This window comes from Centroberyx affinis, unplaced genomic scaffold (genome assembly GCF_046629955.1).
Source record: "Centroberyx affinis isolate AG114_WGS23_722 - 3 ecotype Tasmania unplaced genomic scaffold, CSIRO-AGI_Caff_v1 ptg002764l_1, whole genome shotgun sequence".
NCBI lineage: Eukaryota > Metazoa > Chordata > Actinopteri > Beryciformes > Berycidae > Centroberyx > Centroberyx affinis.
The window spans coordinates 412,244-700,601 of NW_027280925.1; the positions used below are offsets into that span (position 1 = coordinate 412,244).

Below are 288,358 nucleotides of genomic sequence, written 5' to 3' on the forward strand. Positions count from 1 at the left end.
CCTGCAGTCACAAGATATATTTGACTATAGCGACAGGTTTCAAAAGATGTTCAGAAATGAATATGAAAATACCATATTTTTGGCCCAGGTTTCCCACAGCTTGTGTTTTGCTTCAAAAGTGCGTCAATATTAGATGCTGCTTATGGTAGCGGCGTATAAAGGTCATATTGGTAAAAATATGTGTTGTGAGGTTGTGACAATCATAATGACACTATAATTATGCTTGACACAGCAATAGATGAATGATAAAAACACAGCGGTGAAGGTAAAATAGTTCTGTCTGCAAGCCAGATGGCATTCAATGATGATGTCTGGCTTCCAGTCAAGGTGGACAGCGGACAAGCCAGTAGTTTGACAAGCCAATGGATTCCATAGTCGCCATTGCCCCCATCTGTCCCACCTCTATGGCCAATCAACAGAGATAATCTTTTGAATTAAGAGGAAAAAAATCCAGGGTGAGCACTTCGATGAGATAAGTACCCTTTGTCAGTCCAGGCAATGGTATTTTAATTAAATATATGAACACATGGTCCTGCCCCAGATGCTGAAGTCTAAACAAAGATAGCATCATCTAATCAAAGCCGGGCCCAGAGTGTTTCAAGGGCAGAATTATTTTCTATTAGGGCCCCTCTCCCCGGGGATCGAGCCAATTTTCTTTATTATGATAGAATCAGCATATTGTAGATTGAATCTGGCGATAGTGTCACAGCAGGGTAGGTGTGCTGGTCCCAGATGCACCACCGGCATCTTAAAACCTTCAAACACCAGTCTGTCTTTTTTTATTCCACATGTCTGACCTGCAGATATTTTCCTTTTTGATGATCGGTTTTGATCTTGGTAGGAAGGCAGTTATGTTCCTTTGAAAGAAGAAAGTATACCATTTATTGTTGTTAGCGCACAAGATCTCTGTCAGTAGTACAAATGTTTTCCCTGATCCATTAATCTCCTGACCTTGCTTGATTGTAATCGGTGTTCTTTCAAAATATGCCATTGAGAACAGAGATAAGGCCGTCCGTCGCGGTGTGCCTCTGTTTCAAAACGCTAAATGACTGAGATGTTAAGTGGAAACATTTAGAAGGTAGAACCAAAAATTAGCTTGGAAATTTGACACCCGCTAAGCCAATAAAAACATAATCTTCTGGATTCTCTGTGGATACTGTTGATTGGACACTGCTGCGATCCAGCAATTTAATGAGATCTCCTAAAGGGAGGCTCTCACTAATGTGTACACATCTGCTTTCATCACAGCGGCTGGATGTGGCTGGATGCTAAAACTAACACAGGGTTATACCATGGATGCTAGCAAGGAATGGTATACAGTTAGCTGTACACGATGAAGTCATAACGTGTCATGTTTTCTAATTGGATCGCTCAGCAGCCTGGTTAAGTCTGGATTTCATTCAGCATTTCTTGGAGGAGAGATGCCCTCTGGAAACTGGAGGCTCAAGTTGCATCGCATCTCCCGAGACAGGAACCCTGCATTTCCCACTGTCAAAACAGTTGACATCTAAATATATAAAAGGATTATTAGTTCTTGATGTGGATGGTAGCACATTTTCATACTCAAGCCGTAATTTCATTGAAGTGAAGTGAACTCAAATTGCATTTTATTAAGTTGCCGCAGTGCCAGGAGCTCAGTTTTCATATTGCTATCACAGGCACATGTGTTTTAGTTTAAATCCACATTTGCATGCTACACATTTGTGGACTATTTGACTGAGGAGACAGAGGATTTGTGGAATGATTAAGTACTTTGATTTCAGGGTTTGAACAAAGCATTCAAATCACTAATTGCCTGGCTCCCCTTGTACATCCTTAATTGGCTTAATTTCAATCAATGGCCCTTTGAAACTAGATGTTGAAGCAAATGCTGCAAACTCATTTCTGTGTATATTTATTGTGTGAATAATCCAAATGGATCATCGATACCCTTTATATGGATTTTTCATTTCAGTCTTCATATGCCTCTCATGTATTGCTGTTTAGGTTATGTTTCCATATAGTTACACGCCATAGGATAGGCTAGTGTAATTTTAGTTGTTGTGATCAAGCTTATTAATATATTATTTTGCCTTATTTATGGTTATTGATCATTCTGCATTTTGAGTATTCACCTCTCTCTCTTTCTGAGTTTTGTCACGATACATGGAGAACTGGGTCCTTGAGGGCCTTTTAAAAAAGAAAAAAAAAGATTATCCATTTTGGAAGAGGTGAGCTCTCTATTGTCATCACAAAACAGGATTATGTTACGTATTCACTTCTTGTTAACACTCAAATGTTACATGAGCACAGTCTCCTGTCATCTTCACTCGTTCTTCATCACATTGAAGACTCCACGTGTGCCAAGATGTAAAACATTCAATTGCTCCACCTGTATCTGCAATGTCAAATACTTGGGGAAATAGGCTGTGGGGGTGCTGGAACACCTTCTGCCCTGTGCCACTTTAACAAGTAGGCTAATAGAAATGCATTTTAATTCCTATAATTCCTATAATAATTTGAATATTGTCGAGGAGGATGCAAGTCTGAGTATGGATCCTCAAGGCCAACAACAAGGAGGAGGCTATGTTACTCATTGTCAGTCGAGGAAAACGACCTACAACCATCTGCCGAGGATAATAAGCAGATTTAGACAGACTACAGCGGGACCAGACATTGATAAGGAGATCACGGCAAATATGGCGCTCCTTTAATAAGCCATTCTGCTGGGAACATTCTTTGCAAATGAAATAAACTGTCAATCAACTGTTGTCAGTCTAATGACACAGGGGGTTATGACCCTAACTGTCTGCTCTGTTTACACCTGCAGAAGAAATTAACTTCAGTTTATCAGCTAAAGCTAAAGCTGATAAACTGACGGCGGAGTGAATAAGAAGAAGGAAGGATGGGGAGGAAGCACCGTTAATCACCCGAGACTGTTCTCAGTTTTAGTGTGTGGGGTTAAGCTTATGTTGTTGTTCCATTGAGCCTATAACCGCAGGGACAGTTGCAAACTGCAAATATAAGACACCCTGAATAATAAAAACTTAAAAATTAAACTTGAAATTATATTTTTAAGTTAAATTCATGTTTCTGGAGTTATTCAAATCCCTTTTACCATGTTTTCAGTGCGTAATGATGTGCACCAGTAGTTTCATGTTGGAAGACAAAGATTCACACAAGTAGGCTACATATAGAACTAACTTTGTAGTACAATAAAACGTGTTTCCATTATTTTGTGAGTTGCCTGTAGTTTGGTTTACTTAGGTGATTAAATGAGCTTGCACTCAGTTAGTCATTGACCATGTAAACATGCACACAGTAATGTCACTATTGCCAATACTGTGAGTGAGGCAGTAGTCTGATTAAGCCGTTTACATGATTGCATAAACTGGCAGCTCCCCATGATAATCCTGTTTACATGACTGTATTTATTTTGATTATCCAGAGAGAATTGTGGAAATCAGAGGTTTTTTTTGCTAAAACAAACAAAAGAAAAAAACACTCTTTTCCTAACCCGCCACTATCAAATTTAACTAAAACAATTACAGCCATGATTCTGCTCTACCACATTGTTGCAGCGGTCTATCTCTATTGCAAGGAGACGACACATGCAGTTGTTGCATTCCTGGAAACCCAGCGTTTTTGGATGAGGGTATGGAGTTAGGGTTGATGGGGACGGCTGGTCCTGAGGAAGTTCAGTGATGCAGAAGAGTGAAGAGAAATGTCCCAAAGATCTTTCATGGAGCTGTGTGAAATACTGTGTCCAGGGCGTCCCCAGGATGTCACCGTCCATCCTCCTGTACTCCTATTTCACAAGAGCCTGGTTCTGGTTGTGCAAGATTTCATCTAGGTAGCTACATTGGATGACGTCCCTCAAATTAGAGGCTGCAGATTAAACGGCTATTCAGACGGTTATATGGATTTCATCAACCTAAAGGAAAGGCCCTCATTCATCCTACATGAAGTTGTGGATGACAGATATTGATAAGAATCACTCCTTAATCTGGCCCAGTACAGACTCTGCCTTACCCGCATTATTGCCTTAATAGCTCGGCAGTCAGTTCAGTTGAGTTCTCTATAGCGTACAGGCTTTGGCATTAGTGCTTAGGGAGTGTAAGGGTTATTTTGGCTCACTTCAAATGATAATCACATATATCTTAAATACCGTTTAAGGAAACATTGTATAAAATAAATAAATAAACTTGTACTTTGTGTCTGAGTCACTTTACTGTTAGAGGGCTGAGTCCATAAGCCAGCCACAAGGCTGGCAGGCCTTTAGTCAGACAGAGACTTAGGGAAGAGGAACCCAGCGGACGACTCTGGCTCCCGACGTCCCTGACAGCGCAGCAGTGCCCTATGGGAGAAGGTAAGCCCTCCTCATGTGCCTTAAGGTGTCCTCTTTGTTGACTGCGTGTCTCACCAGGGTCAGTTACTCTTGCCTGTAGTAGTGGGCAGAAGGGAGCATGACAGTAAACAAGGAGGTGGTATAGTGCTACAACGCAATATCAAAATAAAGCATTTGCACAATTTCAGTAGGGCACCTGGAATGTTAGTGAATTATATCAATGTGAGTGATGAATATTTGGCTCTGTGTTTGACTGCAGTGCTGACAAGCCGTACAGCTCCTAATGTAATCCAACAGAGTTGAATTGATTCCTGGCAGATGTGTGCATAAACAGTCCAGGGAAGGTAGAGGTTTCTCACTTACTTTAAAACAGTTTCTGCTGTGTTTCCCATTTTGTATTTTCCCCTGTTCTTGTATTTTTCAGAACAGCTGTCATAGTAGAATAAGTGAAGAGTTTGGTTCCAAAATGAGATTTCCACCATTTGAAAAAAAAAAAAATAATTACATAGAGATTGCTGGCATGATAGCCCAGCACATTATGGGTCAAGTTATAAATCAATTTAATACATTTGAAATAATTATGATTTCAAGGCCTGAACCTCGTCTGTGTTTTTAAATTACTGACTGAATTTCAAATAACTTTTTTCCCCCCAAATGGATACCTAACTTTTTGGAATTAAACTCTGCATGCTGTTGGTGGATTATTCATCCGTTCATCCAATACAAGCAAGGGTGGACCAATGCTGTGAGCTACGTGAAAGCAATTAACAAGCTGTATAAAACCACTTAGATGTGAGTCACGAAACTGAGGTTGTTATTCAATTTGATGTGTAACCTATCGGTTATTATTACCTGATAGTGAGATGAATGTCGATGTCTATACTTCTCATTTGCTTTCAGTTACATTTTGTCTTGAAATACTGCATGGTTTGTTTGTACAATAGAACCTACCAAGTCTGTATGTTCAGGCTATCCTTTAAATAAGCGATGACAAAGAGAGAAGATGGTCTCTCTTCGACCTGCTCCATGTTGTCTTCTCTAAAATAAACCGAACCTAACCTAAACTATTAGCGGCAATCAACTGGAAACACGTAGGAGGAAATATGAAGCAACCCAAGCGGACCAATCACAGTTCTTGTAGTCTTGCGTTGCCATTCACACAGTTACATCTATCAGCTTGCATTTTTTGCCCTTTACATTTTCCACTCTATGATCGTGATATAGCTTTTAGCTGCAACCTGAAGTTCTCCTGTGACTGTTTTTGAGAGCATCTGTAGAAACTTTTCCTGGAATTGCGTTCAAAAGCATCTTTGGAGTCTCTGATTTGGCCAGCAGAGAACTTTCAAACCAAGCAAGGCGCCCTAGATGCATGTTTTCAACCCAGATCTTCACCTAAATCAGTATTGGTGGTTGTATTTCACAAGTACACAGGTTCACACTGGCAATCTAATTAGGTCCAACCTGGCCGACACCATGTTTTTAGCTTAAAAGAGATCATACCAATTTTGCAACTGTAGCAGCTAAAACCAACATTCCATACAGAAACATGGAGCGTGTTTATTGAAGATGATGATGAAGTTTTGTGTGTGTAGGCAATGTCCGTGAAGTATTTTGGCTAACTAACACTGGATGGCAGGCTGAATCAGCAGTTTCAGGATATCAAAAACAGCAGAACTGACGGTGCGGCAGTAGACGCAGGGACAAAGAACATGATGGAAGTAAAGGGGACGCTTATTAGCTCAGGAGCCACATCTGGTATGTTAGTTTCAGCCAGTTCCCTGTAGACGTGACACCCAGTGGCCTGGTAGGAGCAGACAACATAATAAATGATGTTGTAGATTTGAAAACATGAGGCTCTATACTTCATTTACAGCAGAACCAGGTCATTGAACCATGAGTTGTTTTTTTGTTTTACTTCTAGAACAGCGATAGACGATCATGTGTCATGGAGGGCAGAGAGTTTGCAGGTTTTCATTCCAAAGACTACACCAGGTGACCTGCATACTCTCAGCCCTCCATGGCACATGGTTACATACTCCTGTTTTAGAAAACAAGTTAGTTTAGAAAAGGAATTATACTGCGCATAATGTTGCCTTCAACTTCCCATTGATGACAAGACTTGACTTGCTTTTTCACTTGCATATAGTGTTATATAGATATTGTGTATATAGATTTTAGGACTTTAGTGGCTGTAGCTATTGGTTTCATTTTAGGCAAAGCATGTGCTGTATAACACAAAACAACTTCACAGAATTAGCACTAATGTATTGTACATTTACTAATGGCTTCTGTAATTTCATAGTCTTGAATAACGATATTGGCTTATAATAGGTTCCATCTCAAACAATACATATCTAGATCCAGAGAGCTAGTTTTTTTTATGTAGGTTTAAGTCAAAACCACTTACATATTTCCCTCAATGCATTGTGGTTACACTCACATAAACTATCTTCCCACATGTCATACAAGCAAATAACACTTTAAACAATGTCAGGAACAGCACATAGTTTATGTCTTTGGCTTGGCTTGTTTTTTTTGTTTTTTTATCATGTTTGAGAGTAATCTCATCAAATTGCCATCAACTATGTTAATTTGATGAGATTACTCTCAAACAATCAGGGTTTAATCTTATTCAAGAATGTTTAGTGCAACATGTTTTGTGAGGCTGAGAGGTTTATTTTACACTTTAATAATAATAATAATGATAATAACTTTATTTGTACAGCACTTTTCTAAAAGCAAAGTTTACAAAGTGCTTTACAAACAATAAAACCCCCAAAAAACAATGATGCATAATTTACCACAATCAAATAAATAAAACAGTTGAATAATAAACATAAAGAAATAAAAAATAACAAAAAAGGAATAAAAGGTAATACAGGGGATAAATGGATACAACTAGAAAACGAACAGATATGCAACTAAACACAGATGCAAACAGATAAAAGTGAACGTGAAGAAGAAACACAATTACAAATTAAACGATAAAAAGGAGATACACTGCCATTCAAAAGTTCAAAAGCTTAAAGGTTTAAAAGTTTGGAGCCCCTGAGAAAACTCCATACCCCCGAAAGGAACCAATGACTCCACCCCCCAAGGCAGCACCAAACCAATCAAAAAACCGCAGACCCCAGGCAATCCAGCCACCAAGCCCCCGAGACATCCAGGGGAAGCCCCACCCCATGTCCCCTGCAGCACCCGACACAGGCGCAACCGGCCTGCAGGGCACCCCCCACGGGCCCCACGATCAAGCCGCCCCCACAAAAGCCCGACAGGACCCAGACCAGGCAACCGTGCTGGCCAAACCACAAGAGATAGCACCCGCCCCCACAAAACCCGCCAGTCAACTGCCACCCCGAGAGGCGAAGGCCACCCCCCGCGCAACACCGCCAAGAAGCCAAAGACCCCACACAAAGACAGCAGCGCACACGCTGCAAGAAAATCCCAGCCTCCTGCCAAATCCGCACACAGAACAGCCCCCTTCCCCCAAGACAACAACCGACCGACCAGTCCGCAGAGACGAGCACTGCCTCCGACGGACAGCCCAACCGCCCGATCCACACCCCATCGAGCACCCGTGGGAACAGCCTGACTGCAAGGCCCGCGAGAAGCGCCCCACAAGCCAACCGCACCCACAGCAAGCGCTGCAGGAAGCACGGGGCAAAGTCCCACCAGAACATCCCAAGAACCCGACAGCCAGAATCCCCAAGGTCCGCAAGCCACCACCGCTGCACACGGAGGACTCCCCGATGAACAGAAAGACCGAAGAACAGAACAGCCACCCGAAACAGAGACAGCAGTCCGCAACACCATCAACGCCCCAGCTGCACCTCCCGACCAATTCAATGCCACCCCGGTGGACAAAAGCAAAAAATAAATAAATAAATAAAAAAAGCTCGGTCACCTTTCGTAATGAGGCGACACTGAGGAGGGCCATACCTGAGGATCGCAGGGTGCGTTCAGGCACATAGGGGGATAACAAGTCAGAGATGTAGCTTGTCTTTTGGAATTGGTTAAAAGTCTTGCAGCTGCATTCTGTATTAGCTGGAGGCGAGAGATGGCTTTCTGGGTAATCCCGGAGTAAAGGGCATTACAGTAGTCAAGCCGAGAAGAAATAAAAGCGTGGATGACCTTTTCAAGGTCTGAGTATAATAAATATGATCTAATTTTAGTGATGTTTCGCAGCTGAAGGAAACATGATTGCACAACTCTCGTCACTTGACCATCAAAGGAAAGGTCAGAATCCAAAAGCACTCCCAAATTACTGGCGGTATGTTTAATGTTGGAAAATAAGCTTCCAAGATGACTCTGGAAAAAAAACGGATGGAATTTGAGGGGCCGATTAAAATGATCTCAGATTTAGCATAATTTAGCTGGAGGAATGTCATCCAGCATTTAATGTCACTGAGTCAAGCCATAATTTGGGGTAAGTTACCTGCTTCACAGGGTTTAAGTGGTACATAGAGCTGGGTATCATCTGCAGAGCAATGGAACTGGATATTATGATGACGAATAATTTTACCAAGAGGGAGCATGTACATAGAAAACAATGGACGACCTAAGATTGACCCTTGAGGAACACCACAAGTGAAAGGGGCAACAGAGGAAGAGGCCTCTCCAACTACAACCGAGAAAGTTCTGTCAGAAAGGTATGAGCGAAGCCAATCCAGAGTCCCTAATGCCAACCCATTTTTCTAAACGGTTGAGTAAGATGTTATGGTCAACCATATCAAAAGCCGAGCTCAAATCAAGGAGGATTAAAACTGAACAGGTCCAGAAGGAGTCAAAGGGATTGATAAAATCATATCCAGTGGCCGTGCAGATATTATTTATTTATTATTTGTTTAAACTAAAAAGGCGACTGAAACGTTCAGAGCTTTTTAGCAGAGGCGGGATGGGGCCAGACAGCAGACAGTTTTTACCCAGGCTCTCAATGGTGTAAGCCAGACTCAAGCTGTACTGGAGTTTAATTGATGGATTGTACATTACGTCATTGGTTCCCACGTGTGCAATCACAGTGTGCACTGTGGGATGCAGATCAACGAGAGCGGGGATGATTTCGATAAGTTCCAAAACTTTGCCACCAGATAAACAGTAAGTGATAGCCCTGGTGAGCTCTACAAGTCTAACAATTGAGTCGCCAACAACCAGAATCTCCGGTTGGCCGCTGTTGCAGCCGCTGTACACGGCGAGACGATGGGGAAACAGCTGGCTAGCGGTGGCCCCGCTGGCTAAGCTAGCAGCCCTCTTACCAGCCAGGAGAGTAACGGAATTAGCCGGCAACTTTTCACCTGTGGAAGAGGTGGGCGGACTCGCTGCTGGTGAAAACGAGACGGATGCGACTGAAGTGACCACCAGATGGCCCGGAGTGCTGGACACTGTCTCGGAGGTCCGTTGAGGTTGAAGGACCAGAAACTCGGGACCGCTTCTTCACTGGGGAGCCCATCAGGGAGCTGGATCTGCTGGACGGAGGAGTTATAAGTTAACTGCCCGTTTCCTGGTTGATGCTTTTTGACGATCGGCTACATCCACGGTCTGCCATGGTGGGAAGTCATCATCGGCCAGGTCGGCGAGAGGGGCAAAGTGGTTTGACAGCTGCAGAACCATATCTTCCCGTGGGTCAGAATATGGGAGAGAGACCCTTCGGCCCTTCACTACCTCAGCCCAAGTGGCTGAACAGCCGACCTGAAATCTCAGTTGCAGTGACCATCATTTACGACGAACGCTCAGTCTCTCAAGTGGAGAACCACGACTGAGGTAAGTCTTCAAACTTGTTCTACAGCAGACCTGTCACTGTAGTTTTGTGTCGGTACTGTATCTGGTTAGCCTTCTGATGGATTAGAGCTCTGAGTTGGGAGAAAGCAGCAAATCCGTCCAGCTAAAGACTTGTAAAACCCGGACGATCGCTAAAAACAATAAAAGGATACAATCATAAAATGCTAAAATAGTGCAGAGGATTTCGGTAACCAACTCATGCGGTCGCCATCTTGCGCATGGTCATGGTCTTTATTGTAGGATGGTCAAAGAAAGGCAAAATTCTGCCCTTTTTTTCTTTCATTAAGGAGCCTCTCAGTTTGTATTTGCAGCAAGGCCACACATTCTGGTACAAAGGGACACACTTCCTCAGGCTTATTAGTAATCACATCACAGCGCCTGTAGCTGGTGCACAGAGAAGATGCTTTGACCATTCCTTACAACCGGGATCTGTTCAGTGACAAAACTAGTCTGTGTGTGTGTGAAGCAGGCCAAGAAGGTATTATTCTTCCCAATTCATAATGCAATGCATCTAAATCAGGGGGACATACAAATGAATTGATGCTGCTGGATGCTTAAATGTTGCTGCCAATGATTTTTGCAGTGCTGTATTGCAGTTTCATGCACTGTAAATCTCAGTTTTTCTACAGTTATTCAAACTCACATTTATTGGCAAAATGACATGATGATGTCAAGCAGATTTTCTGACATTTATACAGTCAGAAAAGATAAGAAAACAAATGCATACCTGGGTTATTGTTAATCATCACAAGCGAAATAAAGGATTCATAAAGATCACATATTCATAAATAATATCTGTCTATCTTAAATAAATCAATTTATGGATGCTCAGTCGCAAAACAAAAAGAGGGTAAGCCAGATAAAGACATTTTCTACAAGGCAAGGACAGCAAACACATAATCAGTTTATCTAAAATCTGTGGCACTTTGCTTTTGCATCAAAATGTCATATGGGACTGGGAGTCAATAACTCACACTGAATGACTGAGGGAGAAGTTGAGGTTTACTTTAATGAAGCAAAAAAACAGTTTATCTGGCTAGATTGACCTTAGGCAATTACCTTAAGCGCATTCTTCAATCAATAAAACACTGGTTCTGTTTAGTGTGTGTGTGTGTGTGTGTGTGCATGTGCCTTCTAACTTCTTTGCTAGATGTAACACTGTAAACTCTATTGTGCTAGATGCTTTTGCACAATGACCCACATGCCACAGCATTCCAACACTGTTGAAATATTTTAACAGAAAAAATAGATAACAGTTGAGATAAGCACTGCGAAACAGTTTGCTTAGTTGTCAATGCGCACCTCCTCTGTCGCCTTAGCTGCCAAGCGAATAAAAAGCAATCCAATCGGGACTGAAAATGTTTTAAGGAGGAGGTTCCTGGCCTTTACTGGTTTAATAACCGCTGAATAGCTTGGGGTACGCTGGTTTAAGTTAAGTGTTTTGTGTACCACACTCAGCAGCCGGTGTCAAAACTAAATGCCCATTGGCTCTTTTTAAGAGAATACAGATAGAAGTGACCCCTTGCAAATAAGCTTTGTTCTGCTCTGGGTTTGCAGTGGCACAAGGGTAAAATAAGAAATCACATTGCAGATGAATATCTGCAAGATAGCCCTTTCTTCTATATGCTGGGGTGACCTTGTAAGATCTAAATTCCAGATATATAGAGTATGCTCCAAATTAAGCTTTGCACAGGAAATTGAACTGTCAGACAGATGGAGAGGGAGAAAAAGCCAGTTTGTGATATAGCTGATTTTATGCTGAGGGTCTGCTTGTGCAAATGTCAGACTTACTGCCAATTATTCTGTGGGAAATATCGGGGAGGGGGGGCTATACATTTGACATGCTATTGACGTGATCGATCCAATTTTGAAAGCCTCAGTAAATATGAGCAGATCCTTTGCCTGACAAAGATACGCTGAAAGTACATTGACTTGCATGCTGATTTGCATAATAAAGGATTAGGAAAATGTTGTGGAAATGCACTGTAAGATGAAGAAACTCTCATCTTGTCTCCCTGCTAATTCCTTAAATGCAATCTGATACTGTACTGTACAGTTTAACCACAGCTAATAAAATCCAAAACATTTGAATTGAGCTCCTCCAGCGGACAAATTGCACAGAAGCATGTTAGGTCAGATGTCAGACTTGAAGTGCCTTCATGGAAACGATGATAATACTGTAATATGACACTTTTTTGAACTCCTCTCTTATCAGTGCTCTGCTTCACACTCATAGTTACACACGTTCATACCTAGGAGCTGCTGAACACAACCACAGTCTTCTACTGCTGGCCACTGAGAAGACTGGGGGGTGAAGTACCTCAGTCTGCTATTCATGAGGTTGTCATTCTGCAAAGTTATGTTTTCTCCGGATGAAGCAGAAATTAATCACCTTGTGCCTGGGAAGACATTGTTGCCACTCATCGCTTATGAAAATCTGTGAGTAGTAAAACTCTATTATACTTAATCTCTTGATCAGAATTTAATGTCCAGATTAGTATTTAGTGACTTTTCAGACTCCCCCGGCAACTTTATTTCTCAGAAGTGAATAGTGAGAAATGTAGCTCCTTTTTCCAACTGGTGGGAAAAATGTTAATGTGTTGACCCCTGAATTATTTGGCAACAAATTGGCATGGATAATACAGATTTGCTCTAATTGCTTATCTAATCCAAAGAGGAGAATTCTCTTCCTAAATTCCCTAGGAGAGAACTGACTTCCCAAGAACAGAGAATGCCTCTTTACAGTTTGAGATGGGCTGTGTGCTTTACAGTAGATTATAGTGCTGTTTATTTGTGCATAGGATGTGGTGTGTCATTCTTGCGGTGAATCTCGGGGCTTCCCATTGGTTCTCGTTGGCCAAGCTCCATCTGTTGCATCCTCCATATTTTGTTACTGGCAGGCAAACTTTTGGGATCTTTATCCGTCCCCCATCCTTGGCATCTGATTTTTTTGGAATTGTGCATCATCCCTTAGATATTACGGCAAACGCATCATGGAGGACAGAAAAATGCAAAGCCTTTGAGAAATGTGTCAGTCTCGCATTTCTGTCCAACTTTGTTCATTTTAGTTTTCACATGCTGGACAGCCTGTTTGTACATGAAATTCGTTTCAGCTGGAAGCATGACTGTTTTCCTCAGGCCGCCTGCCCATTCAGGCTCTCCTAACATACCGTAGTGTAGTAAATCAGTCCATGTGACAGGCTGTGCTCCTTCATGATCTTACAACACACCATACTCCCTGTGCTGTTGTGACATCTGTGTAACTGCCATGACCTGAAGTTATCACCTGAGATATGAGTCTCAGTCAAAGTCCCTTTTCTTCCCTCTAACTCGAAGTAATGACACCAAAGCTTATAGAGAACCCATTTCAAGTCAACACCGCTGCTATTCATCTGATATCCTGGACAGTTGTGGTATTCTCTTCCCAGGCAAGCCTAACCAAGACAAGTCTTCCAAGCCTTTAACAATATACCATTTTTAGTAGTTCATACATGACTGAACCAAATGGCCTTGTCATGGGAATTTAAGGCAACAAATGGCCAATGGATGGAAAGTTAACTTCTCTCTCAAAGACAACCTTTCCAGTTATTATCATATCTTTGGGGGAAATATGGCTATTGTTCTGGTGTCTCATTTGATATATAGTTTTGTTCCAAAATGAAATATAAGCCGTTTGAGGTCAAACAAAAACTGATACCTTACAAAATACTAGTTCCCATAAAAGTCCTGAGTCATTTTAAGACCTTTCCACACAAATCACTAAGTTTAAAGGATATAGTAATTGTGTGTGTGTGTGTGTGTCCATGTCCGTGTGTGCACTGTTGAAGCATTTATTTATTTATTTTTTTCTGAAATGGATATATAATGTTATGAAATGAAAATATTAATTCTATATCTTCCTAAGAAGCGCATTAGGTCCCCCATCCATTTTGAGGCAAATTGGATCTGCAACTCAGAACCTCCATAAACCTCATACACTTCATGTAATAGCAGTTCTGGCAATGTCCTTTATATGAGTGATGACTGAAATTAGTATCTAACTAAATCTGCAATAAGCTACTGTGGGATAAAACTCCCATAGGACGAATGATACGACTGCATTAAATTAAGTGAGCCCTCTGATGCCATCACATCACCCTGAGCATCTGTGTCTACGTTTCCATAATTATGCATGTCCCACTAAGAGAGCTTTAATGGCAATCTATGCCACTGCTTATTTAGTATTCTTACGCAAATAGTGTCAATTAAATGCTGTTCCCAACAGGCCACCTAGAAGGTAAGTAGACTGATTAGATTATCTATTTTAATGTAGTTTTGTTTGTTTGTTTTACTATGTACTGGCAATAAAAATATGGCTTATTTTGGTCCTTTGACATCTCCACTAGCAGATGGATGCTGTCTAAGTTGGGATAAAAAGATGCATTGTTTTTGTTTATTTATTATACGCAACATTTTCCTTTTCTATACAACTCTAATATTGCTAGTATGGCTGTATATCTATATCTTGTACAGTACTTTATTTGCCCTAATGGAGGTCTCATTTTTCACGATGACTCCATTTATATTATTATATCAATTATAACTTCCTGCTTTTGTGATATGTATTACAATATTTGAATACACAAATATTGTAATACAATATATAATTCTATATCTTGTATAGAATATTGTATTAATATTATTGCAATAATATTGTATTGTAATACAATATTTGAATACACAAACCAAGAAACAAATATTTGTACCATCCACAAATGTAGAATCATTTTCAGAAACAGATGCATATTATATCATTAAAAAGTCCAACTCCAAACTACAAAAGTTACAAATTATACCATATACCAATATTATGCAAAGAAATGTTATAGAAATTGTTGAATCTGCATTTGTGAATCTCATTAAATGTGACGTGCATTGCATTAATTTGTGGATTTTGATGACTTTGTTTCACTTTTGGTGAAACAATTCACAAAAAGGATGAATCCTGCCTAGCGTTGAAGCAGTCTGTCTCTGCTCAGAGGAAATCTTCTTTTTTTATGATAAAATATATTAATTCTGAATTATCCATCTGATTTAGAAAATTACTTTCCATTCATTTATATGATGTTTTCCAAAATATATGTTGTTTGTGGATGGTGAAAAATATTTTTGTTTCTTGGTTTGTGTATTCAAATATCATTATTGAATGTAGTCATTGATTCATTTCCATTTTTATTATTTTTTCCATTTCATCCTATACAAGATGTTCTGAATTTTGATCCAGGGCTCCCTCCATATCCCAGCCCCAAACTTTATGATTTAGAGTGAGGAATACACTTGAACTCAAATTGGAGATTAAAATTAGCTACTACCTCATTAAAATATCCAAGAAGACTTCTGAATTAGTTGCTGAACTGTTTGGAGGTTGTATGAGCTGAATAATAGAGAAAATGTGACAAATGAAAGTCTGTATCATTCATCTATTATGTCTGTATCGGTAGGTTTGAGGTTTAGATGAATTAGGCTATATTAAGTTTTATGTATTTCTTGAAACATTAAGTAGTTTTAGACAAGCGGAGAATCAAAATAAGAGCTGCCTCAGGCTGTGAATGTTCATTTTTTATGGCTGTATTCACAAAAAGTGGCTTTCAAAAGGATCCCCAATTACCTATCTGGAGGCTTACTATCCATTGTGATCATAACTGATAACAACCCAAGTAAGACCCACCTTGATTTTTTTTTTTGTCCTCCCAAGGACAGCTTGAGTATTTATCTTATCTTTTGCTTTATCTTAGTTCTTATCAGTTTGCTGGCTCTGTGTGTAGAGTGTCATGCTTTTTTTTCATGCTTTTCTTGTAAATTCAGATGCTGACAACTCCCTCCTGGCAAGTCCTTATGTCAAGTAATGCCAACAACACTGACTAGACACAGGTTAAGACATAATTTCTACACTCATATGGCCTTTACTACTTTGGATACCAGTGCCAGTAATGAGATTTTATTATTACTATACTCATAAAAAACAAGAAGTGAGACTTTAAGCATTGACATTTTCAAAATTTCACCCTTTACTGTAGAAGTTCCAACTGGAGGTGTCTGTTATCCAATATCACACAGTAAATAATTCACTGCTGCGGTGTTCTGGGTAATTTGTCTGTGAGTTCAGGGTGGCACATTGAAAGGCAAGCATCTAGCTATTATAAGTAAAACTTCATTGAGTTCTAATTTGTCATTCCTCCACCAAACGCGACCATTAGAGGAAATAGATAGCTATTTAATTGTCTTGCTGTGGCTATACTTCAGCGCTTACACTGACAGTGGTGTCAGCTTCCACTAAAACCTTGTTGAATTGCCTCCCCCGGCTTATTTTCGTTTGAGATCCACATTAAATTTCTCACCTTTTAGTACCTCTCTGTCTCTCTTTCTTCATATCTCTCTCTCTCTCCCTCTTTCTGTCTTTGTCTCTCGGGATTATGGGAAGGTGTGATTCACATGTGTGGATTAATACTCTCCTTTAGGGACACTTTTCTCTTTGGCCAGCTCAAAGGATTTAAGGCGTCCTGATGCTGCATGCATTGAAGCACATTTTCCTCCGGTATACTGATATTCAAGGGTCTGACCATCAAAGAGAACGGATATTTAAAGGGATAGTTCACCCTATTTTCTGCTGAGAGGCGGCACTCCACACGTATAATAACTTTGTCGCTTTGGGTGTCAGGTAATCTTTCAGCATTTTATTTTATATTTATTTAGCCATGCAGCTAATAATTCATTTATATGCAATATCATGTCTCTGTGGTGTCTGCTAGGAACAGTGAATGCAATGATTATAAGCCAGCATGATCTTAATTATTAAAACTCCATATTCTTTATTAGCTTAATAATTCTGGCCTAGACCCTGGAAGTCTCCAACACATGGAACCAATGAACAGTTCATCAAACTGACCGATCCGAATAAGGAAACAGCCTTTACTGGTGTGATTAATGGGGTCAATATGCTGCTAACAGGGACACTAAAACATGTCATTTTAATCATGGCAACGCTTGTGGGAGAGATGGAAGCAAATTATTTCATTACCATTTTCAAGCATCTAGCCGCACTGCGTAAAACACCTCAAGCCCTGCAGCGAGTCAGCCCTCCCTGTATAAAGATGCCAGGGACAAAGGATGTTGAGCCGTGTGCTCAGAAGGAAAAATGTCTGTCATCTCACATGGCTGTTCCCCAGAGAGTGGAGGCAAAATGGCACAAACTGTACAGTGTTTTACCCTGGAAACCGCATGCCAGCAGTGTCAAAGCTTGTGAACTTTGCATTTTTTTAGCGGGTGTCATGTTCTGTCAGCGAGTGTGGGGATGTAGCTTTGGGTGCATGTCTGTGTGGGTGTTCACACGAGTTTCTGCCCATGTGTGTGTGCACGGGATCGCTGATTAGGCGAGTTCATGGCTAATATAACCACAGTGGAAAAATGTTTTTGTTCACAGGCCGCCTGGCAGAAATGGCAGCTCGTCCAAGCACTGTTGTATTTGTCACAAGTAATTAATTTTTCTCCCATAAAAACGCTCACTGGGATGATGGAAAAGGTGGGTTCATTAACCCTCCTCACCCGCGCTTCCTATGGCACTTTGCAGTGTATTGGTCGCCGGTTGCTCAAATCGCCCATAGCAGAAAATGTTCTGGAATGAAACGCTTTTCCTCCAAGATGGCTGTTTTGCTCAGGGAATAAAAAGGATTTGGTTGATGGCTCGGTCCAATTTTTTTAGATGCTTTTACAGCACTTTCACAGTCCCTACTTTTCCCCTTGCCCAACACACATCAGAAGACATGTTGAACCCCCCCACCCCACCCTCTTTTTTTCCTCCTCCCACCCTGCATTTCCCCCATATTCCCTCCCATCTGTCTCACTCACTGCCACCACTCCTCCTTCTCTTCCCAGTGCTTGGGCTGGATTTTGTATTGCTTTTTTCACAGTTTATTTCAAATTGACATTTCATGGAATTTAATCTCCAGGGGGGAACAATGGGTACATTCCATCACACAGAGTGATATGAAAAGCCCCAGACCTTGTGAATGGAAGTGAGAGACAGAATAAAATAAATAAATGAGTATCTCAGAGTGACCCAGAATACTGATGACAGGAACCACAGTGGTGGGCAACTTTGCATTTCATCTCTAACACATTCTCTTTCTCCTCTCTGACTCTCTCTCCTCTCTCCTCTCTTCTCTCCTCTTTATGGTGTAATTGTCAGTCAAGGCACTTCCAGCCTGCTCACTCTAATGCATTAGAGCATTCTGAGATAGTATCCACAGATTGAATGAAGCTTGTTTTAAAAAAAAAAGTGGGGGGGGGGGGGGGGGTCTGCATTTGCTTCTGTGTGTGTTTGTGTGTGTGCACTTGTACACACTGGAAACAACTTGAATATTTTGACCAAGAAAAATAAGCTGCGTATAACAGTATGTTCTCAGAGTGATTTGGTACTGCCTTTGATAACGTTACATCATTTTGATGAGTGTGCATTGCTAGAATGTTCTGTAACAGTAACTGAAAATGTTATAATGTAAATTATATTTCGGAGTGCGACTGTTCTCCGTATTTTAGATATTTATTCCTGTAGTCTTTTAAATAAAAGTTGTAGAGAACTGAAGAAGCTTTGAAGGGCTGTTATCAACACTTTAAAAAATTATTCAGCCTATGAATGTGTTTTCCTATTAATTTTCCCATTGCAAAATTCATTTGTCTACTGTTTTACCATTTACACTTTCTGCTTGGGCCACACTTTATTATTAGACAACTTTGTTTATTTGTTATTTTTATTAGATGAACCAATTAAGCTCTCATTGGCCACACTGTTGCCAACTTGGTGACTTTGTTGCTAGATTTAGCGACTTTTCAGACCCCTTTGGCCACTTTATTTGTCAAATAATTATTTATTTTGTGACTGGTGGCAAATCTAGCCACTTTTTCTGACCATAGGGAACAATGTTAATATGTTGACTCCCAAAGCATTTGGAGACAATTCTGTACGGCTGATGCTGATTTCCACCGAGGTCTGATGATCACAGTGGTTCCTACACACAGTTTGGCCCCCCTCTCTCTGGTGAGAGCGGGGAGTGAACCAGATATATTGATATGCAAATTTGTGTATGACATCATCTGGCAACTTATAGCGACATTTTGAGCAGCCAACAGCTACTTTCCTTGGAAAAGAGTTGGCAACACCGATTGGCCAGCTGCTGGTCTGTGGATTCTCCCCCACACCCCGTCTGCAGTCAGTAAGCTAGCATGCTGCCAATGCTAGCAAGCCAGAACAACGTCAGGGACTGGGACACCTCAACCTTAGCCTGGTCTGGCTGACCAGATGGAGCACTAACATGACCATGTATCACAGTCCTCCTCCAACCCCCCCCAACAGTGGTGGAGTAAATCCAGGTACTCAAGGGTTAACTTAGCTAGCACCAGTGAGTAACTAGTGAGCTAGCAAGCTATACTATTTGCATAATGAGCGAGGAATCCACATCCATGAAGTTTTTGTGGTCTTTATAGAATTTTTTGTTCCATTGTCCCTTGCTCATTTTAATACTATAGATGTTCTTATTCATGAGAAGTGTTATTGAATTGCTCTGTGAGATGTGTGATAAATGGCTGCTGTTGATATGTGAAATAAGGGACAATTCAAACCCTCCAAGTCATTAAGTACATTTTAGGGAAAGTGTGAAAATATCACACCCATTATCCTATTCTTTTTTTCAACAAATTATGCTCCGAGAAGAGTCTGTTCTTCAAATGAGACAGAGTTTATCAAGCTAACAGTGATGCTAATTTTATTGTTCTACTAAATTAAATGACACAAATTAAATGAGCAAATATGCTTTTGGAACAAAGACAAAACCAACTTTGTGTTTGCTGTGATGATATGTAATACATGTTTCTAAGTTCAGTCTGAGCCTATGCTGTGTCACTTTTGCCGTTTTTCATGGCAGTAACATATCCACCTCCCACAGTAGGCTACCTCAAATACAGAATTCCACCCCGGATAAATAATTGATGTTTCAAGCATATTTATGTCCCTCTTTATTGCCCATAGAGCTACCTGTGGCTGTAATTGTCATTTTGCTTTATGAGTTGCAACATGGCCATAAATTATTCTCTGTAGTTTGACCTTTTGCTGTCATACTGCTACAAGATCCTTGCCTGGTGTGATTACATCTTGCACATTGGTGGATATTTGAATGACACTCAAAGGGAGGTTAACACTAATGTAGACTTAAAGCAATGCATCCTCATAAATCTGAGTATTAGACTGTTAACAGGCATCCCATTTCATTTTTAACAACGCGTTTGGTAGCTGGATTTGATATAATTAAGTCAGGGTAGAGCGTAAATGCGCTAATAGATTGCTTGGCCACCTCTGAAGTTCCAGTTCCAGCTGTCATAACTGTAAAGTATCTGCAGCGCTCTTAAGAGCTTCACACTTAATTCATTCTTGATTTGTTTCATCTTCTAAAAATGAAATGAATAAAAGAGCAAATGAGACCGAAAGAGAAGTTCTGTATGGGCACATAATGGTGAGTGAAGCCACATCGTATCTCTCTTGGAGCTTTAGTCAGTAGATCTTCTAATTTAAATCCAATATCTCCCTTAATTTAATTTAATTTGAATAAATCAGTTTAACTTGTGGTCGTCAGTAGTGTTCTGTGAATTTTACGGCATATCTTATGACAGCGATTTCAGGCTGTATGTCTGTTTTTATATTTTTGAATCTAGTGTCATTCACTTAACACAACTAGATATTAACATCATAAATTACAGTCAAATAAGCGGCATTAGCCCTCTGCAGAAGGCGTAGTAACAGTACTGTACCTGATGACACCATAACCGAAGAAGACGGGTTGATTTTGGCTCTTGGACTTCGAAGACATATTTGAAGATGGTGTATTAAGTCTCAGTGTGCTCCCTGCGGCTTAGGCTTGACTACGCTAACAGTCATTCATCTTCACAGTCATCATTCACATCATTCGCAGTCAGCCCACCACCCCAAAACCCCAAGGGTGCTGAGGGAGACTCTCAGAGAGCTTCAGGAGGCTTCAGGAGCGGCACCATTATCAGAGCCCGGTAATGGATTACCTCAGTGGTCAACCTGTCACGGTCAATGTTTGCCCTGACATTTCATGTAAAGTTCTCATATTGTGAAATCATATTGCGACAGCCGGGCACCGGTTGTTTTGCCAAATCGGTTGTCACTGTGTTGGCGGCACAATCCCCTCTTTCCCCCCGCTTCACTCTCTCTGCCTGTCCGCCCTGCACCTTGCCAGTTTGGCTACATGGCCGTAATTTGTTACACTGGTAATGCAAAAAGGATAATAGTGTGGGAAGACAGAAAATGCAAATATAATTGGGTAACACTGGTACAATGACTGTAGTTATGCATTCACCTGATAGTCACTTTTGTTCATTGAATGTTGAATTTTAGGTTTGCCTTTCACTGCTTAAATTAAGCAGTTTGTACCGTACAGGAAGCATACAATAGGTCTAATTGTATGTAACGCAAACACTATTATATTATGGTGTCCATATATACTTCATTGCAATTTTTCCACAAGTCTAATTTCAAATATTGAGCCAACCGTATATTTACCTTTTTTTGTATTCTTCTCATGGACAGCATCATCTCCTAGAAAGCTATTGTACGGCTCATGGTACAGAAAACAGCCATGGGCAAAATGAGTTTGACATTGGCTCATGGTACAGGCAATGGAGGGTGACATATCCAATATCTGGAGAGTGGCAGGGCTAAATATTTTTGTCAGGCCAGCGGCTTTACTGTGAAGAGATGTGGATGAAGGGTTCATTTGGGTCTGGATTTGAACACTGCAATCTGGAAACTCAAACTCCAGGTAAATGCTACTCTTTACTCTCCCCTTGTAGACTACGACAGGACAGAAGAGGACAAATGTGCTGGCTATTGAACTCACAATCATTGGGCAGGAGAACAATGTCATTATCAACCTTTTCAATTTAGTGTATAATTTCAGGGTATATTTATTGAACATAGGCATAGAAAAATGTGTATTTATCTAAAATCGTCATCTTAAAGGATTACATGCATTGCCTCTGAAGTATTTCAGGGAATACTGTACCTTAAAAGTACTTCATGCCTTCCAAGAACGTGCTTCAATAAAATTTATAATAATAGCTTTCCATATAATCCTATATCCATAGTACAAATAAATTATTTTTATGTTGTTTGCACAAAATGCAGATCAACAACTGTTGTTGTTACATACTGTGAATGTACGTTTGTAACTCGTCTTCTGAAATAGAGGTTTTCATCTACCTGATAGTTTACTGCCTATTTGACATCTACTGTACCCAATAGCTATTGCAGTCACTTCTTATATACACACACACCACAACTCATAATTATACTATACTGTTTTTGAGGTAAATACATCAAAATAATCAATATGTGTATTTTGAATGGGGTCAATTTGTCAGAATACATGAATAGACAAAGCTTGTAAAATAATGCTTCAAAAAATTCCCCCAGGGGAGAATGGCCCCTTGATCCCTCTAGCTGGTGAGCTTTTCTCTCTGCCTGGCTACTCAGGGTGCTTACAGAAAACACGGGTGATGCTTTCTTTTGTACCACATCATAATAAGAAAAGGGGAAAAAAAATCTGTCATGATTCATTGATTGAGTGATTTTTGTCTGTCTTGAAAAAGCTTATTGTCCTATAAACTAGCCCTCATGTAAACTATCCCTCTTGCCACAAGCATCTAAGTTGCATTATGGTTCATGGCCCTCTACTGCACAAGAATAGTGGGATTTCTTCCTCTTGGCCACTAACTTTTATTTGGTACTGGCTGTGTAGTTGGTAAAGTTAAGCCATTCTGTCAATAAGTATCTTCTTCCTCTGAAACCCTTATGGTCTCGGCTATTTTTATATAATAATGGAGGTTAACTTGGATTTTTTTTTTTTTTTGCATTAGCTAACCCCTGTATACCTGTCCTCATTTCCCCTAAATTATATTCTCCCCTTCCACTCTCACCCACTATCATTGTTTGTCCTCCCCATATTGCAGGGAATCAGGGATATTCACTCCCTTTCAGTCGATTCAGGAGATACAACACATTAACCATTAAGTCCTGAAGTGTCTATTTGCTGCAGCCCAGCTGGCAGTGTAGCAGATCTGCTTCACCAATGTTCCTTTAAGTAATGCCCATAAAGTGGTCAAGGCCTTAGTGGAGTGAGCATGAATGATACCTGGCAGCTCAACTCCCACTGGCAAAGATTAGCAAAGCATCCGAATTGCTAGTCTCTTGAATAGAAAGCCTGCCAGATGTGTTATGCCCTTAAAAGGTAAACCCAAGAATTTTTTTTCTGTGCTGGGGCAGAATGGGCATTTCAAAAACTGTGTCCTTTAGTACTGTGATTATGAGCGAATCTGAAAAGCAAACTAATTTTTTTTATTTTTTATTTTTTTTATTTACCTTTATTTATTCAGGGTGGTCAATTAATAATATGATATCTGCAGAAACAGAACGATTCCTGTGTGTTTCTCCATCAGGGACGTCTCATCTCGTAGAGTGTGCTGCAGCACCTCTGTCACCGTCAATGACACTGTTGAAACAAGGACAGAATATTACAAATGGCAGAGCGTGCCCTTGTTCCCCAGTTTGCATGACCCGAGATGACGCTCCACATGCGCACGCCAGCCAGTGGACAAAGATGACCATTGTACCGAGCTGTTTTTCAGAAAGCGGGTGGAGACGGACAGATTATGGGCTTCGTGGATAAAGTGTTGTCCACGTCCTGTGGGAGATACGACAGCATCATTACTCATTGTTGGAAACCCTTGTGTATACCAAGGCTACGGCTGGAGCAGAGATATTATCAATCAGGGATTCCTGTTCAAGCCCTAAAGAGACAAGGGCTGGACCTCATGGGGGTCTTAACATTTTCAGTGTTCTATCTCACATTTATGAACACACTGTGGATTTTGTGTAACCGTGCTGTATCTGTGTTTTGTAGGAATATTTGTGAAAACCATTTTAACCAAAGCTGCCTAGGTATTTTTGATGTTTTTTTTCTTTCTTTTTCATTTTTCTTTTGAGCATCATTTTTTTTATTGTTCAGTGAACAGATGTGCAGTTTAATATGGGTGGGTGTACATGGCTCTGTGTCTTGGTCAGCATCTGTCCACCGCTGCTGTTTTTGTTCACCCATGCCTTGCAACATGGTGGTTTTAGCAAGCTCATGTTGCCCGCTGTTACACTGAGCCGTAAGTCAGCTTCCTGCTGGGATAACGGCCTAGGGAGAGTGTCACACTAGAGGAAATAGCCTGGGCAAATCGATGGACTGTTTTTTGAAATGCCAATCAGACTTTGAACAGAGAGCAATTTGGATCAGCCTGCGCTGTCTGCACACCGATGTCTGAATCCAAGGTCAAACCTTTTAGAAATCCATTGTCGCCCAGGGCCCTACAGTTTGAAGGACTGGATAAAGATATGTCAAGAAAGCAACCATTTAAGAGTGTCTAACAGATAAAAAAAAAAAGACATCGCTGTGACCTTTTGTTTTATGGTTTTACTGGTATTGTAAAAGCCGCGTTTGCAGATTCTTTAAAATGTAAGCATTAAACAACACAATCACCTAGAGTGACACTCTTCTGGAAAAACTCTTCTTAAATCAAACGAGGGCCAAGAGAATATTGTAGGTCTATGAAAATCAAGCTGTTTTGGTAATGCTTAAGGATGTGGATACAGTTTTGGCTTGTGTAAACTGAATGAACCCTAAAGCCCCTCTTCTGGTTGGTACATTGTTTTAATCCGTTTTATTTTATTCAAAGAGTTGGCACAGTACATTCTGGTGCATTGCAGATACGATATACATTAATGTGACAGGGAATGACTTATCTTTTCTTTTTAAGTCACTGGTGCACTGTGCTGTACTGTGAACTGTAGTGATACTGCCATGCATGTGGATGCTGCACTACCCCGTGTTACAGTGTTGATATACAGACTGACGCAGTCCTCCGACCAGTTTATCCAACTTCTATCGACTATTTCCCCCACATACAGGGAAGTGAATCAGTGCAACCTCTTGTTCTCAAATACAGCATGAAAAGATACAAGTCATTTTCCTGTATTCCCAGCAAGCTCTCAGGGCTGTGACATCACACTGAGATCAGTTTATAACATCCAATTTGTGTTGGTGTTACCGCGGCCATATTGTGTGAGGAGTAACAACAGGCTGAATTGCATAGTGGACTTGTATGATTTTATTTTGAGTTGACAGTTGCTCTGCCTGAGTGCAGCCCACCTCTCTGCAGTGTATCTTGTATTAGTCTGTCAGCATAATGTGACATATTGATCTTACATATAAGCATCAATGCTCATTGTGGACTGATAAATGGATCAGAACAAGCCATAACAGGATTAGGATCTGAAATAAATCACCAAATACTCTACAAACACATTTCAAACCCATATTAGCAGTCACATCCATTGAAACCATCATAAATTGAAGACATTGACTAATAAGCATGGTGCTGTTACTATCCTGATCCTAGCAACTTGGGCTGAATCTAACAAGCTTTTTTCTCTGGCTAGTTGCCTCTTCTATTTTACCATTTCTGAGAGATTCCCAATGGTGGGCATCTATGAAATTTATAGTCTAGACTGGCAGGATTCTGTTTTCCGTCTGTACTTGAACCAAATCAGAGAGATGAGAGATGTTGCTTTGGCTCGGGCCTGAAGGAAAGGTGCATATTTGAGTGGCTCAAAATGATCATTAAGGGTTGCTTAAGCAGAAAGATGAGTGACCAAGTGATGCCACCGGAGGAGGGTTGCCAGTGAAATAGTTTCTGTAATATCCTGTTTCTAGGCCCCGTTACTGATGGGGTTGTTTATTTATCTGTGATAGCACTGAAATGAAACAGCTGACCACCAAAAGGGCAAATGATTTGATTAATCAGGAGCACAGTCTTATCTGTGTAGCTTGCCTCACTTCTGAAAAGCATGAAGGTGTGAGTTAGCAATTGATTTGACAGTTATACTAATTGACATTAATACATGTCCATTTGTGTCTGAGTCGGTGGAGTGCTTACTCGGGGAGCATGGCCTACCATTAGCACCGTGCCATTTTCTTTGATGTGAAACCATAAACAGTGAGCATAGCACAGTACTCACCAAATTAAATCACTAATTCACTTTGAAGGCTTTACTGTATGATAAATAACTTGTCTATTTGGAAGTTGTGTACAGTGTACAAAGTAAGCCCCTTAATAGATTTTGCCTTTAAAATGCATTCAGATTCAATAACATCAGAATAGCTTTTTATGAACTGTCCTCACATTAGTACGTTTTATGCTGAATAATGGGAAAACCTAATGTATATTTTCTCATCTTGTCAATAATGAGACAATCCCTTTTTCTCCTCCTCTTCCAAGCCCGGGCCCCCTATTTTTTATCAGTTTCGGTAACATAATTAGATATTGAACCAAGGCACTCACACAAAAGGTGAAAATAAGCTAAAAAAAAATGGAAAGATAGAAACCGCAAACGAGTCGATTTGCGATGTGTCCCCAACCGACAGAAGACTGAGATTCCATTATCTGATTCTATCCTTTAATGTGCACCCTTGATATGTATTTGCGGTATGAAGGAGATGTGTTTTGGTCTCTCGGTAAGCAGCGTGTCTTCCCTCTATCACCTAAAGTGACCGCTGACAAAATGCCACACATTGTCTCACATTATCTAGCTTGTGCGAGATTTATTTGAAAGAGACGCCGGTTGATCAGTGTGAGATGCCAGGTATACGCATCGCTCGGGCCATTCTCTGTCTAGACCTCAAATATATGTGACCATTCATTGCAAATAATGACTTCCCCAGCCCAGGACATTTGACAGTTTCCTAAGTTCAGGCATGCTTCAATAAGACCATTCATAGTTTTAATAAGGCATCGGGTTGCTTGTAAAAGCCTCCAGTGACCTCATCATCCATTCAGATTTATAAGCTCCTTTGAAAACATTCAAAAAAGGTTGTATTCCATGCAGCAGTCACAATGAGTTTAAAATGTGCAGGAATCAATAAGCAATACGTTGTTATTTTCATTTTGCCTTGTAAAGCAATGATTTGCTTGCACTTTCACTTTGTTGGCAAAGTCACTGGAGGTAGACATGGGGGGTGTGTTCTCTGAAGCTCTCCTGCTGCTTGTTTTTCTTTCTCTTTGAGCCGATTGCTACTCATGCATGTTGTTTTGCCATATGATATAAATAATATAATGATAATAAGCGACTTCACTTTACTGGCACAGTGTGGAAACAAAAGGTTCACTGTCAGCAGTAGTACTGATACAAAAATAAAAAAAACATATTTGTGCTATTTACTTTTCAGATAAAAGAAAAAAACTACTTTTTTGTTATTTGTGCATTGAATATTGATTACTGATTGCATTAGTGGTATTGGAATAAGTGAACCCAAGATGCATTTGCAGTTATAACATCTCAGGAGCAGAACGCAGGATTTTTTTAAGGAAGACTGGTGAATGAGATGTCATAAAACAGGCTCGGCAGCGCTGTCACCATGATTACGTCTTCAGCAGCAGACCCAGATGTGTCTGGACCCCGTCTCTCCTAAACTGGCCATACACCAGGACACTGTGACAGTATTAACAGATTGTGGAAACAGAGATTGTTTTGCACTCGTCTCTCGAAGATTTTGGCATGCTCCCAGGAAGGTGTAGATCACTGTGCAATGAGGCAAGAATGGGAAATCACAATCATGTGTTGTGATCCCCAGCAGCTTGGAAACATGCATTATTGAATACCACAGTAGTTGACAAAACATTTATCACCATTCATCAATTTGTCATGCTTCATTGTGTTCCTCCTTCCACTGGCTATTGACAGTTGAGCTCAACCCTCAGTGACAACTGCTGATCACTCTGCTCAAATTGTTTTTCTGCCCATTTTGCTCTACACTTCTGTTCTAATTTCTCCAGACTAAAATCTAAAACCACACAGGGCAAAAATGGTCCATCTTTGTCATCTTGTCTAGTATTGAGTCTTAAAATCTTGTTTTCCTTGAAATAAGTGAAACAATCTGGCAATGGGCTGAGATAATTGTTTTTGCTTTTAATGTTATTGTGAAAGTGGCAATATCTTCAAATAATTCAGATTACTCCACTATCATCAAGATATTGGGCCCTATTTTTGTGAATCAAGGTGCAAGCAACTTCACAGCACCAGCGCACTTGGGCGTGACCAGGTGGGTCATTGGGCCTTCTGGGAGTGAATTTGACAACGCTATGCGCGTTCCCGTTTACCTTTTTTCTTTACCTTTTTTTAAGCTTAAAAACTGAAAACTCCACCCAACCGGGAAGCCTGGACGTTAAACAAACGCACAATCAAATGACAGGCGCATACAGGTTAATGTGATCCGCAGAGCTGACAGGTTGCGTTGTGAAAATGTTGAGAAACCCAATGTGAGTGATAAAACAATGTGTTCAAGTAAACTTAACTTGTAAACATGCAGAAATGCCATTGTCATTTTCATTTTATCCATCTTTATAACTGAAATTACTACAGTAAATAGTTCAAGTTGAAAGAAAGGCTGCTTTCTTTCAACTCAAACTCTTATCATTTAAGTCCAGCACCCAGCTACAAAGTAGCCTTTTGGAAGAAGCACACCTGTTTCTATTTTTTACTATAGTAAATAGTTTGCTTGCTAGCTAGCATGGCAAGGAGAGTGAGGGAATATGAAAGTTAGCTATCGTTTAATTGACTGTAACGTTATGCTCATGTTGCAGTGGTGTATCATACATTATCTTTGAGTTAATTTGAATATAGTTATTTAAAAAGTCTCCTATAGGCAGCCATCAGTAACTTCTGAATACATAGCCTACTGCTGTATTTAACAGAGCCAAATCAAGGCAGGAGGGTCATTCCAGAAGAGGAGACAGGTCAGCAGAGTTGCAGAGGTGTAGAGGTGATTACATGATGTAGAAAGTTAATAAAGCTAAGATAAGTGTACTATTCCTGTTTTGCTAAAGCTGTTGTTGGTTCTATCATATAAAAGTGATGCCCCTCTTCTAACTGGTGCCCTTGTACACAATAATATTATTGGAGCAAGTCTCAAGTGGTGCATTAATTTAGAACAGTAATAAGGACTGTACTGTGCCATAGCCATGTGGTTATCTGAAATTAATCAGCACCTCTCCAGCCAATCAGAATTCATCCAGGTCATGTATAAATAGGTGATATTTTGAGCTGACTTTTTTTGTCATGTCACATTTCCTCTAGCAGGAGGAAGTTGAGCCGATTTTGAGGGAAGTGGCAGAAAACAGTGATGCCCAGGTGTGATCACCTTCAAACAGAGAAAAGATCGCAAAATATGAAACAAGTGAACTGTATTTTTTTTAAGGTAATGTTGTCCATTCTATCAATATCATAGCAAGGACAGCAAGAGATTGAGGGAGTCAGGGTCAGGAGAGCAGAGAGGAGCCAAACCAACCAAACCTGAAATTCATGGCTTCACTAGAGTCTTTTTGTGTTTAGTTTATGTATGCAGCTGTTAGTACTAAGTGTGATGGAAATCTTCCATCAAATTATAATAATTATATCAAATAATTCCACTCAATAGTAATACAGAGGTATGTTATAAGATCTTTAATTTTATCAATTTAAGATTCAAACTTACAACTGTAGAGTGATATGTGCAGTGTTTCTGTCTGTAAGTTATCACAGTATTTATCATAAGGCCTAATTTGTTTTTGAGGGTAAATAATGATAAAAACACCATCAGAAATTGGGCAGTAAAATTACTTGGATCCCTAAAAAGATCTTCAGTACTAGAGGTGCCACAAGCCATGCCAAATAATGTAAAAATGTATGAAATTGCACATAGTGAGCAAAAAATCATCTGGAGGAGAGTCCCTACACCCCCCACCTTAAAATTCCCAACCACTTCTAAAATGAAATTGATGGCAGCTGTTGCTGCCATCAGGATCCAAATGTTTTAGCTACTTGTGTAATGTTATGCTGAGGATATTTTAGACCATTAGGGGGGTTTGTTTAATTTCAAAATGAAGTAAAAAATATCTCTAAAAATGCATAAAAATGAAGCATTTTCGGATTCTGGCCTCTGACACCACTGGGCGTGACCAAAAGATTTTTGGTAATTTGTTCAGCTGACGCGCTAGCCCAGCTGTGGCACAGCTAAGGGCTTAGGAGGAATAAATGATCACAAAGTGTGGTAGGGACTGACGTCAAACATGGCCAATCAAATCAGCTCCTCTCATTCCCTATAAAAGCGGTGTGCTCCCTTCCATGGGGCACTGACAGTTTCCTAATGGATGAGGAGAATCCAGACCGGCTGCACCAAAAAAAGCCTCTCCCAAGAGAAACTGGTGTCCTTGTCCGAGAGGTGTAGAGTCGCAAGGCGCGAATACACAGCACCCAAATACGAATATTCGGCACCGCAAATATGTCGCTAAGGCCACATGATGTCCTTTTTTGATTTCACATTTCTGGATGAGGATACTATTACTATTACAAGGATTGGTTCCCACCAATCTTTGCTTCTTGCTTAAGAGAGAACTTAATGTTATGTTCACATTTTAGTGCAAGAAAGATTTTGCACGCGCCACGGCCATTGAGTTCTATGGAGAAAGGTGTTTTTTTTTTTTTGTTTAAATCTACATAAGTTACTGCAATTATGCTTACTTCGATTAAGAGCATGACCACATTAATATAATCAGAGTATGGTGTTGTTTACACAGGTTCTGCATTAACTCGCATTTTTGCCTTAATCACATTATAATCAAAATTTTCATGTGCATGTAAACGTGGGTACTGGTTGGAAAATTTATATCCAAGTGAAATAGACAAACATAACATGCATAAAAGGGGTTTATGTGATTTTGCAGAGGTCTAGGTATGTGCTCCTTCTCTAACTAAAAGCACAAAAATAGCACAGAACACCAGTGCTTGCTTGACATAGTCAGAATAGGAAGAGGCGCAAGCGTAATATTTGATACCAAAATAGCTTTTTGAATTGATTTTGATTTGTATTGACACTCCCCTCTGGTGCGCTCCACCGCCCATTTTGATGCAAGTAATGTCACGGCAAGTCATGAAAATATCGAACAGCCGTAGGTGGGAAAAAAACACTTGCGCCCAATTAAATTGCCACTTTGCCCCATTGGCAGATTTGTTGGCCTTTTTTTTTTTTTCTGTGCATGTTGCAAGATAAATTGGCCCGCTCAGACTATTCTGCAACTAGATTGGGGAGCAACAGATTGAGTCTTAAACTTGTTCACAATACAAGATTACCAGGGTCATCCATCAGTCCGGATGATGCCAAAATCTGTGTGACTCTCCTAGATAATGACTTGTCGGGACAGTCAAGCTGGGCCAATAACTGGGAAAATTATTGTGGCTGGCCAGTTTTAGAGGTCTGAGATCCCACCTGTTGGGAGCAGACTGGGCTCACTGGGGGAGATTCTATGGTGAATTCAGAGCCTTGGACAGAGAAACTTATATGGGGAAATACTGTTTGCAACTAATTCTTAGAATATGTTTTAAGCTGCTTAAGTACGTAAGTAATTCAGATTCAGCTTCAGGTTCAGAGAGGAGTACTTAATTGACTAATTGACTGACCTCTGTCAGGACGTTTTCATTCTAGCTGACTAATCAGGGACTGTAGACCCGGGACGACAGATGAATGCAATTAACTACCTGGTAGGTTAGAAAACCAGTATGGACCCCGGGGAACGTTCACTCACACACACATAGAATGTACACACAGAGTAATGTACACACAGTCACACTTCTACCAGATTTACATTATAAACTGTATGTATATCTTCTGTGTGGACCCTTTGTGAGAAAAATAGCCTCAGACTGACTATGCACAGAAAAATAACGGCGCGAACTGGAACCGAAAATGGTTCTTCGGAGTGATGAGCATAAATGTGGAAAATAACCAAACCCCTCCATAGTATATATTGTGCAATTGCAGATGAGGCTATACAAGGGCAGATAAGCAAAAGCACAATACAGGTGTCTAAGCAAATGATTGCATAAATGGTTCTTTAACCTGAAAAGTTCTCTGTGGAACCAGTAATGGTTCTTCTATGGCATCACTCCAAAAAAAAATTTTTGGCATCTTTATATTTCTGTGTTGCAACAATATCCCAAGCATCACTAAGGATTCTGGCTAGACTGACTGGCAGGTAGGGAATGGGTATAAAGATGAGGGAACACTTGTCGTTTTCAATGGTGTAGAGCTTTGCAGGTTCATGCGCCCTGTCGGTAGTTCTCACTCGTTTTTCGAACCCTGATGGTCTCAATTGTTTGTCATTTTGACTGGAGTGAAATCTCTACTTTATGTATTTATTGTAGTTGTTACTGTTGAATTACCTGCTTGTTTGTTTAAGCTGAGCTTTTGGAGTGTATGCACACCTACGCAGCAGAGATGGATAATTGGGTATTTACAGATCACACAGGCATACAATTTCACAATGAAGATCAACCATACACTGTACTTTAGAAGAAAGCTCATACCATGCAATCGCTTACATTACATTTGTAAACTCATGAGGAATACAGATAAAAAGCAAACGACACCTGAATACTCATTATTGGAACTTTTATCTGTGTAGCAGATGCTGAAATGTCTTTGCTGCTTTGAAAAGAAAGACTGTAAAGAAGCATGATATGATACATTGGGGAAAATGCTTGTTCTTAGAGTTAAAAGTTTGGAACAATATCTTAGATGATAGAGCAGATATAATCCCATTTTTGAAAGTCTTTTTGAACATGCAGGCCTATGTGAGTTACCACAAAGTCTATCCCTACTGATTTATAATGCAGTCATTTTTGAAGAACAACATCATAAGAAATGGAATGGAAATGTAGGTTTATGTACTACACATTTTGTCTAAACTAAATTAATTGGCTTGGTCAGTGAAATATGTATGCTATAACATACAGTACAGCAGCTTGCTTGAGTCAGTAAGATTAAAAGATGGAAATACGAGTGACATCAAGGCCATCCGTATAACAAATGTGAATATCATCCGATGCAGCTATTGATACGCCTTCAGATTTAGTGCTCCCAGGATCCCATAAAACTTGTTAACAACCTTTCACTCAGGTGAAAACCTTTCCGCATACAAGTGGGTGTTCTGCCTTGCCAAGTCGTTGGAGCAGCACCAAGTACTGCAGATGATACCAATGCTGACTTTGGCCCCGTCAATATGCTGGCAAATGGGTCGCTTGGCATTGTTTTTCTAGTGGTCATCCATGCCAGTCTAGCGCCAGGTGTCACGCTTGGTGGACTATTAGCCGATTGGTCACTGGGTGTCTGTATCTGTCCTCATGCACACAAGGAAGACTTTTTCAGCATTAAAATATCAGGTTTTTATTTCAGTTTTTCATGTGACATTCGACTTTAGAATCATGCAGAAATAGGTGCAATGAGGAAAAATCATCGGCTTGAATGTAGCGGCCTCACTAGTCTGAATTTCATACTGTGTTGTTTTTCTCATTCCATGTTCTGCACTGCAGTCCATACACTGTTCTATACAGTGCTGATGTCAAAATAGACTACACAAGATCAAATTAAAAAAATGCCTTGCTGCCTCTGCACAGTCTGTGTGGGCTGGTGCTGGCCGAAGTCAAAACAAACACAATCCTACCCATGGCCGGTAGTCAGGAAGAAGCAACAGCATCTGTCGAGAAAGGCTCTTATTTGTTTTCCTCAACTTTCCTGGTTTCTTTTTCCCCCTGCAACTCTCCACCTGCTAAGAGGAAGACATAACACAAAGTGAAAGCCAAAATGCCAGCTGCGACCCTATACGGCTCTCTAATTTATATCCCTGCCCAGTGTCCGTCAGCTGTCCACTCTGTCCGCGGATGAGCATGGCTAACAAGCACCTGTGTGCTCACTCTTCACTTCATCAACACTGAGAGAAAGAGATTGAGAAGAAGAGCGAAGGAGGAAAGGAGGCTGGCGAGGGTAGACTCTCGGGGAGATCCCAATGGGCGTATTTCATGCGGCCGCCATCTTGGAATCGAGCGAGGCTACGGTGGGAGCCCCCAAGAGGAAATCCCCTTGGAAATCCCAGCCGCGGAAGCTAAACAACAATGGCGTGGACTACCAACCTTGAGCTGTTACCAACGTTTACAATGAATGATGTAGAAAAATGGGCAGAGGAGGGATCTCGAATACCAAGAGCAGTCTTGCTGAAAGGCTACAGCAATTAGATTGAGGGGTACATCACTGATATCGAAGGTAAGGTAATGTTTTTTGGGTTGTGTGACTTCGGCTAGTTATGTCGGTGAGCAAGTAAGCTAACGTTATATATTAGCCTATATTAGCCTCAGGAACGGCTTATCATGGTCTTGTATTATCATTAGATTGCACAATACGCAGATAAGCTTTTGAAAATGCATTGTATTTGTTCTAGCTTTGCTTTGCATTAGCTAATGTTAGCCGTTTACTTAAGTTACTCTGTGCTGTTTGTTAATTGCTATGCTAACGTTTGGTCATCTTATCCGACGATTTTACATTCAGGAGGAGCGAGGCAGGCAGTGTTGTGAGGGCAAGGGCATTTCGCTCAATGAGGAAAAATGACATCCCTTACAATGTTCAGGTAGCTGGTTAATAGGCATTTTAGTGCTTAAGTTCAAGTTCAGATGTTCATGACATTATCACCTTTCCTTGCTGGAGGAGAACATATCACAGGAACCAGTAGCATATGCTTGATTAAGAAAGCTGGATGCATATTACTGGGTGTATATTATTCATGGTATAATGAACTTCAGGGTTTGTTTGATAGATCTAGGCTACCACTAAATTGTTTCTGTAAGGGTATGTTAAGTCCCAGCAGGGCCAGGTACAGGTGCAGCTTGAGATCAAATGGATCATGGGTTTTCAATGAAGAAATAAAACAGCAGCTTGCCAAGCAGCACTCTGATGACATAATACTGTAACTGATGTTTTTATATATATATATATATATATAAAACCATAAATCTACACAATAAACAACTTGGTATATATTAAGTTTGTGCTTTTTGCTTATACTTTTTATCAGACACTCATGGTACATCATGGAAGGGGATTACACTTGTTTGAAACAGATCTGTTCCAGTTGATAGACTTGACACTGAAGTAGTCCTTTCCAAAGAGTTGTAAAAGATGACCAATCAGGACATGAGAACACTTCCATGATTTTGTTCTCCATTAAATGGTTAACACATAACAAACTCTGATCTCTGTGCCCCCTAAAGGCACAGTATGTTGTTTAGGGAAGGGTAATTTAATTAATAAATATTTAATATATATAAATATTTAATGACTTGTTTAACTTGATTCTTTCACTGTGTTACCAGTTGGATTTTCTGTCTGAAGGCGCCTTCATCGGGCAATCAAAGTGCAACTGCAAAGCTGGACTGGGTCACTGCAATCATCAGATTGGGTTACTTTATACTCTTGCACATTTTATTAAACTAGGCTACAAATCTGTACCACCTACAGTTAGTAAAACCTCACTGCCACAGACATGGCATGTTCCCTCATGTACATTGGGCTTGACACAGTAACCTGTTAATACAGTAAAAATATCTAAATTAAAGCCACCCACAGCTAATCCATCCCCAAAGAAGTATAAAAGAATTTGTGATGGCATTATACCCAACCTCTATTGCCCCGTTCCAGTCCCCCTACCAAGTGATCAATTTGCACGCGACCTTCAGAAGAACCTTGCTGACATTGGAAGCAACAGCGAAATGTACAGTATACTGCTGGCATCAAGCAGAGACCCAGTAGATAAAGTCGCAACTGAGTTTGGAACCCTGCCCCGTGGATCAAGTACTCACCCTGCCCACCACCACCACTGACCACCACTCTGCATTTCCTCTGCCACCACAATCATGCAATTATGCAACAGCTCTCAACAAAGATGAGAGTATCTACTACTGCGGCATGGCTGTCACCCTCTCTGATGCAGAGGCACTGGAGATCGAAACAAGGGGGCAGAGCACAAGCAAGACCTGGCACCGTGTCCACTCCCAGTGTCTGACATCATCTGGTTTTAAGAGGATAGTCTCAAGAGTGGCAGACTTCGACAGCTTGGCAGCCAGGATGCAGAGACAGAAGAGGGCTGTGCAGACACAGGCAATGAAGAGAGGCTTGGAGTTGGAGCCAGTTGCAGCGGCACAGTACGAAGAGGTAAATGGTAACCATGTATACCCTTGTGGTTTTGTTATCAACCCCAGCGCCCCCCATTTAGGTGCCTCTCCTGATCGTAAGGTGGTTGACAACTTCTTGAAATCAAGTGTCCTGATGTGGATAGCTTCGCTGAGTGCCAGTACCTTTCTGCAGGACCAGATGGTACTTTTGCTCTCAAAAGCAGCCATGAATACTACCACCAGATGATGTGGTGTGACTTTTTTGTCAAATGCACAAATGACTACCACCTAGAGCGAATCCACTTTGATGCTGAAAAATGGGAGGCTATGAAAACCAAGTTGGATGTATTCTTTTTCGAGTATTTTCTGCCCCCCCGTGCAGATAAGGAGAGGAGTGGCACACATACAGGGCGTCATTCAAAAAATGCTACTGTTTAATCACGATAGTCATACTTACATTTTATGTTTAATGTGTTCTAATGATTCATACAATAAGAATTGTGTTAATGTTCTATGAGTTGGGTTTTAAGACATTTGTGCGGATGGGAAGCGGTCAAAACTGTCCATTATTCAAGTTACAACACCAAACATCAACATGTAGCAAAATAAAGAGACAATATACACTCAATGTCATACAAAGGAAAGCTAAACAACTGATTTGGGCAAACCAAGTGGCACACAAACATACACATGAACACATACAGGGCCTCTGCTGTTTCATTACAATAGTCATACTTAAGTTTTATGTTTAATGTGTTTTAATGATTCATACTATAAGAACTGTGTTAATGTTCTATGAGTTGGTTTTAAGACATTTGTAAGACATAAGACATTTCAACACAGTGTGCGGATTCCACCTCTTTCTCTCTGTTATTTTTTCTTTTTATCCAGCACCTGTAGTAAACGTTTTGGATGTGTGCACTACTTTCTTCTGTACTGGATTTCACCACAGGATTAAAACAGAGGTCCCTGAAAGTTGGTCATCAGACCACACACAGTCCACAGCTGGTTGACTGACCCACACAGTGAAATGGGCATGACACCATCAAAAATGTGATACTCTTTTATGCGCCTGATTGCCCTCTCCACGTGGATCCTCAAGCGGGCAATCTCTTGTGTATATGTTATGTTGTCTTTACTGAATTCTCCACTTGGCCCTAAGAAAGTCAGGATTACAAGTTTTACATTGATGTCAGCAAGCATCTTTGATAAGAAAGCCCTTATCTGCCATGACTTCGTCACCTGGCTCCAATAGGTTCAGAATGTCCGACTCCTTGGTAATTTCCTTATCTGAAATGGAGCCTGTATAGAGATTACTGACTAGGCTAATTGGCCCAGAGGGAGTGATGCCAACTAGGGATTTCAGTGTTGTGGTACCTTTGTAATGGGAGTATGTCACTGTGTTCAGAACCTTTGAGCTTGCTGTTTGGATGTGGATCTCAGTGCAGTGTAACACCACCTGTGTTTTGGGAAAGGTCTCTCTGAAGAATGGTGGTATTAGCTCATCTACTGCCTCTCTACTTGACCATACTGGTAGTGTGCCAAGTAGAGCTTTTTGATTTTTTCCTTACCGCACAAATTATTCAAACCGTTGCGGTAACCGCCATAAAAAAAATAATTTAAACCTCAGAACAGTGTTAGAGTTGTTGTAAGTGCTCGCCACTTGTTGCTGTCCCGGTTGTATTTAGTCACTCTGGCAAATGCCTCGGAGACTCCTAACTGACGTAGTGCCGAGCCGGTACCTCTCGAGGTAGATGGGGTGCCTTTCATTGCATTGTATAACGGGCGATGAGTGGTCCTAAGATGCTATGCTAGATTTGTCGTGTTTCCTCGCATGACGTTGATTTTCTTGCTGCAAATGCGGCACACTGCCTCATCCAAATTCTTTGGCTTTCCCTGTTCATCAGGCTCAAAGCCAAAATGTTCCCAAACAGGAGAAGTAATGTTGGGTTTCGCTACAAGATCCATGTTTTTTCCGTAGCCAACAGTTGCAAAGCACGTTCTGGGTGGCACGTTCTCAGATCAGAACGTTAACTGCGCAACTCTGAGTGGAAACTTTCGAACACATGGCATGAAGAAAATAGGCTACACAATTATAATAATTAGGGGTCCAAGCACGTTGTGCTGGAACCCTATTGTATTTGCTGGAATTCTTTTTTCTTTCTTTCTTTCTGTCTTTCTTTTGCTCCGCTAAACGTATGTGCAGCTCACAAACCGTAAGTCCTACAGCAACCACATTTGGCAGGTGGGCTCCTACGGCGCACCGCTACTCAGGCAAGGCAGCCCATGCACATTGGCCAGATGGTGGCGCTATAACAAGCAACTTTTCGTTTTGGCCAATGACTCCTGAACCATGTGTCGTAGACTGAAAATTCTTGTGTTCCTAGATTCTTTGGAATGTGCCGAGTCCAACCCATATATCACTTTCAATGTCCACCATATTGCATTGTCTGCCATTTTGAATTATTTAAGAAACACTTTTTTCGCAACTCCTCCTAGGCCGTTCATCCAATTCACATGAAACTTCGTCTGGAGAATCTTGGGACCGTCCTCTTTCAAAGTTGTATAAAGGTTATTGATAGGTCAAATGGTTTGGCTTTTATCGACCAATAAACTTTTAACAAAACACGTCATAACACTAAATTGGCCATAACTCATTAACCATTCATCTAATCAAGCCAAAATTTTAAACACATGTTGAGAAGTGTTGTGTGAACCCACAAAAGCATTTTGAGCTGTACCACTAGTGGGCGCTACAAATGCAAAAAGTTCATATCTAATAATTGACTGCATAGATTTTTATGAAAATTTGTACACATGTTCTAGGATGATATCCAAGTCGATCTATGAAATTTGGTCATTATTGATGAAAGTGGGCGTGGCTTATTGCATAATAACCAAATCTTCATTGGTATTAAAGTCACAACTTCAAAAATTCATAAAAAATCAGCCGTATGTCCTAGAGAGTTGAAATTTTCAGAGCACGTCGGCTGAAGTGAGATAAATCTTTCGTACACTGGTACCTACCCTTGATTCTGATGTCGCCCCCCTTTGTTTATAGCAAAAACTGACTGTGATCCCACAATATTGTCCTCCTAAACCTTACGTTACAGGAAAAAAAAAACATGATTTTTGAAATCGCCATACCTTAATTAGTAAACAGCCCAAAAATTATAATGATATCTTGAAAACTGAGCGCACAGTAGATGGAAATGTGCAGCTGCAAATAGTTTGATAAATTGACAATGTGATATGTTCAAGATAATTTGATCAATCTTCATCAAACTAAACACAAATGATGTCTGGACTGTCAAGATGATGTCTGTAAAGCCATGTGTAAATTGATTAATATGGCGCGCTAGTACAGTTATAATATTCTTTCTGAGGCTTTCAATATGGGTTGGACTAGCACCTGTGACCTATCACTTGTCCCTTTGTTTTGTTTCCCCACTGTTGCACACACCAAAGTGGAAGTTGGCAGAGTGGTAAAGCTCAGGTCTTTGGACCACAAGTTTGTGAGTTCAAGCTCCTGATGGCTTGACCGTTTTGAAGTTTCATGAAAAGTAAATCAACACTACAGCACACAGTGCAGAAAACTCAAAGCAGGTGTTTGACATCATCTGTCAATGGCAAAATACCTGAATGTCATCACTGATTGGGGTGTGGCCAGACCTTTCAACCCATAGAGAGCAGTGCAGCAGCAGTTTTCTGGCCCATGTGACTTCTATTGTTTTATTCGTTAATGGAGAGCACTACAATGTTCTATAAAGTGAATAGCACTGTCACTCTGTCAATCATAGGTTGCAGTATCACACTACTTCTCCCTTTAGTTAGTTTCTCCTCACTAAACCTATAACAGGTGTTTGGTTCAGTAGGTAAAGCATCGGCCTTTCATGTGGAAGGTTGTGGGATCAAATCCAGACTTGTCCTTTCAAAGTCATTAGTCATCAAGGACAAATAGTAGGAAGTTTGGCTGTTGTGAACAACTCCAGCAATGTAGTTGCAATGAAAAGATTAACTTGACAGAAGTCACGGGCCAACACAAAAGCCGATGTTAGACTGCATGTTTGATCTTCACAACATGTCAGTTTTTGTGTGTGTCTTTCTACCTTCTGTAATGTTTTGTCTATCTGTCTGTCTTATCAAATTGTGCTTGAACCCTGCAATCGCTGCTTGTGTCTATATTTATTATTATTATTTAAAAAATAGTATTGCATTTATTTCAGATCACATAACTTTTACAAGGGGGAAATTGGAACATAAACAATAGGCCTAAAATAAACGAGCGGTGAAGTGGTGATCAGCTTGACTCTGCGGTGGGCGTGACGTGATTGCGTTACCGCGGTAATGCGGTAACCGCGGCAGCTCTAGTGCCAAGCATAAAGTACAGGTAGTTGCCCTATGTTATACAGGTCCTGCTGACTGTGGCCTGCAACACACTGAACCGCACTGCTAAATCCACAGCAAAAAAACCCTGCCTCACACATCAAAGGAACAGGAAAAACTGGTCAAAGAGGCATAGGTGTTGTGCATGGAACCCAGCTTTCAAAATGTGTTCTTCAGTATGATTGAGCCTTTGCATTTGACTCCATCGCACCATAGACTTAGGCTTTAAACTAGGTTGAGTGCTTTGAGGGTGTTGTAATCTTTAAATCCAGTGTAGAACATGATCAACTTCGGCTCACACTGGAAGCGTTGGAGACAAAACTGCTCACTTCTCAGCTTTTGAATGTCTTCCTCCAGACATGCAATCTGTTTCTGTGCTGCGTCAAGCTGCTCTTCCACAGACAGGGGTTCCTCCAGATAATTGTGATCATGTAGTGCCTCCAAAACCTGGTTGGAACTGTGTGTTAGAGAGAGAAGACAGAAGAAAATAGGAAATAAGAAACTAAGTACCAAGCAGTTTGTTGGCATCACACCACAACCATGATTAGACTGTATGCAGGAGTACTGTATAAAAGCAGCTAAATGCAGTGCAAAAGGAGGATGTTTGCATATTTAGACTTCTTGCCAATATGCTTTACACTTCATTCAAGGACTATAACATCCTCAAAGTGCTCTACAGACTACAAAAAAGCCTATGTTGAGGTGAAGTGAAATGCAAACACAGAATCACAAGAGCTGGATTCAGAGCACATCATATATCTCTTCAACCAGATCTTCCCGTTTCAGTGCCTTGTGAGGCAGATACCAAATGGCAGTAGTGGCAGTGGATGCGCTATTGCCCCACTACTCTACAAAAGATCTTCACCAAGACTTGAGTAATGGTAATCTGGGAAAGCAGTCTGGACAGTAGGGTTGTCACGATACTAGAATTTCTAATGTCGATACAATACCCAGGAAAATAACGATATGCGATACCATTTTCCATACCACGGGGAGAAAAAAAAGAATTTTCAATCTTTTAAAATATTGTTTTTGTGTTAAAATATAATTTTAACACGAAAACAATATTTTAAAGTTTTTGATTGACAGGTGTCGATCGCCGTCATGATTTGCTTTTTTTTATTCAGGGGAATGAGCTTATACTGCACAAATATAATCGTGGATAGTCAATGAACCCTTCTTATGTTAAAACGGCATCCTATCTACCCGTCAACAGATATCCACAATACATTTGTGGATATCTGCAATAGCATTGTTCTAGTCATAATTCTAATTAATTCTAATCTGAAATTGCATTTTTACTAGTCATAATGCCAATTGTGGATATCCGTAATGACATTTTTACTAGTCACAATGTATTTTGGATATTCAAAATTACATTATGGATGTCTGGAATGGTTTTTCATTTTGGATATCTGAAATTAAAACTATGACTGGTAACAATTGGATTGTAGATATCTGAAATGGGAGTTTTTCCTAGTAAGAATTCTATTGCAGATATGCAGATATCCAGAATGTTCATTCTGGATATCAAAAATGCAATTGTGGATATCTGAAATTGAAAGCCCAATACACATGAATGGCAAAAGTGACGTCATTTGTCCTAGGTAGAATGACGTCGTGGATATCTGAAATGACAATTGTGGATAGGAAGAATGTCATTGTGGATATCTGAAATGTTCTTTTTGACTAGGACAAATTGAATTACAGATATCTGCAATACATATCCAGTCTAGCTATTAAATGTTAAAACGGCCACTTATACTTTTTAAGGATTTTTAAATATCTTAAATTTAGTTTTGACTAGTACAATCAAAGTTGTAGATATCTTGAAATAGCCTACAATTTCTACTAGTACGAATGTTATTGTGGATATCTTTAATTAACATTCTGACTAGTGAGAATACAATTTTGACTAGGAGAAATGCTATTATAGATATCTAAAATGTAATTACAGATAGGTGTGTGGTTCGATTAAATGTTAAAATGGCTTGCCATACACTCCCACCTTTCAGTTTATTGAGACCGGTGAGTGATCTGACTATGCAGTCCTTGGTAAAATGTTTGGAGCACACTCTTGTGTTGTTCGTGATCTATTGAGAGATGGAATCTGTTAACATGTAGTTAACATGTAGTAACATGTAGAAAGCTAGAAGCAAACGTTAGCCAGCAGCCTAGCTAGTTTGCTTACGTAATTACCTGAAAACTCAGCTCTCAAAATACTTCTGGGATTTCTCCCACCGTGGCCTCGTTTTCATTCAGGGACATTCCAAAATGGCGACTTGCGTGATATAAGCGAATGGCTTTCCATCTGACTTTTCTCTTCTCATCCTGAGCTATACAGGCTGGTATATTGATTTTCCTTGCTTGGTTGTCGACCTCTGATCATTTATTTCATCTTCTGAAGATGACTGAGTTGCAGGTACACAAAGGGTGGGGTGACGCAGAGCTGCGTTAAGATTGCTACCATGTGGAACCTGCATGCACAAAAAATAAGTCAATGAACTGTGACGTTTCTGTACTTGAGCACTCCTGAGCAGGTAATAACGTCAGGAAGGATTGCGACGAAGCTTGTTACTCCTTGCACCGGGTTATGGCAGAATCTCAGGTCTTTTTATTCTAGGTCACGGCAAGCCTTAGTGTTATCAGATAGTGTGAGTAGTGGGATGATGATGATGATGAAGGTGCATTATATCAAAATCAGTGTCAAAGACTGAGCACCAGCAGGTCGTCTTATAACTGTGTGCTTAAGGCAAATATAGAACAATATATAACGAGCTGGTTTGAGATTAGACTCCCACCATACCTCCTGTCTTGGAATTACTAATTTCGCTTTTTCTCTGTGGAGAATGAGCTGAATTTTTTATCCACATCCCTCAATTAGTTTGATCATGTGCCTAGAGTGCTGGGACACTTGATCCAGCAGAGGTTTTGTTGGTTGGCTCTGTGGGTTCAGCTTGTATGAACAGCAAATTATTATGGTTTTCCGCTTCCCTCTTTAGGATGAGAAAAGTCTTCCCCTAATTCTACACAGGCATCCCAAGGAAAGTAAATAATGTACCAATGTTAAGCAACTCTCAGATGGCAACTCCTAAATTAATTATTTGCTGTGTTGAAGGCTGATTTCATTATAGCTTTTTCATTGCGTTGCTTTACTTACTGTATGTTCATCCAGTTCTGCAGTTTGTGGCCCTTGGCTCATTTCTTCTTGTCAGGTCCAGGCTGTATTCCCATTATCATTTGTTCCTTAAGGTATGCATGAAACAAATTGCAAGGTGGTGTTGCTGCAAATGTGTGCCTTGTTTTTCATTGGTATGGGGTAGACTAATGCAGGGTTTACTGACCTGGGAACAGCAGGTGTACTCCAGCGTGCTGGTACCTTCGAGCGGCAGCACTTCATTAGTCGAAGCAATTACTTTGGGCAGTCGAGGTTTCACCTGGGCTCCATGCGTGTGAGTGTGTAACTAATTGAGAGTATGGACCCACACCTCATGAACCAGTCACAGTGACCCTAAAGTGATCATGAGGAACAGAAAGGTTTTCTTGTGTATTTTGAGAGAAGCTGGGGGGCAAAAGAATGTGATCACAGTCATTATAAAACTTCACATTTACTAGTCTGGTTGTTAGGTTCTTCGGGAACTTTGCAGTTCTATTTCAAGCCTGGGTTGGTGTCTCAAAAATTCAAGTGGTAGTTCAAAATTATCTTCACATGAATTATAGGGATTGTTTGAATATTAAATAATATTTTTAAAAGAATGATTGGAAGAACCACATACAATAGGCCTACTTTAACTTTTGTCTGAAAGAAAAATTCTTACTTTCAATGACACACTTCCTCATGACTACTGAAATATCATCCAGTGTGTGGTTTTCCTGTTTATTTCCTGTCTACCTCCTCAGTAAACACCCAGCTCATCTCCATAATTATGTCCTCCCAGTGCACCTATGGTATTATTCTTTATCACCTAGCATAATAAACTCTTAGCCCCCTTGTTACCAAATTATATAGTTGCTATAAAACCCTACAGTCAATGCACTTAGCTGCTCCCCCCATGTGAGACATTCACAAGTTGATCATCAACAACATCATCAACATTTCCAACTAGGCTGTGTTTCACACAGTAAATAAATACACTCCTCTTGATCCCATCTGGTGTCTTCACTTTCTAATTGATGCCTCACTTATTAAAACAGATTAATTTTAGGACTAATTTGCTCATGAATAATTTGTGCTAAGTCAACAGGTGAGTAAATTTCAAAGTTTGCTATCAGACACCCCCGAGAGAAACACACACAACCCGTGTATACAAAAACAAGGCCAGTGAAATGTAGGGCAACGCTCCTGTTCGCCCTCCTCGCCTCATCAGGTGACTCAGATAAGACTACAAGAAACAGACATATGTGCTGTGCTCCGGGGCTAAGCTTAAGGGAACACGTTGTGTAATGTACACCACCTGCATGCTACCTTGCTGCAGTATTACTGTGGCTACAGTCGCTATGACAGTCTCAGCAGAGGTCATTTGCATACTTTATAAGTCTAGGTAAAAGGGGGAAGAGACGATGAGAGGGAGGGAGGGAGCGAGAGAGGAAGAGAAAGGAAAGAGAGTGACTTTTGGTGCGAGTCATAAGGCCGGGAGTTAAAACTGGTCAAATCCATCTTTAGGCCCTAAGATGTGCTGACGGGAGAAAGCCAAACAGCTCGGAGGTAGGTTGTTTTTGACAGTTTGTTTTCTCTAACAGGACACATGTTTTGCAGCCAAGCCTCCTGTGATGCTCTCTTTCTTCTGTTGTTGTTGTTATTGTAGCTTGCTCTCTCCTCCCGAGGCGAACGCGGGCTCAGGCCTGGGTATCTATACACTTGTCTCTGTTTTCCTCTGCCTGTCTTGTCTGAAGTGGATCAAATAGACTGCCCTGAGAACTGCTTATCTTATTTGAAAGCATTTAATATAGTGGTCTCCAGGCTGGCTGCTTTAGTAATGGAAATAGAGGATCTTAGAAACATTTTAAGAGATACCTTTGTGTTCCACCACAACAAGAGAACATAAAAGTACCTATTGTTTAGTGTTTCCAACATTATGAAACTCAAGGGACTCAAGGGTAGAATTAATATCTACAGTTTTGACAACTGAATGAAATACTGAATCTGGTATATTCAGAATCTGTAATCTGTGTCATACTCATCATGAGAGACCTGAGTCAGAAGGGGAGAGACTGTGAACTTTAGTCCTGGCTGAGCAGTTATACCACTCCCATGCTAATGATTTACCCCAAGCCTGGACTGTATTAACAAGTAGCAAAGCGATAGCGCTGCACGTACGGTGGCCCCATGTACGAGATGCACACGTGTCTCCACGCATGGCATCTGCCTGTGCACATTTACATGCATGTACATGCATGTGTCCAAAATCATTTGCGCTTGAATGACATGTCTTAATGACTAATTTAGCACTTACATTTATAGCCTATCAAATTTGTTTATTTATCAGTTTCATTTGTTTCTAATGAATGAGTAATTAGCTGCTACAAACTGATTGACAGCTTGCCTCAGGAACCATGGTAACTAGAGCTTTGAAGTATTACTTCTCTAAAACTAATTACCTCTAATGACTTACTTAATATCATGGATAGCATCTTGACAATTAGAATACTCTGACATCAAAGCTTAAACTCCCTGTGATTTAAGGGAGAATTTTGAACAAAAAGCACCAACGCTAATATTAAATGCATCACAAATGGATCACATCTCAAAAGTCTATCTTTCTCCACCTGTCAACTTTACTTAGGTACATTCTACGTTTCAAACGCTGACATTGACAGACTGATTGTATTGTGCATTAATCGCAACTGAGCCCAATAAATGAACATGGAAAAGCAGCAGACCTAAAAGGCAAAAAGTGGGGCAAAAAAAAAAAAAAACAACTGTAAAAAAAAAGTCCCTTGAGACAGATGCGACCAAATGCCACAAATTGATTAATTCATAGCACTAGAACTAAGATGAGTGCAACAAGTGTCAGTTCTGCTAACTCAACGTACAGCAGCATACTGTGGCCACACTGCTGGTATTCTAGCTATTGCGCTGCCTTCAAGTGCTGTCAGGAAAATCTGAATTACGAGTTGAGCACATATGACATATAATGGGGCTAAATATAACAGGAAAGCTGGGAATTTCTATGATCCCCAAGTTGCAGAGATGTGTCATTTAAGGGCAGAGTGCATGGAAACCTTGTCAACAACTAATCTAATGGCAAAAGTGATGGATTTTTGTTGATTATATTTTGAATTAAAACGTCTCACCCATATGTGAAATGCCAACTTTAAAGATTCTAAAACAATAGGCTGTATCTCTTAATATTAGCAGCATCTGTGAGTCGGTTGTAGTGGGCCAGCCTGGGTCAAATTTCTTGTCTTTTTTTTTTTCCAGGACATTTGTCTCAGCTGTACTCCGGAGGCACAAATTGAGTAGAATGTCCTTGGTGTATGACAATGCAGTTTTGCAATGTTATTCAAAGTTTAGTTTTCATACCATTAAATTTCTTGTGACAAGGTGTTCTAAAATTGTGCTTGCCTTTCTATAAGAAAGGCTATAAGATAAATTTGTGTCAACTGTTTGTATAATCATCAACTGTATGTATAAACATATGGACCAGTATCATTATTTTCAAAAAATAACACCACACACATGTCAACAGGCACTCATAGAATAGGTTCATGCGACTAACTCAGTTTTGACAAAAAGGTCAGATAGAACCTTATAATACCAAGGTCACAAATGGATAAAAAGGTTACCAGACCTGGGATTTGGCTTAAGCTTTATGTAACTGCATTTAATGTCAGAGTGTGTTTGCAGTTTGGCGTAGGTGCTTACTGAAATGCAAATGAATAGGTGTAAACAAATAACCTTGTCGCATTTTTCAGCCATAAGCAATTATGAAAATTTACATTTGGAAAACATGGGAATGGACATCTCGAATATTTGCATTTGATAAGCTTTCACTCAGTTCATCTGTGCATTGATGGTCTAAAAGTGTTTTGAAGAAGTGAGCAGTGCCTGACAGCTGCCTATTAAAAGCATCTGCATATCTTATGATTATTTATCTGCCTTAAAAGACTAAAATAAATTAAAAGACTAAAAGTGAATCTGGTAGATTGCACTGTTAGGTGTGCATGCTAACGGTTTAGCATACAGTACTGTTAAGCAGTCATATAAGCAACTAGCATTATCTGAAAAGTGAGAAACTGAGAACTTGTAGCAGCTAAGGCTGGATGGTTAGTTCATTTTAATGACAGATTTTCCACTTGCAGTGTTCAATTTCTCCACACAACATGTCACATACAGTAAAAGACTTATTTTCCCTACATGTAAGAGTTTTTAGACGTTCACATTTTACCCAAAATTAAATGTTTCAGCTTTAAGGATCGTTTTAACCAGAAATATAATTCAGACCACCTTTATTCTCTTACTTACTCTTTCATTAAGTTTGATCAGGTTAGTTCAGTGCTGTACAATATAGTCATCATCATAACCACTACAATTACTGTTAATTGAAGTAATCTCAAAATCTCTACTTTGCAAAAACGTCTCAAGCAATAGCAGCCCGAATTTAACAGCATACAGGGAGGAAATTGTTCTAGTTCATCAGGATGTAGTGCCTGTTAGTACTGCATGTAACCCTGCCATTCCCCAGAAGTAGGATACTAATTAGAACAAACAACCTAAGTATCCCCTTGAACCTGCCTTCGGGGACCGGTACTGTATGAATTCCTGTTGCAGTGTGGGACGGGGGGGGGTGGAGGTTTTATGATAGAGATGAGATGGAAAGGGAAAAAGAAAGATTGAGAGACGGAGCGCAGGGACCATTATACTCTTCTGAGGGCTATAGCAGCCCCCTTGTAACGGATGTCGGAGGCATTCCCTGCCGTCCTCTGCTCTCATGCAGTATGACAAATATCTGTTTACTCTTTCTATCATCCTGGGGGCTGAAATAATGCACTCTGATGTCCCAAGTCCCCAAATGCCAGGCATGCATCAGCACTTTTATCCTCTCAACACTTTGCTTTCCTTTTTGTCATTGCTGCATTCTCCCTGCCTTGCTCCTTTCTTGGGCTTTCTTTGGAACTAATGATACCGTGAAGAGCCAATGTCTGGGCCTGATGGCTACAGTCTTGTGAAAAACAAGTCCAAAAAGTGGCAAAAGGAACTTATTTCAATTATTCAGTGCGCTCTCAGACGCAGATTAAAATGATGATCTGGAAAACACACTGAGACTGTATGGGTTTTGTTCTCAGGAGAATGCTTCATTGTGTTTTGTAACACTCCAGCTGCAATGCAAATCACAATAATACCCTCTCTTGTTACTTGTTATCTTTTCTTTAGATGCAGAACTGAAAAAAGTCCTTGAGCCGGGCTTTTCCACAACACTCGCCCACACAGATGCACACACACACACATACACACACACACACACACACACACACGCACACGCACCTCCTTTCTCATACGCAGTCACACTCACACCTCTTTTCTAAGACACACACACGCACGTTTTCGACGTAAGGTTTGAGTATATTCTTAGAAATGTTGTTCACCCTTCATGCTTGACGTGATTTCAGAATGGAGGCGGTTCCAAGCTGTCCTTCTGTTGCACGTTACGTGTTTCAAAGGACGGAGCTTGAAAGCTGTGCAAGTGCATGTAGCACATACTCAATTATACAAGCACTTGAGGGAGACGAGTGTTCATGCGTATACTGGGCCTCTATGTAAGGACACACACACAGGTCACTTTACCCTTGTGCTGTTCATCCCTAACTAGCATCTCCTCCCAAAGATATGGAAAGTAAGCCAGGAGCTGCAGGCTAAAGCAAAGAGTGAATACTACACTACAGGAAAACTACTGTACAGGAGGTGAAGTGGTTGTATTACATTCATCCCACACCAAGGGTCTATGTCAGAAAATATGGAATGAGCAGCATTACTGTTGGAGAGCTTGATGACAACAGTAATGAGTTGATCCAATGCATTCGGTTTAAACAGAAACAGATACAGATTGATACAATACAGCCCTATATACCAAGACAATGTTTGATCTGGAGAGTGCTTAGTCTGTTACCATCTCCCTGATTTTCTCTAACTAGATTATTGAGTGGCCTCCAGCAGTACAACTAAGGGTCTCAATTCTTTAGCCCATTAGAGCCCTTATTTGGCCATTTGGAAAGTGGAGGAGCCTCATCTTTCCCATGACAGTAAATAAAACATCCATGAAGTAGCAGTAAATAATGTAAACACACAGAGGGGAGATGGAACCTGTACAGAAAGAGGAAATGGAGCGTTAAAAAGTGGCACATTTGTCAGGACTGCCCTTGGGCTAAAAAGCCCATCCTCGTCCCCACCTACTGCTCATGCTCTGACTCTAAGCCTAAATCTCCAAATAGCCTCGATTGAAGTATTGTGCAAAATGTTTTAGGTGCTATATATCACCTGAAGAGCTCAGAAATCTGCCGTTCAAAAACACATTTTCCCAATTTGTCCTGCCTGCCATGACATTTTATTAGCACAAAATTGATTGTTATGTATGCTAAATGTCATTCAGTCAGTCATAATCATTGGTCACCACTGTTAAAGTATCTGTGTTGATACATTTTACAGGCACCTGATGAGTCCAACTAAGTACCATCATCACAATCCAAATGAGTAGAGACAACTTTGAAAGTGATCACTGCAATTCTTGTTGAAGCAAAGAACTGGATGTTTAGTGGCTTTTTAATACATTTTATTTATTTATAACTAAATTTGAAGCAGTTTATTTGGAATATGTACTAAATGGCCTACCTCTGTTATCACAGAGACTTGTGCCTGAGACTTTTTAAATGTCTAATCCATAACTGCATTGCAGACAATTTTCCCCTCCCAAATTTGTTTACCGAGTTATTGATCCAAATACTGGCAATATCTGACAACTAACCATGAGTTAGCATCCCAGCCTGGAACTGTTGGAATGCAATGAGGTTTGGCTGCTTTGTTTCATTCAAAGCAAGTGAAAAGTGGGCCTAATAATTTTATGTTGATAAAAACAGATAGTTAAGTGTATAATATGACTCATATAGAACTAACATCCCTGTAGCCATTAATGGAACTTGAGGGCAGGCCAATGATCGAGCCATAATCAAAGGAGAGTCTGTCTGTTGTGGAATTACTTAGTTTTTAATAAAGGTCATACTTGATGCACAAGTATAAAATGCCACGGCAGATTATTATTTGTTTATTATCTATGTAATCAGTGTTCAGAGGCCAGTAAAACCTGCAGTAAATGTTTTACTGCAGTCTTTGGTCCACACGAAAAGTGATGTAGTTGCCCATGAATTTCCAATAATTTATTGCGCACCGGTCACCAATAATTCTGATTAATTGAGTTTTTGTGGCACAGTCATGGCCATGAGACAAAGAGGTTGAGATAATGCACATTTCTGGACCCACATGACAGAAGATTGTTTGATTTTGATGAATTGATTTATATGCAGTACATTAAATAAAACAGCCCCGTATCTTTGGTAAAATACCCTTATACCATAGAACCAGAATGGGTAATCTCCACATGCCGAGACATAGCCTAGTCTTGAGTTTCGCTGAGTGTAGGCGATAATAATTCACAGAACAGGTGCTGCACCATAAGCCCCAAGGCCTGGGGAAGTGAATGATTAGTGGCACTCCCCCATGATGCATTGCTCCTCTGTATTAAAACCAAACTCTGCCTTTTATTCCCTCCAGGGTTTATTAAGTGGGCCAGTTGCCATAGCGACGCTTTGGCAGGATATTGCCGGGATAAGGCGTAATGGGTCTCCTGACGCAGTTCACTCTGCTCCTGTGGAAGAACTTCACTCTCCGGAAGAGACAAAAGGTACACTTGTGCCCGCCACCCCCTTTGCAAATCAACGTATATCTGCTAAAATTGGTCAGCAATGGAGGGAAAATGAGGGTATGGTCCCAGGGTTGTGTTATCAAGGGCAACTAAGTTATTCATGGGAGGGAAAGGTAATAGGAGGGATTTGCCACGAAAATTGTCTCGTATCGATGTAAGCCGCCTTTAACTCCCTCACTAGAGAGCGAGAACAATCTTACCTTAATGCCAACCAATTCAAAGTGTCACCTTCAATTTTTGGAGATCTATCTCTTGTGAATGTTATGTCACATTGCCTGTATTTTAGTCCTAACAAAGCCAGCCTTTGGCCTAATGGAACTGGATGGGGAGTGAGGGATGTTAAATGGTTTGTTTGAAGGGCAAATACTCTTTCTGGCTCTTCTTAACAACCGACTGTGTTGCAGCCAGTGGCATCCAAAGCTTTATTGATTGATTGCCATGTTCTCACAGCACTGTTATCAGGCAATTAAGCGTTATTTTAAGTGTTGTCTCTTCTGAGAATTATTTGATGCTCTTTTTTAGAGTTTTGATGTGTGTAACCTTAAACTGGAAGATGGACAAAATTGTTGAAAGTTTAACAAGCTGCAAATTCTCCCTTCTCAATACCACATGAGTTTGAATCAAGATTTTGCTACAAAGCGTTTGCTACCAGAATGTTAGTATTGACCATCGCCACCTGTGTTACTCACTGTATTGTAGCACTGCATAGCCCTTTGCCATGGCAGATTCCAGTAACCTGAGTCATTACCCCCTCACCTCACTATCACTATCACACCAGCCTACACACCATCACCTAATGATGTATGGTGGATATGATTGTCTGTGATGTCACAGACACCTACACTGGCTAAGAGATCACATGCAACAGGACTATAAGAAGGCCACCATGGGTCAGAATAGCATTTCAAGGGTCAGAAAGTTGTCATGGAATCTGTTCAGCCTACAAGGCAGTTTTGAGGCAGATACACTGAATGGCAGCGCAGTCTTTGATTTATACCCTTGCAGTAATGAAAGTAACATCCACCCACTTGTTTTGTCAGGGGATCAAGCACAGTAGAGCGCCTTGGTTACCAGAGTAGAACAAAAGATATCTTCACAAAAGTCAGCTTTCATCAAAGTTCTTACTTTGTTTTGGATAACTCAAGGCAAAGTCATTTGTAATTTCACAACCTGTGTCAGGGAAACATTCCCCTCGTTAATTTTATCAACCACCATAAAGAATGGGGAGCTATCCTTTTGTATCGGAAAGATTTCTGTAGCTAACTTTCCCCCTGAAAAGCATCAGAGGACAATGCTGATATTGTGCATGAAATGTAGGATATTTGGGCAGTGTCAACATGAAATATTGTTATTAGACAAAACCAGTGGGAGTTAGCAAGGACAATGGGGCTTCTGGAGGGCTTGTGGAGGTTAATGACCAATTATATGAATGCCTCACCAAGCATTTTAAGATTTTATAACAGGCATGAAACTGATTTTATGGTCCAGTATTTCACATAATTTCATAGGGGGAGATTATCTGTTCACAAAGACGCTGGTGTCCGACGGCAAATGCCTGGGGAGCCAGACATTGAGAAAGTCCCCATGATCTCTCTATTCCCTCTCCATTCCCTTTCTTTGGAATACATTATGATAATTCTCCCTCTCAGCAGAACTACATCCTCCCTGACACATACACTGGAGGGAATTAAAGGACTGAATTTCAAATTTTATCCAGTTTCTTTTAAATGTATGCAATGTGATTTTCTGTAATTTCCTGATCTGTGATTCATTGACAAAATCTACAACTGAAGATTTGGCCTAGGCCTATCCATCAAATCCAAATCCGTGTGTAGATGTCTCTAGCTATATAATGCACCAAACAAAATGTGCAATATTCATTATTCAATCCCCCCCCCTCAATAACCCCCCACTGTAGAAACTGTTGCATCACTTCACAAAGGAAGAACTTCATGAGGTTGCCATGGCACTGTAAAATAAAAAGCAATATGTGTTGTATATGTATTATTGAGTTTGCCTCACCTCCGCCTGCCCTTTAGATTAATTATGAAGTCAACAACCTCGGCAGAAGATGTTTTCTCGCATCATTTGTGCTCATGTACGTCTTCAGACACAGGGTCTGAGCATAAAATTGGACCATAGCGGGAGCTGTGGCTTGGCTGACTGGAGCCTTATATTTGATTTCTCTAAGCAGGTCACTCCACCAGAGATGTTGGCGAGATGAGCGTGCAGGCAGACCAGGTCAGCTGAGGTTGGCGGCAAGGGCTTTGGGAGGGGGTGTTGAGTGAGGGTGTGCCAAGAGACGCGTAAAAGCCTAGATGACGGAGGCAGCGGGGTGAAGAGTTGAGGCACGATGAGCTGCCGCATTGTAATATCTCCATGGAAGTCATCCGCTGTGTGCGCCTGTGGATATTTCATGCTGGTGAAAACACTTCACAGCAGGGTGGAATTACCTTTATGAAGTGAAATCTACTGCTGTACAAATCGTACTCTCTCGCCCTTCAGCTTTGTGCATGTTTCCTTGACTTGTGTCAAGGAAGAGAAACTGCACCGCTTTGGTGTTGCCTCAGTGACAGCAGCGATAGAAATAAGCATGTAGGTGAGTTTGGTGAAAGTGGAATCCTGCTTGAATTTTTCATCAAACCAAGATGGTCCAGAAATCTTTGAAATGTAGGGTCTAGAGGTATCACTCACTTTGCCGGAATATTCCTCAAGGACTAGTTGAAGAGAAAAAAGATAGAAACAGTAGTAAACAAGCGAAGTCTTTAGGTCTTCTATTTTGTGTTGTGTTGGTCTCTCTCTCCACCCGTTCCCTTGGGTTAAAATAAAAGCCTGGCATGTCACATGGGACAGGGCTTGCTAACAGGTATTGAAGTGGCTGTATTCAAGCAAGGAAGTGTTTGGCAAGCCACTCTTCATCCAGAAGGGGACTGAGTGTGGAGAGGAGGAGATAAGGAGAGTGTGATGGATTTGGCTTGGGGAGTCACCAACCGAACTTGCTGCCTCATCCCAGTAAATGTAATAGCAAGAGAAACAGCAAAACAGATATGCTATACGAGGGCTTGTGCATATACACTGTACACACACACACACACACACACACACACACACACACACACAGTCGTTTACAGTTATTCACTTTTCAGAGCCTTAACCAGTAATTTGAAAAGGAGATTCATACGTAACTGGTGATTTCACAAAATGTTGCATTTTAGAGTAATCCCTGTCAATGCTATGATATGTATCTGTACAACAAGTTTGATGGTTTTCAGGCAGAGTATTCTCAAAAAACGACATGACAGCACTCAAAAGCTTTGATCCAAAATGCCCATCAGAAGGATTTAGAAACCCCATAATTTACATTTTATTTTGTAGCCAGTTTTGTGGCTTTAAACGTTGTAGGTTAACTTGACATTTTATGTAAAACAAAAGACTTTCATTTGTCTGCCGATCATCCTCTTAAAGGAAGATTAACTGTGGGGTAAAGATATGAAAGTAGGGGTTATAATTCTCCAGGGAGTAACAAAAAATGACCTTCAGTTCCTGTTGGCATTTTGAAGGAATGTCCGCACATTCACATATCCACCCATTTTACTTTTACTACCTTCAGAGAGATTCTCTATGAATTTTAGCAGTGACATCATATCTGTGGGCCTGTGTTTAAGGAAAACAAACCAAAGTAAGCGGTGGCCATAATATGCTTTGAGGTTGAATTTCATAAACAAATCATTATGTCAACAACATCATTGCATCCTTTCTGCAGGTGCGCCTGGTAGTTGAGGTGGTATGGCCTCTCTTTCTCTTCTTCATCCTGGTGTGGGTGCGGTCCACCAATAAGCCAATTTACAAAGGCCAATGTAAGTCCAAGCACATACTGTCTATTTCTTTGCATCAACAGAAGACTGATTTATCCAGTATCACGAGGAAAGTAACAGTGATCCTTATTTGACTCCTAATTATCTTTGTTAAAGGTCCCATATTGATGTTTCTTTCCTCGCCCTTCTATTTGTAAGCATGTTGTCATTGTATCTAATAGCTGAGAAAATGTGAAATCTGAAACCCCTCCCTTTTTTACCATAGTTTCCTTATTTAAAAATCATGTGATTCTACAAGGTGTTTTAATTTGCAGCCCTTAGTAACATCACTACTCACAACTCTCATTTTCCAGCTTTTCTAGTCAGAGCCAAAAGCCCAATGAGGCGGCCAATTAGAGCAATGGTTCAATAGCATAAAATCTACTCCTGTTCTTTTCAGTGGAGGCACTGATTGGCTGGAACACACACTACAAAAGCTGGATTTAGGTGTTTTCTTTTGCTGTACACTACAACGGGGATGCCGTGTTAAATTGCTGTAAAAGAGTAAAATATGGGACCTTTAAACTCATTTTACTAACTTTCAAGACAGCTCTTCAAAAGTTTCATTTTGTTTCTGTAACAACTTTCAATTTGATACCTACAAAGCCATGTCGCAATGTCGAGACAAAATGATTGTGTAGCAGTAAGAACATAAAAAATACTCCACCTACCATTGTGACTCATCACTACCTCCATATATACCACCAATGGTGGTTTAGGCATCCAACTGGGTAGATGAATGAATTTTCTCCTCTGTTCCTCAAGGTCATTATCCAAATAAAGCCATGCCGTCGGCTGGTGTGCTGCCTTGGCTCCAGGGTATGATGTGTAACATTGACAATCCCTGTTTGAGCTCCCCAACGCCAGGAGAGACACCGGGTCAAGTCAACAACTTCAACAACTCCATGTATGTACTGCAATGTTTTTTTTTCTCCATTATCTAAGGATGAATGTCAATGATTTGTCAGTGAGTATTATTCAAGCAATATCTAAAACAGAAAACTTGCAGACATCACTGTACTTAATGTCTCTTTTCTCTTCCTATTAAAAGAATTTCTGGGATATTGATTGAGCTGCAGACTCTCCTGGTGAACAGATCCATTCTCAGCAAAACACAGCGGCTGGCGGATGACATAGACCAATGGGCTTCAATCCTTTCACTATCTAACCCTGTTAATGGTATAGACATTTAAATACGCCAACAGAAATACAGCTGTGTGCTTTACACCAATATGTTACATGTTGTCCAAGTGTCTTGAGCCATTGACCTTAAAATAACGACACTGGTCAGTAAGGATATTGTGATGAATATGTGGATATTTTGTTCCTGTCTTGTCACTATCAAAGAAGTTGCTGAAGAGCAACATGGGTCAAAGCACAAATTCTCATTTTTTTGTTGATCTTAAATTATTAAAGCTCTGTTGCCACTGAGTAATGGTTCAGAAATAATTGGTACAGTAGACATTCAGCCTCAGCAACAATCACTCTGCTATGTCTTTGTTAAGTACTCTTCATCAAGGAAAGTATCCCCTTCATGAGGATGACAAGTTAGAGGATTTGTTATTCTCCTTTATCCCTCAAAAACAATGGCGCGTGATTATTTATGTTGCAATTTGCCATGCAGTCTGACAGATCGTTTGTCTTGATAAGTTGCTGCTTTGCATTAGGCTCATTTAGCCTGATGATATTCAGATTTTCATACGGCACCTAATTTGCAAATAGGCAAAGGGGGGGCCTGCCGATTCAACAATCGGCTTGTGGACCATTTGCATTTTGGGGTCGCTGGCTTGTAATATACAAGATTAAATCCATCAAAGATCTAAGCCAGGGCATAATTAATGGGATTCGCCGTCTGAGGCAAGAGCACAAAAGGTCACTAACAAGAAATGGGGAGTGGAGTACTATCAAAGGACTAGGGTGACAAAGGTGATTGTGTTGTTCTGTTTTTTTTTTTACTAAAGGTTGATTAAAAGGCTCAGGTGGTCACTTCAATCAGAAAGGCAACAATGTTCAGGAAGAGCCCAGAGCATGTTCTGGTTCCCCATTCTCTTCCCCTGTTCATCCCTACTGATGGCACTGCAGTCATGAAGGGCATAATAATAAGATGGGTTTAGGAGGAGTTGTAATCATGTGAGTGGTGTATCGAATAGCATCATTAATTCCGGCCAGTATTGAACGATTGTTATTTTTATTTAACATTTATCTTAATTGAACCTTGAATAACCTAATACAAGTCACTTCCCGCTCTTATACTGATAATTGACTGACTTGCATGTATTACACTTGCAAAAGGGCTAATCTAATTTAATTACATAACCCCTTCATCATCTCAACTGCACATGTTGGAGTCCCAGAGAGTAGTTGAATAGATCTGTGACTGGGTGTGGGAGAAACAGTGGGATCACAGTCTTGCGAAGCCAGTCTGTCTGTCAGTTTAGAGGAGGCTTGCATTGAACAGTCGATTGGTTTTGAAGCTTGCTCTTTTAAATCATGACTATCTGTGGGCAACTAATCAGGAGAAAATGGCTGGTTAACAATCTGATACATGTTTAGCGACAAATTGTCTGCTCTCACTCACTCATGCAGCTCCAGTGTTCAACCCCTATTTGCACCAATGAAGGCTTTAATTGCAACATTCATCCAGAGAGTGTGATTTCAACTGTAATTTATCAGGGCTTTATTGCCACGTGCCACTCAACGCAGTGTGTGTAACAAAACAAAATAAAATTGCTGCACTTTTGCAATGTCATTTCTGCATGCTTGATTTTACATTTGTAAAATATTATATGTACACATGAAATGTAAAAGATTCCATGATTGCCAGCGATATACCCTCAGAGTTTTCAGCATTACACAGCTATTCAGCAACTACACAGCTACTTAAACACTGATATACTGTATTTCCTATTGTATGTGTTTTCAATTTCACTTCCAATTCTTCTACACTTGTTCTCACTCTCCACCTTCATGTTTAAGGTCAACCGGTGTCTCTGAGGAGCATTCTGGATGACAATGAAACATTCTCCACACATATGAGAGACAACTTGTCCGTTCCACCAACAGTGATCGAAAGCCTGATGACTGCAAAGATCCGCCTGAACCCAGTATGTATCATTGCACATGGTGGAAACTGCGAAAACCAGTCTCCATTCCAAGTTCTGATGAGTCCTGATTGGAATAACTTATGTTAGTGTTGAGGTGTAGCAAAACCATGCATTTCAGAGAGAGGAAAATTGACTATTGAGAAACTGTTTCCCAACTGCTTTGAAAGCAGATTTTCCAACTCTACCCATAAATAATGGATTCAAATCTGGCAACAAGATGTTCAAAAGACCACATCCAGCAAAAAGTGTGATTGAGCATTTCAAAATGCAGTATGTCCTGGCCTGTAGTGTACAGTATGAACTGCCTCTGGGACAACTTGCCTTGCCAGTTTTAATCAGGGCAATCTCTGGTATTGAGTTTACTTGACAAAAAAAGGCATTTGAAGCTGCATAGGTAATTTTGTGATGTGATGAGTGTCTTGTCTCTCAAATGTTCTCCATTGATGCTCTGATATGTACCAAGTAATATCAGATGATCTGCAAGAAGGCAATTATATTTGCCTCACATTAACAAGGATCCTCAAATAGAATGTGCACTGATTAAGAGATCTCTGCTGTACATGAGGCATCCTGGTGGCTCGGTGGACTGGAGTTCATACTGTACCATGTGCCTGCAATTTGTAAAGTCCCAGTGTGTTTTGTGTGCCTTTTCCATTTTCTGTCTTTCTCACATATCTCCTGTCTCAATTGGTCTCACTGCATACTGTAGAAATGCCATAAAAATTGTCTGTAATATGAGATATTCACTTCTGTGTGGATCTGCGTGTATGCATGTGTGTGTATGCCCATGTCATTTTTGTTTCTGTGAGTCTGACTGTAGGTGTACGTGTGTGTACATTGTTTTGTTTTTTTGTTTTTTTTTCAGGATGAGACTTGAGAAAAATAAGACTTAATTAAAAAGAAAAACAATGCGTAAATCAGACTTCCCGTCTGATTTAGGGTGCCATGTTTGCACAACAACGCAAAACACATCAATACCATCAAGGAACAGTGCTTAGATAAATAGAATATAGTCAAATGTAAAGGTGACTTGTTTGTCGACTTCTATCAGAGTTTGTATTTGTTTTTCAGATGAGCGGCATGCCAAGGCCAGACAAACTGAGGAGCATCCTGTGTGAGGGGACGAATCTAGATGAATATGTCCAATTTAGCAGCTTGGCTGACAAGGAGGCTTTTCAAAATGTTACTTGCTCCCTCAGTCCACAGCAGCTGATCAACACCCAGCAAGTTTTACTCAGAAATCTGGACACAAGGAAGGTGCTCTCCAAGGTAAGGTTGTGTTTTTGTCCCTTGTCCCCCACGCAGTGAAACTGGAGGTGGGGTGGGTAGTGTGTGGGGCTAGGTGGTTATATCTCTTATGGCATGACTGGTCTGATTTTGATGAAACTTGGGGGATGATGCATTTTGGCGCTGTGTTCTGGTGTTGAAAAAATCACATGACTTGGCCTGATGGGGACGCTATAAGTAAAGGTCAAAATGTCTAGCTTTGAAAGTCCCTAACACCGCAAGTCTGATTGACATGAGACTTGCTACATACATCCCGCTATCCTTATAAATTACATTGATTGGCCTAATGAGGGCGCTGTTATTAAAGGTCAGAATTTGAAACTCAAACATAATGTCTCAAACACCTCTGGTGCAATTTTGACAAAACTTGGAGGGACAATGCATTTTGGCACTGTGTTCTGGCATTTGAAAAAAATGGAGATGCTATAATTAAAGGTCTGATGGAGACGGTATAATTAAAGGTCAGAATTTCAAACTTTGAAAGGCCATAACTGCTACACCACCGGTCCGATTTTGATGAAACCGGGAGGGATGATGCATCTTGTTACTGATTGGCCCAAGGAGTGCATTCATGGAGGAGGACATGTTTACTTGTTCATTAGCCTTGTGTTAATCAGGAATGTTTATGTACGTTCTTTCATCAGTGATGTACTGTGTGGTGTGACTGTGTTTATCAGATCGTGTTTGGAATGGAAGTTGCTTCTAAGGAGGAGACATTCTTGACACTTAAATACTTGAAGTGGCAGAATGGCACTTATTGAACCTGCATGTACACACATTCTGAAATGCTTGAATAGCCTAGTTTGTGGCTTAAGTCCTTTGGCAGCCGAGGCTAAAGAGCGAGGTTGGAAAGCCATTGTATGCCATGTGGAAGTTTGGTACTGCAAATATGCACCCACATAAACTCCCAGTTCTCTCATTCGTGGTCAGGGCCAATAAAAGCAGCCACAAAGGCAGCTTCTGGAGAAGCCAAAAAATCAGTCAGTGGCTCTGGCTGAAAAGAAAGGCCACCAGCTGGAGTCCAAATTTGGGACCAAGGCCTACTTTTTGCTGCAATCTACTTTGCTGTACATTTTGCTGTTTTGATTGCATTACAGAGTCAACCTGGCAAGAAGCAATAGACTGGGACAACTATTGGATCCTAGGTATATAGCTATATTGTTTGTGATTCATGTATTTTTACTGAATAATGTTTACACACTAGTAACATTAGCATAGGGTAGCTAGTAAACTTTCCTGAGAAATGCATTTTTCAGAATAACATTCATTTTTAGTGCCAGCCACTGATCTTTTTTTTATTTTAGTAAGATAGCTATTTTGACATTTTTGTGGCCACATTACCATTATATGGCCATAAATGTTTGTTACACAAATGAAAAAAATAGCACAAACTTGGTTTGGAGACATTTCCCTTTGTTTCTCTGACTGTTTCTATAGATTGGTGACGTCACTAAAAAGCGACAGGGATGGATTCTAATTGAACAGTAGGCTACCACTTACAGCACACAGTGTGAGGTTACATGTAGCTTTAAGTGTTGGGTTAGAAATCATCCTCAGTCCCATTCAGTTTAAGCCTTCAAAATGACCATTGCCTTGTGTCATCTCCAGTGACTGTCAGAAATGCATGCAATCAGGTGGAAATTATTTGTTTATTAGAACCAATGTTTTCTTGGATTCATCTGAATCTCAGACTTCCCTTCGGGATGATGAAAGCCTGCACTTTTCTTTGAGTTTATTTTTGAGAGAAAATATATGGGACAGCAAATCCAATAAATAAGTGATAAGGCAGGAAGTTCGTAGGAGAGAGCATTTGAACAATTTAAGCCCACAGGCATTTTCAGACATTGAAAAGAAAGCCCAGACAAGATATGGGGAAAAAGCTCTTCAGCGCCTCAAGCAAATGGATGGAAAAGAACATCAAGCTCTCACATTTTAAGCTTGACGTTGCTGAATAACAGTGATAACAACAACAACATAAAGAAAAGGACAAGAAAAAAAGTCAGAGTTTATCACTGAGTTAGTGAGTGGCAGAGGGTAATTTAGACATCGCTTCCACAACTCTGTGTTTGGGTTTCTGGAAACGAATTTAGAACACAATACATGGAGAAGGCAGTAAACACAAAGCATTTGAATATATGCGGTGCTCAACTGAGGTCGTACAAATGTCAAAGTACATTTTTGTAGTCCCTCTAGGATAGTATAATCTCCTCTGCAATTTCATTGGTTCGTTAAATAATTTAACTCTTATTAAAATAAGTTTTTATCCCTTAAAATCTGTGTTTTAATTAATTTATTCCACAAAACAATTTTGCTTAATTTATGTTGTCTGAAAAAGCAATTAAGTGGTGGGTTCTTTCAGAGGCTTTATTGAAATGCAGTACTCATTACTGTACATTTTCCAAGGATCTGAGCCTCTCTAAACATTTGTGGCTTAGGTCTTCACAGTTCAATTACTATGCCATTCCTGTTAAATCATTTTTCCAATCAGTTTCCCTGATTACCAAAAGAAACACACACAAGCTATGGAAAACTCAATAATGATAGTTACGCATGGTAACTTTAGTTCTATGATCACAGGTGGAGCCCTCTAACAAGGATATGTTGGCTTAACCACTCATCTAATAGCCTCAGCGCACTGAAAATGTGCATGCACATGCTCAGCCAATCAGGGTGAGTCTATACAAACTTATGATGCTCTTCCCTATATATACCGAGCACACCTAAACTCTGTAACCACCTGTCTTCACTGACTCATGGAGCAGTGGGGTGACATGCTAGAGGGCTCTGCCTGTGATCATAGAACTACAGTTACCATGTAACTATCATTCTATTTCACCCACAACGTGATCTCATACAATTTTGTCAAATGAGCACTATGTCTGAAACACAGATTACGTGTGTGGACACAAATTATGTGAAGATTACATTCCTCCACCACAAATTGGACATGCCATTTTCAACGGTTATTACAACTAAAACAACTTAAGGTTTGGGTTAAGGTTAGGTAACTAAAACTACTTTGGTTAAAGTTAGGGCTAAGGTTTTGGTTAAGGTTACTCTCACCAGTAAACAACTGCGGTAGAAGGATAGTGCACACATATCACTCACTCTTTTAACTGCTGTCTTGGCCATGGTGCGTGACTGAGTGCGTCCACCCATGATCCACCCACCCATCTGATGCCCCGGGAGCATGGTCCCAGGGCATCAGTGAGAAACACAGTGGACGGTGTATGGTCTGCCTCATGGCAAAAACATCACCTCAACTCTCCTGAACAGAGTCCAAACCTGACTCACAATGTCAGGAGGCAATTTCCACTCATCTGACAGGGGACCGCCCCTTGACTTGAGGTAGGCTCCCGTGTTCTCCAGGCCTGAAATGTGAAGAGCCTTGAGAGGGCGGAAGATTTACCATGGCCCAGATCCAAAGGTTCTCTGCTGCCTTCAACAGAAGTACAGAACGTACTCCACCATGTCTGTTTATGAAGGCCACTGTGGTCCTGTTGTCCATCCTTACTAACATATCCTTCACACTTAGCACTGGGGCAAAATGTTGTAGGACTAACAGGACCGCCATTAGCTCCAGTAGGTTGATATGGCAGTTTTCCCCTGGAGGCCACAAACCAACTAGTGATCTTATGAGGCAAGTCGCCCCAGACCCTGTGCAGGCAGTGTCCGTGAACTCCGATCCATAGGAGGCTACTTACCCAACGGTGTCTCCTCCGCCAGGTATTGGGGGAATGTTCACCAGGTGCTGTTTGTGCTGTCTCGGGTTCAGGTGCAACTTGATAAACCACCTCTGCAGGCTCATATGAAGCCGCCCCAAATTTTCAGTGCGCTGAGGCAACTAGATGAGTGCTTAAGCCAATAGAGCCCTGACAGAGGGCCAAGCCTGTGTGAAATAGAACATAGCAAGTAAATACAGTGGAAAATGGAGTTGGAGTTTAACAAATGAACTTTGGTTGGTTGGTCTTGTGCCATGGGGTCCCCTTATATGCCTCCTAATGTGATAGAGTGCTAAAATCTCTCTGCCCATCAACTACTTAGTGATGATTTCAAGCTGTTTTGTTCAAATTTGTCTAAGAGAGATTCCCATGCTGCCTCACTCAGTCTCATCATGAAGTCTACTCTATGCACACTGAGGGTAAAACTGAACCTAAATTAATGTACTCAGCACTAAGCGGCCTGGCTATTGGCCAAGCTAAAGTGTTATTTCTGAATGGGTTTTTATTTGTTAAAATGTGTGTTTAAAAATTAGAGTGTAGTGTCGCCCAGCCCCCTGTCTCTTTCTCTCCTTCTCATTTTGAAATGACAGTGGTTGAAAGGGCATGCCATTGCTACCTAGAGCGGTAGGGTTTGTACTTCAGACTATCACTGTAGAACACTTTTGCAAGTTACACTTGTCATTTCAATGCTTTTGAAATTGTATTACTTTTATCATCAAATGCTAGTGAAGATAGGGATGATGCCAGAATGCATTAAGTTACAGATCACATTTTCTTTAGACCTTCAATGGTAAGGCTCACCTGGTGATTGAGATTTTACGCAGTCAGGTAATGAAGACATACATTTAAATAACATTTTCAGGCAAGGTGTGGACACGGGTGTGATCTCATTAATGATTTCAGAATCAAAACCCCAAAATAATGTTGAAATGACAAGTATAACTCTAGCCATTGACCATAATGATCAAGAATGTTTTGATTAGCAAAACAGTACTGTAAGCATAATTTACACATCTTTGTTTTTGCCATGCCTGTGGAAGCTGTTGTTCTGTAAACCAACTTTGCATACCCCCTCTTTAGCTACCTTCAGCTTTGGATCTGAATCCTGCAGACACAGCTGAACTACTGAGGAAAACCACTACAGATGCATTACCAGTGATTGAGGAGGTTAGTGTGGCTATTGTGTAGCATCCGAATCGATGTATATTGGACAGAAATACATTAGTTTACTCTGTACGTCAGTGGTCACACTAGGGCTGGGCAGTATGGACCAAAATTCATATCTCGGTATTTTTAGGCTGAATGGCGATACACGATATATATCTCGGTAGTCTCTACGAAGTGGGCTAAATGTTCAGTTGTAAGTAGGGCTGAGCGATATGGACAAAATCAAATATCACAATATTTTTGACCAAATACCTCGATATCGATATTGCAACAATATTGTAGGGATGACTATTGGTGCTTTCACAAAATATTTACACAATGAGATTTTTGATAAATAATCATCAGTAATGTGGATATAATGACTAAGTGGGTAAAGGCAAATAATAGAACAGCTAGAACAGTCTGGTAAGTTCAGAAAATGACATCACTTTACTGTAATGCAGCCTTTAAAACCAGGAAAAGACAACACTTATGCCATATCACGATATTACAATATCCAAAATCTAAGACGATATCTAGTCTCATATCATGATATCGATATAATATCGATATATTGCCCAGCCCTAGGTCACACCTATTATGTAACATTAGTAGTCACTGAAAATACAAAGTTTATGTGATTGCTAAAAAGTCTTAGGATGCCAAAAACAGATGTGCCATGATTATATTGTATAGGAGTCATCAAAGGAAGACCTGTCGGGCTGTTTTGTTTCAAGCTCTTTACATTGTTTAATTCTTCACACGCTCCTCTCTGTATCCAGATAACCAAATTGCAGAACTCCATGCTGTTCAAGGCTGCTGGCTTGTTGGATTTCCAAGAGGACATGATTGGCAGTATCAATATGCTGCTGTGTGGAAAGGAGTCTGACTTCAACTCCACCAATGTGACCCTGAGTTTACCCACCTATAGACAGACGGCTAACAACAAGTCAATCTCCAGCAATTCCAGTAAGCGGTCAACTCCATTTTAAAGCAAAGCCATCAAAGTGCTTTTCTTGAACGATCAACCACATTTTACACTCACAGTATACAATGTGTGAATCTGACACAAAAAGCAGATTGGTCACTCTATCTCTGTGTGCACTCCCATCATTGATTGTTTTTACGCTCCATCTCTGTCTGCATTCCTACCTTGTATAATCGCAGCACTTATTACTCAGACGAATAGATTATCATTTCATGAAAAGCAGCTTCTATATACTATAAACAAACACATCATGCAACTTTACTGTCTGCCTCTACTTCTGTCTGCTTGCTTTGACAATATAATGGTTTTCTCCCTTTCAATGTGATACATAAGTGCTTGGATATGTTTGGTTCGTTCTTGAAAACAGGGATGCAGAGAAAGTGTTGGAGTGTTCAAACACAGCACAAAATATCCATTTGTCAAGTCATTTGAGTCATACAATCTTATTTTTCTTACAATTAAAAATCTACTAATGGGATGAGTAAATTGCACTTGTTTCTAATGCAAATCTACTTGTTTCAAGATTATTTTCACGTGGCAGAGTTGGTCTGTGTCAGTTAGTCAGTCAAGAGATGCATAACTTCTCACGCAAGATTGTGCCCCAACTCCTGCAAGGCATGGTATTAAGTGGAGGGTATAGCCTTGCAGCAACTATTCCAAAAGCCAGTGGCTAAAGAAAACACCAAACAGGAAATGTTCATAAGGATTTCTTGATGGTGACAGCTGTTGTGGGCAAGTGAGTGTAAATGCTTTCATGTTTTGTTTTGGGTTTTTTTGGTTTTTTTCGTAGCCTGGATAGCTGTATTTAAAGAGATAGTCCATGGAGGTAGAAAGAGGAGTCTAAACAGGTATGCTAAGGGGGCAGGTGACAATTTAACTAGTTAGCTATGAATGTATGATTCTAATCACAAGCAAGAATAGCCAACACAACTACTTTCACTAATAGTCAATAATAGATACTCAGTGCAATACAACACATTTTCTTATAAAATTTCCTTTGATACAAACAATGCTGTAGCCCTATGCATTCACACTGTGAGCAATGGGGTGCTCTAAAATTGTGACTGAATGTGGGCAGTGTAAGAGGCTTGTAACACTGCATTATGTAATAACTTGACAAAATGTAATACATTTTCACTTCATTATGTAATAACACCCACATTTTGTAATAATCTGCCACATTTTGTAATACACAGCCTGAACGCAATATGTAGTAAATTTCCCCGCATTTTGTAATAAATTATTACATATTGCGGTGGTTATTACAAAATACGGGAGTTGCACTTTTTTTTGACGAAAATGTAATAATATGGTGCATTATGTAATAACCAACCAAAATGGATGTCTTCATTCATAAAAATCGTTATAACATTATAACAACAATGTTTATTTTATGCATTATAGCATAAAGCATATAGCATATAGCATAATCATACTGACTCAAAATTCATTTTAAAAAGATACTATTAGTTCAGTAGATTAGTAGTATCTTTCATTGGTCAAAACTACATTAAGTGTCACTGTATTCCTTAGCTTAATAGAAACTGTACTTGAGGGTTCATGGAGACATAGAAACTGCACAACACTGAGTGTTATACTGATACAAACATCTAAGTACTGGTACACACAAATGTCAGGAGACACACATACACACACACATCTCTGCCATTAAGAAATCCGGATTATGCAAATTTTATACAGAAAAGGAGACAAAAAATGGTTGCACAACAAAAGACCAATATGGAACAGTAAATTACTTCAAATTCTTTATTCTCTCAATGCCCAATTACGGTATGTTTAGGCAAAGAACATGTACCATACTGTAGTGGTCAACAACACTATTTTCTAATATACAAACAATTCAGTTTTAACTTGCAAAAACTACTTCTCAAGTAGCCACGATAGAAAGAACTTTTCCGTGCAAAACACAAGAGATAATACTATCTCTTCCAAAAAATGTCCTTGATTTTAAATTGACGATAGCCCACATACTTAAGCAGGACCCAGGCCTTCATCCACTTGCTATTTTTGCTGAATTGGTCCCTTAGTCTCATTGCAAGACCACTACCGCATCCAGCAGATTTGTAGAGCCTTATCATACTAATGACACTGTCATTGTCATAATCCAAGTCAAGGCTTTCAGCTAAAGATTCCCTGAGGTATATTTAAGGATGTATGTATATGTAATAATTTATTACAAAATGCGGGGAAATTTATTACATATTGCGTTCAAGCTGTGTATTACAAAATGCGGCAGATTATTACAAAATGCAGGGAAATTTATTACATATTGCGTTCAAGCTGTGTATTACAAAATGCGGCAGATTATTACAAAATGCGGGTGTTATTACATAATGAAGTGCAAATTTATTACATTTTGTTGTGTTATTACATAATGCGTTGTTACAAGGCTCCAATTGCATCTATGTAATGGCCTTGTGCAGTTTTAACAGGCAAATCATATATTTTTTGGTGCTTTGGTATTACCTGTCATTATGGCGTTGTTATAACAAGTTAGTCTAGCTGATGTTGGCTGCTTGGGTAATCCTCCCATTTGCTCCGACGATTTTTGCCCAGTCTCCCTCCCCTTGTGCTCTGCACTGTGTGTTACCTCTTTCAAAATCCCCCTACAATACGCAACAACAACAACGAAGTGAGCCATCCGGCTGGCAGCAGATCGCTATAAAATATAGGAATAGATTGTGTTTGCTTCTTTTGTCTTTTTTGTGGAGAAGTCTCCATTGCTGACTTGCCTGCACACTACCATCAGTACGGGTCAGGGCTCTTCTCAGGTGTCCATGCTGCTTCCACACCATTTCCTCTTGACACTCCTTTGGAAGGGCGCTGTCACTGTGACATGGGCTCAGCGCCACCCACGACAATAGTGACAATAGTGAGCTAAGCGAGACTAATAAGTTAACTTAGATTGCTGGCATAATCAAAAATAAACAGAAGAAAATTCAATAAAATTCCCTCGCTCACTATTGATCCCAGCAATGGATGCAGGCGTTCTCCAAGCATCCTTTTTTAGATGTGTATTTCTGTAGTCTTTCAAATAGAAGTTGGAGAAAAATAAAAGGTGTTGTATATTAAATTATTCAAACTTTACCTTGCACATACACACATTTTACCTTTGCCATAAAATGCAGGAGACAACATGTTTGACAAAATGCAGGAGACAACATGCACTCTCAGAAGCAGACTACCTCACACCTCATTGCAACATTCACCTTGTTGAGGAAGTAATGGAAATGTATCTAAATTAAGTGAACATATAGGAATGTTGCTTAGAATAAGTACTTTTCCATTTCCACCTCAACAACCTCAAACACAAGGTGATTTTGTTACTACAGATAAAGACTTAGAAAACTTACCTTTGTAGTTTTACAATGCTGATAAAAGCACTATATATTATATATTTGGAAATGTGGATGTTTAATCTTCATTTCAAAACTATTGACAGATAAAGATTTAACAAATATAACAAATACCACTGAAGAATTATACCTTTCAATCATTTATTCAACAAAAATCAACAGAAATGCAGCTTCTTTATGTGGAAAAAAAATAAGTACACCACTAGCTTCAGCTTGTCTTGCCACCTTTGGTAGAAATAACTTTCTTGTAACTGTCTATCAGTCTCTTGCATCAGCTGGGAGGAATTTTGCCCACTCTTCTTTGCAGAACTACTTCAATTGTGTGATGTTTGAGGGCTTTCTTGCCTGCATGGCCCACTTCAACTCCCCCCATAGCATTTCTATGGTTTTGTGGTCTGGGCGTTGATTGAGCCATTCAATAGACCCTCATTTCTTCTTTTAAGCTTTTCTTTTGTGGATTTGCTTGAGTGTTTTAGATTATCACCCGGTTGCAATAACCATTTTCTCAGTTCAGTTTCAGCTTTTATGACAGATGGCGTCACATTCTCCTCAGGTATTCTCTGGTACTATGTGTGAATTCATGGTTGGCTCACTGATGGCAAGCTGGCCGGGCCCTGAGGCAGCAAAGCAGCCCCAAACCATAATGACCCGGCCGCCATGCTTTGCAGCTGGTATAAGGTTTTTCTGTTCAAAGGCAGTGTTTTGTTTTTGCCAAACCCTGACGTCTGGCATCGTGGCCAAGCAACTCCACCTTTGACTCGTCTGTCCAAAGCACGTTGTTCCAGTAGTCTTGTTCTCCACCCAGGTGTCTGGCAAACTTCAATTGTACATTTCTATTCCTTTTTGAGAGCAGAGGCTTCTTCCTTCCTGACCTCCCATGTATGCCAAGTTTGTACGGACTCTGTCTGACAGTTGACTCATGCACTTTGACATTGATTGTGGAAAGCGATGCCTTTAGATCCCTTGATGTTACCCTGGGGTTCTTAGAGACTTCCCTGAGCATCTTGCAGTCAGCTCTTGGGCTGAATTTGGTGGGACAGCCTGTCCTACAGCGATTGCCAGTGGTCTGGAATTTTCTCCTTTTGTAGATTATCTGTCAGACAGTGCAATGATTGACTTTAAATTGTTTGGAAATGGATCTGTAAGCCCTCCAAGAATCATAGGCATCAACAATCTGTCTTCTGAGGGCCTCAGAGGGGTCTTTTGACCTTGGCATGATGTCTTATCATCATTTAATGTTTATTTATTTATTAATGTAGGGGTGTACTAACATTTTCCACACAAGGAAATTGCATTTCAGATTTTAAGACTGAAGACTTAAGACCGAATATTAGACTTAATGACGTTGATGAATGATGTTCAGACGGACATTTTAAGCAGTGAACCCAATGCACTGAAAAGCAAGGGGGCTCTAGAGAAGGTGTTTGTCCAAAAAGATGATTTGCACATACATACATCTCATTGGTGCAACATTTTTGATTTTCAGTGTAGGTCCACCCATATCATTACTGCTCTACAAAGATGTTATTACAGAAAGAGGGACAACATTTCAATCTGAAGAGGTCTACCTGACAAAGACTTCATCAGAATGACCTGTTTGGGCCGAAATATTATTTGTCTCTCTCTATAAACATTGTGGTGCAGTAATTCTGTGTGGGGGCCTACTTTGAAAATCAATGAATGTATTTGTCCCATGACATTGCTGAGCATTAGATCTTCATTGCAACTTCTTGCAGCCACATGCTAATTAGAGGCCATGCTTTCCTGTTTCATTAAATGCCTGTTCTTTGGAGAAAACTGCACAAAATGAGATTTTAATAAGAAGCCTCTTTTCCCTGGGAATAAAGTTACACTCTAAAGTGGAATTGCATGCTGGTGCCACTGCAAATTAGCAAAAACATTGTGCCATCCATACGAAATGAGCACTAACATCTCTGTAAGCATGCTAATAGCTTTTTTGGATTTGCCGTGGCTTTTTATTTTTCAGGTCTATGTACAGTTAAATGAATATGGAATATACAGTGTGTCTGCGTAATTGCCAATTACATCTCGTTTGTAAGTGTTTAAGTACACTCAAAGGAATAGTGAAATAGCAATAATAAAGGCTAACACAGAGGTTTTGTAAACGACTCAGTATTCTCTTCCCAATTAATCCCTGACAGCAATGGAGACCCTCTAACAGAGCCATTATACAGAATAGTTGGGGTTGTAACTGTTACTGTAAACAGTAATTTTAGTTTGTTACCTTTTTCAAAATTTTCCCAGCACAAAAGTAGGAGGTAAAGGAGGATGGCATGCCTCTGCAGGGTACGAGAGTAACACACCAATATTTATACACTTTTTAGCAGAAAATTGCGCAAAGGAATGAGAAAAGGGAAATGTTTGCTAGGGCGTGTTTTGAATGCAACATTGATGCTCTTATTCATATGGTTCATTTTTGAAGTTTCTGATTTCCTTGTGTTGTTATCATGGACATAAATTGTCTGGTTCGCTATTTGAATGTCTGGGCTCCCTATTACTCTGTAAACAGAAATAGGTCGGCTGTTGTAAGCAAACACAATTGAAGCTAATAATAGCAATAGCTACTGAAGTATTGGTTAGACTCAACCTGCTACAATATCCAAAGTGAAGGTCTAGTTGCAGCTAAACGTCTTGATTCAAATGTGGCCCTGTGGCAATCATCAGCCATTCAAATATCTTCTATTGAATTCTATTAAGTTATTATATTGATCTGTCAGAGCAACCTTCCCGCTTTCATTTGGCATTTTTCTTTTTTCATTGCCATTGCTCATAATATTTTCCAGTCATCTCAAGGCTCATGGTGTCATCCAAAGACCTAGATATTGATTATTTGCCTATGGGTGGTTCTTTGAATATGAGTAATTGGCACTCTTTTTTTTCTAGTTATAAGCACATGCCTGTGATACATTGGAGCCACCAAAGGTGCAATATGTTTGTGTCTTACATGTCAGTTGTTGGAGGTGAGAGAGGCTTGTCTTACACTACTGAATGCCAAAGAGGCCTATCTCTGTCTCTTGTGAGAGAGCGACTTTAATGACATTTATTCAAGCTTATTTGACTTTCACTTTGAATGTTGTGAGTAAGACAGCGCTTGATTTGTAGTGCTGGCAAGAAGTAAGTGCAGTCTTGATTGATGCATGAGGTAGTTCGATTCAGATTGGCATGTCACATTCGGTGTGCAAGTTTACTCTATGTTTCTGCATGTATGTCTGAGTGTGTGCATGTGTGCACGTGCTTGTGTGTCTCTGTGATTGTGCCTCTGCCTATATGTGCTGTACATATCCTTTTTTGTGTGTGTGTATGTGCATGTGTGAGAGACTGTGTGTATCAGCGTGTGTAGTGTGTCGATAGCACTGTAGTGCTGAGTTGAGCCCATCTCCAGGGTACAACTCAAATTGATTAAATTTGCCAGGTAAGATGAGGGGCTGACTTGAGGCTCCAAGCAATTACTTGACTGTGGCAATACCTGGTGTAAAGTACGGATTCCCCAGTACTTTGTTACTGCCATTGTGTGATGAAATGTACATCTATTGTCAAAATGAACTATAATGTATCACAGCTCAGGAGAACGCATATAACTTTGTGCTTCCTCCAGCACACAAAAATGTGAAAAATTGACATCCTTTCCACTAAGAAAGCATATCTAACTTCAGTGTGTTATGCATTTTTCTCTGTATTCATGTGGCTTTGTTGTAGTGTAGAAAACACATATCAGAGCAAGTTTTGGATTTATTCTTTGACTGCTGACGTTGTCCCCCAATCTACAGCACGTCAATCCATTCAAATTCATTGTAAATGTCAAAATACGCGTTAAAGTGTAATATAAAATAAGGGAAGATGAAACTTGAATCATCCCCAAGGTGAAATGGTTCACGGCAGCAGCAAATAATATCAGGACACAGCAAAGACAGATATAATTTAAATGAGAATGAAGCAGAGGAGGGTCATATAAACACACTGGGTGGCACGGCGGCTCAGTGATTGGCACTGTTAACAAAGTCCCAGGTTGGATTCCTGGCCTCGGCCCATTTTGTTTGTTATGAGTTTTTATTTTCTCCCTGTGTTGGCGTTGGTTTCCTCCGGGTGCTCCGGCTTCCTCCCACATTCCAAACACATGCAAGTCAGGTGGATTGGGGACTCTAAATCGCCCATAGGTGTGAATGGGAGTGTGAGTGTGATTGTCTGTGTATCTGTGTTGGCCCTGTGATTGACTGGTGACCTGTCCAGGATATTCCCTGCCTTCCGCCCAATGCAGTTTCTTAATCCTGCCTCTCTCCACCTTGGTACACCGCAGAGAACAGTACGCTGGCCTCTGCTGCATAGTTTGAAACACCTTAGCCTCCTCAAGGTGATCAGTCTACTCTGCCCTTTGTGGTACAATGCCTCAGAGTTGTTGGATCAGATATCCACTACCAGCTCCTCTGTCTTACTGTCTTACATAATATATATATATATGTGTATGTGTATATATATATATATATATTTTTTTTTAAAGACATTTCAGTCAGGAACACTTTAGTCATTAATCACAAGATAAAACCATTAATTGCAACTAATGGTAATACAGTTATGATTGGCGGATATGGCCCTGCTCTAGCAGCACCCTGCTTACCCAGCATGCATGCTGAAGGTATAGCAGGGGCGCCATGCAAATCCCCCCATGGGAGAATACAGAGCAGAGCCAGAGCAGCAACACTCAGCAGCGTTGACACTTAAGAGCCACCGTGGGCTGGACTGCATAGACTACAACAGGTGGAGGCTGGGAAGATGGAGGTAAAGCTTTACCAAGCAGCAGAGTGTGCAGCAGTTGTGAAGCAGGAATCAGTGTAGGAGGAGGCCATTTAAATAGACCGCCTTGTTATGAGAATGGATTATGATTGGTGTGTGTGACGATCAGCTGGTAGATGACTAGCAACGCGTGACGTCTGTGTCCTGCCTGAATTAACGCGATGCTTCATTTCTGAAAAGTTTACAACTATGAGATGAACTCATTTTCCAAGAGACCCACTAATGATATCAATCCATTGAGCAGAGAGCTACTGAGCTGTGTGTCACACACATTTCCTGTCTTCAAGTGTTGTGATTACAGGAAGTGGCATCTGTGCAGTCTGTGGAGGGAACAGCTGGCCAGACTCAGACTAAGGGGTGGCCATTAGCTCTCGGCACACAGACCTCCCAGGAGCACCTGCGAAAGATGGCCAGCGGGCAGAAAGGCTAACATTTAATTGCACTGAAAATGGCCACTAAAATCTCCCTGATGGGAGAAATAGATGCCCTGGTGAGATGAGAAGAAGTGGAGGACGGAGGTTTCGTTAAGGTCATGACAGGGAAAAACGTAAAAAGTGTTGGTAAAAGCAGACACAAAAAAACAGGGAAAACGGAGCTATCAGAGGATAAAAAGGACAGTTAGGAACAGATCGAAAAGACAGACGGTCATATTGACTGGTGGACTATTCACCGAAAAACATGAAACTATTTGATCAACTGTCTGATGATTTGCTGCACTACAGGAGTCACATAATATCAGTTAGAACAGCGCAGGCACTGAGCAATAAGCACAAATATCCAAGGTTTCTGCCAACTCCAGGCTCCATCCCTTGCAGTGCAGGTCCTCATGTAACCTACGCAGCACTCTCCCAACCTGGCAATATTCACGTTGGCAGATAGGTTAAATTAGTAATGATCCTACTGCTGCTGAGCATATTGACTTATATTTTTTTCTTTGCTCCATAGAACATTTTTATTATTTACTCGGGGCTGAGCTCTTGGCTTATCTTTTCCTCTCTCTAACTTTTTTTGTTGTTAGCCACAAGTTAAAGTAATAATCCATAACTTTTTCACAAAAATAAATGTCCCATTTTGCTTCTCTGTTTTGCTTGATACTATACAATAGTGATTAAAGCTATACCCAGTTCATGAAAGCTCTTTTATTTGGTAAACACTCAGTCTTTCCCTGGAAAAATTTGACGGAAGCAGCAACAGCAGTTTGTTTGGAATAAATAGAAAAAGACCTGGGTAGTTAGCTTGAGCAGCGTTAGCCACCATGACTGAACAAGTAAAAGACCTGTTACCTACAGAAGCTGAAACTTCACCAACAGAAAATCCAATTAAAGAGAAGCAGATTCATTGCTCAGAGGAAGGCAAGTGTGCTAAAAAAGGAAAGCAAAACTAGAGTTTTGCGACAATTTGTTTCCAAGATGAAAAGTACACAAAGATGAGAAAGGACTGGGGAGAGATGCAGATGTGTCTCTTTCTCTTTTGGACTGGCAGATTTTCGATCGTTTCTCGTTATGCAGTAAATTGCATACAGCTGAATCTGCTCACTTCTCCCCTTTCCCCCTGTCCAAAAAAAGGGTATATGCATGCAAGATAAGGAAATCAGAGATATTTTTTTGATCTTGTCTTGTCCTGTCTTCCATTCTCTTCTCTTCTCCTCTCTTCTCTTCTCTTCTCTTCTCGTCTCCAGGTGCCTTTTGTCAGACACTCATCGACACCCTGGAGGGCACACCTGGTCTGCGCTACATTTGGAGCACCTTCAGACCCTTACTGCAAGGGAAGGTCCTCTACACACCTGATACAGCTGCTGCTCGACTCATGGTGAAAGAGGTAAAGTCCATGGAAAAATAAGTATACACCACACACATACACACACACACATATTTACAGAGACCCCACTGAGCAATTTTACGTTGAGTAGCCGTTTAAAAGACGTCTAAATGGTTATAGATGTCTAGGTTAAAATAACGCTAGGGTTTAGACTTAAACTACGTCTTCTGGGGTATATGACAAAAATAAAGCGCTATCTTGTACATATGGACCTCTCTGGACTTGGCTGTTTATGCATTATTTAAATGTAATAATTTATTTACTGCTTGGTCTACGGGGCTGTAGCCACACAACCAGTCAAATGTTTGGACATACCTGATTGAATGCACTATGATTTTTATTTTTTTCATCATCTAAAAGCCATTTTGATCTAAAGGCTTTCGCTTAAATGCTTGAAATTAGTTTTGTAGACAAATATAAATGGTGAAGTTGATGCCTATGTATGAATTTCTTTCCAAAGCCTTTGCCTTTCCATCAAGGCAAAGGGCGGCTACTTTGGTCACTGCATAATTCCATTTGTGTTATTTCATAGTTTTGATATCTTTACTATTATTCTAAAATGTGAACAATAATGCAAATAAAGAAAAATGTGTGTCCAAACTTTTGACTGGTAGTGTACATAACCAAAAAGATCCTGGGCCATATGAGAGCTAAAGCAAATATGCAATGTTGAAATGAGAAATAGTGCTCAGTGGGTACATGCATCTGTCTCGAAAGAAGCATCTGAATACTTTGCTCATAACTGTGTAGGTATTATAGTTGTTTGTGAAAGCTGTCAAACCTTAAAAACAACATTATTTAATTCATTAGTGTTATATTATTGTATCTAATTGAGTAGTCAATGCGCACAAGATCGGTCCAATTATAAGTGTGAGGAGGCCTCCACATTATCGTCCCCGGGACCAAACACAGAGTGAGCCCCTTTCCCTGTAAAAAACAAAAAGATCAAAAAGCTAGTGAGGAGGCTCCTTCGTGGGAGGTGGAGAAAGTAATGCATTTTTCATGACATTTCTCCAAGATATTAACATCATTTTGATAACTGCATAAGCAAAACAAACAACAGGCAAGCAGTGGGGATTTTGCAACGAGAATATTGAGTGGGGATAATGAGTGTGAGCGAAATCTGCCGACTTCACAGCGAGCGGCTCGGTCTTTGCGCAGGAGGCCCTTTTCACACCCAGCATAGTCAGATTGTTTACAAGTCGGTGTTCAGGGGTAAATAACCCCATTTACATTTGTCACCGTGGGGGGTGGGGGTGTTAGAGCGATGAGTTTCTCCAGGGAATAGGTGAAATATGCGGATGTGGCGCACTTTCAAGTCTGACTTGGCTCCAAAGGAATAGAGGAGGCTCAGTGGGTATGCTTTCAATTGGTGGAACGCGAGATGAATGTGTTGCTAAACACTGCATTGCTTTGTTTTTCTCTTTGTTTCAGGCAAATAGCACATTCAATGCCTTGGCTATGATAAAAGAGCTTGCTGACTTATGGGATGAGCTTGGGCCGCGTGTCTGGGATTTCTTTCAAAGCAGTCGCCAAGTCAACGCAATACGGGTAAGAGAGAGATTCTGCACCTGAATTGGAACTTAGAAACCTTAGATTAGAGACCTTAATCAATGTAACCCACATACACTTAATGGTTTTTAATTACTGTTTGTCAAGTTTCAGGTTTCTAGCATCTAGTTTAACTAGTCAACAGATTGTGTCAGATGACAAGTTAAGAGAGCCTTTTCAGAAGAGGGATTACTAAAGTATCAGATTTATGCAGTGGCATAAAGACTTTCCACTTATTTTAAATTGTAAACATTTTATAGCAAAGTTTCTCCTGCCTTCAGTATGCATCTGGATAGTCTCAGAAAGCTGCTTTTGCACGATCCTGCTTTTGCACTTACATACTTCCAGGTGAGAATATACACATCATGTGTATATCAATTTGTTACACTTTCTGTGGGATATGGAAACCGAGGGAGGAAAGTAATTATGGATAAGTGCAGGATAATTTTCATCCTGGCAGAAGGGATTATCTGGAAAAGCAGAGGACATGGATACTTCCCAACCATCTCTCTCCCTCCCTCCCCTCTGCCTCTCCCTGTATTTCCTTGACGCTGACATTACTCCAGTGTCACTCCAAATGAGCTTATAGGCAGCTGGAGGGAAGCAGACATTGGAAGCTCCATATAGCCAGGGTATTCATTACCCTAGCCCTAACCTTTACACAAATGGGCCAGCAGTCCTCCTTTGTCTTCATTTTCTCCCGGCCCAGCTCCCTCTCTCCCCACCCTTCGCTACAGAAGATGGCGGCTCCGAAGGTCTGTCATCTTCAGAGGTCCTTCAAGGTCCCAGACACATTTTACGTTGATGGGCCAATTACCACAACCACAGTTGAGTCATACAGTTTTGGGTGTAGACCTGACCAGGAGGACAGTGGTTTTGTGAAATGGCTTTGAAAGGGAAGTGGTTTAAAAAGTGTTTGACCTAAGAATAATGTTAGACTTTGTCCTTTTACATGGTGTTTATAGTGTCTTCAGATATTTAAAGTTCAACTTAATCCTATAACGTTCACAATGCCCATACTCTTTGAAGAAAACAAGTTTTATTTCCTGGACATCAAATTTACAGTGCCCATTGAGCAAATGTCACGACTGGTGCACTATCATGTAAATGACCGCATGTTGGAAAATGCTGTAAGGATTGGTTTGAATTCTCATTGGCTGTTTGCCATGGGGACCTGACCGTTTCCCCTCTTTTAAAAGGCAAGCAAATACATTTCACTTTTTTACTGGAAGACCTTCTCATGATGGATTTCATTTGACACATGACCAACAAGGTTAAATGGCATATCTGCAACTCTCTGGCCCAAATGCCACTGAACATTAGGCAGTGAGCGACACATTTAGCCGCAGTTGAAGCTGGACGAAGCTTTCAAATAATTCAACCGCATTAACAGAGTAATGTTCACAGTTGTAATTTGCCAGCATGACTCGGGCAAATTACTTACTGTTTCCTAACGACTTACAAATTTTAAGATACACACATCTTTGATGGATCGTGGCTATAATGTAGAACTAACAAAGATGGATGTACTGATTTTCCAAAAGGTCAAATGCAGCATAGAGATTACTTAATTTGACACTTTGACCTAAAGTTAACCGGAATATCATCAGAAGTGTTGACACTGAAATGGCACTGAACGCACTGGCCAGAATATACAGTATCTGAATCTCAACTAGGTATTTCCTACTTTGAGCAAAATAAGATAGAAATATTCTGTTTTGTTAGAATTACAAATGGGAAAACTCTCAAATAGTGTCTGGCACTTCAAAAAGCTAAAACTACCCGAAATAATTATTGATTTAATTCCATAATTTATCATCTGCCAGTGGGTTTTAGGTTCCTTTTCAGTATTTCCCTGCATACATACCAATTAAATTATGAACATACTGTTTAATTTGAGTTTGTGTAATAGCACTGTCATTACCGTATTATTACATAGGCGTTGATTTCCTAGCAGCAGGGAAATATGCAAATGCTGGGTGGGAGTAGGGAGAATAGTGGTGGCTACTAAACAAAGGGAAATACATTTAAATCAACATTGAGGTAGTAAAATTGCCTTATTATGTAAGACCTATTGTCTGATTTTTTTTTTCTCCACAGCACACACACAGACACACGTATACATATATATGTATATATATATATACTGTATATACACGTGGGGCTTGAATAGCAAGGTTATATTTGCATATAGATTAGCATATCCTCTTTATTAACTCGTTGCATGATGAGAGGAATCGCAGCTTGAGGCATGAGATGGGCTGACTGGACGAGGCGTTGCATACATGTCTCTTATCACACTAGGGAAAGCGAATGTCTGTGTGTCTATTATGTGTCTATATTTGTTGTGTGTGTGTGTGTGTAGGCACTTTTATTCAGCATTGTGCATTTCTGTGTACATGTGTGAGTTATGCATATGCTATGTCAGTGTGTCTTTGTATGTTTTTGTATGTGCGTGTGTGTGTGTGTGTGTGTGTGTGTGTGTGTGTGTGTGTGTGTGTGTGTATATACACTATACATGAGCACTGCCTGGCCATGAGAAAGGTTGATGTGCATCCCAGAGCCTGAAGTACAACAGTGCCATCTAGCTTATTGCTCCTAATTAATTCTGCATGAAAGTGAATGACAGCACCACCAAAGAACAGAGCAGACCTCCCATGCTCTCTTCTGAGATAATACAGTGCGGTCTGAAACAATTGGGGCCCTATTCAGATCCCATTGCATTCATACTGCATTCACTCTAACCATCTCACTGGTGTTAGCAAACTAACCAAAATTAAACCCATCTTCTTTCTTTTGAAATCAGGCATTGCTGGCGAACCCACTGTTTGCCGCTGCCCTCAACCAGCGTCTCAATGGTACGAGATGGACAGCCGAGCTGCTGGCCAACTTCCTGTACAATGGGCCTCCAGAAGACCGTCCGGTCGGCATGCCGCCCTACGACTGGCGGGATGCGTACAATGCCACGACCCAAATCCTGGCGCTTCTCTCCAAGTTCCTTGGGGTTTGTCATTCTTTTGTCTGTACTTTTAGTTGGCACTATACCTTTTCTGCTTCTTGTCTGTTGGTAAATGAACATGTTGTGTCTGTGCCATGCTGATATTCAAACCAAAATCAAACTCTTCCCAGATGACATTTGCATTTTTGATCTTCCTCACTCTATCAGCTCTCATGGTTTTTGGAGAATAAGCAAAAAAGACTTTGGTTTTTTATTCATAAAAGTTTGATGTCCTCGACTTGACAACCTGCCAAAAACATATCCATCCTTACACTGAGTGCTTCCATGATAATCATTTAAAAAAAATATGTTGTTATGAGGCCGACTATGGTGAATCTATAACTGCACAAAACACACAGGGCCGTCTCCAGGTAGGAACACACACACAGTCAGTCAACATTGATATATTGATCTGTGACACGGGTTGCAGCAAGACCCCTCTCTCCCTTCATTGTGTGATCAAACACATGTTCAAAGCCCCCACCTTCCTACTTACACACACACACACACACATACACAGAGAGTATTAATACACAGGCAGGTAAGATGGCAGGTATTGCCCTTGGGGTTAGCCACACACGGCCAATGAAATTCCAAGATAATACAATCCATTTTCTGCCCTAATGGAAATTGCATTTCTCAAAATGGACACCAGGATAAGGACAGTTACTAGACAATCTTCTATGTGGTCTCCTGATGTATGTGCTCATACATGTGCGCCAAGATTGAGAAGTTCTATCAATTCCATACTGTATGTTCAGCAGAAAAAATTTGTATTTTATAACTCCTGTTGAGAGAAATTTGATTGTAGTGCATTCACTGAGAGCTGACAAAGATGTGTGTTGACAGCAAGATTAGGGCTGCAGCAAGCAATTATTTTGGTAATCAATTAATTGGATGAAAAGCAATTACTTGATTAATCGGCTTTATACACAAATTATTGATTTGCAATTGAGAAGGGCTACAGCAAATTATCATTTTCATAGTTAAATACTCAAATTCGTGAGAAAAAGGTGTTTGTCTTGTTTTGGCTTCATTGCTCTTTAGTGCTTTAAAAAAAAAAACCCCAAAAAAAACAGGTTTACTGAACTGAAATTTCCACTTTTTTATTTTTCTCAATTGCTAATTTTTTTCTCAGACACAGTACTGTTTTACCAAAGAACAAATTTCAATATTGCATCTTTGAACTTATTCAAAATAAATAAATTCATCATCTCCAAATTAAACAGCCAACAGTATTTGATTTTGAAATAAGTAATTATGTAACTATGTTTATGGAACTTTTGCTCCTTGAACATTGCTTCAACATAGCCAGCCCTACATACTAAGCCTGAATAGCTCCTGATTAGAACGATGAATCAAAGTACTAGAGATGTGCAATCAGACTGTTGTGTCACAGGCACAGACTAAAAATAATTTATTCATGAAGTGGCCTGTGACTATAATAGGATCATGGATCTAATGGGAGAATTTACAAAAAATAACAACGGACTTACATGAAAATAGAGCAGTAGGTCATCATTACAATGCAGTTCATAGCAGCTCTAGAAGAAACATAAAGAGTGCCATTGCTTCGTCCTCATCACCCCAGGTGATAGAAACTGAAACTTTATTGCTAGTACTATTGAATTTTAGCCAACAGTAGCTTCAGATGAAACTGTACTAGCACTTGTTTAGAGCTCTTCATTGCACAACAATGCTCTTTTGCTTAAACATTAAGGACGTTTTTGTTCATGTCATAATAAAAATATTGCAAACAGAAACATTGCCTTGAGTATTTCCGGTGACAAATCGACAACAGAAATATCATCCAGTAATTTATTATTGTTGCCAGCGTCAGTAATGTTGAATAATCGTTTCAGCCCTAAACAAGGTTGACGTGTGTGTTCCAGCTCCTGCAATTTGATTCAATTTCTAATTCTACTATGCAGCTCTGACCATGATAGATGTGTTTGATTAACTTTATCAAATCAGCAACACCGTTTAGATCAATGGAACATCCTTTCATATTCTTTAAAGTAGATTCTTGCATGTCAATGGCACATCTACATAAATGAAACGTGTATGAAGATGACAAGGTGAGCTATTTCCCTGAGTCGCTCCTAGATGAGCAGATCAAGTTGATTTGTACCATGCGTTATCTTCTACAGAGCAGATATCTAGCACTCCCAAGCCCAATCGACTGGCGCATGGGCCAACAGCATATGTTTATAATGCCATAGGGATCCGCCCATGTTAATCTCATCACGCAGCTATCAGTCGGCAGCACCCGCATGGCCTCGACAGGCATGACCTGACCATGTCCGTCCCAACTGCATGCATTGCCCTGGATGTTCCTCTGAATTAGGCCAGGATGGGATTGGCAAATGGGGGGCTATCAGTGGGGCCAGTTCCTCAATCCAAAACCCAAGTCAGATTGTTGATACAGTATCAGGCAGCTTAGCCTTAGCTTCTTGCCCAGTGGTTTGGGACCAAAAACGAACATGTCTAAACATGCTTACTTTCTCCCTCCTGCTATCATCATGGCTGGTAGGGCTTAAAGCAGCAGTGAATGGCGCTGACTTGATGTTTTGTTATTTGACATTTCAAGATGGTAGAGTAAAGAGGTTGAATATAGGTAGGAAAGGCTCTGAAGGACAACTTTTAATGCAGCGTTTTGTTGCTGTAAAAAATAACTGTGTGGGAGTGTAAAGTCATAATAAATATACTTGTAATAATAGCTGTTTCTACTAGCGCTTAGTTCAAATAAACATCTGCTATGCTTTAATTTACACAATTGATGTGCTGGTTAGAATGCAACTCCTCCTCCTCTTTGGTCTGAAATTTGGGCTCAAACAACCATTCCAGCCCTGTAATATCCTACCAATCCATAGTGAACAAATGCTATTGCTGTGATATTTTTTCCCCTTTACTGGTTATAGAATACAGACTAAAGAATCCTAGGGGAGACATGATAAACTATTGCAGCACTGAGATGTGTGGACAGCTGTCAGGTGTGACTGCCTCCCAGGATGGCTAGCTCATTATCGTCTCATGAAACAAGGGGACGAGGCTACAGTACAGGGAGTGCTAGCGAGTCTGTATCATACTGTAATGTCTCAAATCTCTGTACATTTGCTTGTCTCTGCTGAAGCCCAAAACATTTCCTACCCCCTGGCAGCTCCAGATAATTTGGAACTCCACTCCGCGTTGTTTGAGTGTCAATAGCTGAGCGATACTTTTTGCTAAATATCCATCTGCCATTCTGCCAGCTCCCGTCTGCTCCTGTTTATTCCTTTTTTGTGGATATTGGATATTTTAATAAAATGAGAATGACTTAAGAAGATTATTGGGATTATGGAAACCAAGTTAAATTGATTGATATAACCATTTCTTATGAGGGAATTACTTTTTAGTATTTCTTTTTTGTTCTTTTGTTCTTTTTTCTGCCTTTGTGACACCTCTCTATTTGCTGACAGTGTTTGGACCTGAATAAGTTTGAGGCTGCCCCCACTGAAGGCCATCTGGTGAGCAAAGCCTTGGAGCTTCTGAAGAATGATACATACTGGGCTGGTATTGTTTTTGAAAACCTCCAACCACACACCAGCCACCCCCCTCCTTATGTCAAGTACAAAATCCGCATGGACATCGATGAAGTAGAGCGCACCAATAAGCTTAAAGAGAGGTAAGTTACACAACTCAGCCTTTCTATTTTGTTCAAATGAGTGACTGTTTGAGCAGAACCATTACTTAACAAATACCACAGCTATTGTTTAGCCCAAATATTAAAGGAGACACTGCGCTGTCTGCTCTGTTTACCCAAGGATGAGAGCAAATCTTTTGTCTTTTAAGATTTATTGTGAAAATGTGGTGTCTAAACAATGATACTCTGTCAACTGAGAGTAGAAAAAACAAATATTTGTGTAACTTTTGACTATTCTGGTTCAAGTTTACTCGCCCTTTGCTAAGACAGATCTTGGTGTGTGTGTGTGTTTTTAATAAGGTCATGGTCTCCTGGGGCCCTAGACAACTCCTTCAACGACCTGCGCTACATATGGGGCGGCTTTGCCTACCTGCAGGATATGATGGACCATGGCATTGTGCGAGTGCACACGTCGAAGACCCAGCCTCTTGGTGTTTTTGCCCAGCAAATGCCATACCCTTGCTACGTGGACGACGTGTGAGTACAGATGCTTTTATCTGTCAGACTTGTGATTAGAGTAGGAGGGAGGAGGTATTACAGCAATAAAATTCGACTCACTCTGGGGAGTTGCCACTCACTGCCACCACATAGTTGAGCTATGGTCTTATCAGTCACTTAGGCCCTTCAGATTTCCCTGTGGAAAGATGCTGCCTCTTATTTTTCTATTTTACCCCCCTTCTCTATTATCTTTTTCTCTTCTTGTGCTAGTGTCTTATGCCATCTTTGATCATAGATGAGGGGAATAAGATGGGAGGAAATTGCCCACTAATGTTAATACTAAAAGTCAAACATCAAATTTTAACACCCTCAAGGATACATTTAATTATGAATTGTGGTTAAGCAAGGGGAAATAAACAGAATGAAGAGTGTAGATGGAAGAGTGAGCCAAAACTATTGATTTTAGTCAAACCACAGGAAATCCCTAAATGGTTGATGGATGCTGAATTATTTAGGCTACCGACCTAAGTCCCTTCCTTCCGTGCATTTGAGAGGCATTTCATTGTCAATGAAGTGAGCCTAGTTTGCCCCAGTTCCCACATGTAATTCCATCATGTGCAGAGATTGAAAGGAGCACTCAATTTTGCGTTGCGTACATTCGTTAATAGTGCTGTCTTATGTATATCACATTAGATCATTCACCTAGGGAGAGAGATGATGCAGTATCACTCTGGATCTTCCACAGCCAAGATTTCCTCAGAGTCAGGGAGATTATTCCCATCTATGCAGCATTATGATCTCCATTAATAAAGGAAAAGCCCAGTGATGCCATCAAGAGAAAAGTTAATTACCGGGGAGATTCAAGTCCAACAGCACAATACACCCCCTTTCAGGAGATACAAAATATTCACACCTCATGGGAAATCGCAGTACCAGAGATTAGCGATCTATTGTAAAAAAAAAAAAAAAGAAAGAAAAGAATGTGCTTCAGATACCACAGAATATACAATAATGCAACCTTCAGGGTTTTTTTTTTTGACCAGCATATTTGAGGAGGCAGAAGCAAAAAGAAGCTTGAAAAACTGTTGACTTCATGTTGTAGATGCAATTGTGTTGGCAGTAATGTTTATAAGCAGGCCGTTGTTGAAATGTATGAAGTTGTTTTAAATGATAATGCCCTATGCCGTGGTTGCCTTGGAGACGCAGGCAGCGAGAAAACATCAGCGCTATGAAAACCAAATTGGAAGTAATGGCTTTTATTGATTTGGTTTTCAATATCTGGGTCTGCCATTGTTTTTCCGTGAAAAACTTATTTCCCTTTGACTGATAATCGTGTTGTAGCTCCATGATTAACTGCAGCTATTGGCAAAGATGTACTACACTTTATTTTGTTTTCAAATCAGTAGACCTTATATGCTTTAACACATATTTCACATCGTTTAAATACCTCAGCTGATGTGGATGGTTGGGCACATGGCAGCCAATGCTAAAATGGAAATAATACTATACAGTCAAGTCATGCAAATGTTGGCAAGTTGAATAAATTCAAGGAGAAAATCAAAAGTTGGCATTGGATTCCCCTATATACAGCAATGCATGCTCCACATCCAGAATGCCATTTCTGAAACTGGTTCTCAGATTAAAAGCACCAATTTCCTGTGTCGTCATTTGCAACTCGATGTTGTGATAATGATCTGATAATCATGGTACAGCTTATTTCCTAATGCCAGCCCCATTGCCTCAGTTCCCTCTTCCTAAAACAAAGGATTAATAATTACAGAAGATAAATGGGAGCCATAAAGCACTGCAATACCCTCAGTCCCTCCACCATTTACTCTTTCGCCTGCCTAGCCATTTGGGCATTTCTGTAAATTATTAACACTTGAAAACTGCTATTTCATTCATAAATAATTGAGAGTGAAATCACACAAAGGAAGATGCACTAAAACGCAGGGAGGCATGATGGGGAAGAACTTTCCTGGTAATTATTTTCATCTAGAACTGTGTTGTGTTGCCAGCCAAAAGCAAGGGAAGAGCATTGTGTATTCAGATGAACATGTTTGCAGTCTGCTGTAGCGATTCCTCAGTTTAGCAAAAAGCTCTAATCTGACTTTAAAATGTAATTTAAAAAAAGCTGAGAATTCAGATATTTTTAGGTGTCTCATGAACAATTGGAAAAAAAAACTCCACTTGGAAAATATGAAATTAATAATATATATGACATCAAAGGATAAATAATATACTCTTGGCCACATAAAAAAGTCATCATATGTGCCTTTCCTATAGCAGTGTTACATGCAGTATCCTTAGTTTAATGCATAATGGTAGATTGCATGTAAAATACACTCACTAAATCATGTTTTTATCATAGCTTTGGACTTGACTACATCAAAATAAAAAGCTATTTACTCTCAACAGAAAATAATATTTGTCAGAAGCTCAAGAAATAAATGGCTACAAATTACAGTATTCATTGCTCTCTCTCTCTCTGCTGTGAGGAGATCTCTTCATTACTTTGTATCGTTTTATCTCTCCCCGTTCTTTTCAATCATTCAAAGACAATATTACTACCTCACTGACATACTTGAACTAGCAAGACACCTGCTCTGACCCCAACAGGCTCATCAACAAGAGACCTCACTTTCAAATTGTTACTTTCTTTTTGCGTTCTTCATTTCCTCCCCAGAGCTTTTGGATACAATACACCCAGTATTACAGTACCAGCAATCTCGGCCACTTCAACCACGGCTGACCCCGTTGGCATTTTGAACCTGAGATAAGCAAACTGTATTAGCTCCCACTGTCTTCACAACCACATGGTGCGCAGCCCAGAGATGGAGGCTGGGGATAAAGCTTGACCCCTCCGGGGCTTGATAGCACATAAACTGGTCCTTTATTGGCGGCCTCTGTGCTGGCTCATGCTTTGGAATCAGAGGGATCTCTTGTTTGGATCCTGAGGCTGTGTTCCCTTTCAATAGTTCTTTCACACTCGCATGGGCTTGATGTGAGATCTGAGGCTGCTTTCACAAATATGTCATAGACCTGCAGTGGATATGAGGATATGCAACACAGGGGTGTGAGAGCGATGTAGTCGGTGTAGTCAATTAGCGAGATTAATGTACAGCATGTAAGCACTGGTAGTACTTAGAGCTGAGCAAAACTGAGCAAAACTGGGGACTTTTGAAGCACATACAGTAATAAATGAACATAAGATGTTGATGTTTTGTTTAATGTACTTAGCAAAGCCGTCGTCAAGACCACCTTAGTTGAGTTCAGCCAATTCCAAGACTAGGTCTAGTCGAGTTTGAGTCAAGACCAAGTCAAGACCGGAGCAAATTGAGACCAATTCAAGATCAAAATAGTCAATAAACAGTGTACATTTCTTTTCAAATGTAAAAATAATGCTTAAACACACATTATGTACATGATGTACTGTATGTAAAATACATACATCATAATTTCTCAGCGAATCGGTTGGCTAAACATAGCCATCTTTAGCGTAATAGATGAACAGCTCATAACGTTAGCATCCTGCCACTACACTGGTGCAGCAGAGCAACAGACATAATGTTAACCCTGTTAGCTCTGTAATAACACATTGAGAACCAGCTTTTTTTTTTCTTTGTCAGGCTCCGTCCTGCACAGCTTCACATGGCCTGGTTCTGAGTAATGGAAATGTGGTGTTAGACCTAGCTAGTAGGGCTACAGTGGTTTGTCTCAAGGTTCCTCCATCTTACAACAGCAATTCCAATGTTTATTCTTGTTTTTGGCTTGTTTTTTGTTCTTTTTTCCCCGACCTAAAGACTGACTGCTCCTCTGCCATATTCTGCAATACACACCCGTCCTTGGGGGAGCAAGCTGACCCTGAACGTTTATATGGGACTGGAAGGGCTCCCGCTATAGAGGAAGAGTGTTTTTATGGCCCAGAAATAATACATTGTGTTTAATACAGGGAATAGCAACAACCCCAGTGTGGAATGAATAGAAATAGAAATTCAACCTTCCACAATATATTTAGACTTACTGAGAAGACTGTAACATTTATCAAAGTGAAAATACTACATAGGATACCATTAAGGAGTCTAGTTAATACATAGGATTTTGAATAATCAATGCATCAGAGTTTGAGGACCATTACATACTATGCACAGCCTTAAATGTTTAGTGTAAATGAGTGTTGGGGAGAAAATAAACAAAGGTGGACTAGGTGGAGAAAGACACATCTTGTTTAGATATATTAGATTTAAGATATATTTTTTAGATCCTTTTAGTTTAGGTCTTGCAGATTGTGTTTATGTCAGCTTGTCCCCATTGCAAGTTCGAACATGACCATCAATGTATAAACTAAACATATTAAAGAAACATAACAATGCATTTTTGAAGTGAGAGAAGGAAAGGACCATCCCCACTCAGCTGTGATTTGTCAAAGTAATTTGAGTTTCAATGGAAGCTAACTCCTCCTCTTAAGATTCTGTCAAGAAAAATTTGATAATCATAGGCTCAGCTTATGATCTCTAGTATGAAATAATACATGTAAATGTTCCATAGAATAGTAATGTTAAAATTATTGCTTAAATAATGCTTTTCAGGCTGTCATTTAAACTGAAGGGTTTTATAAATCACGTTTTCTTAATATCTAATTATTAATATTTATAGATTTATTAACTAAATATTCAGCAAGGAGTAATAAAAGTAGTGTATCACTTTCAATGGCTCACAGTTTTCTTAATGTTTCTGCTGTTGTAAATGTCTAGCTACCACAAAACTTTGTGAAATTGTATGAAAAACTCACAAGGCTGTTTCTCAAAACTTTGTTTCACTATTGTTTAATGGCAATATACTTCATTTTGTAGATATGATCTTGCTCTTAGATAAAATGTGGAAAAACCACAAGAGATTTGGGCCTTAAGTGCCTTTTTTGTCATAAGTCACATAACTGTAACTGTGTTTTCTTATGAAAAGATTTGTATCAGCAGTGAGATAATCTACATCGCCTGAATAATATAGCCGATTCTTTTCAATAAATTTCTTAGTGCCAGCCAGCCTGGCAACTCAATGGTATATTTGCTTGAAATAAGACAGGAAGCTGCTTTTTTTTTTTTTTTTTACCATAATACACCAACCTCTGGGGAGGCTCTGCTCTACTATCTCTTGATTTACTGAGAAGTCTGTCTTCCAGCTTCCCTAAATTTAGGTCAGGCTGCCAATGTAACTGGAGCCCTGTAACACAGACCCGTTAGGAGTTCTATTACTTAAGCACCTTTGATCGATCAGGGAATGTATAATTCAAGAGCATCTGGTGGCAAGGTTGTCAGTGTCAGACGTGGTGTGCATGACTGATCTCTCCCCCACTAGTGTTACGAGTCACAGAAGGAGTTAACACACGCAGGCTGTCAGCCGTTACAGAGATGTTAGGGTAGAATCGGGAGCGGGTGATGCCGGAATTAGTATTCAATTTGATGCAATTGCTACCTGAGGCCTCATCACAGTGTTTAAATAGCTTGATCTGCCACAGCTAGATGAAGCTGCTTACCTCTCCTAGAAAATGTGCTAACATGTTTCACTTGATGTTCTTCACATCTTGGGTTGAATCCTATAGATTTAGAGGGCTCCTCAAGTTTTCAAGTTCAAAGAGGCAACTTTTTCAATACTTGTATGTGGTTTTGGTTTTGTTTTGCCCTGGGTTGGAAGTCTTTAAAATCTTGGTGTCAACCAATCCTTTCTTGTGGCTCACAAAGCGTCCTTTGAAAGTGATCCATCCCACGAGGGAAGGGGAAGTGTCCTCAAAATCAAGTCTTGCTCTCATTTGAGTTCTCACATAACTGAACTTCCCCTCTGTCTCAATGGAGATAACTTCATCTCTTTGGTGTGTTTGCAAGAGCGCCCCGTACTTTTATCATCAGTTGATTTAAGGGCTAAACTTACTTCATGCTTAATTTGCAATGTATATTTTGACTAAACTAATACGTAAACTGCAGATCCGCCCTAAAACAAAATTCACTTATGTTTTTCCTATGATTGAGACAGTTCAATTGAGAAATAGAGAATAGCGAACATGAGCTTGAACATGAGCCAGATAAAAGTGAAGCAAAGGCCCTAATCTGAGATTTGAGAGACAAAACCTGGAACCCGTTCTAGTGAATTGGATACAGACTATATGGAGTCCTAAATTTTCAGCTGTAAACTTTATTTCATTCTAGTGGTAAAAGGCATGAACCAGAAAATGTCTCCGCACCCATATAAACTAACGCTGGTACTGTCACTCTCTCCCGTTTACTGTCCATTGAGCTGCACCACAATTTGCCTGTTGATCACATCTTTTACATCATTCAGCTTTGGTTGGATTAAACAAGTGGTATTATGCAAATGCAATATTTAAATAGCTCAATGTCCTTGCTTTATAATGCTTGCTACGGCTTCTTTACCTTCATTGCCTTACCTTCATTACCATCATCAACCCAAACTGGACCTTCATCAGTGCCTGCTATCTTTTGTGAAATTTCATCTATCTGCACTGAAATGCAAGCTTCTCTTCAACAATAACTGTGTTTTCGACACAAAGGACAGTCTGACACTATTCTTTCTCTGCTCTGACTGTTGCTGGAAGATATTAGAGAAAGGGGCAGGTGAAGCCTTTGTAAAGGGCACGTCCCATCTAGCAAAATGACTTAAAGCTGCCCAGGCAGATTGTGGAGTAATTTTTTGCAATTAATATGAATAATAGATCCGTGTATTATATCAACTTACTGATGTTTTTTTTTTTTACTATGCCCTGGCTATGTTTCCCTTATACAGGTCTGCCCCTGCTAGGTCTGCCAGGTTGAAGACAATCTTTGTAAAGAAAAAAAAAACATTGCTGAATCAAAATCACCTTGTGAAAAAAGCACTTATTGTCCAGGGCTAATTAGCAATTAAGGGAAGTAGACCTTTGAGTGAGCCATTCTCACTTGGCAGGGATTCAGTAAGCCCCTTAACAAATCACTCGTCTAAAATGTTACATGAGAAACTCATTTAATGTAAATGTAGTGGAAGTATACTTTGATCCATTGTTTATGTTAAATGGCTTGGAAGTAGAGCATCATTCGGCCGATTGCTGCCTATTCTCTCTGTGTTCCTGCTAAACTTCTGTGCTCAACAGTGCTTTGCTTGCATTATAACTCTAGTATTAATGGAATGTAAGCATAAGTGATATATGAAATCTATACATTGTCAAAATCTATTTGATATCTCTCCTTCACTGTCTAATAAAGCGAAGGAAGCACTTTGTTTTATTGGCTGAGTAGAGGATATTGACATGGCATTTTGGTGGCATTATGAAGCCGTTTTAATATCGCCTTATTGTGTTGTAACAGCATCAAATCATACATCATCTCTGGCATGACGTGCAGAACTAAATGGCTTGATTGAGCTGATGCACCAGGTTTATGAAGGTTAGCTCAGTGTAAAAAAATAAAAACTTCTCAATGGCATAGAATCTATTAAAGACCCACTGATTGAAAATCACTAGTTTGTCTGTTACTAGATTGTTCATCATGGCAATGGCATTTTCAGCATCAACACAATGTGTTTCTTTGTCCTTTTGTTATTTAAGCAGATGCAGGTTAGCTCAAACAACAAGAGATTTTAAGGACTATTAAGATGGCAAAAGGCAGCCTTGAAAATACAACATGCAGATGAGTAGCTGTCAATCATGAATGTAGTAGATCACAAATCGTTATAAAATGAGGAAGTGTATGAAGCAGATTTTCTGGAAATAGGAGTTAATATCAGTGCAACATGCTTTTCAAGCCCGTCTCTGAAGTGCCCAACATCAACATCTTTTTATCGACACACATGGGGAGTATACAGCAGATTAAAAACACATTAGCTCCCATCTGGGTGCTTTGCCTCCATATCAAAGGCTGCCTTGTCGATATACACCCCCTCCGTCGGCTTGCAATCCTGACCACTGTGATTGCCTTCCTCTGCAACCAGCTTCATCCAGAGTATCGGAGGCATCCTGCCCATGTTCCTGGTGCTGGCCTTCATGTACACTGTCTGCATGACCATCAAAGGCCTGGTGCTGGAGAAAGAACTGCGGCTCAAGGAAGTCCTGCGCGCTGTCGGCTTTCAAAACGCCGCCCTTTGGTTAGCGAGGTTCACCGAGAACATTGTTCTGCTCACTGTTCCATGTGCGCTCATAAGTGTCATGGTTAAGGTCAGTATGAAGGAGGCGTTCGTGCAAAATACCAAAACACAAAGCACAATATGATGTGGATGTTTGCTGTTATTAAGTGTTTATTTCCATGCATTGGAAGCCAGTGACACCTGAAAGATTTTCAGCCACTATACATCTAAAGAACTTAGTAATTAGTAATAAATAGGAATATTGTGAAAAGATGATTGCTATTGCCATCATTTCACATAATGGTGTTCTGCAGAAACCTCCCAAAATCTAGTTCATTTTTGCAATAGTGCTCATATATTTTTGACCTTTATAACATTGGTCATCATTGGTGTGGCTTAGTCTTGGGATATTGAACCATTTTCTACATGTCTGAGTTAATTCTACTCATCATTTTAAGTGAAAAAAGAAGGACGACATGAAGCACTAGTGCAAATGCTGCAGGATAATGAAAATAAGCATCAGAGCAAGTAATCTGATGTTGCTCTCACAGGTCGTGCAGGTCAAGAATATGGTTGTGCCTTGTGTTTTGGTGTTTTTGCTCTCATTAATCACACAACTAATTAACAAGCAAAGAATCAAAAATAACCATAGCCTGTGATTCTTTAAATCAGCCTCCTCAAACTAATTAATTGAGCATGCTACCAAAACTGCACTAAAATCACTCGTGTAGTATCTCATTTGCCCTTTATTTCTTGTAATTGCATCACCTCTTCTTGTGTGCTGTGTGCATAACGAGGATTTCTGTTGTGCAATCTGAGCTAGAAATGTTTTGTATATTTAGATAGAAATGAAAATGAATCATCTGTGGCCACAGTATTTAGAACCGGGCACACTGTGCACTATGTTACATTCATTCAAAAAGTAATAACTTAGAGGCAACAAGTTTTGATATTTTATACTACAATAAAATTTCCAGGGTAATAATCAGAGGACTTATTCGGGATAGTGTATAATGATGTAGAGTCTTGCAGTGCTGGTAAGGTTAGCTATATGGCCACAGGTGGAGAAGTGCTGTAGTCGGGGGAATAGGGGATCTGACTACCCAGGGCCCCATGCTGAGGGAGGGCCCCTAAAGTGTCTGGACTAAAATGCCTTCTGTGGTCCTTAAGTGTACGTTTATTAATAATTTACACTCTTATTTCACACTGCACTGGTTTTGAAACGGGGGTTGAAATACATCTAGAACAATGCAAATAAATTTAACTGGAACAAACACTTGTCCTCGCTAGACAGATTTTGAACAGGGATGAGTTGGTTATGGCAGCCCATCAGTGCTATGCCATAATTTAATTTATGGATGCGTCCGATAGTTGATTAGTAAATTAATGTGTGGAAGTGTGTTTCAGTTGTGGATGGGTAGAAATAGATGTTTGTCATAAATGGAATAATGGTGGTGTGGGGAAGAGAGGAAACTTGGGGGTGGGGGGGGGCAGAATCACCTCCTGTGCACAACTCCTAGCTATAGCCCTGATTTACAGCATAGTTCCTTGCAGCGTAGTTTGAAGTCATAAATCTTGATATAAAAGTAAATTTTATTATAAAAGTAGCCCATAATAAGACATTGCACAAAAATGAGGCTTGACTTTTTATTCAGGAAATGGCTTTAGTTGCTGGAAACAATCTATCTGCAAGCCATTTGTTCAATTTTTGCAGTTAAATAGCATCACTGTATATAGATCTACTCTAATATTTCACTAGGCATCAAATACATGTATACAGCTTCTACAGTAAGATATTGTTTATGATATAGGAGACTGTGAAAACAGTACCTTAGACAACAAAGCCCATCTCAACATTATAAACCCCATATACACTCATCTAATACTATAGGTCCAACATCATCAATCACCTGAATAACTTTGGGACAAAGTGCACACAGGAGTTGTTATTGTCATATCCAGAAAACTGCTTGAAAAAAGAAAATGAAACAAATATTAGTCATTTACATTTTCATTTTTTTTCCATTGAGAAAAAACATATTTCAGTAAATGTATAAAATGTATTTCAGGTCGTACATGAGGTTTTTCTGCTGCTCATATATCGATTGCTGCTGTGTGTCATTGATCCTGTGTGTTGCTTATCTGGTGGATTGATTTCCTGTCTAAGGGTTCATTCATGAAAGATAAATTACAGAACAGTTATCACAAAAGGAAGACAAACAATGCAGCAATGTTATTATTAGAGTCTTACAGGTAGATCACACCCTTTAATGGCTCCTTTTCCGTATGCTTTTGTTAATGAAATAAAAAGGGATGGTTATTTTAGATCGCCCTAATCAATTTTTGCAGTTTAATTGGAAAATGCCGCTGGTAAATAAAAACTGATATTTGAACAGCTGGGTGAAATGTAATTTCCCATCAGCCTAATGTGTTTGCAAGCCATCAACAATTTGTAAACATTAATAACAATAAATTGAGTTAGTTGGTTGCCTTGGAGGAACAACTGCAAGCATGATGTGTATTCAGATCAGAGGCCCACTCTAAATGATAATTTCACAGCCATTTTCAGCACATTAATAATAATAGCAAATCAGATGGTAATTATCGGAAGGCTGTATCTGGATTAGGTGTGACAACAACCAGTTTTGTCATCTGCACCTGAGTCCTCTGTCGTTTTACACTTGTTTTCTTTTCCATTATGCAGCATGTAAAGCATTTATTATTTGGCATCCAGAGTGATGTATTGGAGTGTATTAGCACTGATCCCACACTTGGCTCCCTTCTCAAGCCAGCAACTGAATCAAGGTGTTAGCTTGACAAGATTTGCTTTATGAAAAGGAACAGTGATCAGTGATGATCAATACATGTTTCCTCTCCCAAACAGTCTGTCCTTGTTTTGACAAAGTGATCCCACCTCCAAAATTTTGTCACATGTTTATACTCTATATTAAAATTTGATTGATTTGATGCGCACGACAACACCGGCTCCCGAGGCTGAATGCAAACAACGACATCAGAGGGTGCCATTACACTTGGAAGACAGATATTGACATCTCATCAATCACCCATGCACACGGGAATAAAAAAATAAATAAAATGAGTGGGGAACACTTGCATATCAATTGTCAACGTTTTGAAATGTCTTTTTATTTCCTAGGCAAAATGTGCCATGCCATGTGGTTTACCCATCATTTCTGACTTGACATAATATTGTCCAGTCCTTTTTTTTTTTTTCTTTTTCCAAGATGCTTTCTAGACTAAATCAAACAATTTGCCACTCCCTCCTCCTGGTCTGGCTCCTCCCTCCCTCAGGTTCCTCCGCTCCTTGGCGCGCTCTCTCCCCTTATACATGACTCTAGCCTGGATCTTCTCGGTGGCCATGATCGTTAAGGGCATTGTCCAGGAGAAAGAGGCGCGGCTTAAGGAGACAGTGAGGATCATGGGCCTGAGAAGCTCCATCTATTGGCTGAGCTGGGCAGTGTCCAGTGTGCTGCCGCTAGCCATCAGTGCCTTGCTCCTTACCCTTATACTCAAGGTGATTTCAAACTGATTTAACAATGATTCAAGGAGGACTCAACTCTTATTTTGGAGGGTTTTGGCTATCAAGTCTTATGAATTGATGTGAAATGTTTAAATTAAGGGGATGTTAATCTGAAGTGAAACCTAAGGATATGACAAGAGAGATAATTGGCTTAATCCCAACACAGTTATACTTGACAGTTCACTGTAAAGTCTAAGTAGATTAGGAGCAATTTCTATAATGAACTTTTCATTCATTATTTCACTTTAATTGCATCCATTACAAGAGCACCATTATCCTGATAGTTCAAGTGCCTCTTTGCATTAGGCTCCAAAATGACAGCAGCGTTCTCCTTCAAAATGGCAGAGTAAAAGAGTGACATATCAGAGGAGTTTGAGATTACTTTAGAACATGAGTCAACTGGAGAATAACAAAAATTGTGATACACCAGAGATAACCCTATTTACTCTGCCCACTGTATTTCAAGTTCAAATCAGCTATATATTATAATCAAATACTTCATTTTCTGCACATCTCTTCCCGCTTGATTAGTAATACTGTACGAATCTCTACAACCAGTAGTAATTGCTCTGCTTTTGTCCATTCAACACTTCAACCCGCTTGAAGGAATATTTTTTGGAGATCTGGTGACATTAAATGCTGCTGTTTATTTCAAAACTTCACATTTCATTCTGTCTCACCTCTTCCTTTTTTTCGCTCCCTCCCTCCCCTGATGCAGTATGGGAAAGTGCTGCAGTATAGCGACCCCTCAGTAATCTTCGTCTTCCTGCTGGTGTTCTGCATGGCCACCATCACACAGTGCTTCTTTGTTAGCGTCTTCTTTTCCAAGGCCAACTTAGCAGCGGCGTGCGGCGGTCTCATCTACTTTGTCCTCTACCTGCCGCACATCCTCTGCTATGCCTGGAGGGACGTCATGGGTTTCCAGGCCAAGGTTGCTGTGGTAAGTCCTTCTTTTGCTCTGACATGGTTTTGAATATCTTCCCAGGCTATTGGTTTGATAGTTATCACATGTGAGGGTCTGACTGTTATATTTTTGCTACTTTGACCTTGCTTTGGAATTGGTCTTGCGTTCATTTTCAGCTCTTTAAGATCTTTTATCTATGAGTATAAAGCCAAAATATGTTGAGGAAGTCTTGGCTTACACCAGGGGTCTTCAACCTTTTTCAGCCCAAGGACCCTTGGTCGATAGAGAAACAGAGCAGGGACCCCCTATATTTAAAAAAAAAAAAAAATTGTGTTGCATTTTAAGCCTGGCCTATAATAACATGTTTATAATCCCTTATTAACCTATTTATATACTCAGTTATTATGTTTACGATTGCTAAAACGTTTATACATAATTATTATTGATGATTGTTATTGATGAGGATTATACTTTTTTGTTTTCTTTTTAACAATGAAACATTTAGCTTAACTTTAGCTTCAGGATGACACATAGGCCTACCTCAGTGAGATGACTGACCCTGGTGAGTGGCACACAGCTTGTCTATTCTGGGGGAGATGGAGGTTGTCAGGCAGAGCAGCATGTCATCCTCAGGATGCAGTCTTGAATGGTATTTAGTCTTCAGGTAGGTGACAGAGGAGAATCCACTTTCACAAAGATAAGTTGTTGCAAAAGGCAAAAGGCTCACCGTTGCCTTTGCTGTCAGCTGGTGGAAGGCTTTCTGACAATAGATCCAGAACTGGATGAGAGGCCTTGACTCATACACATTCTTGTGCGTACTGTCTGTGGATAGGTCGATCAGCTGATCTTCCTCAGAGGCTGTCAAGTTTGAGCCGTCCGATGCATTGTGTTTGAATGGAAACTGTATCCATGTCTTCTGTATCCTTGTCCCTTCTCCAGGACTCAGCCTCAGAAAAGTATTTTTCAAATTGACTTTCGAGTGCCTCCAAGTGTTCAACAATTGCGCGTTTCACATCAGGCGAGAATCAGCCAACTCCTCCATTGACAGAAACATGGAAATGTTACCTCCCCTGGTTCGCTCTCTCCATCTTGCTGAATGGCATGTGTATTGTGGCCCTGCATAGAACTGTTCAGTCTGTTCAACTCTGAGAAAACGTCTGCCAGATATGTCAGTTTAGTGACCCAGACATTGTCATTGAAATCCGCAGCCAGCTTTGCACGGTTTTGACCAACTAAAAACTCGTGGATAGCTGTGCGTAACTCAAAACTGCGTGCCAATACTGATCCACGAGAAAGCCATCTGACCTCAGAATGACAAAGGAGCACATTGTGTTCCTCTCCCGCAGCATCGCAGAGAGAAGCAAAGAGACGCGTTTGCAAGGCACTCTTCTTAATAAAATTGACAGCCCTCACAACAGTGTCCATAACGTCAGCAAATTCAGCACTCATTTCTTTGGCAGCGAGAGATTCTCTGTGTAACATGCAATGGGTCCACAGAACTTGTGGGGCGACTCAGTCCACTTTTTTGACCAGTCATAGCTCGTGCACCGTCAGTACAAATCGCAACGCATTTTGCCCAGATTATGTCATTTTCTCTGAAAAAGTAATCAATCACTTTGAAAATTTCAGAACTTGTTGTGCGTTCAGGAAGCTTCTTACAAAACAAAAATTCCTTGCACGTTTCGTTTTGGTCAACAAAAAGCACAAATGCCAAGAGCTTTGGACATTGAGAGTCTTTGGACATGTCCACAGATTCATCCAACTGTAATGCAAACGCCTCCGCCAATTTTAGTTTCTCGATTAATTGCACCCTCACATCAGATGCCATTTCACCAATTCGCCGAGCAATCATTGTATCTGACAACGGGATAGTCTTCAGTTTATTTACATATTCATCATTCCCAAACATTGTCTTGCACATATCACTGGCCGTGGGCAATATAAAATCTTCTGCAATTGTGTATGGTTTTTTACATTGAGCAATGCGAAGAGCAACTTGTGTTCCAGTGTTTTATCTTGCAAGTGGCCGTGATTCTTCTCCAAGTGTCGCTGCAGCTTTGATGGCTTCATGCTTTCTTTTGAGAGCATAGCCGAACAAAAAACACACACTGGCAATTCAATCCCTTCAGTTTCTTTGAAGGTAAATCCAAACTTTAGGTAGGTTTCTGAATATTTTCGGGACTTCTCTCTTTTGCGTTTACCCACTGCCGCTGGGGTATCACCTGTGGTCTCGGACGAGGTGGAAGGAGTAACGGTAGGATCCCGAGCATGAGGCCTAGTTACTGTTACAATGCGATCCATTCTACTTCACATATTAACCTAGTAGTAGGCTAGTTATTAATTATTTTGAAACCGAACTGCGTTTTAGCCAACACTTAGCTTGCTAGCAAGCCAGCTATTTTTTTTCAATGGCGGTTGGTCATGTGTTAGGCTCTGCATCACGCACCGTGGTTTCATGGGAATCATTCATTCATTTTCAGTTTACTCAATATTATTATTTTTGTCTAAAATACATTTTTAAATTTTTCACATAAATTATTTTGACGAAAATTGGTGGACCCCCTGCACTACCCCCAGTTGAAGACCACTGGCTTACGCCGGGTTCAGACCGCATGTGTAAGCACCGCAAAGTGCAGCCAGTTTCCTTTTGGCGCCCATGTTAACCGATTTAACTGTTCAGACCGGCCGTGCTGCAGCGCCGAGCTCCGCGGCTGGCTCACGATCTGGAGCACCAGTTTTGGCGTCTGGTCTATTTTTTCCACGAGCCGCCATAGAACACCATAGAAAACACTATAGATGGTCATATCTCCATTATATCACCACAGAAGCACAAATATATTAAATGATCAGCTTACCAGGGTCTTCACTGTTGTTGTTGATGAATCCATCTGCACTGATGCAAGTTTTAAATGCAATACATTGTAGGATGATGATCTATCTGGTTTTGAATTATCACTTGCCTTTTGAAAGTTGCGTCTGTTATTGAATTACCACAAAAGTAAACAAGGATACATGTTTAGGTTTGTTTATTTATAGGCTACTTAATTTATTTAGGCCTATATGTCATTATTTAAAGAGATAGAGAGAGAGGGGGAGAGAGAGATATCTAGGTCCCCTAGGCTTTCCTATTTTCACTGATTATTGCCTGATCACAAGTCACGACTCTTGCTGAGAAAACAAACAAATAAACGTGACCGCTTTGATATGAGGGAGTTTGTGAAGAAAGGGGGAAATTAAGAAGATGGAAAATATAAAGTTCTTCCCTGATGTGGAAAAGTACAGTGAGCTGTCAGCATTGTTTCTACAAGGACAGCAGTGAACTATTGGAGCACAATGTAAGCAGCCTACAGCCTGTTTCCACAGGGTTTTCTTCTCCCGTAGACCAGGAGAGTTGCTGGCCGGTGCGGAGAAATGCGCTTCCTGTGTGAACAACCCAACTGCGACTTGCGCGCGATACTTGGCCGCTACGCGTCCTGTGTGAACACGGCGTTACACTATAAAAACTTGTCATGTTCACAGACATTTTCTTTCCTGCTCTACCTTACCCATTAACTGCTCTTTCTTAAATCCAAACAGTCACAAGCTGTGATTTCATCAATGCGTTGTTCTTTATGAAAGGAAGTATACATTGATCCGGTGCGTAATATCACTGAGGGCTATTTCTCATTAGCATAGCTGCACAAGTCTCCTGATACTAATATTGACAAACAGGCCCAGGCTGCCCAACACACAAGAGATCCTGTGCAGAGTCATTGCAAAATGTTGTAGTCACAGTACTCACTATCACCTCTGCCATCTGCTCTGCAATCCATTTCCTCCTTACAAGCACATTGGTGGATTCTGCTTTTTCTTTGGCCAAGGATATAAATATAGCTTCACAGGTTCACAGCAGTAAATCTAGTATTGGTTAGTTTAATTGTCATCCAGGTCTTCCACTCTGAATTGTGTATCTAAGATGTGTTCAGGGGTACGGGCCCACTGACGTTCAAATCACAACATGATATCATGTAGGAATCTTAAAATTGTCTTAAAAATCAATAGACTGCACAATGATAATATGAATAATTTTAAGTTATATTTCCTTAGTTATAACAACTTTTGGCACTAACTTATGAAACATTTACACAGAAGAAGAGACTAGAGAAAGCCTGAGGAAGTTAGAAATGTTATCCTATCCTTTTAGGGAAAAAAAAAGATAAATAGTACACCATTGCTCAACTTTCAGCGTAGCCTTTCTGTGTGACCTTTATAGTGCTGCTGGTATCATTTGTCCTCCAGCTGTCCTTTCTGCAGACAAAGACGCACAAAATCTTTAATCTCCATTGCCATGCATGTAGGCGCATCTTCCCACAGTTTCAAGCAGGTCAATGTTTTCTTGTCTATCAAATTGAAATATATGCTAGCAGTCAATAATATCTTGCATTGACATCTGAAATTGCTCACTTGTGTTATCATCTTTCATGTTCAGACGCTATAGCTCTGTAAACCTTCCTTTTGCAGCCAAGTAATGCCGCCCCAGCAGCTCAAATTGGTCGTCTTTGAGTAAGTCTTTGTGCCTTACAGTCAGAGATTTATAATGATCTCATTTTCTCTGTAGAAAACTGTGGAAAACGTCGGTTCTTTTCATTCACCTTCACAGACTGTCAGTTATTTAGCCATTTTAGCTTATTGAGCATCACAACCTTATTTAATCTCAACACTTTCTCTGCACCATTGCTAGGTTCTCCCGTTAGCATTGGGATCTTTCTCCCCTGCTCCAGCTAGATGGATAGGCTAGTCCTCTAATTAGCATGAGCAATGTTCCTCTGACCAAACCACTATCCAGTTCATCCCTGCACTTAATCAGAGATGTGCATGCAGAGTTTTCTCCCTCTCTCGGCTCAGATGAAACTGTGTGCTGCCAAGGCACACTAATTCCCTGACATTGTCTTTGATAATAAAGTCTTTAAACGGAACAGAATTTTAAAAAGATCATCTGCATTTATATTAACAGCATATGATCGCAGGTGTGTGCCAAAGGAGAGCTGCAGGCGGTGTTTTGCATTAGAGGGACACCATAAGACAGGGCACATTCACAATCAAACCACTTATCTTCTTCCTGTATTTCTCTCTCTCTCTCTCTCTCTCTCTCTCTCTGGATTCACCTCCACTTTTCTTCTGAGGTAGAAACTATATAGATGCTGAGTCTTCCTCTTATAACCCCCATTGTCTGCAGCCTGCTGAATGGTAGCTCAATCTGCTGTGTTGACTTGTTTTCAATAATGGGGTCTTGTTTTGTCTGCCTTCCAACTCCTGCCCTTTTCTCAAAGCCAAAGGAGTGGCTCCTGTCGTTTTGTCAGCCTTTCATACAGAGGTCAAGGAGGGTTGCTCACTAGCCCCGCTGTCACCCCTGATCTAGTGATTGACTGTTGATTGTTTGGCAGTAGATAGGCAGTGGAGGACAGCAGAGGAGGTTGCCGGCGGCAGTGTTTGGGGATAGCGGTCAGGCTAGAGGTTTGGTGTCACTGCGGGGCTTTTCAAATTCTTTGCCTGGCATTGCAGCAGCAGACAGACAGTATCCATGGTGGTCTGTCTCTAAAGCTTCAGTAAATGCTTGTGGCATCTGCCTAAGTTAAAATGCTGTGAGCAAATGAGGCGTGATAAAACAGCTGGCAGGCAACATGGCAATGCTGAGTGATAGGCCATGGCAGATGATGTCTCATGGGCAAAGCATCATTTGCAATTTCCTACTGTATGAAAGATCCAACCAATCTTTGTTTGTACCACATGAGTTTCCTTTTGCATTTTTGTTCTCGGTGTAATTGGAGAGTCTTTATAAATGCTCACAGTTGCAGCTCTGAAATTAAACCCTCCAATGCCTCCGCAGCCACTGTTCCTCTTTCCACCACAATAGTTCATTGATCACCTATGGGTGTAAGCTCGAGGTCTCTCATGATTAGATCAACAGCTGACTGTAGTAATCAGAGGTGATTGCTTAACAGTTACTTTCCATTATTGTGCCAGAATTATAATGAATAACTATTTGAGGTCATACTCAAGATTAATGTTTCATAGATTTTTACTAAGGTACTTGCACATCTTTCATTCCCAGAGCTTATTGTCATGTGTGGCCTTTGGCTACGGCTGTGAGAACTTCGCCAAGTACGAGGAGCAAGGCATCGGCATTCAATGGTACAACATCGGCACGAGTCCAGAGGAGGGAGATCGCTACACCTTCATCGTGTCCATCATTATGATGCTCTTTGACGCCATTTTTTACTGGCTGCTCACCTGGTACATTGAGAATGTCTTCCCAGGTATTCATCTTTGAGCAGAGCTTTGGTATTGTGTTAGATGTTAGATGTGACTCAGCAGTGCACACTGTTATCTACCAACTTTTTTATGTTGTACAAAGATATTTACTGAGTAATGTTTCTGGTGATGCCATGACTGAAAAAAGATAGAAAGAGGCTAACATCTATATTGTGACATTTTCCTCTTCTTGCAGAAGAACTCAATCTAGCCTTACTAACATCAGTAGCAAATGTCGCTATCCCAACAGACTTGTCTTAATATTTCTCTCATCCGCTCTAATTAAAATAAGACAGAGGATTTGTGCCAGGCTTTCTAGAGGAAACATGCACTGTAAAGTACCATATTCCCTCAAGCCAAACTGTTATTAAAATGTGAATAATGTTCTCCACGCTTGATCACAGGCCAATATGGAATCCCTAAGCCATGGTACTTCCCTTTTACTGCATCTTATTGGTGTGGGACAGCCTCAGTGACTGACGTTGACCCCGGTTTGCTCAAGCACCCCAGTGTACACAACGGTAAAATAGCATGTAATTTTCATTTCTCACCTGCGAGTACATTACACACCGGTTATAGTTTATTTGTCTAATTCTCAACAGCTCACCCATACAATAGAGGGAACATAGGTCTAATAAGATGTATAAGTTAATTGGGATGGGTTGCAAAGAAACATTAGCACCTTGTTTGTCACATAGGGTGATAATAGAGCATGGTGCTTTGAGAAAAACAAGGTTGTGCTTCAAGTCAAGGACTCGTTAAAAAAAAATAATTTCCAATTAACATTCAGAGGAGTGAGGTGAGAGGTTGTGTTACTGTGATGAGTGTTCAGCAGTCTTGTTTTCTTTTTTTCCCCTGTCTTTATTTCACTTGTTACCAATGAGTTGTGGTCACAGCCTCTTACTTCAATATATATATATATATATTTTGTAATTATAGACTACCTGGAGAAGCCACCACCTGATATGAAGGCAGGGGTCTCAATCTGCAATCTTGTGAAAATCTACAAGACAGGAAAGAAGCTAGCTGTGGATGGACTGAGCGTGGACTTCTACGAGAATCAGATCACATCTTTTCTCGGTCACAACGGAGCTGGAAAGACAACCACTATGTAAGTCACATGTCTAGGTCGACATGTGAGGTAATGAAGCCATCTCCTCCATGCTTTGCCACTCGGCTCAAAGTTCATGTCATTTTGCAGGGTGGCACTAATCTGACTTGTACTGTATTGTAGTCGCATTAGTTCAGCGGTCACTGCTCTCGATGACTGATGTGTTTTGAGGGGACATTTACCACACAGAGTTAGCTGTTGTGTTGATAGTGGGAGTTATCTAATTGCCGTTTTAAAAAAAATAGCGGAAAGGTTGGAAGGGTTTAGGATGACAGGAAATAAATGAAACCCACTGGTCCAGAAAGAATGAGCAAGAAAGCAACTGATGCGAGACTAAGGGCTGGAGAGAAGACATCCCCTCTGAGCAACCGTAACAAAACAGAGCAGAACAGAGTAACAGAAAGGACAGAGGAAGGACTTTGTCACGCACTGAATCTCAGTTTGGATGTCCAGAACACAGTATCTATCTGTGAACTTCACAATAACATTTCAAAGTGTTTGCACAAATTAAAAAAAATAAATAAATAATCTTGTAGCCTTTTGGGGGGGTTTGACACAATTTTCAATACTTACTATCTCACTTGTCTCATCACCAATGCAGTTTAACTAGCTTCAAAACTGAAATGCGGATGTTAAAGGATAAGTATATAGTTGGACCTATATATAATGTGTCTCTTACATACCTGTAGTACTTGGACAACAGACAATATTGGCAAATGGCGAGCTCCACTGTTAGACCTCTCCCAATGAGTCCAAATGGGGTTTGTCAAAATATCTCCAAAAAAGCCAGTCTGTGGAAAGGATATGGCGACCATATGTCCACAGTCCGGAAAGCAGCAGTAGCGCACCATTTCCACTCAGTAGATAGTCTTCTACCAAACTCTACCCGGCTTCATGTGCAATTGTTTACAATCTGAACTGACGGTCTGCAAAAGTCAATCACGCCGCCAGTAACGCACTTTCAGCCCACAGCAGTCTGTGCTGCGGCAGAGAAAAATAGTTCAGTGATTTCCTGATTAGTGAAAGTGTGTGTAATGGAGAAATTGAGTCATGTTTACTAGTATCTCCCCTCTGGAGCCTACAAACAGCTTTTTTGGATATATTTTGACAAACCCCATTTGGGCTCATTGTTAGCAGCAGAGGCCTTGCAACAGAGCTTGCCGTTTCAACCGACAGTCAATATTCTGTATTCTCTGTGGGTCCAAGTACTACTACTACTAAGTATGTAAGAGGCAAATTATATATAGGTCCAAAATTGTCAAACTTATCCTTTGAATGCTGTTTCATTTTTTGTTTAGTCTAAACTTGTGTTTTTGCACTGTAGTGTGGTATTTTGTATGGTGGATAGAGTTTTTCTGTCCAGTACAAAATACAAATACAAAAAAGTGCAAAATTACTTCCAATGGCCAGAAACTGAATAGGAGTTAATGGAGAAGATGTGGTGATGGCCAGTGCTCAAAATCCTTCACTTCACCCGGCGAGGCAGTTTGATACAGCGGTACAGTGCTTGTTCCAGTTTTAAATATTCTTAATTGCAAAGTCTCTCCCTAGATTATGAAAATCAAATTAGACCATTTTGATAAAGTATAACATCATGTCTATTAACAAACATTTTTAAGCGGAAGAGGAAAACTAATTGATCATTATGTTCAACCAGCTGCTTCTAAGTTGCAAGTATTCTCCTCTCTAGCACCTTGGCAGCGTTACAATCCAAGTGATTATAGTATCGCGGGGTATAAATAAACCAGACAAAATTAATCTATTCCACATGATTCTGAAGTTTGTTGAGTTGATGTTTCCTGTATCCCCTCATATTTCTCCTCAGGTCAATTCTGACGGGACTCTTTCCACCTACATCAGGAACTGCCCTCATAAATGGATATGACATCCACTCTGACATGGACCGCATCCGGAAGCACTTGGGAATGTGCCCACAGCACAACGTCTTATTCAATGAGTGCGTGAATTTAACAGACGCTAATATACTCTATTCATCCATCTAGTTTTATATTGCTTTTCTTGGCAAGAATCACAGCGAACACACTATTAATAAAAATAGAAAGGCAAAGAAGGTGATACATAATCTGTCATGAAGAAACTAGATGTAAATCCCTGAAACTCTTTGCATGAAGCTTAATGTCCAACTCAACCCAAACAGTATTATTCCTTTATCCTTATCCCTTTTGCTCTAAAAACAATTGTGGTATTTAAAAAAATAAATCCGGACATTGCAATTCAATCATATGCATAGTGGGGGCTCAGTGTCTCACCTATGTTTCAAATCAATACATCATTATCCCATCCCCTTATTCTGCAGAAATGAAATGAACTTTGTTCACTCAGTCCACTTTATTCCTCCTAATAGCATCATTGCTAACCATTATTCAGACTTTTATACCACCTTTAGAAAGTCCTTTCAATTTCTCTCTCTCCACAAACTGATTACCTGCAACTGCACACAAGTCCTACATCATAATTATGGCTGAGCACCCATAAATTACTTTCATTAATATTCATCCCAGACAGAGTCAAAGCATCTATATTATGTGGGGTTGAAATATTCATGCACACATATAGGTAGACATTAAAACACATGATGTTCTCACCCGCGAAGCAGCCAAGACAATTTGATAGAATTCAAGGCATTTTTTTTTCACTTCACTGAAGTGCAATCAGACTGGTGCAAGATTGTCTTGCAGGATGCATTAATGTGACAGGTTGGATCCTTCAAACCCTGACGTTTGATGAACTGTTTAAGGCAAATGATGCCCTCTTTGGTCATTCACGCCTCACGACATGTCAATCAAATCTGTTCATAGGCGTTCATCTTTCTCACCTTAACAGGCTGACAGTGGAGGAGCACATCTACTTCTACGCCAGGCTCAAAGGACGCAGCCGTGACGAGGTGAAAATTGAGATGGACCAGATGATTAAGGATGTTGGTCTGCCACACAAGCGCAAGGACCTTGCCAAGAACCTGTCAGGTGTGTTTGTGGGTGTGTGTGTTGGTGGGTGGGTGTATGTGCATACATGTCTGTTTACATCTTTGGGATCTGTGCATCGCAGAAAAACTGATTGAAATCATGCACAGATGTAACTTTATTTTTGATCATCTATTAATCTGTGTGTGTGTGTGTGCATCTGTTTGCCTGCTTGCTGCATGCATATCCCCTGGGAAGGAATATCATCTGTAGATTATCCCTTTATTCAATATGAAGCGGTGCTGTCAAATCGTTCCTCTGTGAGCGCATGTGCATGTGGCTGTCTAGACACACTTGCACTGTACCTGTGTGTCACAGGGTGTAATTCATTGTCTGGGGGGCATGAGCAAGTCCTGCTTGATAAATTGTCCCCAGTCATGGATTGCTTGTGAGCAAAATCACTGAAATATGACTTTCAAGGTTGATCTACGCTGACATTTCCACTACATTAGCACTACATAGGATGCATTTTGAACAGCTTGCTATGCGACTGCAGACTGGAATAGCCCCAGTAAGGCGTATCCAGTTCCCCGCCATCGATCATTTCATGCCATGCAAAAGACAATAAAACATGGAGAAGCACATCCTGACATATATTTTCCACCACCATTCCCTCATATCACATCCATATTAAGTACCTAATACCTAATGCTGACAGGTATATTGTGCAGGAGTCAGAATGTCAACTAGATAGGACCAGATGAGCATTCGTTTCCTAATGTTGTCTATGAAGATCCTTGAACATTTGGATTTCTTTGTCATCAGAGCACATTTTGGCCTTTAAACATGTCCAACACAAGTTACGGTAAACATGCTGTAGGTATCTAAAGATGATTCTGTCTTTCAGGGGGGATGCAGAGGAAGCTGTCAGTCGCCATTGCATTTGTCGGCGGCTCAAAAATCGTCATCCTGGATGAACCTACAGCAGGCGTGGACCCGTATGCCCGCAGGGGTATCTGGGATCTGCTGTTAAAGTACAAACAAGGTACGAGATCTGCGGTGAGAACTAAGGCTCGGCTAAAAGCTTTGAAGTCTCAATGTTTGCAGAATTGACTGGAATACATCTCACCGAGTGTATGTGTGATTTGGTTCAAACTGAGAAACTTTGCAAAACTGAGCCCAGCTCAAGGCAAAACTTTTAACTGACAATGCTCAGACGTATCGGATAAGAGACTATATAAAGAGTGATTTTAAGGTAATGAGCCATCTAGCTTTTTTTAAAGACTTGTTCTTTGTGACACTGTCAAATGTGGGTAGAGGGTAGAGAGCAATTGATATCATTTGCACTGGAACAGACTGAAATGGAAGTGAAGACAAATCAATCCAAGACGCTTCAATTGACATTGCTTTTTAACAGAGTCCTTAATTGTCTGCCATATCAGTCTGCTTGTCACTTACTGGCCTCGGACACTTCGTGGTTGCCAGTGGCTGTAAGCAAGACACGGACATTATAGTAACACATTCTCTCAACAGATGTCTAAATGTTTAATGTGCATTGAGCGACATTCCGCCCTCACTATGTCATTAGCTTCTCTCTCTCTAATCAAGTCCTTTCACTCCAATTGGAAGCCGGAGATAACTCTGTTATAATGAGAACTCCCACATTCTGGCTGGTTGAACAAGTCATGTTTTGTGCCTCTCCGCTCTTATTTGCACCACAGTGTTACTGAGGTTTGTCATTAAGCAAAAAAGGCTACGGGGAGTCTGTTTGTATGAAACGAGCTGAAGGCTGATATTTTGGGCTTAATACTGAGGTTCTCTGTAGTTAATTAGGTGCGCAGGTTTTTCCCAGACAAAGTGACCAGATTGCCCTAAGTGGATGTTGTTTTGATTAAATTCTGCGGGGGCTTATTTGGTTGGTGGCAGTTCAAACTAAAAAATTCAGAGATTCTGCTATAAACTGCTTCAGGCTAGACAAGGTAATATGGACATTCAGCAGATGCCCTAATATGCACAATTGATGTAAGGTTAAGATCTGTGTAGATGATTTATGTTGTGATATCAAAATGCTAATAAGGGGAAATATTCTTTGATAATTCCTTTGTGTCAAATGTGGCTTTTGTTTTTTCTCTTCAACGGTCATTAAAGCATTCAAAGGCAAAGATTCAAAGTTACAAAACTTTTTAAAATGGCAAATTATGAATATTTAATTATGATCAATTTAAATGATTGGAAGGTGATTGCTGTTAAAGGACACCACCCTACTTATCAGATAAATCATTATGTTCTTACAAGTAAACAAAAACAAAAGAAATTTCTAGTAAACAAGCAATTTACTATATACAGTATCTGTTTCCTTAGCATTATTTGTGCTTTACTGTGTCCTCAATGTGAGATTAGCGATAGATTACAGGTTTGTGAGCCATAATGATGATAAATTAGCAGCCTGTATTAGAACATGTCATATAATTAGAACATGACCAAATGCTCTTTATGAATAAAACTGACTTGACTTGGTCAATTAGTTTTGTTCATGCACAATAGCATGACGCCGCTACTGGGTGAAAACCTTGTCCATCCAAAATGTCAACTTCTCAGCAACTAAGAAAAGCAGCTTGGTTGTAGCTTGACAACCATGTAGTTTTGAGGTTAATCAGAGGGTTTTGAAAGGTTTTCATAAGCCCCAGGGCCAAAGAATATTCTCAACCCATAGCTGACCACGTAATCTCGGATAGCCACACGTCCGACTCAAATAACAGAGGTCTTTGGAAATTCTCGTCATAAAACGAGGGATAACGAGTCCTTGCTGAGCCAAAGGCAGCACTGATTGGCTGTGAGTTTGAAACAGGACTCTCGCACAAGTCCTCTGGAAACCCCTCTGGTTTGTTTTTCTGCCCGAGTTGAACAAGTTTCCATCGTTAGCTTAGCTGCAACTCTAAAAATTAAATGAGCGAGATAAAGATGGATGACATTTTTGAATCAAGACACTTGGCCAGAAGTCTGCTCATTATACCAGACTGGCCTATACAGCTTCTCAGCTGGAAGACCCTGCTGACCAACAGTGTGATGTAATGGCATGTTTACCAACAGGGTGTGGTACAAGTTTGATTCAGCAAACTTGGCCGAAACCTGGCATTACACGGGAGAGAGAAATTTGTCACTGATAGCAAAACCACAAGCACCGGATAAAATGCAAACAAATTTTCCCTTAAAAGAAAGTTACGACCAAGCAGAGCCTTCCTCTCTATCATTCCTGAGTAATATATTGTTATTGTAGCAATCCTACTATTAGGAAAGTAGCTGTCCACACCAGGGTTTAATTAATGCAATCATTTTCATTTAGAAGCCAGAATAGGCATGGCTATTAGCCCACAGCAGCATCATGTGACTTTTATTTTGTTAGCTAGCCATCTGTAGAAACTTCCTTGTTGTTCCTATGACAGTAAACATGTGAGAAAATTGGAGCTGGAGGCTACGCAAGATTACGGACCATGTAATCCTCAAAAAGAATTTAAAACAAATCCCCCAAATTGTAGTTATGAGGTTTTCACATGACAACAGTGATAACTTAAACCTGCTCCTCCAAGATCACATATATGACAAACGTATTATAGCATTGAGCTATGTATATATTTTGTAATCAAAAACAACTTTCCTACTGGTTTAGGAAAACATTCTCAAATATATGAAACATAAAATGGGCATTGTAGAGTTACTGATCTGGAGTTAGATTTGATTAGTAGGAAAAACAAACTTATTTAGAGAATGACTTGCATATGTGGCCTGCAGTGGCCCTAAATTTCAAATAATTTCTAAAGCAATGAATTATGAGGATTGGTCACACAGGCTTAAATCAAGTAGCATTCATTAAATATATAAATTACACTGTGTTGAATGCCACATCACAAACCCATTTTAAAAATCACATCAATGAACAGAATAATTATGTGCCTCCCCAGACTTACCTTGAAAACAAATTTACTCACAGAGACAAAGGGATATTCACCAAATAAAATTCGATTCCGTATTTGTTTGTAGCAACTCAATTTATTACAGACTGTGATTGCAGTTTCGCTGGCATTTGGGAAAAATGAAAATATCCTACATAATTTGTTTTTTTAAATAAATAAATGTTTTAAGGTTGCAACTCATGTTGCAATATAAACAACATATAAATCTATCAGCCCTTGTTCACAAACTGAATGTTTGTGAACAAACATTCAGTTTGTTCAGACAAAAGTCTTTTTGTCTGCATTGCATAGCACTGTATTTAAATAAAAAGCAGCCACATTGAAGCTGCCATTCTAATGATTTTATGTGGAAATACCGAGCTATTTAAGATCACATCTGTTCAATAAAATCTGTTGGAGAGAGTGGAAGGCAGGATGGGAGCAAGCTGTAAACATCCAGCACTGCCATCTGAGACATAACTTTCTCCACAGCATATGATAACATCCGACACAATACTGTCCAGGAAAGCTATTCTTTCAACACATGTCTACCCTTCAGCTTATCTTTAAACAGTTAGAGATTCCTGGCACAAACCGCAGTGTCTGTGTTGCCTTCGGAGGTGAAATAAATAGATAACCTTCAAACGTGACCCAAATAATGCTGCAAAATCTCATATTCAACAGCAGCTGGTATTGACCCATGCATATAATAGGCCTGCATTTACATGGGTCAAATTATTTTTCTTATTCATTTGCATTGCATTTAATCAAAACAACAGGTTTGTCTCTTTCTTTAACTTAGTGGAAAGGCTGACATTGGCGTCAAGGTAATCCTCAAATCATTGATGTGAATCGATTGCCTCAAACTGCAGTTATCACAGTTTTGGCCAATAATTCATCATACTGCTGATGCGCACGATATCCATCTTACCTTAGACAACCACTGCGAAATCCATATCTATCCGCTTGATTTACAGGGAAGGAGAATGAATTACAGAAACCTGATTTCCAGCCTCACTTTGCTGTACATAGTAAGAGTGCTACCAATTTACCTGAACCCCCCCAACTCCATTTGATATATCACTTTGTGCTTTAATGCACCACAACATACTATAAATCAGAATACCTTTGTGGGCCGTCCACAGACCAAACACATTTATTTTGCTCCCAACTCACAGATGATGCAGTGCGTTTTTATTATTTTTTCCTTGTAAACCACAACAAATCCCCAGGAAAATCATCTATGAGTTTGAGCAAACCATGCAAAATGAGCTGGCTCAGTCAAACCAAACCTCCAGCGATCTCCTCAGCCAAGCCCTTCATAAGCATGGCTTTTTCCCCCATATGTTTAATTGAGCGGGCGGTGGGCACTCACTCAACTTGGGCATTTTTCTCAGAGTTTGTATATAGGAGGATCCAAACTTGCTTGGCGTAGCATAAGGCAGCAATACTTAACTGGGAGGAGATGGATTTAGCAGCTCAGAGGGTGGCAGGGCACTGGAGGGGCGAGAGGCGGGCCGAGGAGAGAACGGAAATAGTTGGCTGAGCAAAATGCCTGAACTCTGCGTCGGGCTGCAGTTAATGACCTCTGAGCGTGTGTCCTTGTCCCTGGGATAATGTGACCTGCGAAGATACAAATTTAACTAGCTCACTGCAAAAAACCTGCCGTGCTCAGCAGACCACCTGACCTTTTGAAATAAAGACCCACAGATCCGACGAAGAAAGGGTGAAAACTCCATCCGGTCACCTGGACAGATTCTGAGTTGAATGTGTTTGATATGGCACACCTGGAGAGATGCTATTAGCTGATACTTACTATTTATATGGGTTTGTCAAAAATTACACCCTGAAAACCTAACTGTCCCTGAAGGAAATACCTGTACACAATAAGATTAAATTAAATTAATATTTAGTGGAATAATGTCCATTCATTGACTAACTGTACAACAAAGGAATGCAATGGTCTTGAGCTAGTACCATTTTTTTCATAAAAAAAATAACAGCTCTCTCTCTTTGCCACTTAATAATGAATGCATTGGTAGAAGTCTGCTTTGAAACAAGTCTCAATCAACAATTATCTAGTTCTCTGTGAAGCTGCCTTCATGCAAAGTGCAGAGAGATGACCATGCTGTGACTTCATCACAGATCTAATCTATTTCCTGTTTGCTGGGGAATGTGATAATTAATATGTGTTAGCTGACACTGCAGGATATGCAAGGGGTTCAACCCTTGTGAATAACCTTGCGATGCGTGCTGTGGTTGTCATATACAGTCGTGTTCAATACGATGCCTCTTGAATCAAAAGACTCCAAACGCAAACGGGCAAAACAAAATAAAATGTGGTCTCTTTGAAACACTACTTGGAAAGTTGGCTTTGGTGGCATTCATCATAATTTGTCCAAGATTCACACCCACACACTCAGTGTGGTTTGTTTTGTTGCCATGAGGACAAGCATGAGTAAAAAACACAGTGGAGTCGGCAATAAGGAGATAAGCGACTACCATGCAGAGACAGATTGTGATATTGGCTTGATTTGAACAATTTTGATTCATGGCATCTTTCTTGTCAAGCCTCTCTTTCATAACAGCAGTTGTCAAAACAAACAAGTCCCACAGAGTTGTAAAATGCTATATTCTTTTCCTTTACTTTTTCATTTCTGCAATCCAATTTGTTTTTAATTCTCTGCTTCAGACACAGACACACACATACACACTCGCAAGCACACAAACACACACACTTATTCAGCCTTTTCAACCACACTCCACTGTGCATGTAATTGTGCCCATTCAGGTGAAATCGATGGTTTGGTTACTCCAGTCTCTCTTTCTCTCTCTCTGTCTCGCTTCAGGTCGCACCATCATCCTGTCCACCCACCACATGGATGAGGCAGACATCTTGGGCGATCGTATTGCCATCATCTCCCACGGCAAGATGCGTTGCTGCGGCTCCTCCCTCTTCCTGAAGAAATGTTTTGGCAGTGGCTACTACCTCACTCTGGTCCGAGGCGGGGATGAAAAGATGATAACTCAGCGAAATGGGATTGCACAGACTCAGGCCAAACAGGTGTGAACATATTACATAGTGTCTGGATCTGGCATTTGAACCTTTATTTTACAGGGAATGATTAGCTGAGCATCTATGCTCTTGTTCATCAATGTCCTGATTCGCATTTATTGAGTTTTTTGATATTATTTATTAGACAAAAGAAACCAAAGCATGGGAAAACCATGTACAGTTTTCAGAAATTGTCAAGGATAACACAATAAAGCTGGTAAGCTTATTTCCATTGTGGTCCTTAATGGAAAGAGGATAAATTGAATTATAGAATGCAATCATATAATACCAGGCAGAAAGACAAAATTGGCAGCCCAATGCATTCAAGGAATTACCTTGACGGTAGTTAAGAGAATGAAGCGTGTCGCTCACTCCCCAGTATTTCATACTGAGTCATACACACAGTTGATGAATGTTATAGCAGGAAACAGTTTTTGTATTTCAAATAAGATGTATCACCACTCTAATCTAATATCACAGAAAGCTGTAATATCCAGCTCTCATGAGCATATTCATTTTGTTGCTATTCCAGTGATTTTTTTTAATGTTTATGGTTTACAATTTACAATTTAGGCATTTAGCTGACACTGTAATACGGAGCCATTTACAATGAGTGAGTCGGTAGGGATTTATTGGGATAGATTAGGATACTTTGACAGGTACGGCTGTTGACAGACACAGAATTGGCTGTGTTCTCTCATGATCTTGAGATAAACACAGATTTGGTGACCTGCATGACTAGACAATCGCCCCTTTAGTATTTTTTTTCTTATGAAGCTAACTTTACATAAAACTCCTATAATGGATAGAGATCATTCTGTTTGAATTGATGTATCAAGGAAAAAACTTAAACTGCAAGCCCCTTCAACACCGCAGTAACCTTTCTCTAGTCTATTATTGAACATGGCTCCCTCTGACTTTCCAGAGTGCTCTCTCTTCCTCGCTGCCCTCCCCCTGTAATGATCTGTGTTTAGTCTCTCCCAGCATGAGAATTGGCAGACGCCTACGTGCTGGATGATACTAATTGTCGCCGGGGAGAGGGGTGATTCTCGGTCTCGCTCGCCAATGGTGCCTCGCACACTTAGTTTTAATCAATAGGAGCAAATGAACAAGATGCACTGATGCCAGCAGGGCTAGAGCAATTACCATTAGTCTGCAGGCTCTTTGTGGTGAGCAGAGTCATTTGTTTGAAATAAATAAATAAACATGCAAACACGTTTGCGGATGAGGTAGAACGCTCCCCCCTTTCCCAAATGATGACTTGGTAATTAAGTGGCCAAATATTGCAGAGGAGCTGTGGGCTAGGTAGACCTAAGGCCTGAATTATTCCTCTTTGAAAGAATTCAAGGCTGATCACTGAATGAAAAGTTTTTCAAATACACAGCGAATACAACGAGGAAACAGCTGGAGGTAGTTTGACTTTCAAGGTCCCTATCTATTTTCACTCTGTTTAAACTCTATTTAAATGCCATAAAGTTTTTGAAAAATGCAATGACCTTTATTTGTGAGGTTTATTCAGCCTAGATTGGAATCAAACAATCATCCTCATTATGTGTGCGCACACATCTGTTGTACAGTCTCCTTGACTGAAAAGGTTGGCACTAAACTCTGGTTTCTTGCGTCTTGGCACAGCTACACGATGAGCATGACACCTGTTGGTGCATGTGTACAGCTTCATTTGGTTGCAATTAAATAGAAACTTGTTGATGGCGTCCATTATTCGATTAATATAAGAGGGAAATTGTCAAGGAGGCGCTGTTCATCACTCTAAGTGGCAAGGCATGATGAAGTCTTTCTAATCCAATTCTGATTAATAGGAGAAAGACCGTCCTGCGAGGAGTGGCAGCCCGGATGACGGCATTGGCAGCCAAAACTGGAGCAACTCTGACCCCTCAGGTAGGACCAACAGTAAACATGGTAATTTTATCACTGTTCCTAGTTCTGACAGCATTGTACAGTTTAAGCACTTCTCATCAGCGTCTGAAATTAACACCCAGCTAGTGCCAAATGCCTGTAAAATTTGTCTTAAAGAAAAAAAAATGTCACTAGGGACACTGGCCAGTCATTTTTTGAGACGATAACATTTGAATACCTTGATACATACAGTGTTTGATGTGTTTTGATTAAGTTGAATTCTGTTGCGCTTTATGATAAATTACAAACTTGATCCGTTGTATTAGTGAGCAGATTTTACATTAAAATTCTAAACCTGCCGTCGTCTATTGAATGTTTAACACAGTACCTGATTCTATAAATGAGGTAGCATGGAAAATGGTTAGGTTATCATATCTCTATGAAAACATATATTTATGATTTTGGCTGGTCATTTTTTTTTTAGTTTAGCAGCCTTGGCAGGTGAGCCAAACATTTAATTTTGGATGCTGCTTGTTGATATTATATACAATATAAATTTAAACAACAACTTTGCACTATCATGGTTGGGGGTGAGGTTTGGCAGATAGCTAGTTTGAACATCATGTCAAAATATTTCTTTTTTTTATTAAATTGAGTGCAAAGGAATGATGTTCTTCAGCACAGTATTGTTTTAATACACCCTACTGAACCCTGACCAATTTTGTACTTGATAGTAGGAGCATCATGTCTCCTTGTTACTTGAGCTTGGCCCTCAGCGCTGCTGATTGTCAGCAGCTGATGGCACACATCCATGTGAGAGAGCCTCAGTCTCAAGTGGCTGTTGTCCACTCTTCCACAGATTGGTGGTCTTAACTAGTGCTGGTCCTTTAAATCCAATTCTGAATTTCAAGTCCTTGTCTGGAAACAAGGTAATGGCACAGATAGTTGCCTTTGAGAGGGATTTCATAGGGATGACATATGGGAAGTAAGTCAGTCGATGCCTGATCCGAACCAGAATGGTTACTCAGACAAGCAACATAATGTGGAAAACTGTTCAGTGTCAGGAGGAGGTTTTCTGAACAGACTTTAGACTTCTGATCAGAGATTTTAACTGAGCATTTGCAGGTTTTTGATGTCATTCGTGCATGTCACTTCCCCGCTCCAAAAAAACTGACACCTGCCATTGTTTGCATTCGAATTATCAACCAATTACTCATTCAGCTTAGAGTTTATTGGGCAAACTATGACTGAGGAAAATGATAAATCAAATCTCTTTTCCCCTGACCTTGCTTTTCCTCCCCTGTTTATTTTCTTTGTTCAATAGTAAAGAATAAAGAAGAGACAGGTGATGGTGGTGATTTGATTTGATCATTGTTAGTCTTGATCATGTGAACAAAAGCAGCTCACACAAGACGTGATCACAAGGAAAATCTCAGTGGAAGGTGTCACAGACACAATTTCATTCTCCAATTTATCCTGCTTGGAAAAATGCATCACGCACAATCAAACCTGCTTATTCCTTTAGAGTGATAACACACATGATGTTTAAATATGACATAGAAAATGCCATAAAAGTAATCATAATTCCACAAGTGACAGCACATTCCTCTTCATTAGGCTTCCAGAGGCCAACACGCGGACACACACGCACGTTTACACAGATAATTTAGTCTGACGCGTGACGTCCGATCCATTTACTTCTTCATGAAGCGCCAGGTCTCTGGTTGGTTAAGCTGCAGTGATTATGTATGAGAGGTTCTGGATCGATAATGGACGCGGCGCGGCCCGCAACACTGTCCTGATTGATTCTCACTGAGGCCCAGCTTAAGAATGGATGAGGCAGGAGAATTATGTCCACTGATCTATTTCAGTGTGTTCAAAGGTCACAGCATCAGATATATGTAGAGTATCCAATATGTTACATAGCACTTTTTCAATTTCCACCGCTTCAGAAAGATTTCTGGTAAACCGTTTCCCTGATATTACATTGTATGAATATTAGATTTAGACACTCCAGACACTTTTACTAAAAATATGCTGAAAGGTGCTGACAAATGTAACATGTTTGCAGCCAATACTGGTGGGTTGTTTGTGAACTCATGAGGGTGTGGGCGCTGAGGAATAGTTACCAAAATGAAATATTGCTTTAACAATAACCTTCAAGAATTCCTTACCTTCTTTTTGTTCATTTATTATACACTGCAACAACACACTTTTTTTTATATCCATGGTCAAACAAAATACCAATGTCAAAGTTGTTTCCAAAGCGCTTTTTAGCAAACAGATTCATCACAAAGTGCTTTACAGAGAACGAAAAACACACATAAAACGAGAGATACAAATGTGTATTCTCCATTGACTTTTGGATGGTCCGTGTCCTGCGATTCTGCCGTTCTTTAGAGTTTATGTGTGGGTAATTTAAATCTGTCCCGCAGATTTGACAGCGGTGGGTCAGCTTGTGCGGCGCCACATCCCCGAGGCGGTGTTCCTGGAGAGCATCGGCCAGGAGATCACCTACATCCTGCCCTATGGCGGGGCCAAAGACGGGACCTTCGCCCTGCTCTTCAAAGAGCTCGACCTGGAGATGGCTGACCTTGGCCTCACCAGCTACGGCATCTCCGACACCACGCTGGAGGAGGTAGGCGTGGGACTGATGCATGTGATGTGATGCATGCACACATACACACAAGCACCCACCGTATACACCTACATACAGAAGTAATCCTGCACCTTCTTCTTCTTCTCTTCCTTATCTCTCTCTGTATCACACACACATTATTATTATTATTATTATTATTATTATTATTATTATCAGTAGTAGTACTAGTAGAGTTGTTGTCGTTCTTATCATAACATATATAGACAGTAATCTTTCTCCTCAACAAATGACTCACACAATGTGTTTAGCATGCAAACTAGAGTGTTGGATCATATACAACAGGGACTGTTGGCAAATGCTCTTCATGTGTCTGGGAAATGAGTCAGACGCTCATGGCCTGCAGGCTATGTGAATAATTCCTTTTGAATGTCTGACATCTAGACGCAACAAGGTTGTTTCATGCATCCGTGCTGATTTGCGAAGTCCAACTAGACGTCAGATGCCATCCCTAATGATTTTCTAAATGTCTCCGATAAACACCCATTCAAAGTTTTGTAGTCTCTCCATAAGCATTGCATGAGAAACTGGCCAATTGGAAATAGCATCTGCGTCAAGCTTGTGGAGGAAAAGCTCAAATTTATCTATGATAGTAGCTTTTTTAACATGAATCCAGCTACATACTGGTTTGAATTTTATTGGTTGTTGTATACATGAATGTAGTAACATTACTGAATTTTCAGTGTTTTTTTTTTTGTTTTTTTGTTTTTTACGATAATGACATGAATTTCACGATCTTATTTTTATAATGCTCAATAATTCAGTGTCACTCATTGAACTTTCTGTCCTCATCCTTTTTACATTGCATGGGAAAGATCATATGTAACAATGTCTGCTTTTTTTTTTTCATTATCTCAGTAACTTTAACTTTGAATTAATTTGAAACAAGCTGCTTTTTACTTAAGTATATTTCTGCACCAGTAATTTTACTTCTACTAAAGTAAAATTTTATCGAAGTAACAGCACGTCTTGCATAGTTATTCTGTATGTGGTGGTGGGGAAGGATAGTGGTGGTGGCATATGCTGTGTATATAAGTCACAGTGTGTCATGGTCGAACAGTCAGCCAGTCATGTAATAAGGTGACAGGATACATCTCTCTTGTAAGACACTCAACATGACTTGTTCATTTCACAGATATTTCTAAAAGTGGCAGAAGATACCGGAGTGGATGTTGAAATTCCAAGTAAGGTGGCAGGATGCACACATGCACATATACATGCACACACCATATCTGCGCATACAGAATGATTTCTGTTTGAGTTCCATCAATTCCTATTCCTCATTGATTGACCTTATTTCCATCTTTTTTGTTTGGATCCATTGCCAAACAACTCCACATTTCAGTTAATCTGAAAATCAGATTCCTTTATGTCCCGTCCTAAAACACCTGGGTTTCTGCTTTTACAGGGAATAATATGGCGCCTTGCAGGGCAGGTTGCTATTCTTATTGTTATTTATAACCCTAAATTGGGTCAGGCCAAAACAACATATCTTATTTGTATTCCCACAGCAGCAAAGGAGCTGTTGGTGAGAGACTGCAGAAGAAGCTCCCACGAATCCAAGTGGAACAGGATCGCCAACGTCCAGACAAATTCAGAACAAGGCCCTGGAATGAGTGGCAAGTCTCTTCATGTTTTAGTCTGGAATTGTTTGATGAAAATCAGTAAAACTTTTTTAAATGTCCTTGATAATATTTATTGGTGTTCTTTCAGAAGGTTCAACTGAACCTTTATTAAAAATTAACTAATCTCTGGTGCACAATGTTCTGACGAAGTGTCAAACTCTCCTTTCCTTGCTATTTTGTCTTGTTTTGCTCATGCAGAGTTAAAGGGAAAGTTCAGCAGTAAAGTGGAGGGTACGTATTTTGTTGTTCCCATTCATGTTGTGCTATCTTTCTTTTATTTTTCGAGTAAATGGCTTTGTTTTCCTTGCACCTCTTTTTCCCCCAGTTAATAACTTCTCATTTAGTCTGGCTCAGATCTGACTCTTTCACCCTGGTGGCAATTGTGAAAAGGACTGAGGACTTAAACAAGAACTCTGTCTTTTGTAATTTTCAAAGAGAAATTAATTTCTGTCTACGCAATGTTATCTAAGGTGCCCGCCACCTTTTCAGTTTTTGTTTGAGAGCAAAGCCCTTTTGAAAGAAATTTCACTTTCACACAATGTTTTACACTATGAGAATGCCTTTCAATCAGAATATGCTTTGTAATCTTTGTGACTTGTGTGAAAACACAGGAGTTATTTTGTGAGTAATATTAAAACAAGATTTGTGGAGGGTGTGAGGCATATAACCAAGGTGTTTACAAAGCTCTTGTTTATTACACTGTTCCTCTCCGATGAATCAGACCACAACACTATTTTCCATGCATACTGTATGTTACATTGAAAACCAGAAGGAATTTGGGACACTGAGGGATGAGATGCTGCAGCTGGTAGTTTTCACACTTCAGTTATGTTTGATCAGCTCATTAGCTGTACTGAAAAGTGTGTTTCTTTTATAGATGCATAGATGACAAATAACACAACTGGTTAATGTCCACTCTAGATTCAGAGAGGGTTGCGAGTGTCAGTGGGAGGGGGTCGGCGGTCATCACTGGATGGGAGCTGATCAGGAGGCAGTTCCTGGCGCTCTTCATCAAGCGCTTCCACCACGCCCGGAGGAGCCGCAAGGGACTCATTGCCCAGGTAATGGCCTCAGTCTGTCATGTTGATGAATTGAAGGGTTATGTTAGAGGGTTGCAGGGGAGGATCAAGGTAGTATTGTACCAAATACATGTTGGGGTTTCAACGCATCAGTTAATGGAATATATGACAGAATTAAGTCTTTTAAAATCTGCTAGAAAAGTCATGCCATCTGTCTTGATGGAGTCAATAGTTACAGAGTGAAGCTTGTGGGAAAAGAAATTAAGGCAAAACCAAATGGTAATTTTGCCTCTCAGTAATCCCTTTAATTAAATTAAAAGGTTATTTTTTTATTTATAGCTGCACAAGGCAACTTTACACATCGGTGGCTCCTAATAGCAGTGAGATGTAACTGAAACTGTAACTGTCTGAATAATTTCAAACTTCAATACCCCAAAATCGTGTAAAGTGATGTCAGTTAACTGCACACAGCACACTCATGTTTACCAACCCAGCTGGTCTGTGATGCTTTTACCAAAGGAAACCAAAGTCCAGCTTTCTCTGGACGGAGTGCTGCTCGCTGCTGTTTGGGAGACAGTTTGCTATGAGTTGTCACTCATAGGTTTTGATTTATCACTTGCTGTGGGCGGAGAAGTGTCCGCTCCCGGCACCAGAATCTCATTTGGGTAAAACGTGTGAATCTTTGGCATCTCAATTCCCTATTGCAGCCTCCCGTTGTGGTTTAGGCTGATGATTACAAGTGTATTTCTTACATAAAAATCTTGCCTAGTGTGGCTTTAAATTTAAAATGTATTTGTATATAGAGAGAGTGTGTGTGTGTGTGTGTGTGTGTCAAAGGTGTTTTGCTGGCTACAGTTAAAGTACCATCAAGTTGAAGGCCTTTGCAAGATTTTGAGACACAAGAAAACTTTCTGTTTAGATTTTATAGAATTCATCTGACTTAACTGTGATTGGCATGGAAAACTCAAAGTGACACCTGTGATTTGTTTTTCCTTCATTTTAGTGTAGGCTAATGATATGTTTTCATTAGCTATGCATTAAATGTGATAACATAACAATTAGAGAGATGACAGGCAGCTATTAGCCTATTAAGTGTATGTCTATATTATTTTGTTGTTCATAGACGTAATTCCAAAAGTCAGAACCAATCAACAGAAATAATTTAAACAAGTCAAAACCAATTTCAATGAGTAGCAGTTTCCAAGGTACTTCAATTTCTTTTTCATAACTTCCAAACAGTTTTTATAAAGTATGTTCAAACTTGAAGTATCATTCACACACACACATCTGGATTCATAGCTGATATCATGTAACCCTATCACTTATGACGGCTGCCATGACATTGAAGTAATTACACTTGAAAAGGATTGTGAAGCACCACCCCTCCACTCCTACCCACTGTCCTGTGTGTGTAGGTGTGTGTGTGTGTGTGAGTTTGTGAGAGAGAGAGAGAGAGAGAGAGAAAGAGAGAGAGCGCAGTGTTCCACCTCTGGTGAGGTGTATGGGTCCTTCTTGTAATTTGCTGCAGTACCAATCCCCATTAGTCACTGTCAATCTTGGACGTCCCTCTTTTGTGTGAGAGAGCAGGATAGAAGGATAAGGGTGTGTGTATGTGTGTGTGTACGTACAAGAGTGCACATTGTCTGCCAGGGCGTACCTCCTACCTCTTCCTCTTTATTCATGTGACAAAAGGTTTTTTCCATCATGTCAACAGCTCCCATTGTCAGCAGATATGATTGTGTGGTGAGGTAATCTCTTCGAATACAAGTGGTAAGGGAATACAAAGGAGATTATGGCATGAAACTCAAAAGGAGTGATTTATGGGGAAGAAAGTTGGGGACAGACGTCGCTTGGCAATGTTGGCATCAGAGAGAAGTCGTTATTGGTTGTGTTGTGCTGGCTGAGTTGAAAGAGAGCTGGAGCTCGGAGTGCACCATGCAGTCCTGGAATTGACTACAATGTCCCACCGGAGCGCCAGCAGCCTTCTGTGCAACTAGAATATGAAAGTCTTCCTTTAGTAGATGATGCTGCTTTTAGCATGTTCTGTAATACTCAATATGTCCAGTGTTTTTGAGTCAAATGATTACTCTAGAATGGTTCATAAGGTGTTCATTTGTTGTATTTAAGTTCCAGTATCATGAATTATTGTCTGACACTCTGTTCTGGATATGATAGAACAGTGGAGATAAGAATAGTTAGTAACTCTTTATGTGTTAGATTTGATTAGACAGTTGTAAAAAGGAAAGCTATTAATAGTGTTAATAAGGAAAGTTATTAACACTGGGCAAAACCTCTGTAACAAATCCAAGGTGACACTGTATGAATGCTCTTCCTTTTGATACACACTTTAAGGCAAGGTATATTATATTAAGGTATATTATTCACAAATGTAATCAGATAGACAAAAATGTTTATGGGGAAAACAAATGTATTAAGTCAACAATATGCCTCCATTCTGCCCTCAAACACAATCTAATGAGCCATTTGACTTTGCAGTGAATAATACACGTCTTAATTGTGTTTTGGTGTTTATTCCCATTTCGAATGTAATCCTTTCCTCTTCTTTAAATCCCCACTAAACTTGAGAATGTGATAAACTCATGCATTGTTCATGGGAGTGCTTTGGCTTTGTGAACATAATGACTTTTCCCCTTTGTTTGCAGATCTCACACAATGGAAGAAGTACCAGCTGTCACCTGCAATTACTGTCGAGAGAGAGAGAGAGAGTTTGTGTGTGTGTGTGTGTGTGTGTGTGTGTGTGTGCATGCGAGAGAAAAAGATAGTCTCTTCTTTTGTGGACTGTCATTAAGCTTTTCAGTCTCATTGCTGCTCTTTATCTTTCTTCCAGGCGCATTTCCATAGTCATAGCTCCGTGCAGTAAATTTAGAATTTTCAATTGTAGCATCCTGAATTGGCCCGGCAAATCGCAGGCCCTGCAATTAATCAAGTGTAGGCAAACCTCCCGCTGCTGTCGAGTACCCCCCACCCTACAAGTGATTAAACATTAAAGATATCTTGCATTCTCCCACTGACCTTTTTGTCAGCTCTGACAATGAAATGAAAAGAGAACATTTACATGACGGAGAAAAGAGGATTGGATTGGGGGGGGGGCTCGGCTTCCGGAGGGGGGAAGCGTGGCAGCTTCTGAATAAAAGAAAAAAAAATAAGGCGAGAGAATAGCGAGAAATTAATTATGCCTGAGTGGCCGGATGATGGTGGCAGGCATTTGGAAGTGTTTAATCAAACTCATAATGCATGCACAACAGCCAAAACAAGTTGGTGGTGAGCATATTAATAGGCACACAGGTAAACGTGATGGTCCCGTGTGCTCGGTTGGTTGCATCAGTCACTTTGTTGCATGTAATGACAGTTAGGGGGCTCAGGGAAAGGGATGATGTAATTGATCTTGCATTGAGTCTTGTGTTGCCGTCCTGCTTACGCGCATAAACATGCACTCCACTATCATCCATGCAGATATCTTATGCAGCTTGCATCGCTATGAAGCCTACATAAGGGTGTAAATTATGATTTTACCATTAAAGCAGGCATAGTCATAATCCCATCACTCACAGCGTTTAATAATTATATTGGTCATAACATGACACAGCTTGTTTCCACATATGAAATGCCTGTTCCGAGTAGCTACAGTGGAAAAAGATTCTATATGGGTTACCACTCTAATGAAGTTAGTTTTTAGGTAATTAGCAGCTTGAATGGTTTCAGAGTGAAGCTTGAAAAATGTCTCGAAGGTAATATAAAAGCAGAGGTTTTTGTTGCCTGAAAACAATGTTTTTTATTAATTGCATTAATGTTGTTTTATTTTTGTTGACCCCCACCCACCCTTCGTTTAAGCACATTGATAGAAATTAGTTTTAGGGTGACATTTTCTGTTTTCAATTTGCTGTTTTGTCCATTTCAGTGTATGTAGGTTTACAGTATGCATTTTGGAAAGTGAAATTATCAAATTAATTAATTCAGTCTTCTGCCATTAATTACTCCCCCGAGTAACGCTACGTCTATTAAAACCATTCAAATCATTCATTTTTTAGAACATTTCATTACCTCAAATGACTTTTTGGATGCAGTACTGTGAAACATTTTCAGCAGAGTTGTGACAAAGACACTATGATGAGTGATACTGATTTCACATTTGTCTCTATCTTCCTAGGTGGTCCTGCCTGCTGTGTTCGTGTGCCTATCTCTCATCTTCTCACTCATCGTTCCACCATTCTCTGAATATCCAAGTCTGGAGCTGCAGCCCTGGATGTATGGACTGCCCCAAACCACCTTCTACAGGTGAGGGACTATTGCTCTGGATTTTATGGCATAATATAACTTGTCACACTTGTGGAATGTTATGTCATTTTAACCATGTTCTCTGCCTATTCAGATTTTATATTAAAGTATGAATCTGTGCCATTTTCATATAAATACATTTCCATTTTGCTACTCTCTATTGCCAATTAACGTAACACAGTAGTGACTCAACCTATGCGCACTTCATGAAAGCTTTTACATTTGTTACATGCTGTTCTAAACACCCAGTAGCAGGTAGGTATTTGCAGGGAAAAATACTGTGGTGCACAAGAAGTGAGAAGCAGAAGCAGAAACCGTGGTTTGTTTGGAATGAATAGAATTGTTAACGTGAGTAGTGAAAGTGCAGTGCAAAAACACTACAGCAATTACTGCTTATCACCAAGGATATCATAAAAAAAAATAATAAAAAAAATAAAGCTCCACTTTATCTAAGGAACAACTAAGAAACATACGCCCATGTTTTCATATGGGCAAATATGTGTGACATAACTCTTAGCCTTTCCCGAGTTATGGATGGAATTTCTCCAGAGATATATTCAATCTTTTGAAGTCATATGATTCTGTGGGAGAAGTCTCCCTATATTCACACCAGTGGGCTCAAAATGGCTGCAACATGATCTAGCTTTCTCTCTAACAACATAAGTGCTGTAAAATGCCATGTTTGAATTCTAATATGCATCGTCTGTTATCTGTTCGAACCATCAAAGAAATCTCTGCACTGTATTCATATTCATTTCTTGTAACATGAAGCTGTCGTTGCTTATCCACTATGCAGGTTTTTCCATTTCCCCTGGCAGCACTTTGTAGAAATTCACTTTGAAGATGTCGAGACACAATTAATCGTAGCCTTATGTGAAACTGGTTTATCTAAGATAGCATCTCAACTGTTGGTTAGAGTGAGAAGCTTTTCCTTTTGTAGACTATCTGTTGACACATTTACACACTTCCCTGTTTCAATGTGATCTAATATAAATCACATATTCTACATATATTAAGTCCAGAGAATGGGGACAAAAATGTATTTTGTTCTTGCACCTTTATGTATTTTTCCCCTCTCAAGGTGGGAGATGTTTTGCCAGTGTAACAGCATTACTTCATTTTATAGTGGAATTGCACATTTGTTCTCAAAATACATCACAAAAATGCAGGAAAACATGAGAAAAAACATGTTGAATATTTCATGTTAGTATCTTGTCGGTACACCCATACAGTATCCAGCTGCTGCAGTGACAAAGAATCTTATTGCATTTACTGCTTTGGGCTCATTGGTATTCTACGGTAGCGCGTTTATTCTATCCAGAGGAGATCATTTCATTGTAATAGATCGATCTTGCTGGGTGTTTTCAATGGACTGGCAGGACCTTTGCGTGTTACTGTGGAAATAGGAGGCCATTGTAAAACTCTGCAGCCTTTCCTGGAACTAAAACAGTGATGAAACTTTTCTTATCAAGATGACTGGCCAGTCTGCCCTGCTTGTGTGTTTCCTTTCTCTCCTTTATTTGGCCACAGCAGAGGTTACAGTCACGCATGCCACAACCGGGAACAAAACTCACAAGGGAGGGTTCAGGACTCATACAGGGGATTTCAGAGCTGGCTGCCCGACAGACTGTGCCACACAGTCTCGCTCAAGGTTGGCGAAAACTTGAACAGCAGATGCAGTTGTCATGACGATTACTGAGAACCGGTCTTGTGTGTTACATCGTAAGGTGGGAGTGTTCTTAATTTCTCTGACATTCCCCGCGGTCAATTACTGAACATTGTCTTTTCCCTTGAGTGACTTTAAAACATCCTCCCTTGTGATGACTGTGTGGCCAGGAGCGCTGTGCCTTTTTATCTTACAAGTTCTCTCAGATGTGCATTGGTGTACTGCATACCCAATAAATGCCAATGATCCATTTTAGTTCAGAGTGATTGAAGATAATGATTGATACATCTCACTGCAGTATTACATGCAGTAGTGGCAATAACCTGGTTTACTTAGCCTCTCTGTAATTTTCTGGCAGTTACTATCACAGTGGCATTTATTAGAAATTCCAGTGAAATGTCAAAGGATTATACACTTGTAGTATATACTATTTACTGTATATTCCACGCATAATTTCAACACATAATATTAACCAACATTCTGTTAGGTATCATATTCTCCAAAAAGTTTTTAATTCCCATATTATTATGTTGCCTCATTTGGCTTAATTTTGCCATTGTCTCATTGTATCTCCATGAATTCTTACTTCTAGGATATTCCATTTTGACCAAATGAACTACTCATTAGTTCCGCTGCTTCTGTATATATGCACAAGCCTTCATTTTTTAAACTGTCCAATAGTTTTATTACCCTGAATAACGTAGTAATCCAGCCATTGTTAATAGCAAAACAGATGGCTGCACATAATCCATTTTTACAATCGGACCACTTCAATTGCTCTCACTGGTGGCCGAAGAAATGACCGTATGACCTTCATGCAGATGCCTCTAAATGAGACAATGAACACAGTATTAATCCCAATGGCTGGCCGGGCTGTGGCCACTGCTGGCAGAAAGCCATCGCCATGGTCTTTATGAAACACTGTGCTTAAACTCCCACAGTACCCTTAAGATAAAGGGCAGAGTGTGTGTGTGTTTAGTAATGGGAATGGAATTGGAAAGGGAAGGTTGTTTAACTGAGACACAGGGCTTTGATGTGTACAAGACACTCAGGCAGTGATGAAAGGTCTGTAAGGAGAATATACTGTACACAGAGTCTTTAATGGGCACATCTCCACACCTGCTTGCACAAGAATACGCAGCGAGACAGAGTCAGACTTAATGTAAAGAGAGAAAGCACACATCGCTGTACAGTCAATGGTGTGTTGGGAATTCATGTTTTGACTCCTCAGCCAAAGGAAAGGGTTCGTAAACTCAATGATTTTCCTCTCACTCTTGTTTTAGCTAAACCCCATGGCATGCTGCATCGCCACCGAGTATTTACTTGAAATGCACCGCTTCCGATCCCCCGGCCTACATGTCTAATTTCCTTTCAGGCCTTGGATGTCAAGACAGATTTAAGACGAATGATCATCTAATCCGCTCTGCTTCGCCAATGCTGGGACACATTGAAAATGCATTGTGTCACACACATAACAACGGATTGCACAGATGTTTATCATAAATATGCTCGCACTAGACGATTAGGCAAGGACTGAGTACCACTATCACACACACTTAATAATGTACAGTAAGTGAGGTTATCTTTCCGACTCCTGATACATCACTGACATCAGGACCTCTAATCTCATAGGAACTTGTGTGATCCAATGTGACACCAATCAAACCAATGAAAGCGGACAGCCAGACTCAACTCTCTCCGTCTCACCTCAAAAACTCGGCTCTCATTGACTATTGGTGGTCTTCTCTCTAGGGATGGATCTCTGATCCCCACACACCAAAGGACTTGTTCAGGACAAAGCAGATGCCGAGTTTTAGATATCAAACAGGTTAGATATTATCGAGATGGCTCAAATCAGTCTGCAAGTCAGTTGGGGTGGTGAAGATTGAATTTGTAAACCCTTCACACTACCAGATAATTTTTTCCAACCATTGGTCCAAACCAAGCCTCTGATTGGGGTTTCCCCTCTGATTATCTAGATGGGCAAATTGAGTGTAAATCGGTCCAATAATCCTCTAGTGTGTAACTAGCCTAAGCCAAGCCTTCCCTGAACCAGCCAATGCCACAGCACATTTCTTCACACTCCAGTCAGTATCACCAATACCCAGAGTTTCTTTGGGTGTGGAAAGTTGGGCCATGATAACATGTCTTGGGTACAGTCCGGACATAGGGCCCAAAATATTTCCCATTGTTTTTGGGTTGCATTGATTTTTAGACCTGCTGTGAGGGAAGGAGTTGTGAACTTAAATGGAGACTAAAATGTTTGAATGTTTATTTTTATTAATATTATTCCTAACATTTACAGCAATGATGGTCCAGATAATGTGGAGGTGTCCCGGGTGGTGGACTCCTTGGTGAACAACCCTGGCTTTGGGACTCGCTGCATGACTGAAGACCCAATACCGTGAGTACACAAGAAGAATAAAGCACAAATTATTTGCCAAAACAATCCAGCCAAACATATATGTACTTGTGTGTGCACTCACGTCCATTCATGCCAAATGGCACTGGCAAAGCAATTAGCCATGCAGCTGTGCCATGCAGCTGTGTGTGTGTCTGTGTGAGAGGGCTAATAGTTACACAGCTGTGTATGTATGTGTGCATGCATGCATTCATTTGTGTCTGAACATGTGTATGTCTGTTTCTCCTCCAAGAAACACCACCACTGAAGTAGAACCAATAAAAGAGCCAAGTTACTCTGAGCCTCTGAAAGCAGCACTCTGATGATTTTGTAATCCAATTTCTAAGAACAAATTTGATCAATAAATGACTAGCATTGCATAAGCTGTCCAGACCATCCTGATCAGAATAAGTTGAATAATGAAGAGCTTTTTAAACTTGGAAAAGAAATGCAATTATTGCCTAGCTCAGAACCTGTGGACCACATATTCCTTGCAAGGCTCATTGTGTTTAAGTTCTTCCAACACAAACTAACACTATATTAAGCCACTGTACATAATTTAAATCAGGGCTAATACCCGACATTCTGCAAATTCCGCATTCATTTGTTTATTTCTGTGACTTATTGATATAGTCTAGATGTACGACCATGTGTACCATGGTACGGCTGTAATATAGCTGTCAACTGCGATAACCTGTGATTTCTACTTTCATATGTAGAGTCCACACTGTCAAGTCTGATCAGGAGCAGCCCCTGCCTCGTCACAACTTGGGGGGGTGGGGGTGATTAAATGTTCACATTCCCCTCTTTGCTTTCCTTCAGGAACCTTCCCTGTGCCTCCAGTGCCTCTGACTGGTTCACTCCACCTGTGGATCAGTCAATCAGCGACATCTTCCTCAATGGGAACTGGAGCATGTCTAACCCCTCTCCGTCCTGTCAGTGCAGCACCCCTAAACGCACCATCATGCTACCTGACTGTCCACCCGGTGCGGGCGGGCTCCCTCCCCCTCAGGTTAGTCTCTATAATCTTGGTCAAGTTGTTGGAGCGGCGATCTTGTGACTGTAAGGTCATAATTATGATCCCACACAACAGCCAATGTGTCAGTTTCTGTCCAAGTGCCCTTGATCAAGACATTGAAGCGCTTTCTGTTCCAGGGGCACCGCTGCTGGCTGCCCCTGCACTCTGAACTGTTTGGAGAAATATCTACACTTTCTTGTGTGCCTCAGAGGGATACATTGTGTGTAAAGGGAGTTGAATGCTCTAGATTTCAGTGACTTCTATAGGCAATGACTGACACAAAAGTTTAAAATATGCTTATCTTGGCATCTCTTGGTTAGCGGTCTGAAAGTTACAGTCAGCATCATTTTGATTTGAAAATGTAAAGGTACTAACTAGCAAGGAATTTCCATTGCATTGCAAAATGTGGATTACTCTTTTGTGCTATCTCTCCATTGTCATAGCATGCATGCATGAGTAGGCCCAAAATTGATCTAGGGAAAGAAAAAAATAATTGAAAATACATTGAATTTGGACAGTGCCAACCATTTTGCTCCTATCTGTGCCTGATATTGTTCAGCAGTATGGAGCGGTCTGGAGGCTGTCCTCAAGATGGAGTTGAGCCAGCAGCAGAGGGAAGCCATTCAGTGCTTTACTGTTGGTCCGAGGGAAAATGTGAAATGTAGGAGCTGGGATATGCAGCTATACAATTACAAAAAAATGTATTGCTGCATGACAGCATAATCCTGTAATCTGCCTCTTACTTGAATCCAGTTACCGGTGCCTAAATATACTGACCGATACGTAATAAGACTTCCTCATACTGGCCCTCGCTGCAGCTGTCCCGAGTACGACGGGGTCCCGACGTGTCCTGAATTAACAGGATTTCTCCTCTCCTCAAACTCCTGCCTTCAAAAAACTTTGCCAGTAGATTCAGACTCACTGCTTTACTCACCATCACATGCACAGTAATCTACTATCTAATCACTATCTCTCACTATCTAATATTGTTAGGAGTGAGTTTTTATTTTTCCTCTTTGGTAAATCACCATTGTCTAATTATCTTCTGGGGTCCAGGCACGTTTTGACGCTGGGCGGGACTTTAACACTCTATAGCCAATCACAAGTGTGCCTGATAAGTCTGAAATGAAGCTTGAGTGGCTAGGATAGGGGTGCAATTTGTAACGCTGCGCTGAAGTAACAGCCTTTGTCTTCATTATGAAGAAGTTTTGGCTTCCTGGCAGTTATTCAATTTGAGGGATTTAAATGCAGAGTAGAAATAACTAATTGGACGAAACTGCCGCTCGATGCGAGCCTTTTAAAATGAGGTTTTAGAGCAGGTTACTTGAGCACATTAGGCCACTCACTCGAGCGTATTCACTGCATCCAAAGTCTTCATGACACAATTATTTAACCAATAGAAGAATTTGCTTGATTTTCATTACCCAATGTTTTGGGATTTTAATATCCTCTCCTCTTTCTTATGTTGACTATATCAAAGTCCTTGAAACAAAGTCAATATTCTCTTCACTAGAGCTGCGGAAAATCAACAAAATGTAATTTGATGATACATGTTGACGCAACTGCTTCTACAAATATCAACTTGAAAAAATGTAAACAAAAACATTTTGGAAGGAAAAAGATATTAATGAGATATAATTTTTCTCAGTTTGAATATAATTAAGAATTGTCTGTCTTTTTGACCAAGGATTTTGCCCAACACCATAAAAACAAGAAAAATGTCTACCTCTTGTGATTTTGAAATAAATGCAGTACACAGTTTATTTAGTTATTTTTTAAATAATGATGCAGCCCTATTAAATAGTTTTCAAACACCATACGCAAAAGTGAAATGAGCTCACTGAGTTTACCTCACTTTTCATTGGCACTTGATGATACAATTTCACACAAGTCTCTCACATGCTGATGTGTGTGCGCGCACACACACACACACACACACACACACACACACAAACACACACACATATATTTCAGTTGATGAGGTGTCTGAGCTTCACAAGGGCTAGATGGAGCCTTGGTTAATGTCTAAAAGTGTATTGTTTTAATAATAGTAATATAGATTTATTACATGATGATCCAAAGCTGAAAACAGTTTTGCACAATCTCTTTTGTTTTGACTTTCGGTTTGAAGTTGTCACTATGTTGTCCATTAATTTAATTAAAGCTCAAAGATGTAAATAAAAAATACAGCAGCATGTTCCAAAGCCTTGATGACTTCTTCTGAGTGAATATAGTTTTCAAGTTAATAAGTTGTTGAATGTACTTAGAGTGAATAGGGCTTTTTGGAGTTAGAACCAAAATAGCATTACAACTAAATATCTAATGAAGGAGCCACTGCAGAAAAAAACACCTTTGTGGGGGAATCAGTTGCTCTATATTGTACTTGAATCTATTTTGGATGAAAATTTTTTTTTTTTTTAAAAAGGGTCAACTCTTGTTTATATGATTTGATTTTTAACAGCCATTGTGAGTTCAATTTGCAAAGCGGGTATTAATTTTCAAAGCTTCTTTCAGCCTCAGTTTCGATGGAAATGTTATAGGGAGATATACTGGTCCAGTTAAAAAATACTTACATAATCACACACTGATATATCTGAAATGATCTGATCTCATAATTAATATGGCATGTTTCCCTTCAATATTGGTTGCAATTTCACTTGTGAGATGTCTTCTTGGAAGGAGAAATGAGACATCACTCATAAACCTTTAAATATTGAGAGGTTTGTAAGTGGGATACACTTACATGTGCATGGGTATTTGTGTAAAGTATTATGACTAGGCCTTATGCTTATGTATTTGTACAAGTGTCTGCATATCCGTGGTGTGTGATGAGCCCTCAAACTGTGAGAGGCTGTCCAAAGTCAATGACTTCCCACAAGTGGAGCCCACATTGTTTTGTGAAATGACAGTTTGAGACTGCTGGGCTCATCTGCCACTTCTTTATTTCCCTCCTCCCTTTTTAAAAGAGATCCCCTATATGTCCCCTATATACCATGCTATGTAATGTACCACTCCGCGCTCTCCAAGGATCTGTAATGCCTCGTTGAACGCGGGTGAGTCTTGCTGTGTGCTCCATTGTGTGACAAGGCCATATAGGGCCACTTTAAAAGAGAAATTGTCCAGGTATTATGTTATGGGATGATTGTTGAGACAGTCAAACAAGAGGAGTGCCCTTTGCGCGACCTTTTCCTTTCCCTGACGTCTGGTCGTAGCTTTTGACAGCACTGTCAAGGTGTCCCCCATTTGTTGAGGCACTGCTCATACCCATGAGTCTTCACTGGTCGCCCGCTTAGGCCATCAAGGTCTTTCTGTGTCACTTTCATTTTTTTCGATCTCTTTCACCACCCGCTGTCTTTCTCCAGCCATTTCTTTGGCCTCACTCATCTTTTGATTTTAGGTGATTTTCAGCCTGAATCTTTTTTCTGTTATTTTATGAATTGCTACTCAGACACAATCTTTATATTGTCATACAGTAAGTGGTTGGCACTCTTAGCACACTTAGCTTCAGTAAAAATACCATTTACAAAGGACAGTTCTTGCCCCTCTGAGTTACATTTACTTGCGTCATTTCTCTTTTATTCACAACATCTTGTTTTAGTTTTTGGTCTTTTGATCTTTGTTCCAATCCAGATCCTGTAAAAATATATTAAATGGACTCTCATTTTTTTTGCATGGAAACAACCTTGAGGACATTTACTTATTATCATGCATCAAGATTATTGCCAGTCAATTCCCACTGTGGCTAAGGAACTTTAAATTTAGGATAAGAAGCTACTACACGACAAGTGAGGAGAGGAGAGCGTTCATGTGCAGTAAACCTATTGTCAACAACCAATCATATTCCTCTCTCCGTCACCAATATTAGCACAATTAAATAAAAATATGACTTAGATTATTTGGCAGGGGCCAGATTTCACAACATAGTAAACCAGCAAGCTGCCATTTAGATCCATTGTACATTTGTACATTTCAACATCTGTAACATTCATTGGTCAAACCTTAAAAATCTTATACGAATGCACTAGTCTATAAGGTCATATGGTAGAAACATAAAGTATACTATGTGTTCTTGAGATTATGGTCAATGATGTTCAGTCTTGATGTCAGAGATGTCTGGAGTTCCTTTTGGGTCAATATGACTATGTAGTTAGTGAAAATTACCTATCTTTGCTTGTCTAGTTTGTTTAAATCATCCTGCACTTGAATAAGAATAAGCTAGTGTAGCCTGAATAACTTAAACACTCCCTTTGCCATTTTTTTCCCATCATCCTCCAACCCACCTGCCTCCCTGCTGTCTACTGGAACTCACCAGTGGGTCATAACCCACAGTTTGAAAACCAGTGTATAAGAACTAGTGCAGTGTATAAGGTCATACGGTAGAAACTTAAAGTACACAGTATAGTCTGCGGATCATGGTCAGCGATGTGGAGTCTGAAAATATATAGCATTTTCACTAAAACTGACACAATTTTGCAATATGAGAATAATGCTTTTGCGATGAGATAGGATAGATATTAGGATAGATATTGTGACAGACATGGAATACATGTAAAGATGGATGCGACACACACACATGCTGATGAGCAGGCATGCACCCCTGCACATTTATCATTATTGCGGCATTGCTTACCTGTTGACCATGGTCCAACACAGGGGGCCATAAATTAATGTAAGTCCTAGGCACAGACCACCAACAGCAGCCGAGCACATTGTGAGAATATATTCCCTTTGACCTGAAAGCCTCCCCTGTTGAATAAATCATGACACAGAGTACCAGCCTCATACTAGTTTCTTTTTTATCTCTTATCCTGGCTATCCTCCCAATATGCCCTTGAGAAACTACAGAAAAGAAGAAAGAGGGAAAAAACACGGACACAACACCACAGGAGGTGGTGTGGAATCATTGTTTCCATGGAAATGGCATGCAACAGTAAGCCCATTATCAATTCTCAGGTATTGACTCTCGTTAGCTGGTGATATTTAACCTTCATAGATGAATAGGCTGCCGTGCGTGCAAAGGAATTGATAAAGCCGCCACGTTCGCAGTATTACGATTGATGTCTTTATCATTGGGAGACTGGCCTAACTACAGCTTGCTTGCAAATGACTCTCCTTGGCCTAATCTATCAGCCTATTGAAGTTGGGTGTTGGCTCTTCATTGAGCCATTTGTGTGGACAAAAATGAGAGTTCTGCATGGAAAACACAACCACCATCATCTAGTCAGTTGCTTTGTAAAAGCTGCCTAAGGAGTAAAGGATTGAATAAACCACATTCTGTTGTTGCTGCTGAAATCCTGCCTTAGATGTCTACAGTTCTTCCAGTTTTTGCATTTCCCAATAATGGTTAACTTGTTGGACATTGTTGTCATATAAATGTCATAGTCTATTGATGATCTGTTGGCCTTAATAGACCCATGGATGGAAGGGAATGGAATGAACTTACAGCACTACTGTATATAACCCCAAAGCTGGTTTTATGTAGCATTGTAGCATTGGCCCATCAATTGATGGCTGTAACATAAAATCAGAAGGATTGACATATTATTTCTATCTTATGTTATCATTATTCCATGTCAATCAATGAAAATATAATGAATCTGTAAAGTTTCCATCTGAGGGAAGGTTTTCTCTCTGACTGCAGTGCTTTTGGCAAAGAACAAATCCAAGCTAACTGCAGTTCAGCTCTAAGCCCTGCCAGTCTATACTCAAGCTGGGGAACAAAACAGGCTGACACATCTTTTCTCTGCTTGGCCCTGTTGATTTGTCACTTTGACTTCCAATACCCGCAGATCCATTTTGGTGTAAAATGACCTGTCCGGAGCCGTACTCTCAGCGGAAGGCAAGAGATGCTCAAAAACAGAAGCAAAAAGGTCGCTGAATTGTGAGATGAGGCAGATGGTGGAAGGGGCAGAGTGATTTATTTTCTTTTTTTGTAGCTAAACACAACAGAAGGGGTCTGGATGAAAATCTGTCATCTGCTGTCGATGTGCACAACACAATCTTTCATGACCATGGGAGGAATAGTCACAGCAGCATTGTGTTTTGGATAGTAGCTGTGCATGTTGGTACTGTAAGTGTGTGACTGCTTTGCAAGATACTCTATCTATTGTCCAATGGCACGGTTTGGTTCAATATAATGGTTTTAAACGTTTCTTGTGATGTGATCGCATTGGACATAATCATAACAGAATGAAAGGTGCTGCACTGAGAGAAGAATTATAGCTTCTGGCACACACATAGCCCCCCCCCCACCCCACACACACATACACACACACAAACACACACACACACACACAGTCACTCACCTGTCACTTCCAGTGCCAATGCATCTTATTATAATGAGTTGAAGAATTCCAGAATGACTTTACACATACATAAACATAAACGCGTTGTTTTGCATAAACACAATTAACCTGATCATCACTTGCAAAACTTCAAGGACCGACAAAGTCAGAGGACAAATGATCATACAGCATGACATAACATGTTTAATTATAAGAAGATTCTGCATTCCCAAGATTACTTTTCTTTGTGCACTCCAGATGAAATTTGAATATTACCTTAGAGGTACAGCATGATACAAACACCAAGCCAAGATTAATATGAACACAGCAAAGTCTCTTATCATCTCTCCAGTGCTTGAGTATGCCAACTCATTCCCCAGATTTGATTACTCCTTAGTTTACATTTCCCTCACCCCTGTTTGCTTCCCTTGCTATCAAGCTACCACTGTGTGATGGAGAACTGATGTCATGTACAGAATGCTAAGCACGCTGAAGCGATTCCCAGGTAATGAGCAAGAGATACAGGCAAGAGAAGCCCAGGCATCGCACAATGATTTTGTAGGAGGAAATGTTCCCGTATCAGTCTTTTTGATGGGGAAAATATGGACCAAGGCCAAAGTAATTAGGCGCTGACTGTGTGCTTGGGTATAAACTCATTGAACGCGCAGAGGAACGTAAAAGCTCTCATTTTTGGCTTTGTTTGTTCCCGAGTTCCTGTGGCTTTCGAAAGAGAAGCGTGTTTGTTCAGAAATAAACCAAGGTTGCTGCGTCGTTCGTCCTCCTTATCTCTGAGTCATAAGCCAGATGGGCCCTATTCCTCCTCCTCTGTCTCCTTCTGTTTGTTCTTCGCCTTGTGGTTCTAGTTCTCCTCCTGCTCTTTTTCCCCTTTCTCCTCTGCTCTCTCTCCTCCGGTTTTCACTGATGTTTCTATCCTCTATCCACTCCTCCTGCTCTGCTTTCTCCTCCTATTTCGTGTTTAATCTCTCCTCCTCCTCCTGATCCTTTTCCACTTCTCTACTTCTAATCTTACCTCAATTTATCCTCGCTTCCTCTTCATTTAACTGCTAGTTCCATATCCCATCCCTCATTTATAAACTAGACGCACAAGACAACATCTGAGTATATGGAGCAGCGCTGCTTACTCAAATGGAAAAACTCTCTAAATCTTTTCCTTGTCCCCCGTCTCCCTTCCCCTTTCGCCCTGACTGAGTGCGGAATGAGTTAAAGCCCTCCGTCCATTTGCATTCAGATCCAATTTTATTAGGCAACAAAAATAAATAAAAGCGGAGTGCACACACACAAAGGTTATCGACACATGGGTGTAACTGATTAAACAACACACGTTGTTTACCCTTGGCTAGCACATCAAGCTAAGAACACAGAGGAGGCTGTTTGTACACAAGGGTGGATATAAGCAGGGTAACGCGGGGATCTGTTAGGAAATTGCGTTGCAGTCGGGGGTCTCCATTACACTTTTACCAAGGATCACTCTGATAATTAGCATAATGTTACCCCTTCAAATGAGCAGGGCTGCAGCGGGCTGGTGTTTACTATATGTGTGTGTGCTGGGGGGTATCAGTCCACACAGAGCAGAGTGTATTTGTGGCGGTGTGTCACACCCTCTCTTAATTGGATGTTTGAGTGTACCCATTTATCCACAGAAGGGCATCTAATTAGGGTCCTTTGACATTAGCCACTGCTTTCACAGCTTTGGCGGGGGACTGGATTTCAGGCAGGCTCCCCACAGCCAAGCTTAATTGACTATTATGATAAGGGTTGAGAGAGTCTGCTCCGCAACGCTGTGAACGCGTATCACCTTTTTATGCTCTGCTGCGAAGTGTCCCTTTTCCTTGAAGTTTTGTTGATTTTGCACAGACTGACTGGATCCCCATGTGTGGGTGAGCAGTCGCACCTGCTTGAGTGCCTCTGCGGTCAGCTTTTCTGCTTGTGATGTCGCACTACACACAAGAGCACAATTCACTTCTCCATATGCAAAAGAGAAAGCGCCGCACTGCTTTTGTATGAAAATGCTGGAGCTCCGAAAGAAGTCCACCTTATTTTCAGATTATGCATTTTTAGAATTAAGTGGTTTTGAAAGGGTTTCCTGGGTCCTACACGTATCAACAAAGTCGGTGTGAAGTTTCAATCCAAGTAAAGGAAAAATCCAAACTACCTAAAAAGTTATGTCCTCACAAGAAGACAGCAGCACTACTAAACCAATAGTGTGTATTAACCTCTTTGTCTTTAGAGTGCTTACCTTTTTTGTCACAATTGTTCTTAACCTTTTTTTGATTATTTGTTGTGATTACAGAGGATCCAGAACACGACAGACACACTGCTGGATTTAACCGGACGGAACATAACAGACTTCTTGGTCAAGACATATGAGCACTCGGGCAAAAAGAGGTATTGTATGTCAATGTCAGTGTGTTTTTGAACATATCACAGCAGTAAACAGGAAAAAAAACAACACTAAGATTAGTTTTTCTGGTTGTTATGGAATCAGAATATCACCATATACATACAGTTATGTAATACTGTAATACATACAGTTATGTGGTTGCAATTTCAGTGGAGTTTTTCCAGGTGCCTGATTTTTGGCCACTGAATTTTTTATCTTGACACACAGAGAGCCAAATCTGGCTTGTTGTTTCCATTAATTCTGGACTTGGCAGTGTGTTTTAAAAGAAGCGTATGCACGTCCACTTCTAGATGGTCGGTTGAGAGCAACATGAATAAAAGGGGAAAAAAAAAAAGCATACAATGCTGCCATTTCCATCGGCGCATCATGGTCTGACAACTCCCACTGCGCCACCCTTTGACACGCTTCCCTTAAGCTGTCATTTTACTGTATGAAAACATTTGGAGTGAACTGTCAGTGAGTGAAATGATCACCCACTGTTAATTGTAAAGCAGTAGGGATGGTACATTTTTGCTCTTTCTGTACAGCCCCTGTGTGTGTGTTTCATCGTGTTTCCAGACCACACATGTCTGTATATGTCTCACTTCCACTATGATAGCCTCTTTTATGTCTACGTCTCTATGCTTGTGTGTGTGTGTGTGTGTGTGTGTGTGTGTGAGAGAGAGAGAGAGTAAACATATACATCTGTGTATTCTTGGCCTTGCTCATGCCCACTTACTTCCACTTGAACCCCTGTCTACGTCTTGCTTTTCTGCCTCTGCAGGTACGGAGGGATCTCTGTTGGAGCAGTCAACTCCCAAGTCCGTCTGACAGAGGCCGAAATCGAAGCTGCATTCAGGGATATAAAGGGCTTGTTCGATTCATTCCAGGTATGCGCTAGGTGTTGGAATCCTCAAGGTGAAACTTGTTGGTTGCGCAGTATTATAATTCAATTTCTTCAAGAGTGAAAGAGTTGTACGTTGTAGTGTGAGGGCAAAAGGTGTGTGTTTGGAAAAAAGCCCAGAGGCATCCTCTAAAGACCCCTGATTCGCAGGTCCCAGGATTTGTTTATCCATAACAAGTAGAAATATGAAACCAAGGCCAAATAACCCCCCTCCTCCCCCCTCCCCTCCTCAAATCACCAAGGTGCTGATGTCAAGTCTGGGTTTTGTGAAACATGGTCATAGTCGAGGGGGGGAAATGCTTGAGCGATGTCAAATATCAACCCAGCAGAGAGAGAGACGGGAGCGCTGAGAGAGAAGGAGAAAGCAAGGGAGAGAAGAGTAAGCTCGTTCAAATCCATTTTATTTAGTGTCCATGGCAACAGGCTATGATTGTCTCCAATGCTGTGAATAAATCTAGCAATCTGTGTCCTCACTGCGCACAAACGCGCGCACACACACACACACAAACCTTTTCTCTTGTACGTTTATTGAACTTCATCTAAGAGCTCCCTGAATTCATCCTTTCGAAACACACACACACGTGTACACTTTATTTCTCAAGCACACCCGTACCTTGAACTTCACACCAACTCACTTCTCCCTCCCCGTATCTGTCTCGCTGTGTCTTTCTCTTGCAAACACACAGTCCCTCATTAAAATTTCAAACTTGTGGATGTTGAAGCTAGTTTGAGATCAGCATATTGCTTTGCCCTCAGGCGTTTCCGGGTTCATCCCTCGCCCGGCTCCCCTCTCCGTCTCTCCGATCTCCACGCTAATGTGACTTTAATTTGTGCGGCGGTGATGATGTAACCCTAATGGCCGAGCATTAGCCGTCCCAGCTCTGCACTCCTTGTTATTAAAGTGCTACGCTGTCCTTGGGATACGTCTGTCTCTCTCCCGCTCTGCGGCGCAGGCATCACGATGTGAGACAGGAAAGGGAAGGAGAGCGTTTTTGCACTCTGAGCCACCTGCGCAGGCTGCGAAGTGCGCTTTGAAATTTCTGTTTAATTGCGTTTCCTATGTCTAGCAGGTAGAAATAGAAGGGTTTATGTTGCAAGACACGTTGGGAAAGTCTGTGTGTCGGCAAATGTATAATTAAGCCAAGAATGTGTCTCAAATGGCACACTGTCTTTTGTAGATTGTGTTGCTTCACCACTATTCCCTGAAAAGTTTTTGAAAACCCACTCATACAACAGCTTTTTGAATTATTTGAATTATCCATAAAGGCAAGCCTCCTAATTCCAGAAGCCATGAACTCCTTCCTGGCCTGTGCTTAATAGACACACACACACACACACACACACACACACACACACACACACACACACACACACACACACAGTGTCTCACACACAGAGCTTGTGACCAGTGAACTGTGCAAGCTGCTTTGGAATAGTAGCCAAAAAAGTCACCACACACTTGAGCGGCTTTATCGCTGTGTCGTTAGCCGTGGCACTAGCAGGTCTGCAGGCCAAACCAGCCTTGTCATTGTCCTTGAGCAGGGAGGAGTTGTCAGGGATTAGACGCGGGTAGCCGCTGGCCCACTTCTCGTCTCGTGTCAGCCACCGCTAATCCTCAGGAAGGCCGCCTGTCGATGCCGCCTGGCACAATGCAAACCGACGCGAGCCTCCCATCAAAATGAAAGAAAAAAAGAAATGTTAAAGATCCTGTGTTTTTGCAGGAGAAGGAATTATGGATGAGGGCGGGAGGCTTGTTCTCCGCCCGGTTCATGAATAGGTAATGTGATGGAACAGAGGGGATGTTATTTAACACAAATACTCCTGTCAGTGTAGATGGGGGTGTTTTTTTCCTCTCCCCTTTCACAGCTTGATAGGGAAAGAGAGGAAGAGTTCACGCTGCGTTATGGAAATGATGTGTAAACACTCTGGGTTATGCCAAAGGAGCAGATTGAATCTACGACTGGGCAAAAAAAAAAAAAAAAAAAAAACGTTTCAAGTACTTCTTTTTTTTTATTTCCAACTTTCTGAGTTTGGGCAGGGGATGCCACAATGTAAGGGAAGTAAGAGCTGGTAGAGTGAAGGATTGTGGAAGAAAGGAGGAAGAGACATAGGCCCAATCCCAATGTCCCCCCTAAGGACTGAGCCCTGAGCCCTCACAGACTTAACTGATGTCACCTGTGTGTGCACTGCAGCTGTAGTGTGAGAAGTCATGAGGGCTCAAAATGGTATATGAGGAATGGGACAGCACTTTGTGGCATCACGTATTGCCTTGACGATGTCAGACGTTACTATCTCAATTAATCAATTTGTAATTTACTCTTTGTTTGCACCTTTGCCTAAACAGCATCATTAAGCTAAAATGAAAAAAAAAAAATGAATAATGTTAAATAGGCCTAGGTTTTGCAACATTGCAAAGTTTATACTGTGCTAATGGATATAGAAAATACTCTACAAAAAAAGAAACCGTAGGAGGCACGTTCAAAGCAAAAGATAGGTAGCCTAGCACAAATAAGCACATAAGAAAGGGTATATTACATGCTGCTTATAATAGCAGCATCTTACATAACCTTAAACGTTTAGGAAAACTTAACTTTCTTTCTTCTCAAATGATCTGTTTATTCTGTTTTAATGTTGCAATGTTTTCTCTTTTAACTGTATCTTGTATCTTTAACTGTATGTTGCATGTTTCTCTGTAAGTTCTTGTTAATTGTTTGTTGTGTTTATTTTTCCTAAATTATGTTTTTTTTCTTTTGTATCGGTTTTATTGGCTGATATTTTCCACATACATGAATATTAACGTCACAAACGCTATGAACTGTGGGTGATTCCCTCAAGTTAAGTCTACAGAAATGCGGACTTGCTGAAAGTCTGCATCAAGGACTCATAAAGTCCGCCAGTGAGCCCTCGCGCACTTACCGATTTCGCAGTGGGACGGCCCTGAACCCTCGCAGACTTGTCGGGAACGCGAGTCAAAGTCCGTGAGTCTGTGAGTGCGGACATTGGGATTGGGCCATGGAATGATCTGCTCAGCCCCTTTGTCCTTAGGTAACTCTCTTGAGGCTGGAGATGTCTTTATTTTTTCCCTCTGTCTCTCTCTCACATTGTGCTCACTCAATGCACACAAGCACTTGCACCTGAGCGCGCACATACATTCTCGGGATGTCTTTCTCGATTTCTCTTTCTCTTTTTTTTGTCTACCCCCTCCCACTCTCTCCAATTGTCACCCACACTCTCCTCAGCCGACCTCTCCTCACTCCTTGTCATCTGCTCTCCTCCTATTCCCGCTCCCTTTCCCACTCTAGCCTCATGATGAAGGCAGGGGTCCAACAGGGGATCCATTTGCATTTATATCACACATGTAATGTGCTCAATGCACTCACGGCTGAGTTGAACAGCATGGCATCAACATGACACTTTGGAAATCGCATGCCTGTCATCTCAAGCCCTCATCCTAAGGCCCATTTCACATGAGACATGAGAGGAGCAGAGTGGAGGAGATTCTTAATGTGACCTGTCCGGTCTGCTCTCTCCACCAGCCCCATCTCCTCTGCTGCTAACAAAACTGAGCAGGCATCGTGTATTCTCTCTCTTACGAAGCTACTTTTTGTCGTTATTTTCATCTTTACCTTTATATCAAGACTTAGGGGTGAATTTACAAAAGTACTGAGATGCTTTTGCGTCCATTACACCATTGCAAACGACAGAGAGAAACACGTGTGATTCACAAACCACCCCTTTCTATGCAAATGAGGCTCATTACAGCGAGCGTCCAATTCACAAAGATCATCGCTAATTGCGGCTCGCAATTAAGGTGAAATTGTTAAGATCTTCCAAATGCTGCCGGTAATGGAAGTTTAAAAGGGATGTGATGCGCACACTTTCCAATCACTATGGCAACTGTGATTGTAGTCAGGCGAAGTCATCGGCAACATCCCAGGCGTGTTATTTTGAAGGAGAATGTCATTGTTTCAGTTAACTGAGCCCGAAATTACCGCTGTTATAGGTTTGCGAAGTTAAAGCTTTTAATTATTGACTTACTTGATGTGATCCAGGAGGAGATTGCGCCTGCCACTCAAAGATCCCATGCAGTATCTGCCATTGATAGGCTGTCAACACTTCAGGTTCTTGCATCTGGCTCCTTGCAGACACCTGTTGCCCGTGTCTCCGGGGTTTCGCAGCCATCTATCAGCAGGGCAAGCTGTTGTCTTGCAAGTTTTTTGCAAGCTGTTGTCACGTTGCATCTTAGTGGCTCGGTCCAAAGACGTTTGTCTCGTCGCTGATTGTGTGCAGCGCTAAATGTGTGTCTGTGTCTGCGTGATTACTTGATTTAGCGCAGTTCCTTTTGTGAACTGGACAGATTGTGCTTGCAATTTAAGTGCAAAAAATGACTGAATCAGCGGTCACAATTCATTCTTTGAGAATCAACCCCTTAGAGACTTACAATCCAGTCAGAATACTTTATAAATATGGTTAACACAACATCATATCACATGATGCATTTTACCATCACTCATTAAACATTGTAAAGCACTGCTGTTATGACATATGTGGTGAAGTTATTCATCACGTATTACCTATCACATATTATTACCTAAACTCTGCTAACACTTTAAATTGGTATCTTACCTGTGAAGATTTGTTGCATGTCATCCCAATTCTCTGTCCCATCTTTCATACATTTTGTTTTGTTTTATACTATTGAATAAAGCAGAAATGTCAAAAAAGTAAAAAGGAGAAAATAATGCAAGCAAACTATCAAGTAACCAAAATAACAAGGGACACATTTTCCAGAGTCTGTAGGAAATAAGTGGCTCAGCGAGCCAAAAAGCTCTCCGGAAGTCTTAATTCTTATCTCAGCCTCATGTTTTCCATTTCAAAGAGGAGTGGTGGTTTTTCAAGTGTATCCAATTAAGTCTCAAACTCGTTTTTTTTCTTATTTTCCTCATCTTCATTAGGCTAATGTGACTGATCAGATCTTCCAGAAGGCTGAGACTCTGCTGAAGGAGTTGGGAACCAGGGACAACATAAAGGTATTAGATTAATTGTCATGTACCCCTTTGCTGTACTGTTAGATTAGATCAGATTAGATGAGACTTAAATGATCCCTGTGGGGAAATTAGGTTATTGCAGTTTTGCTTCCCCTGCCCCCGCCCCCCCTTGGGTTATTGAGAGGAATAGGATATAGACAGGGATGTAGTTTACCCACCTTTTAATCATGACATATACATTTTATACCATAAATGAATAGTATACAAGTAGTAAGTAGTATCAAACTGATACTACAGTGGTACATTTAGTAGGTATTTAGTGGGTCTTAAGGGGAAATAAGTAAAAATGAATGATGTTTTCTTTTCCTTTTATTTATCATTACATCACCAGATATACAGTACTGTGCAAAAGTCTTAGGCACCCTAGATTTTTTACATAAATTTCTTAGAAGTCTTAGATATTTATTTGTTTTCTGCATTAGTGTGTCAGTAGACTGCTGTTTATTGTAAATTTTTGATATTCAGAAACTTTTCATTTCATTAGTTTTGAAAGCATCTTCGCTTTATGGATATCTTTGACATATGCCTAAGACTTTTGCACAGTACTGTAGATAAGAAAAGAGCAAGTCAAGTAATTACAAGTAATAATAATGTAATGAGAATACAACAAATAATATATGAAACTACAGCATCTTTGTTGACAGATTTATAAATGAGATGTCTTGCTGTTTACAAATTTACAATTCACAGCATACGTGTGTAAAATGTGCATCGTTACCTCCGCATTATTAGATTTACGGAGTAGATGCAGGTATACAGATGAAAAAAAACAAATGTACAGAAATGTGTCCAGACATGCAAACGTGATGAATGTATCAGCGTTCACTGAGCCACCAGTCTCTTTTTAAGAGAAGTGGGCAGTTGAGCTGAGTACATGCACTCTTTTTCAGCAGTGCACTTCTTCACACCCATACAGTCACGCACATTCACATTTGGGAGCCACCCACTACAACCAGTCTTTTATTGTTGGCCACTGAGCAGCTCCACTGAGCATGTGAGGATTAAGTGCACTGGTCAGGAGGGCTTGGGGGGGGATTTTTTTCCTATTTTAACAGTCACAGTGAAGAGATACAGCGAGAGAAGAGATAAGTCCAGTTACTAAAGACAGATGTGGTAGACATGATTGTTTGAGCTCGATTCAAGGCCGTACAATGGCAGATGTGCAGGAGGAGACTGGGCATCCAGGACTCCTTGGATTATGAGTATTTTGCTGTAAAATGCAATATTATGGTATGGCCTAGTGGCTCAGTCTGTTAATGCACATACCATGTTGTCATGACCACATGAGTCCCACCTGCTGTGGACTGTGTAAACGGGGATGCAACTCAGTATTAGTAAATTAGTAAGTAAGTAATTAGTAAGTTCTTGTATTCACTTGTGCAATCAGTGCATGTTCAAGCTTTCAGTTACCGTAATGGATCGATAACCTACTTGAAAAGCAGCTATCCAATAGAAAATGGACTATAATTGTATTTAAACTTTCAGTTTAAGTTAAATATCTCATTATCTCAAATATCTCTCAAGACTACGGTGTTGCTACGCCCCAAAAAGCTTACTTCTACGCTTGAAGCAATTATACATTCGAGTTACATGGCGGAAATGTTAACTCAACAGGGTTTATCATCATGTCCACCCACGCATTTTTCTCTCTCTCCATACCACCAGCCCATATTGAGTAGAGTAACTCCTGCTCCTTTGTAACCGGTTATCTTGAATACATGAAATGGTAATTTAGCAGCACCCCCTTAGAAACTAAAGGATGAAAAAAAATATCTTTAAATGCATCATCAGAAAAGCAATTTGTGTGTATATATGTGTGTGTGTTTGTCTGTGTGCATGTGTGTATGAGAGAGAGAGAGAGATAGGCAGACAGACAAACAGGCATACTGAGAGAAGAGTATGTGTGTGTGTGTGCGCATGCACATCTGTGTGCATACTTGGGTTTCTCCATATCCTCCACTGTGATGCAGTGTTATGCTAGGCTGACACTAGAGGGGTACAACCACTCAAACACTATCCTCTCCTAATTAGCGCTGCACTATCAACAGGGAGTCCTCTCTCACTCCCCCTCTCTTTCAAACATTCTTCTTCTTCCTCTTCACCCCAGCAGCCACAGACATAGAGAACCACTTACATTGAAAAGAAAATGAGCAAAAATACAGCTGAACAGTTTTGGTTTTACTCTTTCTTTGCAACTAGCCTTCTACTTCACATTGGGATCGGGTTAGCATTGTTGCCTTTGCTGTTATGTAATAAAGAGAAATGTTTGTCAGCTCTATTGCTTGTCCTCTTATCACTGTAAATGTTGCCCTCAAAACTGTTTGAGAGATGTTCTGACCCCTCTCCTCAAAGCCCTTTTTGTACACTGCAAGTGATCAAGAATACGTTGCACATCTTTATCCCACGGTATCTTTTGTTGTTTTGGAGAGAGTGATTATGTTTTCATCCCATTGTAAGACGAAATTCTATTTCTACTTGTCAACACAAGTAATGTCAATAGTCATGAAATTATACATACAAAATAAATAGTCATTGAAGTGGAATGCTACAAATTTGCAACAACTTGTATTTTGGGAACCTGTACAGTAGGCCAAAAGTGGTACATTTTAAGACATTACATCTCCTACTGTATATGGTACAAATGACAACACCAACTTACTGTCACTGGCAATTCTCTCCATTTCTCGAATTGTGGAGAAATAGAAGACTTTCAAGTGATGTGGCATGCCCCCTGGTGGCCATATTGGTGGTCCGCAGCTCTTGACAACAACGGCTAAGAACACCATTTTGCATTTTTACATTTTTAAACTTACAACTCTGCTGTCTGAACAATATTGAATAGACAAGGTACATTTCTGTGCTGTTACTGGCTGGGAATTGCTCATTTCAACACTGATACATCTGACTGATTATGATTTTGTGACGATAATGCCAGCTTCTTAGCTATAGCCGATCATACCAGCCTACGATCTTGTTAACACTTCAGTTTTGCACAAGTGCTAATATTATGTGGCTAGGACCTTCTTGTGGCTATAATTGCATATTGACACTAACATTAGTTACTTTGTTTAGTTAGCTTGCTGGCTAGTTAGCTGGCTAACAAAGCCCAAAAAACACCAATTTGAACCGCTTCAAATTAGGACGAGACCAGATGGCTCAGTATGCTAAATTTAGATTTTTGCAGTATGTTTTAATTGTGAATTCTCCAATCATCCAAGATGGCGTCAGATGTGGTTGCTAGGAGACATATGACACGGCTACAAAGCCTCTACATGCTGCTACATGCTCACTGCTAATGCTTGTCTCCGCCTTCATAGGTGTGGTTCTACAACCAGGCATGGCATGGTGTGGTGTCCTTCCTCAACGTGGCCAACAATGCCATCCTGAGGGGCAACCTGCCGGCAGGACAGGACCCCCGCCAGTATGGCATCTCCGTCTCCAGCCACCCACTCAACCTCACCAAGGAGCAGCTCTCCTATGTGGCCCTGTGAGTCAGTTATTTGGACCAGGACAGGCTGCAGAAGGGTGGGAGGGGGTGCAGGGTGGTTGTGGGTGTGACAGGAAAGAGAAATGAAATGATGCTGCCTTCCATTCAAGGTCAGAAGTCAGAAATGCCCCGCTGGTAGGTCATGATAACAACTTCTGTGCCTGCCGGTGGTCCAAACAAAACAAGAAGAAACATGGCCTCCAGTGAGACTTTCTTTGCTAAATGTTACATACTGCTCCCCATGAAACAGCTAATGTTATGTCAATAATATTTGGCAACATTAGCCATAGTAGCGCTAGCATAGTTATGTAAGTGCAACTTTATATTTTAAATGTATACGTTTAACCATTCACCACACCAGTGTTTTGCTAGATTTAAGGTGTATTTTGAGGATTTAAACATGTTAAAAGTAATGCTTTGTAGTAATTCAGATAACAACCTGCAGGTTGAGAAACCTCGCCCGAGTTTCCTACTTGGAATTCCAACTTGTACGGCTATTCCATCGCATTTTTCCTCGTAGGAAGTGGGAATTTCTGACTTTACGACTGGAATGCAGCAGGAGACACAGAAGGGAGAGACTGATGACAGCTGGGGAATTGAGAGAGAAGGCAGAGTGAGAGGGATATAGTAAGAGAGCGTGATGCAGAGAAAGAGAAAGCACTATAGGGTGGAGCAACATAGGCAAGAGAGAGCAGATGAGTACAATAGAAAGCATAAGACAGATAGATGAGGGATTTGTGTGAGTGCGCACACATGTGGAAGCCCATGGGAGCCCCATGCAAGGGTATACCTTTTTTTCTCATGACTTATCCCAGGGCTAGCAAGGGAGCAGCTTCCCATGAGAGTCAGAGATTAATGAAGTGCTAAGCCACAACTTATACTGGCTCATACCATATGGATCTATCTGCACTCTATCTGCTGTGTTTTTGTGATTATAACTGGTGCTGTTCTGTCTGCTGGTGAATATTCCTCAACATCATCTAAGGTGTTGATATTTTGCATTTTGTCATATCATACCTCAACATGATCAACACTTTCCTTGGAGATGAGTTGGAATATTATGACTCACCAATGTATATGGCATATCCACAACTTCAGACTTTACACAGGCAGTTCAGTGGCTGCCACCAATCACAACACAGCAGCAGTTTTATTCCGCGTTCCCCGTTGCGCCAGCACAGCCCACAGTCAGGTATTTATGTAGTGATCCGGTGCTGACGACAGCCTGAGTTAGAGAGTCAGGCTGCACCGGTAGGGTTAGGAGATAATTACGACAGCCTCCCTACCATAGATTCAGACTGAGCCTCTTTTCCTGTCTATCTCTTTGTGCGGGTTGTGACGCCTGCAATTTATTAACCATAATTTCCAGATTAGCTTGGATACTCATTCACTGTTGAATACGTGTGCTGGTTGGAGAGGAAAAGGATCAGAGACTACTTGAGCTTCATGTTTATGCACTCTGGGACTGGGCTGGTTTGATCATCATCATGGGCAAAAATTACAGAAGGCACTTTACTTCTCATTTCCTTTTTTTATCTTTTGTACCGTAAAAATATTAGGTTATATAGGTATTAGGGTTTTAAGGGCATTTAAAGGAAGATGTCATTCTTCAAGGTATAGTTCACAGTAAAACACATTTTTAATGTCATAGCATTTGTAAAGGTTGCTTTATAATTGCACCACAGTAATAAAGTCATGAAAATCTGGTATGAAGTTATGGAAAAGTTTTGGAATTGAATTGTAAAACTAAGTGTGGGAACCCTGTGTCATTTAAGGTGACATGCCCACATTATCAGTATGATGTGTCTCTCTGAGTCATTTTAGGTAGCAGCTTGTCTGACTGTGAAATCTAACTGGCTCTCTGACAGCCCTCCATGAAAGGAAAGATTGTGAATGATGGTGGTTTAGTGTGACCTGAAGTTATCTCAGTGCCCACTGAATTACTCTCTGTATTTTAAAAAACAATGCCTGAAATTAAAGGGAATATCCACCCTGAAAACCGATTTCACATTGCCCCTTGATCAAAAGAAAGAAAGAATGACAGACAAATCTCCCTTGGTGCTGCCATCAAGAGACGAGTCCTAGAGCTGTTACATCGATAGTGAATCAAAAGCCTTATTCAGCCAGGGTTAGTTTTACAGGGGGAGGTGGGGTAATATAATTATTACCAAAGCATGTCTGTAATTTTTACTGTGAATGCCTGTGCCATGCTGCACAAATTCCGGTCTCTTTTACCTCCTGTAAAAATCCCAGTAAAATAACCTCAGGTAAAACTATTCCCATCCAACTTGACATCCCTGATTAAATTGGAATTCATCATTTTTCTATGACAAACAACAATCAAGATGTTGAGTTCAGAACCAAAGTCTCAACTCAAGTCTCGCAGCCGTGCTGTATTGTTATTGTCAGCTCTGTAACTATGGAGACCGATTACAGACGTCCTGTGCAAATTGGCTGTTAACATTACAGATGTCCTGTGTTAGCAATTATGTACATTGTCCTGTAAACAAATCCTATCCAGGCAGGGCTAAAAAAAAACGCAGTGACAATTACAGTACCTAGGGTTATATTGCACTTATAACCCTTACATTACAGTAACAAGGCTTACATTGTCTGCCTAGTTACTGTTAGCACCGTGATAAGTCCATAAAATCAGTCTTCAGTTCACTGTCAACGAGGCAGCTCCAACTTTTCTCTTAATTACAACACCAATTAAAAGCTTGTTTCTCTGATTTCTACAGCTGCTTTAAGAGAGTTCTTCATTTTCATAAATATTTAGCTGTTCATTGTCAGAGTTAACATATGTGAATAGTGTTTTCGGGGGTTTTTGCTTTTTTTAAGAATTAAATTTGTTGTTTTTTGCTCCTTGTATCCTCCGTGCCCCGGATTCCAATTACCACTGTCATCTTTGGAGAAGGAAATGACAAACTTTGGGCAACATTTTATAATAGAAATATGGGTATGGCTTCTCAGTTGCTGGGGAATATCAGTGTGCCTTCTGACATTATGGTGGACTGACCCTGATAAATGTGTTGTATTCCCCTTATAATTGCTTTGTAATTAGCCAATGAATATTGTTTGTGATTCATGGGACACCAGTGCCTAACAACAGAGAAACAAATGTTGCTGTGTTGTTCCTCCTCTGTAATTCCACTCTAATAGCAAAACCACTAACTACCAAGATATAACATCAAAGCAGTTTATATAAGGGTGACCTGCCTTCATCCTAATTTACTTTTATCAAAATGGAAAATGGTTCTCTCAATTTACATAGTACTGCATAATACAAATAATGGCCTTTAAACGGTGTGCCTGAAGCTCGAGTAGATCATTATCTCACGCTTTCTAAACCCTCCTACACCTCCACAGCCGAAGCCGCACCACGCTCCAGACCTTGTCACGAAACACCTAAAGGAAAGCGGCACATAAAGCGTCACCCCCACTGCTCATCTTTCTTGCTGTTCCATTATTAGTTCATTAGCAGGTTGCTTGTCCTCTTCCTCACAGCAATTAGCCTGCTTCAAACGTTCAAGGTTAGATCATTTACCACTTTGTCCCCTTAAACTGTCTGCCGGCCCAGCTAGAGCGCAGAGCTCTCGAAAACCTGTTGAAATGCGGGGCGGCGCCCACTGCAGTTAATGATTTCATATTTGTGTGTTCTTAATTGCATCTGGTTGGCGCTGATAAATACAGCAATGTAGCCACACAGGATAATATGGTAATTACTCAGCGTGAAGTCTTGTGAGAGATTAGCGCAGGCCGAGGAAGTGGATGTCGGCGGTGGGGGTTAATAAAATATACCAGTTTCATCCATTGCTAATTGACCAGATGCAGCAAGGACATACTCAAAGCCAAAGTGATATAGGTGGAGATATATGAGAATGTAACAAAGGTCAGTATCTTGGAAGAGAAAGAAAGGAGGGATGCACAAGTCTTTTCCACAAATCTGTTTTGTTTTTTTACATAAAAAAAGGGAAACTGATCTCCTGTCAAGATTTTAGAGTGCTCCCCTATTCTTTGCATGCCTTTTGACATGATTGCAGGGAAAGTGTTCAGGCTGGAGGAAGTTTTCGCTGTGATTCAGTGCCACGCGAGGCAAATGTGAAAATGTAAAGTCAGATCTTTTCATTCGGCCTTTGATCCTTTAAACTTAACTTTCCATACCCTGCTTTTATATCTTCTTTATCCACTTCCATCCCCTCGAACACTGCGAGATAAGCCGCTGGGCGAGCGCGGGCTATTGGGTGATTTATCAGCAGAGATCGGCAGGAGGTCAGAATTGACAGAAGGTGAAACTAGCATGATGACCTATCGTGATTTGAGAAGGCTAATGATGTTCAATGATTTATCATGTACAAACAGCTTTCTTTCCATAAATGTTTCTCTGTGATGCCTGTCAGAGATTTCTGTCACGGTGACAGTATAATTAAGTCATCAATACTAGAAAAAAAACACATACTCTACACATCAATTACTCCCAATTATAAATATCATGCACTAGATGTAAGATGATTTGTTTAAATGCGCACCATGTAATGAATGCATCTTGAAACAATGTTTAAGTGGCATTTGGCTCACTTCTTGTCAGCGGGAGATTAATTTTATCGACCAGATGAAAGTGTGACATTTACACTACTGAATGGAGCCCAACACTGGAAAATAACAGATAGTGCTGTTTACGTCCTCCAAAGGGATCTCTTGACTTTATTTCTGTCAGAGATTTCTTCACAGTGACAAAGTCATGAGCACGCTTTGCCCCGCAGCGCGAATGTTTCCTCTGACATGTCTGACCTTTGCTGATTCCCAGTGACCTCAGTGGGTTAATTGTTGGGGGGCTCGGCCTTTCCGTTGTTGGCAAAGGAAATAAATATGTAGACTGTTGTATATAGCAATGACTCTAGTGCCAAACTGAAATGGAGAATCAAATGAGCCAGTATCCTCTCAGAAATAACCATAGATGCAAAGAATTTCAAACAACAACTTTAATTAATCTCCTATGAAGCATGTGTCCTATTCATTTAGCTTGTAATTGGGCTAAAGTTCTGTATTCCATATATACTACCAGTCAAAAGTTTGGACACACACATTTTTCTTTATTTTTACTAGTTTACACATTTTAGAATAATAGTAAAGACATCAAAACTATGAAATAACACAAAAGGAATTATGCAGTGACCAAAAAAAGTGTTAAACAAATCAAAACTATTTTAGATTTTAGATTCTTTACAGTAGCCGCCCTTTGCTTTGAAGGAAAGGCAAAGGCTTTGGAAAGAAATCAGTATCACAGAAATTTAATTTAAAAAACTTTAATCTCTGCTTCTACATTGATCCTATTTCAGTGTCCTGGAACACTCTAATTACACTTCCTGCTTCTTGTGTTCTGTCCAATCACAGGGCCACAACCTCCACCGATGTGGTGGTGTCCATCTGCGTTATCTTCGCCATGTCCTTCATCCCCGCCAGCTTTGTCCTCTTCCTCATCCAAGAGAGGGTGAACAAAGCCAAGCATCTGCAGTTTGTCAGCGGCGTAAACCCGGCCGTTTACTGGCTGGCCAACTTTGCCTGGGACATGGTGGGTGCCAGCATCATCAGCCCGCCATATCACCTCTTAATTGATCCTCGCTGCGGGGGGTGCAGAGTTTAGCACCGCCGCTTCATTACCTGCTGTGTGCCTGTGACAGAGCGAGAAATCTGACTGAAGTGAAGCAGAATGCTGCGATGCTTAGGGCAAATATGTTTGTGTGTGTGTGTGTGTGTGTGTGTGTGTGTGTGTGTCATATAGGAAAGAACTAAAAAGGCATGTGCTATAGCATGAATCGTCCACCCTAGATTTCTATGCCCTGGCATCACTTTCATTTGCAAGTAAGTTAATCCTCAACTGTCCTGAAGATCTTTTCCACCTAAGGCTATATTGAAAAAATAATTCAGCCACTTTAATGGATAATGCACCTTTGACACCGCTGGTTTCTGGGAAACGTTGTACCTGAGTAACTGTTATTGGCTGATGTGGAATTATCGACACCGGCTGCCCCCACTGGTTATGCTAAACAGGCTTACTAGTGGCAAACTGAGAAGTGAAGTGGTAGTGTATTGACAGTTTCCCTGAGGCCTAATGGGAGTAAACATTTTATCAGGTAGCCATGGTAAAGAAATGGCGGCAGGCGGCTCATCGTTATGGTGGATAAATGGTGTCCGAGTGGAAGAGAAATGGTAGTGTGGAGCCAGTCTAATGATTTTAGCCTGGAGCTCTCTGCATTAGCATACATCCTCTATCCACAATGGGGATATTATAGAGAATCCAGGTTGAAAGCTCCTTAACATTTCAACTTTCAAGTTTTTTTAGTTTTATTTATGTATTCTTTTTGCCATTGGAATTCAGTGGGTTTTTTGTTTTTTAGTTAATGTATTGTACACACTGGAGAGCTTTTCAGCCAAAGGATATATTATTATCCATAAAGCATAATCCAATGTAGAATGTGCAATAATATTATTTCAATTGTTATCATTACATATTTTATGTTGGGAAATCTCTTAAACCTACAACTAAAATCTTCTTTTGCAGCATATTGTTTTGCTGCTGTATGGATCTAAACAAACATTAAATAACTATTATTATTATTCTCCTGGTTTCAAAATGACAAAACCATCGCTCATTTGTTCACTGTGTCGCTGGCCGATCACTTGCCTGAAACAGAGGAGGATCGGATGGCTCTGTTATGCACTGAATTAATTTTGAAATTAAAAGGGGGCATATATGAGTGCTAATTAAAAAGTCATCTACAGATTTCATAATTACACATCCTTTCAATTTGTTTGAAAAACTAAAAAAAGAATGTCAAGAGCAAGCAATCTTTTGATGTAGTCAATAATACCCTGAGCAGTTATTTCGTAATCATGCACTGGCCTCTGATTGCTTCTGATGTGAATAGCTGCTTATGTTTTTGCTTGTATGTTTTGTTCATTTTCACAGTGTAACTACATCATACCGTGTTTGATTGTGATCGTGATCTTCCTCTGTTTCCAACAAAAAGCCTATGTTTCACCTCCTAACCTGCCTGCTTTGATTCTGCTGCTCATTTTGTATGGGTAAGTACATTAAATAAGTGAACTAAAGGATCAACATTAGATTGCATATGGACTGTGGAGAAATGAGTAATTAAAACAAGAATGATACATCTCCTATAACTCAAATACCTCCAATGGATCTCAGATAAAACAGAAATTAACCTCATATACAAGGCAAAGAAATCACAGGAATGATGACAAAGTGCCACTTGCAATAACATTTATTTTTTTAAACCAACCATTCAAGACAGAGGCTTTACTTGACCACACATGTATGTGAAGAACAACATGAGATATCAATGATATGCAGTATGTGACATCCCCTCTGCAAAATGATTAAATGCAAGTAATTCTGATATTTTTTCAATAATAGTGGGTAACTTAAGTTCTTGGTTTACAAAATGCGAACCCTTTTACAGACTGCACTATGTATATTTTAGAGATATTGACTGAAAAACCTTAGGTAATGATTCTTTGGTTGCCACTGCATCAGCGGTGGTATAAACCCTCCTCAAAGTTCAAGGCTCAGCCCCGCTGCACCGTGAGTGAAACTTGGTACAAATATCTGGACATGCTGAACACTTTTGCCTCGTTCACCATAAATCTCCGGTTGCCATTTTGGATTTTTTTGAGAACCTTTAAAAATCTTCTTCCCATGAACTGCAGGTCAAAATAACTTGACATTTTTGCAAGTATTTAATTGGTTAGGCCTCCTCTCAAAGCTAAAGGATTGGTCCAAAAATGGTCAAGTTATTAAAATTTGCACAAAGTTCAACAGACTGTAAAATCATGACAAGTAATCAATCCACTTGGAATTCAACAGGTTGGTCAGAAACATACATTTAAAGATATCTCCAAAGCCACATGCTGATATGTTGAGAGTTGAAGAAAATACAGCCATTTGAACTTCTGTTGTGTCGTTATAATAACAAAGACTGTAATACCCACAATGCTTTGTGGGTAATCAGGGAATTCAATGCATTCTTTGTCACACTGTGGTAACCTGTTCATTGCTGTTAGCAGCTATATTTTTTTGTTGTTGTTTTTTTCAGAGTCTTCTTCACATTGACTTTGTTTATAGTGCTGACAAGTCAGGTCAGGAGACTCTTGTTTTCCCATTCTGTCTGTGTGACAGCCGATTGTTTTCTCCAGGTGGGCCATCACCCCAATGATGTACCCAGCTTCCTTCATCTTCAGCGTGCCCAGCACAGCCTACGTGGTGCTGACCTGCATCAACCTCTTCATTGGCATTAACGGCAGTGTGGCCACCTTTGTCATGGAGCTCTTTGATGATGATGTAAGTGACGGGCACACACACACACACACAAATGCGTATACATATTCTGGAGAGGACGGAGAGGCAGGCAGACAACCACACGCTCACATATACACTACCAGTCAAAAGTTTGGACACACCTGATGTTGAATGAATGTTCTATGTTTTTCATTCTCTTAAAGCCATTTTGATCTAAAGGCTCATGTTTAAATGCTTGAAATGTGTTTCTTAGACAAATATAGATAGTGAAGTTGATGCCTATGTATAAATTTCTTTCCAAAGCTTTTGCCTTTCCATCAAGGCAAAGGGCGGCTACTTTAAAGAATCTAAAATATAAGATAGTTTTGATTTGTTTAACACTTTTTTGGTTGTTGCGTAATTCCATTTGTGTTACTTCATAGATTTGATGTCTTTACTATTATTCTAAAATGTGGAAAATAGTAAAAATAAAGAAAAAATATGGTGTGTCCAAACTTTTGACTGGTAGTGTTTACGCACAATTTTGCACACCAACAATGACACACTTGTAGAGAAACAGCAGATACACATACAATACAGTTATATTGGAAGTGATGGCAATAGATGGCTAATTGCATAAACAAAGGAACCCACGCAACCAAACCTGTTAGTACAGGTGCGTAGGAATAAATGCCAAGGCTTGTATAATGATAGAATGAAGATCTTGCACACTGCCGGAACTTAATGTCGCATACATATCATGCTCTGATGATGGTCCATATTGGATTTACTGTTGAAACGTTAGCTGTCAAAAAATAATTGTCTGTATTGCAAGAGCAGTGCGCGGGAAGTTCATTCCATAATAGATGTCTAATTGGCTTGAATCCTAAATAATCGCTCTGTGTTTTCCAGCGCGTGTGTGGGTGGTGTGTATCCACCTGGAATAACTTTTAATATATTTCTTTTACCCTCTCAAGGATTTTTCAAAGGTGTTATTTTCCCTATTCTCTTTAATGTTTAATCGTTTGGTGGGAATTGGGTCTTCGGAGAACTTTCCTCATCCATCTTTCAGTAAGTGTTCATTTAAACTGCAAGCTGCCTCAGTCTCCGGGGAATCAAAAGACAAAGACACCGAAGAAGAACTAAATAAGAAATGGAGAGCTGAGTTTCGGAAACAAAGAGAGAGAGATGTTGACTGTCAGTCATTTTACTTTTGACTTGATTATTTAAATCATATTTCATTAAAAAACATAAATTGCACTAGTCTGAATATAAAATCTGTATAATGCGCACACTTTTCAGCAACAGCTCCTCATTCACTTACAGGTGCGGCTTGAATGATTGGGAATTACGTACTTTTTTCATTTGTTCTCTAACTATACTGTATGTCTGAATTGATTTGTAGAGTTAATTGTTTTTTTGTGTGATTAGCATACACCTCCCACAGTTGGATTTTTCACTTCATATTTTTAGACTCACAGACAGTGATCAGTCATTCCTTGTCAACAGTCACACTCACGCTCTTTCACTCTCCGGCAAGCTGCTCGTACATCTGATGCCTCATCAGAATGTCTCCCACAGCTCTGATCCGACACTTCAGATGGAGCATAATGTGGTCTCAAAGACTTTGCCGCTGCACACTCTGTCCCTTGAACACGCCCGCCTTTGACTTGATGTTTCCTCTGGCACAGCTCGGCGCCGGGATGGGATGTTTCCTCTCTCATAACGAGGCAGCCTCATTTGCATGGTGATTTCATTATTGCCAACATTCATCATCGATTTGTTTTCTTCAGCTGGCACATCTCTTCTCAAAGACAGTCATGTCTGCCATTGTGTTCTCTCTAAATCTTCTGTATTTATTGATACAGTGTTAGTGAATCGTATTATTCATAAAGGGGGGGGCACTGGTAATATTGTAATGGACAGCATGCATGTTTGCTGGAATGACCTTACTGTGCACTTCTCTTGTCAAAGGCACTGGTGAAGGGTGAATAGAATAGAATAGAATAGAACTCACCAATTAAAACATAACATCACATCCATGTATATAACATCAATAGTACAAATTACATCACATTTCCAGGTCTCGCTTGGAAAAGAGATTTTGAATCTCAGTGGGACTTCCTTGTAAAATGAAGGCTGAATAAATAAAATCAATACATACCAATCACATCAATAAAACAAAAACATCACATCAGCGTAGCGTCGTCCTGAGGAGAGTAACTCAAGACATGACAGGTATAATGATAATTCTCCAAATCCCAGGTAATTTCACTGCTGATAAGGGAACTTGGTGTGTGTGAAACATCAAGCAGACAGTCTTTCACTGGAAAACCAGCCAAATAAAAAATAGGCTGAGATGTTACAACGCTCCAGTTTTCCCTGTGCCCCCTGTTCCACCCAGATAACTCTAAGGAACAGACTGCACAAAATGGCTAATGTAGATAAGACAGTGCCCCAGTGTGCCACAGTTAGGCAGAGAGGGTACGTCCTACATCTGACAGCTCAATCCAGACTCCTCCATTTGTGACTTCTTCCGCTTCAAACCTCTGTTTCATCATTTTTAGACTCCTGCGCAGTGACAATAGTTAAACAGAGTTATTCAAAAGCAAAGCTACAGGCTTCATTCTGTTATGTGTTTTCGAGCACAGGGTGAATCTAGATCCCTTTTGGGCATAGCACCATTTTTCCAAGAGAGAAAATTAAAAAAAGAGTAAAGGAGTGAGAAAGCAGAGCTGCAGTGTACAGACTCCATGCCCCAGTTTTGTCTGGAGACCAATGGGAGCTTTTCTTCCCCTCAGGACTGTCCAGCTCCCCGTGGATTGCATCAATCCCAGCCTGCCTTGTATGCATGAAGCAGTGTCTAAGTCAATACCTCCACCACGTGCCACTCAGACAAAACCACAGGCACCTATAGATCTGCCAGGCTAAAGGAAGAGGCATGAAAGTCTGGCCATGCAGGAACTAGCAGCCCCTTGCAGTGCAATTGGAGCACATGTGTGAATGGTCCAGCAAGAACTTCGCAGACAGGATGCTTTATGGGCATAAAACGCAATAGTTTTGATATAGTGTATTCTTCGTAACAGAAACCAGTGAAATGGAATTATCATAGTATATCGACAACAAGCATGATAGCACATATACAGGTATAGATGCAAACACGCTGGGGGAATCATTCAGGTTAGCGAGAACTGTAGGCTAGTTTTCCCTCAGGGTATAAGCCGCTATTTTTCAGAATCACTAGTCCTGTGCCAAGCATGGCGAGACAGCCACACTACAAATTGAGCTTGTTAAAAAAAAAACACACTCCTGAATTAGCTGACGGATGGCATTTCCACCCGAGGAGCGAGTCCCACAAACATGAACATCAGCTACAGTTCTCCCCCAAAAAAAAAAAAAAATCTAACTAAAACGTTGGAGCCATATTTTCCCCGTATCTCTTCTCCCATTGTGATTCCCGGTGGTGCGGATAAAGGTGGCGCTGTGGGAATAAGAACAAGCGGCGATATGGGTCAGACAAAAGCCTTGAAGACTGTACCCTCTTCACAACCGTTTGAAAATGATTTATGGGCATCTTGCGCGAAAGTTAGGAGGAAAATTGTCAAGCATTTCATCATCCCCCTAAGAGCCTCTTAGATCCCCTTGATGAACACCCAGTCAAGAGAAGATGTGTTATTTCATGTATTGATCCCAAATTAGGGGCTCTGTTTCTTCACATTCGTCTCCAAGACAGACGGGCCTCATTCAGGCAAGGTCGTTGCTTTTATTTATTTATTTGATTCTCTCTACCTCTGCACAGGCTTTGTTTGAACTTCAAGAACAGCTCTTCTCCGCTTGATATGAGTTTTTCAAGAATGAGAAATATAATCCGTTTGAGATACAATGAAGCTGCAGAATTGTAATATGCAGTGCCTGAATTAAGTGTTAAATATTTTTCAAATGATCTTAAACTTAATCACGTTGATGGTGGAATTTAGGCTTAGCTTTGAGTTTCACACATCTGCGCACCCTTAAGTCTTCAAGGAAGCCTGTAAATGCAGATGAAGGCAGTGATGAATTATTGTTGAATTCATTGCCGGACATCTGAAGGTTTGCTTTGACATCATGATCAATGAGGCCTTTTCATCACGCTCTCATATTTGCCTGAGAGAAACTAGGCCAGTGACCACCTACTCACAGGCAAAGATATCGTCTCACGTATGCATGTTCTCGCTTTTGATCTTGGACATTATGCTTCGCTACAAAGAGAAAAGATTAACTTAGATTACACTATTGCCTTTGCCCTGGATGTGCTTGCATGAATTCATATGTGCAATATTATATCAACGTTAAAAGACTTGATCCTTCCACATCAGATATCTAGTGTCCGGAATTGTTTTGCCTCTTAAAGTTCATTTTAGACTATCCAAGGTGGGGTTGAGCCAAAGGGCCTGGTATGTAATGTATTTACAGAACATTTTGACATGAATTTGGAGCAATAACTATTGCAATATGAAGATATGAAGCTCATCTGTGTCCCTTTTCTGACCAGATCCTGCCTCGCCTCCTCTTCCACGATAGGGAAGTGTGGATAAAGGAGCAGGAAAAGAAATTACGCCTAACTTAAGTAGTAGGCATGCAGTAAACATATTTGACAAAAACATCTTTGAATGAGGCATTTGGGTTTTTGTTAAGGCTGACAGCCTCATAAGGCTGCATGCACTCATCCTCAACTGCCAATTGAAAGCTCACTCAGTGAAACTAGTAAATCACAGAGCAATTACACATATCCATGAATAAATTCCACGACAATAAGGGGCGTCATCTGTAAATCTTGCACACAGCTTTAAGAGATGCAACCCCCCAGCACCACTGCCGCCCCCGCCCCACCTCCTCTTTGCCCTGGGTCTACCAAAAAGGGAAATGATGAATTTATAGTCTCTCTCCATGTATGCAAGAGCTTTGAAGACTATGCTGCGATGAAGCAGTATGCATAATGCATGAACTTGCTTTTGAACGCCATGCCGAGCCAGAAGTGGCAATATTATATCCTCTCTCTCTATTCCTCTCCCTCTCTGTGCGTGTGCGTGGATGCATTTCCCTCAATAGAATGTCTCCCGCATCAATGACATAGTGAAGCAGGTGTTGCTGATATTCCCACATTTCTGTCTGGGCCGAGGGCTCATTGACATGGCCAAGAACCAGGCGATGGCCACGCTCTTCAGCAGCTTTGGTAAGAGGCCACAAGTCATTTAGTCTAATATTAAGTTTTAAAATGTTGTTTTGCTAAGAGAAAGTGAGAACATCTGCCAATGGGGTGAGGTAATTTCACTTGTTCCTAATATAAATATACTTGTTGCAACTTTCTTGAATTAGTTGACACTATTTTGATACTACTGGAGTGTTCAGCCTTAATTTAAGATATTACGTGAAACTGCATTGGAAACAAGTGAAATTATCTCACTCCGTTGGCAAAATTGTTTTACTTCTTTCAAGGAAAACAAGGTTTTTGGCTCTGAAACAGAGAGCAACAACCCTTGGTATACTACATCATGTTGAAATTGTACTTTCATACTAACTCTGAAAATCAAAACAGAATAAAGTGTGTTACCTACTGTATTTATAGACAGCACTTGGATGGACAGTAATGACTTGTAATTCATATAAACTATTGACCCTGTACGTCATAAATTCATACTACTGTAACTCCTGGTGGTATTATACTCTTAAATGACACTTAACCTCAGTCCCTTCCTTTAAAGTGACACTACGCTATTTCATTATAATATAGCAGCTTTTATTCCCTCCGGGGAGCGAAATATTTGACCAGTAACGCGACTCCCAAACCTCCTCCGGAGCACCACGCTCTGTGTTAAATTTAGAAAGGAGAGAGTGAGAAGAGGTGAACAGGGAAGGGTGGGGGGGGGGGGGGGGGGGATCAAGAGGCAAAGAGACACATCAAAGAGGAAGAGGAGTCTTATCTGTAGAGAGATGGAGCAGGAAATAGTGGTTTGAGGAATCATTTGTGGTGGTGGCGGAGGGCACGAAGAGAAAAGCAATCACAACTTAAAAGGGCTAGTGTGGAGAGGGGCTATTTACCAGAGAATGAGACTGAAAGCGCTTTCGTTTTTCCCCCCTGTCTCCTCGCTCTCCCCCCTCAGGCTCAAGGGTTGTTGTGGCTGAGAGAGAGGGAGGAAGAACGCATTTGAAAGAGAGAGCAGAATTGAAAATGATTAGAGTGAGGGGCTGTCACAGTTTTGCTTACATGTTCATTAACCAAAAAAAGGCTTCAACATGAAAAGTACAGGATGTCAGCTATTTCTTCAGATGACAAAGGTGACAGCGATTTATGTGAGGCTAAGTGACAATTTCAACTGAGGGCTTTCACAAAAGAATTTGTCATTCACAAAAAAACTGAAAAAAACCTTCAAACAATTGATGAATTTGAGCATTCTACTAACTTTTCACAAAGATATTTTTGGCTGTCCTTGAAAGAATAGTGAACATTCGGCAGTCCCCTTTTGTTGTCCTCTGAGCTCATGCATGGGGCTTGGACAATAACATGAAATCACACATCCTAAGTAATAACTTCTCTTCTCCCTTTTTGAAGCATCTTTCTGCATTGATTTATGTATTCATATTTGTTTTACTGCAAAAAATCTCCATCTTAACAAGTAATTTAGTCTAATATTGAGTCCTAAAATCGTAATTTTCTTACAGCAAGTGAAAAAATCTGCCAATGGGGTTAGATAAATTCACTTGTTTTCAATGTCAATCAACTTGATTTCAAGAGTTTCTTTCTTTTGTTTCTCTGACTTTTTTCAACATATTGACACTAATTTCTAGAAAATTCCTGAAACAACAAGAGTAATTTCACCTCATTGGCAGAATTTTTCTCTTGGTTTAAGAAAATAAGATTTGAAGGCTGAATATGAGACTAAATTTGTTAAAATTTACATTTTTTGCAGTGTTAATTAATTTTTTCTTTCTTTGCTTCTTCCCTCCCACCTTCCTCACCAGGAGAAGACCGATTCAAGGACCCGCTCAGCTGGGAAATGGTGGGAAAAAACCTTTGTGCCATGTCCATCCAGGGAGCTGTCATGTTCATTATCACAATCCTCATCCAGTATAAGTTCTTCTGCAAGCCGAGGTAAAGACAGCTGTCAACTGTTACTTGCAGTTACTTCAATGTTTCAAATACTATGGTTGGAGGCCTAAAATGGGTTACAGGCCTGTTCTTGGTAGGTTCCCACATGAATGTATTTGAATTTCTCAAATCGGGCCCAAGACTGAGAAAGTTTAAGAACCCTTTGATTGCTGAATATCTATCATTTCCTCCGTCTATACATCCAGCCACTGATTCGCCCATTCATCTCCCTCTTCTTCCTCTCCTTCCCTCTTCTATATTTTACCTATTTCCTTGTGTTTTCCCCCCTCTTTCCTCTTATGTAATTCTTGTTCATCCATCCTTAGCTTCAATTTCCATTCTTTTTGCTCTCTCTTTCCTTCGGGTTTACAGTGAAAGTTACATATTTTCAAATAGTATTTGTTTCAGTGAGATAAACCATATTTATATTACAACCTACATTCCTACTTTCCCTCATTAAACTAGTAATGAATATTCATTATCCATACAACATCTGTTGCACCGTAACTTTGTTAGGCAAATACCACCCAATTTTCTTTAAGCCCTAATGTTTACTTAGTCAGAAAGTGAGGTTGTCATGGCAACTAAGCTCTGTGGCTTGTACTGTTTGTGAAAATTGCAGAGATTGTTTCACCGAGCTGAGACTATGACCGAGATAATTTGTCATGCGAGCTCATGTTAACTTTAATGAATGGTGTGATGCCAACTCTGGTTGACTTTCTTTCCCAGGCTTATTTCAGGGAACTCATTATCTGAGGGGGAAGAGGATATTGATGTGGCTCGAGAGCGTGAACGAGTACATCAAGGCCGGGCCCACAATGACCTCCTGAGGATCTGCGACCTCACGAAGGTACTGCGCAGTCGGCTTCTGGCTCCTGCTAAAATGTTACTTTGATTGTATTGAATAGTGGACTATCCTGATTGATATGCTTTTCTCACTTCGTTGTTCAGCCATTTCTTTTATTCTGTTGTGGCAGGTTGATTGCTTTCATCCTTGTTATTCCCCATTCCATTTTCTAAAATGTACAATTAACAAGAGGAGGGGGGTTAATAAGTTATTGCAACAAGGGGAATGAAATCCATTTTTGTCTCCCTCTCAATTTAGCCCTTTGATTATGCCTGATTTTATGCCATTGCTGCATTAGTCCCCTTCCTCACAAACAGCAAATCAATGGCTGATTAAGGACAATGAAACAGCCAACCGACTTGCACTCAAGAACTGAAATGCACCCAAACATCTCACCACAACAAGCCAGACCTCACTAATCAGTGAGCATTGCATTAATCTGCACCACTGAAAACTTTGACAGATTTCCCTGTTTCCACTTGTAAAATTATACAAATGGACTTCTAGTGTGTGTTGGAGGAGGGGGGTATTCTGTTTCCAAGTTGGGACGTTGCCAGCTATTTTTTCTCCAGTCGCATTCCTCGTATGCTTTTCAGTCCGTGGGTCAAATGAGAAAGACAGGCAGGTAATCTGCAGCTGCAGACGCTCTCAAACACAGACATGGACATGAGAATCCAGGAAGATTGGGTTCTTAGGGGTATAAAGGTCCGCGCTGCTGTACGGCTCCGGCAAACCCCTCCTCGCGGTAGGTGAAGCCGAGTGTGCCGCAGCGGCGCGCACCTCATCACCGCCGAGATTAACACTTCATCCGTCAGCAGATGTTCCTCCCCCGCAGGGGCTCGGCGGCAGGAAGTGGCGCCGCAGCAGCCCGATTCGCAGCTCCGACGCAGACATCTGGACCATCTTACAACCTTTTGACGTCCCACCACCCGTCCTCACTCCTCTGCTCCCTGCTCCGTCTTCCCCGCTCGCACCGCACTTCATCTTTCACTTCTCGCTCACAGACACGGACGCGTGCCACATGCACCGGGGTAATTAATGAGCGGGTGCTGAATAAAACAGCCGGATGGATAATGTATTACGAAAGATCTCGCAAGGTGAAATGATGTGGAGAGGGTGCTGGAATTTTCCCTTGTAGCTCTCTCAGCTAGAGCTAAGCTAACTTTTTTAATGAACTATAGAATTGTAAAGTGAAATAAAAAAAATGTGCTTCATCTCTAACACACATACAAGGTCAAATAACACATTAGACTTGGTTGAGTTCTTGTGGTGCAAGCAGCTCAGCTCAGTTTTCATGAATACCTTCATGGTTGACAACATTTATCTGTGAAGACACACAGCGGCCCTTCACCAGGTAAAAACAGCGGTGCAGCTGCAGCAGGCACGAGGCTGCCTCCTGCGGTGCCCTCATTGACTCCCACCACAGCTGTGCCCCATCCGGTCGGGGTGCAGATAACAAATTGATCAATGAGCGCGTGGTTTCGGCAGCCACGCGCCACCGGCTGGGTTCCGTCATAAATCTGAGCGTGCCTCCGAAGCGATCGACAGGCCATCAATCATGTGTCAGATTCCCGCTCCCCCCCTTTCCTTTCCCCTGCTCCTCCACCCAGGAGCGCTTTGCTGTGCGCCCCCACCTGCTAGCCTCCGCTTAGCCGCTGCGTTAGCGACGGCGGCGTAATCGATGGAGACCGTAATGGCGGTGCGTCCGTCTGTTTGCATTTTCAGTGCCCAGTGCTGTCAGTTTAACCTTCCAATCACTCACTAAATCGACAGAGAAAGTTTTATGGGAGCCTGTGACAGCTGTTTGAATCTAGCTGACCAATGAGCGATGAGTGGCAGCTCGCTGTCTGGCAGATTACATGTTTGGCCGCAGCGCCATTTGAAATATGGTATACTCGTTTGATAACATGTCTTCTGGCTTTATATAAATAGCTCAGACGTGTCTCTAGCTTGAACAACATACTGTGCAGTACATTCACAAGGGAGTTGTGTAAGTCTCCCGAAATACTTCAAAAAATATTTTCCAAACAAAAAACAAAAATGAGGTCAGCAATATCTGTTATGAAACAGATTTTTGTTTGTGAGTGGCTGCTGACATTGGCTCACACTTGCATTCAAAGTTTTTCTCTGTTTTTTGCAGATATGATATTTCTGCGTATCATTTCGTTCTTTCTTTCTTTCTTTCTTTCTTTCTTTCTTCTTGTATTTCTGTATTTCTCTCTTCCTGTATTTCTGTATTCTGTATTTATTTATTTATTTATGTATGTACTTCTTTCTCTCTGTATTTATTTGTTTATTTGTATTTTTTATTGTTGGTTTGTTCATTATTTTGGGCTAGCCTCAGTCCCTTACCAATATAAAACATAGCCCATTTGGTACCTTAGCATAGCACCTTACAGTACTGTGAGTGATTTCACTATGGATGGCCCAGGTGGGGATCAATCCTCCAAACCAAGCAGTATTAATGCCATGCTCTTCCCACTGAGCTATACAGCTCTCAGTCCACAAGCCTAGGCATGTGATTCTCCGACTTCGGGCTGTAGTGTGTATTTTATTTTTGGTTTGCACAGCTACCGCCATCACATTCCCCCCAACTGTCTCATCTGATTAAAAGTCGCCCTGCTTATCATGACAGCCCTTATGGTGCTCAAGTCAGGGGGGAATTATCCTTTAATTGCCTTCCTCCCTACATGTATCTGGTGCTTTGATGTAGTGTTAGCATTGCACGCTATCAGTAAAAAGTAGTATGTATAATCCAGGTTGAGTACTGAGTGCTGCCACCAAATGACACTGAAAAAATAGTGGATCTCTGAAGCCCCTGTAACAAACACTTTTGGTGTGCCAACTGTGTAATGAATGCAGTGTCATTGTTTGCTAGGCTTGAAGTAGCATTACTAATTTCACATTTGCCTGGAAGGGAGTAAGTGTAAAAATCACATCACTTTGCAGATGTTCTGTCACCCTCCTTTATGAAATGTGACAGAGAAACTAGCCAAATAAATTGTTGAAGTATTACTAAACTCAGCTGAATCAAGCTAATATAAAGAATTTAGCTAAATGTTGCTGAGCCCTGCCATCTCATAGAAGTTCAGCAGTCAATACTTCAAAAACACAGATGACTCTATCTGCAAAAGCATCATTAATTTCTAAGCAATTGTCTTTTGATTGCTACTAACTTTAATCATATCCTGTGATGTGACTTACTTTCATGTCTGCAGTCATTTTTTGAGATGCAGTCTATTTTTCTGCTTTCTGGATATCGGTTTAGGATTCTATACAGGAAATGTATTGTTCCTACTGTAGCAACATGAAATGGCAATTTTCTGTTGTCATGGCATTGCAATGATTCATTCTGACACACTCATATAGAGACACAGGCACCCTCACAGACACACGTAAGCACACACGACTCTGACCGAGAACTATGATTTCAACTTTAAAAAATCTGAAAAACAGCCAACAGTTGTCCCTTTCTTTCATACCTCAAAGGAACACAGTGCTGTCCTTGCTTTTGAGTGCTAAATGAGATCTTAACTGTCACACTCAGCAACAACAACAAGGACCTTGTCTAGCTTTTCATGCAAGAGAAAGAAATCAACGTTCCTTTGAAAACACTTTGAAACCATATCAAACTCCAACATCGAATTGAATGTAAAAAAAACACCTCATGCACTCATGTAGCTAAATGTTCACCAGGTGTATTTGTATATTTTAACAAATCCTTTTCACTCTAAGTGAAGGTTTCTCTACCAACTCTGGTGAGATTTTCAGACAATTTGGACTTGAATGTAAATGCAGAAGGCTGAGGCTGGTCAGTGGGGGAGGATGTGGATACGGCAATGAAAGTTTGAAGTGAGAATCGAAAAAGCTCAGCCATGTTCTCATTTCCAATTTTGCTACATGATCTTGGCGGGAGGCTGACTCACAATCAGAATGTGAGATGTGATGCGAGATGCGCTCTCTTCCCCGCTCTGACTTCTTCTTTTTTATCGAGTCATACTGTAGAAGTACACTTCTACAGTTATGCCATCAGGCTTACTCAGCATCTCACTTTGTAATTAAAGTATTGAGATGACATTGTTGAAATGATCAGTATATGTAGTAAGTAAATGCAGCTGTGGTTATAGTTGGTCGTCCAAAGTAGAGTAAACAGATTGGGAATTTGTGAGTGTGTTGAATCCTGTTGAGGTTACCAATGTATTCAAAGTGGAGACAGATTTCCTCATGAATGCTGTCAGAAAGGAAGTCAAAAATACTAATGTGCCCATCTCCTCTTTCTCCCTCCTATGCAAGTATCTCCCATTCCTTTCACCTTGTCCCATCTGCCTCTCCTTAAATTTTGGAAATGATCCCTCCCTGTTAAAATCTGTTTCCCTCCCTTCTCTCTCTCTCTCTCTCTCTCGCTCTCCCTCTCTTTCTCCACCTGCTCCTTCTATCTCACCTCTTCCCTGCTGCTCTGGTCTATCGCTCCATATTTTCTCATGCCATCCTCTCTGCTATCTCTCTCACTGTCTGCTCCCCCACCCCTCCCTCACTCCTGCCTGCCATGCTCTCTCTCTCTGTCTCTCTGTCTCTCTCTCTCTCTCTCTCTCTGCCTCTCTCTATCACTGGCTGGGTGGTTGATTCATTTCATTGTCTGCTTGCCGCAGGTTTACCCAGGGAAGAAGACCCCTGCTGTGGACAGGGTGTGTGTGGGCATACCTGCCGCAGAGGTGAGCCAAATGCTGCAGAAACACACAGACACTCAGGGTCTTTTCAAACCTATAGTCTGTTTGCTTTGGTCCGGTCTTTGTTGCATTTCCACATTCGTTTACATTTCCAAATTTCAAGCAAATCATAATTTATCAACAGTCATGTGGGAGAAGTAATTTCCTTCATTGGTCAGAAATTTGGTGCAGGAAAGGACTTACCAGCTTAAGTACCAGCATAACCCATAATTCATGGCGTGTTTATCCCGTAATGCACACCGCCTCTTGTAGTTGAGTTGGATCACAGTCGGATCACGTTCTTGCTCCAAACGAACTGCTCCAGGATTGGCTTGTAAACTGAGACCACCATCAACATCATCAACAAGGTGTCAGTGTGATTACTTTGGTCCACACCTGAGTGCAATTGCTATGTTCTCATTAGCCCAAACAAACCGAACTAAGGGGGAAACCGCTGCAGGGATGGAAATAACTTCTCTAAGGGCATGTTCACACCGAGCAGCCCGCCTGAAAATGCTCGAATCCTCTTCCAAACGAGCTGTGGTGCAGTTTGTTAGGAGTGAGAACGTAATTCGAACCAACTACAGAAACTGACCCCAAAAAAAGTGCTGTTTTCTGGGTGTAAGGGGACGGGTGTTGACAGATGTTGACATCTAATTGCGAGCTATTTCTTTGTGTGGTCTTATCTGGTATGAACACCAGAGAAGATCAATTATGGCAAAGAATGCAGACAAGTCCATTATACTTAGCTAAATTTAACAGGAACTAGAATTGGATTTGTTTTGACCCCCACCACCGCCAAAATCTAACCTCGTGGGATGACAGTTTGCCAAAACTTTGTCCCATAAACAAGCTACTTGTGAGTCCATGTGACTTTTGTTAGCAAGCCCTGGTTTGCTTGTAACGGGGCAGTGTAAAACTAACAGAACCAAATACAAAAATGCAACAAAGTCAACTTTTCCACTATGATTCGGACAGAAGAAAATGAACTGTAGGTGTGATCGCAACCTAACTGAACTAGGTATGTATCACCCTTACACATACACGCACATACACACATTGCACATAAAATAAATATACATTGTTTATTCTGATTTCAATGGCATAATTGTGTGTAATCAATGGTCATTGTCCACTAGCATTATAACCATTATATCACACAATCAATCATGTTACACATACAACATGTTACACATAAACTACCTGAACACGCATATGCACACACATAATACCACCGGGTACTTTAAACATTTAAACATGATCTCAAACGCTGACAGGCACCTACGCTCTGTAGGCTTTCCGCCGGTGTCCGCCCTGCCACTGTTTACTCCAAACCCAATGTAAATGCCAGCGGAATAATGTGATTCACAGGGCTCCGCTGATCACACACTGCATTTTCATGTATTATTTACGTCAAGCTTAGCCTTCTTCTGTGCATTCACAAGCCTGGGTCACAAACAAGCACGGATCAATAAATGACAGAAATCAAATATTTATGCTGGAGCCAGAGAAGCGAGGGCAGGTCACCTGACCGCACGGCTCCACAGAGGCAACTTCCTGCTGTGTGCTCTCAAGGAGGAAGTAGAGAAATCAACACCATCAGAGAGAGAGAGAGAGGGGAAAGGAAAGAAGGAGAAGAAAGCCTGATGTTTGTTGTAATCAGTAATTCACCGAGGCAGAAATAAATGCTGTTGGGAATGGTCTGTTGCTTGTTATGTTGCATATGTGTGCCTGTTTGTGTGCATGTGTGTATCTTGTTGATTTAGTGTCTGTTGTTTTGTTTGCGTACGGAAGTGTCTGTCAATTTGTTGTTGTAGGTGTTGACATCTTTGGCAAAACATTGACCCAGTCACACAGAATCCATACATTCTAGTTATGTTAGTATAAACAGTGAGCCAGTTCAATTATATGCAGTATACAAATATTTATACTCTCTGCAGATAAACGGTATTATATGGTTTAATGGGTGCCATTTATTAAAAATAACCATTTATAATCAAGAATGCCATTATGCACAGTAAAGCACCATGTTCTCCTCACAATAACATCACTGTCTGTCTTTGAAAAAAAGGCTTGTATATATAAATCTTGCCTTATATGCTTTCCTAATGATTTCCCTATTGTCTCCACCAGTGTTTCGGCTTGCTAGGAATCAACGGGGCTGGGAAAACCACCACCTTCAAGATGCTGACAGGAGACATCCCAGTCTCCGGTGGAGAGGCCTTCCTAAATGGGTACAGGTGAGGCACTAACTCCCGCTAGCGCACCGAGCCACTCATCATAATTAGCCACCCAAGATGGCTGCTCAGATGGGGATTGAGCCGAGGGATTTTTTTTTTCTTTTTTCTTTTTTTTTTTTTGGCTCGCTCCCTTTTTCAGCAACGCTTGTACTCTGTAACAGGGCTTTCTATTTCTCTATCCCTCACACTCTGGTTCTTTGTTTTTCTTGGCCAGGTTTTCTCCATGCCTTCTCGATGTGCATTCTGCCTTCTCTGCCTTTTCAACTTTGCTTCTCTCATGTCCCCTCACTCCTATATTTTCAGAAATTCAAAAAATTCTGCATTCTCTTTCTTCCTACCTCTCGCACATCTTGCACATATTTCATTCCTTTTCACATTCTCACCCTGTACCTTGCTCTCTCTTTTTTTTTTTCCCCCTGCCTCACACAATCAGTCATAAAAAAAAACATTGTACATGCCAAAAGAAAGTACCTTGACACTGGCAATATGAGATTCGATCACTTGAGTGCAGGAAGGCTTGTTCTTTCTTATTTTTAGGAACAAACAACATTGTTCCTTTGCGTGCATCTCTAAGGAAGCAAATCCAAGCGTTGGGCTGATGCTGGTTCAGTGAGAACTGCTGTTGGTTTTGCGTCACAGTGGTTGCTATAGTTATTCATTTATACATCTGGTAATTGACTTTGTGTTGAACAAAGAGAGGGAGCTGAATGGAGCAAGGCCTAACACAGCAGTGCTAATGTTGATTAATGTGGCTAACAGAGATCAAAGAAAAATCCCCTAGACCTTTAGGGGAAAGAAAAACCGAAAAGGGAGAAAAACAGATGCGAATACGCCCACTCTTCTGTTTACAGCTCATTACACTTGCTGTGCGATGGTAAGAGGAATGATCGCCGTTGAACAGATGAAACATTATCTCTTAAATATAAGTTTGTGCTCCCTTTATAATTTTCCCTTGATTGTCTGTTTTGATTCAAAGAGCTGTCGTGCATACCTGCATTCGATTCAGATAGGTTTGGAAACAGTCACTTGAGACCAAGAGCACAGAATGTGAACTGAACTGCTGTGCTGTTCTACATTAGCACGTTAGTTTGAAAGAGTTTTAAAGAGAATCATAAGCATTGACTTGCTAAGACATGATATTCTTTTTCATATAAAGGAATTCTGAATTTTTGATGAACCTTTCCCAGCAATTTTATTCTTCGCTCTCTCTTGAAATACGATAGACAACTCAAATGCGGCGTATGATTCTTGGCCTTCTAACAAACTGATTTTGTTGCATATTTGACAACATACTCCCTTTGTTGCTAAGGCATTTAATATAATCTGCATGTGTGATCCATTGTTCAAACATTAATGATATCTCTTGTAAAACCCCTAAACTGCTCTCTCTCTCGCAGCATCCGGACAGAAATGCGGGACGTGCATCAGAACATGGGCTACTGTCCCCAGTTTGACGCCATCAACGACCTTCTGACCGGACGAGAGCACCTGGAGTTCTACGCCAGGTTGCGAGGGGTACCAGAAAAAGAGGTCGCCACGGTAACCGCTACATCCTGTCCCACTCCTTGTCTCATCCTTTGAAGTTTTTCACCTGTTCTGTATACTGTAACTGGCACAGTTCAGGACTCAGTTGAGTTACGCATGGCTCATCTTGTTAAGCGCCACAGGATGAACACAAACAGACGAGCTCTCGTAATTGGAATATCGGATAAAGATTAAAAAAAACAACTCAAACGTTCTACTTCTTCTGTGGCTGACAAGAAAGGACTATTTCCATTCAAAAGTTTTTTCCATCACAATTCTTTTCAACTAGAATGTGAATGTAGGGCAAGCCGAAGCACGTCTAGAAAGTGATAGATAATCTCGATGGGAGAAGCCATATATAATGAATAATGGCCGGTGGTAGAAAAGCAGCGGCTGTGGGTTATGGCTCTACATTATTCACCATGCCCAGTGGTGTGGCCGGCCCTGTGCGGCCTCCCTGCACTCCTCCCGCACCGCCCCCTCAGCAACAGTAAGATCAAAAGAGAAAGAGGCTGGCGGCGACCATAGGCCTCAGACCCGGCGCCAGGGCTTTGATCTCTTAGCTGCTGCGCACGAGGACCCAGTTCTGTGCCGCAAGCGCCACTCCATTTCGCTGTGGCCCATTGTGATGTGCTTTTTTCGGCCGCCATCCTCGTTCCAAACCGAGCCCTGGTGCATTTGCATTATCAGTATGCAAACACGTCTAAATATATGTGCGAGGAATGTAGATGGCGGACTCTATGCGTTTGACGCCCAAACATGACCTTTGAGAATTGCTGGCGTAATTCATTTTGGAGACGCTCCTGCTGGCCAGTGTTTTAGGAGAGGCTCTTGAGGAAGGGAGGGAGACCAGCGATGCACCGCCGCAGCCTGTGATGAAGGTCTTACAGTGATGCCAGCTGTCAAGCCTCGTCCTTGAAAATCACAGAGCTTGAATACAATAGTTCTATGGGGATGCTGGCCCAAGTGTCATCCATCATGAAAACATGAGTCTGGTGGTAAAGGCTGATGCCAGCATTCTTCTTGACACCATAATGTGTCAGGTTATGATTTTTTTCTTTTTCTTTTTCAAAGGTGGCCGAGTGGGGAATCCAGAAGTTGGGATTGGTGAAATATTCCAACAAGTCGGCAGGCACCTACAGCGGCGGGAACAAACGTAAACTGTCTACAGCAATGGCCCTGATTGGTTGTCCTCCTGTGATCTTCCTGGTGAGATGCAAATTTATTGATAAGTTGTAGATGGAGAAAATAGAAATGCCTTGCACTATTATTATTGATAACCTCCTGGGGTTTATTGTAATAGCAGTGCATCAAACATTGTTGAATAACAAATATTTGTAATTATTTGAGAGAATATTCACTGTCAATACAGTACTAGTGTTTCTTAGATCTGTGAAGAACCTTTGGATTACATTGTGCAGCTGTCATCTTTTCTTTTCAGAATCACAAAGGGTAGCAAGAAAATGACAGAGTGCAGGCATTTTAGTAATGTATGCCTCAAAAAAGGAGGAGGTAAAAAAACAAAACAAGTTCTGGATCATCAAACTAGCAAATCCTTGCTGAATTTCCCAAGGGATTACAAGTAAATTGCTTGTAGATGAGAAGGGTGTGTTTTAGGGGTCACTCGCTGGTCATACTTTAATTCATTTTTTCAAGAAAGAACCAATTTCTTCTGAAAAACTTTAAGCACACACAACTGTGTTTGCAGGCATTAAAGCCTTATACATCAGGTCTTAAAACTGAGGGCAAAAGTCTGCGGTAGCACTAAGCTAAGCATTTTCTCACTGATGGAAGATTAATGAAGGCATGACTCAGAATTCATTGCATCACATGCTTTCAATAGAGAGGCTTTAACATGTATTAGGAAGTCATGGTCATGTTATTAGCAGGGACAAACTTTACGGACCTTAAATCACGCTAGAACTGCTTATATATCTTATCTTTAATATCTTTAATGTCTTCATTTCACTAATAACAAAGAAAACTTGCTCTGCCATAGCTGTGAAGACTCTGTATAATACTTAAAATTCATAACAGTGTTATACAGTAAAAAAGCAGAATTCAGAAATGACAATGGCATTATTACTATTTGTCTAATAAAGCCAAAATGCCATAAAACAATCTCTTAAAGAAATTAGTGATTACGTATTGGGTTACGCAGAAACATGAATGTAATGTAATACATGTAAAACATCTATTTTGATGTGAGTGTATACACACAAACACCTCTTCAAACAGCCTGAAATACACAGCTTCAGATAACATTATTGTTTGTCAAATTTCAGTCTGTAAACTGTAATAAAGTGATCATTTAATTCCCTTTTCCACGGTTTATAAGTAAAGTAATCCAGCGGGTTATGTTGCTAATATAGATTTTAGACAGGTAATGAGTGATCTATAACAAATTTCATATTTAGAATAATCTTTCCGATCCTTTCTGTTTACTGACTCGGGGCATATGATACAGAACAGCACTATTCCAAAACTCTCCCCTTTTTTACTTGGCTGCATGTCAGGCTGGCCGTCACTTTGAGGGAGTGGGATAATGTGTTGTCAGTGTCAGTTTCCTTACTGTGTGCTAGTGCAGGGAGTCTTGGCGGCCTTGAGGCGGTGCCACATAGGCTTTGCACCGGGACACATTGGGCATGGTGATGGAAATACCCCATGGGATTTGTAGGATTCTGCTAGTGGGAGAGAACCGGGCCTGGAACGAAACCAGGCAATAGACTGAGTCCTGTCACTCTGTAATCGTGCATGGACAGACTAGCCCTGAGGAAAAAAAACAGCAAGTCACTGAGACTGTCTGTGTGTGTGTGTGTGTGTGTGTGTGTGTGTTATGGGTTGGAGGGTGCTTTAGTGAGTGTGTCTACACTATGTCTGCATATTTGGTGTGTGAGGGCTCTAGATTTCTGGTAATTCGAGAATTTGTGTGTGTGTCTGTGAGCAATCCTCTGATTTCATTTGACCTGCTCTGAAAGTGTCTTGCGCCCCTGGTCCATCTCTCTCTCTCTCTCTTTCTCTCTCTCTCTCTCTCTCTCGCGGAATATCAATGTGGAATATCAATAGTGTACTTACGAATATTTGACTATACAGACATATACATCTAAACGACAGCAAAACTGGGAAAATCTGTCACACTATCAGTATCAAATATAAAAAAAATATTTAAAAGAAAAATCATTTTATGAAGTCATTTAGTCTTGTATTCAATCAACTGTCAGTATATAAAAACAAAGCAGAATAAGGCAGAATATTTCAATGCTAGATTAAATGACTTCTTAAGATCCTATGCCAATCTACATTTAGCTGCTTAATAATATGTTGAGATGAAACTGAATGGAAAATGGTGATATGAGGTTTGCTCTGATTGCAGGATGAGCCGACCACCGGGATGGACCCCAAAGCACGGCGCTTCCTCTGGGACTGCATCCTGAGTGTCATCAAAGAGGGACGCTCTGTCATTCTGACATCACACAGGTGAAACAATGGCTCATCATCGCTCTTTATTTAGTGGTTATTTTGTATGATGCACGCTCGCTGCTCGATGCAACCGAATTATCCATAAATTGTGTGTGAACAATAAAGAACATTTTATTATTGATTACATTTCAGCTTTAGTTGAGAGGCATTGTTTCCTGAGTGACAGTTAATATTGGCTGTCATAAATATATTGGCTGCTATACACCTTTCATGAAGCATGAAGGTATATTGACTCAAGTGGTGTTTTTTTTTCCCCCATGAAAAAGAGAAACCGTGTCAGTATCAGTGTGCTGGAGTCTTTTCATTATCCAATCTTATGCAAACACTCTGACTTCCTGGAGCAAACTTACTTTTCCCAACTTTTTCTTCTTTATGTTGGCCAATTTTTGACACGGTTTGTAGTTAGGGAAAAATGGAATGCGGAATGTTTTAGTGAAACTTAAACTTGATGGCCCAAGTCGATATGCAACATTTCACAATTCACATGCATATTCATTTTCCATTTTCCAAATTGCTGGGGTTTTCAGATCAGTTAGGCTCATGGCAGTGGGTGTGAATAATCTGTGTTGCCGTTTCAGTTGGAATATATTATCCTCATTGCATGCGTTCCCTTCATGGAGAAATAAAAGGCATTTGTTGTTATCCTAGGCAGCGTGGCTGAGCTGCATCCAATCGTCCATAGCGCGACCAGGTGGTTGTGTTTTGTCAAGTGGCAGATTCGCCAGGTTTTACAAAGTCATAATCCTAATTGCACCATTCCTCAGAAAAGCTTCACAGGCTTCGCCTCAGCTACAAATGATTCGTATTCCAACCCACCGCGGAAAGAAAAAAAATGAGATACTAAGAACTACAGATGGTCCCTTCCTCTCTCTCTAATTACCAAATTTGTCGTCCATTTAAGGTGTCAAAGGAGACGTGTAAAAATGCTCTTTGCTCCCCAAACTTTAACTGTACATGAGAAATTATGTCTCATGCAACTACCTGCAGCTAATTAGTAGAAAAGAGAGATTTTTTTCAGCAAAATAAAATATAAAATAAGTACTTTTATGGGCTGACACAATTCAAAATTGAACGTCAGTTGTACTCTGTATGAAAACCATCTCTGATCAGTGTCCTACCTTTGTATCCAGCACCTTTAGCAGTAGAACAAAGACACATTACACCTGTTTTAAGTTGTACCTCACTCTCTTCTGAAAAGGAAACTGGTATTATTGTCGTTTACAGTATGGAGGAGTGTGAAGCACTGTGCACGCGCATGGCCATCATGGTAAATGGCCGCTTCAAGTGCCTTGGGAGCATCCAGCATCTGAAGAGCAGGTAAGGGTGCTTGCTTTGCCACAAAGCGCTGTTAGACCCGGAGTAGAATGAAAAACAGTGAAATCTTCAAAGCCTCTTGAATTGAGATGAAAGGAACCAAAGCCTACCGAAAGCTCCCACTGAGTTATCATGTTATTTTTTCATAAAGCCAGTGATTTTATTAATTTGATATCCAAGGACGATATCGTGCTTTGGCCCATGTTTAATTCACGGTATACTGTTAATGAAAATATTATGATCTGAGTTATCTAAGGAAGGAAAGAAGGGGACATCTGAACATGGTAGATATGGTCTATGTGTTAGTTATCATGGGAACCTTGTGATATACTAGTCCCTTGGATGTGATGCTTAACTAAGAAGGAGCGTATAGGAGACATACAAAGTAAACAAACACTAATTCAATATATTACACAATATGGAACCCCACGTCAACTCCACTGTGTTTTTATGACTATTACATGCCATGGCTATTCTCTAAAAAAGAAAGGCAGCAGCATTTTTATCTTCTTTGAATTGTTCAAAGACCATATAATGAGAGGGAATGTCACTGTATCCACTGTATCCTTTCAAAGCTCTGTCTCCATGACAGAATGGATGGCCAATTTTGCTCGCCAGCATGTATCTTGTCTTAATGAACCCACTGTCAAAGGCGTATGTATTGGGACACTAAGCTAAAGTTAGTCTTTTTTTTTTTTTTTAAGTATAAACCCATCCACAGTTTATTATTGATTTCACATGAAAAGATCAATATGAGGCAACAGTGCAGACCAGCTTTTGAGTGTGGGTATTTCCTGGCCCTCGGGTTAAATCATGCTAAAACAATGTTACCAGCCAAAAAGTCAAACTTAGGCTTAGTGTCCCAATTGTTTTCCCATTACCTCTCCTCCTCACATTTGTTTCTCTCCAGACCCATAAATTCTATTTCCAACACCTCTGTCCTAATGCACACCCTTAATAGCCTTTGTACATGTCTCTTAATGCATTTTGTTAGGTCTCCATCTCCCATATCCCGCTGACCTTAACTCTTAGCACTTGAGCATGCTCTCTGATATTCATCTGACATTTCCCAAGGCCAACACTTATGCCCCAAGCCCTGCATGTAACAGCGAGTCTGATCCATTACGTTACGTACAGTCTGGTGACATTATTACCACTCTATTGTGTGATCTTGCAAGAGGAAGGACATTCCATACACACACACACACGTGCTTGTGCGACAGGAATATGGGGTGGCAATCTGGGGTTGGGGAGAAAGATCAATACACCTGGGATGAGGGGCGGAGCAGACCATTTTTCAAGTTGTGCAGGGGGATTAGGGGAAGGTCGGGAACAGCACGGAGGGGGCAACGGTGTCAAGGGTATTTCCCATCAACGGCACTAATGTCATATCATTGGCGAGGCTTTTAGATCACTGCGGGGAGAGAACAGGTAGATGCTAGATAGGCACAGGGATGAAAAAGACAAGAGAGTTGAGAAGAGAAGGGGATAGAGAGGGAGAGTGATGGAGCAGCCAGGCCCTCCCAGATGTTAGGGTAATTGACAGATCCTCTGTGTCAATTACATCCTGTCCGTGGGGGGGTGAGAGCAGGGTGGTGTAAATAATTTATGAAGCACACTGGAGCCATAGGATAGGTAAAAACCGTCAAAGGAAGGGGGAGGGGAGACAAAAGAAGCAAGGGAGGAGAACAGGAAGGTTAACATATGTCCTACTTCACTCGACATGCTATCAGGTAAAGGGAATCACCCACTTCACAAGATAGCGTGTGAGAGGGAGCCAGATAAGCATGACGTCTACACAGATTTTTGCCGTGCTTATTTTAGATCTCACATGGACAATTTACATGGCGCTGAAATACTATCGCTCAGTTCTCGCCACACAGTGAATAATTTCTAATTAAGCGTCCCTATCTCGGCAGCGCTTGGTGTAATTAATGTTTCATGAGGTGTGGGACCCTGTTAATGACTGAAAAGGCAATTAAGGACTGTCTTCTCTGTTTTCTTTTCTCCTCACTATCCCACCACATGTTTGTGCTGCCATGTTGCCCCCCCACCATCCCACCCCACCGATGGTTTAGGTTTGATCCACCATCATTTAAAAGTTACTCTGTGAGCTTCATCAATCCTTTGTAATTTTCTGCAACAATGCAACTATTTCATAGATTTCACTTAGTTACAGTTCATAAAAGAAAATCATTCAATTAAAAGAAATTATTGGAGAAATGCTCACTAACTTCTCAAGATTTTAGAGAAAGAAGCTTTTTGTGGAAAAATTATGGGATATTTTATTTTAGCTCATGAAACATGGGACCAGAACTTTACATGTTGCATGTATATTTTGTTTAGTATAGTTATAAACCTATAGTAAAACTAAGTATAGCTTTATAGTCTGGAACATAGAATGTCAGATTTCTTGCACTTGTTTCCACATCTGAGTCCACAATGTGGGACCGGAGGGGCCGATGCCGTGTCTCACAAACGCCCAAGCTGTTGCCAGTTTGGAGATTGGGAAGAGTTCCATCAGGCGGCGGGGGTCGAGAAGTGGGCGGGAGGCATGGCGGCGGAGGCAGCTGGTGTACGTCATTGTCACGCGGCGGTAGCGGCTGACCTGCAAAGCTGGGGGTGCGATTTCTTTCCCCGTCCCCTCCCAGCCTCACCTTCCCTCCATCTCTTTTTCATCACAAACCTCTGAAAGGAGTGCAGAATCTCACCACGGGGGCAGCTCTCACATTTTGACCCCCCATTGCTCATATGTAATACACGCTCACCCTCCCACATCCCTCTCTCCTCACCACTAACCCCCCCACCCCCACCCCACCCCACCCCACCCCACCCACCCTCCTTCTCCACTCCTCTCCACCAAAAACCTCTCACCACATTACCCTTATTTATTCCTCCCCCTGCTCCTCTCAGGTGGCAAGGCTTCCAACCCAGCCATCCAAGTGCTTGTTAGTGCTGCCCCCTTTAGTTCAGTGCTGACCCTGTCTTTATTACTGAGATGCCCTTCTGCTGCTTTAACAACCCTGCCTCTGTACATCAATCAAGCCCCAAATGAGCCAAAATAGCCCATTCAAACCACACAGAGAGATAGTGAGAGTGCGAGAGAGACGGAAGAGACTCGTAATGTGATTTGAGCGTTGAGGCAGGACGGTAGGGCGGCCATTTTAAGACGCTCCTTCATTATCTTCCTTCATGACTGTTTTGGCTGTTAAAACATCCTCCTTACCTGTCCTGATATTGGGCACTTCAAATCAATCACTCTGCTAGGAATTTATGAAAGTCTGGTGAGGAAGGGAAAAAATAAACAAGTAAAAAAAAAAAAGAACAAGTGGCTGTAAATAGTCCTTTAGTATAGCAGTGCGCTGGCATGAAAGCTCCCAGGTGCTAAGTAAACCCAAATGAAGTGGAGGAACCAATAAAAGCAGCTTCAAAGCTCCCCCTATAATCTTGTCAGTTAGGAAGGACGCACACTAGCCGATGCAGGATTTTTCACTGATTGATATCATTCATATCCCGGCTCATAGAGTACCAGCAGTAAGTACACACTACAGCCTCAATCTTATTTTCTCCTTGCTTAAAGTACGGCGCAATATAAAAGTGGGGGGTAAAGTGCCTTTAATGCATTAAGGTAATGTGGTGTGGGTGCAGGAGAGTTTTTACAAGAGTAGCGTCTAAAAGTTTGGATCAATCCCTTGAAGTTGACGTTGAGAAGTCCAATAAACTCCTTCCCGCTCAGTCAGCGTCAACACTGAAGGTGTGCTGTTAACTAAATAGTTTAAGGCTTTTAAGCGGGTGTCATTGGCTGAGATGGATGGGGAAATAATGCTCTTTACAGTTTACAGTGCATCAGCGATGTAGCTGTAATTAATAATGCTAGGACACTGACAGACACAGATGGTGCTCTGTACACGTACATATCTGCAAGCTACCATTTCCAGAAAATACATGTCTACACTTGAGAGTAGCAGCAAGGCAAGCATCTACATGTAGATCTCTATAGATCTGCTGAAGTTAATTAGTGACTGTAGGGTTTTTATTAGGTCCTTGTTGAACTGTGCATGTTTCAAAAGCCTGTGGTAGTAACCTTTATAGGACATATAGTGGTCAAAAAGCTGCTTACTTACTGAAAAAACATGAATAAGTTTAAAAAAAATAAAATAACTACTTTCAACAAACTTTCCAATGTTACAAGAAAAATATAAATAAAATAATAAAATGCAACATCATGAAATAAGCTGGCCCTATCCCACAAAATCTTAATGGACCACAGCGATCACAATGCATACAATAAATAACTACTCACCGAGAAAATAGCACAGAATTCTAAATAAAATAGTATATGTAATGCAAAATAGTAGTAGTCAAACTTGGTACAAACTCAATCGTCTCATGTAATGTGCACAATTTATTATATTTGATTTATAATGATTGACCTACACAGCTACTCAAGCACAATATTTATTATCACATATCCACACAATTTTTATTAAACATAATTATAATAATCATTATCTTTCAGTTGCAATATAATGGGTGAGATTATCAATACATTTTGTTGTTCTCTATGTCCAACCCATCAATCTGGTCAATCAGCAGTCATGATGTTATCCAAGAATGTAAACAAATGTCAAATAACATCTTTATACTCCAAACCCTTTGTCGTCCAAATAAGTGGTGTTGCAAAAAGGTCCAAAAGGTTTATTTGAATTGGGACAGAACATTTTGAAGAAATAGTCTGATGCCACATATCATAACATTTACAGCTTAAGCTAATTTGCAAGTTGGCAAGCACCTAACCAGAACGTAGCTAGTTTTCACTTGTTATATATTAACATCATAATTGTGATAGAGTGCATTTTAATTCAATGGCATTTTGAGCACCTCCCTACATTGTGCAACTGTTTATTTCTGCACACACATTGCACATTGAATAAAACATGCAACACTCCATGCACCCACCCACCCACCCATCCATCCATCCACCCACCCATCCATTCATCTATCTATCATCCCTCCCACTCTGCGCTCACATTGCCTGTGGCGTCCCTGGCCAGAACCCTGTTGGCTACCCCTCTAGCGACCTGAGGAAGTATTCTGGATGACTTCCGGCCCGATCAAAGCGTCTGACCGCCCGAGCCACAATGTGACCTTGTGCCCCGCGTCCGCCACGCCCCCCCCCCCCTCCGGACACAAATACAGGGTTTGGCAGTGGCGAGGGTGACCTTTCTAGACTCCCTCAGATGAAGGAAGGCAGGCAGCAGCATTATTTTCTGCCTGTCATGCCCTTATCTATGTCTGGCTGTTGTTTGTTTTAAATTACATGGAAGAAGGACTCTCGAGCAGACCAGGGTAGAGGAGACGATTGAGGCAGAATAATGAAAATGAGGAGGAGAGAGCTGCAGAGATGACATACTGTAGCAGTGGCTGCACCGCTTGAGGACAAGGATGATAGCCCATGCTGTGCTGATTTGCCGTATCATATCTCTACTGTAAAATGTTGTGAAAGGATTAGTTGCGATGATGACGTGATGCAATCATGACTCTAAACCTAGTCCATTTATTTTTTGCTCTAAGGCGTATATAACCTCAAGATGCAATGATCGTGCTTTAGTTTATCAGGCACCTGTCAAAAGTGGAAGGTTAATGAATTGTTACAAGCATGCAATTATCCCATACAGGGCAGGCTCTATTCAAAGATATCCAAGCGTTTCCCCAACTTTCACAGCCAGAGTTTGTTTGAGTAGTTCGAGACAGACTGTATCAAAGATGAAAGAGCTTGTTTTGTCGCGAATACAAAGAGGCAGAATAAAAATGATGAATATGAAAGAAAGATATGCCTCCCACTGTGCTGCCTGAAGCCACTGTGTAGTGGCAGAAAGATTGAAAAAAGAAATATAAGGTAGACGGGGAGAGAGAATGAGAGGAAGCTAATTGATAAGCCCTTTTACCGTCACTGACAAGCAGCATTTCATTACCCATGTACGCCCCAAACCCTTTCGCCACAATGCTTCCTGGCGTTATTGGATTTTTGTAAAATGTTTTTGCATCTTGGCTGAGCTTGGCAGTCCTTGGATAAAGCACAATTCCTGAGCCGGCAGCCACAGTAAACAGGAGGGGATTATCGTCATAGTCTTGATTGGATGATGAATTGAGCTTGATGTCTGGGGATGGTTGTGATGTCATGGAAGTGGTGTCTGCTTACAGACTGGGTAGTCAGTTGCATTTTATAAAAGGCATCATAGAATTGTGGCCATACCTAATATAAGATGTGTCCCATACTGCGGATGTGGTTACATTTGTCTTTTCAATGCAGCATTTGCAATCGGATACACCAGATTGGAACACAGCCCAGGGCGCATTCATGCGTCCAAACCTGACACTTGAATGTGAAATCTGTGCTTGCATCTGAGATCGGATTTTATGTTTCCACGCGATATTAAAGTCACCCTCCCTTCTCTCATTCCCTCACTGTGTGTAAGTTGTTATTTATTCACATTTGCGGTAGTAATAGTTGGGCCTGCAGCAGGCTTGCATTGTTGAGGAGAGAGGAGAGGGGATGGGTGCTTTACGGAGGCATCGTGTCCCTCAGTGACGGTTGTGCATCGGGTAATGTGGGCCCGAGAACTCAGCCAGCACTGGTGAGTTATGCCACTGGGTCTTGTCCGATATGCAGTGGCTACAGAAGTTTTGTATGTGGAAGAACACTTTTAAGCTTGTCTGTTCCCAGCTACATGACCATCTACTGCAGCCAGCACACCCACCTGCGGGCATTTGTGTCTGTGAGCAAAAGAGTTGCTATGACACTGTGGTAGTTTGCCACAGGCTCATGCTACTGAGCAGTGGCCCATTTGTTTGGTTTAAGCAAAACCTCGGTACGAATGGTAGTTCACGAGGTGGCAGAAGCGTTACGTTTGATTCCCCAAGAGAGAATGGCTCCATGATTTGAAGAGAAAGGACTACCTCCGTGTGCCGGAACTGCTGATAGCTCACATACAACCATCGTCTCCCCAAATGAAGATGCCAGGAATTTTCTACAACAGGAAGGGCTTGCATTCATGGGTGTTACAGGCTGTGGTTGACCACCTCTCCTGCTAAGAATAACACCCATATAGCTGGTGAGTACTTTTCAAGATGATGTGTGAGAAGCCCAATTATTCACAATTGTGTCCCATTTGCAAAACCCCAATGCTGTTGAAGGTTGCCAGTCTCCACATTGCCTTAAAAAGCCAAGACTATACAACAGGCCTGGTCTTATTAATACACCACTATTTGCCCCACTATTCTGGTTTTAAAGCACAAAAAAACAAACTTGTGTGATCTCCCATGTCGTCCCATGTTGTCCCATGACAACTTTACTAACGTCAATATCATTTAGCCCAGCAGTGTCCATGCTGTTTTGCACACCTCCAGGGTCTTCAAGCATGCACAGCACAGTGATCTTTCTCCATTGCTTAATATTTCCAAGTGTTTAACTGTAATGTCCAGTTATTTATTGTCATTATACTTTTGCTTCACACTAGAAACCACAAATGCTTTAAAATCCATTTAAGGATATTAAAGGGCCTTACATAACGAAAATGTACTTATGAATATAGCAAATTAACCAAGTAGCCCATGGGCCTTGTGAAAGCACAAGTCCTATAATTTCATTGCTCATTATAGTCCTTATATGCCCATTTTCATAAGCTAATATGAATGATATACTCACATATTGTCTATTATTAAGATAACAATCCCAAAGCTCGAATGTTAATGAAATCAGCTTTACAAACAAGGACAAAGCAATGCTACTGTTGTGTCACACTATTTGTTTTGTGTTATGCCAGGGTACTAGTCATTGATGGGACCCCTGTGCCACTGATGATCCTGAGTGATTCTGCTTATCCTCTGCACTCATGGTTGATGAAGTCTTATAAAGACAATAGACGTCTGACAGATTGATAGCATTATTTCAAGGCAAGGTTGAGAAGGACTCAGTGTCAGTGTTGAGTTTGCCTTTGGACAGCTCCAGTGCTGTTGGAGGTGAAGTGCCTATATGTTAATACATACAGGTACCCATAACTGTGTAAGCATGCTGTGTACTCCATAATACTGTACATGTGCAGACCCCTTTCCTGCGAGACATGCACTGACAGTCTGCATCAGCCAACAGTGCATATGGTTTGTGATCATGCTGACTGGACATGGATGGTAAATAAATGTAAATAGTTAACATGATAACTTTGTATTTGTTGCAGTTAAAGTGAGCCCCATAAATTCTTGCAGTGACTGTTGATGTTTTGCTACTGTATGAATGGGCAGTAGAGGCACAATCATCAGATCCTCATATAGGCTTGGTTGTGGAAGGGTAGGACATTGTGGAAAAAACAAGCAGATGGGACCACAGTCTGCAGAGCATATCCAACAACAAAACCAATCTGTTTTAGTTGAAGATGAATTAACATTAGATAACTTTAGCTAGTTAGGCTAGCTACCTGTGCCATCACCAAGGTGCTTTGCCACATGCAAAACTACAGATGTCTAGAGAATTTTCTGTTGATTTATTGTCTGTAGCGAGTGTTGGGGCATCAAATATGTTACATTTTATTTGCTAGTGAACGCCAGCAATATACCCATGCATACACCCCAACATAACAAGCCTCTTTGGTACCCAAGCTAGTAAACGTATTAACCTAACAGTTCTCACCTTCTTTATCTTGGCTTCTAGCAGTAGCTTGTTCTCCAGCCGCTTCCCCACCTTTATCCTCCCTACTGGGGATACTGCCCACGTCAATCTTTCATTTAGTAGTAGAATAGTCGCCAAGCACCCGGTCCATTTCAGCATAAAATGGGCAAACAGTCGGGTCGTTGCTGCTCTTATTGCATACATCCTTTACATTCCTGTATGTTGTTTTGAGATGTTTTATTTTTCTTTGGCATTGCAGCCAAGTTTGTGTATAATCCTCTGGTGTCAGCAGAACTCCATGACTTGCTCTTCTCTATCTTTTGCCAGTACCAGTTGGGAATTTCTTGTGGCAGGAATTAGCCAGGAGACAGAGGTCATGGTCATGCCACTTAAAGATGTGGTGTGGCTCATCGGAGCATAACGCAAGAAAAAATACGACTGGGGAGTGTTCAGACCTGCCCGTTAATGCGTCCTGGCATGATCGGGAAAATAAAAGTCACATTGGGAAGACAACCGCGGCCTCTGTCGTGGCATGGGAATGAGTACTAAGCAGGCATCTCCAAATACTATCTGTGACAAAGCACACTCACACAAATTATGCAGAGTAACTGAATTTGGACTCTATTGAGGCGCTGTGGCTCCTCAACTTCAAGCAGTCGTCTTGTAACTAAAGGGACTTTGGCACCCATGGGGCCCATTCATTCTGCTTCTCAGCACCAGCTTGAGCTTCACTTCCTCTCTCACTCCCTATGGGATAGTGGAGGCCTGCAGTTTATTCACCATATCTCTAATTGCTACTATGGGAGCCTCTGACTCTCCTTGCATGTAGCTCTGTACTGGCCCACAATGAACATTTCCATGAGTAAATCTAACATTAGGGAATTAATTAGGCAGAAAACAACGGGTCATAAGAGTGCTAACGACAAAATAACAAGGCAAGGCAGTCTTATTTGGTGCTCACTAGACGTAGCATACAACCAGGAAGATGCAGAATGCTAATTAGCTTGAGAGCTTAGCTATGGCCCATTTCAGCACTGACAATAGTACTTTATGTCCAGGATATGGTTCATGTTGTACAGTTATGTCAGTTGGGTACACTGACACATTTTTAAAAACTCTTTGGCTGTTCAGTGAGAGTAACTTTCCAGCCAGAAAGCAAGCCCTGCACTTGATAAGAACCACTCATCATATACTGCAAGTAATTAATGTGCTGATTGTCACAGAATATTTTTTTGTTTTGCACAATTTTGTAAGAAGAGACAGTTTTCATGCTCACATAATAATGATTCTGCAGTTACTTAGGACACCTCATGATGCTTGTAGATACTTATTCCGCTTGTCCTAGTTATCTTAACATTATGGAATTATATGTGAAATCATGATGTTCTAGTAATAATGCGCTGCATCCTGGACATTTGTAGCACAGTTCAAATTTGCAGTAAATCATCGCAAGTGGGAGATGAGGGAAAAGGAGAGAGGGAAGAGGGGACTGGAGGAGATTTTATTTGGGCAGCAGCTAGCAAGTTTCTTGTGCCGGTGGAGTCACGCTGCTCTTGCTCTCGTATGCTTTGTGACTCACCTGCTCCTCCAGCTCACCGCACCCGGGAACCGTAAGGTGGCTGGGGAAATTAAGACCAATTATACATTCTCCTCCCTTTCTCATTTGCTTCCCCCCCTCTTCTCTCTTCCCTCCAATACAGCGCCCTGTTATGCAAGCTCATGCTGACACTATGCCATGACCACATACCAGAGAGGACAAATTAGAAGTGCATTATATAGGTAGCCAGCAGTGAGCACTTTGACGAAGATGAACAAGGGGGAAATGGTAACAAAGTACTCTGAGAAGCAAAAATGAGGATGCATCTTCAAAAACAAGGAAGTGAGCGCATATCACTCCGGTTTTAGTTACATTGCACTGGCTCCCAGTGTCCTTTAGAATCGATCTTAACCTCTTTTTACTTGTATACAAAGCTCTTAATGGCTTAGGACCGGCCTACATTACAGAATCCCTGCTGCTCTATATTCATTCAAGAGCCCTCAGGTCTTCTACAGCTGGTTTGTTAGAAGTACAAAACCCCACTCAAAAGAAGATTGGGGATGCAGCCTTTTTTAACCATGCTCCTAAACTGTGGAACACCCTGCCACAGAATATTAGAGAGGCGGGCTCTGTAAGCATGTTCAAGCAACTGCTAAAAACTCATCTTTTCAAACTCATTTTAACCGTTTAATTTGATTGTGTTCTTTTAATGCAATTCACTTTGTCTATTCATTTGCATATTCTTATCTTTCTATTTTTACTTGATTTGATTCTTTTAATGTAATGCATTTTGCTTGTTCTTATATATTTATATATATACTGTATATATAAATATATATAAGAAGTGCAGGAAGTTGAAGTGCAGGATTGATTGTTGTATCACTCATGGCCACAGAAACGCACTAACTTCATACAACTTGTCTTTTCTACAAATCCTGTCTCTGTGTGTGTGAGTGTGTGTACATGTGACCATGTATGCATACTTGCTTTCACATCTTTTTTTATGCACTTGATGCTGAACTGTGGATCCCTGTTCCAGGTTTGGTGATGGCTACACAGTGATTGTGAGGGTTGGCGGGTCTCCTCCCGCCTTGGTGCCGGTGGAAGACTTCGTCCAGCAGTCCTTCCCAGGCAGCATCCTAAAGGAGAAGCACCACAACACACTGCAATATCAGCTCCCATACACAGAAGGGGCTTTGGCCAGCATCTTCAGCCAGTTCACCAGCCATCAGCAGAGGCTAGGTGTGGAGGACTACTCCGTGTCCCAGACCACTCTGGACCAGGTAAGGCCTTCAGATTGGATTAGCACTAGCACTTTTTCCCATGAACCTACTGAGCCTTACATTCGTTTGTGCTACTTTGTGTCTGAACCATGAAGCATTTAATTTTTGATTCCTCACTTAGGTGAGGAAATTGAATGAACAAACAAAAGTGTTTTGATTTCATTTGTTATAAAAAAAAAACCTATGTGCCTAAATCTAAGTAAAATCCCATACTAAAACACAGCAGAAGGAGCAAAGGAGCAAAAACAAAAATCCAAGCACAGCCTGAGCTGTTAAACACAGGGCAAATGTTGACATGAAAACATCAACATTTTGTTTCTGGTTTCCCTTGGTTATTGCTAATCTGAAATGTGAAAATGGAATGAGTCAGTCTAACTCATAATTTCCGAAAGTTTGTTCCATTTCAAAGACACAGACTAGTTGATGACATATTTCCCTTGATCCATATGTGATATTTTCAATTTTCAATTCCGGATGCCCCTGGGATCCCGTTTGTTAAGTTGTTCTGTGTTGTAAGACAGATGTGGGGTTGTGCAGTAATTTCTGCAGTAATGCTTGATAGGAAAACAATAGGCTGTGGCACTCTCAGCTTGTTGCAAAAGCTGGACCATTTATCTCCTGATTTGACTTCTGACTTCATTTAGGGAGACCAGAACTTGGCCCATATTTTTCTCCAGCTCAATTTAAGAGATCATTAGGTCCTCAATCAATGCATTCAGCTTTTTTAGTGCTCACAGTTACAAAAGTCTGCACAGTCCAGGATAAGATTTAATGAATTATTGGTGCCTACACAGTAAAGATCTTCTCTCATTTAGGCTGCTGTCTGACTGACCAATGAGGCTTACACTGCATATGTGTAGCCGAGATAGTTCAGCAGCCGGGTCCCGGTATCGATCCACAATCTAGACCAAGACCTTTTATACGTAACTCCCCGAGCCAATGGGGTTTTTTTTATATTCCAGCCTAAATGCACTGGCTAGAACCCCTGGTTGGTGAGATAAACTGAGCCCTGCATGTTGTGGACTGGCATCACCTTGTGTTTTCCAAATGGCCCTGGGGACCTGATGCAATCAGGCCCTCTGAGGTGAGTCTGAGTGTGCCTGGTCCCACAAGCACACCATTAGCTCAGCAGCAGATGACCGGGTGAGAGGTGAGGACACCCTCTGAGGGGTCTGGAAAGGTCATTGGTCCACTCCTCCATGGGGAGAAAAGAGCCTCTCCTTGGATAAAAATCTACCACTTATTCTCCAGACAGAGATAGGTGGAAGGGTGTGTGTGTGTGTGTGTGTGTGTGTGTGTGTATGAGTGACTGAGTGCATGTCTGTGCATTCATGTGTGCTTGTCTGTGCATTCATCTGTATTGTGGTAAAACAGAGTATGTGAACCCAACTGCAAAAACTGTAGTTTTCTTTGTCTTATTTTAAATCCAAATGATGATAATATGTGTGTGTGTGTGTGTGTGTGTGTGTGTGTGTGTGTGTGTGAGTGTTAAACATTTCAATATCTAAATTTTCCCCTTATGGAAAACCCACAGTTCAGCAATAGCTAAAACCGTTACTTCAGTGAAATATGCTCTTTAGGGGTTAATTCTCCCACAGCGACTGGAAAAAAATCTTTGAAACGCTTCATGTTTGGCTTTAATATATAGTAATATACTGTATAGTCACATGTGGTTTCTCCTATGGATGTCAGCGGGTTTTCAGCAGAACCCTGATTCTGCTTCACAGATCTCCAGTGAAGCGAAACAAATTTCTCACCCAATGACTGATGATTTTCACATGTTCTAGCTGACTTGGGCGTCAAGTCAGTAATCAAGCCAAAATTGTTTCTCTGTGGTAGCTGTTGCAATGTGATGATCAAATATCTTATTCATTCATGGACTAGATAAATTTGGTCTTGCCATGTCAGAAAGAGAGACAGAAAAAGAGATGTGTGCTCGTGTGTGTGAAAATTGAGGCCACAGTACTAGCCCTTATCTTGCATTATTTCTATTTTTACTTTTTTATTAAAAGGCAACTTGTCCCAAATTGTGCAATGGTCAATATTTACCAGATCACAGGCAGTAAATAAATCATACTTAGAGCAGGAGGTCAGAGCGTTAAAACACAGAGGGGATGACTGGAGAACCTGCGAAGACCCAGACAGTCACCTCTCAGCTGGTGATTTATAGAGAAAAGCCTTGACCTATAGTATAAGACCCGGCTTGCACTACAATTAATATTGATCCTTGTAGCCTGCAGCTCGGCCGTTAATGCTGATGGCTGGGACAGTGCAGAGGGAGCATTTGAAAGGACAATGTGACTTTCTAAACTGTCATTCTGAGGGACTGTGTGGCAGGAATGTGAAGTATTTGCATTGCTTTGTTTGTGGAGAATGTTATAGATTCAGTACATTAATTCAACCTTGTCACTACTATTCCACAAATCAAAAGGAATAACCAATATTTAGGTGTATTTAATTTACTACCACCACAGTGAATTCTTGTATGTATCTTGTCAACCTTTTAGTTTCGTTATCTTCATGATTTATTAGTATTGCTATCATTACTAAAGGAATGTTAAGTAATATATGACTTCTATGGGACCAGCTCCACCCCTCTCACCCCCTTGAGTATAGTTATACTGTCACAATACAGAGAAGTAAACTAGGCTTTGTAATTAGAGCAGAGATCCATCAGAAACGTCTAGTGTAGAGGTGATATATCACGATGCCAAATACTGTAGTAATAATAATAAGGCTTTGTCATTTGCTTTTTTGGCTTGAGAACGAGGCTTTTTAACTTTAGTAGCAGTAATGTCCTGCGATGCTGGTCACTCATAGCACTGTTCCCCATCGCTGAGCTGTTGAAAATGTGAGTGTGTGTGTGTGGCGGGGGGGGTCTTGAAACTGCAGTGGGAGGAGCTTTTGTTCCAAAAGGTAGAGTACAGGCCAGAAAGTGAGTTTTGAAAGCCAGAAATCTCAGCACCTGGCAAAGTAACTGTTGAGTCATTGCTATTGATCAACAACACTATCAATCCCCTGCAGATTTATTAGAGGCATTTTATGCAATGGGGCAGTAAAAACCTTACTTATTCCTCATTTAATAGTTTAAAAATATATTCATATATACATCAAATCTTTTTTTTTAATGTCATTGATTTTTTTTATTGGTAAATGGGGAGGCTGTTGTAGGAGCCCCGTCAGTTTCTCTCAAATCTTCACTCTACTGAACTAAACTAAAGTAACAGACGAAGAGAAGTGAGATCTTCCACTTCTGAAGAACCTTTGAAAGACATGACAACATGTGTGAACATGGCTGAGCATGGACATGGGGAAGGTATGTATTTAAAAACAGCCCTTGTTCATTCTGCAGGGACTCCATGATACACAGCAGAGGTTAATTGGTCGATTCAACGTCCTTCCCCTCCTCTGTTCTGCCTCAACGGGCATCTAATAAACACCCAAATGCACCCTCTATAATGTAATTAATGCCTGTATCCATCTGTTATTAAGGAAATGCCACTCAGCAGCACTGGTGCATGAAGTTCAGGTTATGAATGGATGGTTGGCTAAACACACAAAGTATACATGATGGAGAAAATCACAACATTGGTAAAGCAAGGGATGAGTATAACATGGTCGTCTCAGTGGAAGCTATACAGTATCATTTATAAATCTCTATCAATAATATTCGGATTCTTCCAGAGACATAAAATAGGAACAGTATTTATAAATCCTAATCCAAAGCTATGTAGTCTTGACTCAGTATTGCAAAGTGTGTGCAGCCGCCAAGGCCAGATATTTCCATCCATAGGAAATGCTGTACGTGCCTCAGCATATCAAGCCAGCATCAGCCAGTGGCAGGGTCAGAGGCCGAGAGGGAGGGGTGGGGGAGTGTATTTTTTGCTACTGTCATTTTTATCCTCTTACTTCTTCTCCCCCGATAAGATGCTTTGACAACTGTGACCTTGATACAGACGGCTGATGGCCTGACATCACACAAACAGAAGCATTCTCTTGCTGGTCTGCTTTTCCCCACAACCGCAACGAGCTAACAACTCCATAAGATGACACTTCCCAGCTTGCTGCTGCTTGCTTGGTCCATGTACATAGATATGTTCCCAAATTCAAGTAAAATGATAGTTGAGCTAACAAAGTTATGTTTTTTTAGCAGAAAGCTGCTACCAGTAGGTTTTGAAACTTGAAGAGTTTGGCGACCCCTTGAGTCCCTTAGTGGTTTTGTTTTACATCACCGTGACAAAGATGACTCGCCACTTTCTCTACTTCTCACCTGATATCGAGTGATGCTCGCTCGCCCAGTGTTACAGTTTCGCAGTGTGTGTGTTTGCAACTGCAGTGGCTAATGTATGCATGACAAAAAGCATACCCAATGCTTTTTATCCAATGCTAAGGAAACAAATTTTTGCAAACAGTCAACTGAATATAGCAAACCTACCGGAGTGTAGCGGTATAGTAGAGTGGCTCTATTCTTCTTGACAATAACTTCTCTTGACTCCCTGGTTATGCTGATTATGACTGTAGTAACCTAAATTACAGCAACAGTTGATGCTGCACACCTAGCTAGGTGCTGTGGGACTGGACAGCGTCTGGACTATGTATTGTGAGGCAGTTTTGGTTGAAGCCCCTCCTTTGTGCCATAAGTCAATCCTGCATATTTTGTGGGAAACCGTATCCAGGGAGACAAAGAGTAAACACAGAAAACAACTGAAAAAGAATAAAACAGTTTTCACAGTAATGGCCTAATTTTTCTACAGCCATTACACTATGGTATCAAAATTAATTTGAGAATGATATATTGAGGTTAATATTGTACACTCAGGGGATTTAAGTTTCAGCTTGTGCTTTTAATTAGAAATATACAAAGCTTGTTATTCTACCTTGGAGTGGACTAAGTCAAATTTGGGGAATATTGGTTGTGATGATCTGCCATCTGATAGTTACTGAAGGGAAGCTAACTGCCGTTTGATAACTGGAGGAAATTGCATCACTATTTTTCAGCTAGACATTTTGAAGGGAATGGGACTATTGAACCCAGATTTCTCTACAAATAGCCTGTTGCACCACTTTCTAAACTCTTGCTTTCACCAAAAAGTTGAGGAATACATTTGAAATTGATTTTTTTTTTAATCTTAGATATCACACACCTCCCTGTCCATGTTTTCACAACCAAAGATGTAATGTATGACACAGTGAATACATCTTGGGAAATTGGCAAACCACTCCCTTTGTTCAAAAAATGGAATTTCCCTCTGTTAGAAAGACTTTTGTGCTTTATCTAAGTTAGAAGGCCATAGATTTAATTCAGCTGGTTAATTAAAAACACAGCAGTCACAGAGCATGAAAGGCTGGGAGGATGGGGATGAGGATGGGAGGATAGATCTTTATTACTCTATGTCTTTATTATCTGGGCTTCCCAAAGACAAATAAAAGAGAAATGCATCTAAGCCTGAAAGTCTACTATATGTTTATATGTTCCATCCCATTTAATTTATGGTCTAACAATTGAGAAAGATTTACTTCATAGGACTGGCTAATGGATAAGGCGGGGAATAATAACAACCTCTCAGTTAAAGTTTTTTTTTTTTTTGTTCACTGTATAAGACCGAATATAGAGAGTTTGACTAGTTTCTGATGGAATTGGTCTGGATTTTTTTTCCATTGGGACTCCCAATAGAAACTAGTATTTCCCATATGCTTTTATATTCACACAGCCACTGAAAATCTTTTAATGAAAAAGCAATGCTCTTATCATTTTATTTGATCCTCATTGTTGCTTTTCTTGTTGAATAAAAACTTTTCTTTTTTTTTTTGCCTAGCTTTCCCCACATCAGATGGCAAACAATACGAGAATAAAACGTCTGGAGTACAGTGATGTTTACAACACAGTGAAATACACAAGCGCTTTTTATGAACATTTTAGGATTGATTTCCTCTGACATTAAATGGGGCATCACAGAGAGCAGAATGATTGTTTTATTGTCTTTCTCAGCTGGTCAAAGATGTCAAACTGACATTCACTGTGTGAGGCCAGACTCTTTTACTTGATGCTTCACAGCCCTTGTCTGGCAACTCATTCCCATCCACCCTGTTGTCAGCACCACTATCTCTGTGTGTTTTGGAGAGTGGGTGGTGCAGAGCAGAATCAAGATGGTTAGCCAAGGAATCCAAAGGCCCTTCTGTATGTATTATGTTTAATTTAAGTTGACAAGTACCATCTTTTCTCTCCCCCTTTCGTACTCCAGGTCTTTGTGAACTTTGCGAGGCACCAGCATGACGAGGACTCTCAGGCTTACCAAAACCCGGTGGACACCTCAGATGAGCTGTCAATGCGGTCTCTGAGAAGCTCGCAAGAAGCAGAGAAGGTTTAAGGGCCAAACGATCCGCCTCAAAAGCATCACAACACACACAACACTTGGTATACCTCACGCTTGAACTTTGATTAGATTTTACATTTTTACTCATTGTTTAAATTTGGCATGAGTCATAATGATTGTATGTTTTATCACTTTGCAAAAGAAAAAAATCCTGGAAACATGTATTTTCACACCGAATTTTGGTGTGGAGTGATTGTTGACTTGAAATGGGTGTGATCAGGTAAGATATTGGGCTCACTACTGAAAACAAATGTTGGTTGGTTAAGTGTTTAGTGATCTCAAATCAAGCAGCCCAGTAAGCTAATATAAGAATCTTTCCTCAACACAAATGCCATAAGATGTAGCACTTAACTCTGGTGTCAAAGGTCAACACCTTTTGAGTAACGACTGGTGACATTATATGGAAGGTATATGAAGGAAAGTGTAAGCTGAAGTTGAACTGTTCAAAACATACATGGGATCTTGCTTAGGTTACTCTATAAAGTCAATTAGACACATATCAAAGTGCCTTATTTGCAATATAATGACACAAGTGTAGGCTGTTATGTTATACAAGTAAATACTGCATGTACTGGATAGCTTGTGTCGTCATGACAATATCTCACTCAGGAATGTTGTACATGCAAATGTGAAGAGATACATATTTATACCTACATTCTTATTGTTTGTTTTCGACAGTCATTACACTGTATATCTGTGTATGACTACAGTGAGAGAGAACACAGATAGTTGGCGTGCTAACAATGAAATCCAAAAGCTCTTTTGTTATGCAGCTTACATTACTTGGTACTTAGCTCTGTCCTCAGAATGTAAATAACTCCTCAATTTGCCCCTTGCAGGCTTTGTGGTTTACTTTCGGAGCTTGACATAATTTGTATGCTGCGCAAAGTCCTCACATTACTATCTTGTTCATTGCAAAGAATAATGAATCCTATTTGTACTGAATATTGCTTTATACCAAGACCAGTGATTAAACATTTGCACAAATTGTCATGTGACTCAGAGTTTAATGTTTGTACATTGCTGTATTTGTTCAGCGATTCACTGGGTCCCTGTTTAAAAGTCTCTTTGAGTGACTTGCTCAACTTCCTACATTCTGCATGCTATTTGATTGTCTTGTTCTTTCTTTCTCTCTTTCATGTCTTCCACCACTTCAGTCACGCTATTAGTCTCAGCTTTTGGTTGTGGGCTCATCTTTGTTGAGTCTCTCAAATCTGAGCCCCTTTAACAGAAACCATGGGAAGCCAGACTACAAATTGCATCCACAATGGGTGAGACAGTCCATCTCATATTTAGTGGAGTGGGCCTTTCTCGAAGGGGAAGGAACACTTTGTCTGCCAGATGCCTAAGAATGAATTCATTTTCTTGTCAAACTCTCACACAGGCTCATTTAGTTTGATTTATCTTACTGTTTTCTTCTGCTTTCCTTTTATTCATTTCACATTTTCTGACAAAATCAAAAGGTAGGTACGCCACACGTCAAACCAATTAATTTCTCAATTCCATTTCATTATCACAAAATGTGGCACTGTTTTGTTTTAGACTAGACTGCGCCCCTTCACCAATAATTCATTAAGAATTGTCTCAGCACTCTGCAATCCTTAACCTTTCCAATACCGATTTTCCTGCTCTTCCCCGGAGTATTACAGTATCAAACCTTAACTGATCCATTAAAATGTCTTCTCCATTTTTTCAGTGTGAATTGTGGAATTTAATGTATATGGATTTTACATTTTCTGCTACGGGTGCAAATTCACCTGCTGTTTGCTTTTGATTGTGAGGTCTTTCTGTGTGTGGCAGTCGGTCAGATGAGGAAAGGGATGACTGCAGTCCTCCAGAAGTTTCTGCTGTCCTTCACCTGGCGAAGGTGTGTGCCATGTCTCCTCCTGGCCCATCTGTGTAGTCACTAATGCTGCAAACACTGCAACTAGTGTAGAGGGAACAGCAATGTCAGTTTGATCAATTTCTCTATGTGTGTATGTGTGTGTGTGTGTAGCCTACTACTGTGTCGTAAAAGTTTCGATGACTTACCCGGTACTGTTTGCGTCATGATGGACAAGCTAAGCCAAGATCCAATCTGAAAGGACAAAATATTGAAAAGTGTGATGTTGCTGATAATTATACACAGTATAATGCAGCAGTTAAAAAATAATCAATTACCTCATAGGTGTACTGTGGGCAGTGTACCAGCTTGAAGAGCCAGGTGAAGGGATTATAGGTGGGTCTGGCGTATGTTACTCCATTAGCTGCCCACAAACATTATTAATTATTCATTTGAGTTTTTAATGTCAATAATATGGCACTGAACGTTGACATTTTCCTAAGCGCTTCCATCAAATCCACCAGATCACTCATAAGTATTTTCCACGTTGGGAATCGTATTCTAGGAAAACTCTTTTGCTCAGACTTAAGTGAAAGTCCGGGCTTTCTGCAGGAATCAGACCTTCTCTTGTTCTTCACTCGTTAGGATAAAGTGCCTCTGGCAGCGTGCCCCCGAGCGTGGCTTAAGAGTCAGCTGGGAACTTCACAGCGGTGATAAAACACGGGTCTCATGGTTAAGATAGGGTCTCATGTTCTACCATTATCACCGGCTACTTTCCCTCCTGGATTAATGCATGGTAGGTTTATGAGCAGAGGTTACGTTTCAGATCAGGAGAGGTGGGTGTGCGAGAGTGAGTGGGCAGGCTATTAATGCAGGTGAACCGTCGGCATACTCGTGGCCATGCAGTGTGTTTGTTTCGCTTTACATATAAACATGCTTTAGATGCATGACACCTGACCCTTTTTCCAGTCCATCATCATGCAGAAGAAGAAACCAATTGTGTATACATGCCATATCATTAAAATTCAGAATATTTTTTGCCATTTAAAGCTTATGTATATTCACATAGATTCTTTAATTTCGTATAATCGACTATGTTTAGGCAGCAGGGTGGCTTAATGGTTAGAGAGTATCACATTAAGAAGCTGACTCTGGTTAATGTGTGGAAACTACGCTTTTCATATCTCAGGTTCATATCATTCATGCATATAATTTCATACCTACAGGTACCATATCTTTTAATATTTCAGAATTCAGGTTAGCTTAAGCTCAGTGTTTACAAGTATATAGTAATGTAAACAAACCTTTTTCAAAATACACATTCAGTTATATACTGCCAGTCCTTGAATCAAATGCTGAGGCAGTCATTTTAAAAAGTGAACAAATGTGTTCAATCCAATAAGTGAAAAACCATAAACAAAGCCAGTAGTGTGGTAATAGTGTTTCAAATGGGGCCTCATGCAGTTATAGACTGGGGTGTTAAGGGTTGAGGTAGAGGACAAATTACAATATTCCAATATTCACCTGTTTGTTTATGTTGCACCAGACTGATGTTGATGCAGAGGTTACCCAGCTCACAAATCTGTTGAAATGGCAAAAGACAAGTTGTCTCAGTTTTTAAAATCAGGAGACCCAATCCAATACCCAAATGGAAATTCTGTGTAGGCCTACTGTACAGAGCGACATTTTCATTTTTTTTGTTGAATAAAGATGTAGTTGAAAAAAAATCACATATGGTATTCATATGGCCTGTGGCAACAACAATGTACTGCCTGAAGCTGCTCCACTGACAATAAAGGGGGAAATTGACATTTGGGGATTCTTAGCAGAAGTGCCCCAAATCTCACCGTTTGAAAAACTGCCCTCAAAAAGCCTTTGATGTAATTGGCAAGCCTTCCTATGGGCCTGTTTTCAAACTTAATTATCTTTCTGTGTTGCTTTTTACCCATTTTTAATTTTCTAACTCTGAACTTTATTTGTTCAATAATTTGTTATTCATTTACCTACTCAATTATTTATTTTATTTCCCCTGAAAAGTGGTTAAAGACTTGCTCCTGCAAATGGAAGGTATTGTAACAATGGAATTAGTGGGCGGTATAGTGTTCAGTAATACATTAATAACTTGGTTCAAATCTTGGTCCTGGTCCTTTCTGTGTGGAGTTTGCATCTTCTCCCTGTGTTAGCGTGGGTTTCCTCCCACAGTCCAAAGACACTCTGAACTGCACATAGGTGTAAACGTGAGTGTGAGTGTGTTTGTCTGTCTGTGATGGACTGGTGATCTGTCCAGGGTGTTTCCATGCCTTCTGCCCAATGCATGCTGGGATAGGCTGCAACGCCCCTGTGACCCTGCATAGGAATAAGCAGGTATGGAAAATGAATAAAGGACCTTAGGCATTGGAAGAATTTCTTTGAATATTGAAATTCAGTGATATTCCCCTTTAAAGCCAAGGTACATAACAGCCTAGTAAGGGTTAGCTATGTATTAGCTATGCTGTAGTCTAGTTTATGTTACAAGGTTGTTTTTTTTTTAGTAGTTTCTCCAAACTTTCCATTTGGCAGGTGTGCTCCAAGAGGCGGAAACCATGTCACTGTTACCTGCATGCTATGTTGCAAATTCAGCTCTCAACCTGGGTCAAATGTTGTTTCCCTCTCTCATCATTCCTTCCTCTCTCTACTCTCAAATTTAGGAAAATTGCCTTAAAGTGATGTTGAACTACCTTGGGTTGTGTAGCTTCTTGGCCATGATATAACCCCAAAATCTGTGATTCTTCGTTATCTGTTGCTCCGGTAGAAGCAATTTGAGAATTGTGGTTTTTTCCCTGTCCATTCACTGCCATTGTATGGCGAAACAGGTCTGAAAATCACACTTCTAGCACATAAACGAACACGAACAAAGCAGATTCTGGTGATATATAAAAAAAACTAGTCATGCTGCTGAATTGTTTGAAAAGTTCAACATCACTTTAAAATAGTCTTTACATTTTCAGTTGTAATTCTGTTTGGTAGTATGTATAATTTATGTTACTGTCTACTTCTGTATATGAAAATATGCTTTAGACTTTCACTTAGTTTATCATTTTGGGGATTGATAAGCACAGTTTCTTCTGCAGAAAATGTTTTTGTTTCTAGTCAATAACGACATGGCTTTGTAGCGGGTGCTGAGCCTACAAGCATCTAAATAATTCAATTCATCTCTTCAACAATATGCTGATTCCAGAGGGATCCTCCTCAAGTCAGATACATCTGCAACAAATAAGTGATCAGCTATTCCTTATTATAGCTCATGAAGAATGGTATGCCACAATCATTCATAACTGAAATATTTAATGCACATCTCTCTGTCATCCATTTTTTTCTGTCATCACTTTATTTCTGAGGACCTAACATCAGAGCATGAAATTTGAGTACAGAGCTGAGCTCATTGTTTCTTATGTTACAGTATATGCTAACAGCCTTGGTTCAGTTGGTACTGTATGTGCAGGCCTAAATCACAACTGACATTTGAAGGTATCATACTCTGAAATCAGCCAGTGCAACAAAGGATATTTAATACAGATGAGTTTGATAAATGATTTCTGAATCTTTAAGAAACATTTAGAAGTTTTAATCTCACTCCTTGTACATTCAGTAGCTCCTATTTGTTTGTTCACAGAAACCTAGAGCATGACATATACTTATGTCTTACAGGTAACATATCTGAAGCTGAATATGTTAATCGGGCAGTGTACTTGCCATGAAAACTAATTCTGTGATAAACTCTCCATCTTGTCTCCTGGTTTGACTTAATGGATAAACATAACGTCTCCCTTTTCCTCTTCTTTTCCTTTTTTTAGTGCAAGATATAATCAAACCACTTCTAAATCGTCACCTGTCACCTCAGCCACTATTGTTGTACTCAGAGTTTTTGTCACCGCTATTTCTTGTTTCCCTAAGTTATGATTGTCTCTTTAATCGTCTTGCTCCCCCACTAGCGTAGAGAGTAAATGAAAAAAAACAAAAAAAAAAACGGTGCAGTGAGTAGACACACATTTGTACAGTATGTGGCATTCGACTGTGTTTCTATTTTGGGCAAGGTAGACTTTGTTGTAAAAATACTGCCTCCTTTAGCAATGTGGCCCACTGACCCCTGGGAAACTGGTGGTGAGATACCGGTGGGTTGTGTGAGGATGCACTCTCCTCCTCCCTCTGTCTTCTGTGACATGGATCCTGTTAAATCATAAGCCTTTTTTACACAGCAGGTTGGAGTCAGAAATGTCGATGAGGACCGGGTAAAGTGGCTATCACACTTTTAGCACAGGTCTATTTAAGTAACACTACATGCCTTTCATATATATTTTTTTTTTTAATGAGAAATGGCCACCCACTTCTCTGAGGTCTCATGCTGTGGGCAGATGAGGGTTCAAGCTCGCTGTGTGGGCCTGGGTTTTCTTTTGATTGGTGTTCATTTAGGATCTCCAGCGGCGATGAATGCCGTAACACCGCTGAGAAGTCAGAGGGACGTTTCTCGGTGCCTTCCAGCCATTCTTTTCCTGTCCGCCTGTCATCACCGAAGTGCCCACGCCGCTCGCCTTTGTTGAAAGAGGTGGGTGCCGTCTTCTGGGGTTCACTGTCATGGCACCGTCAGGCATGAGCTGTCTGCTGCGCTGACTGATTATGCCCATTTTAATAATTTAGCTTTTAAGTCACCTTAGCAGTCGCTGGTAAATTACTTTTCCCCCCAAATTCATTACGTAAACGTCTCCTTTGGACGCGCTCAGCTCATACAAATGACAATTGTCTTTTTGGAGTGTTTCTGCAATGATTAGAGAGGTAAGGAGAATGTGCTCATATTGATGTAAAATGGATTATTATCACCCGCAGACACCCTGAGGACAAGCCTGATCGGCAGTCGAATCGAGCCATCTAAGCACTTTATCTATCCCTCTTGGATATAGTTTTTGCCACATCTAATACCCAGTAAATATGATCCAATAATGATTTCTTCTACCATTTCCTTTTATCTATTTTCTTTCATCCATTCTCAAAGGGAAGGTATTCATAAATAGGCGGAGGAGTCGGCCAACAGAACATACATACAAGCACATGTGAATCTCAAGGCAATCGCAGTCTGACAATGAAAGCTTTTTGCCAACACGGATATTTCATTTATCTGAGAATAGCTGTTGACTGTCTGTGTGAAACTTAAGCCTTTTCTATTATTTATGAAGCAGTGTTTAAGATGTTCTGTCCAATTCTCAGGCTAAAATTCTCAGTTCTGAGGGAGCTGTGTGAGCCCCTGACAGTTCACACACATGAACTGTAATCCAGGTCAGGGAAAGCCCATCAGGACCAATGCTGATCAAACAGAGAATCAAAGAGAGATTGTTGATCTCTGAACAACAATTTCAGCTATAAAATCTATGTGCAGCATACTATATGATTTCAAATTTTTGATACATACTGTATATTGTATGCATATCAAATATATATTGTAAGTACTTGAAAGCACAAATTATTATTATTTCACTGATAATAATTAAGTTACATCTTTGATAAAGCATGTTCCTATGTGACAATACAAGGAGAAGATACAATTTACCAAGAACCAAAGCAGGGACGGAATCACCTGTTTAATTGAATCATCTGTAAGACAGCAGGAGAGACAGATACAGACAAAACAATTACTCTCCAAATGACTACATAACAGCAGATAGTGTTTGTCATTTAACAACATCAGAAATAATTTTTACAAATTTTCAATCTCTCTTTGCAGATGATGTATTTCTACTTGCTCCTGTGGAGCCAATTTGGAGACAATGACAGAAGTGATGATTAAAAGTTATATTATATTTTCCAGGAAAGTTCCTCAGTCAGTTTGGTGCCAATTTAAAATGAGAAATAAGCGAATCTGGGAAATGTTGGTGATATATAAGAGGGGTTTCTTTTAGGCCTGTTGGTGTCATGATGTCATTTTAGGAGTATTTTTAAGTTTAAAGGGTGTAACATTTTTAAGCCCAAATAAAATACAGCTTAAACCAGCAGATGTGTTAGACAAATGTTTGACTTATAATACTGATTTGTTAAAACTGGGGATTGGAAAGTATGGAGACTGAGGTAGCAGCGTAATTTCCTGCATATGTGTCAATGTATTGTGTTTATTGTATTTGCAATAGCGCAAGTAAGCATATTTTTTTGTGTGTCCTTCCACCAAGCTGTAACTGCAACTTCAAGATAAAGCCCTGAGACAAAATCTGGATACTCAGTGGGGCTGTAAGGCAATAATACAATAATGCATTATTCTGTGCCAATTAGCCTGTCAAGGGCACTATAATTACAGATTAAATTTGAAAATATTAAAAGGCACCCACACTGTGAGACCTACAACTATGAATCATATATACAGCTGCCCTTGCTTAACCATCAAAGTTTATATACATATTTTTTTGTGATCCCACCTAGTTGTTCTCTTTGGTCCGAACCATAGTAGAACATTTTGCTTTGTTGCATTTTTGTATTTGGTTTGTTGAGGTCCACACTGCGACAAGTGAACCAGGGCTTGTTAACAAAAGTCACATGGACTCACAAGTAGCTTGTTTATTGGAGTTTCTGCAGCCTGTCATCCTGTGAGGTTTGAGGTTTTGGCGATGGGAGGAGTCAAAACAAATCTGACTCCAGTCCCTGTAATTTAAAATAAGCATGATGGACTTATGTGCGCTCTTTGCAGTAATTTACCTTCTCTGGTGTTCATATCAGTTAAGAACACATAAAATAGCTGAATATCAGCAGACTCGCAGTTCATTTCCCTTGGTTCATTTTGTTCTGCTTGACTTTCCAAGCATGAAGAACTGCTGGCTATCAGATGTCAACATCCACCTCTTAATACCCATTGAACTACGTGTTTTGGGGTTGATTCCTGTAGTTGGTTTGGATTATACTCTCACTTCTAATGAACCGCTCTGCAGGTCACTTGGAAGAGGACTGAGCCCCCGCATTTTAGGGGGTGTGGATATTTGGTGCGAATGACATTGTTCTCACCTGTTCTCACCAAACAAACCAAACTAAAGGAGTAAACGTTGGAATAAACCGCTCCACACATGCTTGGTGTGAACGTGCATGCCCTAAGATTTATCCCCATAAGCACCAGACATGCTGCTTAATGGATTCACAATATGACTTTGAGCAATTAACATAAGAAGGGTCATGGTCTATCACAAGCTTGGCCATAATTCATCAATAATTTGTCTGATCATCATGAAACTTTAACATCAGTGGCACCACAGAGGTCCAGAGTTTGTATCTCTTAATCTGCTCAAGCACATTTGGTAGACATCCACTAGGACCAAGTATTTGTTAAAATTTTAGGTATGGTTCTGATTGCTGAATGCAAGTGTTATTTATCACATAGTGTCTATAATTCATGGTGGGCTTGAATTATCATTCAATTCAAGACTACCACAGCTTGGTAAACACATCCTGGCATCTATTCTGAACATGTAAACCAGATTCCATGTGTAATGTAGGCAGGACAGTCCTCTGACAGCCTGCTCTGTGCCTGTTTTTCCTGGTTGCGTTTGTTTCATGCTTTGTCCATTAAAGGGTGCCTTGAGGTCTCAGCAGCGCTCGTGACTTTGTATGTAATCTTGTCTAGAAAGTGATGCACTCGCTTGAAAGGGCACCAGTGATCTCGTTGACAATGAAGGCGAAATAACGAGCAAGCTCTCATTGCCTCTTGCCACTTCAAAACCTCACTGTCTAATGGGTTGGCGAAGAGACACAGTTTGCCAACAAGGTTGGCGGAGGAGGGGAAGTGTGGATGAAGAGAGGGAAAAGAAAACTGGAGAAGGAGAATTCAAGGCCCAGCCACTCTCACGCCCGGCTGTTTCTCGTCTCTCTCTTCCTCGCGCCTCCTAGAGCTTTCCAATCTGTTTTGTGGCTGGGCACGCCGCTCCGCTCCCATTGTTTATCTGACATCATGAAGGGCTTCGGCTTCCCCCGATCCGCTGACAGCCCGAACCCATCAGAATGTACCCACAAGCCAACTCGGCAGATGACAAAGCGCCGCTGAGGCTCTCAGCAGGACCACGCGGCTCCCAGCATGCTTTGCCCTCAGCACGTCACCTACCCGGTCTGGCGCAGGCTCAGCCTTGGAGACCGCCTCATTATTCACTTTGACGGGGTTGTATGACCCAGCAGCAATGCCCAGGCTTGTTCTGGGACCATGAGCAGATGTTTGGGTCTGTAGCCATGCCACTGTTATCAAATCACAACTAACCATGCTACTGCTTACTTCTAAACAAAACGGGAAGAAAATAGGTTGGTCGGTTGGAGTTGTTTTTTATCTATTTATTTCACAGATACTCACATGCGTACAAAGGGTGGTTGACACAGTAGCCCAGCCAGGACATGAAGCCCCAGTAGAAAGCACAAGAAAAACACACATTGTCAGTGTGATTTTTAAATTGAATTGTTATTCTATCTGACGGCTTTCCCCTTAGGGTTAGGGTTGGGGGAAAAGAGACAGAAAAGAACCTATTAATGCACCACACACATCTGCCTGCATGTGCATACTGATCAGCAAAGCTTGATCGAGCACAGGATGATTCACCCATGCCTCTTTTTTGATTGAGCGATTCAGGGCCGCACATGAAGGGCGACCGTGCTCTCCCTTTGGTCCTGAGACTCCTTGTGAAACACGGTGCAAGAGCCTGTTGCTAAGCCCTCTAGCAACACGAGCCCTAAATTTTCCACAGGCATGGGGATTTTTTCAATATATTTTCTCCTCCCTTTAATCAAACGAGGTTTGACCTTACCGTCGTTGGAATACAAAGTAGGCGAGGCAGAGGGCCCCTGTTTAAAGCCAGATTTGAATGGTGTACCACAGCTTGAAAACTAACAGTATCAGCACCCTGCACTCGCACAGATAAGTGCAGTCGGCAAAAAAAGAAAGAAGAGATGCATATGTTTACCATCACTACACTTTGCTGCATCAGGGGAAAAACAACATAAGGACACACAAAATGGCTGACCTTCAGAATGCTGCAGCAGCTGGGCAAACTCTTCCAATAATCCTTATTTCTATTCTATAATCGAAAGCGAAATCCAACAATGCAAGGTGAATTACAGTAGTCAAATACGTAACCATTGTCCCTCTGTCCAGGTCTAAACTTAGACTTAGTATAGATGTGTGTTCCTCTAGGCAGTTTTAACACTTGTTCATTTAAAGCAATGGTGCTCATTCTCCAAGATAGAGGGTAATTTATGGAAAAGTTATTGCATGTTATTGACATATTATTACATTATTTTTAATGTAACATACCTTTAAAATGCACATATGAAAATATTTAAGAGCATACTTTGGATCACAGACAAGGCCACTGTAAACAACATGGTGGTTTCACAGCATGGCTTCTGATTTTTGGAAAGAGAAAATGAAATTATAGGCTATCATGAAGAAGTGTGTGTTGCAGTCACTGACAGTTGCAGGTTAATGGTATTTCCAGCTCTCCTGTATACAATATGAGCTGAGCTGTAACACTAAACTAGCAAGAATTTTTGGCCCCAAATAGCACTATCAAGATTTGTACTTGCTGTCATATTGCTGTTACCGTAGTTCTGTATTTCATTTTGAGCATGTATGTGTGTGTGTGTGTTTCATCTATGTCTGTTTATGCGTGTATGAGGGAGAGAGCGGTGTCTTCCTACTGTGTCGGTGTGTGTACAGTGCCAGTAAAAAGCCAGGCCAATCGATCAGCAGGGGCTTAACGGCTTTAGTCAAAGAGCACATTTTGGCTTCCTGCTCTAAGCTCTGCGGGCTTCCTGAGCCGTGGCTCCTCTATCGCTGAATCCAAATGTCTGGACTCCCGACTCGCACGTTTCGCAAGGGCCCAGGGCTGCGAGACTAACGGGACGGGCCGTCCTGCAATGAACTGTGGGAAATCTCGCTTGGAAAGTCTCACTGCAGAAAATCTCCATCTTAACAAGTCATTTAGTGTATTATTGAGTCCTAAAATCGTAATTTTAGTTAGATAATTTCACTTGTTTCTAATGCAAATCAACTTAGAATTTTGTAGAATCAAGTGTCATTTTCTTGATAGGAGTGCAGTGATCTGTCTTATTCTGACTTGATTCAAAATACTGACACTCATTTCTAGAAAATTCCTGAAACAAGTTAAACTGCACTGGGAACAAGTGGAGTTATCTCACCTCATTGGCAGAATTTTTCTCTTGGTTTAAGACAAATAAGCTTTGAAGGTTGAATATGAGACTAAATTACTTAAAATGGATGTTTGCTGTGTTGCAGCCTAGCAAACTGTCTGGAAGTCCGCGCAGACCCCCACCCCTAAAAATCCACATGAGAGCCTTTTCAGACTTGATGAATTTTGGCAAGCGATGGCCCTAACCCCTCCTGCACTTAACGGGAACGCGGCGCAAAGTCCGCAAGTCAGCAAGTCCGAGGAAGTCTGGACTTTTGGATTCAGCACATCTCTTCTCTCTTGTTTACTCCCTCTAGTTGTCTCACAAGACCGCAGAGGAACGAAGGGCCTGAGCAGAGAGACTCGGCTCCAGAAAAGCGACTTCAGCTCCGTGCCCCAAATTTGCTAATCCCCGCCTCACTGAGAGTGACAAGCCTAATGTTCTTTGCTCTTAGATGCCTCGCGCTTGAGTGGCTGATTTATTCACACAAGTTCCAAGGTTTCCATACATGCCTGTAGGTGAGGAAAAAAAATGAAATCATGAACTGAAGTTTCTGTTTTCTTACTCTCTGGGAGTAATTGAACAGGATGTTATTACATTTTTACCTTCAGCATGTTTCCAATGGGTGTGTATCCATCAGGCAATCTGTGAACAAACAGGGTCTCCAGCAGGTGTTTGATGTGGTGGAGAGAGTGGCAGAAGCAGGCCAGGCTTGTGGGAAACAAAGAGGTGGCTATTTGTTAGAGGGTTATAATATAATATCCCTCTAGTTAACAGGTTTGTGTGCGTGCATGTGTGCATGTGTGTGTGTGCTGCTACTTACAATATGATTACGTGTCAAACATCTACAGAAGTATGCTAATCTGACAAGTATCTTTGTAGCATGAAGCAATAAATACTCACTGTACCACCTGATGTGGATGTCTTTTGATGTCATCATACACGCTTGCCAGGAGGAAATAAAACACAAGGTAGATAAGGAGAGGTCCAGCATATTGCATCACAAACACCTACAGCGGGGGGAAAATAGCTTTTAGACCATAGAATCTACTGCAGCTATGACTGCAATTTTTTAATCAGGTTACAAAATCAACACAGAGCTAATTCTTGCAAGCTAATAGGAGTTCTGCATGACAAATACGCTGTTACTATGTGTTGTATTATCCTCAAAATGCTCTTTTGTTGTAGCTATTTGTTGCATTAATTAAGTTAAGTTTGTCTCTCTATTTTCTCTATTCTTATCTATATCCTATCTCCTTTGCTGCTGCAATGACCCAATTTCCCCATAGGGATCATTAAAGTTTCATGTAATCTAAAGTAACTGTTATCAGCCCTGAAAACAGTGTAAAAAGTGTCTAACATCATTGCGTTTTCCACGAGTTTCAGGGACAATCTCTCACTGAATTATTCGTAATCATAATTCTGAATTTTTAGGGGTTTGCTGATTCTAAATAGGTGTCGGGATAACAGTGCAGTGTCTCCAGGCCCGCAGAAACAGGCCATCACACAGGCCTACTGAGCAGTTTTAATTGGGATCCTACTGAGCAGTTTTAATTGGGATTGAGAAGGTGTGAAAGCACTGAGGCACCTGGGTATAAGGAAAGCCATCTTAATTAACTTTGTGACCATTTCTCAGAGACACTATTAGTTTGAACAAAAGAGAATAGTGTAGTTCTTTGGTCTAGCCTTTTATGTGGAAAGTTATCTCTGATGCAAAACAGCAAGTTCTGTGCAAGAGAGACATTCTGGTGGATTGTTACAGTCAATCTAAATTGCCTACGTAAGACTGCAGAGGATTTCAAACTAAGTAGTCAGCATGTCACTTACAACAAAAAAATCTTTATTCATATAGTTTATACACATGAATAAATAGGAAGTAATCTGAAAGAGACCTCTCAAGCATGACATCATTTTTTGGCTCAAATATGGAATTGTGGATCCAACCCCATTTATTTGTTGGGGTGGATTCTTCATTTTTGAAGCTGCAATGAAAAAAGTAAATCGCTAGCCATATCATACCAGCTTTTCACGGCTTTGTGAAGTGAGGATGACATAGACCGTAAGGAGGAATAACGCAACATCTGCCCCATGGTTGTTAGAAAAATAGTCTTTAAAAATACAATAACATATAGTAAAATATGTAATAACTTCATTATACGTCATTTCTACTTACATTATTTCACTCATTTCAAGAACAGAATGACTGGCAAACAAGATCCAACTCCCATTCGTTTTTGCCACAGGCGAAAAATACAATGGACCCTGACATGATGACTATATAAAAAGTATAAAAAAATTGCTTTCACATTACCATCAGTAACTGACTGCTTTTCAGAGTCGGCTAATCTGTAATCAGCCCATGCCACATTTCTCAAGTAATTCGCTGAACACTGCAACCTGTGCATGTTCTCACCTCACCCTGCTGTTACAGTTAATCAAACCACTTTACTTGTCAAACGGATCAGCGGCACTGTGGGAAAAGAGCGCAATTGCTCTCGGCTTTGAGGCAAAGAAGCTTTGCATTGCATGTATGTGTTTGGTCCCGGCCTCGCAGCCTGTTGTTTGTGTTGCCGGTGGCTGTGATTACCGTGCTCCAGCCCACTTGCTGTCCCACATCACCGGAATACACTGACAGTGGAGAGGAGGTGGCGAGGCTCCTCAGCACGCAGCCGTCTCTGAGGAGAGGGCCAGCTGAAGAAAGAGACGGGGGAGACAGATATGTTGCGTTCATGCCGCGGCCTAAAAATAAACATGCTGGTTGGCGTGATGAGATGTACAGTAAGTCAACCGCAACCGCATCCAGCCTTCTCCTTGCCAGTGATTTTGAGCGGTTCGACCGTTCCATGCGCATTGACACAGAAAAAATCGGATTGATTAAATAGCATGGTGTGACTGTTTGTTTTCCATAATTCGTTTAATTTCAAAAATGTCTGACAGGTTATATTTTGCAGAAATGATGATGTTTATTATGATTCCCGCTGTGAACGAATGGGAAGCCAAATCAAGGAATTGGAACAGCTCAGCCCAACCAAAATTTGGCAGAACATCTTTTTCCTCCCAGACTCCAAAATCATCAGTTAAAGCTTTTATTCACAACTTCATCTTCATTGAAAGATCAAACTAGAAGAATAGGTACACAAATGTATGTGTGTTCTTAGATTTTGCCACATCCGGTTTATCTTCACCACCACAGTAGAAGGATAAAGTTGGTAAAATTCAACTTTCGTCACTCAGTTGTGTCAGGTGCGGGAGGCAGCACTCTCCGCCAGCGACAGTGGAGTTTACTGTCACTCTCTTGTTGAAAACAACAAACATCTGGTTTGCCACATACTACCACAATGTGAAAGCAGCAATATAGATGGAGAGCAGGAGACATTTGAGGAGAGGGGGAAAAAAAGAATAAGACAGGAAAAAAAGCCACAGTGCTTTTTTAAGCAGTTAAAGCATCTTTAAAGCAGGAGGGCAGTCACTTTGACCATTTGAGTTATTTTAAATACCACTTGTGTCAGACAGGCTGCATAGCACATAAGGCCTGCTCTGAAAGGACAAAGATTTTTTCCGTTGTGTCAATTATGTTCTGAATATAAGAGGAAAATAAACGGAATTACACCCAAATATCGCTGCTGTCAGGTGAAAACTGCATATCTCCAAAATGTCAACTTTTCAGAAAAACAGCATTGTTTTTGGCTTGGGCAGCTAATTAATATTTTTTTCACAGCTGTAATTGATTTTAGTTACATTATAATTATTGAGCACCACACATATATCTACACACCAGCGTGATCTCATGAAATTTTGTGAAATGAGCACGAACTCTGAAACGCAGACTATGTGTTGTAGACACAAATTATGCAAAGATTACGTTCCTCCACCACAAATTGGATTTTGTGACAATAACACCAATTGGACACAACATTTTCACCGCTAACTGTTAATTTTAGGCAAGCAAAACAACTTAAGGTTAGGGTTTAGTTAACTAAAACAACTTTGCTTAAGGTTAGGGAAAGGCTTTGGTCATGGTTCAATAAGAAAAACTAAAAATTAAAACTTCACTCACAGTAGAAATCTTCATGGTATGAGTTGGCAAATGCCCATCCACCACCCTGACCACAACACCCATACTTTCTACTACGTTATTTCAATGTCAGAGTTTCTACTTATGTCTCTTTCATGGTGGAACACGTATTTCTCTCACTTTTCGTGCACGGAGGCTATTTGCATTTTAAGACATCATGCTCATTTCACAATCGGATCAGTCTGACACACGTTCACTTTCTGATTGCAGCTCAGCATTTCAGATGATCACAGACCCCTACTGACATAAAACCCCTCTCCAGAAAGAACCGATGCCACTCAGATGAACCCTATTAATATTTGCCGGGTGAGAAGTTCACCGTAACCTGCGCCCGACAATACCACCCAGAAGGTCCCAATCGCCCCTCGGTGGCCTCTCGCACACAGAGAGATTATTCGGTTCAGCCCGTTGTTCATCCTCCCTCTGCTCTTGCTGGAGAGAGGGGGGACATCTGGGATGACATTCTGAAGCAGATGCGAAGGGTCCATTATGGCTGCCCCCCGGCTCCGCAGCCATATTTCCTCTATCATCGCCGCGGCGGCAATGAGATTCCGAGGGAGGTGACCAGGAGCTCGGCCCAGTCTCGAGTGCAATCTGTTTTCGGGAGGGCAGGGCAGACGCAACGACACAGACACATACGTGCGCGCATAGACACACGGTGCGCCATATGGCCGCGCCACATAATGAGGGTCACTAATGTGTCGGGGAAGCGCGTGATTGACAGGTGGCAGGTGCGCTGAGTGGCAGGCCCATCCACAACACAAAAGACGGGGACGGCGGTGTCGCGGACAGACAGACAGAAGGACACCGCGGCGGTTTATGTGGTCGGCCGAGGACAATGTCAAACCGTTTACCTGGCGTGACCGGCCCGTCTGAATGCGCTCCCTGATGAAATTGTTTGGATTTATCTGTAAAAGTTTAAGAAGCTTTCCTGTCCCCCTTGTGCCGGAATATTTACTGATGCATTTTGGTCTTGTCTGTTCTGCATGGTTTGAAATACTGTCACGGCTCAATATGATTATATTAGCCCTCCTCTCAGGCGGTGGGAAAGAGCACTTTCTGTAATGTGAATGCAGATACCTAGAAATATTGCCCTGTTGTTGGGCGCGCACACTTTCAAGGGACTTCACTCTATGCACCAAAATCGTTGCTGTTGAGGACAATGAGCAAGATGAACGACAACCATAACCATAACTGTTTCATAACTGTAGCAGCTTAGGTATTCCTGCACAGTAGCTCATGTATCACAAAGGACTAATCTTATACTGATAAACAAGCAGTTACACGGCATAAATGTCAACTCTTGAAACAACATGGAAGTGAAAGATTGAATGTATTGCATTGGTCTCGCAATAATAGCTCTTGTGTTTACTGCTGAGAACTTTTTTTTTGTTTTTTTTTGGCTTGTTTGTATGCATGGTATGTCGCATCTGTCTCACCAAACAATACCCTTGTGCCATTTCATTTAATTGTCCAGTAGACAAATGATAACTCCGCTAACGACAGATAGAGAAGCATATTTTTAGGTTTCCCAAATAATTAGCCCGGACAAATCGAAAGGTTTAAGATGCTTAAATTGGATCCGCTTCATTGTCTCCTAGGAAACTATTTTTGCCTTCTCACACTATTCCAATTAAGACAAAGCAGCAATACAAAAAAAAAATAATAATCAACATCCTCAAGTTCAATCAGGAAGTATGAAAAGAAGGTGGTGAGAAGGTATCTACAATTTACAATTACAATTTCACATTTGGCAGACGCTTTTATCCAAAGCGACTTACACATGAGATTTGCATACAACACAAGCAAGTATCTAGATAGGAGAGAACAACGAGAGTAAGTGCTATAGAGCTAAGTTCTGGTCCAACAGGACAAAGGTGCTACGAGACAGTGCAACAAGCGAAGTTCTGGTCCAACAGGACATAGGTATCTATCTTTTGAGGCACCATATGGGCTCCACCTGCTAAGCATGATTGACATTTTAACAACTTCCTCCAATGCATGAGACTGGTGCTGTGAGGATAAACGAAGGTCTGGAGTTAATACTCAGTGTTTATGTTAGTACAAAGTGAAGTTTCACAGAATGTGGAAGTTTGCATTAAAAGAGCCAAAAGGGGCCGGAGTGATATATCAGTGTTTATCAGTTTTAACCTCCCTAAGCTCACTGAATAAGGCAAGCATAAACTTGTGTCATTCTGAAAAATGAAGTATGTTTGTCAGTGTTTAAACTGTCAACGAAAAGTTCCAACTTTGGCTGTTGTGGGAATTGTTACTTACTAAGACTTGTCCTCAGTCCAGTCCTTGGTGGATATCTGTCAGGACCTGAAAAGCAAAATGGAGGCATATTCTGTGTTGCTTACTCTTGTGTTGTTATGCTGCAAAACATTTCCTTGGTGAAATTTTCAATGACTCATTTTAGGCCCAACCAGTTTCATTTCTAATATCCAATGCCTGCTTTTCCATCTTTCAGCATAGCAAGCAGTAATAATGTAGCTGCATTGCATTTGCTGCCATACCACACACTTTTAGCCTTGCTGTTTATTAGAACTGCAAATCAATGTCTATGTGCGCCTCGGTGCTCTACCTGAACTTATTAGGCTGTATCTGTTATTACAAGTGGCAAGCTGATGTTTTAAAATGTTTACAGAGGTAGATAAAATGATTGAGCTGTAATAAATCATATTACTTTAGGTTGTATATGGCAAAACAAATAGATGCCTTGGTGATTCAATACAGCCAAATTAATGTGTTTTTTTTTTTTTTTCTGCCAGTTGTCAACTTGGCGAAAATGGGAAACCTGATGGAAACTCATACAAATGAACAGCAGGGCAAAATCAATAATACAACAAATATTGGTCTGCATTTGGAATTGGACCATTGATTCAATTCAACCTGACAGTTACTTTCCTCAAGTTTTTCAAGGTTTTTGAGTTTAGTTTATAATGGAGGTGTATTTTGAAAGTACATGATGTTCTTGGAAAAAAAAAAAAGGTTGTATAGATAAAATAAAAGTCCATTTAGATATTGTAGACTGCATTGGGGTACAATTAAATAATTTTAAGAACTGTATTTTAAGAGTCTTTTTGATACTAGTCTACTTCTCAATAGACACCATCCAGACAAAGTTTCAATTTTATGCAGAGAAGAAAAAAGAAAAACTACAAGGTTAACTGACACAGAGCACTCGATCGACGAGGCAAGTTTTCAAAATTCTCAAAATGAATGGCATTTAATGGAGAAGAATGACAAGCCGTTTCCTATTGCGTATTAGAAGAAGAGGTCTATTGCAGCGCTTTTGATTGCGAAGAGAATGGCGAGGCCAGGCGAGTTGTGAAGTGCAGCTCCCAGCATGTGGGCCCAAGGGCTCATGATTGACATTTCTAAAGACCTCCAGAGCCGCAGTCAGAGCCTAAAAGCTGCCGGATTTCCAGGCGTGTGAGCGGCCCCCTCGAACGCCCATCAATGCCGAGGCTGTGTGTGTTCCACCCACATTAGGTGTCTCCCGCTGTCAGGGAAACATTAACAAGGTAGGTTGTGCCCCGTCCTCTGCACTCAAACTCTTGCTTTTTCCTGTTTACTGTTTTCTGTGCACTTCCAGGGAAGAGGTGACGGACGTGACATCGCTGACTCGAGGCACCTATACTGACACGTCCCGACACACATTTCCCCACCCTGAGGTGAATGTTGTCACTGCTGTCTCTGCTGTGATGTCGAGTTAAAAAAAATAATAAATCTGGTGCACGCTTTTTAAAAGGACATTTTGCTGCCTGTCGACAGAAACGGACCAGTTTTACTCTCCAAAACCTGAGTGAACGGTGACAGTTGATAGTTAAGTTGATCACAAATAGCAGTCACCTGACAACTCTGGTGGTTGTCAACGGTTATAAGCCACCTCTCACATTTCAGCCGGAGATATTTTGATTGATAAATGCTAGTCCATTAATAGGAGAGAGAGACAATTAGCAGAACTAGAGCTGAAGGAGCAGACCTCGCCCCCGTGAAGTCAACCTGATGCCCAAAATCTTTTTGTTTTTCTTTCTTTCTCAGACAGCCTATGGGGAAATTAACTGATGAGTTCATGCTGGCAACAGGGTTGCTATAGAAACTTCACATATAAGACTTGGGCTAGAGTTTGTCAGCAGTGAGAAAGAACTAAAGAGAGAGAGAGAGAGAGAGAGAAAGGGGGGAGAGAAGGCTGTGCTCACTGAAGAGGCACTAGAAGTGGAATCATTTGCAACACAACATAAATGCCATGTTTTATTTCTTCCCTTCCGTACAGCATCCTCTCCACAAAATCCCCTTCAAATCATCGCTCCCTGCTAGAGTGGTGAGCAGTCAGCTGGTGACAGAATTCGAGGCAAGGTTTCTCTTTAAGTTCCAATACCCTAAATATCAACATCTCCACCATAATTTTAGAGATTATCAATACAGTTGGACAATAAATTCTGCTTGTCATCCATCAGTAAAACATTCCTCTGCTTGACACGGCTGCCGTCAGAATGCTTTTTGGATAATCACGTTGAAAATAGCGTTCTTTTGGGATGAACTGTCCAACTGAGATCAGAGTGCTGAGGGATTTTGTGTTGATGTGTCGTGTGCATATTGATCAGATGTTCTGTTACTGGCCCCTAGTGGTGCAAGTCAGAAACACGACTGCGGTGTTGCAAGAGCAGTGAAATGTCACGTCTGGACAAGTACAGCAGGCTGTGTGTGTGTGTGTGTGGTTAGGAAAGGTTATGTGACGTGGTTTGAAGATGAAGTATCTGTTAAAATCCTTCTATTAACATTATCTTGAATTTAGGGCACACCACCCATTTTAATCTGCCCCAACTCAGTGTTACCGTGCAGATAACTGGATTTAAATTATTATCCTGGTGGAAAATGTAACAGCACACACTGTTCTGTTATATGAAAATTAATGAAGGTTTATGATAAATTAAAATCTTGAATGTTACCTGATAACGTCAGGTAAGGTTTAGCTAAATTATGGGTCTAATGGCTATTTCATTTTCATTCAATTTTATTGTTGTGTATGTTTGGACACATGTACTGTAAATGCTGACAAAGCAAAAAAGACCACCAATAAGGATAGGTTGTTCTTTTCCCATCTTCTCGCTACTTCTCTTGCTCAGACAGCATCAAATTGCCTTTCCAGTCAAATCTTTCATCATTGTCAGTGAAAACAAAAGGTTAACTCTATCACATCCCTATACACCCACAAGATGGTACAGTCTAATGGAGTGGGGGAAAAGAAGTGGGACTATTTAAAAGGTCTCCATTTAAAGACAATACTTATGAAATCTATTTTTCAGGTCAAGAACGGTTGAGGAAGGATGAACCTGTGGAGAGGGGAGATTAGAAGTGATTAAACGGCGACATTCACTTATTGCTGCAACAATTGCGGAAGGCTCTGCCCGTGATTTATGGCGGTCAAAGCCCGTCCTAATTTCAGTCTGGGTGCCACGTGAGCCGCTGCAGTCGGGCTTCAGGCGCTGACAGGAGAGTCGCGGCGCTATCTCCCATCTCTCTCTCTCTCCTCCCGCCACTCTTCATCCTTCCTCTCCCCCCCCCCCTCTGCACCGCTGTCTCTTTCTTAGTGACTTTTAGAGGAGCGGTGTGAACATTGTCATGCTGAGCTAGGCCCGCACGTCTCTATCAAGTATCAATGCCCCCTGGAAAAGTGTTTCAGGGAAAAGAGAGGAGAAAAAAAACAAATTTATTTTAAACATCTTTCTGCCCATCTCTTCCTTCTCCACCCACACACACTGCCGATGGGTACACACGGATGCGCATAGGGAGTGTGCGCACACACACACACGCACGCACACACGTTCAAAGCCAGACGCTGCCTATTTGAGACTCTCACACAGACGCACTCTCCCCTACTCCTTCACGTTGTAAACAAAGTAAACACACACACCAAACTCCTCTCCACCTTGTTCTCTCCAGCCTCTTTCTGTGTTTGTAGTCAGCGTTGGCAGAGCAGTGCCTGCCTGGATCCAAGCCGTCTCTGTATGCACCTAACCTGGAGTTGACTGGAGTTGGAGTTGAGAGAGCGAGTGGGAAAGTTGAGTTGGAATGTCACCTTTTGTTTCTTGGCGTCTCCGCTGGGAGGGCCGCAGAGCGTGGAATGGGACACAGTGGGCCCCCCGATCTCTAGCCTCGGGACAGATGGCAGGTTCGGACCCTTGGCCCCGCTAATGAGCGGGTCGTGCCAAGCGGTGTAGGGTGCGGGGACATAGGTTGTGTCGCTCCATCAAGGCCGTGATCTGCCGTGTCAGTGGGGTGAAGCCACGCCCAAATGCTGCTGTAAGCTGGCAGTGACAGCTAACGACGGGCTGTTGTCCGAGGCTTGGGGCTGGCCGGGGGCTCGTCTCACTCAGCTAAAATGACACCAGTTGCTAATGCTGGGTTCACATTGTGGTCCTGATAAAGCCGTACCGCTCGGCATTGTGGGATGGCAGTCAACCGCAACGGCAAACTGCCTTTTCATTGCCAAGGTGAAAGAGGCCACTCCATCTACGCTGATACAATAGATGCTGGTGTATTTAGTAGTATTGTGCAGAGGTGGAACAAGTATTAAGATATAGGCCTATACTCAAGTTGAAGTACTGTTTCTTTGTTGGAATTTTACTTAAGTAGAAGTAAAGTACTTCTTTACATAAGTAAAAGTCAAAAGTAGCTCATTTAAATGCAAATGAGTAAAAGTTAAGTTGAGGCTATAAAAGACTGAGATGGCAGAGTTCAAACTAGATTATTTTAATTGGGGAAAAACCCCCAAAAAACTTTACAAAATAAAGTAAAGCCAGATTACTTTTGTCTTCCTGACTGTGAATGGCTCCACTCCACATTTGGCCATTTTACGACCGGCCAGTTTTGTGATGCAATACTTACAGAGTCTACAAAATGTAACGGATGTGATTTAAAATGTAGCAAATACTTCAGTCAAAACATACATAAGTAAACATAAAATTACTGTTTTCAAACATGCTAAAAAAAAGTACAATTACACAAAAAAGCTACTCAATCATAATAACGAGAGTAATTGTATGTATTAGTTACTTCCACCCTTGGTATTGTGTGGCAGTTCATTTTCCGAGTTTCATTTAATTTCAAAATGTCCAATACTTTGCAGAAATTATTAAATATGATTCCCACTGTAAGCAGGGGATTGGAATAGCCCAGCCAACCCAAAACTTGGTGGTACATCTTTTTCTTCCAGAAAAGTTTTTCTGGACTCATAAAGTGGACAGTGAGAAAAAGAAAGCTGTTGGAAGCAGGTGCACCAACGCATGTGGCTTCTATTTTAACCTCCAGTTTGTCTTCAAAGCCACGGTAGAAGGTAAAAACTGGCAGGTTCCATGTGCAGGCTGCACCTTTTTGCCGCCATGGGAGGAGTTTACCATCAGTCTCCAAAACAATGAACATCGATTTGACATTTAGCGTACTTCCACAATGCATAACACAGCATAAGTTTAGTAGTTATTAAGGTGGTTGCAGGACAGGTATGCTAGAATTTGAATTGAAACAATATGTAAAGCAATCAGATCACAGATTAGAACCATGCTGTTCCAATCGTTGTGATTGATTGCAAAGGAAAGGTTATTCATCACAACTGATGACAATTAGAAGTGTGAAGTGTGACTGTTTTTGAGTGCGTGCTTTGCCAATTCAATAGCACAACCATCCATACTGGCCAAATTTCAAGTAAGAAGATTGTTTTTTTTGTGATTAAAAAACCTATTGTCAGGCTGGAAAAATGTCTACCACTATTCCTGCTGTCCAAATCTATGGCTGCAACTCCTGGCAACCCATATGTTCTGACCAATCTGTGAAATTCATGTGACTGGCTATACGTGTGTTTATCTCTTAGACGGATATGCAAACAAATTCCTAATTACAGCACCCAACATTCTGATTGGGTGCTTTAAAGTACTAAAATTCGAAGGCAGACCCGAAATTACCCATTCCAAAAACGCCCTTTGTTTGCCTACATTCCTCAAGCCTTTCATCACACTGAAGTGAAGCAATGACCCGCAGTCATATCCATCCAAGCTATCGATCCACCCATCGTGCCCAGACATAGAGCTCCTTTATCTGAGATAACACTTTACCTGGACTGTGAAGAATATTCCGAAACCGCTGATATTGGTCAGATGGACAGCCCGCATCCAGGGACCTCATTTGTAAAGAGTACAGGTGTAAGGAGAAAGAGAAGAGACAGGTAGGAACTTATGATGAATGATGGGGGTACACAGAGGACCAGTGACAGGGGAACATCAATAGTTAAAGCATCAGTGATGTATTTCATTTTGTAGTTTTGCAGCACTCAGTTGAAGTTCAAAGTAGTATGGGGATTGCAGCAGCCCACATCCAGTGCTTTGCTTTGTCAAATTTAGGAGGCTTGATGCTTTTGAAACTTTATTGTCATGCACAATCAGTCATCGGCTTGCTCACTGGAGGCGTTTTGTTCCTCAAATCAAAGACCTTGAGGATGGTTGATTGGCAGCGCGTGACAATCCCTCACGTCGTACCTAAGCCAAAGTCCCAGGTTCTTCCTATTAGACATTGCCCTGTACCAAATGACTGTCTGTGTGTGTGTGTGTGTGTGTGTGTGTGTGTTTTAACCTTAATGTATCCTGTGAAGATTTGCTCAGCATGCATACTTTCTTTCTGCAGCAATGCCCTGTTCCACAGTCACACACATTCCCAGACTGGGAGCTTCCCAGTGCATTCCACTGCAGCAGGTGGGGTTTAAATGCTTTGCTCAAGGGCATGTCAACAGTAGCTGTTGAAAGTGGGGAGAAGAAATTTCATCAACAGGAAAAATAAGTACTGTATATAACGTAGGTTTATATGCCGGATATCAACAACTTCAGCATACCTACACCCATAAGTGGTACTCTGCACAAGAAAAATGTGTAGAACCAGCGACACTATGCTCCAAAAATACTTTTTATATAATTTAATATGTAATCTTTAATATAAACATCAAAATGATTTATTTGTTTAATATGTATTCAACCCAAACATATTTTTTACCATAGTATTGTGGGTTCTATGCTTGTCATGTACAGCATGACATCATGTTGCACTGGCCTGCCGCTGCATCATTTTTTCTGGGAAGCAAAGACCCTGTCTCTCTCTTCTGCAATGAAACAGTGCCATCTATGGAAATATGTTAGGCCTATATTTAATGGAGACAAACCTTTGACAGTCTTCTTATTGTTTTATAGAAAGCTGTTTAATGCATTTCCTCCCCTATGGAGCTACTGAGTGGGATTTATACAGTGTGCTACCTACAGAGGCCAAACAGCAATCTAATTATTTTCATTTCTATTCATTTATGGGGGAAAAAAATGCTCATAAACCTCCAGGCAAAAATGATGCTTCTTGAGTTTGCATTTGCTTTCTGATAAAGTATACAGTATAGCAATTTTTATCTAACCTGATTTAGATTTATTTCCACTCAGAGAGCCTTTAAGTGAGAGAGAGACACATAGAGAAATTGCTCCTAAAATTACTCATGGACAAATCCTGGGCTTATGTGTGGTTGCTCTGTGACTGTAAATATTCTTCTGACAGTTAGGAATGGCACTAATATGTCAGGCTTGGCTGCTGTCAATCATACTTACTGGCTCCTGCGGATGCTTGTCCCCTCAAAGCAATAATCTAGCTACCTTGGGATTCATCAAACTTGATGTATTTACCAGCATGCTGGCATTTCCATTTTATTGAATTTGTGGAGTACATATTACGGTATACTATATGTTTCATATAGTCCTTCCTGATGTCTGATCTGAGTTTGCACATTGTGAGTTTGTAGCATGTGTAGCCCATTTTAACGCTAATGAAGGTACAAAAATGATGGTTGTGACAATCATTTTGAGCCAATAATCATTATAGCAGGCCTGCACAGCGCATCTGGATTTGCATTTTTTTAGATTTAGTGTTTTTCAGTGAGAGGGCTCATTGTTGAAGATGAATATGAGCAAACAAGAATCTGCTTGCCATTTTGAAGGACAATGACCATGCAATTTTGTTGGACATCTCAGTGCACTAGCTACCTGGAACAGGTGCGCTGCCTTTGTTGAACAATTACTGGGGTGTCAATCAAAGTATAGAATCTGACAACAAAGGAGGGCTAACAATTATGCCAACAGGGAGTTGTCAGGGGAAAATACAAACTATGCCCAAGAACTATCTTTCACATTAACTTTCCACTCCGTTGAATGTGAAATTGGCAATGTCACAGTTTTTCTCACCAGCAGGCCTGTTTTGAGTTATAACCATTCCCCCTGTACCTGAGTGATGAGCATTTGATCACAGTGATAGAAGGCTATTTTTCAGGCATTTCTTAAATATCCATTATCTGTGTATAAAATGTTTGATGTTCTGCTGTAAAGATGTGTTATTTACAATGTTCCCTAGTTTGTCACAAAATGATTGTGTTCAGTCACCTCTCTTTCTCTTTCTGCCCTGTCATACTGAAAGCAGTGTTTGGCTGCATCACAGTATTGGTTTGCTCTACAGAGATTAGCTTTGCATAGCAAACTTGTTTCTGGCTTGTCTTCTGTTTGCTGTGGGAAGTTAAAAATATATTTTGTGCAGATTTCAAGCGAACTCGTGACGACATATTGGAACCATACTTTCGCAACCAGATGGTGAAAACCCCAAATGATCCAGTCGTTTGAACACACATTACTATACACATATTTGATTGCACATCTTCGTGTTGCATGGACGTGATACATTGAAATCCTATTGCAAGTTGTTTTTTTCAAAAACTGAGTTAGGCTACAAGAGATTAGTTGAGACACCAATCCCCAAACCAATATTGTTCTTAACAAAACACTATGCCTGGTAACCTTTGCTTCCTGCAGCCTGCTATCTTTACAGATAGTTTTAGTTGTGGAAAGTTGCTTTGACTTTGGCTGAAGTAGACAGCCAGGTGGTAAGTATAGTCTGAGACAATCCCCAAGCAAGCAGGTAACGATGAACTCATCCCTCCCCGTTTCTGTTCTCTATTAAATGAGAGATATATGGGCCCAACCCATACTGAACGATCTGGCAATGAACCAGTGCCCAAGGATTGTGGGAGGCTAAGGGTTGGCCCTCTAGGGCTGAGAGGCTGTCAGTTTCCCTTCCAATCTTAGCCCTCAATTACTGAATCAAAGGCGGGAGGAAGACTAAATCCCATCCTGTGCCTGGTCCTCATCTCATCCTCCCAGACCCGACGGGCTATCTCTTTCTGCTTGTTCACTCGCTCTCTAACTCTAACACACGCAGAACGCAGCTCCTGGGAACCTTGCAAGTGAGCTTCTGGTTGTGCTCCAAAGAAGCTTCAAAGTTCATTGCTCTTTCTTGGCAGCAATGTGGATGGGGGAAGTTCCAGATATCTCCTTACCTCTTTTCCCACACACTCCCTCAAACGTTGCTTATTCCTAAGCTGCTCCCACATGAATGTGTGCAGATGAGACATGTCAATGTCTTTTTCATCCCAGCCACCACATTTGAAAACTCCCTGCCTGTCCTATGAAGAAATGCACTCTTTATCTTGTTATTTACTGAACAATTTCAAGGCTTAGCTTAAAGTAGAGAGAGGCTTATCCCAGAAGAAAAACTACTGCAATGACAGCTGGAATACTAATGTGACTGACATCACTTGACTGGTTTATATGAAATACACACCGGCTGCAAAAATAGCCTTTTTTTTTATTTTCTCGGATACAGCGTAGATTTAAGATGGATATTCTCTAGACGATTTCTGCTTGGAATGGAGGGATGAAGTGTAAATGTGCTCCAAGTCTCATGAGAAAAAACTCAATAAAAGTGAAAGTAATGCAATGTGGTGTGTGGCAAACCAAATTTTCACCGTCAAAGAAACGGAGAGTATGCTGGGAAGCATGTACATGCAAAGTCAAGCTCCCTTACTTGTTGGCCACTTATGGTTTTCTATGGAGGTTTTGTCAACCAAAGTGTTCCTGAAAGTCGAGGAAAAATAAAACTTTTCAAGCAACATGACAACAACAGATTGTATTTTTTTTTGTTGTGCAGACAAAATACTCAACTAAGGACTCCTTCTGCTGCGTGTTTCATACATAAGTCTTGTCACCAATACACTAAAAATAGTTCTGCCCTTTTAACCACACTTTGGTTTCCAGTGAAGTGAGTAAGAGCAACAAGAAACACCACTGAAACCAAAAAAATCACCAGATATTCTGTTGACTACCATCTATTTTAACAAACTGAATCCTAGATGACAAGGGAGCGAGTGACAGCTGAGACTCCACTGAGATAATTAGAGCACTTTTCTCAAAAACAGTGATACAAAAACTCACCAGATAGCTATGACAATACTTTAAAAAATTCCTGGAATGTTGTTAACATGTTTAGGCAGTATTGTCTGAGAAACTGGCATCATGATCATACCCCATAGCTTGTACTCATCTTATTTATCTTATTCCAGGAAGGCTACTACGCTTCTTGCACTTTCACTCACCTAATGCAAGCCTCAGTGGGCTCATAAATATATAAAGAAGGCCTCAAATATAAGCTGACTAGTTTAAGCCAAAAGGCACTTGTACAATCCCTTAAACCCACATTGCAGGAGAGACCACTCCCATGTTGCTCCTCTTTGCCCATTCACTTGTCCAGTACCTGTTTTGACTCACACCTGAACCTCTTCACCCCACAATGGGACTGCTGTGCTTGATGAGCCACTGCGCTCCTAGAAGTCAGTGGAAGGCAATGAGTAGATTTTTAATAGACATCTCTGACTTTCAATACTCAAGGCGGCAACTGTGCACTCGCTGCCCTGTCTGTGCAGTCCTCTAACAAGCTGCCTACCAACATTATGTAGAAAAACTGCTGCTTAAGTGAGAACAATTGATATTTAAGTTAACCACATGCTGAATGAGGGAAGCAGGGGGAGTTGCTGTATTGTGATTCTGGGCCAAGAGGAGAATGATTAGTGCTTTGGTACCATTATTTGGTGCTTTTATGTGGCACTATTAGTTAGCTGATTTTTAAGGGGATGAGTTGTACTAAAAATGATGACTGTGAATTACTAGGAGGCATTTAGCCAACATGTGCAAGATGTGTGTCTACTTCCATCTTTGTTGTGACCATACTGGCGGCACTTAGCTAATGATAATCTTGGTTTAACACCTGTGGCTGTCAGCCAATGTAGCACATGTGAAATAACTAGCTCATGTGGGTAATTCTGTAGCCTATAGCTCATGTCATTGCAAAACACGGCATGAATGCAAAAAGGTAAAGTGAAAAAAAAAAAAAGATGGGACGAATTGGGAATACATAGGTTTAGCGTTGGCTCTGAACTGAAAAAACCAATTTGGTAAGGAAAACAAACAATTCCAGAGGACACTGACCTGAGCTTTCTGATAAAATACAATGCCAATCCATAAGACTCATCTAAACCAGCTGCTTAAGGCACCAATGCTGTTAAAGCTAGTGACATTACATTCGGAAAACCCTCTCCCGCAGAAAGAGAACAAGAATAGAAACTGATTGATTGAAGTTTGCAGAAGATAGAAGAGGGAACAGTATAGCCAGATACTGGGTTATCTTATAGAGTCAGCTTGATGGAAGAGTCTGCCAAGGTGACCCAGGGATACTTCAGCACCAACTCTCTTTCTCTCTGTCTGAGTTACACCCACAGCAGAACTGATGCTGCGTTCCATTTAAAGTTGTAAGTTGGAAAGTCCCAGTTGGTAGGTTGTAATTACAACCTCTTTGCGTTCCAGTCGTCATGGAAAAACAGGGCAGAAACAAGTGCGCCTGCGAGATTTAATTTGCCAAATGTAAAATACTGTTCTCCATGCAACAGCTAATGTTATGTCCATGCAACACTAGCTAGCGGTAGCATAGAATGTTTGCAACTTTAAGTGCAACTTTCCATTTCAAATGTACATGTTCACCATACAGGTGTTTTGAGGTTTTTTAAGGTCATGCAATGCTGAAAATATATTTTGATTTCGAAGCATGTTAAAGTAATGCTGTGTTGCTAGAGTAGGCAGATGCTGTCATGTTGACATGACGACAGATAACTGCATCTGGAAACTGCAGGGTAATCTTGCCTAAGTTTCCAAATTACATTTCTGACTTAAAGGGCCGTTCCATTGCATTTTTCCTATTAGGAAATTGAAATGTCCAATTTCTAGAACACAACTTCCCATCATGGCCTTTTTTATTCCACGACGGCCTATTGCTTTGTACCGATATATACATCATACAAACATCTGGAATCAGACAGACATTTATCATTTCAGATTCCCCACAAAAAAACATATTAGAAATGATGGGCCTCAAGAATCCAGAAGATATAGATTAACATTTTAAGCTATACCGGAATCTAGCCTAGGTAGCTAGCTACCTGACTAGCTAGTAAGCTAGCGAATTTCTCTGCTGAATTCAAGCAGTTGTTGTAGTTCCTGAGATTGCTTGCTAATTTGATAACTGTTAGATCCGACGTCCTCGCTCATGTGTTGAAGTAAGCTGAAGTAAATTGAAGTTTTATAAATATGCCAGTCTTCCGGGTATTGCTTCCCACCCTGAGTGTATAAAATGGCCACTGTCAGCAATGGCAGAGGCAATGGGCAACATTACATAATTTTAAGCACAACACTATCACTCCCATTTAGCATGTGTTTCAATAAGGAAAACACTCCCCATCAGTAGAACATCGCTACCACAAATGAGGGACATATGGTTGCTTCTCCAACAGAGATCCCAACTTATGTTAGTGTCCATTAGGCGGTGTTCGCATTACAGAAGTGAGAATGACTTTCTCACACACAAAAATATTCTCTCTTTCCTACTTTAAAACACTTACAAACTCAAACACACATTTTTCAAACAAACCAAAAAGGTGAAAATATGCTATAAATAAAAAAACACATGTGCTCTACAACATGGATAGGCCTTCCAGTTTCTGGATTCAGGATTTCCACCTCCAAGTATCCCAGTCTGTTTCCCTGACCCCACTGCAATCGCCGGCGCACAGCTCCATTGACACTAGTCTATTGGGTCCCACTGAAGCCTTTCTTCCATCCTGCTGCATCAAAGCAATCTTTTTCCAAGGATTTCTGTCCCTTATTACCACTTAAAGAGCCACTTCCCCTTGTTTTCTGAGTTTTAAGTTCTCCAGAAACACTGCAAGGTACTTCTGAAAAAAAGATGCCATTACCTTAAATAGCTGGTGGCCTAAACTGATTTGGGGACACCTAGTGACACGACATATTAAGTGGTATAATCTCAGAAGCTGAGACAGAGAACAATGTCTATCTAATCACGCAGCTATATTTAAACCTGTCTGATGAAATGTCTGGCTTTTCTTTTCCACACCCTGGAGTGTTCTTTCTCATATGAGTGGAGAGAGTTAGTCTGCTTATCTTGTCTTGTAGGTGATTGCTCTCTGAATAAGCACTGACGTTTCTTCTAGACTTCCCTTTGGTTTTTGAGGGTATTTATGTGCAAATGTGAACATATTTGACTTGTGACAAGCACGCTGCTTAACTTGATGTTTATTATTGGTGCATTTAAAGGTGCTCTGAGGTGCATTTTACTGTCCAGCACAAAATGACTGTAATATATCAGGTAACACATAGCGTTGTTCATTACCAATGACTCCACCATTACTCCACCTGGGGCCTGCCTCATGAAAATTAGTGGGTTAGCAAGCTAACTTTGGGCTTAATCCCAGGTTTTCTTTCTCACGACGGTGGCACTTTTACATACATCGCCATGGTAACTCTAGAGAAGGTTACGTTTAGGCTATTAGAAACAGATAAAACACCTCCTCACCAATCAACTCTCTGGAACAATGGCATCACCATTCCTAGAGGATCCGGTGGACTTGTGCAAAGGGAGTAAGAAGGACTCTACACTAGGAACCCATTTGCTTTCCCTGATGATTTATGTCGGAGATATAATAAATGTTTGCAGCGTTTCCAGGCCATTAGCCCATTCCAGCTATAAAAGAGGGCTTCTATCAAATAGCAGGTAGCTTACATTAGTTGACTATAGTTATCAATAATGAATGAAATTTACTGTTCCATATAAGTGCACTGAAATTCTTTCATAGGATTCCCAAGAGTGATTAGTGCAATAGACTGCACCCATATTCCCAGCCGTGCAGCCATGTGTGGAGATGAGACTAGAAACTCTTTTTGCAGCCTCAGTGTGATTCCACAATATGGTATAATTGAGAAGTAAGCCTACAGTGCCTAAATGACAGGGCACTGATATGTATATTTACTTGTGCATTTACAGTATCTGTTTTCATTTACAGTATCTATTCTTATCTTAAAGTCACTGTAGGAAGGTCTCAACCAGTTATGAAAAATAATTGACACCCAAACGCTCAACCCCCTTCCCTGGCAGTAACATTTTGCATTGTGATATTACCTTTTCACTTGACATTGTTGTTGGATCTCTGCTTTAATTAGCTAGCTTATTTGCTCTATTGTGAAAATGTTTATGTAAATTTCATGTTTCTGTAAATTATAAGCAAAATAAGCTGTGCCAGAGACCTGTCAATGTTGTTGCAATTCCTTGGTCGCCAGTAGAGGTTGATAAAATCATAAATTACTTGATGCCCCTTTAATATTACAGTTGAATTCATATAACGAATTACACTTGATACACCTATTCTTATTTTGTTGCAGTGCCACATTAGTCTCCATTCACTATATTTATATGAAGTTGGATGTCTTTCTATCAACATAAGAATTCCCACTGTGCCTAGAGTCATGTTATCATTAAAGTAAACCTGCCCAGCATCAAATACAGGTAGATTTTCTCTTTGGCCAGAGGGCATCTGCCTCACTGGCAGGGAACAAGTCTGCTTATCTTCTCTTACACCTCACTTGGTCGCCTCCTGATACACTCTACCAAGCTAAATGGAGAAAGTTGGTTGAAACTAAGTACATTTTGTTCATAGAAACATTTGCCATCAGGCCTCAACATATACTGATGATATCACACTATATTATATCATGGCACATAGGTGAAGTACTAAGTTCTCTGACCAAACTATGATGATGAGAAGTGATGAGACAATTTTTGCACAGGGGCCTTTTGAGAATATTTGCAAATCTATCAGCTGCTATTGGGCAAGGTTGGACTTTGTTGTACAGTGTGTATTCAAACAGGACAAGTAGGGGCTCTAAGCACCGGTGCACATTGTGAAGTGCATGTCATTCAGTCTTTTCAGGCTTTAAGGCTTCCTTTAATATCAGGAGTATATTAGCCATGCTGGCTAAGGTAACAGCCTTCCCATGTGTTCTTGTTTGATATCTGTTGAAGAATAACACAAGGTGAAACATTTTATTGCATTTATTGACATGAAAATCTGTCTGGGTGAGTAAGCTGTGACCTCCAGTGGTGATCATGACAAGGCATCACAACCACCAATATGAAAAGAAAATTATGTTTTCAGAAAAGTATTAATTTATGCTTTTGTCGTTAAAATAACCGATCCTCATAATTTTCATGGTTTCTGTCTGGTTTTGCCTTAAATTTTGGGTAAACTGAATTTAGATGGGTTTGCATTCCTGAAAATATGCCTCATTCTGTACATGAAAAGCATTAAAACCCCTTTCTAGCAAAACCCTATGACTACTCTATTACTCATGGATAGAAATAGGCTCTATAACATACTGTATAAAACTAACTCGGATGTAAAATTAGTTGTCAAAAGTAGCCTCATATATTTGGAGTTATATGGAGGGGAATGAGTAATAACCCCCATACAAAGACCATCTTACTTTAACCTCTAACACTTGCAACAGTTTTCAGGAAACATTTCTACACTGTGAAGAAGAGTAGTAATTAGTTGAGACCGAATGTTTTCCACTGGTTATAGTTTTACGACCACTGACAACTAATCAGTGGTTAGTTTAATTTAATTCGTGACAACTGTCAGCCCGCTGCACGGAGCCGTGTTAGGGTGTATAAGGATAATGGGAGCTTATAAAGCCAACTGTAATTGGAGATGACAGCTGAGGATACGGAGAGTATTAGTTAGGGCCAGTCTGGACAGCCATTAAAATTGTCTGAATTAAGACCAGTGCTTGCAATGGTTTTCTCACGTGGTAATTAGATTAGGACACATGCATATATCTGATACACGGCCTTATATGTTCTAGTATCCATTAGAGGCTGACATGGGTATATGTGCAAATACTGTATGTGATGAAAATGTATGTCTTTATAAACATATGGGAATATATTGTTCATATATGGATGAATGCAATGGTATTAGTGACCATGACCTTCTACATCCGAATGTTTTTTGTTTTGTTTTGGGGTTTTTTTTTTTAGTTAAAATGTTCTCTTTTTTTCTTAGAATTAAATATTAAAGTAACTTAAATGGTTTGTGTGCAACAAACTATCACAAGTAAATCATGTATCTTATTAAGTATCATGACTTAAAATGCTGGATCTATTAAAGCCTGTACTGTATGATGCATATATTTTAACTCGAGTGGTAGATATATATTAATTTCAATATCACTTACAGGGAAAATGTCTTCAAAGATCTCCCAGTGACCATATTCAATTTTTTTTTTTTTACTTTTCTGAAAACACTGACCCCCAAAAAGTAATTTCCACACAGCCTTAATCAAACTGAGGCTCAGGGGTGAGGTAAGGGAGTCAGGGTGGCTGTGCACAGTTGGCAGGGAAGTGGTAACAGAAAAAAATCCCAGTAAGTGTTGATTTTTCAGTGACAAGTGTTGATTGGAAAGTTGTTTGTTCACTCATAGAGCTGATACGGCTGAGGAAGGCATTCAAAACTATCAAAAGTGTTAAAAATGAACTCTGAAGATTAACACTGAAGATTTTGCTGTGTTGTTTTCCCTTAAAAACCAACGATTGGCTTTTACAGGCTTGTTTGAAAATGTCAAATTGGTCAGCACTCTAAAATGCCAATGGACACCAAGCTGTAGCCCAGAACACACAAGCATTTCATCGCCAAAAATCTGCTATATATTCAGATGTAAAGTACAAGTTTCAATAAGTCATAATCAGTCAAATCATCTGAATGTATTCACCCCTTTACAAGTAATCAGAATTACATGAAAAGCATGAAGGCCTTAAAACAATGTAGATTCTCCCCCATCCCCTTGTACTGGCTATTTCTAAACAGCATAATATCAGTAGGGCTGCTATAGACTACTTAGCACAGGCAACAACACACACACACACACACACTACTCCTACTCACTACCAGAATCTCACTTTCCTTTATTTCATTTCCTGCAACAGCTCGATCTTAATTAACTTTACATTTTGTTTTTCATATACCATTTTCCTCCACGTAGAGTTTGTTTTCATTTATCATGTATGTCACGTTTTTTAATCTCACCTTCACAAACTGTGAAATGTCCTTGTCTTTCTGTGCTTCATCATTTTATATGTATACATACCTAAACCGAAGTCAATTGAATTTTAAAAAATGGTAAAGAGCATTCTATGTACTGTACTTCTCCTTTAAACGTTTCGTCTAGCCAGATTTCCTCATTAGACAACGAAGCCTTGATGTGTGTTCAATAGACTGCCCTTGCTCTTTTGAAGATAAAGTGAGAATCATAAAAACACTGTTTCTATGAGCATCCTCTTATTTAAGAGTGCAATAATGTGCTATTGTGAGCTGATTTGTCTGCCACCCCAACGCTCTCCAGATTTATTTTCATGAGCAATGCTTTGGCTTGGTGTGAGAATTACCCCCCACACCCTCCACCCCTCTCTATCTCTCTCTCTCTCTCTCTCTCTCTCTCTCTCTCACACACACACACACACATTGGTTATTTTTCCTATCCTCATGGCTCCCAAATGCAATGTCCCCTTCACCAGCGCCAGCTCTATCATTGCCCTTTTAACGAGGTGATATTCAGACACATGGGAGCAGATGTTGCAAGGAAAACACACTGTGACGTGATTGTGATCGATGCGCGCCTCCCACCAAATCCACTGCATAATTTGGCGGATGGCATCAGGATAACAACCTGCATTATGTGGAGACAGCTGTCGCCATGGCGCCCGGGCAACCGTCATATTGGCTCCCGCCTTATTTCAGGCGGAGGTGGGAAAGCCAATTAGAGTGATTTACAGCTCGCTAGTGTCGTCACCACCTTGAAGCCCGTGTCTCGGTCCACCTGAAACAAATGCATGGCTACCTGGGTGGTAAAGGGAGGAGACACTGAACAGAGCATTAGAGTTGTTTATTGGGTGAACTTGAATGTTCTTCTGCTCCAGACTGGAGATGCTTTAAAGTGAACATGAGCTTGTCCTTTAAGTGACGCTAATGAACTCTTGTAGTTCCATGGATTGTATTGTTTTCTAAAATGATCATGCTTCAATGAATAGATATGACCATAGATTATGACAATCTCTAGTGCAATTTAAGATATATATAACTGATATTTTTTTCAATTGCCATAGAGCTTGTTAGTCATCTTACAGTGTGTGATGCCTTTCTTTTTCCAAGATTTTCATTCTACATTTGGTAGTATGCACCTAACAGTCTCAAGCGCAGTGTTTTAGTTTTTTGATTATGTCCCAATCCCACAGGATTTGTACGGGGAAACATGCAGCATCATTCGGAATTTCATCTTCTTTCATGCTCATTTTTACACATTTGCATGGTTCATGCATAATGTGCTAAACCGACTGAAAATTGCATCTTCACACATTTCAAATTGTGGTTTGGCAGATGAGGTATGATTAGTGCATTATTATTATTTTCATAGTAGCTTACCTGAGTTCTTCAAAAAGTAAAGACATGAGTGCTTGTGTGGAAAACAAAAGTCCTAATTATGCTAACTCCAATTCCTTTGTATGCAAATATTACAAATAATGAGGATAGTGCTGTATGATTTAAAATGTGGGGAGAAAAAAAAAAATATGAATGATGTAGTTGAGTCAGAAGCAGCAGGTTTGTAGGTTTTGCTGTAACAAATGTCTGCTATATATGTTTTTTTTTTTTCTTCAAATCTGGATGAAGTGGAGCGGATGGATACTGGGAGATGGCAAGTCTGCCCGAATTACAGGAAGAGGACTCGTGATTGACTGTGTCACCAGACATCAGAGCAAGCTTTGAAGTTTAAAATGATGATGGGATATAGTTTGAATGTATTTCCACTTCTATCAAGACTTAAAAGCTCCAGAGAGAGGTCGCAGGGAGGGCACCTCTTTCAGGTTCAGTGAAAATACAGTTTGTACAGCTAAGAGACACGATGATCTAGCATCAGACTCTGAATATGAGTCTGTGTTGCGGTGCCTTCAGGGAGATTATTTGTCAGTTACAATATGAGACCGTCACTCACCAATTTATTGCATCAGTTGCCTTGTACATGGCAACACTACCCCCACTGCAATGCTCATTTAGTGAGCAATGGAAGTAAAGTCTACTAGTCTGAGAGGTAATACACTTTGCTTGGAAAAGTTTAGATATTAATCCTGCTGCAGAAAAATTCCAGTTCATAGTTTTTACAGCAGTTTGGACCCAATTTATGTTTACATTTTTTGTTTAATTCGTTTTGACTCGCTTGTTTGTGTTTTATCCTGTGGAGGGCAGTGACACGCCTTAATGAGTGCGGTCTGCAGTCAATTTAAATGAAGACGACGGCGTTTAAGAATAGTTTTGGACTCACTTTTGGATGATTGGAGCCGCAAGGTAAGCCCAATTTGACACGAAAACATTGATGAGCCAACAGCTGAAGATGGTTGACGATGCTCCTTTACTACGAGAGAGCTGGGTAAGAGATATATCAGGATTTGTCATCGGTTTAGAAAAAACAGTAATACTATATTAGTACCGTCGACTGGTACTCGCACTCCAAAAGAGGAAAGGACAACACGTCAGCTCAATAGGTGGCGGTACGAAAGAACTTAAGCTGGTTGTTAAAGTCACCGAACAAGAAGAAGTTGTCGCTTGTTATTGACGTAACTGTGCCGCGACGTACACAACTTTAGCTTGCAACACCGTCTTACAGCGAAAGGATTGGCGTATCTCGCTTCAAAAATGCTCAAAAAGAAATCTAATAGCACGGAAAAGAAAAGAAAACACTCGCAGTCTGAAGAACGGCATGACAACAGAAAACGCAGGAGCACCGAGTCCAGCGTGGAGGTGAGATACTCTGCATATCAGGCTAGCCATGTTGCTAGCTTGTTGTTTTGATAGCCAAGGAAGTGTTGACGATTGTTAGTGTCGTTAATGTTAGTGATAACCTGGTGTTTCTGCATAGTATCGGCGAAAACTGATTATGGCTTTGGTTAACCCCGACTCAGTACTCTGCTAGACGTTTTACATTATATTTTTGACTACAGACTTGGTTGGTATTTTGCAATGTGCAAAACACTAGGTAGGATAGGTAGACATTTTCCTATTTAAGCTACAGCTAAACACCAACAAAAGATTTCAAGAAGTTTAATTTAAGACAGCAGCAGCACACCAAGAACCCACATTTTTGGGATCTCTAAAACTGAATTTAAGATTTTAAATGCTACATTTAATTGTATTCAAGACCTATTATGGCCTTGAGTTTACTTGATATGATTAGACTTCTTCGAGACCCCCAGACGCTGTGTCTCAACAACTCCCTGGCTCCCTAAAAGCAGGACTCCAAGGATGAGCTAGCCGACCCGGAGCTGGACAGGATTGGCAGTGACATCGAGGAGGGAGGACTGGACCTGAGCGTGCCGTTCCAGCCCATCAGTGCCTATGTCAGTGACAGGCGGGAGATGCTGGAGCAGTGTTTCCATGTGCTGGGGGAGAAGAAGCTGCAGAAGATGCTGCCTGATGAGCTGAAGGTAATGTGTGAGCGTGCATGAAGACACAACCCTCCATGTGTGGACATGGTTCCTACACTGCTGGAATTGCACATACAAGTATGGAAAAATGTTGTTATTGGGTCCTGGTCCACAATGACTACATGCTATGTAGTTGTAGAGTCACAAGCTAGGTATATATTGAATTATAAAGCTAAATGGAAGTGGCAGTTTTGAATAAGATGTCCTCAGTATTGTAGAAAGGTTTTTTTTTTACTTTACAAACAAATAGTGAATAGCATTTGTTGAATAAATAATGATGTAGGCTTGGCATGTCCAGCCTGATAAATGACTGTCTCTTTGCAGGACAGTTGAAAAGAGGCTTTGGACATATTGTCTGTAAAATTACTGTCCACCACAAACTCCCAGAAATGTCATATGCACCGTCATGTGGTTTTATGGACATTAGTTTGTGTATTATAATATTGCCAAGTACATTTATTTGTTTTCGTATTCTGACAGCATGAAATATGGGCGACATTAGCTGATACCAAAGAACAATAACGATTTGGACAATAGTAATAATTTCTTAAACACTTTTTCCATCTTCTCGTAGATGTGTTTTATGGCATAGTTGTATATTCATTAAGCTTGTTTTTCACTTCAACTCAGCTGATGGAAACACCTTTTTTGTGGCATTTAAGAATTGCACTTAGAATTTATCTATAGCTATGAAATGTTATTGAACACTGACCAAAATCTTGTGATCCTGAGTTCCTTGAGTTGATTGAAAATGAGTATAGACTTCTGTGTAGGATAGAGAGTTAGGGCCACAGGCTTCTGCTGTCTGCTTAAGAGACTATCAAAGCAACTTGCAATCAAAAAGACTTTCAACTTGGCTAGTAAAGTACTTTCTAAACATATTATCCTTCACAGGGTTGTAGTTCAGAGGAAATCAAGAAGCTGTGTTGGGAGCAACTGGAGCAAATCTCACAGATAAATCTTCTTCAGATCCTGGGAGGTAAGAGGTTCACAGTTACTATCTGGACTGTCTGTACTTGAAACAATCCAATATTTTAAACAAGACATTTATGTTCAGTCAAAACCGTTTCTTATTGTATCTAGGGGAGGAGCTGACATCTGGAAATGACAGTGAAAACCCAGAAGTGACCTTGGAAAGCCAGTTAGTAGATCATTTTGCTAACTTAGTTACTTAAAGCACAGTTTCAGAAGGAACTGGAGTGTGTCCATACTGTCATATCCTCATATATTTGTTCCATTTTTTCCATCAAGGCAAGATAATATCGTGGACTCTACATCTTCCCTCAAAGAAAGTGCTAAAACAGAGGACCCTAAGCAAGGTAATAGACTTCAAAGATGGAAGATGGAAAAAGTTAAAAGCACCATTTTCATATTTAAAATGTCTTGGTGTAATTTTCTTTACAGAGGGCGGTGGCTCGGGCGAGGAGAGCGACGTCCTAAGCATCAACGCGGACACTTATGATAGTGACATCGAGGGGCCCAAAGAGGAGCAGGCTGCTAAAACCGAAGATGCCGTAGTGAAAGTAGCGGCCAGTAGTGTGGAATGCACTGACCCAGCTGCAAAACCAGCAAATACAGAGTTACCTGTGGACAGTCAACCAGTGGAAGCAAAGAAAGACATCCAAAAGGACATAGACAAAAGCGTGAGTGAGATTTTAGCGTTCTCATCCACTTCAAGCAAAGAGGAGGCTAAAGAACAGAGGGCGTCACCGCAGTCCGCAGCTGTAGGTTTACCTGTTCAAGGTGGATCTGTCTCAAGTCTGGCACCAGTGATATGCCAGCCTTCAGTTCAGCAGCTGGAGCTTCTAGAGCTGGAAATGAGAGCCAGGGCCATCAAGGCTCTAATGAAAGCCAGTGATGGGAAAAAGCCCCCTGGAGAGAAAAAAGTTTAAAAGACTTTCACTTTCACTTTAAAGACTAATTTACAGTTGGAGAACTTATTTTTTGGTTGAACGATACATTTATAATTGTACAGCATGAGTATGGTTGATTTGTTTGTTTTTTAACTCAGACTTTTTGTTCTCTGACATTCAGAACATTTTGTGTTATAAGTCCATATTGGAACACTGTAACAGAAGTAAACAGAAATGATTAATTACTGAAGATCACTAAATGCTGTATAAATCTGAAATACAAAATTAAACACATCAAGGCCTTTTCAACCCTGGCTGAATGAATACATTTGATAGTTTTGGTCTTTTTGGAATAGGTGAAAAGAATGTCACTGCCTAATGTATTTCCCTCTCTGCTCACTAGATGGCAATGTTACTCCGCTGTGATTTGTGTCCTGAAGAGGGCCAGAGAGAGACTTTTATTTGTTGCTCGCATTACAGTCAAATTTGTCAAGAGCAGCATGACAGTCAAGTTTTCTGTGTAATGATGTAATTTCAGAGTTAAACATTTTTCAGTCAGGAATCACTCGTATAAGTTTAACCAGTTATTGCATAAAGTTGTACTGCAATTAGACCGGGCGGTATTGGTTCTTTAATGATGGAGGTTCTCCTTGACTCCAAGTTACAGGGAATGAGAATTTCGAATGTCAGTGGACTCACTGTGCCTATGATGTGTATGTTGTGTACTGTCAGACCAATCTTTGTTAGCCAATCTTTGCTAGCCAATCTAGGTGGGACCAGCTGTCCCATATTATATGGAGAGACTTGTTCCATGGTGGAGCTTGGGCACCTGTTTGACATGTCAGGTTCACCTATGCATAAGGTACATTTTTTTCCACAGCACAACCCCATCAGACTGGCTAAGGTTCGCTCTTTTGCGTGTAACACAAGTAAAAAAAAAAACTCAATAAGAAAAAAGAACCACACATTTTGTTAAGAGGGGAACTGATGACATTGATGAGTAAAACCTGTTTGGCAGAGGAAACCAACAAAAAGGTTTCCTTGGCCCTACAGACGGAATACAGAGAAAACCCCACAATGAAATACATTTGAGGTAATTGGACTGGCTGTCCTCACCTATAGATCAAGTAAAAGAACCTGCCAATTTCATCCACTAGAGTAGCTTTTAAATTAATTTCTGCATCCTCTACCTCTGCAGTGACTAGAATTAATAGCATCCTCTCACCTAATGTTTTTGCTGTAATTTATTCTGAAGCGGCTTTGTTCTGGTAAACTGTAAGGTTGCAGTGTGTACAATTACATGCAGATGTGTAGCAAAACACCCCTCTATCCCCCCACCCCTAGGGAGACAATGAAATGTACGATAAGCAGCCAAATGCCTCCTGGGTATTTGCATTTAAAAGGGTTTTTTGAGTGGGGGGGGTTAAACGCATCATACTATATGCATTTATGAGCAGGTATCTCTTTATTCATTGATGATTTCAAGGGGAAAATGTCCACTTTAGTAAAAAGGGATACAAAGAGACTGAAGAGCTCGTAGTGTCTGTGATTGATGAGTATTTGTCGGTGTCATTTCCCTGCATTAGAATGTGAGTTATTATTTGGGATGAGCAGATAAATGGCTTGACAATCAGAACTTGAAACGAGGAGGCTGAGAAATGGGATGGATGGAGCTGAGGTGACGGCGTTTAGGTGAGGGAGTACTTGAGAGGGTAGCTGAATCCCTGCCTGAATTCAAATGTCTTGTTGAATACCAAGCTTTAGCTCAGGAGGCTTACAGCTTTGAGTCATGAGCGTACCTGCTCTTGTGGATCCAGGTTTAAATATTCAGGTGTGATGCTCCCATGAATGGTGGAATGAAGGCCAAAGACAAGGCAATGCAAAAGGTTCTGGTGCCAACCAGTTCATGGGCTTAATAGCCACAACTATTATTCTCCTCAGTATTCTGACAAATGCCTCCAAACAGCTGAGTGACACCCATTATAGAGACATTTTCAGCAAAAAAATATTTTATGGTGGTTTCATTTCTGTGTTTAATCTATTATAAGTACTCTCTCAAAGTTTAAGAGATTCTAGAAATGGTGTTTATGGTAGAAATAACCTATTTTATTTCAGGAAGGATTGTGTAAAAGTCTTACAAATATTTGCAATCAGATTTAAAGCTGAGACAAGAAACAAATTTAAGAAGTTCTTCCTTACAAAATTGAGCATATTGTGTCTGTCTTGTAGCAAAACTGAAATCGGATCCTATAATGCATTTTAACAGGACTTGATATGCTAGATGGGCTCTACATCATAGTATAACATGCAGTTCATTAATGGGAGGCAAGAAATGCTGCATGGTTCTCAAGGTTGCAATCAAATGGTTTCCCTATAAGACAGTTCCACCTAGCAAATTTCCATGTATAAAGCGTGGCTTGATGCAAAGTCTAGTTTAAACACCAGAAGTGATCGGGTATTTTCTGTCATGGGTCCCTAGATCCTGAAAATATGTGATTTTAGAGCAGATAATTTTTGTTTCATATTTTTTTGTAACTTGGTGTGATAGGTGTGTGTGTGTGTGTGTGCATGTGAGAAAATGGTGTCCCATCAGTACAATATAATATCCAGATGGTGTTGTTTGTACCGCCACCAGAGGAAAAAACAGGTATTTAAAGACATACAGTAGATGTAACTTTTTAAAAGAACACATCATGTTTACAAGAGTAATGTCATTTTTCTTCAGATCTTCTCCTCTGTCGAGTCTCTGTTCTTTTCTGCAGCAAGAAATTAAATTGAACTAACAGCACATGCTGACAGGCAATAAATAACTTAGCACCTCTGTGTGACTAAATGAATTGATTTCCCCAAGCAATGATTCACCGGGCACATTTCATTTTCATCAAGTTTCAAACTGCATCTGAGGATTATCAAAGTATAGGGAAAAATGTTTAATGTTAGATGAGTATATCTAAGTGTTTGTTTAAATTAAATGTCCAATTCTTCTTCTGATATTGCTAATTATTGTCGTGTTGCTAATAATCATGATTGCAATTTTAAGGGAAACATATACAATCTAGTAATAGTGATTATAACTGACATATAACTTGTAAATGACCCCAAGCACAATTTTCTGGACTAGATGTAGTATGCATATTTTAATGATGACTCACTGTTGATATATCAGTCCGGAAAAAGGAGTCTTCTGTTCTCTGTGGAATCTTTTGTCTGTGAATAGAGAATGACTAATGTATTATTTTCATCACAGGTGTGGTGCACATCTGTTCGCAATTCACTTCATTTGCGTCTATAAATGCTCTGCTTCTTTCTCCAAGAGGTATAAGCTTTGCAGAGCCCTTTTTTTTTTAAAAGTATGAAGTAGGTGGGTTATTATAAGTTTGGCACTATTTGAAACGGAAGAGCTACATTTTTTAGTCACACACCAAAATCCCTGAAAAATTCGATTTTAACATTTGATATTCCGCTCCAGCGTAGTATCTGCATTTTGAGAAATTCCTCCCCTCCTCTGGCTCCTCTGACATCTGACTTTCAGATTCCCTCCATGCTCTCTCTCTCTCCGCATGGGTTTTTTCCCCCCAAAACTCCAGGGTCTGCATTCAAATGGTGCATTAATACCATCAAACACCCATTGAAATTCTGGCGAGTAGACCGGCAAGCCAATAAAGCAAAATGCTTTTGACGGATATGGAGAGACATCAGGCAGGATGGATGACCTCGCACAATCAAACCGGCATAATCAAATGAAATATCACAATATTACATCAAAGCCAACTCCCTCTACGACAGCAACTGCAACAAGATCAACAAGCACGGTCCTGAGGGATTCGGTGCTTTCTTGGAGAACCCACAAATTTTGCTGATGACGGCCTACACATATTTTGACTTTCTAATGTAGTAGGTTTAATATAAACCTGTGAGCTTGTGTAGTTTTCAGTTGTTAATCTTGGATCAGTAGATATCCACGATTGTTCCCCGCTGAAATGAGAAAGCAGATTCCAACCCTAATCTGCAATGTTACAAAGATGTAGCACTGCTTTGAGATTCGAGTGTGATAACACTCAAGATAATTATCTGAGGATCAGAATATATTTTCTTTTTCAACATTGATAACACTAACCTAATTGAAGCTGATTTGAGAATAATAACTAAAGAAAGCGAGAAGTTTCAGATCAAAATAAAATATTCATAATTTTTAAAAGTCTACACCACCCACAACATGGTTACGAGTATGGAAGTAAAACTTAAAAGAATATTATTGAAGTAAGTTAGCTGTGTAAGCGTTCATATTTGAAACATTGAGCAATGGACATATGCTGTTTTTTTCCTCAATGGATGTGTAGTGTTTGGGAATGAAACCTCATGCATTCACAGTCTCGCCTCCCATTCATTGTTTATTAACTTTTAGAGCAAATTGTTTATTTGCACAAACATGGACTGAATGTTCCCATGACATATGAGTGATGTGAATTTGCATTTTCAATGGTATTCCCCTGCAATCTCCCCACAGGGATCAATAAAGTTTCATATAAATCTAAAACCACACCACAGCTTAGCTTTAAAAGCAAAAACTTCACCCAGACAAGCCTCCAAATTTGCAAAACCTGCACATCCTTTCCTTTAACCTTTCTAGGTTTTCACAAAACTTTCACAAGTGAATGTTACTCTTGGTGGCACTGAACATAAAGGGTTCTAAAGAGCTGGAAATTTGAAAAATCAACTCTAAAACCATTCAATATCCAGTTTCTTTGAACCAATCACGCTTTCTGGGAAGCTAAACTTAAACAGCTGCATGGTTATGGCCCCAGCTGTCCCACGAACAGCACCAGACCACCAAAGTGTCCCCTAGACGGATGATAGATCACAGTATATGGCCCTGGTATCTCGTACTTTTATGATGGTGAGTGAAGACTACCTCTTTGTGCTGGGGTTGGAAGACATTGAACTGTCAAATCCTGGTGGGTTCGCATTTATTTATTTTTATTTGGAAGATATATTCCCCACAGAAGCACAAAGGGAGTGAGCCAAGTAAATTACTTTTGTCAAAGTTGTGATAAAACTGTCAAATTGTTCCCCACCACCAGCTGGCAAGCAATTGTATTACATAAGTAATTGTCAAAAGGAATGTCAAGAGAAGAGTATATCGCCTGATGAGTTCCTGTCTGTCTTCCCTTTGGGGCTTTACATTCCTCGCCTTACTTTAATGGTCTTGACGTGTGTTTTAACTAAGGTGCAGCACGTCGCTCTCCTGGGCAAAGCCATAGTCTGGGTGAGGAGGTAGACTTGAAATATGTCATAAAATAAATAAAGATTAACCTGACGTTTTTTACACTATTTTGTAATGTATAGACCATAAGAATGGGACGATATGCTTATCTCACGATACGATACGGTATGTGATATAGGGTTCACGATTCAATACAACCACGATACGATGTAATAAATAAAAGTTCAGTGACAAAGTGTGACTGTGCAGAATTCTGTTTATTTCTGAGCCACAAATCTTTCTAGCGATGGCATTGGCATGCTAGAATGAATTTAAAAATGTCATTACAAAGTCCAAATAATATAATTTGGTTTGACAGCATGTGAAACTGTGATGGGCAAGCTGTCTCATTTGTGATTACTACAACAGAATAAAATGTAGCTAATATCACAATTCATTTTTCTACCCCACGATACGTATTGTCACATTTTTGTAAAGCGATATAGTGAATTTCAATATATTGTCCTTTCTCTAATAGACCACTTTGAGGTTGGATGTTTCCCTTTTAGGTTCCTGTTTGATGGTACCAGTCTCAGTTTTGCCTTTTTTTCATGGTCCATTATTACAAATATTATCAGTGTTGTTTATCATTGTGTTGATTGATTGTTGATAACCTTTACGATCTTCTGTCGAGCTCAACAACCTTCCTGTAAGTTCTGAAGTTGATGGAAGGGAACACGTCAGATGTGTGAAATTGTTGTCTTTTTGGGGAAACTATCAGACAATAGGCATGAGTCACACAAACTGCAGACTGATGCCACACAAAAGCGAACCCCCCATGCCGCCGCCGCCGCCAATCCCGCGCTCCATCCCCTCTCCTCCTTCATCACATCATGTGAATGGAGTGCTATTTCAGCTCCACTTCTTGACAGCCAATTAACCAGCCAGTGCCTGCTTTACGCTTCCCCAAACTGATTGCTTGTCCCCTCCGCTGATTGTGATTGTTACAGAGACAGTATTTTTGTAACTTAAATGACATTTTGAAGTGAAAATAATCAGATGCTATGGCTTTACTGGTGGCACTGAATCAAGCGTTTTCGAGAGTTGCTCTGTGTTTCTTAGTAGTTTCGGCGAACGGCTCACTTTAAGGGAGTACATCCATTTCCCATGTATTCCCATATATAAATTATATTACAACTACTTAAAGTGACTAGACTACAGAGATTAACACAGACAGCACAATTCATGTTTCCTCCAACTTTCCATCCTGTAGTTGAATGCAGCAGTGCTGAAGAAGTAGTCAAATGTCTTTTCGTATTTGTTACAGGGAATCAGTGCCAACCCCACTTGGAAAAAATGACTACCACCAACTGTGGCTGCGTGCTTACCTGAGTATCTTCTGTTTATTGGCTGGCTGCTGCACACTCATTGAAAGATACACCGGCTTGGCTCCTCGATGAGAGGAATCCTGCATCACACTGTCATACAGTCGCACCCTGCTGTTTAGATGTTTCCTCTATACTCTGGTGCCTGAATGTTGGGGAAAAGGGTGGGCAGACGGAGAGTGAAAATTCAACTTTACTGTGCTGTTATTCTTCACTCAGCTAATCAAATCATACTCTATTACAAGTTTGAAAATTATTTGTGAATGAAATGATTTTGAATATATTGGTGTATATTGTAAAACAGCTCTAAATAAAATATACAATTAAAAATGTGGTTATAAATAGAATTCAAATGTAATAGGATGTACAGATTGTCTCAATCTTGTGTTCCCTCTCCTGAATATTCATTTTTCCTGGCAAGTCATATTTTATGGGAGCAGCCATATGGAAGTGGATTACAGGAGTTGTGATGGCTCCTGTGTAATGAGTGTGACCTTCGTTATGACTGATCGGGTGTAGAGTTCTTGTAGTTGGGCGATGATGGTTGTTTTGCTCGCTTAATTGATGATCCCAGCAAGTTTTGCCTTTGACAGTGAGGTCATTGCACCAGAATGTGATGTTAAAAGTGAGCACAGAGTCGACGAGGGGTTTGGGGACAGCTGTTAAAATGTCATTCCTGATGTTAAAACTCCACAGCTTCCACAGCAGGAACAGGTGTTGCTGGGCCTTCTGGTACATGGAGTCGGCATGCTGGGAGGAGGAGAGATGGTTGTTTATCTGCGTGTCCGGCTACCTGAAACTCTGACCTGCACAGCCTAAAACTCAGTGGTAAGTTTGCGGAAAGACTGGCTGTGGCTTTTCCATTCATTTGTCGATGTCCTTAGCAAATAATTCTGTGGTCGGCTTATGTATTCAGAACAAATGGGAACAAAACCGTTCCATGCAAAGTTAATGAGAAAAAATGTCATTGTCAAATTAGTTTGTGCTGTGTATATGATTATGAGCTTAGGAAATGAACTATTTGTTCGTTAGGGGCTAAATACTACAGCACACTAATAACAATTTCTGCGGAATTAATCAAGGTGAAGTTGAAGTGACTCTAGCATTAATCAACATTATCTTGCCATTCAGATTAATCTGCTCTAACCCAAACTAATCAGTGGCAGGCAATGCAACCCCCTAAGACTTCACAATTGAGCTTTTTCACTCTTTTTTTTTTTCTGCAAAGATGAATTGACTATCACTTGTTCAATTAAAGGTCATATGGAAGTGATGAGTTGCCACTTCAAAAATCAACATCCTGAAACCAGAAGATCCATCATGAGTCATCATGTATATTCACGGCAGATTTGCCAAAGGTCCACCTATTATATTACTCGATATTGATGACCTCACTCTTATGTGAACATAGTCCCATGCGACTCATTAGTTACAGAACTAATGATATGTCACAGGAGTGCAGTTAGAGTTATGGATGTGAGTGATGAACGTGGCTGAGGACATGCGAGCTGTGATGTAGTACATGTCCGATCTGAGCAAAAGAACTGAGCAGTTCTGGCATTTGCAGTTGGGGCCAAAAAGACTCCCTCCCCCACTTCAAATCGTTGCTTTCTCTGGAGGTAAACAAACGAACAGCGTCCCGCCACTGGGAGTAAGACTCAGCATTTACCAAAGCCTTTTTATTTGTTTTAGATAGCTGAGAAGTCAGAATGGCCATGTTGGATCTTTTATCAGAGTGTTATCATCCTAACACCAGACTCATTACGCAGCCCAACACGGGTGCAGAGACGGCATAATAAAACGTGACTTAATCAAAACCAAGCAGGCCCCGAGAATAATGGCTCCCCACAGTTGAATATGTGAAACAATCGGTCGGGGGCTACCGTGCTACTTAACCTCATCAAGGTCCTCATTTAGGTGATGGAGGACACAGGTGCAGAGGCAAAGGGCTGCTGGGGGGTTGTTTGTTATTTTCAATTTACGCTTCACGAAATGAGTCAGCAGTTTTAGTTTGAGGAGAGATAATCGTAGGAGTACATTTTATTTTATGGTCCATTCAGTCTCCATCAGAGGCACGGTGTATCCATTTGAGTCTGAGAAATGTGGCCCTGTGTTATTATTTTTAACTATGATTTGGATTCCGTGGCGAATTTTGTTTGAAGGTTGTGGCCACTGCTACCTCTCCCCTGAGCGGTCTGTTATTTCGTAAGTAAAAAAGGTTATGTGGACAGCATTAGATGATGCACAGGAGACCGAAAAAGCTTCAACAAAGTGCCCCACATATCCTTGCACAGGTAATGCAAGATTTAGGTTGAAAGTTTGGGCAAAAGATGATTGCAGTGTTTTTACACTGGGGTTGAAATCTCCCCTGAAAGCTTTCCGAAGTGATGTGTAAGTGTCTGTTTCTGTAATGGGCTATGCCATGGGAATGTTTCCATGGTAACATGGCAAAGGCGCTAGTACAGCTCAATGCCGCTCTCTGGGGAGTATCTGGGGAGCTTCTGCTTAGTGGGAAATGATGATAATAGCACAGAGTGTTGGATAAAACTCAACTGGGGAAGACTATCCCCTTCATACTGCGGGGAAAGGAGACAATTAACGATGCTCATCCTCCTCTGCAAAGTCTTTTGTTAGAGTTTTTACCAGTTTCCCTAGTTACCAATATCATATTCTATATTCATCACCTTCATTTTTGAATTTTCATCTGATTTCAGATTGCTGACACTTCCACATACAGTATTAATAACTCTTCAACCATGAGTGGGAACACATTGGTGCTGGTCACATTCAAAGGACATGGGATATTTTGGTTTTTAGAGTCTGGACTGTGATTAATGCTGTTTTTAGAAGACTTGGCACACTATACACAAGCTTTAGGCGCCTTACCTATTCAAATATTGAATATTTTGATTATGAAAGCTTACCTAAATTACATCGGTGAAAAAGCTTGTGCCTGGGTGTTTTCAGAATTCAAACTGATGGAGTGAAGAAAGTGTCTTCACTGCAGTTGCTGCAATTTTATTCATAAAACCATTAGAAATCCTTATACACATTGAACGTACCTATGCCCAGTGGTTTCCACAGTGGTTTCCACAGTGGTCTGAGGCAAGTAGCACTGATACGCTGGAAGACTATTTGACCTGGTGTAGCCTCTTGCAGTGAGAAACCTCTGCTCAAATCAGATACCTGTTTATGCCCTGTTGGCGCTCTGTTGCTCTTTTCCCCGTGTTGATGTGTGTGCACGCGTGTGTGTTGCTCTGTGTTAGATGTCGGATTCCAGCAGCTTAGAAAACACAGCTTTGTATTAGATCACAACTGTGCATAAATTACATTCACAGCGAGAATTAGGCATGGAGAAAAAATGCGAGGACTAAAACCCTTTGGAGTTGAAAATGTCACATTAATTTCAAACACATTACCCCCTGCCAGAAGACCTAATGAAGAAGCCCATTAGAATGTCATACCTGCTTACTTGTGAATTTTGTAGAAAGTTTATTTGATATGTCTGAGTCAATTACCCAAAGTCTTTGTGATAAGGAACTGCTCAGCAGACCTGAACCCCCAGTTCTGAATGGGGAGCATTGAAAAACGTGGATGTTTTATGCGGGGCTTGTGCTTTGAATAATTTCCAGGCGGAAATTCTTGGTTGGCAAGGTACTCAATTTTCCCCCTCCCGGCTTAAAGGTTTCGTCCTTGACACCACTTTGCAAAGTCAGTCCAACTGATACGAATTAAAGACTTAGAGGCTTGTTTTTTTCTGTCTGGACTTCTTGTTCTAGACCCTGCACAAAAGCAGACTGACAGAAATCTGGGGCGAGGAGAAAACGGAGTGGAGTAATGGTCTCAGGAGTTTTGAACACTACAAAAGGTGTTTTCCACTTTGCAAATAAGCTTACTTTTCTTGTCTAAATAGTAATGTTATTCCATGGGACCTTGGCATGGGATTATTCTTCATGGTGTAATGCCAAGAGCAAATCAAATTTCATCACATTACAAAGGATTGCCTCATAATACATACTGTATAGCCTATCCATTCATTCATTAATTCATTACTATATGTAAAGGACAATATAGCACCACTTTGCAAGGCATATACAGCAGTGATGGGACAATACGCTTATCTCACAATGCGATCTGATACACGATATGGGGTTTACGATTCGATACAACCATGATACGATGTAATAAATAAAAGTTCAATGACAACAAAGTCTGACAGCTCAAAATTGGGTTTATTTCTGAGCCACAAATCTTTCTAGCAATAGTAAACAACAATTTAAAAATGTCATTACAAAGTGCAAATAATATAATTTCGGTGGAGAGCTTGTGAAATTGTGATGGTCAAGCCGTCTCAATTGTGATTACTACAGCAGAATAAAATGAAGCTAATATCGTGATTCATTTCTCTGCTCCATGATACGTATTGTCACAGTTTTGTATCGCGATATCTTGGATTTTGATATACTGTCCCGTCCCTAATATACAGTTGGACTGGCCAGAACTTCTATCTGAGAATTATGTAGTGACTATACTGTATACACTGTATAAAACATACCCCATGGTAAACTAATATACATTTTTGTACAATATTTGACTTGACTTGCAGTGACAGCTGGCCTAGTTGTATTTAAACTCTATCGCAGTCCTTTTTATTTGTCAGCATTCCCACCATGGAGTTTGTCTCTCGGTGGACGTGGAGCGTTTCATGTCGTCCTCATGACACATTGCTGGAGCAGCGGGACAAACACCGGATGAGTCACTGAGAAAACAATTCCCTTGGATATGCCCGTTGTCTTGCTCTTCCTCTCTCTCTCCCGCTCTCTCTCTTCCACTTTCTCTCTCTCTGTCTCTTTGGGGTTGAATCATATTTCTCTTGCTTCCCCTCTGTGTCTCTGTCATATATAGGTGCACAGGCACATGCACACACTAGTGCGCACACGCACACACACGCGTGCAGCACGCAGACATTCGTTCACTCTTCTGACACACACAATCTGACAAATCCCCTTCTGCAAAAAAGTCGATAAAAAAATGCATTGTCTCCTCACTTTCTGCTGTTGGCATCAGCCTGTCTAAATTGTCTGAGAAAGCAGCGGAGTGTGAAATTGAGTTCAGAACTGTACGCTGTGCGAGGGGGCACAAGATGAGCATATGTTTGCTTATTTATTCATATTGCGTCAGAATTCACTGGTGGTTTTGCAAGAAAAGGGTCAGTTAAACATGTTGAGATCTTCTTGGTGGAATTCAAGAGTGTAAGTTTGTCACCTTTTTAAAGGAAAAAGTTTAGGCCGTGCCATCTGATCCCTGGACGATAGGTTGTTTATCTTAGGGGAGAATTAAGCTTTAAAGTGAAACTGTCCGGTTAAATCTTTCTTATTTCTTCACTCATCTGGTGCTGTGAACCAGGAAGGTCATTACACGGCATCTATAGTGAAACTTGCATACAAAACAAAAAGGTCATTTTTACTGGAAGTATAGTGCACGATGTAGTGATTGAGTAACTCGGTTCATAGTGTTCTGCTGTCTCCTTTTTCTGAGCACAAGACAGATTTCTTCCCCAAAGCCAAGGAGTTCATGCTAGAATAATAGCACCTGCCCATACTAATTTGCCAGGAACAAATGATTTTGCTGGAGAATGTAACTTTTTGTGCTGCGTTTCCTAGATTTAATCAGTGGTATTACACAAACCTTCCTTTGCCTGGCTCTTTTCTTGTCATGCGGTGATGAATGTTTTCTTATCGGATGATGTATGTTTATAGATTGCCGGGGATCACTGCTGTTTTGAAGAGTAATAGCTCCCCTCACATCTCAGAAAGTGCTTCTATACAAAGATCATTCAGGGATTTCAGGTTTTTCCCTCAATTTGAGTGAGCTTCAATGCATGATAAATGTGAATTTGTTAAAAGCTGCATTATTAAACTTTGTTGCCAAACTTTTTGACAAGGCTGTTTGAATGTCAGTCCCTGCTACAGATTCTGGCAGTCAGTGAAAGAAGTTTCACATATTACTTTTTTTTTTTTTTTTTTTTTTTTTTTTTTAAAAAGATTAGCTGCTGTGGTTGAAGCACCCTTCAGTGTCACCAGAATCACCAGAGTGGAGGTCATCCTCTTCAACCATGGACTTATTCTAGAGTGACAGAAATTGTAATAGCAGCATAAATCCCATCAAACTCTGAAAACTGTCCAGGGGTCAACTGATAGTGGAGTCTCCATTTTTGAGGCATTCGTACATCCATTTTTAGTAACACATTGTAATGACGCATTTGATTTAGAAAGTCAGGAGATACAAAACCAGCTAACGGTTAATAGTAGGTCTTGAGTTGTACAAAATAATTACCAGATAAAAAAAGAGTTTTGTTCCAAAATGAGTCATTCAGACTCATGCTTTCACAGTATGATTGATAGCAAAAATATACATGTCCACCAAATAAAACATTACAAAAGTTGTAGAATACTTGTAGGATATTAGGTAATTTAAGTCCTTGGTTGATAAAATGTTAACATTAGATTCTCTATATTTCAGAGATAATGAATTTTAGATAATGATTTGTACCCAAACTGATATTTAGTATTTTGAAAATTAACTTGTGTCTAAATACTGTGATTAAATGCTGTAGGATTACTCAACATTACTGGAAATACACTTTCTTTTCCTATAACAATAATGGACATGATATGTTAAAACAGCCTTGGCCCATGGCATAAACCCTGATAAGGAGTGTGACTCCAGTGAAAGACCATGCCTAAATGAAAAAACACTGCTTTTAAGCTAATCATACTACCTTGAGGACATGCTGGGCTATTATCTTCTTTTAAGCATCTGCACTCATTAACTGGGTAAATACACAATTACTGTCATACTAATTAAGGTGTCATTTGCCCCTGTCTTTGATTTCCAAAGAGCTGTCATCTCTTCTCGCCACCAGTAACTATGACATGCAAACTAGCAAACAAACAGATTGCATATTATACTTTATAAGTCATTTGCCCTTTTCTGAAATGCAAAGATGATTTAATGTGGTTAATGATGTAATTATTCCTTCTCGGAAAACGGCTCTGCATCCACGGCTCTAATGCCTGTGTGTGTTTGATTTCCATAAACTGTCACATTAAATGGAGAATATATTCATCTTGACTGGCTCGAGGCTCGCTTTTGAGGTGTGAACTTGAGAAAAGTGCCAAGCACATAATGAACACAAACATGAAAACTTGGGGTTGGGTGAGAGATAATGAGGGGTCATTTCAACATATGGCTGTATGTGGATGTAGATAAAATGGATTATACTTGTGGTTTATCAAATCTGTTTACCAAACATCCTATGCTGTTACTGTAAGCAACTGCTATTACTTCGCACCAGTAAATGTCACACATTCTCCAAATGGCCCTACAGAAGCATCGTCAGTGTTTCCCTTAACCTTTTCTTTTTACTTAGCCATGACTCCACTCTGTACTTAGATATGTGCTAAGCTCCGAGTGGCAAATGCCTCAAGTTTAAATCACACTGACATAAGTATAGCCAATTATCAGCACATTCTCTCTAAAGAAATATTTATCCGCGTCACCTATTAAAACTTTTACTTCTCGGCTAACAGTGGAATGGCTTTATGAACTCCCTGAATTCAATGTTTAGTTTGTTTTCTTTCCTATTTGTTTTGTTTCAATCCACGAAAGCCATAAACTCCATAGACGCTACGTCATTATTCGGATGCCAGCGACTCCCCTGAAGTTTACTCAAATCAATATTTCAGGGCCGAATGACGAGTTCGTCCTTAAACAAAAATAATTTTCCTTGACAACCTGAACAAGCGTTAAGCGAGTTAGAGGAAGTCTGCCCTCCTCGGAGCCCGTTAAAAGGGTTTTAATGAGGGGAGAGTGGAAGGCAGCAGTAGACCCCCCGCCAGCTTTTGATACAATGCACTGTCACCTCATTAAATCCTGATGAAGTTCGGCGGTGGTCCGGGGCAGTTGCGAGACCCGAGTGTTACTCGGCGGACGCTCCGTCGCCACAGGGGCACTGCCAGGGGACTGCGGGTACCAGCTGGATTTGGCACCACAGCTTGGCCCTAGACAGCGATAATGGCTTCCCTGCTTCTTGTTCGGATCACATGCTTTGTCAGTTTAAACTGCTTCGTAATGGCCTTTATGGGCTGTTATGAATTGTGCAGTAAAGAGAGGCAGTTGGGTGTGAAGGCAATTCATACAGAATGGGCAGCAGGTTGGGAAGTTTGCTAGCGAGGTTTGTTTTCATCAGATAAACAATATTGAAGAGAGAAAGTACTGTATTAACAAGTCCTTATTGCAACATCAAATACAATTCATGAGTTGTATAATAAGCAACTAAAAAGGGTGAGGTGCACTGGTCAGTCAAGATCTCCTCAGAGGGCAGACTAAACTGTTTAGTATCATCTTTTACCCACGTTTACATTTTGACTGATAAAAATACTGTTCTTGACAATTGTGAGAAAAGTGAAAACACACATAACTGTGCCCACTTTGTGCAAAGTATAACTAAGGAAGTGTCAGGATCTATCTATTCTAATAGAAATATTATTCTTGTTTCTCTGATACTATCTTAGTATTGTCTGCTTTGTTACTAATACGAACTACTCAAATAGGCCTAGCTTTACAAAATCATTGTAAAGTTATTGTTCAAGTAATGCTAGTGAGGGAGGTAAAGGAATATTTACAATGAGCCATCTCCAGTATAAGCAACAACAGGACTGGTGGCCAGATACAATACTGCCTTCTCCCACTTTGCATAGTTAACAGCGGAGAAGCATTTGATGAATTGTGTCAAGAAGATGGAAAGCATCTCTGTCTGCTTGCTTTGTATTTCGGTTTTGTGAACAAGAAATGTTTTCCTTGTTTGAAATATGTTAAGTGCCCCAGCTCCCCAAATTAAGAGGTTTTCAGCTTTAAGCAAAGCCATTGCAGAAAACAAGCATGAGAAAATCATGTCACTGCTATGAGCCTATATTGTTTTTCAATTTGAATTAGTGCCTAAATGAAGCATTATGATACATGCACACAACCACTTGTTTTATTCTCCCAGTTTTTTCTGCAGTTGGTGTTATTTTAATCACATTGAACCATGGTTGAAGCAGAATAATAAAATGAATGGGGAGGCTAATTTTAACAGCTTTCATTTTTCATTTGATTCAACCAGGAGGCATATTTGGGGGCTGCGTGTTTTTTCTTAAGACTCATTTCTTATTTCGTGTGTGTGTGTGTGTGTGTGTGTGTGTGTGTGTGTGTGTGTGTGTGTGTGTGTGTGTGTGTGTGTGTGTGTGTGTGTGTGTGTGTGTTTAGAATACAGTGCTATGCCTTAAATGTCTTGAGACACTCAAGGCAATAGGCTTACCAGCACCATACTATAGACAAGACAGAAATGAAATATAATCTGTCTGAAGCCGCCACACTGTGAGTTATTTCAAAACAGGAGGTGCAGCTTCAGCTCTGTTTCAACAGTTTCCCACTGCCCCAGGTCGTATACATGAGGATATCATAATGAGAAACAGGAGGTGGAAAAAATAACAGAAACACCTAGATATACTGTATATTAATATAATTAATAAGACAAGCCTATAAACAAGCTTCGTTCCTCTTTGTAATGCTGTCATACGAGCGCTGAACTTTGTGTAGTGGGACTTTATTCTTCAAGAAGGAAAACCAGTTCTTCATCTGAGGGATGAAGGAGACACTCCAGAATTTTCCTTAAAGGTTCAAGGATGTTTAGGTTTGGTGACTGGAGAGGCCATGGATGCTCAAGAGTGCAGGTTTTGTGCTCCGTACACCAGGTTGGGCATCTTTAGGCCATGGATACAGGTGATTTCCAAATGGCAGTGCTACCATAAGTACCAGTTTTGCGGAGTTCACAACACACAGTTTTTGAGACTGTGTCACAGAGGTGTTGATTCAATTTTGTGGTAATTTCTGAGGAGTTGAGCAATTATCTTGTTAAGTGTCCGTCTGTTACAGTGGGTAAGTTTCAACTTGTGGCTACTGTTGCTTTCTGCAGTTTGTCTGTGCCCGGCAGGTGCATGATTTTTCCTTTCCCGCTAATGAGTTGTGTATGTGTCCACTACCTCATGAATTTATAATGATTTTTATAAGTCTGTGAGTGTGAAATGTCATATTAATTGATGCGCAACAGCTCCTAGGTTCTTCCTCAGGAGACACTTGAGTCTATGATCTGCCCCGCGCCAAATCTCCCTGTTTACATTTACAAAACTCTCTCCATTTGACAACAGCCATTTGCCACTTTGGCATTTGCAGCAGCAATTATGCACGAGTCTCATTTTTATTTCCATTGCTTTTCAGTCATCTGGACAAAAGGCAGAGGGGGCAATTTCTCATACCATGCTGCATGCCCTCTTACCCAGTGACAGAGACACTGTTTGTAATTAGGCTACCATTACTGTCTGCCAAATCATACCAAAACCATTACTTGTTGTTTTTCCCTCAGAAGCTCCAAATCATGACATCTCATATGCTTGTATTTGTCAGAGAAAAAGTCAACCGTTTTGTCTATACTGGGAGAGATCCATAATGGATATTGTCATTTTCATCTGAAATATTAAATTTGGCTGAGAACATGTTCCTGGCTGCTGGAGATTTGATAGGCCTCCTGCCCTTTTTTCAAGCTGAACAGATTGTAAAGGCAGAGCGATGCACCCAAGGGACCAATGCACAGCTAAACAGATGACATGAATCCGAACAAGAGTTCAAATGAACTTTCCTTGAACTAGAGAGGACCAGTGATCCATGGCTATATCTCTCTTCTCTCTCTCCTCTCTCTCTCTCTTCCCCCCCCTTCCTCATTCTTTTCCCCTCTCCATCGCTCTCACCTCTCTTCCTCCTCCCCAGCCTACTTCGTTTTTTATTCATTTTCTCCGTTCTCTTCCCTCTCAAAAAGAGCCAAATGCAGTAGTAGTAGTTCTTAAGCTAAAGTCACTAACAAGGAGCTGTCACAGTGCAGTGCCACTTCACTGCTTTTTCCCATCATGTGGGATTTTGGTTTGAAAGACAGCAGTTCATTTTCCAATGTGTGGGCTTTCACTCCCACCATCGCCTCCTCTCTCCCCCGCTGCGGCTGACCAAAAGTGTTCCCAGGTCATTGGTTTGATTTATCCACTCTGCCCAGGCAGTAAGCAACAATAGACCCCATAACATGAGATTCTGCCCACCTCTCACGATACAGCATGCTTTTTGCCTGGAGTTTCAGATTTGCCAGTGTGTCACAGTGTCTTTGAAACAGCCCCGTATTTTCCATGAGATCGTGAATGTCTAGTTTAGTCTCCATATAACAAGCAGATACATTTATCTTGTTACTTTCAATGATAGGCTGGGGGCTTGTCGTTTGGTATTTGATTTGTAGGTTGTTAGTTATTGGTCTGAAGAATGCTGTGTAATTAGGGTTGCAAAATTCCGGGAATTTTCAAAGTTGGAAACTTTCCATGGGAATTAACGGGAATTTATGGGAATTAACGGGAATTTATGGGAATAAACGGGAATAAACCAGGAATTTACTAAATTGAAGGTATGCTCTTAATAAGGAACTTAAATATAGTTGGGGAAAACATATTTTAGCATAATCCTGACTAAAACAACCAGATATCATGCAAGTACAGTTGAATATCTATGCTATTCCTCAATCACATGCACACATAGCACACTGCTTACTGCAGGGCTGTTGAGGCCACGCCCCCTACATGCACTGTGCATTCCTGTGCATTTTTGTTAATTTTTGAATGGGTTGGGTCAGGGGGATGAGTAATATTTAACTCAACATTCATGTTTTTGTTCTTCAATGAAATAATTGATTCAATAAAATATTTAACACTTGATAAAGTTCTACTTACAAATAAATCTGTTTTAATTGTATTATTTTGGATGGATGTCTGCTTATAACAAAACAAATATTTATGCTTGGATATGATACCTTTCCATTAAATTACCCTCAATTCCCAGTTAATTCCCATAAATTCCCATTAATTCCCATAAATTCCCATAAATTCCCATAATTCCCATGGAAAGTTTCCAATTTGGAATATTTCCAAAATTCCCCAGCTTAACTTCCCATATAAATTTACCGGAAACTTTCCTGAAATTTACCGGAAATTTTCCACCCCTTTGCAACCCTATGTGTAATACCCTACAAAATATATTTTGGATTTGAGCGGTGCACCAGTTGCTGTGGCCCATGTGGCCTAAATGTCCTACCTATTCTTTACACACGCCTAGTCTTTATGGGTTTAAAAGGCATCATGAAAAATTACTTTATTCCTGCATAAATTGGTGATTGTGATCCATGGAGATCCTCATTGTGCATTGCTCTGTTTCACCAACAGGAGGCAGTCTAGGAGTTCATAATGATGACTCTTCTTCTCTGTGAGGCAGCCACTGCCTGTCCGTCTTTTCAGGTGCACAAAAGAGCTTGGAGGCATCGATTTACATACATGTGATCCTCCGCCTTTGGAGAAGGGGTATTTTATGATGAAGTAAAAGAAATTCTCTTTAAATAGATGACTGTTGAGAACCAAAGTCGGCTCTGTCCACCATCTAGTCATATGAGAATATTAGAGAGATTTCACTCTCTTTTCAGTAGGGTCTTTAAAACACTTTTTAATCACTCATAAATTTATGATATAATCTAATTATATTGAAGGGGAATACTACCCAATTCAAGAATTCACCTTTTATTTGTATGGCCTAGGATATACGCCACCAGCATAACCAATTCTTTGCCAAAGCTAGAAACCAGACAGCTGAGACCCTCATTGGTAATGGCATGCTGATGCACAACCTGGGGCTGCTCTATTGATTATAAATAGGCAACTGACATTAAATCAAGCAATGCTAAAACTTTAACATTGAAATGATCTTAAGATTATAGTAGTATTGTCAGTTCTGAACCAGATGATTTACAGTGATCCCTAGAAAACCATAACATCCATGACAAACATCCACAAACAGAGCAGTACATTGACATCACAGATAGTGATACAGAATAGATTTCTGACTATGATGGAGAGTGATGGACTTTCACAAATGCAGATGGAACCGTTCTAGGACAAATATGTATTCATTTATTTATCACTTTAAACGCTACAATTCAGTGGTGCTCCCCGTTGAGGAAGAGCACGACATATCCTTTGTTTGATATTCAATTATGAGAGGGACCAGTTGTAGTCACTGGGATTTGAGAGCAGCTGGGGCAGAGAAATATTTACTAAATTGCGCCTTACATTCCCACACATTGTAAGTAATTAACCATGTACTAAAAACATCTATAAAATAATACTGCTAAAATCCTAATCTGCCCCTTGAACAACCATAATGGATATGTTGGAAGTTTCTTATTTCTAATTTTGCATTGTACAAACATTGGACAGTGTGCCTAGTGTGGCATTTGACCCATGGGCTGTGAAGAGTTATATGTAATATATATCTATATGTATGTATATCTATCTATATGTATGTATATATATGTATATAGATGCGAAGATGCTTTAAAAAATAATTAAATGAAAAGATTCTAAATAGAGATATTACGTACCTCTGGACTATATCCTTGGACGTATCCAATCTGCATTTATTATTTGCTTTTATTTGCACTGACACTTATTGTTTTTATATTTATGTACATTACCTTTCCCATATTATTTTATTTATTTTATTACCTCTTTTTTATTACCTTTCCTGCACTTGACTTCCTTGGCATTGTTCCGCCAATTGCTGCTGTGGTACCTGAATTTCCCCCAGGGGATCAGTAAAGTGCAATCTTATCTTATCTTATCTCCCTCCCCCATCTTCCATGTTTATGTTCCATGATTTTACTGTACTGTCCCATTTATAGCATTAGCTGCATGAAGCCTGTACCAAGAGTGTGTCACACCCAGAATCCTGGTTCCATGCCGGTCCTGGGCCTGGCAGGGATGAATAACTTGGGTCCGCTCTCCAGACTCTGAATCTTCTGTGTTTTCAGACTTTTTCCCACCTATCTAAAAAATTTCAAAGATACGTTTTCTCCACCTGGTCCACCTTCGTTTATTTTCTACCCAGCACTATAAACAATTTAAAGGCAGCATTAAGTAATTCATGACTTTTATCAACCTCTATCCGCAACCAAGGAACGGCAACAACATTGACAGGATTGTTTTGAGCCACGCTTATTGTAGTTTGTAATGGACAGAAATATGAAACTGGTTGAATCGTATAATCGCTGAATCATTGGTACTGATCAACAACCTTAGCAAACCCCCACAGATGTATAATGGTCATTTTGTGCTATGGGACAGTCAAAATCTTACATTATGCACCTTTAAGGGATTACACTGTGTATAGTATGTAATGGTCCAACAGTAAAGAGCTCCTGCAGATAGGGCTATATCTCTGTTGATCATTGATACTTCTTAATCATTATTTTCACATTTGGAAAGACATTTACACTGCTTATTGCCTATTTTGGTGTTGAATAGGACTCAATTTGCTCCGGTCTTGGTCTTACTTGGTCTCGACCCCCGTTGGACCTGATCTTGACTCGAATCGACTGGAATCTGGTCTTGGAATTGACTTGAACTTGACTAAGGGGGTCTTGACTGCAGTCCTGGGTCTTGGGGATGTTGGTGAGTGGTCCATTGGATGGTTTGTTGGCATGAGAAAACTACACCTGTCAGTGCTAATATTTAATGTAAGCAGTCCCTCAGGGTGAAAATGTCACACTTGTTTGCCAATCCCCAAGAGTTCCACAGTTTGCTGATTCCAAGAAGCAAAACCCAAGAGAAACATTGGACCAGTGCAATATTTGCACATAATACTGCCTAACAGGCACAAACAGTGTCTTAAGTGAGATGCTATAACTCTTAATGATGAGTAATGAATAGATAATGAAGTATCCCCTTAGCGTTTGGCAATGTGTTCAGCCTTTGCATGCACTGGAAGGTTATTGCAATTATTAATCTAACGTAAATAGCAATTATGGAATGAGTATTGAATCAAGCTTTCAGGGTGCCATAACAGCCAGATTATCCATTACCTGCCCATTACAGATTTAATTGTTCCTAATTGTTGTCAAGTAACGTTAATTAAGCACAAATAAGCCATTGCTCAAATTAGACTGTGACCCAAGAAGAGCTTGTTTTTTTTTCACACTTGAAGGCATTCAGAGAGGCGCACTGCTCAGTGTTTTGAACTTCTGAAAGTGAGGAGCAATAAGCAACAACAGCAATCTAATTCCATTGGTGGAACCCCTACATGTACACAGAGTATGGAATATGACAAGGGACACGTAATTAATTTGGACTCTTCTTAAAGTTCATGCTGTATATTTCTGGACCTAACTTTCATAGCTGAAGTAGTGTAAAGTGACAAAGTATTAAATGTCACAGGAAAAATAGTTTATTAGCTACACTTGTAAATATAACCTAGGGAAATGCATTTTCTGGTGGTAATAAAAAGAAATGATTTCTTGAGGGTTTTTTTTTTCTTTAAGGATCCACTCAACGCTGATGCTCAACTCTCCTGTCGCTTTACGAAGTAATGCTGTAAAACATATTGGAAATCATTACTGGTCTGTTTTGAAAGTTGTCACCGGTAAGCAATTATATCTCTCACTGTGATTATAACTGGAGCTTTGTGTTTACATCATTTTGTCTGAGGCATTTACTGACAGGGTGTCTCATGAAAAATGAAGCCACATTAGAGTGATAGGGAGAGAGGGCATCGGCGGAGGGGGGTAGAGGAAGACTGGCTGGAGCCCTGGTCCTTCTGACTTCCTGCGGCCACAGGAAGCTCCATTTGGTGGATTAAGGTCAGACTCTTCCTTATCTGTGGTGCAGCGCTGCCCCCTCAGCCAGCTGCGGCTTACAGATGAGATCTGGACCTTGCTGCCTCTGACAGCTAGATTGGCACTCTATATCCCCCTACTCCATGCCTCTCCTCATAATAGAATAGAAAGCAATGAACTGGCCACTCTGAAGAAAGCGGTGTAACCCCCGAATCCCCATGTTATCACACCAGAACAGCTAAAAATAACATTCATTCCTTTCTCAAGTACTGACAAGTCTAGTTGTGAAAAGACAAATAGCTGCAGGACTTAAGGCAAATCAGTATTCCCAGTAAACACAATTAACTAAAGAGTTTTACTTCAGCATTGTTTGGAGTCCCCATCATCAATTCTTACTGTATGGAAATGGATTGGGGTTCTTTGCATGTACAGTAGATTATAATAAGGCACCATTAAACAAAATCATTTAAAAACCCATTATTCATGTTTTTTTTCCCCACAGCTCTGTATATTTGCTGGACCATTAAAACAGCATTGTATACAAAGCACAATTACAGCATTTAATTGATTTTGCAAGCCATTAATGCAAATGAATGCATTAGGAATAACACCAAAAATAAACTGCAAAACCGGGCATCGTGCTGCTCCAAGCAAATGAATAACAGTGGTTGATTATCTTCCCACACCTTTTCATATAACAGTGAAGGAACATTATATTTGCATTACTTAGCATTGATACTGTTGTTTATCGATGTTGCTTTCATATGGAAATGGATGATGGCTTGTACAATTAGAAATGTTGTGCAGAAGATCATTTTTCCCCCTTGCACAAAATTTGGGAATTTAAAAGTTTTAAATAAATTTGCTAATTCAACAGTGTTACAGTGAATCTTTTTATGCCACCCTTTGTGACCGGGACAATGGGCTCTATTTCTGTGTGGCACATGGCGGATGGTTGGGCTTTGTATTTCGGTGACTCGCTGTGAACTTGACTGGGCCTAAGTGGGAGGAGAGGTGCAGTAGGGGGTACGTCAGTAAGCATCAAGCAGGACGGTGCACTTTTCGTGTCAAGGAGTATGGGGATTTGCGCTTGCGTCGTCCGCCTGCTCAGGCCATGTCACGAGCACACGGTGCAAGCGCAGACGCTATTTTCATGGCTTTACCAAGCGATGCACGCATGAAAAATCTGATATCACTGAATCATCAATGAATCAATGATTGATCAATGAATCAATGATTCTTCTAGGACCAAAGCAACCAAATGTGTTATCTCTTCAGCTAAGTTAATATCATCTGCCCTCTGCGGCGTATTTAAGATGCTGTATATTTGCTGATGGAAATTTTGCACAAAGACATCAGTTACCTCTTGGGAGAGGGTTTTGTGGTGGATCCGCTCCAGACTGTTCTCTTCCATCACAAAATTGTCAGAGCGCGGTAGTGCAGAACGCACTGCTTTTAAAAGAAAGGAAAATAGGTGATTTGATTGGTCATGACTGAAGCCAGGCCCGCCGCACCTACTGATAATGCATTCCTTCTGATCCAGCTTTGTTTCAAACGGCACCGCAGGTGCACTGCGCACCTCTGACCACAAAATTGCCAACAATGAGATGCCACGCCCTGTGTGCTCGTGCTGTGCATCTTTGGCTGCACTTTGGACTGTGCACCATTGATTCACAACAATAGAGCCCTAAGTTTTGGCTTACTTTTGACTTTTGGCCAGTGTATTTCCATGATTTCACCACAATATAATTATCACTTGGGCTATTTAGGGTGAGAGCCTATGTAACAGTATGTAAAACTTCCAACTTCAGCTGCCATAGCTATGATACATAAACTCCTCTATCGTTGTCATGAGATGAATTCTCATCTTTAAACTCCAACTGGTATCTTCTCTTTTCAACCAGAGCTACTGGCTGCTCTTTTCAGCTGCTTTAGGAGCTGCCTTTTGTGGCCTAACATAAGCCCATGACCATGAATCCCAAACTCCCTGAATAAACTGGTGATGGATGTGGCTACATTTCCCTGGCACCGACTTGCACAGGGCCAACCCTCGCTTTCCAGCCTCACTGCTCAGCCTCAGATGTAGGTTTCTTCCTTTCATTAGCATTTTCTACATCTGCCCATGGCACAGTGAGCTCTACAAAATAAACAGATCACAGACTATTGGACCACAATACTGGGTCAGGTCTGAGGCTAGTGCTGACTGTTTCTGGCGGGTCTGTAATTTGCCTGTCTGCTCACCTATTCCTGAGCCTTCCTGAGCTGCTTTATCATGCGCTTACTCAATAATAATTATTTCCTGACTTGTTCTTCTTCACATACAAAGCTAGTTTAATGCACAAGGTTCTCCCCCGCTAATGGGCTAAGAATTACTTTCATTTAGTTCTATTTGCAAATGCTGCTGCAAGGCACTTCAGCGCTTGGTTATGCTGCCAACTGTACTGACTTTGGGAAAGACTAACTTTACATCCTAAAAGATGTACAGTATAAACATTGCTGTGTCTAAACACAGAATAAATGTAATTTCTTGGAGTGATGATCTATTGTACGGCTAGCAATGGGTCTTCAACCTTATTATATACTTATGTTCATTAATTTCTACAAGAATAACAATTCAGTTGAAGTGTTCAATACTGTATAGCAAACCATCTTTGACATACTTTTTAGTTAGCCAGTAACTCCAATATAATTTACCTGCTCTCTTATTCATCCATATATCATTTTGCCTCCTCCAAGATTGTTTCCTTATCTAGAATTAGATGTGTTATGTGTAGTAAATAAGCATTGCCAAGGTTACCATTTGGTTTCTCACCCCCTCAGCAAAATATCTTGAAGTAGAACGCGGCACTCACCACCCAGAAATACACACTGTCAAACAGGTACAAAGTTCATTTTTGTGAAATAAATGTGAGATTTACATCTGTAACGTGTTTTTTCCTGGTAATTGCTCACTGGACAAGTAATATAGAGAAATTTCTTATTGTATTGAACATAGTACGTAGATCCTGCGTGTCCCCTGCAGGCTGAAGATCATATGACTATAACATATATTATAGCATATAGATTAACATATAACATATAGACTTTTCTTACTCCCATGGTTGAGCTGGTATTTGCATTTAATGCCCACTATACGATACATCACAGGTTTGAAGAGTGCATTGACACGTTACTCAAGGCCACCACTAAGCCATATAGGGGGAATTATCCAACCCCTCTTTGTGGTTTTTGTATCTCATGCTGCGCGGACAAGTTCATAAATCACTCACTTAGCTAATGTGGATCTCCTTTTTGGAGATAATTACTATGGATTTGGAGGAGATGGTGATTGCAGAATGAAAGTAAGCACATTTGTCATTGTTATCATTTAGCCTGGTATTGGACACTGAGGATGCTATTCAGGAAATGATGAGACCTGAAGCTGAAAGAGCTGAAAATAAAGGGGAAAAGCACTGAAATTTCAGCCTTTGCATCTGTTATAGCTTCTTTTTAGGCATCTTTAAGGAGCCTGGCTAAATGCAGTCGCATAAGGGACGATGTGACTAATAGGTCAGTAAATAATTTCAATGCAAGCTCTTGGTGTCCGTTGGTGATAGTTGCACAGATGAGCGATATCAACAAACTGCACAAATCAAAGAGGGTTTGCTTCAGTCAGAACTTTATCAACCTCCGCATTACTGACTCTGAGTTGTTGACTGCATCCGAGTAGCTTTCAAGTCTCTTACTTGAAAGAGACTGGTTGGAACCAATGTATTTGACAGTTGCAGCATTTGAAAACTGGAAAGGGTGGGCTGCTTAAACCGTACCCACTGTCTGTCAGGGCTTTTTAAACATTCACTTCTGTTGACTGTGGCCAGAATTGAGAACCCAAAGTTTGCCAAGCCCTCTTATATGTGATGTCAGATGGATACAGCTCCATTATATATACATACAGATGCAACTACATTATGTATAAAGATGTATATAATGTGACGACACCTACTGCAGGATGATTTTCTGCAATAAAAAGTAAATATTTGAATGCTGGATCAACAACCAACAAGCAACAAATCCACATCAGTTTTCTATTCATTGTGAATGGAAGAGATCCATGCAATTACATCCTCTCTGAGTGAGTTGTTCGTTCACAAATGTGAATTAATGTGTCCCAAGGAATAACAAAATAATCACGGATCATAAATTAAGCAGAATTCCATGTTAAAGTGGAAAGTGGAACTGGCTTGTGAAAGAATGTGAGATTTTAAATTATGCAGCTTCAGTTTTGATTCTGCAGAGCAAGAATGAAACAGCAAGCATAGCTTTTGATGAGCAAGGTAAACATTGCTTTTCATAAGCAAGGCCTCAATTCACGGGAAGAGACTTTAATGTGAACATGTGAGACTTGTTTCCACTGACGATGGTAATGTGATTTTAATTGTCAGTTTTCATACAAAACGATTTTGTCTCATCTTTCCATTTGTCTGTAACGTATCTATGGAGCCTTTTTTGCAACAGTTTCTGGTGTCCTGTTTAAAAACAAACTGCAAGCTCACCCTTTACAGCATTTTCTGCTCCGTTCCCCCTGGGCCACTGGAGGAAGGGGAAAAAAAAGTTCTGACGAAATCAAATTTGATACAAATTACATTTGTTCCCAAGAAGGAGACATCGGAACCTTTTCGCAAGAATAAGCTGACAGTGATTTCATTTGTCTAAGTAGATAAATCATCCATATTGAACTTGTCTCTCACGGCATGTCACTGCTTAGACCTGATTTAATTTGCCACTTTCTGGTGGAGCAAGTAGCAATGCTTAAACATAGAAACTCTGAAGGTTACACCATTGCAGCATTTTAATTAGTTGCGCAGTCCCCCTCCTCTTCCCATCCTTCAACCAGATTTTTTGGGGGAGTTACAGCCCTCAAGAACTTTCTGTTTTTTTTCCCCGACCTGAACTCTTGCTGTGCTATTTACATGGAGTTGTATTTCTGTCCGGTGTTCACGGTGTCTTTGAGTCATAAAATGAAAATGGGGCTTCCGGTCCATGAAAAAACAGGATGTGTTCTTGCTGTTGACCTCTTGAAGGTTGCGACATGTTTGGCTTTGGGACGTCTGTGCAGCCGATGAAGGGCGTATTCAGACAGCAGCGCCGATGACGATAAAAGTTGGGTGAGATGGCCCTTCCTAAGAGAAAATGAGAGAATTCAAATAGGGCTCTAGGAAATGCATCATAAATTGGGTGGGGTTGGGGGGGTTCAAGTGTATCTGATGTGAGATCAATTGTATTGGAGTGCGAGAGTAACACTTATGGTGCACTTTGAAAGGGGGTGGCGGGTGGGGGTGGCGGGTGGCATGTCTGACAAGAGGACAGAAGCAGACGCAGGAAAAAGCCGTGATGAAAGACAAACCATTTGTGCCCACGACTGAATACTGAAAGCTATATTTTACGGGTGCTATTCTACCAAATTGCTTTTGTGCGTTGGGGTGGCTTTTTAAATAATGCAATCGGTTAAAAGCTCTCTGTAAATGCTATGCTTGTATAGCGTGGGAAGCTGGAATGGAATTGAGTGCATTTTTAGGAAAGAGGGTTATAATTTATGCACCATTGAAATATGACCACTTTGTGTTTTTCTTTGCCACTTTGATTTGGCAGGGTTCAACATGTCCACAATCTGTTTCAAGATGAGTTCAGAGACCTTTTAGTCCGGTGTCTTTAATAACAATCATTCACACTAGTATATCATCCGCAGTGTTTTGATAGCAGGGTTTTTAAATGGAGTATTATGATATGATGATGGCAACACGTGGCCTTTGCTTTATTTTGACTTTTGGAACAAATGACCATTACTGACACTACTGTTTTTGTATACATTGGTAATACTGAGGCTGGGAGCAGTATGCATCTCCCTCACTACTGCCTTCCCCTGTGTTGTGATTAAGAGCTGTAAGCGGCGGTTGTTAGCATGGACACGCAATCACAAGGGAGACATGCAGCTAGCTTGTTGACCCTCCCCACCGCCACCGCGAACACTCATTGGCAAAACACATGGTTCACCCTCCGGACAATGCCTGACAAAATGATGGATCAGTTCTTCCATATTGGCTTGTTGATCCATAGTCACCCCTACCCCTCCTCCCACCGACACCGCGCATATTGGCATTTGCCACTCAGGCGGCTGCGCCCCCGAGTCTCGTAACTGCTGATTAGTCAAATGGGTCCTGGCCTGTGGAATAATTAATGTTTAACATTGGGGTCTGTACTCCGGGGAGGGCCCCGCGGTTTGATCGAATGGCACCGAGGTGAGCGTGGCAGGGAGATTGGACAGCGGGGGCCTGGCACCCTGTGAGGAGGGATGCTGCGGCCTGATCGATGCTAACGTTAGCCCGGGTTAACCTTAGCGTCCTTGTGAGCGGCTGGGTGCGGAGGACAAGGGAAGGGTGGGTGTCTGACATTGGCCCTACCATTTAATTGTCTCTTAATTCATTTGTTTATTGCTTATTGAATCAGGAGGGACATTTATAGCAGCAGGAAGGGAAAGGGGCCACGTGTGTTTATCTTTCATAGCCGATCTCCAAATGTCACCTAGTGCTTTGGATGTACATGTTTGCTTTTTGCTTAAACATGGCATAAAAGACAGATGTGCTGCGTTCTCGATCACAAAACTCCTGTTTGCAAACTTTTGAACTTTTAATTCCTGGACGTCTAACGCATGCAAAACAACTGCTTTAAGTCATCTTTTAATAATCAAAAGGCTTATGCAATACACAATCACAACCTGCAAACTTTTAACCTGTAAACGACAGCGGCTGCTTACCAATGACAAATCCTCACAGCTCTAAGAGGAGAACAAATAAATATGATGATGAAATATGATGGTCTAAATATGATGGGGGGGGGGGGAAACAGGAGAAACTCGACCCTGCTTATATTGTATACACAGCATCTGAAAGCTTCTCTGAATGACCTGCAGGGATGTTTGAATTGGATGTATTATTTTTCATTTTGAAGTAATGAAATATTTAAGGGGCAGACAGAAGTCTGTGGGACTTGCTTGACCTTCAAAGTAGAAAGATTGCCCTGTTATTACAGTATTTATATGGCTGTCCCCGCCCGTGCAAGCGGGGATATAAAAATATTTAATTACTCAATTAACTGAGGTGGAATATGACCCTGTAGCAAACAGGTGAGGGAATAGGGCACACGTGACGAGCTTCAACAATACAGAAAAGACTTCCATCACAAAGCCAGAGAGGAACACAGATTAAGAGTGGAATACAAATTGTGCTTTTGTGTTATTATGTTATTAAAAATGAAGTTACAAGGAAATGCATAACTTGAGGGCAAAACGAGGTTTGATCAATTAAATTTTCATTCATTATTCATTATTACAAGACTGCACATTGGGATGGCACCTCCGAACGACAAGGATGGAAGAATAATGGGTGGCTCAGTAACATACAGGATGGACACTGGTGCATTCTCAGAGGGTTGGGAGTGCAGTATTGTTTTCAGTTTGTAAAAAGCTCTGCTCACTGAGAGCGTATTCTCTCTTTAGCTCTGTCACTGTGTTTCAACCATGGTGTTATGGATTTATGGGGAAAGAGAACATTCATATCCCAGATGGGGCTCTAATGTGGCCAGATTCAGTTCATTATCGATTGTTCCTCTTTTAACTGCACCAAAAGGGTTCTAAGGAGCGATGAGAAAGGGATTACCGTCAGCCAGCAGGAATAAAACTTTCATAGGAGCAGCTTGCTCCTCGGTTCACGCTCAAAGCTACTTTAGAAGTAAAATTTAGAATTTACATTTCACTTCGCTTCATTATTCAGTCTGAAACTGCCCTGTCCAGTTGGTAAAGCGCTTGATTGAGAACTTACAACAGAGAGGGATGATAATATATTCTGTTGAAATAGAATGCATACTTGCTGTTTATTTTATTTTATGGTCATTGTAACTGCAGTAATGTACCAAATCAACTAGAAACAACTAGTGTCCAGTTATTCATTCAAGAAAACTATATGTTGTCATTGTACTGAAAAATAATGAAATGTTGGTCTGGCTCCCCTACTAAAACTAATCTCATGCAAATTCTAGTAATTACCTGACATTTCCCACTGGATTTGATACAACACCCAAATCAAGATAGATTATTTGTAATTTATTAGTGACACATAACTGATTATCAAAAGATGATTTGACTGGAGGCTAATTTCTCTCTGCATTCCCCTTGAGATGTGAGGCCAGACACTGGATTACTAACTATGTTTTATATTAGATTTGACTAGATTTCGCTAATCTTCTTTGCTAAGTTTGAGTCATATTTGAAGGCAGTGGTAGGCTGGCTATATTAAAAAGCTGAAGAAGAATGATCCAAAAAACAATATGCAGCAGAACAGATGTGATGTATTTCTTGAATGATTGGTGGTGAATACAAAGACTAGACAAAATAAAAACCTTTAATAGTAATCAGCAATTCTACAGGAGGTAGTCGTTAGAATCAAGGCTGACAAGTCATGCTTTCCCCTTGGAAAATGAGAGTTCTTTCTATCTTTGCAGACATAGATTAATCATCTCTTGAGGAGTTTCAAGGTCCATTCATAAGAAAGAGGCTCCATTCCACAGACTTTATAGGAGAGATTAATCATGTTTTGATTTGTTAAGAGACTGCTGACTGGAAGTTGTCATAGAAACCCATTTGATCATTTTTTTTTGGAGAGCAGATATAGTAATGACACTTGTGCTGACTGCAGTGAACCTCACTCACAAAGTGATTTCTCTCCATTATTTTATCTATATTTAAAGACAAGGGATTTCTATCAAGATCCTGCACAGAATTCAAATTTAAAGAATGCACAATCATAATATATCAACTAACTTTTAAAGTCAAAATGCACCGTACTTGAATGTTTACATTACTGCTGGCATCAGCTTATCAGATGATGTTGGTAAATGCTTTGTAGAATTACTGAAGAAGCTATATAGCAGTACAGCCACTATACAAACAACACAGGCATTAATCATATGAAGTGCTTCCAATGTTTTCATTGTCTCGCTGCAAAGGCTTTGTTAACAAGCCCACATGCAAGATCTGTGGGTAAGGCCACGGCATTAGCTAAGACGTTCGTCCCCTGCAGACCATGGGATTACTGCATTATGGAAGAGTCACTTATTGGCAATAGTGACACGCCATATAATCTCCATTTCCCTTGTCTCTCTCTGTATCTTGTAACCCGGGGCTTTGTACGGGACGCCCGAAATGACATTTCATGTAAATGCATCAAACCACCAGGCGTGAAATCCCAAGGAGATCCCATGACGGAGGCATGATCAGGAATAGATTAGTACTGTCACCCCGCCCACCCCGCCCCCACCTCCCCCCACCCCGCCCCCACCTCCCCCCACCCCCACCAGTCCTCAGAGCCCATAAGACCTCAACTCGTATTCGGATCTACTCTAGCGAAAAGCCAACACCATGCATATTGATAGACATCCCGGAGTGTCGACCACAATGAGATTCTCTTGCTGTCACATCTCCCCCTTCGCTCTCCAGGCCGGTCGACAAGAATGACATTCAGTCAACAAATTCTGACCTTTTCTCAGAAGAGTATAAAATATTATGCGTTAAGCAACACATAGCATAATGTCAACTGACACCCTCAATAACATTTCTGGATACATTTTTAAGTTGTGGCTACAGTTAGAAAATCACCAAGCTGCTTCCTGGTATGTGGATGTACAGTGCACCAGCTTCCAGTTGGCTGATGCCTGTGTGACTTCTACCGTAATGCCTGGTGTACGAGTGCACATGGGTTTTCCCTTATGCAAGGCTCTTGGGGCATACCATAACTCTTCTAAGCAGTGTTCATGGCAGAAAGTGTTACATATGCACAAACGAACAAACAAACACAGAGGTGCTACTCCCAAGCACCTAAAAATGCGTTAGGTAAATATATACATTACTGTACATATATAATGATACATTTCATTGTAAACATGTCACAAGCTGAAATTAGATTTTCTGTGCATACAGTATGCATCATACAGTATGCTTGCTGGTAGCCTTGTAAGGCAATCTTACTCACGCCAATTTGTTTGGGAGCACTTATGCCAAACAGCTGCGCAATTACACCTCGGTACAAAGCTAAGCCAATCTACTATAGACAGTAATGGCTTGCATTGATATGCCTATGTCTCTCTGAACAGTACCCACACACTGAATTGTCAACATAATGTCACACTCTCATCTCAGGGTGAGCAGTGGAGCAGCAGCTTTTTCAGAGCGTGTGTTACTTGATAATGAAAGCGAGATGATGGCAGCAAAATGCACCCATATTAATCTCTCAGCATTTTCTACCATGACAGCACAATTTTCACTCCCTCCTTGAACGAGCAGCCATCTCGGCGCATATGTCTTTCAGAACAGATGCCGACTACATTCTCATCTCCTAGATCCAATTTGGATATAATGTTTCAGGTTTGTCGTTGGAATGCTGAAATTGAGACTTGCAAAATTGACTGAGAAAATAAAATTGCATGAGACAAACTTTGGAAAAGCTCTTCTTTCTGTAATGTTCTCTAAGGACGTGGATTAGGATTAAGGTTGTTTGCTCTGTCCTGTGTTGACTATAATCCCGGACGTGTTCCCTGTTGAGGATGGGCTGTTGTTTACAATAGACAACGTACATTAGGATTTCTACCAAGTGGTTTATTGTCACACAATCCTCCGGACGTGCATGATAGTGTAATACACAACATCATTATAGCAGCTACCAAGATAAGTGGCTAGCAGGCGCGCTAGGTAGTTTCATACTCTGTACAGTAGTTTACCATTATCAGGAATATTAAGGCTTTTTTCACGCTTGCTTGCTGTGGATAATTTTCTCCTCCAATTGTTGGCTTTGTGACAGGTGTTAAATGCACTGAATGCAGAATTTCGGATGCAAGAAAAGCTACTTAGTAAGCTTCCTGCCTACATAGGTAGCTGATTCCATCACACAGAATGAAATGTGGGACAGCGTCCAACAGATTAGAGCATAATAAAACAATATGTTTACTGTTGAAATGGATATCGATTGAATTCGCAATCAGGCTCTGGATTTCTCCTTCTTAGACTTTCCCGGTGACCAAGTGGGAAAATTCTTAGCAGCACTTTTTGTTCGTGCCATACACCGGTGAACATTTGTGTCCACAGTTTATTTAACCCAACACTGGAAACGTCTGAGGCCGTATTCAAAGCCTTCCTCTCTCTGTGACATCTGAAAGACTCAATAGCTGAAGATACACTTGACACTAGCGATGCTGTGGATTTTTAAGGCTGACCGCAGAGTCTCCGTGAAAGACAACACATAAGCAGCGGTCGGAATTAGAATACATCTCCGTCTGCCTCTTTTGTCCCCTTTTCCACTGACTTTCAAGGGATCAATCTGAATAAGCCATTCAGGACTAACAGCTCCTCAAATTGTGATGCTTTGCTGTTGTGTGCACATGCACATGCGGCTAAATCTCAAATTTCCCTCTGTGATTGGCTTTCTGTCTCACTCGCAGGCCTGGAAAAATGGGTTAAGAAAACAGACTGCAGAGAGCGGAAGGCAGGGGAAACAACAACAACAACAATAAAAACTCTGCTGTGGTTTCTGACATTTGGTAAAGAATTTGGACTGTGATATTTCCAAAACGTTGTCGGCCTTTCTCTATTATCTCCTCTTTTCCCTCGCTCGCTCCCTTATTCTCCCTTTAGCTCTCTCTCCCTCTCCGCCTCACCCTCTTTCCCTGGACCATTTTCTGACAGGAAACATTACCGCCATCACAGATCACTAGATACTGTTCGCCAGATGTCAAAAGAATCAGATTGATCACATGGCGCGACAGAAGTGCTGCACTGTGGCGGAGGGGACAGTCAAATGGCAGAAAATAATAGGGTGCTTGCCAGGCCTGACAGATAACTTGGAGGAAGCCATACAATAGGCGAACAACATGGCTGAGCTCCACAATGGAACAGGCAGGAAATGGCTTTGGATTTCAGCTGTCCTCTCATTTCAACCGACATCCCAGATAGCATATGTCACACTGCAGAAAATATCTATGCAAGGATACCGTGAATCATAGCTGCAAGCAGGCGACTCCTATTCCAGCCCAACTTGCAACAATGTGCAGGTGTAGGAAAACTCAATGGTTATTTTGGTTGTTCCCAATACGGAGGCTTCCTTAATTTATGCACAATTAGCTTTTAATTAAAACTCAATCTAATTTGAATAAAAACATCAATGCTTATTCAATATAAGCAATTTATCTGCAATTACAAAACCCATTAAAGCATAATTAGACTTTCACAGTGAAAATCACATCAGGATAAAACAGAGCATTTCTCAGTGCATATCTTCCATGCATACAACAGGAGATAGATTCCATGCTTGGTAGTCTGCTGTTGATTTCTCTGGTGGAGGAGGTTAGGTGGTGATACATTTTCTTGTTATTGCTAGCTGGTTGATTTACAAGATGATTTACAAGATGATTAGTTGCAAGGACATCATTACACGTGCCAAATTAAGCAGCAAAATAAAGAAAATAAAACTTTCTGGGTATGGCTTTTACCATTGATTTCCACTGAAAGAATGACGCTCTAAAAGGAATGAATGGTTTATCTGCTGAACAAATTCAGTTCGCCACGGGGTATGAGATTGATCATATATCACACAACATCTCACCCATCACATCCTGGTGTAGAGGACAGAAACCGGTCTGCTTTATGTGAATCGGTGCTTCCCTGAACCTTCTGTGAAGCTGTTTGTGCCGGACGGCGGGTTTTCCCAGCAGCAGCGCGTCCTGTAGCGAAGTCCACAGGCTTCTCCTCCATGTGTGGGCGTTGGCTTCTCCCCCGTCATAAAGAACACACCGCTACTGCCGTTTAACCTTGAGCTGTTGCTGCTCAGGCACATATCACCTTTGCAGCCCCCTCGGCTACTGATATAAATCAAAATGTCCACCGCTGTTTTAGGATGAATCAGCAGTTTCGGGCCCTGATTGAATTTTATCTTGATTTCATAAAACATTTAGACAAACCAATTAAAGAGGTGGCTGACTGCAGCCACCAGCACTTAATCCATCATGCTGTCAAGAGGATAAAATCAGAGTGACACTAATGTAGTCGATATGTTGATGTATTTGCGATCCGGTACAATAAAGTGGAAGTTGATTAGAGCGAGCCAGGGAAAGAGTCATGATCATCTCGTATGAAGGTGGCTGCACCATTGACAATAAACACAAGGCAGTAAGAAACGAGTCTTTTAACTGTAATTTTTTAACAATTGTGGCTCCTCAAATAATTGTTATTTCGTCCCCCTTGACTCCATTCAGTTATTTGTTCCTTCTCACAATGCAGCGAATGCACTATACAGCAATTCTACGGTACTGCACTGCGGCCCAAATATTATAATAAGATGGATGGCCACTGCACATTTTCCTGGAGGACTGGTTCTCTTGGTCTTGTCCACCAACTGCAGGTGAAATACAGCACGTCTATTAACATGCAGTGGTTCTCCCCGGAGTTAACGGCACACTCCCACAGAACTCCTTCTCCCTTTGTTTTAAGGCAGGCTTCTTAATTACTAGCTGTCCCATTCAGGTTGTAAATGGTCCTTTATTGCCAGTCTGTAATCAGAATAAATCCTCAAGCCTATTCACTGGCCTGACGCCCCTCCATTGATTTACAAATGACCCATTTATTATTAATCCCATGTTTTGCCCCCTTTTTACTCCACTATAAGCACTATCTGCGAGCGAAGGGCACCTCAGTGTGGTGTTATCAGCCATATGGTGATTCTCCAGAATTCTATCAGAGGTTTGTTTTTCGATATGATCCTGTGTCCTGTTGATAACAAAGAATAGGCAAAGGAGGTTGGTGATATCAACACTCCCCCCCCCCCCCCCCCCCCCCCGCGGTTAATCTGGAGCATATTGTTTATCTGCAGTATGTCTTTGTGCACTTTCCTTTCTTCTTTTCCTTTACTTCTTTTACCTCTGTCTTTATTGTCTGAAGGGCAGAAGTACAGGAGGCATCGAAGGGCCATGTAAAAACTACTTTTAGGCAGTTTATAGCGGTCCATGGAAGCGCCTGTTGTTTTTTTCAAAGGATATATTGCTAGAGACAACAAATTAACAGAAATACGATAAGGAACTGTCTTCTGAAATATATTTTGTATGACGAGGCCTGTCAAATGTTATTCCTTTACACTCATTTGTTCATCAGGTATAACATGCATTTTTACCATTTAAGTTAGATCAGTTTAGGCTCCATTCCCACAGTTTGAAACCCAGAAAGGACACTTAATATGCCAAGGACAAGGAGAGAATTTAATACAACACAGGACAAGAAGCGATGCGGTCCAAAGGGATTTGTCATTAAAATCCAAGCAAACATCTCACTGCAACATGGTCTGCGGTAGCGTCCATTATCTGTGGTTTAATGAAACTGAAGACGGTAATCGTAGAGATGCACATGTTTTCAGTTCCTCGAGCCACTGAACCGACCAAATACGGGAATTAAATAAGATGTCTTTATTGACCTTTTAGTTTCACATTACAGCCTGAAATGAGATCATAGGAATGAAAGAAGCTCTGATCAATGCCTCAGTGGAGCACTGAGATTAATAAAAGTCATGGCTGTATTGATAATGCCTTTGGCAGATAAAGGCTGTCTGAGAAAACTGAGAAAATAGCAGCAAATGTAATGCATACAGTCAAGAATTTTTCAATTTTCTGCACAATGCTTCCTATCTGCCCGTGCAACCTGGTAACATTTTTGAAGAGAAATGGGCACCCACTCTAGTATTTTGCTTTTATTTAAATCGTTGACAGGCTGAAAATGCAACAGTGCAAAGGAGATACAGGGGAAATCTTGAAGAGATTACAGGCCAGCAGGAGTGTGTTTTGCCTCGGAGTTGGGAGTCTTGACCATGCTTTAACAAGATTTCTAGCAAATTTAAGGGTACAATAAAGGTATAAAACTGAATTCAGGCAATGCTTAATATCAGAGAGTTAATTCAACTTTGGAAACCACCTTTAGCTATCTTGGCTCATGAGATAACAGCAAGGAGCTGGTGTGCAATAGATTTATGAGGCTGTACTCCAAGTTTGAACAATGCCACGGTCCTTGAGCATGCCATTGTTTTTCTGAATACTTGAACAAATTCCCCCGGACCCCACATAAGTCTTTATTGAGGAAGTCAGAAGCAAAATCACAAGATTGTCTTCCAAGCTTGTGCAGAAAACTACTGCGACAACACAAGGCCATTGTCTGCAGTGTTACATGGTAGAGACAAAAAATGCTGATAAAATTGTGTGAACTTTAAGGAACATAAACTTTGCCCAAGAAGGCATTTGTTTCACCATCTTAAACAGAAGTGGTGCCTTGCTGCAGTCCTTTTAGGCCCAGAGGAAATGTACAGACACTGAATGCAGTCATCAATTCTAATCAACATGCTGCCTCAAGTCCATTGTGCTCACAATTTCATCTCCTTCATTTACCGTGGCAAATTGGCTTTGAACCCTGAGAGTCAACTGAAGCATTTAATTCTTAATCAGCATTATGAAAGTGGGTGGGGTATTGATTAATATGCATTGGTCACGTTAACTAATTTACTATCTTTCATGATATTGTATTTGATGGGGAAGTGTTTTGTGTTTAATGTCATTACCTGCAGAATGGACTGCTCAGATTTGCTTTGTTAGGAATCTACCATAAGCATCACAACAATCTGTGGGCAAATGTTTGTTAACATTGCACACCATGCCTTGTGTGTTCGACCGATGAATAACAAAGAGGGCTCAAGGAATTTTCCGTAAGGAGAGCAAAGAGTGCAACACTTTACATATCCACAATATGTCAGAGAGAAATAAATAAATTATCCCGCAGCTTCTTAAAAAACAAACAGCTGTCAAAAAGTCACTCAGGGGCGCCTCGCGCACACCTCTTTCCCTCCGGAAATCAAAACCCAGCAAAGAGGATTCTTTTATTGTTTTCCTTTGTTTTTTATTTCTCCATTCTTTTTTTATGTTTCCATCTAAGAACCAAATCAAGCAAATAACATTCTTGGAGGTGTTTCTGTTTTAATGTGACGTCTGCTGTGCAGTGTCTTACTACAGAGTAATACTTCCTTAGCCCTAGGATGTGCCTGTGATCTCCGCTTCCAGAGAGCCAAGGAGACTTACCAGCAATAAAAATGTCATATTATTATCCTGCACCATCTTGCAGGGAATGCAAATAACATGAATTAAGGGAGAGGGAACAGTTATTAGATGAATAAAACAGTCAAACCTAAATGCACAAAAACGTTTCCTTTTGTGCCACTCCTTTCCTTTCTTTTCTGAATGGTGAGGCAATTTGATTTGCATGTCCCCTGTTTCACATTGTATAAATGTGTTCTAAATAAATGGCTGTAGCTGGTATTGGATGTCAGAAACAGGAACAGTTCCTGGCTGCTTTTGTTGACACTGTGGATTATGAGCATTTTGCTGATCCAAGGATAAACTATGTCTACTCCTAGTGAATTCTTTAGCGGCTTGTTCTAGAAAGTAGAACTAGCATGTTATTGCAAGGCCATAGATAGCCTGTACATGAAAAGAGCAATGCAGGAAAGACCCAGGTGGATTCTCATTCCCCAATGACAGACTCCCAGAAAAACAACAGCCAAGGTGAGGAATTATTAGATTGCTGATCTGATGTTTTTGTTACTATGTCAGTATTTTTGAAATGTGGAGACAAACATAAATGGCTGGCACCGCCAAGTGTCAAAAAATTAGCAGAATGTGACAAAATATAGAAAGAATTAATAATTAGACAACTAGCAATGCTGTCAATGTCTAGTCTTTTTTTAAATGAATGAGCAATCAAACATGATTCATTCACAAAATATACTGATATGTAATATGTCTGCTTATTTTGACAAGCTGAATTCACAATTCCGAGCACAAATCTGAAATGCAGATTACATGTTGTGGACAAGAATTATGTGAAGATTACGTTCCTCCACCACAAACTGGATTATATGACAAGAATTGGAAGCCATTGTCACCTGATTGTCATGTGAAAAGGTTAGATAACAGTTAAGTTTAGGCAAGTCAAACAACTTTGTGATAGCTTTTTTGTGGTAAAAAAAATTCACTTTTGATTGCTAGTAGTGTTGGAGTTGCCTTTTCCAAGCTCCAACGAAACCATCAATGTAACATGAGATGCTCTGAACAGCCGATTCTGCGTTTTACGTAACATCCGAGTGCTGTTAGTAGACGCTAATGCTAACTACCGTGGCCATGTTAGCATCATAGAAATATATTAGCTATGATGTTTATATGTTAGCTTTTGTGAGTAGTATTCTACAACGGCAAAGCAGGAGAAATTCTGCTAGCAAAAGAGACTTAGAAAAGAGACTTTGGCCTATCTGTCTCCATAAGGAAAGGTCTACTTCAGTGCTGTCTCTCTGGAGAAGAACAGATTAAAGGGTTAAGTCACCAGTGTTACATTATTTTAGTGGTTCTCCTAACTTCAAGGTAGCTAGTTAAATAATAGTGACAGAATCCAGATAGCTGCTATTTGCAGCCATTTGGTAACGAGAGTAATGCAGAGGAACGGCATTTTGTGGATTCTGTCTCTATTTTTTCAGCCACCTATTTCAACCAACAATCTCACATGAACAGAAATCGGTAAAGAGGCAGATACGTCACCAGGAGCAAGTGGCAAGATGTGACAAAGCCTGAAGGATAATGGCTGAGCTGGGTCTGAGTGAACGGTGGAAGTGATCATAGAGAAGATTAGCCAGAAAGACTTGTGGAGTATGGATGCAACTTGGGTTAGCTTTGTCATCAGAGAAACCTATGATTTGCTGCCTTTAAGCCAGCAGCTGAGATGGGTACTCAGTAACCCCAAAACCTCATCCAGCGGCTGTAGGTGAAGACACACACTAACCCCCTTTGTTCAGACGTAGCAACGCTCAGTCATTTGTGTCGAGAAGTAAAGAGGCGGGTAGGAATCGGCACAAGGGTTAGCCTTGTGCAAAGTAATATGTGTCAGGGATTTGTGGCAACATCTGTTTCCAGGTTACTCAGCAAGCAATAGATTTGTTGTCAGGGTTTATTTCTGGTCATAAAGGCAGCGTCAAAAGTAGCTGAGAAGAGGAGCGAGTTGCTCTGAAGGATACCCATTTGCACCCAAATTAGGAAATCAAACTCTTTGAAAGCAATTGGCGTGTTGTGGAAGAAGCGAAAAATTGGATGACATCTCGTTGTATTTATGAATTTAAACTCAACCATGAACGAAATGAACTAGACATTACTCACTTTTCATGAGTAGAATTGGTTGCATTACAGTGAATATAACTGATAATTTTGATTTTTATCATCTTGGACTGCTGACATCGATGGATTCGCTGCAGTGTTTGCCACCTGTGTTGACACACGTCCGAGATATGGAGCATCCCACATATCCTACTTGTAATGACCACTAGGAGGCTGATGTGAATGTTTTTCCCAGTTGGCAGCTCATATTTACGGTGAATCCGGTATGATGTGAAGGTGGAATAAAGCTGGGGTGGAATGGTTGGGTTGTCATAAACCATAGCAAGGCTGCTTCTTTTGGATTAGACTAGACTGTTTCATGGCATCTTTCTTTGTGTTTGTTTCTATATGTTAATATTTACTTTTTGTTGTTTTGTTTGTTTGACTGCAATGACAATACCAGATACAAATACACCACCATTAAAATTCAGTACAGTACATGAATGCAACAAATTTTTATGGCAATGTTCAATGGAAAGAATATCCAGGTAGCAGCTTTAAATAGAACATATCTTACTACTTTTCTTGCTATTACAACTGTAGGGACAATTACTATAACACTTTATGTCAGAGTATGTCCTGTCTTCTCTGTGGACTTATGCTATGTATGCCTGGTTATTGTACATATTTCAGTATTGTGCTTGAAAGTCTATTAGCTTGCCATTATGTTAGTATCGAGTCTTCTTGCAGCTAGCAAAGGCCTCCACCATGTTCGTTCTCAACCCTGCATGTGTTTTACCCTCTTAACTGACTGAAAGGGACCTTGTGATTAACTTAACCACATGGTAGGATCAGTAGTGTATCTTATTTTCTGATACAGTGAGCTTCCTTAACCCAGTAATATTGAGACACTGGAATGCAATCGTGGGATCTTGATGAATCTGTGCATGTATGTATGACATATGATACTATTGAACCAATGCAATGCGTCTCCATTACAAATGGGCTTGGGCAGAAATTAATTTTCAAATGTTGTGAAATGGATGGGACAAAAAAACAGATGGCGATAATGTGAGGAAGAGAAAGTGCAGGGAGGAAAAATTCAAATAAAGTGCAAAAAGTTCCAGCACATCAATCCTCTCAGCCAGCTGTCTGAGGTGACATTTCATTAGTGCATTTTGTCAATAAAGAAATCGTCTGCAGAGAAAGCTGTTGGGTGGGGGTAACAAGGGAGAAAGAGAGAGAGAGGGAGAGGATGGAGACGAGGAAAAGAGTACAGTCCTTTTTCATTAGACCCATCCTGATTCCAGCCACTAGAAAGTACCGACAGTGCGGCCATGAACAAGAAGAGAAAGAAGGGGAGCCTCCCTCTCCCATTTTGCGACTCTATTAATCATTGGTCCCTCTCTTTTCACCCCTGCTGACGTGGTATCGCCAGCCCACGTGTCTCTCCGCCTGCTCGGGGTCTGAGAAAGTTGTCGTTCATCCTTTTCTCCACCGGCCGAGTGACAGATACATTTGAAGGAAAATCACCGGTATAACGACTCCTGCCATTTCCCATAACGTCCTCATCCATCAATTAAGAAGTGTCCAATAAGTGGGAGATTGATATGGCAGAATAAGGCCGGGTCTCTCTGATGACTAGCGCAGGGGGAATCAAGGGGCCCCACTGTTACCACCGCAGCCTTGATTGGGCCCCTGTGTAGGCTCATAAGCACAGTAGCAGTTTAAAGATGGAACTACTGTAGATCAGAAGAGTCACATGACTGCATCAGGTGTCAGGTGTATGTAATGTGAGCTTATATATTGAAAAACAACGTACTGCAGAGGCCGACAGTAGCTTGTTATCGACACTAAATGATTTGTACGCTTGAGTGCAATGTGTTTGTTTTTAGCTTTTGCCTCCAAATGTCAAATGCTGAAATAGTCCAAGTAGCAATAAAGCACCAAATGATGATTCATTTTTGAATGTTTTGAACAATTTAACTGCTCTGTTGCCTAATGTAAATTTAGTATGTTGTTGTAGTTGAATTGGTATGGAATGGGAAATTATGCTGTTTTCTACTGGATTGTGTGGTTGATACTGATCGAACTGTACAGATGGACGGGTGTGCCTCATGACTCTATAAATGCCCTTATGAAGGTTTAATTGCCAAAATATCTACATCAGTTTCCATAATAAAATGTGGAGCTGCATTACCAATGTGCATCTTATTGTTTATATATTGGTGTTATAGCTATTTGTCAGCTATTTGTGATTTCAAGTCCATAAGCTTAGTCTAAATCTTTCGACTAAAGAGTCACAGTTTAGCATGGCATAATGTTCTGAATGACTCCTCCTTGTCATAAACACACATTTATAACCATCCAGATATGCAAATAGCAGCATCCGCCTGCCAGATTCCACTTCCAAGTGTTCCAACCCTTCTCAGCCCACTTAGCCCATATTCCCCCAGCACTCCAGCGCAGCCTTTGCAGTTACTAGTTCAACAGTGATCCATTGGGCTTCCCGTTGACTGCTCTTAAACTGCTCGCGCTCAGAAGCTTGCAAGATGCACATCACAGGAAGCAAAAGGGGGAGAATTCGTCAGTTTTCAGTCTTTTAAAGTGCAGAGCGGAATACCTTGAGGCTCTCGCCGTGTGAGACGGCTTTTCCAGATCGAGACGTTCCTCCTCGCTACCCTGCCTTTCATGTTGGTCCAAGATGGTTATTCCTTCTTGCTTGCCCATCATGCACCGTGGGGGTCTGCATCATGCTGGGTCACAAAACATACCAGATGCCAAAAAGCCCAAATAAAACAAAACAAAAAAAAAGCAGTGTTGGAAGCTTTAGTTTAATTGTTTAAGGTTTGGGGTTGGGAGAGGGGGCTGAGCACTGAGTCTGCAGATAATTAGACCTTTTGGGGTAAACAAACAGCACTCTAACTACTGTTTTGGAGCAATTGCTACTGTCTATTATGGTAATTTGCATCACTTGACTGTTGCTAAATAGTAATTAAGTGGCGATAATTGGGATGAGTGTGCAAGATTTTTCTCATCCCAGAAGGACCCTCACCTCAGAGTATCAATGACCATTGGCAGTAGCTCAGAGGCGAATGCTCTTCAATCATGTGTTTCCTGCTCCTTGATAGAAAGTAATTAGCTTCCATAATGTTGAGAGAGAGAAAAAAACAGTGATGGACACAGTGTGTTGCTGTGTTAAAAAGATAAAGAGGGCGGGGCGCCCTGGTGGTTGAGTGGTTTAAGGCACATACATTACCATGTAAATGGGACGTCCTGGGTTCTAGTCTGGCCCAGGACCTTTGTCGCATGCCGTTGCCCTCTCTCTCCCCCAGTCTTTTCTGTCCTTCTGATATAAAAAGGTGAAAATGCCCAAAAAATAGACTTAAAAAGATAGAGGGAGACAACAAACAGCAACCAGTCAATCATTTTCCTCATCAAACCCAGCGACGAGTGTTGTGATATGTTCAGAAACAAGTTAATACAAGGAACTGATTAATCTGACAGGTTCAGAGAAAGAAAAAATTATTATTATTATTGAGAATCACATTAATTATTACAATTTTGGATTAGAATGTTGCAGTCACAAGTGATTTGATGTAGCTGTCAAGTCAGATCTTATAATGGTGCTGCTCCAATACATCCACAGTGAAGCCATGACTCTTTCTCAGTTGAAAAGGAACGGCAACAAAAGGTGAGTTGCACTTTTCATATTGATAATGACATTGGTTTGAAAAAGGCTGAATTCCAGAAAGCAATTTTTGCAATGCTAATAAGATACTGTATTTTATTAACGAGAGAAATATCTACTTGAGCATCTTGCATCTCTACTCAAAGTTGCCCATCACTGCTTGTTTAAGTCCATTAGGGTTTGCCATGAAAGCATTTAGGTTTCATTCATATTGATTGCAGAGCCTTGATGACTGAGTAATCTCCCATAATCCTTAGTTGTGGTCTAGTTTCATCCACAGCAGAGATCAGAAGAATGGAGAAGACTGGGCAATGTGGGATTTTTAGCTGCCAATATGGCGCTTGGTTTTTAGGGATCCTACTTCCAAAGAATTCCTAATTGAACCCATGACAAAGAGTTTTCCCTCACAAGGTTTTCATGCTCAGTGTTTTAGCCATTTGTGTTCAGAAGAAGCCTTGCTGGCTTACTGTCGCATCAACTCTCCCTGCCTCATGCTGACCTTTGTGACACCCGTGTGTCATGGTCCATCGCTGCAGTTTACCGAGTTCTGGATGCTGCATACATGAGTGCAATGAGTCAACACTCAGTGAAGTCATCTGTATCGATCACAACCTGACACGAGACAGATAATAGATTCAACTCTCCTTTTAAAAACTCCATTTGGCCCCAGTCTTGTGCAGAGAAATTCATACAAACAAAACCTCCTGCTTGTATTAAGAGTCTCTCGTGTGAGTAGGCAGGACGTCTTTGAAACAAATGTACAATAATGGAGAAAGTGTGAGAAATGTTTTCAGTGTTTGCACATTGTGTTAAGCCACCATTTAAACTCTTGTCAATACCTAAAGCGAAGTATTGATCCCCTGAGTCATCTCGAAGGCCCAAAGCTTTACTGTGTATTGATAGATTATGTAGATTCATTTTGCCGTGTTTGGATGAGCTGTCTGTGCCATGATGTACGACCATGACAACAATTTCATCTATTTGTGTGACTTGAGTTGTTATCCATTGCAAAAAAAGGCTTCTGGTCTGCCAGAGGCAAATTGCCAATGAGTTGTAATTTTGGGGAAATGGCTGAGGAACCAGGACAATCACTGTATACAATACAACAGCTTCACCTGACCCAAAACACACGGAGGTGGCAAATTTGCGGCTGTTATCCAAAATACCAGTTTCAACACAAAAAGCTTTCTAAAGTTATTGAGAATACTTTAAGCGTTTGCTTCAAGTAATGCAGGTGTTGATGCTTCTTCGATGGGGGAAAACAAGATTAGGGAGTAAAGTAAATTGCACTGTCACTTTGTGATGGGTATCGAGGCTGTATTTTCCTGTGACACCAGTGCTACACAGACTGACTTTAGCGCCGATGACAAGGTGTTGCTATGGAGACCTTAGCGAGGAACCTGCAGCAGCCAATCCATAGACAGTTTATGCAAACACAAAGATGAGAGTGTATCCATAGCGCTGTTCTGTAGAAAACATCAAATGTCAGCCAGGTCAGACACTGTCTCAACAAAGTACAGTATATTAATTAAAACAAAGGCGGATGTGACAAAATCCTTGTGCTTTTCATGCAATAAAACATGAGAGTGTACAACTGTATGTGCAGGGGGGTGGACAAAATAACAGAAACACCACATGAAAAAGAATTTTAACTTTGAAGTAACTAAATCACAATTACAAAGGCAGCTACATGAGTCATTTAGCAGCGTCAGCTTTAAAAAAGGCCTGATACTAATCACTTCTCTATGTGAGTTTTCAAACCAACATGAGGCAATTAAAGACGCCCTATTATAGAAATTCAAACTTTATTTACATACAGATACGATTGATGACGTCATTGTTAAAATTTAATTCTGTTTGTGTGGTTAAATTTCCAGTTATTGCATTTTCAATAATCCACCCTTTTTTCAGGCAGTTTCGTTTTAACTCCAGTCAACGAACTTATGTCTTGATTGGCTCACTTCACTAAAGAATTACTGAAATCCTTCCAATCAGGCCAGTTTGCAGCATTTGACTGGTATTGTCGGCCAATCAGGGTCAAGTGTTGTGACTGTTCTACCTGTGAGGACTGTCTTCAAAGTCATTCAGTAAATTCATAAACAATTTGGACAGTGCATATTGTCCAACTATATTATCTACAATTTAAGCATACTAACTTGAATGACTTACTGACCATCACTGGGTGTTAAAATTCAGGGTATAGGCAAGTCAACAATAAGAGTTTTACTCAGTGGATTCCCAGTGGGGCTGGGCGATATGGTTGAAATCAATATCACGATAATCATAAGGATTTTTATCGGTATCAATATATATCATGATATGGTTCATGTATGCAAAATCACGTTAAATAATCAAATTAATGTTCATCTCATTAAACCGAATGGTAATGTTAGGTGTGGTGTCAAACAAAACCATACCTCATTTTATGAGAGTTTTTAAGTAAAATTTGCTTGTCATCATCAATTTAGACAGCAGAAATGTGTGTCACGATATGAAAATATCTTCATATCATCATGATATGATTCCACTGAAAGACGATAAACGATAATATTGAATTATCGCCCAGGCCTAATTACCAGGGCCTGTTTTATTAGACCTCTGCTCCCAACTTCAGCCTCATGGAGGAGCTGCGGATGGATGGCTAGTTGATTGGTGTAGCTTTTGCAATATTTTGATGTGCTAGGCTTAGAGAAATGTATTCAAATGCTAATTATTTATCACGACAGGAGATAAGTATACATTTGGACAGGATAGCCCTCTGCCTGTTGCAGCAGTGTTCCTCTTGTTGACTGTAGTTCTTTTTTTGTCAAATGTCTTCAGGTCAAACTGTTGTTGTTTTTTTGTGTCACTGTTTACAGTTTACTGCAGCTCACACCTGCTGCCAGGCTGTATTTATTTATTTTTTTTCATTTTTCTGTTAATCTACCTCTGAAGGTTCCACAAAGTACTATTTAGTGTGCCACAACCTCAGTTACCAAAATTACTTCTTCTTCTGCATCAGACAAATTCCTCCTCTTGCTTCTTTTCGTCTGAGCCATGTTCAGCATAGGGGAGACACCAATGACATTTCCTGCAGGATTTAAAGGGAAGGTGGTTGCCATGTAAATTATCTTTATGTTAATGAGTGGCTGTGCATGAGCATAATGGTGTGTAGAAAGTGTGGTATTTATCAAGGCAGAATAGTTACAGGTGTGTGTATGCACATTTGATGAATACCAATTTTTGTACATTGTAAATTTAATTTGGAAGAGAGAATTTAGAACCTTTTCTATGCTTGTTTCTGATGTTTTTCCAACTCCTTCTTCGTGCTAGCTGCGGCATTATTGCAAATACTGAAAAAAGCTGGAAAAAACTCTTATTCAGTTGAAGATGAAGATAGTAGGTATTCAGGTATTCAGAAAGACGATAGACACTTCTGGTAATATACAGTATCAACATCATTTGTCGCAATAATTACACATTAATCTTATCTCATATTGAAACATCTTTGACATGAAAAACAAATTGAAAGAGGATTTCATCAGTGATCTGCACTAGTCTTTTTAAAAACCTCTTTGCCTGTATGAATGTCTCTGTCACCGCAAATCTATCCATTTCACTCCATATGCTGAAGCCCCACTGCATTGTCTTACTCACTCTCTATTGGGGCTGTAAGGTGGCCGGTATTTAAACTGGTATTTAAACATTACTCCTGCTGCTTTCTTCTGTCCAAGTGTGAGTGGTAGTCAAATTGAAATCCATAACTACATTTCATGGGCAAGTATTCCTGAATCTCTTTTCTCTCTCTTTCACTGTTTCCACGTCAAAAGAGGGCATTGTGTGTGTGTGTGTGTGAGTGAGTGAGTGACTATGGCCACTGTTCAAAATATCATACCTACCAGGGAGACAAGATATTGCACTCCAAGAATACTTTAGCTCATGGTCCTTTTATCAACTTATCTTGTCTTTTATGGCTTCAAAATATCAACTTACGTGGATGTGCACTTGTCCCAACACAACCTCAGGCCACCTGCCACAATGTTCAACTGAAACAGTCAATGCTCACAAAGCTGCTACCAAAAGATGACATTGTTCATTAATTGTACTCCAGTGTCCTATAAGAGGGAAAATGAGTGTGAAGCCGAATGCATAATGCCAACTTTGTCAACTAACTTGCATTATAATTTGCAAACTGTCGTTCCAACAAACAAGTTTTTGTCAGTCGTACTGCAGCAAGTGGTAGCTTTTGACACATTGCAATAATGACCCACATAAAAGGATAGTTTCTTCCTTCATTCCTCTTTGTTGGTAAAATGACCTAAAAATTGAATAATTCTGGAAACTATGCAAATAAGCATTGCAAATGACCATTATTATTATGCATCGCTGAAATTCAGATGAAACAGATGAAGCCCCTATTTTGTAACATCCATCAATATGGTAATTTTAACATTTACTCCCCCTGTTCTCCATTTCTTGGTTCTGTACTTTCCACTCTCTGAGACATGAAAGCACTGCAGCTGCTTGAAAACACACAGGCACGGGCCACACACACACACACACACACACACACCAGCAGCAGCAACAATAGAATTATTTTATTCAGGTAAAGTCGTCTTTATCTCCCCACAGCTTCTCACCTCCTTATTCTGATATTAACATTCCAAAATATTAATCACCAAATTATCCTCGGCAAGAAGTTTCATTTATTGTGCTCCAGGCTCCCTCCTCCTCTCTAGACAATCCCCAATGCCCAACCAAAGTATGCAAATAGCAGAGGAGTCTTTGCAATAATTAAAGAATGACAAAAAGGCAAAACATGCCAAACCCGCTAACACATCCAAGCATCCTTCCTAATCGTGTTGTCATCTAGAGTGAATTGAGGAGATTTAGTAGTAGCATTATCAAAGACAAACAGATGTTCTGTCACTCTCTGGTACAGGGGAATTTGTTATGGTTGAGCAAAATAGATATCTATTTTGTTTCAACTGATGATAATCAGTTTTGAGATTAATATGCCCACAACTGAGATGTATATCAGCTGAACATTGAGACAGGTATTTGAATGATGTTCGTCCACGGGGTCCAGATGTGAGCGCTTAAGACATACTACCAGTCAAAGTTTGGACAAATCACATTTTTCTTTATTTTTTTCTATTTTCCACCTTTTAGAATAATAGTAAAGACATCAAAACTATGAAATAACACAAATGGAATTATGCAGTGACCAAAAAAGTGTTAAACAAATCAAAACAATCTTATATTTTAGATTCTTTAAAGTAGCCGCCCTTTGCCTTGATGGAAAGGCAAAGGCTTTGGAAAGAAATTCATACATAGGATCAACTTCACTATTTATAAGAAACAAATTTCAAGCATTTAAGCATAAGCCTTTAGATAAAAATTGGTTTAAGATAATGAAAAACATAGTGCATTCAATCAAGTGTGTCCAAACTTTTGACTGGTAGTGTATCATCACCCATCAAGGTAAATATGTTTACTTACTTAAAGATGCAATAGCCATATTACTTACTGTGTGCTTTTACAGCGCTGTAAAAACACTAAAACAATGTTTGATGATGATAAGGATCTCCATGCACTATCACCCACTTCCAGTTTGCCCATCAGGGGGATGTGGAGTCATTCAGAGTTATAAAGCAAGCTGAAGCTAGTACTTCAAGGGAGCCAAATCTGTAATTTTCTTGCTATTCATCGCAATGATAGCAGCAATGGTAAGGTGGAGTGTCGCTGGGAAAATTGTTGCAGTGCACTCTGCACCAACAACACGTGGCTAAGTTTCCCCTCTTCAGCCCAACTAAAAATAAAGCTGAATTGCAGCCAGGGAAGGTCAGTATGGATTATGGAGCACTGTGCTCCCTGTGGAAAAGAGTTGTTTGTTGTCTGTCCCAATGTCAGATCGAGAATCAGGAGGGAAAGTGCCTCTCTCAGCAGGTCCAGGCTTCCCGTCAATGATAATCCGATGGAATGGCTGATCTGGGCCGGATGGACAAGGGCCAATGTGGAAGAGACAAGCAGGAGATGCGAGGATGCAGCATGTATAGTGTTCAGAAATTGTCCAGGCTGATAAAGCAAGTAGAAGGAATTGATTGTTTACACAAGTTGAAAACCCTATGCTGGACTACTGAAAGGCCTGTATAGCATAAGTGCTAGACATGGCTGATTGAACCTGTGATGAGACTTGTACAGTGTATTTCAGAGTAATGCAGCTACTCAGAAATACATTCACTAGACTGAAGGTACATGCAGTGCTTTAATTAGAGGTAAACCTTTGATTGAAGTGGTTGTATAATTTCTGTATACTGAAGTGAACAAAATGGATTATGCCCTTTCAGTTAGTTCAGGAGGCAATGCATATTCACTGATACCAACACACCTATCGCGCTTTGTACATCAGCCTGAACATCGCTTCTGCATGTGTATTCCCTCAGTTTGATTCTGGGCCAGCCAGAGTTGTACCAGAGTTGTGTTCAGCTCCCTGAACTAGGGGGGGAAGGGAAAGCGTATTCACTGTGGGACGTAAAATTACACCCAGAAGAGCTTGGCAGAGATGGAGGTCACACCTGTTTGGAGACAGGACAGCATGCGCAGGGCCGTCGCATCCAGATGGTGAAATTTCATGAAGGTATGAGGTGAGGCCCAATTACTGTAGCTGCAGTGTAAACCTCCTACACCAATATGCTTTTAAATAGTGCCCAAGAAATACCCATGTGTCTTGTGGAATGGGCACAAACAGCACCTGGCAGCTCAGCCCTCTTTGCATTATAAAGTCTGGTGTTAGTCTCCACAATCAAGTCTGACAGCTCTTGCAACAGTTTGCCCTGGGCCGGGTTGGCAAAGCAGACGATGCAGCTGATCACACAGCCGAAAAGCCTGGGTATGTGTAGACTCTACACCGGGTCTGCACACAGCTCTCATCCCATAGTGGGACGAGCTGTGCCTCCAACCCCTCCTTCAGGAAACCGGGTTATATTCATAAACTTTCATTTCTTTGGCCGAGTGCCGGGAGGCA

At 40.6% G+C, this 288,358-nt stretch overlaps 2 protein-coding genes and 1 pseudogene across 3 annotated transcripts; 2 read left to right on the forward strand and 1 right to left on the reverse strand.

The window, feature by feature from the left end:
* Positions 1-40,680: 40,680 nt before the first annotated feature.
* LOC139657816 (uncharacterized) lies at positions 40,681-44,589 on the reverse strand (annotated as a pseudogene).
* A 6,904-nt stretch (positions 44,590-51,493) lies between these two features.
* LOC139657817 (phospholipid-transporting ATPase ABCA1) lies at positions 51,494-196,281 on the forward strand. Its single transcript, XM_071535745.1, has 49 exons — positions 51,494-51,559; positions 55,344-55,437; positions 56,200-56,341; positions 56,486-56,613; positions 58,411-58,538; positions 59,610-59,807; positions 64,628-64,714; positions 65,476-65,662; positions 75,546-75,685; positions 77,120-77,236; positions 80,043-80,240; positions 83,693-83,898; positions 84,217-84,393; positions 92,329-92,551; positions 96,720-96,941; positions 102,997-103,201; positions 103,601-103,717; positions 104,136-104,307; positions 106,133-106,264; positions 107,152-107,291; positions 108,136-108,273; positions 114,028-114,242; positions 116,051-116,129; positions 118,523-118,725; positions 119,879-119,927; positions 120,255-120,362; positions 120,567-120,599; positions 121,290-121,429; positions 125,556-125,683; positions 129,655-129,753; positions 130,573-130,762; positions 139,364-139,458; positions 140,238-140,343; positions 145,313-145,387; positions 148,723-148,892; positions 154,287-154,464; positions 155,863-155,978; positions 157,110-157,254; positions 162,280-162,403; positions 164,191-164,320; positions 165,047-165,167; positions 169,814-169,876; positions 172,004-172,110; positions 173,508-173,649; positions 174,709-174,843; positions 177,008-177,111; positions 178,339-178,431; positions 189,670-189,913; positions 196,156-196,281. The coding sequence occupies exons 1-49, from the start codon at positions 51,494-51,496 to the stop codon at positions 196,279-196,281; spliced, it is 6,735 nt and encodes a 2,244-aa protein (XP_071391846.1).
* A 38,055-nt stretch (positions 196,282-234,336) lies between these two features.
* On the forward strand, positions 234,337-237,342 carry LOC139657856 (caspase activity and apoptosis inhibitor 1). Of its 2 annotated transcripts, none has more exons than XM_071535805.1 (6): positions 234,337-234,510; positions 234,999-235,193; positions 236,088-236,172; positions 236,277-236,334; positions 236,445-236,512; positions 236,598-237,342. In XM_071535805.1, exons 1-6 carry the CDS (start codon positions 234,406-234,408, stop codon positions 237,083-237,085), a joined length of 999 nt encoding a protein of 332 aa, XP_071391906.1. In that variant the 5' UTR covers positions 234,337-234,405; the 3' UTR covers positions 237,086-237,342. The 2 variants fall into 2 exon arrangements, with proteins under 2 accessions (XP_071391906.1, XP_071391907.1); XM_071535806.1 differs by having other exon boundaries at positions 235,002-235,193.
* Positions 237,343-288,358: the final 51,016 nt, after the last annotated feature.

Bases quoted from the DNA above. Each gene is read 5' to 3' on its own strand.
- LOC139657817 (XM_071535745.1), top strand. From the start codon at position 51,494: ATGGGTCTCCTGACGCAGTTCACTCTGCTCCTGTGGAAGAACTTCACT. The intron at 154,465-155,862 runs GTGGGTGCCAGC...TCATTTTCACAG, and splicing joins CCAACTTTGCCTGGGACATG to TGTAACTACATCATACCGTG. The intron at 172,111-173,507 runs GTGAGGCACTAA...TCTCTCTCGCAG, and splicing joins GCCTTCCTAAATGGGTACAG to CATCCGGACAGAAATGCGGG.
- LOC139657856 (XM_071535805.1), top strand. From the start codon at position 234,406: ATGCTCAAAAAGAAATCTAATAGCACGGAAAAGAAAAGAAAACACTCG. The intron at 234,511-234,998 runs GTGAGATACTCT...GCTCCCTAAAAG, and splicing joins GCACCGAGTCCAGCGTGGAG to CAGGACTCCAAGGATGAGCT. The intron at 236,335-236,444 runs GTTAGTAGATCA...TTTTCCATCAAG, and splicing joins GAAGTGACCTTGGAAAGCCA to GCAAGATAATATCGTGGACT.